This window comes from Aquarana catesbeiana, linkage group LG04, assembly GCF_042186555.1.
Source record: "Aquarana catesbeiana isolate 2022-GZ linkage group LG04, ASM4218655v1, whole genome shotgun sequence".
Classification (NCBI taxonomy): Eukaryota; Metazoa; Chordata; class Amphibia; order Anura; family Ranidae; genus Aquarana; species Aquarana catesbeiana.
The window spans coordinates 4,403,837-4,689,628 of record NC_133327.1 but is presented as its reverse complement, the minus strand read 5'-3'; the positions used below and the strand labels follow the sequence as shown (position 1 = coordinate 4,689,628).

General features: G+C 44.3%; 1 protein-coding gene across 1 annotated transcript; it reads left to right on the top strand.

The window, feature by feature from the left end:
- The first annotated feature begins 91,582 nt into the window (after positions 1-91,582).
- LOC141141100 (vomeronasal type-2 receptor 26-like) lies at positions 91,583-257,906 on the top strand. The gene is made up of 5 exons (XM_073628810.1): positions 91,583-91,870; positions 211,684-212,493; positions 215,674-215,892; positions 235,794-235,917; positions 256,996-257,906. Exons 1-5 carry the CDS (start codon positions 91,583-91,585, stop codon positions 257,904-257,906), a joined length of 2,352 nt encoding a protein of 783 aa, XP_073484911.1.
- Positions 257,907-285,792: the final 27,886 nt, after the last annotated feature.

Sequence of the window (285,792 nt, the reverse complement as noted above, 5' to 3'; positions counted from 1 at the left end):
CACGACCTCAACTTAAGTTACCAGTTACCTGTTCTGGGGTTATGGGACTCATGTGCTCCTCAATGTTCCAGGGGGGTGGGGGGTGGGGGGGAGTTGTTTTTGGGAAACAAGAGCTGTTTAGTGGCTTTAATCTTTCGTTATTTTCAGGTTGCGGTTGGTCTAATGTGTTATGTTACATATCTACCTCACGCACAATCCTTATGCAGGGGTGTATTGTATGATGTTGGGGAGCGCGTCTCCGGTGACCTTGGGTGAGGCCTTTTCTCCCCTCCGGGGCGCTGGAGCCGAGCTTCCTTACTAGAGGGAGTGTGTTTTAGTATTATTTTTGTTCCTTTTATTTTACTTGCATCTGTGTTATGCCGGGTTGCTTAGTGGTATCATGGAATGTGCGGGGATTAAACTCGGCGGTAAAAAGATCCCTTGTGCTTAATTACCTACGTAAACTCCACCCACAGGTGGTGATCTTGCAGGAAACACATCTTGTTGGTTCCCGCACTCTTGGTTTAAAGAGGGCATGGGTTGGCTCCCACTATCATGCGTCATATTCAAACTATGCCAGGGGAATTAGTGTGCTAGTTCACAGAACCCTACAATTCCAATTGTTAAACGTTCACCTTGACCCCGGAGGTAGATATATTATCCCACACTCTCTGATTGAAGAGACCCCCATTGTCATCGTAGGAGTTTATCTCCCCCCCAGCAGACGTAGGCCTACTTCATGCTTTGATGCAACAAGTCACAATGTTCAGTGTTGATGATGTCCTATTTATAGGAGACTTTAATATGACTATAGATGGGGGATTGGATAGGATGCAGACTACTGGCCCCCAGCAACAGGACCTTGCTCGTTGGGCATCTACTTTCCACATGACAGACCTCTGGAGACATTTTTATCCCTCTGATAGGATGTTTACCTGCCTCTCCACTACGCACCGAACTATGTCCCGCATAGACCTGGCCTTTGCCTCCCCCGAACTTCTGCGGAGGGTGGTCTCTGCAGAGATCCTCTCACAAGGTATTTCAGATCATGCCCCTGTATCAGTAACTAACCTTGCTCCAATGTAGGTGAGCGGATATGGAGACTATCTAAGTTCTGGATTGCGGACCCGGAGATCCAGGAAGAACTTCAGGATAAACAACGCTGAATCCGCTGGGCCCATGGTACAATGGGATGCTTTTAAGGCTTGGTTGAGGGGTGAATACATGACTCGTATATCTGCTAAAGAAAGACAGTCTGTGCAGTCTCTGAGGTTGCTGGAGGAACGATCTAGGGAGAGGGAGGCGGAATTTGTACGTTATCCCGATCAGACTCATTATGTTCACTGGCAGGATGTCTTGAGGGAGCTGTCTCTCTGTAGGGTTGAACTTACCAAGAAATCTATGTTAGATAGTGCACAGCGTGTATTCGAATATGGAGATAAAAATGGTAGGCTGTTGGCCTGGCTTGCCAGGGGACAGCATACCATTGCTCGCATTGGTAGACTGAAAGATTTAAGTGGCAGACTTTTAACAGCCCCAGCAGATATCAGTGCGAGATTTCTGGAATTCTACCAGACTCTGTATTCCTCTAGAGCAGCCTTTGATTACTCACAATTGACCCAATATTTAGACCAGGTGCCCCTTCCTTCTCTGACACCAGAAAAAAGTGCTGAGTTAGAACAGGATATTTCCTTGGAGGAGGTACAAGAAGCCCTTGGATCCATGCAGCAGGGGAAGGCTCCAGGGCCAGATGGAATTCCTATTGAATTCTATTCTGTATATCAAGAATTCCTGGCGCCTAGGTTTAAGTCACTGACGCAGCAGTCTATCTCTTTGGATGCACTACCGGACTCCTTCTCTGAGGCGATTGTGGTGTTGGTGCCCAAACCCGGCAAGGACCCTGAAGAATGTGCCTCATACCGGCCTATTTCTCTTATTAACGCTGATGCCAAACTACTGGCTAAAATTCTGGCCAGGAGGATTGGGAAAGTGATAGAAGACCTTGTTCACATAGATCAAACTGGGTTTATGCCGGGGAAGGGTACCGACATTAACATACGCCATCTTTTCCTAAACCTAGCTGCCACTCACGACAATGCAGGTACAAGAGTCATAGCCTCTCTCGATGCGGAGAAGGCTTTTGACTCCGTTGAGTGGGAGTATCTATGGGAGGTGTTGAGAAGGTTTGGGATGGGCCCCAAATGTATTCACTGGCTAGGTTTGTTGTATAGGGCTCCTAGGGCCAGAATCAGGGTAAATGACTCCCTTTCGGATGCCTTTCTCCTCCAGAGGGGAACCAGGCAAGGTTGCCCATTGTCCCCCAGTCTGTTTGCCCTGGCTCTTGAGCCATTGGCGACACTGGTTCGTGACTCTCGTCGTATTGGGGGACTCCGAGTTGGCCCTCTGGTGGAGAAGATATCCCTTTACGCGGACGAGGCCTCCTATATTTGCAGGATGCGGATTCTTCACTACAGGCGGCCCTTGAAATTTTCGATGAGTTTGGACGTTTTTCGGGGATCCGTATCAATTGGTCGAAGTCTGTGCTTTTCCCCCTGGACGCGCAGGCCAGGGACTTGAAGGAACAGCCTGTATTGAGGTGGGTGGAGGAATTTACATACTTAGGCATCAAAATATCGTGCGACCTTCGGTCTTATCGAAGGCTTAATCTTCAACCTATACTCACACGCCTAAGAGACCACTGTGTTAAATGGGCTAATCTTCCCCTTAACTTGCTAGGACGCATAAACGTTTTAAAGATGATTTATTTACCTAAGCTCAACTATTTCTTTCGAAACTGCCCTGTATGGTTACCCCAGTCCTTCTTCAGGGAGATAGATGGCTGCATTGGGTCCTCCCTGTGGAGAGGATCCTCCCCTCGGATGGCTAGATTGACCCTTCAACTCCCTGTCAGTTGTGGAGGCTTGGCCCTACCTAATTGGTTAGTGTACTATTGGGTGGCCATGTTGGTAACAGTCAGATGGTGGTTTGAACAATCTAAGGCCGATGCTGCAGTCTGCCTGGAGGCGGCGGTAGTGGGCTCCTTAAAGGAACTTGGAAATTTGGTGTATCGGGGAGCCTCATCTAGTCCTGCCCTTCTAGGTCCCACTAAGGCCACTTTACGAGTATGGGGGGTGGCTAGGAAACGTTTTTTAGCTCCAGAAAAATGGTCTCCCTACTGCCCGTTATGGGGAAATCCGGGCCTCCCGCATTTTAGGACAATTCCTGACCCACAATTATGGGCCCATTATGGGATTAAGGTGCTGAGGGATATTGTCTCCTCCGGGGCCCTGCTTTCTTTCCAGGACCTGAGAGGGGGCGTGGCCTTCCTATGGGGATGCTGTTTCGCTACTATCAAATGAGACATGCTTTCCGGGCTCAATTCCAGACTCCGCCTATCCTTGTGGTGGATGTGGTGGAAGGACTTCTAGCTCAGGAAACCCTTCAGAAACCCCTCTCAGTACTATACTTGACGCTGTTGCGAGCGGACTCTAAAAAAATAGATGTACTATGGTGATAAATGGAAGGTCGATATCCCATCTCTGGACAGGGAGACTTGGGAGGAATGTTTTGAGAATAATTACCAACTAGTGATATCATCCAGAGACAAATTGACTCAGACCAAGTTCATACATAGAATTTACTTCTGGCCTCAGAGACTGCACAGAATTTACCCGCAGAGATCCCCAAATTGCCCAAGATGCCAATCCACAGACAGCACCTATATACATATGTTTTGGACATGTCCTAGACTCTCTCGATATTGGTCTGATATCTTTGATTTTCTGGACATACGTCTTCAGCTGCAGTTACCTAGGACGGCAGAGTTTGCCCTACTGGGCATACAGGACGATGACCAAAGACCTAGGTATACTAAGCTCCTACTTTCCTTATTACTCTTCTATGCCAAAAAAGAGATATTGCTGAAGTGGACCTCCCCCCTCCCACCTACAATGGGGTCTTGGATGGCCTTGGTTAATGCCGTTTTACCAATGTATAAGTTAACATATATGAATAGAGGGTGTCCCCAAAAATTTGAGAAAGTGTGGAGGCCATGGTCTGATCCTTTGTAAATCGTACTACCATGCAGGTACACCTGCGTATCTGCTCCCTATATATTGCGGATGTCTATGCTTGTGCTGGTGGGGCCGCTGTCTGCCCCCTCCCTTTTGCACTATTGGATGCGGGTGATGTGGGCACTGCCTACGATTTAGTGGGGGTTAGACCTGAAATCTTCCATTCTGTATGTTATATACTGTGCATTGCCAATGTAGTACTGTTCTCTCATGACTGTATCCACTGCAATATTTCATGCCTTGTAATGCAATGTGAACCACTTCTTCTTTCAATAAAGACCAACCTTGTTGTTAAAAAAATATTTAATAAAATGTAACAGAATAATATACCACTCTGGTACCACTGTGTATATGCGTATTCCACAAACAGAGCATTGTGGTTATTTGCTATATTATCTCTGTGTATATTCACTGCAACCACATCTTTTTGTACTATTTTAGTCACCATTTTTGAACTTTCTGTTTTACACTTTCTACAATAAAATAATAGACTGAGACGATAGCCACCCGGCTCGCTCTTACAGAATGGCGTGCATTCCACCGCCGTACACTTGCATAGAGGCCTTCAGCGACATGAGCATGTCTTTCATAGTGACATCTGACATGGGCTGGCCTGTAGTTGGAAACTGTGCAATGGGGTCTGGGAGAGTGACAGGAGGGTGCTGTGAAGGAGAGGAGTCTGCCACATCCATAAGAGGAGAAGATACATCTGGCTCCCCAGAATCTAGATTACACTGGGCTTGTGGAGGGAGATAAGGGGTTAACCTCCAGTGTATGGTGTGAAGTTTGTTCACACTATATGGTCATATAGTGCTATACTTTGTCACAGTAAGTGGGCTTAGCACTATATGGCCATATAGTGTGACCAAACCCCCGTATTTTTTAATATGTTAATTATTGGGATATGGTGCTGCTGAGACGCTTCCAACCCAATATAAATTGATGATAATTGTGGTAGCGTGCGAGTATACAGCAATATGATGAACATATGTACTTTGCTATAACATTATAAACAACATTTTGTCTGCTCTCCAGAGAAGGTTTCTGCAAAACGCATGGGACAGAAAAAGACTGCCCCCTATAGATCACTGAATGTATTGACTACATAGTTGTGCGCAGCCTATTTTATTAGGGTGTGCACCCCAAAGCTCAAACACACATGCCTTTCTCTGCCACCTCAGCTGCATGGGGCAGTGAATGAAAAGGAAGTGCTCTAAGCGACTTCCTGTTCAGTCACAACTTGAAGCATAGTAAACAGAGTTTACTATGCTTCAGTCGTGAATGGACACAGTGAGCGAGGGTGTTCACTGTGTTCATTTAGAAAAGGAAGGGGCCAGTAAATTACACATTTACTAGCCCCTTGCCCCACTTTCCATCCTGAAACATTCCACGCAGAAGCCGGGGGGAGAGGAGAATTGGCGTGGGGGGGGGGGAGTAGGGGGAATTGGCACAGCACATAGTGATTAGGGTTTGCCCAGGCACACCTGGCACACCCCCTGTGCATGCCTATGATTGACTATAAGAGACATTTACTTACCCAAAAAGCATAGTGTGTATTAAAAGTAGTGTGTGTGTGTTTGGCAGTTATACTGAAAAGTATTTTATGTTTAGAACATATTTTTTGCTCTCAAATAGAATAAAGTTTTATTAAAGATATCTTTTTTATCATACTGTAGAGTATAAATTAAAAAAAATGATTTTTGGAGAATCACTGGGTGTCAGAGTCATGGGCACTGCATTCCTTAATAATCAAAGCATGTACGGAATGGGGAAACAGGATTTTTAAGGTGCCAAAACACAGCTTGGCATCAAGGTGTCAAAATTTTTAACTTTTTTTTTAAATATTCAGACATATTCATATATAAAACCATCATACAGCATCCATGCGGCTATAGTACAGGTGCAGTAATTTCAGCTCTACACGTTAACGCCAGACTATGGCTTCTTCAGGAGGTTTTATAAGTACTGCGTGTATAATCACTGTATTGTAACCAAATAGGGATAAGCCCGATGTTCGAGTCGAACGTAAGTTCGACTTGAACATAGGGTGTTCGCCGAATTCCGAACATTATGGGGCTTTTGTGGGAAAGTCGTGTGCCCCAGAACTCCCCATAATGCACTGCGAGATTGCAGTGCATTCTTGTCCTATGATTAGCCAAAGCATGCACCTGACCTGCATCCTTTGGCCAATCACAGTGCGCTCTCCTGAGAGAGCCATAATTGGCCAAAGGCAGGGTGCTTTTGGCCAATCATGGCTCAGGGGGCTAAGTTCACACCCCACACTATATAAGGCTGCTTACATAGTGGCTGTATATAGTGTAATGAATGAGAGCAGCAAAATTACATTTCTAAAGGAAAAAATGTCATTTAAAACTGCTCACGGCTGTAATGTATTGCTGGATTCCGGCAATATACATAAAAATCATTGAAAAAATGGCGTGAATCCCCCCCAGTCCATAACAGGCCCTTCAGGTCTTGTAAGGATATCAAGGGGAACCCCAGTGCCAATTTTTTTTTTTTAAAGTGGCGTGGGGGTCCCCCCCAAAATTCATACCAGACCCTTATCTGAGCACGCAACCTGGCAGGCTGCAGGAAAAGGGGGGGGGGGGTGAGAGAGCGCCCCTCCCCTCCTGAACCGTACCAAGCCACATGCCCTCAACATAGGGAGGTTGCTTTGGGGTCCCCCCAAAGCACCTTGTCCCCATGTTGATACTAAAACAAATAAACTGGCGCTCAGAGGCTATAAGGCAAATGACTATAAAAGTTAATGAAATTATAAAGTCTAAAAGCTGGATCAATCACGGTGTAATCAGGACGGTGTTGGAAGTCTTGGACAGGAGCCAGGAAACAGTCTATAAGGCAGGAGAGGATCCCTGGAGGATAAGTCATAGGTAAAACAAAACACCGGAATAAAACTTTTCTTTTCTTGTAGGAATTTGTGTGGCCAGATTCACGAAAGGCAGCTCTTCTTGTTGAGAGAAGTCAAACTCAGATCCATCCAGGTAAAAAAGAGAGAGAGGAGCGCCACTAAGTAAAATCATTTATTCACCAATATAAAAACAAATTATCAACTTACATTTAGGAGTGGTATATAGAACAGACAGATGTGATTCCTGATAGAAGAGGGGGAAGGGAACAGTCAGTGATTCCCCAGGGATGCCTCCAAACACGTGGATTTTTTGCATCTTTATGTAATTTGGGCAAATGATAGGCAGAACTGCACTAGAACTTGCGATTATGTCACTCAGAGTACGCACCTCAAAAACAAGTTTCTAGAGAAAGGTTATCCTACATCATTGATAGAACAGGCCTACAACCAGTACTTGCCAGGCAAGAAACCCAAGATTACCAAACCCCCGGAAGAACCGGAGGTACGCTTTATTACAGGTTTTCATAGCCAACACAGAAAGATGGAACATATACTTTCCAAACATTGGAATATCCTTAAACAAGACCCCCACTTGAACACCTCTCTGCGCCAAAGACCCAAAGTCACCTACAGAAGGGCCCCTACTTTGAAAAATAAAATAGCACACAGTAAGTTAAAATGTAAAACCAAAGATAATTCCCTTTGTCTCATTCCCTTAGTGGGAATGTATAGGTGTAATAAACCATTGTGCTTAACCTGTGGCTTTGTGAACCATGGCCAAAAAAGTTTTACCCATAAAGGTAGACTCTTCACTTTTGACAAATTCCACAACTGTTCCAGCGACTACGTAGTGTATTGCCTTATATGCCCTTGTAAACTTTTGTATGTAGGCCGGACCATTTGCCCATTAAGACAGCGCTTTGGAAAGCACCGTCGTTTGGTTGAATTAGGTAGCGACAAACACAATGTACCACGTCACTTTTTAAAATATCATGCTCGCTCCACTAGAGGCCTACAAGTTTGGGTCATTGAGTCCATACCAAAAGATCTGTCTGAAGCCGAGCATTTCTCGCGTTTGTGCGAGCGCGAAACGTTCTGGATTTACACCCTTGACACGCTTGCCCCTAATGGACTCAATGAGGAACTGGAAATTAACACTATCCTCTAAACATTCAAAATGGTTTCTGTTTTATTTGTCTTGGTTTAGCTTGCCTGCCCACTATCGGCTATTTGGTAATAATGTTATTCACGCATTGTTGCATATATCATTTTCATGCAAACAAATACATACAAACAATATATACATACAAATCGCATACAAATGCGATCATGTATGCGAGGTACTGGAAATCAACACCTTCCTATATATATTCAGAATGGTTTCTCTGGCATTTACCTTTGTTTAGTTGGTTTACTTACCATTGGCTATCTAATAATGTTATTCACGCATTTCTTGCACAAATCATTTGTATGCGATTATGGGTGCTCCATAAGTCGCAATCCAATATATTTAACCTTTTGTTTTTGTTTTAATTGTCGCACCAATCATTCAGGGGTGTGACATTCAGCATATTGTATGTATCATGTATAGCAATAATCCTTTATTTTTATTTTTGTTTCCACTTTTTCATTATTATTTCATTATTTTTTCATTAGTATAGAATGGTTTCTGTTTTATTTGTCTTGGTTTAGCTTGCCTGCCCACTATCAGCTATTTGGTAATAATGTTATTCACGCATTGTTGCATATATCATTTTCATGCAAACAAATACATACAAACAATATATACAAACAAATTGCATACAAATGCGATCATGTATGCGAGGAACTGGAAATCAACACCTTCCTATATATATTCAGAATGGTTTCTCTTGTATTTACCTTTGTTTAGCTGGTTTTACTTACCATTGGCTATCTAATAATGTTATTCATGCATTTCTTGCACATATCATTTGTATGCGATTATGGGTGCTCCATAAGTCGCAATCCAATATATTTTACCTTTTGTTTTAATTGTCGCACCAATCATTCAGGGGTGTGACATCCAGCATATTGTATGTATCATGTATAGAAATAATCCTTTATTTTTACTTTTGTTTCCATTTTTATGTTTTTTTTTTTTTTTTGTGATAGTTTATCATAAATGCTCTGATATATATGCATATATATATATACACTCTTGAGACGCATCTTCTTTTAATCATTCACCCTTTTTAGATATATAGTTCTCTAGTAATAATTTTTTTCCCCAAAATTTTTTTTTTCCCAGCTTTCTTTTATCAGACATCCAGCTTACTCATAAAGATACAGATATGTGCTCTGGCCTTGTTATATAACATTGCTATTGTCCGTGGTTCATTTATTGACACTCCGGCATTGATACAATCAGCTGTGATACAATCAGCTGTGAACGTCCACCCATTACCTTTGATCTGCTATAAATAGCTCTTCACTGTTTTCCCTACTCTACACTTGATAAAGGAGCGCGCATGTGCCGTACAGACCCTGCGCAGGCTCAGAAACGCGTTGTGTTTTTTCTCCTCATTGACAACATTGCCAGCGGCTTCCTGGGCTGCCACTCCGTCCTCCCACAGAGACAGGCTGTGTACCGTCCTGGCCTCCCCGCCAGACTGCGTCGTGTTTGGAGGCATCCCCGGGGAATCACTGACTGTTCCCTTCACCCTCTTCTATCAGGAATCACATCTGTCTGTTCTATATACCGCTCCTAAATGTAAGTTGATACTTTGTATTTATATTGGTGAATAAATTATTTTACTTAGTGGCGCTCCTCTCTCTCTTTTTTGTCCCCATGTTGATGACTAGGGCCTCATCCCCACAACCCTTGCCCGGTGGTTGTGGGGGTCTGTGGTTGGGGGGCTTATTGAAATCTGGAAGCCCCTTTCAACAAGGGGGTCCCCAGATCCCGCCCCCCCATGTGAATGGGTATCGGGTACATTGTACGCATGTGCACACTGAAATATTTTGTTTCGGAATTTAATTTTTGTCCGAAAAATAAATTTAGTTACTCCCAAAATTCGTTTTTATTTATTTAGTTTCGTTAAAAAATGCATTAGTCCGAAAATCCAAAATAATTAAGGTTGAATCTGTCATTAAAGGCTTATGGTGTCTGTCGAATGTTCTAAGAAGATTCAACGGAGCAGCTAAACTGTACGCCGTAATCGTACATTTCCGGTCGAATGTTTCGCCTACAAGCTATAGTAGAATACTAATGTTGTTTGACACTAGTAATAATTATATTTATTAATTATCATTACTAGTCAACCAACATTAGAATTCTTCTATAGCCTATTTGACCATAAATGTCCGCTCGCAGCAACTGCTTCGTCGAATCTTCATGTCGAATATTTTCTCTCTATGTCGAATAATCTTGGACTAATAGAGTTAGGTTAGGCACATTTAACCATTTTTGCTATTGTCTCTATAATGTCGAATCTTTTCTCTCTATGTCGAATCTTTTCTCTCTATGTCGAATAATCTTGGACTAATAGAGCTAAGGTTAGGCACATTCGACCACAGGTTCGATGGACACAGATCGCTATTGTCAGCGCCATGTAGAATCTCCTATCTATATCGAACTGTTGTCGCAACAAAAACGAAAATAAAGCATTTGTTTATGTCGGATCTTTCGGTTTTCAGATTCTGCACATTTGTTATCATTTGTTAAAATGGTAATGAAAATACCCAAAATTCGGACGAAAATGCATTCGGACGAAAACGAATGCACATGTCTAGTACATTGTACCCCTACCCATTCACCAAAAAAAGTGTCAAAAAAGTAAAAATGACAGGAGGCAGTTTTGGAAAATTCCTTTAAAAAAAAAAGTGTCCCACAATGTCCATCTATCTTTAATGACAGAGTCCGACGGTCCCGAGAAAAAAATAAAATAAAATGGAAAAACTCTGCCTCCATAGGAGATGTCTCACCAACTGCAGTCTTTTCGCAATGACAGCTGTTACGCAGTCAAGGGCAGGGCCACCCGGTGATGTAATTGGGTGACCCCACCCCCTCTGACGTCAGGTGACATCATATGACATCAGAAGGGGGCAGGGTGACCCAGTTACATCACCTGGTGGCCCCGCCCATGGCTATATAAGAGCAAAGACAGCAGTTGGTGGGACGCCTCCTATGAACGTGGAGTTTTTCAGTTTTTTTCTCTGGACCGTCAGACGCCGTGATTGAAGATGGATGGACATCGTGGTACACTTTTTTTACACTTTTTTAATAAAGGAATTGTCCAAAACTGTCTCCTGTCATTTACAATGTACCCAAAACGTATTCACATAGAGGGGGCCAGGATCTGGGGTCCCCCTTGTTAAAGGGGCTTGCAGATTCCGATAAGCCCCCCACCTGCAGACCCTGACAACCACCGGGTAAGGGTTGTGGGGATGAGGCCCTTGTCCCCATTAACATGGGGGCGAGATGCTCTGGGGGGGACCCAATGCACCCTCCTTATGTTGAGGGCATGTGGCCTGGTACGGTTCAGGAGGGGAGCGGCGCCAGGGATGTACTGGCCATCTGGACTACCAGGAGTTTCCCGGTGGGCCAATGGCTCAGCGGGCCGGTTTCAGCGGCCACCTAATCTGCCTATTCCATTGGAGGTCCGGGGCTATCTACCCGTCAATCTCTGACAGCTGGCCCCTGACGGGTAGATCGAGATTTAGCCAGCATACAGAGTAGCGCAGGAAGCGTCTGTAAATGTCATGCTCTCTTAATGTCACGCTGCTCCCCGGGGGCCCCTTCTCTCTTCTCCTCCATCCCTATTTGCTTGTGACATCATCTGGGATGGACGAGAAGAGAGGAGGGGCCGCTGGGGAGCAGTGTGACATGAGAGAGAACTTATTACAGACGCTTCCTGCACTACTCTGTATGTCGGCTAGTAAACAATATGTCCCATAATGTGCCATGTGCCCTGATGTGCCACATAATGTGCCCTGATGTGCCCCATAATGTGCCATGTTCCCCATAATGTGCCATGTGCCATAATGTGCCCTGTACCCTGATGTGCCCTGATGTGCCCCGAGCCCTGATGTGCCCTGTGCTCTGATGTGCCCTGTGCCCTGATGTGCTATGTGGCCTGATGTGCCTTGATGTGCTATGTACACTGATATGCCCCATGCCCTGATGTGCTATGTGTCCTGATGTGCTATGTGCCCTAATGTGCCCTGTGCCTTGATGTGCTGTGCCCTGATGTGCTCCGTGCCCTGATGTGCCTTGTGCCCCGATGTGTTGTACCCCAATGTCCTGATGTGCTGTGCCCTGATGTGCCCCATGCCCTGATGTGCCTTGTGCCCCGATGTGCTGTGCCCCAATGTCCTGTGCCCTGATGTGCCCCGTGCCCCAATGTCCTGTGCCCTGATGTGCTGTGCCCCAATGTCCTGTGCCCTGATGTGCTGTGCCCTGATGTGCCCCATGCCCTGATGTGCCTTGTGCCCTGATGTGCCCTGTGCCCCAATGTCCTGTGCCCTGATGTGCCCTGTGCCCTGATGTGCTGTGCCCTGATGTGCTGTGCCCTGGTGTACTGTGACCTGTGCCCTGATGTGCCCTGATGTCCTGAACCCTGATGTGCTATACCCTGATGTGCTGTGCCCTGTATCCTAATGTGATGTGCTCTGATGTGCTGTATCCTGTACACTGATGTACTGTGCCCTGACGTGCCCTGATGTGCTGTACCCTGTACCCTGATGTGTTGTGCCCTGATGTGCCCTGTACGCTGATGTGCTGTACCCTGATGTGCTATACCCTGATATGCTGTGGCCTGATGTGCTGTGCCCTGTACCCTGATGTGGCCTGATGTGCTGTACCCTGTGCCCTGATGTGCACTGTACCCTGATGTGTTATGCCCTGGGCTGGTCTGGATGAAGTCCAGGGCCACATTTTTGTCCCAGTCCAGCCCTGAGGGGTGCTCTCTCGCCCCCCTTTTCCTGCCAGGTTGCATGCTCGGATAAGAGTCTGGTATGGATTTTGGGGGGACCCCCACGCCATTTTTTAAAAAAAATTGTCATGGGGTTCCCCTTAATATCCTTACCAGATCTGAAGGGCCTGTTATGGACTGGAGGGGGGGAACCCATGCTGTTTTTTTCAATGATTTTTATGTATATTGCTCTGATCCGGCAATACATTACATCCACAGGATGTTTTAAGGGGATAACAGTGAACCACAGGAAAGAATACCGGACCCAAGGTTAGCCTGCCACTATATAATTAGGAACTGGGATCAGGCCAGAGGAGCATCATCAGAGTCTTAAAAATCACCTATAGGTCTGTTTTTGTCCAATATTTGACCCTAGAAAGGCTGCTAAGGGACATCAAGTCCTTTTTTTTTTAAATTGTTTATTTATTAAGTATATTCAAGTATACAGAAACAGAGTATACATTTTCATAGAAAAGTCATTGATAGCAGTATAGTCTCAATGAGATAAAAATTTTGTAGCTTATTGTATATCAAGAAGAAATAACATTAAGTGTCAAATGATTTTCAGACATTACATACACATCATGGTAGAAAATAAGAGGGTCAGTTAGTGAAACAAAGCAATGTTATGGTCATTGGCCCTGCTTCACTCATACAATAGAGGAATCTGTCATTACACCTCATTGACTACCTGGGGATTCTCTATGTTGTATTCAGAGGAGTCCCAGTGTCCCCATATAGCATCAAATCTGGAAAGGGAGTCATCAATTATGGCTGTGACACGTTCCATCCTGCGAATATCTGTAATAACTGACAAAAATTGTGCAAAAGTAGGGGGGGTATTGGCTAACCAACATTGGGGTATAACCCGTTTAGCCGCTAGTAAGATGAAAGCCATCAGTTTCCTAAGGGTATTTGGCAGCTTTGGGAGGGGCAGGCCTAGCAAGAGATGTATAGGCTGGTGAGGTACAGAGAAATTTAGGATCTTTTCCAATAGGGCATGGATCTGTGACCAGTATGGCACTATCAAAGGACATTCCCAAAATATGTGAAAATGGGTGCCCAGAGATGAGCCACATCTCCAGCACTGTCCAAATGTAGTCAGTTTCTGTCTTAAAAGAAATTCCGGGGTTCTATACCAGAACATCAGTATTTTATAGGTGGTTTCTTTCTGAGCCACACATCTAGATGTCTTAGATGCACTTTCCCAAATATTCTTCCATTCACTTAATAGGATAGGTCTGTTTAAAATGTGGGACCATTTGCACATATATGTGTGAGTCTGTTCTGTGATAGGAGAGGCAGCATGTAAAATTTTATAAATAGTGGATATTATATGAGAATCATGAAGACCTCTGGAGCACACCGTTTCAAATTCAGTAGGAATAGATAGGGTCAATTGTGGCATTTTGGTGGAGAAGAAATGTTTGATTTGTAGAAAGGAGTAGAAAAGGTTTTTTGGGATTTTATATTTAGATTGTAGGTCAGGAAAAGTGAGGAGTTTACGTGTCACTGGGTTAACCAGGTGGCATAGTTGGAAAATACCGGCTTTCGTCCATGGCAACATGGCATCATAAGAGAGGCTATCAGGGATTTCTGGATTAAAGATAACATTTGTTAAAAGAGAACATGGGGATGAAAGCATATATTTACCAGAGAAACTTTTCCATATTGAGAGAGTAAATAGCATCGGGTTTAAGCTGATTTTACGTAACAGAGATGAATTTATCTGAGGATGGCCATAACATGTAGCATGGATGTGCGGGTACCTTAATACCCATTTCTATCTCAAACCATCTGTTAGGGGCATATCTAGATGTCCAGGAGGTTATTGCTCTTAGATGTGAGGCATAATAATACTTGATTATGTTGGGTGCTCCCAAACCTCCACCGGCTCGGGATGCAAAAAGTACCGAGCTAGCTATCCTATGGGATTTATAATTCCATATAAAGTTTAGGAAATTTCGTTGGATTAGCTTTAATTGGGACATTGGAACATTGACTGGAAGGGTCTCAAAGAGATAGAGGAGCGTAGGGAGCACCGACATTTTGAGGACGTTTATCCTTCCAAGAAGGGATAAGGGGAGAGTTGTCCATGTCTTTAATAATTTGTTAATTTCTATAAACATAGGAGGAAAATTGGCCTGAAAAAGCGTGGAATATGAGGAAGTCAGGTAGACCCCAAGATATTTCAAGGAATGGGGGCACCAACGATATTTGAAATTTTCCTGTAAAGTCGAGAGCATATCTGTGGAAAGGTTAATAGGAAGGAGCTTGGTCTCTTTTGAGACGGGAGCTTGAGGAGATGCATTCTCCCCTGAAAAAGGCCTTATGAGCCTCCCACAGAGTGGATGCCCCAGAAATCGAACCCTCGTTGAGTTAAAAAAATTCTGTCAGTTTTTTCTGGAGATGAATATAAACATCAGGTATTTTAAGAAGGGTCTCATTAAGACGCCAATGACATGTCCTAGATGTAGGTTTGGTTAGGAGAAGGTCAAGTACTATGGGGGCATGGTCCGACCATGTAATTGCATTTATTTATGAGTGAACTACATATGATAGTAAGGGTGCTGAGACAAAGAAGTGGTCTAATCTTGTATATAACTTGTGGGGGGGCCAATAAAATGTAAATTGTTTGGCTGTAGGATGTTTTACCCTCCAAGTATCAAAGAGGTTGTGAGCTCTGATAAGTTTTCTAAAAGATGTAGCCAATTTTTGAACCTGGGGAGGTGGGGTGTGTGTAAAAAGGGCAAGTCTGTCTTTAGTCGGGGACATGCACAAATTGAAATCACCCCCGATGACCATGAATGGTTGAGAAAAAGATTGCAGTTTTTCAAAAAATATCTCAAGAAATCCAATCTGTCCTGTGTTGGGTGCATACACATTGGCAAGGGTAAATGAGACATTTTCATGATCACAGCTCAGGAGAACAAAGCGGCCTTGAGGGTCTAAATATGTCGATTTGACACGTATATTAGAATTACGTTTCAGTATTATGGCTACTCCAGCCTTTCCAGAAGGATCTGATGCTATATAAGCGGTAGGAAAATGTTTGGAGGCAAATTTAAAAGATCCCTCCGCCTTGAAGTGTGTCTCCTGAACCATGATCACTTCTGCTTTGGATGCCCTAAACTCTTTCAATGCCAGCCAGCGTTTGCGGATGGAATCTAGACCTTTAACATTGCATGACAATATACTTACAGCCATAGCTCAGGTATATGAGTAAAGCATATATTAAATTTAGAGGGTAGTAAAGAAACGTGTACCATGATGTATAAAACATAGCAATAAATATACCATAAATGATCATATGACAGTATTGTATAATTTTTGAAACATAACTGTATTTTGAATATGGATCCGAAAAAAAAACCCATGTGTAGGGAAAAATCAGTCGAAACAAGGGATTGGGGAATAGAAAAAGAAAACAAGAAAAGTAATAATAAAAAAAAAGGGATCCGGGTTAGGACCAAAAAGGGTCTCTAGTAAAAAGAAAAAAAAAGAAGAAACATATACCAATTAGGTATTAGGCCTGAGGAACGAGAGAGCCTCAGGAAATCACGGTCTCGATTCAAGACCATGTTAACAGGGGGTGTGTCAGCCTACAAAATCAGACTTGTGGGCCTCCGCCCAATCCGAACATCAAAAAAAAAAAAAAAAAAAGAAAAAAACAGGGAACCACCAACATGGAGGTTATGTGCTGGATTATAACAAACAGATAAATGTGTAAGGCACTTCAGGTATGGAAGTTCGACTCTGAGCCCAGAGTCTCAGAACACATAGGTCAAAAAAAAAATAGGACCCATGTGTAAAGAGGGACCATAAAGACATGTCACAGGACGTTTTCAGGTAGGGCCTTTAAATGGAGCAGCTCTTTGAGGAGTAACTGGTGTCTTCCTTGACCTCTGGCGTACCGGGGTCCAGATTTTCCCAGGTGTGGACATCTGTCGAGAAGGCGGGATTTGTATCTGCAGGTCTTCATCTGGTATGGGAGGGAGACCTAGGTTTTTGATAAAAGTCTCACATTCTTGCAAGTCTCGCATGGAGTATTGTGAACCGTCTTTAATGACTGATAATCGGAACGGGAAACCTCAACGATAAGGGACTTGGTATTGTTGCAAATGAGAGGTAACTGGGCGTAAAGCGCGGCGTTTAGCCAAAGTAATGGGCGATAAATCATTAAAAATTTGAAGTTTTGCGCCTTTGAATTCAACCCTTGATCTATTTCGAGTCGCAATGGTCAAGGCCTCCTTGCTCTCATAAAAGTGGAAACGAGCGATGATGTCCCTGGGATTAGCACCCTGAGGAGGTTTAGGAGCCAGGGATCTGTGTGCTCTATCCAGGCACCATTCTATGTCAGGAATATGAGGTACTAACATGACAAATAGAGCAAGGAGGTAGGGTCAAATTTCTTTATCTGGTATGGATTCCGGGACTCCAAGAATGCGTAGGTTCTGGCGGCGTTCTCGATTTTCGAGGTCTTCTTGCTGCGTTTGTAATTGTGAGACTGTGTTTTTCAGGCCTGCATTTTCCTCCTCTAGGACATGGATATATTGAACCATGTCGTCGAATTTAGTTTCCAAATGATCTGTACGTTCACCAAGTTGATCTATTTCACCCCTAAGCTCATGGGCTAGCTTATTTACTTCTTTGGTGATGCTATGGGTGATGCTGTGAAGCAGAGCCTGCAACTTATTATCTAAAACGTCCACTGTCACGGGTAGTGATATTGCGGGGGAAACAGGTGGTTGTGGGCGCTGTGAAGATTCTTCAGTAAACAGAGAGGGGTCAACCAATGGGAAATTGTCCGTTTGATTCATAGCTGCCTCCGGAGTATTTGAGGCCGGGGAATGAGGCCTCCGTAGGTATTTCTCCATTGAGTGGGTTTGCCGGAGTGCGGCCTGCGAGGCTTGTTTTGAGTATATGGTGCGTTGGTCTCCGATTTTACCCATACACTGTTTGAGAGATAACTATGAAAACTATGAAAAAATAGCGTTGCGGAGCGGGAGATTCGGATATGCAGGCGGAGGCCAAAGCTTAAATCTCAGACGTCTTCCATTTTTGCAAGCTGCACGTGCGTCTTACATTTAACAGTTGTAAGGGCAATTTTTTAAGTAGCTGTTACAGGGCATAGTATTCCCAGTGGTGGATATTATTGAGGAAGTGTGAAGAAATGGACTATGATGGGTAAGTATAGCAGAGAGGGACAGAAGCAGCTGGGTGTATCTGGAGTCCCAAGATGGCCGCCGGCCTCCGTGTGTAGGCCGAAGCCGCGGGCTTCCCTATGGGCCGGCCGGCTGGCCATGTAAGTTCCGCTTCGTCTGGGCCAAAGGGATTCCCGAAGAACACAGCTAATGGGGCAGTGGGTAGTTGATGTCAGAGGTATTTAGCTGTGGGATGATAGATGTGGATACTCCACTACTCACTGTGCCCACGGGAGGATGATGCGGCCGGATCAATAGGCCGTAGGCTGCAGATGGACGTCAGGCCGCGGTATATCGGGGCTCACAGCTGGAGATCTACAGGCAGCACGGCTCTACTGTAGGTCTATCCAGCATCCTCCGGAGGTACCCTGCTGGAAGGTTGAGATAGGATGATCGGTGTTTAGGAGCGAGGGAGCCGGCAGGCCTCAAGATGGCGGCGGGCCTCAAGCCCAGGAGTCAGGAAGCCGGGCTGGGGTGTACACAGCCGTGTAGAGTCCGAAATGGAAAAAAATTTTTAGCTGCAGTTGTAGTAAAGAGTGTTCTGGGGAGTATGCTGTGGTTTTGGGAGATCTCCAGGGTAAGAGAGAGAAGATGGCAGCAGATTGTTTGCTGGCTGTGCAGAGCTCAACACAAGCACGTCTTCCTTGCTCTGTGTCTGGACACGCCCCCCGACATCAAGTCCTTTTAATAGCACCAAGTGAAGTGAAGGGCATCTCCTCTCTCCTGGGGCAAGCCAATTTTGTGATCTCTGTGATTGGTCACAGTGATCACATGGTATACAGGGCCAATCAGCACCAATGTACCATGTGATTTGCTGTATGTGGCCAATTACAGCATCACAATAGTAAACAAGAGTAAAACAAGAGTGAGGAATGTCACAGACCATATATGTCCGCCATATATAAGCTTCCTTTGTCTGGTACCAACACGATCCAAGACCCCTTAGCTCTCCCAGTCACCAAGTATCAGTGTAGGGTGAAAAAAAACATAAGACTGTTTATTCAAACACAGGTACAAACGGAAAAACAACTCAGAGGACAACTCCCCCCTCCCTTTGCATAATGATTTCGGGTGTGATAAACCATCCAATCAGCAATAAGAGACACACAGGTATTCAAACATTTCAACAAAAGACCACCTTATTAGCAGGTAGGGCTGTTGGAGGAATCCCCCCTCCCAAGGCAGACAGACACAATAGAACAATGGGATACAGGCACTTAAGAAACACATAACAACCCCCACCCCACCTCAAACTATCTAGCAATGGTCTGTGAAAAACTCCAAGATTCTAGCAGTCTTAAAGGTGAAGTTATTCATCTTCATACATTTCTTGAAGGATAGTGCCCACAAACATTAATGTCCCAAGTGAAAACAGCCCCTTCCTTCTTTCAACCCAAACCACACATATTGAACCCTGGATAACATGGGTAACTCAAAATGCTGAGTCTGGTGTTGTTGTAAGGTGAATCTGGTTAGGGCAGACTTAACTGGGGTTCTCGGTCACCATGTGCCCCTAATTGACACATAGGAGGAGCCAGGGGAGCTGGGTTCCACAAGCCCCCGCCCAAAGTGACTCCCATCACACATCTCCCCTTTTGGCAGAAGACTAACACAAGAGGAGACCCCAGATGGGTTGACTCAAAAGTTAGTCAGTAGTTCCAGTCCCCCAATGCCAGTATCTACACAGTACCCCAAATAAATTGTCCCATACATAGCATTACTCACCGGCCAACCTCTGCCTCTCTCGGAAAACATACTCGCTGCTGGGGAGAAGTGCGGACTGGTCTTTCTCCCTGGAGTCCTGTCAACCGCTGGAAAGAAGACAGGGTAGCTGGTCTCACTTCATCATGCTGTTGGGGATCTGGACCAACTGCCCAGTATCCCTGTAGTATACAGGTGGATACTGCATCTTTTGTTAGTTGAGGGCAGGGTCTCCAGCAGCACTCTGCTCTGTTGCCAGCTCTTCTGCTGGGTTGATGGCATTATTCTGGTGTGCGTCTGCTGCTGGGAAGGGGAGCCAGCTGCTCCATCTCCCTTACCCTCATCTGTCTGCTGGGACGACATGTCTCTGGTACTGCCTCCCAGATGCACTGATCTTTGCTGGGGAGGAAAAACTGCTTCCTCCACCCTGGCTGACTCTTGGGGAGGGACAAGGTACACCTCCTCTACCTTCTTCCCCTGGATCCTGATCGGCTGCTGGGGAGTGACCGCCATGTTAAAGTTGCTCAGGTCTATAATACTGTTGGATGAACAGTTTGAGCCGAGCATAAGTTTGGCCCGAACATTGGCTGTTTACCCGTTTGGTAAACACTTGAATTGTCGGGCGTTTGACCATATGTTCGTCCTGCCGAATGCCCCACAATGCACTGCAAGCTCTGATTGGCTGAAGCAATGAAGACAGGGCCGTCTTTAATATTGATTGGACTCTGGGCAAAGATTTTCTTGGCCCCCCCCCTCCATGCAGTTTTGCTCTCCACCTGCTCTGAGACACACAATAAATAGCAGCTAGACTCAAAATCCCTTTTGCTGAATCAGATCAGACAGTGATTGCAATTGGTTGCCAGAGGTTACAGTGTATTATTACCACTCACTGACTGGTTGCTAGAGGTTACAGCACATATTACGGCTCACTGATTAGTTGCTAGAGGTTACAGCACATAATTTCTGCTTGTTGATTGGTTGCTAGAGATTACTGTACATCAATACTGCTCACTGATTGGTTGCTAGAGGTTACTGCACATTATTACTGCTTACTGATTGGTTGCTAGAGGTTACAGAACATCATCTCCTCACTACCTGCACACCATGGACTGGGGAGGTGAGGAGACCCATTAATATAGACAGAAAACTCCTAGGGATCCTAGGACTCGTGGGATCAGTGGAAGTGCTGGGCGACTACCAATTTAAAGAGACGTTTCAACACTGGCCTCCAATGTAATAGGGGTTTACACTGACCACTAATGTAATAGAAACATTCACAGTAACCACCAATGTAAGGAGGGATTTACACTGACCACCAATGTAAAGGGGACCTTCACATTGGCCACTAGTGTGAATGAAAGGATTCTACACCAAGCACCAATGTAATGAGAAGATTTACACTGACCACCAATGTAACTGATACAGTTAGCCTGTGTTCACATTTGTGTGTCGGGAACGCATGCAAAATCGCTTTCCCGACACCACAGAAACGTGCTGCCCTTGTGATTCTATTATGAGTGTAGAGTGTCAGTGAAGTGTGAATCTAGTGATAATGCAGCATGAGTGTACTGCGGCCGTTCATTTTTACTATAGTGTCAGTTTAGTGTGTCAGGACAGTTTTACTGCAGTATATTGTAGTGCATCAGATCAGTTTTACTGCAGTATATTGAAGTGCATTAGTGTACTTTTACTGCAATATATTGAATTGGGCTAGTGCTCTTTTACTGCAGTATATTGAAATGCATTAGTGCACTGTTACTGCAGTATATTTAACCACTTAAGGACCAACCTCGTTTTGGATTTTAGGTGTTTACATGTTTAAAACAGGTTTTTCTGCTAGAAAATTACATAGAACTCCCAAACATTATATATGGTTTTTCTTCTAACACCCTAGAGAATAAAATGGCAGTCATTGCAATACTTTTTTTTGCACCGTATTTGCGCAACGGTCTTAAAAGCGCACTTTTTTTGGAAAAAATTTACTTTTTTGAATAAAAATATAAGACAACAGTAAAGTTAGCCCAATTTTTTTTATATTGTGAAATATAATGTTATGCCAAGTAAATTGATACCCAACATGTCACGCATGAAAATTGTGCCCGCTCGTGGAATGGCGTCAAACTTTTACCCTCAAAAATCTCCATAGGCGACGTTTAAAAAATTCTACAGGTTGCATATTTTACGGTACAGAGGAGGTCTAGGGCTAGAATTATTGCTCTCACTCTACCGGTCACTGCGATACCTCACATGTGTGGTTTGACCACCGTTTTCATATGCGGGCGCTACTCGCATATGCGTTCGCTTCTGCGCGCAAGCTCGTGGGGACAGGGGGGTTTTTAAAAAAAAATGTTTTATTTTTATTATTTTACAATATTTTATTTATTTTTACACTGTTTTAAAAAAAAAAATGGTGTCACTTTTATTCCTATTACAAGGAATGTAAACATCCCTTGTAATAGAAAAAAGCATGGCAGGACCTCTTAAATATGAGATCTGGGGTCAAAAAGACCTCAGATCTCATATTTACACTAAAATGCAATTAAAAAAAAAAAAAGTCATTTAGAAAAATGACATTTGAAAAAATGTGCCTTTAAGAGGCGTGAACGGAAGTGACGCTTTGACGTCGCTTCCGCCCAGCAGTGTCATGGAGACGAGTGAGTGCCATCTCCAGACAAACCACGGAGGAGGACGCGATCGCCTCCGCCGCTACCGATGGCTCCGGTAAGCGGCGGAGGGCACCGGATCGCGGCGGGAGGGGGGGCCCCTCTACCGCCACCGATAAAAGTGATCTCGCGGCGAATCCACCGCAGGGACCACTTTTATCTGACAGCCGGCACAAAAACGGGGATACCAGGGTTATGGCAGCTAGCTGCTGCCATAACAACGATATCCCCGTTCAAAGTTTGGAAGTACATCGTCGTGCGGCGGTCTTGAAGTGGTTAAGTGTGTTAGTGCAGTTTTACTGCAGTATTTTGAAGTGCGTTAGTGCAATTTTACTGCAGTATATTAAAGTGCATTATGGCAGTTTTACTGCAGTATATTGAAGTGCATTATTGAAGTTTTACTGCAGTATATTTAAGTGTGTTAGCACACTTTTACTGCAATATATTGAAGTGCGTTAGTGCACTTTTACTGCAGTATATTGAAGTGTTTCTGCACTTTTACTGCAGTATATTGAAGTGTGTTAGTAGAGCGTGTCTGTGCAGTGAGTACTCAAGTCAAAGTGCACCAAAAACCACTTTCATTGATTAAAGTGTTTGTTAACCTAAGAAACAAAAAAAAGATCAAGTTCCTTTAAAGCATGTTATACATCACCTGAAATACTTTGCTGATCTGGCCTGGTTCTGCCTTCCCCTTTGTAAACTTACCACAGTTAATCATGGCTTCTGAGCCCTGACACCGTGGTCAGTTTACGTGCCTCCGTCATCTGCTCTCTCCTCTGTCCTCCTCTGTCCTCTCCCCTCGCTGCTGAAATTACTGTTAAATCTTTAAAATATTCTCTCTGTTTATTCATGTAATCCTCTCCTGTCTGTACCTTATAAAAAAAATGCAGCTATATGCAGGTAGAAGTTTGAAGACCACCGATCGGCGGTGCTCTCCTGACCTGTCGCCTCTCCCCGCTCTCACCCTAACAGCTGCAGTTGGCAGGGCCACCTCTCTCCTCCCCTCCTCACCCCCTTCTGACTGATGTTAGCGGGGGATCCTTGGCCCCCGCCTGCTGCAGCTGTCAGGCCGAGAGAGGAGAGAGGCGGCTGGTGATGTGAGCACTGATTGGCGCTCTAAAAACAGATATATAGCTGCATTTTTTAATAAGGCAAAGACACAGGAGCAGATTACATGTATAAACAGAGAGGATACTGTAAATTTTACTCAGTGGGTTAACAACCACTTTAAAGTGCATCCAATTGCACATTTCCCCATTCCTATTACAGTTTGGTAATAAACCCCCCTCCCATCATGTTTGGGAGGCCAACAAAAAGAGGCAAGCGTTCCCATGGCACTGTGAGTGGGCCAGCAGAGTCTGTGTCCACAGGCAAAGATGAAAGTAGTCCATCCTCAAGCATGGCATCATTTCCTTTGTTCAGTGATGTTGCCTGTGCTATGCAGCCTCAGCATGCAGAGGAGGTGGTGGACTGACTTACTAAACCATCTTCATATTCCTTATCCTCTATCACCCAAGCAGAAACTAGTGTGCAGTCCACTGTAGCTGACAGAATTGCTTATTCTGCCTCCTTGTCCACAGCTACTCCTTTCATAGCCCCAGCATCATGCATGGAGGAGTCAGCTGAGTTTTTTGAAAACAGCATCAACCACTTGCTCCTTGATGAACAGCGATTACTTGATTCAGATGTTGGTTCTGACTCTGAGGTTGAGGAAGGTAGGAACATGAGCCTACAGAGAGGGCAGAACACTGGTAAACAATAAAATGGTAGTCATGTTCCCCGAGGCACAGCGAATTGCCAAGTTGGCTCCAGTGATGATGAGGATGGAGGGGATGATGATGTTTAGGTCACTCACTCGACTTGGGTGCTGGATAGAGCAGAGGGGGAAAATACGGGTGAGGCACAACCTCAATGAGCCATCATGGAAGAGTAGAGACCAGCCACCCTATTCCACCAGATTGTGGGGCTGTTATCTTCCGGACCACTTCCCACAGCTCAGCTGTCTGGGCCTTTTTTAGCACATGTACAGTAAAACGCACTGTTGCAATTTGCAAATTTTTCCTCAAGTAGATCAAATGTGGCAAAAACACCAACCACTTGAATACCACATGCTCGACAAGGCATTTAACCTCCCACCACTTAGCCTGTTGGCAAAGGCACCTGAAAGCCACACAAAAGGAATGAAATTCTGCTCCTCCTCACAGGACAGGAATGATGGTATAGCTAAGGGTGTTGCAGGTCCTTGCAGCACGTCTGCCAGCAGCACACCACCAGCTCTAGAGTATAGCAGGCAAATTTCTCTGCCCCAGCTGCTGCATAAAAAAAATTCAGTCACTGCCACCCACATGCCCAGCAGGCTTTACAACTCCTGCTTTTCGTCTAGTAGATTGTTTGCAGAATGTGCTATACCACAATGGCAGGTTACCAGTTGCAATTTCTTTGCACGTAAGGCCATTCCAGCTCTGTACCATCACATGGAAGGCAATGTTTTGGCATCATTGGTCAAGGCAGTCAGCTGCAAGGTCCACATCACTGCTGACAAGTGGTCCAGCAAGCATGGTCAGGGACCATATCTTTTGTTCACAGCACGCTGGGTAACTCTGCTTGCAACTCATGCCATGTACACACGAGCGGAATTTCTGACAGAAAGAGTAGTGGAAAGCTTACGGGACCATTTCCCCTTCGCCTGGAGCTCGACCTCCATCCCATATCTGGGCATAAAGTTAACCCCCCAAATAGACCAATTATACCATTCTAATTACCCATGTTCAGAAAGCTTAAATCTGATCTCGAACAATGGTCACTATTTAAATTGTCCTGGTTAGGACGATTAAATGCGGTCAAAATGACTCTCCACCCACGGATTCTATATCTCTTCCGATCCCTTCCCATTCCTGTCCCCAAATTACATATCCACATTTTACAATCCTCGATCATCCAATTTATCTGGAGTAAATCAAATCACAGGCTTCCTAAAAAGACCCTCTTTAGACCAAGGAAAAAAGGGGGTCTTGGACTGCCTAATCTCTGGTGGTCCTACCAGGCAGCACATCCTAGCCAAATATCAGCCATTTATTCTAGAGGTCCTAAACCAGAATGGATAGGGATGGAAAGACAAGCTATACCCAACTTTACTATAGACTATCTTCTCTGGCGTCCCCATAAATCTAGGCCAACAATCCTCTCCCCCTCCCTTCCACATTCATTCACATTGTGTGACACGTTACATAAACTAAACATTATAACATCTAAGTGGCACCCCCTAGCTCACATCTTTAATAATCCCCTATTCTCACCAGGTATGAACATAAAGGCGTTCCAGTGGTGGCTTGATAAGGGCTTATATAGAATAGGACATTTCTTTAATTCTAATGGTCCCCTCAAATTGACCCACTGCACATCAAAACTAGAAATGCCCCACTCAGAAAAGTTTTGCTTCCACCAAATAAATCTTTTCCTACACTCGATCTCCTCCCAGGAACCTCTCCCCTTGACTATCACTCCGTACGTGCAATGGTGTTCCTCAGCCGTGGACATGAAGGGGGAATCTTCCTTATTTACTCGGCATTAGTCAAACCACGAGAGAAAGCGACTTATATGCTGAACTGGGTACGTGAGGTCGGATTTGAGTGTGATCTAGACACCTGGCACTCTTATTTTGCTTCCGCCTTCAAGGGGATCCTAAATGTCTCCCTAACCGAAGCAGACCTTAAGATTATGTCCCGATGGTACCTGGTCCCAACTCAATTAGCCAAATTTTACCCACGGTCCTCCCTCCTATGTTTCAGGGGATGTGGCCACCTGGGCTCCCTCCTACACACTTTTTGGGAGTGCCCAAGAATTAGAGGCTATTGGAACAAAATTTTCTATCTAATTCGTAAAGTCACTGGCAAGGCGGTCCCACAAACCCCAACAATAGCACTCTTAAACCAAAAAGTCCCCAAATTTCCTAAATATGACCAAATTCTAATCCACTATATTCTCATTGGAGCTAAACTTACTATAGCTCGGGCATGGAAATCTCCTAAGGTCTCCTTCCACTTAACCAAACAGAAAGTCTCCCGGATCATGTATCAAGAAAAAATATCCAACATCATCCTAGATAAGACTTAAAAATTTAAAACACATATGGGAACCATGGGCCCATCACATTGACGTGACCCTCTAATCCCGACCTCAACCATAACTTTGTTTTTAGGTCTCTCCACGCAGATGCCTCGCACCTCTCTCCAGCTCTCCTTGAAGCAAATGCCTTCCTCCCCCACCTTTCTTGTACCTCCTTTTCATCTCTTCCTTATTCTCTCTCCTTCTCCGTACTTCCTCCTCTATACTCTTCTCTCCCACCGGATCAGAATGGTGGGCTGTGAAGCGGAATTTATAACAATAATCTCTTTTGTCTTTACATTTTGCTTGGTTTTACTGCAGTATATTTTAACTTGGTCATCCACCTTTGTTTAAGTTCAGAGTTTAGCAGAACAGTTACAGGTTCAGAGAGAAAGAATTCTAAGCATTTTGTTATCATAAGGAGCCCATATGTCTTACCACATACATTATGACTAGGGATGAGCCGAACACCCCCCTGTTCGGTTCGCACCAGAACATGCGAACAGGAAAAAGTTTGTTCGAACACGCGAACACCGTTAAAGTCTATGGGACACTAACATGAATAATCAAAAGTGCTAATTTTAAAGGCTAATATGCAAGTTATTGTCATAAAAAGTGTTTGGGGACCTGGGTCCTGCCCCAGGGGACATGGATCAATGCAAAAAAAAGTTTTAAAAACGGCCGTTTTTTCAGGAGCAGTGATTTTAATAATGCTTAAAGTCAAACAATAAAAGTGTAATATCCCTTTAAATTTCGTACCTGGGGGGTGTCTATAGAATGCCTGTAAAGGGGCGCATGTTTCCTGTGTTTAGAACAGTCTGACAGCAAAATGACATTTTGAAGGAAAAAACTCATTTAAAACTACCCGCGGCTATTGCATTGCCGACAATACACATAGAAGTTCATTGATAAAAACGGCATGGGAATTCCCCAAAGGGGAACCCCGAACCAAAATTAAAAAAAAAAAATGACGTGGGAGTCCCCCTAAATTCCATACCAGGCCCTTCAGGTCTGGTATGGATATTAAGGGGAACCCCGGCCAAAATTAAAAAAAAAAAAATGACGTGGGGTTCCCCCTAAATTCCATACCACCCCGCGCCAAAAAAAAAAAAAAAAACGTCGTGGGGTCCCCCCAAAAATCCATACCAGACCCTTATCCGAGCACGCAACCTGGCAGGCCGCAGGAAAAGAGGGGGGGACGAGAGTGCGGCCCCCCTCCTGAACCGTACCAGGCCACATGCCCTTAACATTGGGAGGGTGCTTTGGGGTAGCCCCCAAAACACCTTGTCCCCATGTTGATGAGGACAAGGGCCTCATCCCCACAACCCTGGCCGGTGGTTGTGGGGGTCTGCGGGCGGGGGGCTTATCGGAATCTGGAAGCCCCCTTTAACAAGGGGACCCCCAGATCCCGCCCCCCCCCTGTGTGAAATGGTAAGGGGGTACTTACCCCTACCATTTCACTAAAAAACTGTCAAAAATGTTAAAAATGACAAGAGACAGTTTTTGACAATTCCTTTATTTAAATACTTCTTCTTTCTTCTATCTTCCTTCATCTTCTGGTTCTTCTGGTTCTTCTGGCTCTTCTGGTTCTTCCTCCGGCGTTCTCGTCCAGCATCTCCTCCGCGGCGTCTTCTATCTTCTTCTCCTCGGGCCGCTCCGCACCCATGGCATGTGGGGGAGGCTCCCGCTCTTCTCTTCATCTTCTTCATCTTCTTCTCTTCTTCTCTTCTTCTCTTCTTCATTTTCTTCTCCGGGCCGCTCCGCACCCATGCTGGCATGGAGGGAGGCTCCCGCTGTGTGACGGCGCTCCTCGTCTGACAGTTCTTAAATAACGGGGGGCGGGGCCACCCGGTGACCCCGCCCCCCTCTGACGCACGGGACATGATGGGACTTCCCTGTGGCATTCCCCGTGACATCACAGGGAAGTCCCAGCCAGGGTTGTGGGGATGAGGCCCTTGTCCTCATCAACATGGGGACAAGGTGTTTTGGGGGGCTACCCCAAAGCACCCTCCCCATGTTGAGGGCATGTGGCCTGGTACGGTTCAGGAGGGGAGGCAACACTCTCGTCCCCCCTCTTTTCCTGTGGCCTGCCAGGTTGCGTGCTCGGATAAGGGTCTGGTATGGATGTTTGGGGGGACCCCACGCCGTTTTTTTTTTTTTTTTTTTTGGCGCGGGGTTCCCCTTAAAATCCATACCAGACCTGAAGGGTCTGGTATGGAATTTAGGGGGAACCCCACGTCATTTTTTTTTTTAAATTTTTGCCGGGGTTCCCCTTTGGGGAATTCCCATGCCGTTTTTATCAATGAACTACTATGTGTATTGTCGGCAATGCAATAGCCGCGGGTAGTTTTAAATGAGTTTTTTCCTTCAAAATGTCATTTTGCTGTCAGACTGTTCTAAACACAGGAAACATGCGCCCCTTTACAGGCATACTATAGACACCCCCCAGGTACGAAATTTAAAGGGATATTACACTTTTATTGTTTGACTTTAAGCATTATTAAAATCACTGCTCCTGAAAAAACGGCCGTTTTTAAAACTTTTTTTTGCATTGATCCATGTCCCCTGGGGTAGGACCTGGGTCCCCAAACACTTTTTATGACAATAACTTGCATATTAGCCTTTAAAATTAGCACTTTTGATTTCTCCCATAGACTTTTAAAGGGTGTTCCGCGGCATTCGAATTTGCCGCGAACACCCCAAATTGTTCGCTGTTCGGCGAACTTGCGAACAGCCAATGTTCGAGTCGAACATGAGTTCGACTCGAACTCGAAGCTCATCCCCAATTATGACTACTCTATGACATGCTTATCATCCAAGGGCCAGCAGCCGTTGAAGCCCGGACACCCCATATGGGGTGTCTGGATTTCAAGGCGGATGGTAGTTTAAGTTCGCATATCAATCATAGCTCCCACTTTTTCTCCATTTGTCCTTGATGCATAGAAGCTATATGTATGTATAATACCCGTACATTGTATCTCTTATTTATTTTTGGTTCTTTATTATCGACATACATAATATCATTTGTCCTTTTGAATACCCTGCGTGGGAAGAGAATTGTTATACTTATTATTTTACTTCAATAAATACTTTTAAAAGGAAAAAAAAAAAAGAATCCTTTGGGAAAATCTCGTACTACAAAATTAATAGCAACAAATGTCATGTCCTGCCTATGAATATATCCCAAAAAAGCTACATGACCCTTAAAAATAAAATGACTTACAATTGAGACCAGCCCTCCATTCCTTATTTGGGGATCCAACTTACCTATCCATCAGCTAAATTATATGAAGTAAATTTCCCTAAACTACTAGAAAATATAAATAAGGATCTCCAATCTTTCCATAAAAAACAACTCTCTTGGGTAGGGAAAAAAGCGGCTTTTAAAATGCAGACCCTTCCTAAAATTCTTTATTATTTCCACTCGCTCCCCATCCAGGTGAAGGATAAATTTTTCAACCAGGTGAATTTAAAGCTTAAAAAATTTATTTGGAATGATAAAAAACCTAGAGTAGCCTTCTCAATTCTTACCACTACTAAGAATAAAGGTGGAATGGATCTCCCACATATTCAACAATATTACTATGCGTCACTCCTTGATCAAATGAAATTTTGGTTTTCTAATTCAGACAAGAAACTTTGTTGAAAAAGAAGTCACTAAGGGCAATGACATGTGTGCATTAGCTATAGCGTATGATTCGCTTCCTAAAGTCATAATACCAAAACTCATCACTGTTAAATCCACGTTGATAGCTTGGAAACACATATTATCTAAATCAAAAGAACTAGGTGAACTAATTAAAATCCCTGTGTCCTTAAGAGTGCTGGACTACTGAAGAGCCTGTATCTCAATGAATAAATGGATTTCACAGGGCTTTAATTACTATGTCAACCTACCCCTAGCCTAAAAGAGTTGGTGTTAAAAAAACTTTTTGAAAGATTAAAGAAACTTGACCCGGAATCGAGCATGAATCCCATCAATAATCTGGAAGTTCCTACTGAACAAATACGCTTGTGATAAGAAAGGAATATCCTTATTTTACAAACTTTTCTCAGAATTCCCTAAATCTGTTAAAACCAATAATATGCTGATATGAGAAAAGGATCTTTCCTTATCTATTTCTTGGCAACAATGGAATAAGGCCATAATTCTGAGCACTAAGGCATCATCCTGCGTTGAACGTTGGGATAATGCCCAAAAGATATTAAACAGATGGTACCTTACACCATATAAACTTTCCAAAATCTACTCATCACTCTCCCCAACTTGCTGGCGATGTAATGAACAATCTGGTTCCCTTTTATCATATTTTATGGAATTGCAAAAATCTTAGTAGTTTTTGGAAATCAGTTTCGACATTCATTGCTAACCTCACTGGTAATTTACTTTGCCTTACTCCCGCAATGGCCCTTTTAGGAATAAATCTGGATCTTTACTCTGTAGAGTATAGAACAGTAGTAGCAAATGTATTAATAGCAGCAAGGCTGACTATAACAAAACTATGGAAATCTAACGAAGCACCAAATTTATCTGATGTTGTTATAAGGTTGAATACACAAGCTCAATATGAGTTAATGTTGGCGTATAAAAATAACAACACGGTCAAGTTTGAGAAATTATGGCAAATATGGACTAGTCACCCTAGAGCTTCTACCTTACTCAAAAACATGAGCTGCAGTTCTTAAACCATATTTCAGTATTATTCCAGGAGTAATATCAAGGCTTCACAGTTCTCACTTTTTTTTAATTTCTTGAATTGTCCATGATAATGTTGTCATTGTATTAGTTAGCGCCTGTTTAAAGTTAGAACCCACCCAGAGTCTCCTTGGCGATTTTAAAACTGCCAGTTACAAAGGGTGGAATGGCGTTACCAGATTTGAGGTCTTACTTTCTGGCGTCGCAATTATCCTTTCTGCACTGGCGATTTTTCCCTTTAACACCCAATGCTACTGCCCTGTTGGAGGCTGCTGTTGCCTCCTCGCAGGAAACACTTCAAAATATGCTGTATAGGAAGGGGATACCAGGGAGAGAGGTGGGATCCGTAATGACACTACCGGGGAAAGTGTTCTATATATGCTCCAGACGTAGGAAGGATGATCCATTGTGGTTGTCACCGAACAATCCCCTATGGTATAATAAGACACTTGCAGAGTTTTTGAAATTAACTGACGGACATAACTCATGGGCTAGACATGGCATAAAATACTTACATCATATATATCAGGACAATCGCTTCTGTACATTTGCACAGCTGAGAGAGAATTTTGAAATACCGAGGAACTGGTACTTTCGGTATGTCCAACTACACCATGCTGCGCTTGCGCAGTTTGGCGCTGATGAAATTATAGTTCAGAATACTGACTTAGAGAGGATTCTGATGGATCCGGACCCGAAAAAAAGAATTTCTAGATATTATGGGGCGGTGGGCCCAGGGGTGGGGACTACAACCTCTAGATCTATGGAACGTTGGGTCACGATTGTCCCTGAGCTGTCGGAAGAAATGTGGCAGGAGGTGCTGGATACATATCTAATATCAGTAGTCTCTTCCACGGATAAAATGATTCAATTCCGGTACCTACATCAACAGTACTATACACCTACTAGATTGTATCGAATGCATAGACGGGAATCGGCCATTTGTCATAAGTGTGGGAGGGCGGAGGGTACTTTCTTACACATGACTTGGGAATGTGTAAAGGTAAGACCATTATGGTCGCAGGTGACAGAATTCATTTCGGAACAGTTTGATTTGCCAAATATTTGCTCTCCCTTAAGGTGTCTCCTAGGGGTGTTTGGACAAGAACAAATGAGTACACACACAAAATTATTTCTGAGAATTTTATTTTTTGGAGTACGAAAGCTTATTGCCAGAAGATGGATACATGATGAACCGCTGACACTGGGGATGTGGAAAAAAGTAATTAACTCTGATACCCTGGAAGGCGAGGGATAAATATTTTGCGGGGAGGATGTTTTTGGATTTTTTTACCTATTTCAGGAAAGTGAATAGGCAAAGGACGGATGATAGTGAGCGCAATTTTTCTGTTTGGGCTGATGAGAGGGTGGTTGTTTCTTTTTTTCTGGTTCGCTTTACTTTGTGGGCCATTCTACCAAAGACAGACTTATGGGTGGGTGAGGGAGGGAGGGGAGAAGTTGCTGGTTGTAATATGCTGGTTGTTTTTATTTTTTGTTCTGGTTTAAAAAATGCACATATATTGATTGAGTGATAAGGACGGCGAACTCAGGAATCTACATGTATGAGCATGGAAATATTTTTTTACTAATGAAGGTTAAATTTGTTCAATGTACGCCTCTATTATGATTTGTATGTCACGTCATTATCAGATGTAATGTATAAATTTTGACTCTGTGCGCAATAAAAACTTTTGATAAAAAAAAAAAAAAAAAAGTTAGAACCCAATGGGGTAAACAGGGATGTTACTATACTGTTTATGTATGCTTTATTTGTATGACTATTGTCCATTACTTTGATTGAGATTAGTATGTAAATGTTTTACTGCTATACCTGATTGTTATATACCAGAACCAGCTGCCTTTAATTTTTCTGTTATTTGTATGGAAATTTCAAAAAAATTCTTTAATGATTAAAAAAAAGAGGAAGTTCAATTGCTTGGCCAATTATGGCTCAGGGGGTTTAGTATACGCCCCACACTATATAAGGCCACCTGGGTGGCAGCCTTGTGTAGTGTGTTGGGTGGCGGAGAGAGATAGACAGAGAGACAGTGTCATTTGATTTAGAAGTTAGAAAGAGTAGGCACGTTGAGTCAGTTAGCTGCACTTACAGTGCATTGTGTATATATATATATATATATATATATATATATATATATATATATATATATATATATATATATATATATATAGATAGATAGAGAGAGAGAGAGAGAGAGAGAGAGAGAGAGAGATACACACACATACACACTGTATTCAGTTTAGCTAGATCCGTTCCTGTTATTCTCTTCCTAATATACTGACAGGCAGGTGTTTTTACAGTATTTACAGTTAGTGTACTGTGTATCCTGCACAGTTGCACCTATAGCTACCTGAAGACAAGTGCTTGTGTGCGTCTTCTGATCCTATTAATAGCACAGGCAGGCTCTTGAGATATTTACAGTTAGTGTACTGTGTACCCTGCACAGTTACACCTACAGTATAGCTACCTGAAGACAAGTGCTTGTGTTCTTCTTCTGATCCTATTAATAGGACAGGCAGGCTCTTGAAGTATTTACAGTTAGTATACGGTGTACCCTGCACAGTTGCACCTACAGTATAGCTACCTGAAGACAAGTGCTTGCGTTCTTCTTCTGATCCTATTAATAGCACAGGCAGGCTCTTGAAGTATTTACAGTTAGTGTACGGTGTACCCTGCACAGTTGCACCTACAGTATAGCTACCTGAAGACAAGTGCTTGCGTTCTTCTTCTGATCCTATTAATAGCACAGGCACTCTCTTGAAGTATTTACAGTTAGTGTACTGTGTCCCCTGCACAGTTGCACCTATAGCTACCTGAAGATAAGTGCTGGTGTGCTTCCTCTGATCCTATTAATACCACAGGCAGGCATTCTGCTGTATAATCAATAATATATATATATATATATATATATATATATATATATATATATATATATATATATACACATCATACACACACACACATCCTAGTTTTGTGCAGCTACATCTCACTGCAGACCATTAGTATATAAAAAAGCAGTACAGCGCATAAATAATCCTAAATAAAACAGTCAATAAATGTCCATTTAAAGTAGAGCCAGTTGAAATCCAGCAATTCCTTCAGTGATATTCGTGACATGCAATAGTTGATTATGTGACTGTAGTGACATGGACCTCCACCTTCGGTAGCACAAGCCGCTCACCTCTACAGATGGACCCTTGAGTAAAATCAGTCAGGTCAAATCAGCAGTTCCCTCACAGGGATATGAGCAGGGGGCGATAAAAGCAGATCTCGGTCAAGCCTCAGCAATAAGATAATCTTGCAGTCATGACATGTAAAATATAAAGGAAATCTAGTGCTCTCTGTTGATGGCTAAAAGGAGGTTTATTTCTAAACAGATAAAAACACTCACAAGCATCGCACTGTACCCCAGTGCAAAGGAAAGCAGCATATGCAAAGGATGATCCACATCAGATGGACGAGCGGAGCGCGGGTGACGTCACGAACCAGACAACGTGGGCGGTGCTGTACGCGTTACGTCCCTAAAGGGGGGCGGGACTTCCTCAGCGGCCTGTCTGGAAGGCCAACAAGAAGAGGCAGACAGTCACAAGCCAATAAAAGAGGGCATGCAGGCTCTGTGTCTAGAGGCAACAGTGCTGGTCGTGGACATGGTGCATCCTCATCAGCACGTGGCCGTGGGACACGCTTGTCCTTTTTTTCGGCAGCTGGCCGTGTTGAGCCGCAGCATGCGGATGACTTGGTAAAGTGGATGACCAAGCTGTCCTCATCCTCCTTATTCCCTCTCACCCAGGCTCATGGTACATTGTCTGGCAAAGCAGCTGCCAAAGCGGGCTCTTACCTTGGCTCAATGGCATCCGTGACTTCCCTGGCCCTACCATGTCCTCCTGAGGAGTTCCCCGAATTGTTTGACCAGGGATGCATGCACTGTCCTGTCACCATTTGAGGAGGCCACAAGGATGGTGAGCAGTGACAGTGCATGCATAAGTGACACTGTCCCCCTTGTCCACCTGTTGGAGCACACGCTGCGTGGAATAATGGACAGGGCACTTGAGGCAGAACAGAGGCAGGAAGAGGAAGACTTCCTTAGCTCTCAAGGCCCCCTTTATCCAGACAGTGTTCCTGCATGCCCGCCGATCACACAGGAAGAGGATGAGGAGGAGGAGGAGGAGGAGGAGGAGGATTGTGTCAGCATGGAGGTGGAGCCTGGCACTAAGCATCAGCAGCAGTTTTCAAGGGATCTTTTACAGTCCCAAGAAACCCATGGACTTGTACGTAGCTGGGAGGAGGTGGCTGCGGATCATGTCGTCCTTAGTGACCCAGAGGACAAGGGGGGCAAGATCTGACTTGGACACCTTTCCCACCGAAAATCCTCTGGGTTACTGGGTTTTGAGGATGGATCACTGGGCAGAGCTTGCACAGTATGCAATTGAGCTACTGGCCTGTCCTGCATCCAGCGTTCTTTTGGAACACACATTCGGTGCTGCTGGAGGCTTTGTAACCGATCACAGGGTGCGCCTGTCCACTGACTCGGTCGATCAACTGACCTTCATAAAAATGAATCAGTCTGGGATCAACACCAGAAACCAAGCACCTGATGCTGATGTAACCGAATAATTTTTTTGAAATGTCAGATCCCTTCAAGACTGCCTATGCTGATGCTGAGTGACTATCCTGTTATGCTGAGTGACTATCCTCTTCCTCCTCAATGATCATGCTGATAGCTTGTAAGAATATTTTTGGTTCTGGGCGGCGCCACCAGTGGCTAAGGCCCAATTTTTCAGCCCCTGTTTACCAGGGGCGTGTAATTACGAATTTTGATGCAATATTTTGCAGAAGGGTTCATTGCTGCGCTCAACTAGAGTATCTGTGAGGGGTTGCAGTGTTGTGGTACCAGCACCAGTGCCTAAGGCCCAATTTTTCAGCCCCTGTTCAACACAGACATGTAATTACAATTCTTGATCTAATATTTCACAGCAGGTCCCATTCCAGCGCCCACCAAGAGTAACTGTGAGGGCTTACAGTGTTGTGGCAACACCACCACCATCACCAAAGGCCCAATTTTTCTGCCCCTGTTCAACAGGTGCATGTAATTACAATTCCTGATATAATATTTTACAGCAGGGCCTGTTCCAGCCCCCACCAAGAGTAACCATGAGGACTTACAGTTTTGTGGCACCAGCACCACCACCACCACCAAAAGCCCAATTTTTCTACCACTGTTCAACAATGGCATGTAATTACAATTCTTGATCTAATATTTCACAGCAGGGCCCGTTCCTGCACTCACCAAGAGTAACTGTGAGGGCTTACAGTGTTGTGGCAACACCAACATCTAAGGCCCAAATTTCTGCAGAGTATATAGGGCAGGACCCTATTTTCAAACATCCAACTTACAAACGACTCCTACTTGCAAACGGAAGGAGACAACAGGAAGTGAGATGAAATCTACCCCTAAGAAGGGAAATTCTCTCCTGTAAGAGTTAATATGGGAAAAACGTGTCTCCTCTCCACTGATGCTTTATCACCAATCCTTGTTTCACTAAAAACCCCAAATTTTCAAAAAACATTTGTCATTGGGACAGAAAGTGAGGTGAAATCTTCTGAAGAGTTGCACAGACAGCAAAACAACATGTTACAGGGGTGATAACCCTTCCCTATGTTTTCCAAAAAGCTTAAAAATAGATTTTTTGGCTGAAGCTACACTTGTACCAGTTCCAAATTACAAACAGGTTCTACTTAACAACAAACCTACAGTCCCTGTCTTGTTTTCACCGACTGTATACTGCTGTTCAGAGTATATAGGGCCTGGGGGCCCCACGCCTTTCCTTTCTTTAATTTGGGTGTGGGGTTCCCCTTAATATCCATATGTAGCGCTGGTAGATTTTTCAATCTACCACTTATAGATAAATTTAGTGGGTCATCTGTTCTGTACATAGTTCAGATTCAATTTATCGTTAGATTAGCCTCTGTTCCAGTTTCGCTGTGTTGTGTGCAGTTCCACATTGTGCCCGTGGGTGTCGTTGTCACCATGGGTCAATGTTGGAAAGCAACAGGCTGAAGTGTATGAGTGCTCTTCTGTCCCGGAGATAACTCGGCGGAGGTGGTCCTCTGAGTTGCATTCTGGGAGAGAGTATTTATGGGACAGATGCCATGTTTCAGAGACCTTTACCTCGTGGCCCTCCTGGCCTAGAGGTATGTGTTAGTGAGTTCTATCTTGCGGCCCTCCGGGCTGGAGGGTTGCGTTGCTGCAGCAGTGCGGGTAGACCCAGAACCCTTTCTGGGGCCTGCTATCGCTGGGATGGTCCTGTGCTGTCTGTCCTGTGGGAAGAAGCCAGACAATCGGGAAGATCCAGGGGAGGACCCATCTTGGAAGGGACCATGCAAGGCTGGTCTTAAGAAGGGCCTGGTGACTCGATTGAAGGACGCATCTTAAACTACTCTACTACGCAAGTACTGCAGGTCGGCTTAAAGGTTCTGGTACTGTGTTTGCTGTTCACCGAAAACTACCACATCCTGTGGCAGAGGATCGTACAGTTTTGTTTCACATAAGTCTGTGGCAGAGACTTTTTGTTCGTGCTGCATTCCGGCTGCTAGGTTAGTGATAGAAACCTATCCGGGCGGGCAAAGATTTAATCCTGAACTGAAGATACATTCATCCTTGAGATTTCAATTCTTTAGTGCTACACCAAGAAAAGGTATTTGAACTTCCCTGCAACTCTTCTTCTACCTCTTTCCTGCTACTTCTTCCAGTTATCTCCCATTAAAGCATTGGAAAAGTACTAAAGTGACTGTTGCCTATATTGTCTGATAACAAGCTCAACGGGGACCCTAGACCCGGTATTGGTGAAACCACTGGTAAAAAGGAACAACAGAAGACACTCATATGAGTGTAGACGGGTAGGCCGCACACCCCATAAAGTGCATGAAAAATACGAAAACCCCCTATCTGGGCTTTAAAGCAGCCAATGAAATGCAATATAAGTAGTTGAAAAAATTCAATTTTATTGGTACAAAAAATATAAATAGTATATTAAAAAAGACATTGAAAATAAGTACTGACTATTAGAGTCAGGACATGAACTGGATATGGCGTACAGTTGCAGCGGACAAAGCATACAATTAAAACCAATGCAAGACACAATGTGCCAAAGGGCAACCAATGTTTTCACAGGTGTTGAATCCTTAAAAGTAAGATAACAACAGACAATGCCTATAAAATAAGGGCAATATACAATACGGTGTATGTGGAACAACAAAGGTTGTATGTGTGAATCCTGACGCGTTTCGACCCTTCCCGGGTCTTCTTCAGAGGATGGTTGTCCACTGTAAAAAGGTCAACATGTATCAAACATAGCATCAAACTCAACAATACCAAACCTATACATGTATACCAAATAATGTAGCTGCCCAGGCCGCATAATTACCTATTGCAGGATTTTTGACGTTATAAAGGTCAGTTCTAACATTGTAGAATATTTAGGGTGGTGCGATTTTCCCTCTGCTCCCTTGTCTCCCCCGTGTCAGACCAGCTCCCAAGTGAGCGGGTGGTGGACCGAATGTATCTTGCGAGGGATCACGTCTACCAGCCCCCCATATAGGAGAGGAAAGGGAAGGGAGGGACAACAGGCAACCCAAACTGCACCCGAATAGGTTCACGTTAATGCTAAAAATAAAAAAATTGAAAAAATATAATAAATAAAGAGCAAGGGGTCAGTAGGTTCGTCCACATGGATTGGGGGAAATTCCCCAATTATGGAGTTCTATAGAATTGGTGGATTCGTAGATCCATGGGTGTGCAGAAGGGCATTGCTAGAAAAGAGAAAAGAACAAATAGGGAAGAAAAAAAGGGGAAAAGAGGGGAAGTGGGGGGAAGACAAAAAAAAAGGGGAAAGGGGAGGGGGGAGGGGAAGGGAGAGAAAAAAGCATGTGGAAGAAAAAGTGAGTGTGAGACAAGAGTGAACTGAAGAGAAGCAAATGCCCTGCTGCAAATCAATACCCATGCAAAATAGGGATGTGTGGAAAGAGCACTAGGGTAAAGGTACCGACCAACCGCCAGTGAGTGAACCAAGTGGAAAAGGGGGGGAAGAGGGTGGGGAGAGAAGGGGGTGGAGGACCAGAAAGTGGAATGAGTGAGGAAAAAAAGGGGGGGGGAGGGGAAAAAGGGGGAGGAGAGGGAAGAAGAGGGGGGAAGGAAGGTGATAACGGAGGGAGGAAAATCGCTGGAGGGGGGGCCGTGGGGGGTGCTGTTCAGTGGGGAGTTATGGGGAGGTGTAGAAGGTGTAGGGGGGATGAAAGGCGATTGGGGGGTGTGTAGGGATGAACTAAGAGTGTCTGTCAGGAAAAGGAAGGAAATGTGAGGACTAAAAGTGAGGAAAAAACCATAAAGCAAACATGCACAACACAACCAGCAAAACGTGGATAAGACAAACGGTGTCAAAGTGTAGGGGTGGTGGTGGAACTAATTACCCAATCAAGCAGGGACTGAATAGGAAGGTTGATATATTCCTCATTCTGAAAAGATTGAGGTGTGAATGAGAAGTCATGGCGAAATAAACAATGATTTCAGGAAAAAACTAAATTGCTGGAATAGTGAAAGCATTACAATCATTCCGGGTGTACTTACCAATGTGTTCAGTCAGTGAGTGCATTGACTAGCATCTCCAAATTGAAAAGGATCCAATGAAGTTCCCCTGGGATTTCCTATATTTATAGGGAGTATCGATTCACTAACTCCCATCAGGTGCAGGTGTGTATTGCCTCCCTCCCTCCTCCCCCCCATTAGGGGAGACGAGCAGCACAGCTGTGCGCTCCGACGTGACCCCCCCGGCGTTCCGGAGAGGACAGTGCCTTCGGGCGTCCCCGTCTCCTCTGCCGCAACTGCAACACTAGGGTGCGCGCGCGTGAGTACGGCGTCCGGAAGAGATCCGGGACACCGCTGGCAGGGTGAGAAGCGCCCAACTCAAGGTGTGGCCACCTAGTGGGCGCATGTAGGAGACGCAGGGCCCAAGCGTCTCCTCTCTCACCCTGCCAGGAATACACAAAGGTGCACCCCCGCCCCCAGAGGAGAAGTGCAGGCACTGAAGGGGAGACAAAAAGGAACACAGAGCCACACAGCCACGAATTTAGTGCTGTGTGGTGAATGGTGGTAAAATGCAACATAGACAGTCCACATCACTTATTAACAAGGTGCTACATGTATGGTCTGTGTGGTGTGAGCTGGCTGCTGGCTGACCATAATCACATCGTGCTCTGCATAGCATCGTTTACTTAAACATGGTTACATAATTATAATAGCATTGTCCTCTTTCAGCTGCATAATCAAATAACACATTTACAAAGAAAAAAGAAAAATTACATAATACCAAATATCAAATGTTATCACATATAAAGAACTCCGAACTGTTTCTAGGCTAGATTTTTCTCAAGAGTAGAACATTACGAAGTATATGGTCCATTTAGTTAGATCTCATAACATACACCGGGGTATGCACCTCATACATTCAAAGGTAATAAAGAGTAATATTAATATTGGTGGTTGTGTGTGGGGAAAACCAGGCAGTAGTAGAAAACGCTGATAGATGAAATGTATTGTGAAAAACTCTACAATAAGTGGCATGGAGAAGGGGGGGGGAAGGGGAGTGGGGGGTGGAAAAAGGGGGGGGGGGGAGGAGGGGAAGGGAAGGAGAGGAATTGAAGGGAGGGGGGGAAAGGAAAGAAAAAGGGAAGAAAGGGGGGGGGGGGAGGAAAGAAAAAGGGAAGAAAGGGGGGGGGAGGGAGGAAGGGGGGTAAGGGAAAAGGAAAAAAAGGGGGACAAAAATGGGAAAGAAGGAAAAAATAGGTAATATTGAGTCTTCTCGTATTTAAACAGAGTATTGTAGCACATATGGGATATGGGATCCTTTCCCATAGGTTATTGTGTCTTTCCAGATGAAAACCCCTGCAGAAAAGGGGCAAACGAAATTGATTCATTTAGGCCCGGTGGAGAGGTGGCCTGTAACTGGAATATCCATCTCTGCTCTTTCTGCAGCAGAGACTTATTGCAGTCGCCACCTCTGGTGGGGATCTTGATTTTGTACAGGGCCACAAAGGTGACTCTAGGGACTCTGTAGTTGTGTGTAAAAATGATATGTCTCCCAATGGGGAGGTACGGATTCCCCACCTCCATACTGTAGATATGTTGGGAAATGCGTTTCCAGAATTCCTGCCTGGTTTTCCCCACATAGTACGCACCACATTCACACTCCATCAGATATACTATTCCGCGAGTGCGGAATACTCTGTTTAAATACGAGAAGACTCAATATTACCTATTTTTTCCTTCTTTCCCATTTTTGTCCCCCCTTTTTTCCTTTTCCCTTTCCCCCCTTCCTCCCTCCCCCCCTTTCTTCCCTTTTTCTTTCCTTTTCCCCTCCCTCCCCCCCCCCTCCCTTCAATTCCTCTCCTTTCCTTCCCCTCCTCCCCCCCCCCCCTTTTTCCACCCCCCACTCCCCCCCCCCCCCCTTCTCCATGTAGAGTTTTTCACAATACATTTCATCTATCAGCGTTTCCAGTTCTATGTATACTACTGCCTGGTTTTCCCCACGCACAACCACCAATATTGATATTACTCTCTTTATTACCTTTGAATGTATGAGGTGCATACCCCGGTGTACGTTATGAGATATAACGAAATGGACCATATACTTCGTAATGTTCTACTCTTGAGAAAAATCTAGCCTAGAAACAGTTCGGAGTTCTTTATATGTAATAACATTTGATATTTGGTATTATGTAATTTTTCTTTTTTCTTTGTAAATGTGTTATTTGATTATGCAGCTGGAAGAGGACAATGCTATTATAATTATGTAACCATGTTTAAGCAAACAATGCTATGCAGAGCACGATGTGATTATGGTCAGCCAGCAGCCAGCTCACACCACACAGACCATACATGTAGCACCTTGTTAATAAGTGATGTGGACTGTCTATGTTGCATTTTACCACCATTCACCACACAGCACTAAATTCATGGCTGTGTGGCTCTGTGTTCCTTCTTGTCTCCCCTTCAGTGCCTGCACTTCTCCTCTGGGGGCGGGGGTGCACCTTTGTGTCTTCCTGGCAGGGTGAGAGAGGAGACGCTTGGGCCCTGTGTCTCCTACATGTGCCCACTAGGTGGCCACACCTTGAGTTGGGCGCTTCTCACCCTGCCAGCGGCGTCCCGGATCTCTTCCGGACGCCGTACTCACACGCGCGCACCCTAGTGCGTGTGCGCGTGACGTGACGGCACCTGAGCAGTTGCGGCAGAGGAGACGGGGACGCCCAAAGGCACTGTCCTCTCTGGAACGCCGGGGGGGGTCACGTCAGAGCGCACAGCTGTGCTGCTCGTCTCCCCTAATGGGGGGGAGGAGGGAGGGAGGCAATACACACCTGCACCTGATGGGAGTTAGTGAATTGATACTCCCTATAAATATAGGAAATCCCAGGGGAACTTCATTGGATCCTTTTCAATTTGGAGATGCTAGTCAATGCACTCACTGACTGAACACATTGGTAAGTACACCCGGAATGATTGTAATGCTTTCACTATTCCAGCAATTTAGTTTTTTCCTGAAATCATTGTTTATTTCGCCATGACTTCTCATTCACACCTCAATCTTTTCAGAATGAGGAATATATCAACCTTCCTATTCAGTCCCTGCTTGATTGGGTAATTAGTTCCACCACCACCCCTACACTTTGACACCGTTTGTCTTATCCACGTTTTGCTGGTTGTGTTGTGCATGTTTGCTTTATGGTTTTTTCCTCACTTTTAGTCCTCACATTTCCTTCCTTTTCCTGACAGACACTCTTAGTTCATCCCTACACACCCCCCAATTGCCTTTCATCCCCCCTACACCTTCTACACCTCCCCATCACTCCCCACTGAACCGCACCCCCCACAACCCCCCCTCCAGCGATTTTCCTCCCTCCGTTATCACCTTCCTCCCTCTCCTTCCCTCTCCTCCCCCTTTTTCCCCTCCCCCTTTTTTCCTCACTCATTCCACTTGCTGGTCCTCCACCCCCTTCTCTCCCTCCCCTCCCCCCCCCCCTTTTCCACTTGGTTCACTCACTGGCGGTTGGTCGGTACCTTTACCCTAGTGCTCTTTCCACACATCCCTATTTTGCATGGGTATTGATTGGCAGCAGGGCATTTGCTTCTCTTCAGTTCACTCTTGTCTCACACTCACTTTTTCTTCCACATGCTTTTTTCTCTCCTTTCCCCTCCCCCCTCCCCCCTTTTTTTTTTTCTTCCCCACTTCCCCTCTTTTCCCTTTTTTTCTTCCCTATTTGTTCTTTTCTCTTTTCTAGCAATGCCCTTCTGCACACCCATGGATCTACGAATCCACCAATTCTATAGAACTCCATAATTGGGGAATTTCCTCCAATCCATGTGGACGAACCTACTGACCCCTTGCTCTTTATTTATTATATTTTTTTCAATTTTTTATTTTTTATTTTTAGCATTAACGTGAACCTATTCGGGTGCAGTTTGGGTTGCCTGTTGTCCCTCCCTTCCCTTCCCTCTTCTATATGGGGGGCTGGTAGACGTGATCCCTCGCAAGATACATTCGGTCCACCACCCGCTCACTTGGGAGCTGGTCTGACATGGGGGAGACAAGGGAGCAGAGGAGAAATCGCACCACCCTAAATATTCTACAATGTTAGAACTAACTTTATAACGTCAAAAATCCTGCAATAGGTAATTATGCGGCCTGGGCAGCTACATTATTTGGTATACATGTATAGGTTTGGTATTGTTGAGTTTGATGCTATGTTTGATACATGTTGACCTTTTTACAGTGGACAACCATCCTCTGAAGAAGACCCGAGAAGGGTCGAAACGCGTCAGGATTCACACATACAACCTTCGTTGTTCCACATACACCGTATTGTATATTGCCCTTATTTTATAGGCATTGTCTGTTGTTATCTTACTTTTAAGGATTCAACACCTGTGAAAACGTTGGTTGCCCTTTGGCACATTGTGTCTTGCATTGGTTTTAATTGTATGCTTTGTCCGCTGCAACTGTACGCCATATCTAGTTCATGTCCTGACTCTAATAGTCAGTACTTATTTTCAATGTCTTTTTTAATATACTATTTATATTTTTTGTACCAATAAAATTGAATTTTTCAACTACTTATATTGCATTTCATTAGCTGCTTTAAAGCCCCGATAGGGGGTTTTCGTATTTTTCATCCACTGGTAAAAAGGTGATGGAAACAGCCCGCTTTAAATCACCAGCTCCACCGTGAGTGATTGCTACACATACAAGACCCAAAGGGCCTGGTAATGGACTGGGGGGTACCCATGCCATTTGTCTCACTGATTTTCATTCATATTGCCAGGACCCGTCATTACATTAAAGCCGCAAACAGTTTTAAATGACTTTTATTCCTTCAAAAATATCATTTTGTGCAGGGACTGTTCTAAGCACGGGAAACACGCGCCACTTTACAGGCATACTATAGACACCCCCCAGGTACGATATTTAAAGGAATATTTCACTTTATTTTTTCACTTTAAGCTCATTAAAATCACTGTTCCCGAAAAAACGGCCGTTTTTAAAACTTTTTTTGCTTTGATCCCCTGGGGCAGGACCCGGGTCCCCAAACCCTTTTTAGGACAATACCATGCAAATTAGCCTTTAAAATTAGCACATTTGATTTTGAACATTCGAGTCCCATAGACTTCAATAGGGTTCTAAAGTTCGCACAAATTTTCGGTCCGTTCACAGGTTCTGGTGCGAACCGAACCGGGGGGTGTTCGGCTCATCCCTACTCATAGCCACCTTGCAGTACTTGGCGACAGAGAGAAGTCTCCAGGATAACAAGTTTACCACTGGGATCTCCCCCCAGGCTCTGGGACTCATTATTCCTGAAACCTGTTGTGCCATTATACAAGTCCTGCAGAAGCACTATATTCGGGTAAGTTATTCTTTATTATCACATTCTATGTACTTAATGTTTTCTAATGTCTTTTCCAAACTTTTGGATTCCATCATTCTCATTATTGTAATATGCTGTGAATGTCCTCTTTGTTCTCATGCATGCTGTAAGCTTTTTCTTGGCCTACATGCATATTTTCCTTCACTGACCTCCCCAGCATGCTTCCCTGGGCCCATACACACCTAGCCTAGTAACTTAACAATTTTTTTTTTATGCTTCATTTTTATGTTTACCCTAGACACCCCCTAAAATGTGTCACAATCTTATTGTTGTCCTCAAATTCATGCAGAGTGCAAGAGTACTTTTTTGGGGTGCACAAACTATTTTGTAACCCTCCCTTCCACCCCAAAATGCTGAGTCAACCGATACAACTACTCTATCTGCTGACTTTGCAAAACCCATACACAGTATACCTCTTTTGTGGTCAGATTTTCGCATGAATTCTCTAAAGCATGTAGTGCAAGGGCCTGCCTGATTACTTTCAAATTGTACAGTATAAATTTTGTGCCTCCTATTATCTTGTTAGTGGTAAATTATGTATGTCAAAATGTGCTTCTATTTGGAAAGTGTGTATTCTTATTTTTGAATTATGACACTTCTTATCTGTGCACTGGGCTGCCAATCTTGAAAATACGGAGGGGCTGGCCAAATTAACCATAATTTTTTTATGCATTTAGCTATCATGGAAGTGGAGAGGGTTACCGGTCCAAAATATCTACCCATTCAACACCGCCCATAACATTTTTAGAATGTATCACCAGAGGGGGTGAGGAAACATAAGTTGCACTTACACTTTGATTTTTAAATACTCATTTAAATGGTATACTTTTATGTTGCCCAAGAATGTTTGTGTCAAATATGCTTGCAATTTTATGTGCACAAGTAGTAATTTTTTTTCCTTGTTTGACTCCCCAGTTTCCTTCAAACCCCCATCAATGGCAGGATGTGGTGGCCCAGTTTGAGAATTTGTGGAATTTCCCCAACTGTGGTGGTGCCATTGAGGGGAAGCATGTGAGGATTGTCCCACCACCCAACTCAGGATTGTATTTCTTCAATTATAAAGGCTTTTGCAGCATAGTTATGCTTGCTGTAGTGTCTGCAACATACGAGTTCCTGTACCTGGACGTGGGGAAGAATGGTCGCCACCCAGATGGAGGTGTCATGATGCATACTGAATTCTATGATCGGCTACAGAATGGCACCTTACATTTGCCACATGCTTAGGACAATGTCGAGGGGCTCAATTTTGTTTTTGTGGCAGATGAGGCCTTTGCTCTGGGGGAACATCTTCTAAAGCCCTTTCCCATGAGGAACCTCACCCCAGAGCAACGTATTTTTAATTATCGTCTCTCTCGTGCCAGAAGGGTGGTGGAAAACACCTTTGGCATCCTCTCCAGTCGCTTTAGGCTGTTTTAACCTCCATAAACTTGACTGAGTATAAAATCAACCATGTCTTGTTGTGCTGCTGCATCCTCCACAATTTTTTAAGGAGGAAAGCTAACAGCTACATTGCCTCAGGGCAAACAGATATTGACCCTTCCATTTCCGCCCAGCTGAAGAAGCTGTGATGCCAGCTGACGTGCTGGTTTGCCCTCCCAGAATGCGCATCTTGTCCGTTAACAATATATGGACTACTTTGTGGGTATAGGGGCAGTGGCTTGGCAGCAAAATGTAGTTGATCTAGACTAAATGTTTGATTTGTTAATAAACTACTATTTCATTTGAACTACTGTTGTCTGTGTTTACTAGGTTAGAAAATGTCCTTAATCTTTGTCATTTTCTCCAATAGTGCAAAAACATACCTTATGTGCTACATGTGGTGATAATCTCGTCTTGAGCTAACTATTATGTTGTGCTGAGCTTTGCTACACACATTTTTGAGCACACTGTCACTGTAACTACCCCAATTTCACAAATACACTGGTATTGAGCATTGAAATAAGATACCACACATTGTTTGTAAAAAATCTATTTACTACAAGTGCAGTCACATGTGCGTTTTATGGCTTTAGAACAAACCAACATTGTTATTTGTGTATAACATGTATATTTGCCATTCTATTTCATTTTTAATGGCTAAACAGGCATGTTTTTAAAGCAGAGCATACACATCCCCAACTCTGGAACTTACAAAGTTCAACTTTTTGAATTTAAAGGCCATGCGAGACATTAATATTTATATTCTCTACTGTGAAAATCTTGCCTTCCTCAGGTGGAATGAGCTCACCCCTTTAAAAGCCAAATTTTGAAGAGGCATAACTGTTAAATGTCCCTTGTGATCCCCTGCCTAAAATGTGTGTAGGTACAAACAGGTTATTTGCTAAAGCCACAAAACACAGTTTGTCAACATGTGCTATCTCCCATGACGGGATATAAATGTACGCATTTTGGGGGTGCAACCCCTTCCTCAAAACTAAAGTAGGTGAGAGGAAGGGGTTGCACCCCCGAAACATGTCCATTGATACCCCATGATGGGAGATAACCCCCACTTTGTCAACATGTGCTATTTACAAAAGGGAAATCCACTTTGCACTACAAGTGCAGTTTCCACTGCACTTGTAGTGCAAAGTTGATTGTCCTTTCGTAAATAACCCCCCTGTGTGTTTTGTGGCTTTTGCAAACTCCAGCTAGGGAAAGTCACACATTTTAGGCATGGGATCATGAGGGAATGTTAAGGTTTGGGTCCCAATTTGTGTGCTTCTTCAAATTTTGGCTTTGCGATTACAAAAAACACATCCAGAAAAATCCAAAAATTACTTAGGGCAGTGTTTCCCAACTCTCCTTCTCCAGATGTATTACCAGGTCCTGTTTTCTCTATTTGTTACTTTTGGCACAGGTGATGAGGTAATTTTTGTAAGGTTCTTAATTCACACAGTCGTTTTTATACTGCATAAAATAAAGAAAACAGGACGTGGTTGTGCACCTAGAGAAGTGGAGTGGAGAAACACTGACCTCAGACAATAAAAAAAGCCCGTGTTCACATCTTTGGAGATTTGTCATGCGATTTGAGAGGTCAAATCACATGACAAGTCACAGCCTATTGCAGTCAATGGCACTGTTCCTTGCTCCTTTGAAATTGCGGTAGTTCTAATGAAGTAGCGCGATTTCAAAGTAGTATCAATGTGAGCCTGTGCTTCAAAGTAGTCAAAAGATGCAAAAAAACAAAATGAGCCACGCAACAACCATAAAGTGTTCTTTACCCCTTAAGTTACGCCCTAAGCCCAAGACCTTTGGCCCACCTAGAAACACACCTGTCAGTGGCTAAATGAGTGTGTTTGAAGTTGTCACTTACGATTTGGGGGGGAAGATGGCCCTGTTGTCTCCCCTGTTGGAAGCCTCCCTTTGTCCCCTCTGGTGGCTTGTCTGGTGACATTTTGTTTTCATTTTTCCTGTTGAAAGAATAAAATACAATAAAAATTAGTACACTTAAAAAGGTTACTCCAAAAAAATAAAAAGTATAGTTCATATCTGCTTTAAATTTAACTTCATCTTTACACAAAATATTCATAACAAGATTAGAGAAAACATTATGTCTATTTTTGAAGACCTATTTGTAGAAATCAAAGATACAGACAGCTAATTCCAACATCTACATAATGATTTTAGTTAATAATCTGGCTTACTTTTTTTATTATGCGATGGATGGAGTCCATCTGGTCTTTCTCGCGGTGCTTTAAATCCAACCAGCGCTTGTGTATTTGATCCTTCGATCGGTGCGCCAAATATTCTCCCTCCAATAACTTGATGACCTTCTCCAGAATCCAGTCTTTTTGGCTGTTGGGCCGTTCATAGTTCTGCAGCTTACAGTCGTAGTCATATTTTTCCAATATGCGCACCATCTCCACCATCTCCCCCTAGCTCATGGGGGTGGCCTTATGTTTTATATAAGCTTCACCACTGCGGGGCCTGCTACATTTCGGTGATTTCGTCATCGTGTCGCCCCTCCCAAATATTCCGCCGTGTATGTCGCATGCAGAATAGAGAATCTGGTCATGCCCCAGTGTCATGACGCTCTGAGAGCGGAGTTTCATGCATGTGCAGGGTCTATCAATCCATAACGAGCAATCGATGTAACGCCCGTAGAAACGTTCTGATAGTTGAGAGACGAACATTTGAAAATTGGGGCACCGGTGGTTAGTGGCCTATACTGCTTAGATAGAGGCCTATATTGTGACCAGATTATGAGTTATAAGCCACCCATTATGATTTGTCTTGTGTTCTGTCTTGCAGCCATATGATACTTGACAACAAAATGAGGGACAATTTGAATTCCCACGAATTCTTGCTGCAATTTATCCAAAAATACAGGGAGCTCACCTGTCTGTGGCAAGTAAAACAAAGATTATTTGAATAAAATCAACAGGAGGGAAGCAATAGATCAACTGGTGGAATTGGTGAAGACTGTGTACCCCAGGGCAACCTACAGTTTGGTGAAGAGAAGAATTGGGGGCCTCAGGAGCATGTATAACAGGGAGCAAAAGAAGATCGATAAATCCAAAAAATAGGGAGTAGCAGCAGAAGACATTTATGTACCCAAGCTGTGGTACTTAAACAGCCTGCAATTTTTGTCAAATCAAACTGTACCACACAGATCTCTCTCCACACTACCCTCCACATCATCTGAGGCCACCGATACTGACCCTGATCTTACACAGAATGAGGATGAGTAGGAGCTCAGCTTGAACCAGGTATAGCATTGTTGAAAAGATTTGAAGACAAAAATACAATGATGTTAATTAGATGTTATTATGAATAATAATTTTCTGTGTTAACAAAGTGATTTCCATATCAATAGACAGTAGTGGCCAAAAAGGATTAGGACAAGAATGATAAATGCTGCAGTCAGAATGATAGTCTTTTCTATTTGGACACATTCAAGTTTCAAAAGTCATGAGCTGAAAAGTGTTTGTGATTGATGACCAAAAAACTAAAATTATGTTCCATTTTCACACATAGGCAATTTTGAGCCAAGAAGAAGCGGGGCCCAGCGGGCAAACGGAGTGCCAAATCCCTCCCCTGTGCCCTCCTATAAAAAGGGCCAAGAAGAGCCACAACCTGGATGAGGCCACGGCTGACTTCTTGAGTCGGGCAACATCAGCCATCACAACAGCACCCGATAGTGCAAGGGTTTGGCTGTTTCATTGTAAATAAGCTCTGGGAGGTGGACGAGGAGCAAAGGGAGCTATGTGAGGGGCTAATCTCCAGCTCCTCAGCAAGGTGAGGAAAGGTGAGCTCACACCTCCACCTCCTCCACAACAAGCCTACCCACCCCAGCAACCCTACCCACCTCAGCAACCCCACCCACCTCAGCAGCATGGTGGTCAGTGGCAAATTCAGCCCCAGGATCCCCAACAAGGCCACTGCTCTGGGGAGTTTCTGGGCTACTATTTATATATTTAATGTTTTATTTAAGTATTATTTGCTTGGTTATACTTTAGTTCCTTTTCTGTGTATCATTTGCTCTTTTTGTTCATTTTGATGACAGAGAATATGTCTACTAATTTTTTTCTTTTGTTTTTGTTCTGAATGCACAAGAAACGAAATTGGCTCGGCTGTTGTGGAAAGAAGTGTGTAGAGCGATGGGCGTGGTTTGGTCTGGTCTGTCAAAAATCGCAGCCTGTTGTAGTACCACAGCCTGGGGACATATACGTCATCTGCTGCTGCTCCCGATCTCTCGGAGTCCACAAACTTCTTGTGCTCCCTATTGTATGCACTCCTCAGGTTCCCAGTTTTGCTCTTCACATAATTGATGTCTGCCCTGTGGTACAGAGGCTTCACCAGTTCCACCAGTTGATCCATTGCTGCCTTCCTCTTGATTTTTATATGCCCTTCTTGTGCTTACTATTATAAATAAAAAAATAATATAAAAAAATACTTGCTTATGTGTTTAACTTCTAAGGACATTTTGGGATTAGGCAGGTACATTTCTAAAATACAATCTAAAATTAATAACAAGGGACACAAGCAGAGTCGGAGCTTTGAGCTTCAAAACTACTCAGGGATAATGGGGTTGTGCTAACTTGACACAAAAAAAAAAAAAAAAAATCTTATTGATATCACTAGAACACCAATCCTTTGTAAATAGGTTTGTCATTACTCCATCAGTATCACCAGCAAAGCAGCTTTATTATTATCCCATTATAAAGAAGAAGAGAATGTGCGCTGCATTTTGAGTTTTCATAATTTACCGCGTCACGAATGTGATATCTCCATTACAAATGCTAGTTTTACAAGACCGAAGGCTTCCGGTTGGTCCTTGCTTCTGAGCATGCGTGTTTGTACTTTGAATTTTAGTCCGATGGACTTGTGTACACACGATCGGATGAGCTGATGTAACACATTTGTTGTTGTAAAGTTTGAGAGCATGCATAGCGAACATTTGTCCATTGAAAAACCAAAAACAATTGTCCAATGGAGCATACAGACGGTTGGATTGTCCAATAAATCACGTCCGTTGGACCGCTGTTGTCAAAAAGTCCGATCGTGTGTATGGACCTTAAGAATGTCTAGGCTATCTAGCTTTGTGGGTGTTGATTTAATTGTGAAGACATTTTTTCATTTAGGTTTCATGGGCACAATTAACACCCAAGGACCAATTTTTCCACACAGGTTTGCATATGAATTAAAATTTTGACAGCAAGGCAAATTCTTGCTTTCATCAAGAGTACCTCTATAGGGTTACAGTGTGAAGGTACCACCAACACCCAAAGTTCAATTGTTCTGTACCTGTTTGCCTGGGGCATATCATTTACATTTTTGACAGCAAGGCAAATTCTTGATTTCATCAAGAGTACAGCTATAGGGTTATTATGTGAAGGGACCACCAACACCCAAAGCCCAATTTTTCCTCACCTGTTACCTCTATCCAAAGTCTGCGAAACAGACATCAGAATTTATTCAAAAGATATCTAATCTTGTTCTAATTGCACTAAATTGTGGCCTCATCATACAGACTGGCTCCCTAAGCCGTTGTTTATAAAATAAAGAAAGCTTGTAGGGAAAATATAATTTTTCTGGCTTTATAAATGTAATTTTTTGCTGCAGCAGGTTCTATACACTGTACAGATCCACCACTTTGCAGGCATGACTAAGGGGACCCCCAGGCACTATATTTAAAGGAGTTTGTCATTTTTATTATTTCACTTCAAGAATCGGTAAATCACTGCTCTTTTAAGAATTATCTTTTTTTACAAACTTATTTTTTAATGATACATGTCCCCAGGGCAGTATCTGGACCCCTATACCCTTTGCATGCCCAATAACTTGCATATAAGCCTTCAAAATGGGCGCTTTAAATTTTTCCAGTTTGGGTCCCACAGACTTCAATGGGGTTTGTTGTTTGGCTCCGAACTGTGGCGACCGGGGGGGTCATTCGGCCCATCTCTAATCAATAGGCAAGAGGCTACCTAGCAATCCCTTCCAAAAGACCCTGTCCTGGTTGGGTCTGTCACAATGAGGTCCCTCTCCACTTTCCACTTCATCGTTAGACCTCCCAACTGGGCTTCTTCTGGCTTTGAAAGCGCTGACAAAATTGTAGAACCATTAACAATACTGTTTTCCTGATGAGAAACTCTCCAGGTCACATTGAGGCACCTTCCAGTGTCAGGAGAGGATGGTCAGATAATACATGGACTGCTGGTGGCCCTAGAGAGATTAAAGTGGTTGTAAAGCCTTACATATACCCAGTGAAGGGACTGGCCTCAGGTAATACACAGAGATTAAACAAATTAAACAAATCCTCCTACATAAGTTGTACCTGTTTATCTGAGGTCTTCTTTCCTCTACATCCATTCAACTTCCAGAATTTATAAGCTTGTCTGAGCTGTTAAAAAAAGGGGCCAGAGAGCTGAAATTACACTCAGTAAGGAGAGCTTTGAGAACTGATTGAGGGGACGAGATACACCCCCCTCCACACAGCTCACAGGAGCAGAGCTGAGGCTGTCAAGCTGCTGGAGCTCCCTCCTCTGTCACCTTTTATTTCCTGGTTTAATGAAAACTTGTCAGAAGTGACTCATCCTGATAGGAGAGGAACTAAGCAGCAGTTAGAAATCACACTTAGAGTGCTTTCACACTGAAAGTGCCAGCCGCTAGAGCTAAAGCTCCGCTCACTTTAGCACTGTTTAAGCGGCGCTGTTTTGCACTGCTTTTCGGCCGCTAGCCAGGTGCTTTTAACCCCATTTTGCTCTGCTTTCAAAGCGCTTTGAAAGCGCTGCCCATTCATTCCAATGGGCAGAGCGTTTCAGGAGTCCTAAATACAGCGCTCCCAACCCATTCCAAGGATGCTGCTTGCAGGACTTTTCAGAAAGTCCCGCAAGTGCAACACCCGAGTGTGAAAAGTCACACTGGAATGAATGGGAGGCAGTTTTCAGGCGCTTAGCAGAGGCTATTTCCAGCGCTAAAGAGCCTGAAAACTGCCCTAGTGTGAAACGGGTCTAAGTGCTCTGGATAGAAATAAATACACACTATATGCTTTGCTCATATGTCATGTCTGAGGTTTACAACCACTTTAAGCCATGACTCCTGGGCTGCTGTGTGTGTATACTGGGCCAGTATTCTAAGTTGACCCAGTCTTCACCCCAAAATGGAAACATTAATCAATACGTTTCAATTTTCAGCATCCTCAGATCTATCAGATACAAATAAATAGGTCCATTGTATACAGTTATTATTTATTGCTAATATGATGCTTGTAAAAAAAAAAGAAACCCCCTTGTCTGCTTCGACCAGCATCTTGGCATTCCTGCCCATCAAGCATATTTTGTTGTTACTGTTTTCATTTCAGTTTTCATTTCTTTTTGGTGCCCGTTCCATATATCCCCTTGGCAATATGCAAAATCCATAGGAAAACATTTCTGAATGCCATTTTATCAGTATGTTCAGGTCAAAAGAAGGAAGATTCAGAATTCACAAGAATCATTTTTTTTTACACCTACCACATACTGTATATCTGTAAATCTCTGACTTTTCAACTTTTAATTTTAAAACATGAATCCATCAAAAATAATATTGCAGTTTTTAGCTTTGTTTTGCAGAATGCCAGTCAGACATGACATTTTTAAAGTGACATTATTTCAGGAAGAACATAAATCTGTCTACAGTACAAACACTGAAATGTAAATGTAGATTTTATTGTCTGCAATCACTCTAAAGTGTATATAAAGAGGATCTGACTGGCTGTTTGTTATCGTTGTCACCCACACGTCACCTTTCCTGTGCTGTGTTATGTTGTCTGACCCTGAGCTCTACAGACTACTCCTCATATCATGCCTTATATTGGGGTGTTTGATGTTATTATCTGTGGGTATCCTATCTCCAGCTCCATCCTCCTGTCACCCATCTACAATGTTACTCTTTGTCTTCCTTCTGTGCGTAGGACTTTGTAGACCGGAGATCCAGAGACCTTCCTTGGCCTGTCATCTGAATCTTGTTAGAGCCTTTGATGATTATGAATATGTGCAGGACGGAGACATCATCATTGGAGGGGTTTTCACTGTGAACCATTTTATGTCAGGACTGAAGACAAGAGGAGAACATGTTAAAACTATGATGTTATGTCTAAGGTAAGCGGCATTGGCATTCTATTAATTTATTATATTATGCATCAGACAGAGTTAAGTGTACAGGGTGCAGCTCCAGAAAAGTCACACAATCATACAGACAGAATTCTTCATATCACCTGTATTCTGATCTGCAAGAGTCTTCACAATATGATAGAGAATAAGACTAAATTCTGGAGGGAAGGTTTAACGCAGGGCCAGATCTAGCCTGTCTGATGTAGGGATTCAGTAAAAAAAAATTTCAGGGGGGCAGAGGATTTGGAATTCAGCAGGGAAAGGTACAGGGGGTCAGAGGATAAGATCATCAGTTTGTAGGACAGTGTACTGGGCCTATTAGATTTTAGGACAGCATACAGGGCTCATCTGGGCAGTGTACAGTGGGTCAGCAAGGAATTAGTAAAGGAGTATACTGGGAATCAGTAAGACAGGGGTCATCACTGGCAAGGCAGAGGACAAGGGTCACAGTTGGCAGGGCAAAGTACAGGGGTCAACACTGGCAGGTCAGAGAACAGGGGTTACTACTGGCAGGGCAAAGGACAGGGGTCTGTGATGTGAGTTATTCCTGCGCTACCATGGGGGAGAGATCCAAATAGAACAGCTGCATGCACCGAATGGGGTAAAAAAAAACCCATACTCAAATCACATTGCAATCAAATGGTGCCAAAATAATAAGTCTATCAAATGAATCTGAAAAGTCCTGAAAGTGTGCACAGGTGAAAAAACTGGAGAATATATAAAGAGTTCAGTGATAATATTTCTTCTTAGAGTAAATAAAGCAGTCCAATGTGCAAATAACAAAGTGGGGTGCCGGAAGAAAGAGGGTGTGTATCCTCTTCGTGCACAAATCACACAGAAGTGAGCAGTGGCCCCTTACCTTGCGGTAATGGGAAAACCGCAAAAAAGTAAATGCTGATGGGGGTTGCCTCTCCTTGGGATTCCTGGACCAGAGTAGGTACTTTCTCTGTCTTGGTACCTCAGTGTAGGTGCGAGCGGCGAGCTTGTCAACCTCTGTCAGTGTAGAATGCCTATCCCGTCCCTACGCGTGACGTCACCAATCTTTATATATTCTCCAGTTTTTTCTCCTGTGCACACTTTTAGGACTTTTCAGATTCATTTGATAGACTTATTATTTTGGTACCATTTGATTGCGATGTGATTAGAGTGTGTATGTCACACACCGCCTTGCACTGTTTATGTGATTTTGCACGTTTTCACAGGAAGTTTTATTTATTGCTGTGTTTTGCACATCCATTTATTTGCACCTTATGTCCAGGACTGCATACATTGCTCAGTACTATTTTATGATTATTTGCACAGGAAGTTTTATTTATTGCTGTTTTTTGCATATTTATTGCTGTATATTGCACATCTATGCATCTGCACTGTACGTCTAGGTCTGAACACTAGTGTACATTATTATTATGTGATAGTCTGCAGCTAGTATTTTATTTATTGCTGACTTTTGCACATTATTTTGTTCGTACTGTCCTTTAGGGCTTTAGATATTGCACACCCACTTGTGACTGTCCTTTATTAATACTAGTTTTTTATGATCTTATACTACACTGTAGTGTACACATACCCTGCTGCTGACAGCTCTCATTCCCCACTTGGCTGCAACATTTACCTTGTACTGCTACCTGTAGCAGGATTTTCTCACTTCACCAGGATAGCGCAGCACCAACCTCCATCCTTTCCAAAGGACAGGGGTCATCCCTGGCAGTGCAGAGGACAGGGGTCACCTCTTGAATGAGAGAGAACAGGGGTCATAACTGGCAGGAGAGAGGACAGGGGTCACCGTGGGCAGGAGAGAGGACAGGGGTCACCGTGGGCAGGAGAGAGGACAGGGGTCACTACTGGCAGTAGAGAGGCCAGTGAAAGAAAATCGATGAAAGGAAAAAGATGACAGGGGTCACCTTCGGAAGGGCAGAGGACAGGGATCACCACTGGCAGGATAGAAGACAGGAGTCCCTTCTGGAAGGAGAGAGGACTGAGATCACTGCTGGATAGAGAGAAGACAGGACTCACCGCTGAAAGGATAGAGGACAAGGGTGACTGCTGACAGGGTACTCAGCATAGCTCCCATCCCTGCACTGTACATACACATCCTGAGCACAGGCAACAAGATCTCCTCCTCGGCTCTTCCACCACACAGCACAGAGCTGAAATCCAAATTCTCTTTCACACAGCTATGATTTACACTGTGTGTAGCTGGTGACTATATTGCACTTCTGACATGTGAAATTCCCTGGTTAGAATGGAAGCACGACTGTAATATCCAGCTACACACACAACTGCAGATTGTAGCTGCGTGAAAGAGAATTGAATTTCAGCTATGTGTTGTGTGGAGAAGAGCTGAGGAGAAGATCTTACTGCCGGTGCTAAGGCTGTGAATGTATAGTGTAGGGATGGGAGATTGCCAAGCACAGCAACAGGTGTGGAGGGGGTTGTGATTGGAAAGATTTGGGGAGGCACAATTGAAATCTGGAGAGGGGGGTGCAGCCCACCCCAGCACCGCCCTAGATCAGGCCATGGTTTACAATCATATACTTCATTGAAAACAAGTAGAGATGAGCAAATCTGCTATGGTTCAGGTCATGTCTTTGTCCGCTGTATTTTGGCCTATCTTTTACCGTGGTCAGAGACTGAAGACATGATACAAGAGAAGGTCAGAGACTGAAGACATGATACAAGAGATGGTCAGAGACTGCAGACATTATACAAGAGATGGTCAGTGACTGCAGATATAATACAGGAGATGGTCAGAGACTGCAGTTCTACGTTAGTAGATAATGGCCGATCGGCCCTCTCACCTGACCCAGCGATGGTTCCTCTAATCAGGAGTCAGCTCACTCTGAATTGCCCGTGGCGACTCCGCTGGGTAGCACCCAGATCTGTATTCTGGCAGTGACTCCATTCCTTTCTCCGCCAGGCATGGCGCTAGGCTGTGTGTCTTTCCCTCTGGTGGTGCAGAGCAGTGGGGTTCCCTCCCTGATGGTGTCCCCCCAGCACTGCCCTCTCCCTCTGGAGTCCTGGATGTACTTCCCTGAAAGCTTTCCCAGGCTCCTGTATCTCTCTCTCTCTCCCATTCAGCTGAGCCTTCTGTGTGGGCTGCAGTTTCCGTGTTACAGTGGGGCTGCCAGTCCTCGGGACTACATGTCCCACAATCCTCTTCTCTGCTCCTTTTTCTATTCTATTTTTTCCCTGGCTGATATGAAGGTGGGCAAGAAACACAGTGGGAGGCTGTGCTGGCCAGCGCCGCTCACTAGTACAGCAGTGCACGTGCGGGGAAGAGGGAGGGGAAGGGGCGAAAGAATGGCGACTGCTATAGGTGACGATACACTAAGCTATATTGCCTGACCACTGGTATAGAGGCGACCATTAGAGCACACTGCTTTTGATAAAATTGGTTGATTTTTGTGATACACGTGATATAAAGCCTGGTACATAATAAGACCAAACATTAAAAAAGTCTCACTAATGTGGTATCCTTATACTTGAAAGGAGTTGCAGAATGAAGATGGCCAAAAAGTTAGAGGGGTTTTTAAACTAGGCGATGGGGGGGGGGGGGTCCAGAGACAGTGATAGCCAGCGCAGAAGATATTCCAGAGGGTAGTATTGGGGGCATTAGTGGTAGGTTAACCAAAGCACAAAAACACAAGGTGAGTATAGTAGCAAGTCCTAGTTGCAATCTTGAAACACCCAATATGAGGACAGTATGCGACCGGTCTAAACTATGTGGCATGTTCACCAATGCCAGGAGCATGGCGGACAAGTTGGGTGAACTAGAGATACTGTTGTACAAGGAGGATTTGGAATTTGTGGGAATTTCAGAGACCTGGTTCAACAGCTCTCATGATTGGCTGGCAAACATTCAAGGGTATACCCTATACAGCAAGGATAGAGAGGGTAAAAAAGGGGGAGGGGTATGCCTATATATCAAGAATAATGTACAAGTGAATGTGAGAGATGACATCACTGAGGGAGCTAGTGAGGAGGTGGAATCCCTATGGGTAGAGCTCCAAAGGGATGAAAATAATACTGGGAGTATGCTATAGGCCCCCTAACCTGAGGGAGGAAGTGGAGACGGATCTCCTATCACAAATTGGATTAGCAGCAAGGATGGGAAGTGTTATCATAATGGGGAATTTTAATTATCCAGACACAGACTGGGCGGAGGGAACCGCGCATTCATTTAAGGCTCACCAGTTCCTTAATGTCTTGCAGGACAATTTTATGGGTCAGATGGTAGACGCACCAACTAGAAATAAAACATTACTGGATCTACTGATTACCAACAATACAGACCTGATCACAGATGTGGAAATACGGGGCAATTTAGGTAACAGTGATCACAGGTCAATTAGTTTCAGTATAAATCACACAAATAGGAAACATGAAGGGAACACAAAGACACTGAATTTCAAAAGAGCCAACTTCCCTAAACTACAAACCTTGCTAAAAGGCATAAATTGGGATAAAATATTAGGAACAAAGAATACGGAGGAGAGATGGGTTTGCTTTAAGAGCATATTAAATAAGGGCATTAGCCAACGTATCCCATTGGGTAATAAATTTAAAAGAGCGAACAAAAATCCCGGATGGCTTAACTCCAATGTAAAAATGCATATAAAAGCAAAGGAGAAGGCCTTCAAAAAATACAAGGTTGAGGGATCATCCTCAGCATTCAGACTTTATAAAGAATGCAATAAGAAATGTAAGGGTGCAATTAGGACGGCTAAGATAGAACATGAAAGACACATAGCGGAGGAGAGCAAAAAAAATCCCAAGAAATTCTTTAAGTATGTAAACAGTAAAAAAGGGAGGACAGACCATATTGGCCCCATAAAGAATGAGGAAGGACATCTGGTTACAAAGGATGGGGAGATGGCAAAGGTATTGAATTAATTCTTCTCCTCAGTCTTCATGAGGGAATTGGGGGGCTTCAGTAACCAAAACTGCAGTGTTTATCCTCATGACACATCACAGGAAGCCCCTCCATGGTTAACAGAGGACAGAATTAAAATTAGACTTGAGAAACTTAACATTAATAAATCACCGGGACCAGATGGCTTGCATCCGAGGATACTTAGGGAACTCAGTCAGGTGATTGCCAGACCGTTGTTCCTAATTTTTACAGACAATCTATTGACTGGAATGGTACCAGCTGATTGGAGAAAAGACAATATTTAAAAAGGGCCCAAAAAACATCCCTGGGAATTACAGACCAGTTAGCCTAACATCAATAGTATGTAAACTCTTGGAGGGGATGATAAGGGACTATATACAAGATTTTAGTAATAAGAACGATATAATTAGCTGTAATCAGCATGGATTCATGAAGAATCGTTCTTGCCAAACCAATCTATTAACCTTCTATGAGGAGGTGAGTTGCCATCTAGATAAAGGAAGGCCCGTAGACGTGGTGTATCTGGATTTTGCAAAAGCATTTGACACAGTTCCCCATAAATGTTTAGTGTACAAAATAAGGTCCGTTGGCATGGACCATAGGGTGAGTACATGGATTGAAAACTGGCTACAAGGGCGTGTTCAGAGGGTGGTGATAAATGGGGAGTACTCAGAATGGTCAAGGGTTCGTAGTGGGGTTCCCCAGGGTTCTGTGCTGGGACCAATCCTATTTAATTTGTTTATAAACGACCTGGAGGATGGGATAAACAGTTCAATCTCTGTATTTGCAGACGATACTAAGCTAAGCAGGGCAATAACTTCTCCGCAGGATGTGGAAACCTTGCAAAAAGACCTGAACAAATTAATGGGGTGGGCGACTACATGGCAAATGAGGTTCGATGTAGAAAAATGTAAAATAATGCATTTGGGTGGCAAAAATATGAATGCAATCTATACACTGGGGGGAGAACCTCTGGGGGAATCTAGGATGGAAAAGGACCTGGGGGTCCTAGTAGATGATAGGCTCAGCAATGGCATGCAATGCCAAGCTGCTGCTAATAAAGCAAACAGAATATCGGCATGCATTAAAAGGGGGATCAACTCCAGAGATAAAACGATAATTCTCCCACTCTACATGACTCTGGTCCGGCCGCACCTGGAGTATGCTGTCCAGTTCTGGGCACCAGTCCTCAGGAGGGATGTACTGGAAATGGAGCGAGTACAAAGAAGGGCAACAAAGCTAATAAAGGGTCTGGAGGATCTTAGTTATGAGGAAAGGTTGCGAGCACTGAACTTATTCTCTCTGGAGAAGAGATGCTTGAGCGGGGATATGATTTCAATTTACAAATACTGTACTGGTGACCCCACAATAGGGATAAAACTTTTTTGCAGAAGAGAGTTTAGTAAGACTCGTGGCCACTCATTACAATTAGAAGAAAAGAGGTTTAACCTTAACCACTTGAGCCCCGGACCATTATGCTGCCTAAGGACCAGAGGTCTTTTTCCAATTTGGCACTGCGTTGCTTTAACTGCTAATTGCGCGGTCATGCAATGCTGTACCCAAACGAAATTTGCGTCCTTTTCTTCCCACAAATAGAGCTTTCTTTTGATGGTATTTGATCACCTCTGCAGTTTTTATTTTTTGCGCTATAAACGGAAAAAGACCGAAAATTTTGAAAAAAAATGATATTTTCTACTTTTTCCCAAAAAGTCTCACAAATGTGGTATCCCCGTACTCAGGAGAAGCAGCAGAATGTATTTTGGGGTGTAATTTCACATATTCCCATGGCATGTTTGAGCAATATATCATTCAGTGACAATTTTGTGCAAAAAAAAAAAAAAAAAATTTGTCTCTTTCCCGCAACTTGTGTCGCAATATAAAATATTCCATGGACTCGACATGCCTCTCAGCAAATAGCTTGGGGTGTCTACTTTCCAAAATGGGGTCATTTGGGGGGGTTTTGAACTGTCCTGGCATTTTATGCACAACATTTAGAAGCTTATGTCACACATCACTCACTCTTCTAACCACTTGAAGACAAAGCCCTTTCTGACACTTTTTGTTTACATGAAAAAGATATTTTTTTTTCAAAAAAAATGACTTTGAACCCCCAAATATTATATATTTTTTTAAAGCAAATGCCCTACAGATTTAAATGGTGGGTGTTTCATTTTTTTTTTTCACACAGTATTTGCGCAGCGATTTTTCAAACGCATTTTTTGGGGAAAAAACACACTTTTTTAAATTTTAATGCACTAAAACACACTATATTGCCCAAATGTTTGATCAAATAAAAAAGATGATCTTAGGCCGAGTACATGGATACCAAACATGACATGCTTTAAAATTGCGCACAAACGTGCAGTGGCAACAAAATAAATACATTTTTAAAAGCCTTTAAAAGCCTTTACAGGTTACCACTTTAGATTTACAGAGGAGGTCTACTGCAAAAATTACTGCCCTCGATCTGACCTTCACGGCGATACCTCACATGCATGGTGCAATTGTTGTATACGTTTGACGACAGACCGCCGCTTGCGTTCGCCTTAGCGCGAGAGCAGGGGGCGACAGGGGTGCTTTTTTTTTTTTTTTTTTTTTTTTTTTTTCCTTTATTATTTTTTTGCTTTTTTATCTTATTTTTAAACTGTTCCTTTCATTTTTTTTTTTTTAAATCATTTTTATTGTTATCTCGGGGAATGTAAATATCCCCTATGATAGCAATAGGTAGTGACAGGTACTCTTTTTTGAAAAAATTGGGGTCTATTAGACCCTAGATCTCTCCTCTGCCCTCAAAGCATCTGATGACACCAAGATCGGTGTGATAAAATGCTTCCCCAATTTCCCAATGGCGCTATTTACATCTGGCGAAATCTAAGTCATAAAATGCTCGTAGCTTCCGGTTTCTTAGGCCATAGAGATGTTTGGAGCCACTCTGGTCTCTGATCAGCTCTATGGTCAGCTGGCTGAATCACCGGCTGCATTCTCAGGTTCCCTGTTGAGACAGGAGAGCCAGAGAAAAACACGGAAGACGGTGGGGGGGGGCATTCCCTCCCACGGCTTGTAAAAGCAGTCTAGAGGCTAATTAGCCGCTAGGATTGCTTTTACATGAAAGCCGACCGCTGGCTGAAAAGAATGATACCAAGATGATACCTAAACCTGCAGGCATCATTCTGGTATAACCATTCAAAGTCGTGAATGGCGTACCTGAAGACAAAAAAATGGTTAACAATAAAGCACAGTAAACGGTAAAGTATAAAAAATTGCATACCTGAAAAGCAAACATGATAAAACATAATAACAATAAAACATTGCAGAATAGAATACAGTAAAAAAGAGCAGAACAAGAGAGAGAGAATAGAGAGAGAGAGAACAATAAAACGACAACTATTTTTTTTATTTTATATATTTTTTTTTTACACTTTTTTTGTAACTAACTTTTATAACGGTAACCGGTTCCAGGTTTGGGTCTCTCAAAATGCGATGGCATCTTGGGAGACCCTGTGAAAGTGTGCCTAGTCTGTGCAATGCTGTACCCTACGCTAATACTCAACTAATGAATGGTAGCGTTCAAAACATTCACCAATGCAAAGACCAGGATTGTCAGGACAGGAGGGACAATAATAGCGGGTGTCACGCCTATATCCGCGCTTGCTGCAGACACAACATCTTTTTTGGGGGGCGTTGGGTAGGGGTACTCGGGAGGACATAAAGAAAATGCCTCTCATGCAGCCGACTGCATTTGGTTGGGGATGTGAATGGGGTAAGTACGGGTGCTGCAGAAGTGGTGGGTTCCCAATTAGGATTGGCGAATGCAGCAGGAAGGGTACTATGGGCACGACGGGCCTGTGTTTGTCTTTTTGGTGGCAGCGGGACACTACTTGTGCTTGCCACCTCACCAGCTTGAACTGCACTTATGGGACTCGCCACGTCACCAAGTGTTACTGCAGTGCTGGTTTGACTACGACCGGGGTGTACTAGGCCACTGGCGCTTGCCAGTTCAATAAAAAGCTACCAAAAAAACTGTTAGCGATCGCAGGGATCAGGCCTGACTCTGCGAACACTGCAGTTATGCGTTTAGTGTTTTGTAAGTGACAGTGATCGATCAATACTGCACTTGGGTGGGCTGGGCCGGGCGGAGGGGCAAAATGCAGGTGCTAGCAGGTATCTGGGCTGATCCCTCTAACACTGTGTTTTTGGGAACCCTAAACTGCTGGGGACGCTAGTATAGATCTGATCGGATCAGATATTGATCCGTTCAGATACTATACCACTAAGGGAGGCGTATGCTGCGTGCGTGGGTGTTAGCGGTACTGGCGCTAATCTGACGCTGCTTGGGGCTGGTGCTTGCCAGTTCACCAAAATACTACCAAAAAAACTGTTAGCGATCGCAGGGATCAGGCCTGACTCTGCGAACGCTGCAGTTATACATTTAGTGTTTTGTAAGTGTCAGTGATCGATCGATACTGCACTTGGGTGAGCTGGGCTGGGCCGGGCGGAGGGGCAAAACGCAGGTGCTAGCAGGTATCTGGGCTGATCCCGCTAACACTGCGTTTTTGGGAACCCTAAACTGCTGGGGACGCTAGTATAGATCTGATCGGATCAGATATTGATCCGATCAGATACTATACCACTAAGGGAGCTGTACGGTGCGTGCGTGGGTGTTAGCGCTACTGGCGCTAACCTGACGCTGCCTGGGGATGGTGCTTGCCAGTTCACCAAAATGCTACCAAAAAAATGTTAGCGATCGCAGGGATCAGGCCTGACTCTGCGAACGCTGCAGTTATGCGTTTAGTGTTTTGTAAGTGACAGTGATCGATCGATACTGCACTTGGGCTGGGCCGGGCGGAGGGGCAAAACGCAGGTGCTAGCAGGTATCTGGGCTGATCTCGCTAACACTGTGTTTTTGGGAACCCTAAACTGCTGGGGACGCTAGTATAGATCTGATCGGATCAGATATTGATCCGATCAGATACTATACCACTAAGGGAGGCGTATGCTGCGTGCGTGGGTGTTAGCGGTACTGGCGCTAATCTGACGCTGCCTGGGGCGACGCATATCACCGCCGGGCGATCAGGGGGCTAAACCTTTATTCGGTAATAAACGGCGGGTGCCCTGACACTAAAAAAAATAAACAAACTAACCAGCGTCACCCGTAACAGTTATACGGTGATCAGTGGTGAAAGGGTTAACTAGGGGGCCATCAAGGGGTTAAAACATTTATTAGATAGTATATGGGGGTCCCTGTCGCTATAAAACGCTGACGGCGAACCTAAATATTTACGTCCCTAACTAGCATCACCAGCGACACTAATACAGCGATCAGAAAAATGATCGCTTAGCGACACTGGTGACGGGGGGTGATCAAGGGGTTAAAACTTTATTAGGGGGGTTAGGGGGGTATCCTAGACCTAAAGGGGGCTAATTGTCACTGTCCCAACACTGTAACTGTCACAAACTGACACCAATGCAGTAATCAGAAAAAAAAAAAACTGCTGGTGTCAGTTTGTGACAGGGAGGGGGGGGGTGATTGGGGGGGGATCGGGGGGCGATCGGGGGGGGATCGGGGTGTTTTGTGTGCCTGGCATGTTCTACTGTGTTGTGTAGTGTTGGTGCACTCACAGTGATGTCTTCTCTCCTCGGCGCTGCAACGGAATACCGAGCCGAGGAGAGATGACATCATTTCCTTTGCTGCTGTTTAGCATACAGCAGCAAAGGAAGTTATCTGATTGGCCGGCGGCGATCGCGAGGGGGGGCCACGAACGGATGGCCTCCCCCTCATCTCCGATCGCTGTGGGACCAAAGACGACCGCCTCCGTGCCACCTTGCCGACGTAAATCGGCGTGAGGCGGTCGTCAAGTGGTTAAACTACGTAGAGGGTTCTTTACTGTAAGAGCGGCAAGGATGTGGAATTCCCTTCCACAGGCGGTGGTCTCAGCGGGGAGCATTGATAGCTTCAAGAAACTATTAGATAATCACCTGAATGACCGCAACATACAGGGATATGTAATGAAATACTGACACATAATCACACACATAGGTTGGACTTGATGGACTTGTGTCTTTTTTCAACCTCACCTACTATGTAACTATGTAACTATGTAATGCATTTTGGGGTAAAAATTTATGTCCATGCTGTGAGTAAAAAAAATCTTATTAAAATTACCAACTTTGTTTAAAAAATAAATTTTCATTTTCTTTCCACATTTTTCAAAAATGTGAAATCTTCAAAAGACTCCTCATTCCTCTTAAAAATATTTTGGGGGTGTTTTCTCTAAAATATGTTTTCATTTTCTTTTTTTCACTGTCCTGATCCAGAGCTTCCAAAAAAGTCAGGAAATTAGATATTTAATGTATGTCCCTTGAAAGCCTAAAGGTGTTCCTTGAATTTTGGGCCCCTCTATGTGGGTAGGCTGAGAAAAAGTCTCACACGTGGTATTCCCATACTGAGAAAGAGTAGCAGAACGTGTTTTGAGGTGTAATATCTCAAGTATGCCTATGCTGTTTAGTATACATATATTATTTTAGAACTTTGAGTAAAAAATAAAAATGTTTAATTTTTTTTCCTGCATTTTACAAAAGCTTGTGGCAGAAAAATGAAATCTTTTAAATATTCACTATAGCTCTTAAAAAAATCAATTTGGGTGTTTGTTTCTAAAATATATTGTAATCTTGTGGGTATTTTGACTTTCCTAATGCTCCAGGGCCTTCAAAATGCAATAGGTTTTCAGGAATTTAGATGCATAATTTATACCTCTTGCAAGCCTGAAAGTGCTCCTCTGATTTTGGGCCTCTCTTTACAGCTAGGCGCCTAAAAAGTTTAATATGTTGAATCCCCATACTCAAGAGTAGTATCAGAATGTGTTTTGGGGTGTGATATGTCTATGCTATGTGGTAGAAGTATCTTTATTTTCAACTTTGTGTAAAACTTTGTGCAAAAGAGTCTCACATATGAGTTATACTCATTGAAATCCCTTAAGGTGCACTTGGATTTTGGGCCCCTCTATGCATCTAAGCAGTTAGAATGTGACCAAGACCACAACATACAGGGATATACAATATAATACTGACTTAAAATCCCACACATAGGTTGGACTTGATGTACATGTGTCTTTTTTCAACCTTGACTACTTTACTTTAATTGTAAGTATGCCTATGATTTTTGTAAGAAATAACTTGTTAAAATTACAACATTGTAAATTTGTAAAATCAAATTTATTTACATTCTTCGTTTTCCAAAAAATTGTGGCAAAAAAATACAACTTCAAAAAAATCACAATGGTTGTACCCTTTGCTGTGACACTCATAAATTTAAGTCAGGTGCTGTCCATTTTTTCCAATTTCTTGAGATGGTTCTACACCTTCATTTGAGACCAGCTGTGTTTGATTATACTGATTGGACTTGATTAGGAAAGCCACACACCTGTCTATATAAGACCTTACAGCTCACTGCATTTCAGAGCAAATGAGAATCATGAGGTCAAAGGAACTGCCTGAAGAGCTCAAAAACAGAATTGTGGCAAGGCACAGATCTGGCCAAGGTTACAAAAAAAATTTCTACTGCACTTAAGGTTCCTAAGAGCACAGTGGCCTCCATAATCCTTAAATGGAAGACATTTGGGACGACCAGAACCCTTCCTAGAGCTGGCCGTCCGGCCAAACTGAGCTATTGGGGGGGGGAAGAGCCTTGGTGAGAGAGGTACAGAAGAACCCAAAGATCACTGTGGCTGAGCTCCAGAGATGCAGTCGGGAGATGGGAGAAAGTTGTAGAAAGTCAACCATCACTGCAGCCCTCCACCAGTCGGGCTTTATGGCAGAGTGGCCCGACGAAAGCCCCTCCTCAGTGCAAGACACATGAAAGCCTGCATGGAGTTTGCTAAAAAAACACCCGAAGGACTCCAAGATGGTGAGAAATAAGATTCTCTGGTCTGATGAGACCAAGATAGAACGTTTTGGCCTTAATTCTAAGAGGTATGTGTGGAGAAAACCAGGCACTGCTCATCACCTGTCCAAAACAGTCCCAACAGTGAAGCATAGTGGTGGCAGCATCATGCTGTGGGGGTCTTTTTTAGCTGCAGGGACAGGACAACTGGTTGCAATCGAGGAAAAGATGAATGCGGCCAAGTACAGGGATATCCTGGACGAAAACCTTCTCTAGAGTGCTCAGGACCTCAGACTGGGCTGAAGGTTTACCTTCCAACAAAACAATGACCCTAAGCACACAGCTAAAATAAAGAAGGAGTGGCTTCACAACAACTCCTTGACTGTTCTTGAATGGCCCAGCCAGAGCCCTGACTTAAACCCAATTGAGCATCTCTGGAGAGACCTAAAAATGGCTGTCCACCAACGTTAACCATCCAACCTGACAGAACTGGAGAGGATCTGCAAGGAGGAATGGCAGAGGATCCCCAAATTCAGGTGTGAAAAACTTGTTGCATCTTTCCCAAAAAGACTCTTGGCTGTATTAGATCAAAAGGGTTCTTCTACTAAATACTGAGAAAAGGGTATGAATACTTAGGACCATGTGATATTTCAGTTTTTCTTTTTTAAGAAATCTGCAAAAATGTCAACAATTCTGTGTTTTTCTGTCAATACAGGGTGCTGTGTGTACATGAATGAGGAAAAAAAAATTAACTTAAATGATTTTAGTAAATGGCTGCAATATAACAAAGAGTGAAAAATTTAAGGGGGTCTGAATACTTTCTGTCCCCACTGTATACTGTACAGCAGGGGTCTCAAACTGGTGGCCCTCCAGCTGTTTTGAAACTACAAGTCCCATGAGGCATTGCAAGCTTGACAGTTACAAGCATGACTCCCACAGGCAGAGGCATCATGGGACTACTGATTACCAACAATACAGACCTGATAACAGATGTGGAAATACGGGGCAATTTAGGTAACAGCGATCACAGGTCAATTAGTTTCAGTATAAATCACACAAATAGGAGACATGAAGGGAACACAAAGACACTGAATTTCAAAAGAGCCAACTTCCCTAAACTACAAACCTTGCTAAAAGGCATAAATTGGGATAAAATATTAGGAACAAAGAATACGGAGGAGAGATGGGTTTGCTTTAAGAGCATATTAAATAAGGGCATTAGCCAATGTATCCCATTGGGTAATAAATTTAAAAGAGCAAACAAACATCCTGGATGGCTTAACTCCAGTGTAAAAATGCATATAAAAGCAAAGGAGAGGGCCTTCAAAAAATACAAGGTTGAGGGATCATCCACAGCATTCAGAATTTATAAAGAATGCAATAAGAAATGTAAGGGTGCAATTAGGATGGCTAAGATAGAACATGAAAGACACATAGCGGAGGAGAGCAAAAAAAATCCCAAGAAATTCTTTAAGTATGTAAATAGTAAAAAAAGGAGGACAGACCATATTGGCCCCATAAAGAATGAGGAAGGACATCTGGTTACAAAGGATGGGGAGATGGCAGAGGTATTGAATTTATTCTTCTCCTCAGTCTTCACGAGTGAATCGGGGGGCTTCAGTAACCAAAACTGCAGTGTTTATCCTCATGACACAACACAGGAAGCACCTACATGGTTAACAGAGGACGGAATTAAAATTAGACTTGAGAAACTTAACATTAATAAATCACCGGGACCAGATGGCTTGCATCCGAGGGTACTTAGGGAACTCAGTCAGGTGATTGCCAGACCGTTGTTCCTAATTTTTATAGACAGTCTATTGACTGGAATGGTACCAGCTGATTGGAGAAAAGCCAATGTAGCACCAATATTTAAAAAGGGCCCAAAAAACATCCCTGGGAATTACAGACCAGTTAGCCTAACATCAATAGTATGTAAACTCTTGGAGGGGATGATAAGGGACTATATACAAGATTTTAGTAATAAGAATGATATCATTAGCAGTAATCAGCATGGATTCATGAAGAATCGTTCTTGCCAAACCAATCTATTAACCTTCTATGAGGAGGTGAGTTGCCATCTAGATAAAGGAAGGCCCGTAGACGTGGTGTATCTGGATTTTGCAAAAGCATTTGACACAGTTCCCCATAAACGTTTACTGTACAAAATAAGGTGCGTTGGCATGGACCATAGGGTGAGTACATGGATTGAAAACTGGCTACAAGGGCGTGTTCAGAGGGTGGTGATAAATGGGGAGTACTCAGAATGGTCAGGGGTGGGTAGTGGGGTCCCCCAGGGTTCTGTGCTGGGACCAATCCTATTTAATTTGTTCATAAACGACCTGGAGGATGGGACAAACAGTTCAATCTCTGTATTTGCAGACGATACTAAGCTAAGCAGGGCAATAACTTCTCCGCAGGATGTGGAAATCTTGCAAAAAGACCTGAACAAATTAATGGGGTGGGCGACTACATGGCAAATGAGGTTCAATGTAGAAAAATGTAAAATAATGCATTTGGGTGGCAAAAATATGAATGCAATCTATACACTGGGGGGAGAACCTCTGGGGGAATCTAGGATGGAAAAGGACTTGGGGGTCCTAGTGGATGATAGGCTCAGCAATGGCATGCAATGCCAAGCTGCTGCTAATAAAGCAAACAGAATATTGGCATGCATTAAAAGGGGGATCAACTGCTGAGATAAAACGATAATTCTCCCGCTCTACAAGACTCTGGTCCGCCCGCACCTGGAGTATGCTGTCCAGTTCTGGGCACCAGTCCTCAGGAGGGACGTACTGGAAATGGAGCGAGTACAAAGAAGGGCAACAAAGCTAATAAAGGGTCTGGAGGATCTTAGTTATGAGGAAAGGTTGCGAGCACTGAACTTATTCTCTCTGGAGAAGAGACGCTTGAGAGGGGATATGATTTCAATTTACAAATACTGTACAGGTGACCCCACAATAGGGATAAAACTTTTTCGCAGAAGAGAGTTTACTAAGACTCGTGGCCACTCATTACAATTAGAAGAAAAGAGGTTTAACCTTAAACTACGTAGAGGGTTCTTTACTGTAAGAGCGGCAAGGATGTGGAATTCCCTTCCACAGGCGGTGGTCTCAGCGGGGAGCATTGATAGCTTCAAGAAACTATTAGATAATCACCTGAATGACCGCAATATACAGGGATATGTAATGTAATACTGACACATAATCACACACATAGGTTGGACTTGATGGACTTGTGTCTTTTTTCAACCTCACCTACTATGTAACTATGTAACTATGACTTGTAGTTTTGCAACAGCTGGAGGGCCGCCAGTTTGAGACCCCTGCTGTACAGTATATTGCATAGCTTGTCGACTCTTTAACGTTCACACAGACTAAATAATATATCCCTGTACCCAAGTTATTGATGTTAGCTTCATTCTGAAAATGCTGCCCTCCTGAACCTTATTCACATCCTTCATGTACCAAGAGGGCAGTGTCCTACCCACAAAGAGAAGTCCCCTGTCTTTTTCTATCAATCTATTGGATATTTTTTATACATCTGTCCTTTTTGTTTTTTTTTTAATTCTCTGATGAGATTGTAAAAAATGTTGATTCAGTTTGGAATTTGAACAAATCGCTTGCAAAATCTATGGGTCAAAACTGTCCCACAATGTGTAAACTAATGTAACACGTCTGGTGTGCTACTAGTGATAGTGTAGGAAAATTTATGGTTGACTCATGCTTACCCTGTGAGTCTTAAATTGGGTCATGGGTTTACTTCAGGTCAGGGCTGGGTGACTTATGCAGGCAAGTCTCTGGTGCCTCCCCCTGGTTCTGCAAAGTTCTGGAGAACATTCTAGAAACTAGAAACTAGAGGGCAGAGGATAGGAGGGTTATCCTGCATACTCAGGGGAGCTTGGCCAATCCCTAGGCGGTGGGCCTGGCAGGGTGGTCTGGGCAGCCCTTAAGTATGGATGAGTAATGCTGGCAGGGGAGTCGGGTGGAATATGGAAATGGAGTGGAGTGCTGAGGGAACTGTCGGTTGCCATTGAGGAGAATCCCCTAGTCTGGGGGGGGGGGTGTTCTGCCTTGGGATGGGGCTCGGGTGCTGGCCTGGAAGGGTCCTACAACAGAAGCAGTTTGGAAGGAGTCTTTCCTGAGAGGCAGCAGGACCAAGGAGGACAGTGTGAATACTACAGCACGGTCAAGGACTTACAAGGAGAGTGACTGCCACACGTAGCAGATCTCTCTGGAAGATAGAGGTGTGCTAAAATCATCCCTAAACACGCCCTGGGAGATCTCTAGAATCAGTCGGGCAGACTGGTGAAAAGTCAGTCAGGTAGACTGGTGAAAAAGCAGCCATGGGAGCTAGCATTTCCTGCTGTGGGTAGAGCTGGTAGAGCTGTGCTACTTCAAAAAGGGACTGAAAGTTCCTAGTCTGTAAGGGGCTGTTGCATCTTTCCAGGGACATACTAAAACATTTAATGTGAAAATGGCTTAATGTAGCTTAACGTGTAATAAAGTGCCTAAACCTCAATCAATTGCCCTTTGCACAGCTTAAGATCTCAACTTCCCAAACCTATCCAAGAAGTTTCATGCGATTCGGTGTGCCACAAGGCAAACTAGGGACATTAAGCTTGTTTTTTGGAGAGCTTAACGTACAAAAAAGACCTTAAGTGTTAACAAATTTCCCCCAATCTTCACACAATAGAAGACTTTATCAATGCCAACATATTCTGAAAATTTCAGCTCATTTAGTAAATCACACCAAAAGTTACTCACATTAACCTATATTTTACAATGCTAAAACGATTAATGTAAAGAGCTTAACGTACCATAATGTGCCTTAACCATAGGTGTGCGCAGCCTATTGCATTAGGGTGTGCACGCCAAAGTTCAAACACACATGAACGCCACCTGCTGTCACAGAAAGGGGGCTCTGATGGTGGGAGACAGTTGATTGAGAGCATATTATGGTACACCCTAAATACGGGTGTAACGTGTTCCTAAAGTTGAACCTAGACTTTAATATAATGGGGCATTTACACTGGTCACTGGCACCCCCAACCACCCACCTGGTGCTGCTCCTGGATAATACTAATGCACATGGGGTGATTAGGGTGTGCCCAGGCACACCCGGCACACCCTGTGCGCACGCCTATGGCCTTAACCTCAATCAATTGTCTTGAAACTTTGCACAGCCCACGTTCTCAACTTCCCAAACATACCCAAGAAGTTTCATGCGATTCGGTATACCACAAGGCAAACTATGGACATTAAGCTTGTCTTTTAGAGAGCTTAATGTGGCTTAACGTACAAAAAAAGACCTTAAATGTTAACCAATTTCCCCCAAACTTCACACAATAAAAGACTCTAGCCATGCCAACATATTCTGAAAATTTCAGCTCATTTGGTTAATCACACCAAAAGTTATTCACATTAAGCTACATTTTACAATGCTAAAACATTTAACCACTTGACAACTGGGCACTTAAACCCCCTTCCTAACCAGACCAATTTTCAGCTTTTGGTGCTCTCACATTTTGAATGAAAATTACTCAGTCATACAACACTGTATCTTTATGAAATTTTTGTCCTTTTTTTCACACAAATAGAGCTTTCTTTTGGTGGTATTTAATCACTGCTGGGTTCTTTATTTTTTGCGCCTTAAAAGAAAAAAGACTGAAAAATCTATAAAAATATATATTTTTCTTCATTTCTGTTATAATATTTTGCAAATTAGTAATTTTTCTTCATATATTTTGGCCAAAATTTATACCGCTACATATCTTTGGTAAAAATAACCCAAATCGGTGGATATTATTTGGTCTTCTTGAAAGTTATAGAGTCCAAAAACTATGGTGCGAATATCTGAAAATTGATCACACCTGAAGTACTGATGGCCTATCTAATTTCTTGAGACCCTAACATGCCAGAAAAGTACAAATACCCCCAAAATGACCCCTTTTTGGAAAGAAGACATTCCAAGGTATTTAGAAATATGCATGGAGAGTTTTTTGAAGTTGTCATTTTTTCCCACAATTCTTTGCAAAATCAAGGTTTTTTTTTTACTTTTTTTTTTTTTCCACAAAATTGTCATATTAGCAGGGTATTTCTCACAGACCGCATATGCATACCACAAATTACACCCCAAAACACATTCTGCTATTTCTCCCGAGTACGGCGATACCACATGTGTGAGACTTTTACACAGCGTGGCCACATACAGAGGCCCAACATGCAGGGGAGCACCTTCAGGCGTTCTGGAGCACCCAGGCCAATTCTGACATTTCTCTCCTACATGTAAAAATCATCATTTATTAGCTAGAAAATTACTTAGAACCCCAAAACATTATATATGTTTTTTTAACAAAGACCCTAGAGAATACAATGGCGGTCGTTGCAACTTTTTATCTCGCACGGTATTTGTGCAGCAATTTTTTTAACGCGTTTTTTTTTGGAAAAAAAACAACTGTTTTGTGCTTTACAAAAACCAAAACAGTAAAGTTAGCCCAATGTTTTTGCATAATGTGAAAGATGAAGTTACGCCGAGTAAATAGATACCCAACATGTCACCCTTCAAAATTGCACGCGCTTGTGGAATGGCGCCAAACTTTGCTACTCAAAAATCCCCATAGGCGACGCTTTAAAATTTTTTACTGGTTACATGTTTTGAGTTACAGAGGAGGTCTAGGGCAAAAATTATTGCTCTCGCTCTACCGATCGCAGTGATACCTCACATGTGTGGTTTGAACACCGTTTTCATATGTGGGCGGGACTTACATATGCGTTTGCTTCTGCATGCAAGCACACAGGGACAGGGGCGCTTTAAATTTTATTTTTTTTTTTTTATTGTTCATTTTACTTTATTTATTTTAGTTTGATGCTTTTTTCCAAAAAAAAAAAAAAATTTTGACCACTTTTATTCCTATTACAAGGAATGTAAACATCCTTGTAATAGGAATATGGCATGACAGGTCCTCTTTACAGTGAGATATGGGGTCAATAAGACCCCACATCTCACCTCTAGGCTGGGAAGCCTGAAATGAAAAAAAAAAAAAAAAAAGATCCTGGCTTCGATCGTAGCTGTGAGTCGGTAGAAGCGCGGGAGGGGGGACATCCCCTCTCACCTCCCGTAAGAACGATCAAGCAGTGGAACAGCCGCTATGATCATTCTTATGGTGTAGGGAATCGCAGGCTGAAAAAGCTGATATCTGAATGATGCCTGTAGCTGCAACCATCATTCAGATATCCCCGCACAAAGTCAAGGACGTTGTATGACGGCCGGCGGGCGGGAAGTGGTTAAAACACATTTTTTTTTTAACACAAAGTTGTCCATTTATACAATATTTCTACCACATAACATGTACATTCCAAAAATGACACCGCAAAATAGATTCTCCTACTCCTCCTGAGTAAGGCGATATCACATGTGTGAGACTTCCACAGCTTGGCCACATACAGGGGCCGAGTACAGCCGAGCATGGCTGGGTATGGCTGGGTATGGCGGGGTATTGCGGAGTATGGCGGAGTATGGCGGAGTATGGCGGGGTATTGCGGAGTATTGTGGAGTATGGCGGAGTATGGCGGGGTATGGCGGGGTATGGCGGGGTATGTCGGGGTATGGCGGAGTATGGCGGGGTATGGCGGGGTATGGTGGGGTATGGCGGAGTATGGCAGGGTAATGTGGGGTATGGCAGGGTAATGTGGGGCTTTGCAGAGTATTGTGGCGGTATTGCAGAGTAATGTGGGGCTTTGCAGAGTATTATGGGGGTATTGCAGAGTAATGTGGGGCTTTGCAGAGTATTATGGGGGCTTTGCAGAGTATTGCACAGCAGAAGGGATGGCTGAGCATGGATGGCTGGATGTCTCTGTGCAGCGCTGTGGGCACTACACATCCAGCCCACAGCGCTGCAGCCATCCATCCATCCCACTCTCCTCCACAGTGTACCGATCGGTACACAGGAGGGGAGGAGAGGAACCGGCGTCATCAGTTGACGCCGGTCTGTTTACATGTGGTCGCGCCGTCATTTGACGGCGCGATCACATGGTAAACGGCCGTGATCAGCGGCCATTTACCGGGATCCGTGATGCGCCGATACAATCCTTAACCAGTTGCAGACTTTGGGCACACTAGACACACCCAAAAACATGTCATCAGTGTACACAGGTCATGTCTAGTACATCTAGTCCTTCTGCTCTGCTGCCAGGACGCTTCCCTGTCTCAGTACCCAACAATTCAGCAGGAGCTGTCAAAAAAAAAAAAAAAGGAAACAGGCTGGCAATGTTTATCAACAACCACATCACAGAAAGTCACATTGAAACATTGTATCAATTGTAACTGTGTTTTGCATTCACAGATTAAAGGGATGAACTTCGATTTACAGGTGAAGAGAGTTAAAGCAACCTTGACAAGTAAAAAAAAAAAAGTTTTTTATAATTAAATGTTCCTCTGTTGAACTCCTTATTAACCCTTTAGTTTTCTCTAATCAGCACTGATTAACTCTATATTCTCCTTCTCTATTCAATTGTAATTTTCCTGGTGATTTTTTTCTTTTATTAACTAATAGTTAAACTTTTTTTCTGTTTTTTGTTTGCTTTGCTTATTAATATTTTTGACACCTGTTCAAAAGAAAGAAAAAAATGCCTTTTGTTTAGTTTTATTACATTTAATTGTCTAAGGATTGCAAAAAATAATTATTGTTGCAGGACAATATTCACAAAAAGAAAGCCTTATTTGTCCTTAAAAAAAAAAAATGTATTATGTTGTTATCTGAAGTCAGGGGTTAGGCAAGCTCGGCACTCCAGCTGTGGTGAAACTACAAATCCCATCATGCCTGTGCCTCTAGGAGTCATGCCTGTGATTGTCAGGGCCTTGCAATGTCATCGCTAGATCTAGATGGGACTCAGGGTAGTTTTTAGGGGGGCTGCTGCACACAGAAGGCTTTTTATCTTAATGCATAGAATGCATTAAGATAAATAAACCTTCTGACTTTAAAATCCCTTAACCACTTCAGGCCCGGAAGATTTTACCCCCTTCCTGACCAGAGCACTTTACAATTCGGCACTGCATCACTTTAACTGACAATTGCGCGGTCATGCGATGTTGTACACAAACAAAATTTGCATCCTTTTTTCCCACAAATAGAGCTTTTTAGTGGTATTTGGTCACCTCTGCGATTTTTATTTTTTGCGCTATAAACAAAACAAATCGCGACAATTTTGAAAAAAAAACAATATTTTTTCCACAGTTTAGGCTGATATGTATTCTTCTACATATTTTTGGTAAAAAAAAAAAAAATTGCAATAAGCGTATATTGATTGGTTTGCGCAAAGGTTAAAGCGTCTATAAAATATCCTTATTTTTTTTACTAGTACTGTGATTTTTATCCTGACTGTGACATTATGGCGACACATCGTATACTTTTGACACATTTTTGGGACCATTGCATTTTTACAGCGATCAGTGCTAGAAAAATGCACTGATTACTGTAAAAATGTCACTGGCAGGGAAGGGGTTAACACTAGGGGGCGAGCAAGGGGTTATTTGTGTTCCCTCTGCATGTTCTAACTGAAGGGGGAATGGGACTTGCTAGGGGAAATGACAGATTGCTGTCTACACACACAGATCCCCGTTCTCGCTGTGTCACAAGCGATCGCGGGTGCCCGGCTGACATCGCGCCCGCCGGGCACACGCATAGTCTTTGTGGGCGCGCCCCTAGTGGCCACAGGGTGAAGCGACATAACTAAACATAATTTCGCCCAGCCAAGCCGTGCTGCCGCAGTAAAACTGCGGCGGCTGGTTGGCAAGTGGTTAAGCTTGTTTTGAAGAGGCTGAGACACAGCAGTGTCGCCATTGACTCCCACTGCTGTTAATCAAAGTCAGGTAGCCAATCAGGAGAGGGGGGTGGGCTGAATTATGGCTCAGTGTCTAAATGGACACACAAAGCTGCGGCTAAGCTCGAGTGCCCCATAGCAGCCAGGAGCGCCAGGGAGGGAACTGAGAAGAGGAGGATCAGGGCTGCTCTGTAAAAAAAAAAACACTGCACATAAGAGGTACAGTATCTCACAAAAGTGAGTACACCCCTCACATTTTTGTAAATATTGTATTATATCTTTTCATGTGACAACACTGAAGAAATATCCTTTAGGAGCCATAGCAGGCACGTGCCTGCTTCACGGTGGGGGACTCGATGCATGTGGTAATTAGTGCATTTTTCTAGCACTGATTGCTGTATAAATGTCAATGGTCCAAAAAAGTGTCAAGTGTCCGATCTGTCCGCCACAATGTTGCAGTCCCACTAAAAATCGCAGATCACCGCCATTAGGGCTCTTTCTCTAAAAATCGCCGATCCCCGCTGAGCAGGAAGATGACAGGTCCATCGCTGCACGCTGTGCAGCTACGGACCTGTCAGAATGACGCTCTCCCCTATGGTGGGATCGGATGATGACGGACCATAGTGTCCGTCGTCACCCGATCCGATCCGAAAACGGATGGAAAAGTAGGTTTTTTCCTCCGTTACACTTTTCGGATCGGAGCGGGTCGGATGTCAGCGGACATGTCACCGCTGACATCCGACGCTCCATAGGGATGAATGTATGTCCGTTTTTCATCCGAAAATGGAAGGATGAAAAACGGACATACGGATCCTCTGTGTGAAAGAGGCCTTTCTAGTAACAAATAAATAATAAAAATACCATAAATCTTTTATCTATTTTGTAGACGCTATAACTTTTGCCCAAACCAATCAATATACGCTTATTGCTATTTTTTTACCAAAAATATGTAGAAAAATATATATTGACCTAAACTAATGAAGACATTTTTTTTTACATTTTTTGGGGATATTATTCATTAAGGGGGCAAATCCTTCCGAGACTGAAGTGGTTAATCAATAGCCTTGAAACTTTGCACAATCAAAGTTTTTATCTTCCCAACCCTATCCTGAGTATGGATTTTGGTTTCCCACAAGGGAAATGAGTGACTTTAGCTTAAAGGATATGTAAAGGTTCATTTTCTTTTTTTAAACAAACATTTCATACTTACCTCCTCTGTGCAGTTGGTTTTGCACAGAGTAGCACGGATCCTCCTCTTCTGGGGTCCCTCAGCGGTGATCCTGGCTCCTCCTCTTCTTGAGTGACCGGTCGGAGAGCCGCTCTCCCTTGGGGGAACTCGTGTGGGCGAGGGGGTTCAGTGTAAGTTCACCTTACAGATTTTCTGTAAAGGTGAACTTACCCTTTAAGCTATTCCAATTAAATGTTTCAGGACTATAATAAAATTGTTAAAAGTGAATAACCTTTGGTGAATAACCTTTGGTCTGTTTTACCAAACAATCTGAGATTTTTAGAATATGCTGACATAGATACAGTCTTCCATTGTGGGAATTTTGGGGAAATTAGATTAAATTCAAAAAAAAAAAAAAAAAAAAAAGTACAGCACCCCCTGACCCCCATAGGCATAACATGGACACCCAAAGGCAGGGAAGACTGACATTTTGATCTCAGACAGACCCTAGACCAGTGAAGGGCTGTGCGATCAAAGAAAGGTTTGACGCCAGTCATTTTAAGTACATTTTTAAATGCTTTATTGGAGAACTCAATAACCGACAGAAGGCATAGGGTTGAGAACATCCATGGCAAAACTAGATTAGAACATAACTCCAGACTCACCAGTCCCTTTCAGTATTCCACAGTGCAGAATCAATAGGAGCACAGGCTGGAACTGGGTATTAGAAAAACAGCTGAATAGGGAATAGACATAAGATCTTCAGTAGGAGGGACCTTAGGTCCTTTCCAGTAACAGATACCTCCCAGTAGCCATCCAGCATCTCTGGTTCTCCTCCTCAATCAGCATGTGAGGCCTCTTCTAGGCTTGAGTCCTAGTCAAACCTTTCCCACACTTGAGCATTCCCATCTCCAGGACAAGCCTGGATGTAGGCTGTATGAAGACTGAGCATATGGCAAAGTATATATGCACTTCCCCAGCATGCACCACTGGCCAAGAAACCCCTAGTGAATGACTGTGAGCACACACACATACGCATAATATTCCCTCATTGGCTGTCCCACACTACAGCCATTACACAAAAGGTGGTAGGGGCTTCACAAGGTTAATGTCACTCACTTGTTTTGTGGAAAACAAAAATCCATGAAACATCCAGGATAGGTTTGGGGAAGCTAAAAGCTTGGGTTGTGCAAAGTTTCAAGGCAATTGATTAAGGTTTAGGCACCTTATTGTAAGTTAAACCCCATTAAGCTCCCCAAAAAAACAAGCTTAACACCTTCATTTTCTTTGTGGGAGACCAAAATTCATGACTCTAGGATAGGTTTTGGAATTTGAAAACTTAGGTTATGCAAAGTTTCAAGACAATTTATGTACTGTCCGTGATACTTTTTTTATTTGCACTAACATACAATTTTTCAGGACAAGCTTTCGGGGTATGTCCCCTTCTTCAAGGTCCAAGCAGTACTGATTCACAAATTTTTAAGCAGAATGTTAAAGAAGAAGAGAAAAAAAAAAGAGAAAACCAAACACATACAAATAAATGGATTTGTATGTGTTTGGTTTTCTCTTTTTTTTTTCTCTTCTTCTTTAACATTCTGCTTAAAAATTTGTGAATCAGTACTGCTTGGACCTTGAAGAAGGGGACATACCCCGAAAGCTTGTCCTGAAAAATTGTATGTTAGTGCAAATAAAAAAAGTATCACGGACAGTACACAATTTTCTCTGTCACAATTGCACTAATACGGCTACAATCAAATCAAGTAAGACAATTTATGAAAGTTTAGGCACATTATGGTACATTAGGCTCTTTTTACACTGAGCCACATGTTTTGGGATTGTAAAATATAGCTTAATGTGAATAACTTTTGGTTTGATTTATCAAATGAGCTGAAATATTCTGAGTATGTTGGCAAGGATAGAATCTTCTCTTGTATGAAGTTTGGGGGAAATTGGTTAAAATTTAACCACTTGACAACTGGGCAATTAAACCCCTTTCCTAACCAGACCAATTTTCAGCTTTTGGTGCTCTCACATTTTGAATGACAATTACTCAGTCATGCAACACTGTATCTTTATGAAATTTTTGTCCTTTTTTTCACACAAATAGAGCTTTCTTTTGGTGGTATTTAATCACTGCTGGGTTCTTTATTTTTTGCGCCGTAAAAGAAAAAAGACCGAAAAATCTGTACAAAAAATACATTTTTCTTCATTTCTGTTATAATATTTTGCAAATTAGTAATTTTTCTTCATATATTTTGGCCAAAATTTATACCGCTACATATCTTTGGTAAAAATAACTGAAATCGGTGGATATTATTTGGTCTTTGAAAGTTATAGAGTCCAAAAGCTATGGTGCGAATATCTGAAAATTGATCACACCTGAAGTACTGACGGCCTATCTAATTTCTTGAGACCCTAACATGCCAGAAAAGTACAAATGCCCCCCAAATGACCCCTTTTTGGAAAGAAGACATTCCAAGGTATTTAGAAAGATGCATGGTGAGTTCTTTGAAGTTGTCATTTTTTCCCACAATTCTTTGCAAAATCAAGGTTTTTTTTTTTACTTTTTTTTTTTTTTCCACAAAATTGTCATATTAGCAGGGTATTTCTCACAGACTTTCTATGCATACCACATATTACACCCCAAAACACATTCTGCTATTACTCCCAAGTATGGTGATACCACATGTGTGAGACTTTTACACAGCGTGGCCACATACAGAGGCCCAACATGCAGGGGAGCACCTTCAGGCGTTCTGGAGCACCCAGGCCAATTCTGACATTTCTCTCCTACATGTAAAAATCATCATTTATTAGCTAGAAAATTACATAGAACCCCAAAACATTATATATGTTTTTTAGCAAAGACCCTAGAGAATACAATGGCGGTCGTTGCAACTTTTTATCTCGCACGGTATTTGCGCAGCAATTTTTTTAACGCGTTTTTTTTGTTTTGTGCTTTACAAAAACCAAAACAGTAAAGTTAGCCCAATGTTTTTGCATAATGTGAAAGATGAAGTTACGCCGAGTAAATAGATACCCAACATGTCACCCTTCAAAATTGCACGCGCTTGTGGAATGGCGCCAAACTTTGCTACTCAAAAATCCCCATAGGAGACGCTTTTTTTTACTGGTTACATGTTTTGAGTTACAGAAGAGGTCTAGGGCCAAAATTATTGCTCTCGCTCTACCGATCGCAGCGATACCTCACATGTGTGGTTTGAACATCGTTTTCATATGTGGGCGGGACTTACGTATGCGTTCGCTTCTGCATGCGAGCACACAGGGACAGGGGCGCTTTAAAATTTTTTTTTTTTTTATTGTTCATTTTACTTTATTTATTTTAGTTTGATGCTTTTTTCCCAAAAAAAACACATTTGACCACTTTTATTCCTATTCCTATTCCTAATGTAAACATCCTTGTAATAGGAATATGGCATGACAGGTCCTCTTTACAGTGAGATATGGGGTCAATAAGACCCCACATCTCACCTCTAGGCTGGGAAGCCTGAAATTAAAAAAAAAAAAAAAAAAAACGATCCTGGCTTCGATCGTAGCTGTGAGTCGGTAGAAGCGCGGGAGGGGGGGACATCCCCTCTCGCCTCCCGTAAGAACGATCAAGCAGTGGAACAGCCGCTATGATCATTCTTATGGTGTAGGGAATCGCCGGCTGAAAAAGCTGATATCTGAATGATGCCTGTAGCTGCAGGCATCATTCAGATATCCCCGCACAAAGTCAAGGACGTTGTATGACGGCCGGCGGGCGGGAAGTGGTTAAAACACATTTTTTTTTTTAACACAAAGTTGTCCATTTATACAATATTTCTACCACATTACATGTACATACCAAAAATGACACCCCAAAATAGATTTTCCTACTCCTCCTGAGTACGGCGATACCACATGTGTGAGACTTCCACAGCTTGGCCACATACAGGGGCCGAGTACAGCCGAGCATGGTTCAGCATGGCAGGGTATGGCTGGGTATGGTGGGGTATTGCGGAGTATGGCGGGGTATTGCAGAGTATGGTGGGGTATTGCAGAGTATGGCAGGGTATTGCGGAGTATGGCGGGGTATTACGGAGTATGGCGGGGTATTACGGAGTATGGCGGGGTATTGCGGAGTATGGCAGGGTATTGCGGAGTATGGTGGGGTATTGCGGGGTATGGCGGAGTATGGCGGGGTATTGCGGAGTATGGCGGGGTATTGCGGAGTATGGCGGGGTATGGCGGGGTATGGCGGAGTATGGCGGGGTATGGCGGGGTATGGCGGAGTATGGCGGGGTATGGCGGAGTATGGCGGAGTATGGCGGGGTATGGCGGGGTATGGCAGGGTATGGCGGAGTATGGCGGGGTATGGCGGGGTATGGCGGGGTATGGCAGGGTATGGCGGGGTATTGCGGGGTATGGCAGGGTATGGCGGGGTATGGCGGGGTATGGCGGGGTATGGCAGGGTAATGTGGGGTATGGCAGGGTAATGCGGGGCTTTGCAGAGCATTGTGGGGGTATTGCAGAGTAATGTGGGGCTTTGCAGAGTATTATGGGGGTATTGCAGAGTAATGTGGGGCTTTGCAGAGTATTATGGGGGTATTGCAGAGTAATGTGGGGCTTTGCAGAGTAATGTGGGGCTTTGCAGAGTATTATGGGGGCTTTGCAGAGTATTGCACAGCAGAAGGGATGGCTGAGCATGGATGGATGGCTGGATGTTTCTGTGCAGCGCTGTGGGTACTACACATCCAGCCCACAGCGCTGCAGCCATCCATCCATCCCCCTCTCCTCCACAGTGTACCGATCGGTACACAGGAGGGGAGGAGAGGAACCGGCGTCATCAGATGATGCCGGTCTGTTTACATGTGATCGCGCCGTCATTTGACGGCGCGATCACATGGTAAACGACCGCGATCAGCGGCCATTTACCGGGATCCGTGATGCGCTGGGTCCTCTGGACCCGGCGGTCACGGATGTGCTCGGGTGCGTGCCCTAGGGGGCGCGCGAGAGGGTAATTCCGGGAGGACGTCATATGACGTCCTCCCAGAGTTAAGCAACCTCCCTGCAGCCGTCATTCGGCTATGGGCCGGTTGTTAAGTGGTTAAGGTCTTTTTTGTACATTAAGCCACTTTAAGCTCCCCAAAAACAAGCTTAATGTCCCTATTTTGCCTTGTGGAACACAGATTTGCATGTAACTTATAGGATAAGTTTGGGAAGTTGAGATCTTACTCTGTGCAAAGTTTCAGGGCAACTGATTGAGGTGTAGGCACTTTATTACACGTTTATCTACATTAAGATACATTAAAGTGGAGTTCCAGTCCCCCAGTTCAATTTTTTTGTTTTAAGACTCCACTTCAACTTGATCCACTTTATATGCAATCTTTAGATAGTGTTATTCTAGTACTCACTTTTTTTCTATTCAAACATAGATAAAAAGATCTGGATCTCGGAAGCTGGCAGTGTCCATCTCCACTGTGGGCATCTGAAGCCCTCTTCTATCAATTTCCGGGAATTGGTGCAGCAGGCACCTCCACATCTCGCGCCTGTGCAGTAATGCCACCGCATGGCACTCCTTCCGCTTGAGTCCTGACATGTTGCCATAGCGGCGTTGGCGGACGTTCTGTCAATTATCGTGAGATTTCGTCACTAGGTGATTCACAAGGACTCCTGGGATACATGATGCCGTTATCCCAGGGGCCCTTGCAAATCGTCTAGTGAAGTAATCGCCTCGGACTACCAGAAATGCCGGAGAAAAAAAAAAGATAATTAAGGTATTTCCTTTTTAAAAAAAATAAATAATTTCCTGTGTAAAATGGGTGGAACTCCACTTTAAGCCATTTTCACATTAAATGTTTTCGCATTGTAAAATATAGCTTAAAGTGAATAAATTTTGTTGTGGTTAACCAAATGAGCTGAAATTTTCATAACATGTTGGCATGGATAGAGTCTATTGTGTGAAGTTTTGGGGAGATTGGTTAACATTTAAGGTCGTTTTTGTACATTAAGCCACAGTAAGCTCCCCAAAAAACAAGCTTAACTTTTGGTGTGATTAACCAAATGAGCTGAAATTTTCAGAATATGTTGGCATGGCTAGAATCTTTTATTGTGTGAAGTTTGGGGGAAATTGGTTAACATTTAAGGTCGTTTTTGTACATTAAGCCACAGTAAGCTCCCCAAAAAACAAGCTTAATGTCCCTTGCTTGCCTTGTGGAACACCGAATCGCATGAAACTTCTTGGATAGGTTTGAGAAGTTAAGATCTTAGGCTGTGCAAGGTTTCAGGGCAATTGATTGAGGTTTAGGCACTTTATTACACGTTAACCACTTGAGCCCCGGACCATTATGCTGCCTAAGGACCAGAGGTCTTTTTCCAATTTGGCACTGCGTCGCTTTAACTGCTAATTGCGCGGTCATGCAATGCTGTACCCAAACGAAATTTGCGTCCTTTTCTTCCCACAAATAGAGCTTTCTTTTGATGGTATTTGATCACCTCTGCAGTTTTTATTTTTTGCGCTATAAACGGAAAAAGACCGAAAATTTTGAAAAAAAAATGATATTTTCTACTTTTTGTTATAAAAAAAATCCAATAAACTAAATTTTAGTCATACATTTAGGCCAAAATGTATTCGGCCACATGTCTTTGGTAAAAAAAATGTCAATAAGCGTATATTTATTGGTTTGCGCAAAAGTTATAGCGTCTACAAACTAGGGTACATTTTCTGTAATTTACACAGCTTTTAGTTTATGACTGCCTATGTCATTTCTTGAGGTGCTAAAATGGCAGGGCAGTAAAAAACCCCCCAAATGACGCCATTTTGGAAAGTAGACACGCCAAGGAAATTGCTGAGAGGCACGTTGAACCCATTGAATATTTATTTTTTTTGTCCCAAGTGATTGAATAATGACAAAAAAAAAAATATTTACAAAAAGTTGTCACTAAATGATATATTTTGACACAAGTTGCGGGAAAGTGACACTTTTTTTTTTTTGCACAAAGTTGTCACTAAATGATATATTGCTCACACAGGCCATGGGCATATGTGGAATTGCACCCCAAAATACATTCAGCTGCTTCTCCTGAGTATGGGGATACCACATGTGTGGGACTTTTTGGGAGCCTAGCCGCGTACGGGGCCCCGAAAACCAATCACCGCCTTCAGGATTTCTAAGGGTGAAAATTTTTGATTTCACTCTTCACTGCCTATCACAGTTTCGGAGGCCATGGAATGCCCAGGTGGCACAAAACCCCCCCAAATGACCCCATTTTGGAAAGTAGACACCCCAAGCTATTTGCTGAGAGGCATGGTGAGTATTTTGCAGCTCTTATTTGTTTTTGAAACTGAAGAAAGACAAGAAAAAACATTTTTTTTTTCTTTTTTCAATTTTCAAAACTTTGTGACAAAAAGTGAGGTCTGCAAAATACTCACTATACCTCTCAGCAAATAGCTTTGGGTGTCTACTTTCCAAAATGGGGTCATTTGGGGGGGTTTTGTGCCACCTGGGCTTTCCATGGCCTCCGAAACTGTGATAGGCAGTGAAGAGTGAAATCAAAAATTCACGCCCTTAGAAAGCCTGAAGGCGGTGCTTGGTTTTCGGGGTCCCGTACGCGGCTAGGCTCCCAAAAAGTCTCACACATGTGGTATCCCCGTACTCAGGAGAAGCAGCAGAATGGATTTTGGGGTGTAATTTGACATATTCCCATGGCATGTTTGAGCAATATATCATTTAGTGACAACTTTGTGCAAAAAAAAAAAAAAAAAAAAATTTGTCTCTTTCCCGCAACTTGTGTCGCAATATAAAATATTCCATGGACTCGACATGCCTCTCAGCAAATAGCTTGGGGTGTCTACTTTCCAAAATGGGGTCATTTGGGGGGGTTTTGAACTGTCCTGGCATTTTATGCACAACATTTAGAAGCTTATGTCACACATCACTCACTCTTCTAACCACTTGAAGACAAAGCCCTTTCTGACACTCATTGTTTACATGAAAAAGTTATTTTTTTTGCAAAAAAATTACTTTGAACCCCCAAACATTATATATTTTTTTAAAGCAAATGCCCTACAGATTAAAATGGTGGGTGTTTCATTTTTTTTTTTCACACAGTATTTGCGCAGCGATTTTTCAAACGCATTTTTTGGGGAAAAAACACACTTTTTTAAATTTTAATGCACTAAAACACACTATATTGCCCAAATGTTTGATGAAATAAAAAAGATGATCTTAGGCCGAGTACATGGATACCAAACATGACATGCTTTAAAATTGCACACAAACGTGCAGTGGCAACAAAATAAATACATTTTTAAAAGCCTTTAAAAGCCTTTACAGGTTACCACTTTAGATTTACAGAGGAAAATTACTGCCCTCGATCTGACCTTCGCGGCGATACCTCACATGCATGGTGCAATTGCTGTTTACGTTTGACGACAGACCGCCGCTTGCGTTCACCTTAGCGCGAGAGCAGGGGGTGACAGGGGTGCTTTTTTTTTTTTTTTTTTCTTTATTATTTTTTTGCTTTTTTTATCTTATTTTTAAACTGTTCCTTTCATTTTTTTTTTTTTTAATCATTTTTATTGTTATCTCGGGGAATGTAAATATCCCCTATGACAGCAATAGGTAGTGACAGGTACTCTTTTTTGAAAAAATTGGGGTCTATTAGACCCTAGATCTCTCCTCTGCCCTCAAAGCATCTGACGACACCAAGATCGGTGTGATAAAATGCTTCCCCAATTTCCCAATGGCGCTATTTACATCTGTCGAAATCTAAGTCATAAAATGCTCGTAGCTTCCGGTTTCTTAGGCCATAGAGATGTTTGGAGCCACTCTGGTCTCTGATCAGCTCTATGGTCAGCTGGCTGAATCACCGGCTGCATTCTCAGGTTCCCTGTTGAGACAGGAGAGCCAGAGAAAAACACGGAAGACGGTGGGGGGGGGGCATTCCCTCCCACGGCTTGTAAAAGCAGTCTAGAGGCTAATTAGCCGCTAGGATTGCTTTTACATGAAAGCCGACCGCTGGCTGAAAAGAATGATACCAAGATGATACCTAAACCTGCAGGCATCATTCTGGTATAACCACTCAAAGTTGTGAATGGCGTACCTGAAGACAAAAAAATGGTTAACAATAAAATACAGTAAACGGTAAAGTATAAAAATTTGCATACCTGAAAAGCAAACATGATAAAACATAATAACAATAAAACATTGCAGAATAGAATACAGTAAAAAAGAGCAGAACAATTGAGAGAACAATGAAACGACAACTATTTTTTTTTATTTTATATTTTTTTTTTTTTTTTTACACTTTTTTTGTAACTAACTTTTATAACGGTAACCGGTTCCAGGTTCGGGTCTCTCAAAATGTGATGGCATCTTGGGAGACCCTGTGAAAGTGTGCCTAGTCTGTGCAATGCTGTACCCTACGCTAATACTCAACTAATGAATGGTAGCGTTCAAAACATTCACCAATGCAAAGACCAGGATTGTCAGGACAGGAGGGACAATAATTGCGGGTGTCACGCCTATATCCGCGCTTGCTGCAGACACAACATCTTTTTTGGGGGGGTTTGTTGGGTAGGGGTACTCGGGAGGACATAAAGAAAATGCCTCTCATGCAGCTGACTGCATTTGGTTGGGGATGTGAATGGGGGAATTATGGGTGCTGAAGAAGCGGTGGGTTCCCAATTAGGATTGGCGAATGCAGCAGGAAGGGCACTATGGGCACGACGGGCCTGTGTTTGTCTTCTTGGTGGCAGCGGGACACTACTTGTGCTTGCCACCTCACCAGCTTGAACTGCACTTATGGGACTCGCCACGTCACCAAGTGTTACTGTAGTGCTAGTTTGACTACGACCGGGGTGTACTAGGCCGCTGGCACTTGCCAGTTCAATAAAAAGCTACCAAAAAAACTGTTAGCGATCGCAGGGATCAGGCCTGACTCTGTGAATGCTGCAGTTATGCGTTAAGTGTTTTGTAAGTGACAGTGATCGATCGATACTGCACTTGGGTGGGCTGAGCTGGGCCGGGCGGAGGGGCAAAATGCAGGTGCTAGCAGGTATCTGGGCTGATCCCGCTAACACTGCGTTTTTGGGAACCCTAAACTGCTGGGGACGCCAGTATAGATCTGATCGGATCAGATATTGATCTGTTCAGATACTATACCACTAAGGGAGGTGTATGCTGCGTGCGTGGGTGTTAGCGGTACTGGGGCTAACCTGATACTGTTTGGGGCTGGTGCTTGCCAGTTCACCAAAATACTACCAAAAAAACTGTTAGCGATTGCAGGGATCAGGCCTGACTCTGCGAACGCTGCAGTTATGCGTTTAGTGTTTTGTAAGTGACAGTGATCGATCGATACTGCACTTGGGTCGACTGGGCCAGGCGGAGGGGCAAAACGCAGGTGCTAGCAGGTATCTGGGCTGATCCCGCTAACACTGCGTTTTTGGGAACCCTAAACTGCTGGGGACGCTAGTATAGATCTGATCGGATCAGATATTGATCCGATCAGATACTATACCACTAAGGGAGCTGTACGGTGCGTGCGTGGGTGTTAGCGCTACTGGCGCTAACCTGACGCTGCCTGGGGCTGGTGCTTGCCAGTTCACCAAAATGCTACCAAAAAAACTGTTAGCGATCGCAGGGATCAGGCCTGACTCTGCGAACGCTGCAGTTATGCGTTTAATGTTTTGTAAGTGACAGTGATCGATCGATACTGCACTTGGGTGGGCTGGACGGAGGGGCAAAACGCAGGTGCTAGCAGGTATCTGGGCTGATCCCGCTAACACTGCATTTTTGGGAACCCTAAACTGCTGGGGACGCTAGTATAGATCTGATCGGATCAGATATTGATCCGATCAGATACTATACCACTAAGGGAGGCGTATGCTGCGTGCGTGGGTGTTAGCGGTACTGGCGCTAATCTGATGCTGCCTGGGGCGACGCATATCACCGCCGGGCGATCAGGGGGCTAAACCTTTATTCGGTAATAAACGGCGGGTGCCCTGACACTATAAAAAATAAACGAACTAACCAGCGTCAACCGTAACACTTATACGGTGATCAGTGGTGAAAGGGTTAACTAGGGGGCAATCAAGGGCTTAAAACATTTATTCGGTAGTATATGGGGGTCCCTGTCACTATAAAACACTGACGGCGAACCTAAATATTTACGTCCCTAACTAGCGTCACCAGCGACACTAATACAGCGATCAGAAAAATGATCGCTTAGCGACACTGGTGACTGGGGGTGATCAAGGGGTTAAAACTTTATTAGGGGGTGTTAGAGGGGTACCCTAGACCTAAAGGGGGCTAACAGTAACTGACCTAACACTGTAACTGTCACAAACTGACACCAATACAGTAATCAGAGAAAAAAAAAAAAAAAAAAACCTGCTTGGTGTCAGTTTGTGACGGGGGGGGGGTGATTGGGGGGTGATCGGGGGGGAGATCGGGGGGGGGGGGTCGGGGTGTTTTGTGTGCCTGGCATGTTCTACTGTGTTGTGTGTGTGTTTTCACTCACAGTGATGTCTTCTCTCCTCGGCGCTGGAACGGAAACTACCGAGCCGAGGAGAGATGACATCATTTCCTTTGCTGCTGTTTAGCATACAGCAGCAAAGGAATGTTCCCATTGGCCGGTGGCGATCGCGAGGGGGGGGCCACGAACGGATGGCCTCCCCCTCACCTCCGATCGCCGGGGAACAAAAGATGACCGCCTCGGGCACCGGGGGGGGTCCGATCGGACCCCCCACCTGCGGAAGGCAAATCACGTACATGTACGTGATTTTGCCTGTCCGTGCCGCCTTGCCGACGTACATCGGCGTGAGGCGGTCGTCAAGTGGTTAAGCTACATTAAGCCATTTTCGCATTAAATGTTCTAGCATTGTAAAATATAATTTAATGTGAATAACTTTTGGTGTGATTAACCAAATGAGCTGAAATTTTCAGAATATGTTGGCATGGCTAGAATCTTTTATTGTGTGAAGTTTGGGGGAAATTGGTTAACATTTAAGGTCTTTTTTGTACGTTAAGCCACATTAAGATCTCCAAAAAACAAGCTTAATGTCCATAGTTTGCCTTGCGGTACACCGAATCACATGAAACTTCTTGGGTAGGTTTGGGAAGTTGAGAACTTAGGCTGTGCAAAGTTTCAAGACGATTGAGGTTAAGGCACATTATGGTACATTAAGCTCTTTATATTAAATGTTTTAGCATTGTAAAATATAGCTTAATGTGAATAACTTTTGGTGTGATTTACTAAATGAGCTGAAATGTTCAGAATATGTTAGCGTGGATAGAATCTTCTATTGTGTGAAGTTTGGGGGAAATTGGTTAACATTTAAGGTATTTTTTGTATGTTAAGCCACATTAAGATCTCCAAAAAATAAGGTTAATGTCCATAGTTTGCCTTGTGGTACACTGAATTGCATGAAACTTCTTGGATAGGTTTGGGAAATTGAGATCTTAGGCTGTGCAAAATTTCAGGACACGTTAAGCTGCATTAAGCCATTTTCACATTAAATGTTTTAGTAAATCCCATCTTTCCATTTAAAGATTGTCAGTGCTGTGGAGTGAAGAAACAAATCAGAAGTTGTACATAGATAGAAAGTTGTCCCTGAGTTTGTTGTTATCAAGATGGGCATCCCATATTACCCATCCAAGTTATTACCCCTTAATAAAACATAAAAACCAAGCTCAAAAAATGTCCTTGTCTCTTGTTCTTTGATGAAAGCTGGAAAATCCTATCAGCCTGGCTGTGTAGGAGTGGGGAATGCGTCATCTGCAACTCCTCAACTAAAAGTACTAAAAACTCAGAGATACAATAAATCAAATCATGTCCAATCAGTGCTAGGGAAATCGCTCCTATTCCAGCGTTCCAGTTGACATGGCTTACTTTGTATATACTCAGACTTAGATTGTAAGAACATTTTCATTTATTAGTTGCTCCATTGACTCGCCGTGAGATTTAAATTACATTTCATAAAACAGTATTATTTGTCATATTGTGCAATAAACATATAACTAATCGAAATTAGTTTTTTTTTTTCCCTAGGCCAATGCCTCCGTATTACCGATATTTTCTGACTATCCAGTTTGCCATTGATAAAATTAATAAAGACCCGACAATTTTACCTAATATTAGTCTGGGATATCATATGTACGATTCATGTTCTGACAATAGGAAAGCTGTAAAAAGTGTCTTACAGATTTTATCTGGTCCCGGACAGACGGTGCCAAATTATTCCTGTAGGAAACGTGCCAATTTAGCTGGTTTTATTGGAGACCAAGACTCTGTAACCACAGTTAACATAGCCCAGATACTGGCCCTGTATCGCTACACTCAGGTATGGACATTATACCTCTGTAACTCTTGTTTGACACATTGCTGTTCATTGTGGACCTACCAGTACCTTTATGCCCTGTACACACGCTCAGATTTTCCAACTGAAAATGTGTGATAGGACCTTGTTGTCAGAAATTCCGACCGTGTGTGGGCACCATCATAAATTTTCCATCGGAATTTCCGACACACAAAGTTTGAGAGCAGGATATAACATTTTCCGACAACAAAATCCGTTGTCGGAAATTCCGATCGTGTGTACACAAATCTGATGCACAAAGTGCCACGCATGCTCAGAATAAATTAAGAGATGAAAGCTTTTGGCCACTGCCCCGTTTATAGTCCCGACGTACGTGTTTTACGTCACCGCGTTCAGAACGATCGGATTTTCCGACAACTTTGTGTGACCGTGTGTATGCAAGACAAGTTTGAACCAACATCCGTAGGAAAAAATCCATGGATTTTGTTGTCGGAATGTCCGATCAATGTCTGATCGTGTGTACAGGGCATTACAGTGCCTTGAAAAAGTATTCATACCCCTTGAAATTTTCCACATTTTGTCATGTTACAACCAAAAACGTAAATGTATTTTGTTGGGATTTTATGTAATAGATCAACACAAAGTGGCTCATAATTGTGAAGTGAAAGGAAAATGATAAATGGTTTTCAACATTCTTTTACAAATAAATATGTGAAAAGTGTGGCGTGCATTTTTATTCAGCCCCCCCAGTCAATACTTTGTAGAACCTCCTTTCACTGCAATTACATCTGCAAATATTTCTGGGAATGTCTCTATTAGCTTTGCACATCTAGAGAGTGACATTTCTGTCCATTCTTCTTTGCAAAATAGCTCACTGCTCTGTCAAATTGGATGGGGAGCATCTGTGAACATCAATTTTCAAGTCTTGCCACAGATTCTCAATTGGATTTAGGTCTGCACTTTGACTGACACATGAATATGCTTTGATCTACACATTTCCATTGTAGCTCTGGCTGTATGTTTAGGGTCAGTGTCCTGCTGGAAGTTGAACCTCCGCCCCAGTCTCAAGTCTTTTGCAGACTCTAACAGGTTTTCTTCTAAGATTGCCCTGTATTTGGCTCCATCCATCTTCCCATCAACTCTGACCAGCTTCCCTGGCCCTGCTAAAGAAAAGCATCCCCACAACATGATGCTGCAACCACCATGTTTCATAATGGGGATGGTGTGTTCAGGGTGATGTGGAGTGTTAGATTTCCACCACACATAGAGTTTTGCTTTTATGCCAAAAAGTTAAATTTTGGTCTCATCTGACCAGAGTACCTTCTTCCACATGTTTGCTGTGTCCCCCCACATGGCTTCTCACATACTGCAAACAGGACTTCTTATAACTTTCTTTCAACAATGGCTTTCTTCTTGCCACTCTCCTATAAAGGCCAGATTTGCGGAGTGCACAACTAATGGTTGTCCTATGGACAGATTCTCCCACCTGAGCTGTGGATCTCTGCAGCTCCTCCAGAGTTACCATGGGCCTCTTGGCTGCTTCTCTGATTAATGCTCTCCTTGCCCGGACTGTCAGCTTAGGTGGATGGCCATGTCTTGGTAGGTTTGCAGTTGTGCCATACTCTTTCCATTTTGGGATGATGGATTGAACAGTGCTCTGTGAAATGTTCAAAGCTTGGGATATTTATTAATAACCTAACCCTGCTTTAACCTCTTCAGATCCGCGCTATTGCCAAATGACGGCAACAGCATGGACCTACATTGCCGGAACGACGTCTATTGACGTCATCCCATGCACGAGCGGCCTGCGCACCCCCTGCAGGGCGCGCGCAGTGCGCTCAGTGATCAGCGAGTCTATGAGACTCGCCTGATCACAGATCAGAGTAAAGGGTCGGTCCCGACCCCTTACCAAATAATCAGGTGTCAGCCAATGACAGCTGATCATGTGATGTAAACAGAGCCGGTAATCGGCTATTTTTCCTCCTCGCGCTGACAGCGTGAAGAGAAAAAAAAAACCCGATCACCGGCGGCCGTGAGAGGGACATCAGTCCCGATCACGGCGATCATCTGCCCCCTGCCAGTGACACAGCAATAGGCATCAGTGCCGCCTACCAGTGCCCACCAGTGTCACCCATCAGTGCCCACAGTGCCATCCATCAGTGCCATCCATCAGTGGCCATCAGTGCCGCCTTATCTGTGCCCATCAGTACCGCCTTATCTGTCCCCATCAGTGCCGCCTAAACTGTGCCTATCAGTGCCACCTAAACTGTGCCTATCCGTGCAGCCTATCAGTGCCCACCAGTGCCGCCTCATCAGCGCATATCAATGAAGGAGAAAAATTACCTGTTTGCAAAATTTTATAACAAACTATAAAACATGATTTTTTTTTTCAAAATTTTCCATCTTTTTTTGTTTGTTTAGCAAAAAATAAAAATCCCAGCTGTGGTTAAATACCACCAAAAGAAAGCTCTATTTGTGGGGAAAAAAATGATAAAAAATTAATTTGGGTACAGTGTTATATGACCGCGCAATTGTCATTCAAAGTGCGACAGCGCTGAAAGCTGAAAATTGGTCTGGGCAGGAGGGGGGTTTAAGTGCCCAGTAAGCAAGTGGTTAAACTTCTCCACAACTTTATCCCTGACCTGTCTGGTGTGTTCCTTGGCCTTCATGTTTGGTTATTCATTAAGGTTCTCTAACAAACCTCTGAGGGCTTCACAGAACAGCTGTAATTATACTGAGAATAACTTACACACAGGTGGATTTTCTTATTAGGTGACTTCTGAAGGCAATTGGTTCGACTAGATTTTAGTTAGGGGTATCAGGGTAAAGGGGGCATAATACAAATGTACGCCACACTTTTCACATATTTATTTGTAAAAAATGTTGATAACCATTTATCATTTTCCTTCCACTTCACAATTATGTGCCACTTTGTGTTGGTCTAACACATAAAATTCCAATAAAATACATTTACGTTTTTGGTTGTAACATGAAAAAGTGTGGAACATTTCAAGAGGTATAAATAATTTTTTAAGGCACTGTACAAGTCTGCATTAAAATCAATGAGAACCAAATCCTAGAAATGGCCATTTTCTAGGTTAATAGGCTATCAAACAATTTGAAAAAAAAAAAAATTATTATTAAAAATTATTTATAGATGTCAAACCGTGTAAAAGAACGCACTTTGCATAGAATGTGATCATCTTTTCAGTACTACACTGTATTTTGCACAAAGTGTAACAAAGTGTCAACCCAGAGTGTGCCAAAACACATAAAAACCACAAACCTTACATCCCTAAGATGAGGCAGAGTGAGCGTATCACATCTGAAAATTAAAAATTTTGTATCGTATTTCAGAAACGGAAGATGGACATAATTAATACATTTGTACCACAGCTTCCAGGACTTTTTAGAAAGTCCACCTTTTCTAAGGTATTGAGTAGGGATGAGCCGAACACCCCCCGGTTCAGTTCGCACCAGAACCTGCGAACAGACCGAAAATTTGCACGAACGTTAGAACCCCATTGACGTCTACGGGACTCGAACGTTCGAAATCAAAAGTGCTCATTTTAAAGGCTAATTTGCATGGTATTGTCCTAAAAAGGATTTGGGGACCTGGGTCCTACCCCAGGGGACATGTATCAATGCAAAAAAAACTTTTAAAAACGGTCGTTTTTCCGGGAGCAGTGATTTTAATGATGGTTAAAGTAAAAAATAAAAAAAGTGAAATATTCCTTTAAATATCGTACCTGGGGGATGTCTATAGTATGCCTGTAAAGTAGCGCGTGTTTCCCGTGTTTAGAACAGTCCCTGCACCAAATGTCATTTTTAAAGGAAAAAATCTCATTTAAAACTGCTTGCGGGTTTAATGTAATGTCGGGTCCTGGCAATATGGATGAAAATCAGTGAGACAAACGGCATGGGTACCCCCCAGTCCATTACCAGGCCCTTTGGGTCTTGTATGGATATTAAGGGGAACCCCGCACCCAAATTAAAATAAGGAAAGGTGTGGGGCCACAAGGCTCTATATACTCTGAACAGCAGTATACAGGCGGTGCAAACAAGACAGGGACTGTAGGTTTGTTGTTAAGTAGAATCTGTTTGTCATTTTGAACGGGTACATTTTTAACGTGTTTAGCTCCAGCCAAAAAATCTTTTTTAAGCTTTTTGAAAAACATAGGGAAGGGTTATCACCCCTGTGACATTTGTTTTGCTGTCTGTGCTCCTCTTCAGAAGATTTCACCTCACTTTTTGTCCCAATGACAAATGTTTTTTGAAAATTTGGGGTTTTTTGTGGAACAAGGATTGGAAAACATCGGTGGAAAGGAGAAATGTTTTTCCCATATTAACTCTTACAGGAGAGAATTTCCCTTCCTAGGGGTAGATTTCATCTCACTTCCTGTTGTCTCCTTCCGTTTGCAAGTAGGAGTCGTTTGTAAGTTAGATGTTTGAAAGTAGGGGCCTGCCCTATATACTCAGCAGAAATTTGGCCCTTAGGTGTTGTTGTGGCCACAACAACGTAAGCCCTCACTGGGCCCTGCTGTGAAATATTAGATCAAGAATTGTAATTACATGCCCCTGTTGAACAGGGGCAGAAAAACTGGGCCTTTGGTGGTGGTGGTGGTGGTGCTGGTGCCACAACACTGTAAGTCCTCACTCGCTCTTGGTGGGTGCAGAAATGGGCCCTGCTGTGAAATATTAGATCAAGAATTGTAATTACATGCCCCTGTTGAACAGGGGCAGAAAAATTGGGCCTTTGGTGGTGGTGGTGCTGGTGCCACAACACTGCAACCCCTCACAGACACTCTAGTTGGAACGCAGGAACGAGCCCTGCTGCAAAGTATTGCATCAAGAATTGTAATTACACGCCCCTGTTAAACAGAGGCAGAAAAATTGGGCCTTAGGCACTGGTGCTGGTGCTACAACACTGCAACCCCTCACAGACACTTTAGTTGGAACGCAGGAACGAGCCCTGCTGCAAAGTATTGCATCAAAAATTGTAATTACACGCCCCTGTTAAACAGGGGCAGAAAAATTGGGCCTTAGGCACTGGTGCTGGTGCCACAACACTGCAACCCCTCACAGACACTCTAGTTGGAACGCAGGAACGAGCCCTGCTGCAAAGTATTGCATCAAAAATTGTAATCACACGCCCCTGTTAAACAGGGGCTGAAAAATTGTGCCTTAGGCATTGGTGGTGGCGCCCAGAACCAAAAATGTTCTTTCAAGCTATCAGCGTGATGATTGAGGAGGAAGAGGATAATTACTCAGGGATAGTCACTCAGCATCAGCATAGGCAGTCTTTGAAGGGATCTGAGATTTCAAAAAAAATTATTCGGTTACATCAGCATCAGGTGCTTGGTAGCTGGTGGTGATCCAAGACTGATTCATTTTTATGAAGGTCAGTCGATCGACCGAGTCGGTGGACAGACGCACCCTGTGATCGGTTACAAAGCCTCCAGCAGCACTGAATGTGCGTTCTGAAAGAACGCTGGATGCAGGACAGGCCAGTAGCTCAATTGCATACTGTGCAAGCTCTGGCCAGTGATCCATCCTCAAGACCCAGTAACCCAGAGGATTTTCGGTGGGAAAGGTGTCCAAGTCTGATCTTGCCCCTAGGTATTCCTGCACCATGTAAAACAGACTCTGGCGATGGTTGCTGGAACCGATCATACCTTGGGGCCGCGGACCAAAAAATTGTCTGAACGCATCGGTCAGACGGCCACCTTCTCCACCGCTCCTTCTTTGACTGACCGAAGCCTCAGCAACACGTTGTCCAGAAACAGGAGTTTGTAACCTCCCAGTCTCTGGGAACTCGTTGCACAGACCTTTCTGCAAGGCCTCCCGAAGATGTTTCATCCTCTGCTCCCTCTGCGATGGCAAGATAAGGTCCGCAACCTTACCCTTGTAACGTGGATCAAGGAGGGTTGCCAGCCAGTATTGGTCCTTCTCCTTGATACCACGAATACGAGGATCCTTACGCAGGCTTTGCAGGATCAGGGAGGCCATGCAGCGTAGGTTTGCTGAGGCATTCGGTCCGGAGTCCTCTGGGTCACTAAGGACGACATGGTCCGCAGCCACCTCCTCCCAGCCACGTACAAGTCCATGTGTTTCTTGGGACTGATCCCTTAAAGACTGCTGCTGATGCTGAGTGCCAGGCTCCACCTCCATACTGACACAATCTTCCTCCTCCTCCTCCTCCTCCTCGTCCTCTTCCTGTGTGATCGGCGGGCATGCAGAAACACTGTCTGGATAAAGGGGGCCTTGAGAGCTAAGGAAGTCCTCCTCTTCCTGCCTCTGTTCTGCCTCAAGTGCCCTGTCCATTATTCCACGCAGCGTGTGCTCCAACAGGTGGACAAGGGGGACAGTGTCACTGATGCATGCACTGTCACTGCTCACCATCCTCATGGCCTCCTCAAATGGTGACAGGACAGTGCATGCATCCCTGATCATGGCCCACTGGCGTGGGGAAAAAAAACAAGCTCCCCTGACCCTGTCCTGGTGTCATAGTCACACAGGTACTCATTGATGGCCCTCTGCTGCATGTGCAGCCGCTGCAGCATGGCCAACGTTGAGTTCCACCTGGTGGGCATGTCACAGATTAGGCGGTTCTTGGGCAGGTTAAACTCCTTTTGGAGGTCCGTCAGCCGAGCACTGGCATTATATCACCGGCGGAAATGCACACAGACTTTCCTGGCCTGCCTCAGGACATCCTGTAAGCCCGGGTACCTGCCCAAGAACCGCTGCACCACCAAGTTAAGGACGTGAGCCAAACAGGGCACATGGGTCATTTGTCCCTGTCGGAGGGCAGAGAGGAGGTTGGTGCCATTGTCGCAAATCACCATTCCTGCCTTAAGTTGGCATGGTGTCAACCACCTCTGAACCTGCCCCTGCAGAGCTGACAGAACCTCTGCCCCAGTGTGGCTCCTGTCCCCCAAGCACACCAGCTCAAGCACCGCATGGCATCTTTTGGCCTGCGTACTTGCGTAGCCCCTTGAATGGCTACGGAGCACCGCTGCTTCCAAGGACAAAGCACAGGAAGAGGCCATGGAGGAAGAAGAAGAGGAGGGGGTGGAGGAGAGAGGTGTGTCACAATCATTAGCATTTTGGAGGCGTGGTGGCGGAACAACCTCCAACACTACTGCACCTTGTCCTGCATCCTTCCAGCTGCCAGCAGAGTCACCCAATGCGCCGTGAAACTTAAGTAACATCCCTGTCCATGCCTGCTGGACCATGAGTCAGCGGTAATATGCACCTTACCGCTGACCGCCCTGTCCAGCGAGGCATGGACATTGCCTTCCACATGCCGGTAGAGAGCCGGAATCGCCTTCCGTGAGAAAAAGTGGTGTTTGGGTACCTGCCACTGAGGAACCGCACATTCCACAAACTCACGGGAGGGGGCAGAGAGTCTACCAACTGAAAAGGCAGCAGTTGAAGTGCTAGCAATTTTGCCAAGCTAGCATTCAACCGCTACGCATGTGGATGGCTGGGAGCAAACTTCTTTCGGCGGTGCAGCAGCTGGGGCAGGGAAATTTGCCTGGTACAATCTGACGTCGGTGTACCAAAAGCAGATTGCCCACAAGTACTTGGCTGTGACACACCTAATTCTACACCTTCATTCCTCTCAGTGCAGGTCTCAGAGAGGACTGAAGGTATAGTGGGGTTGGAGATCTCAGCTGATGAGGAGCAAGGAGAAGTCCTCTTTGTTCTTTGGTGTGGGTCTTTTAGATACGCTTGCCAACAAACTGCATGGCAGGTCAACATATGTCTGGTCAAGCATGTGGTACCCAAGCGGGAGATGTTTTGGCCACGCAAGATACGCTTGAGACATATGTTGCAAATAGCAGCGGTGCGATCTGATGCACTCATCTCAAAAAAGGCCCACACCAAAGAACTTTTTGAATAACGCGCAGAGACTGCAGCGCCCTGCACATGTGGAGCTTTGGGGTGTGATGCAGTCAATGTGCTGCCCTTAGGCTGGCCCCTGGAGGGCATCATGCCTCGTTGGTGATGTGCCGCCTCCTCCTCCTCCTCCTCTCTCCTATCAGGCACCCACGTTGAGTCAGTGACCTCATCATCCCCTCCCTCCTCATCACTGGAGCAAACCTGGCAGTATGCTGCAGCATGACTGCCAGATTGCTGTCCTTCTTGGGCACCCCCTCTGTCTGCGCTCATGTTACTGTCTTCATCGAGCTCAGTATCATCATCAGAGCCTTCCAAACGCTGGGCATCCTCCTGGAGCATGTACCCAACACTGTGGTCAAACAGTTCGAGGGACTCCTCAGGAGGACATGGTGGGGCTAGGGAAGGAGTCACTGATGACATTGAGCCGAGGGAAGAGGCCGCTGCTTTACCAGACAAAGTACCCTGGGCATGGGTGAGAGAGGATGAGGAGGATGAGGACGGCTTGGTCATCCACTCGACCAAGTCTTCCGCATGTTGTGGCTCAACACGGCCAGCTGCCGAAAAAAAGCCCAAGCGTGTCCCACGGCCACATGCTGATGAGGATGCACCGTCTCCATGACCAGCACTAGACACAGAGCCTGCTTGCCCTCTCTTATTGGCTTGTGACTGTCTGCCTCTCCTTCTTGGCCTTCCAGACATACTAATGGCCTGAAGCTGCACTAAGCTAGGATATGTATATATATATATATATATATATATATATATATATATATGTACTGATACTGCAGCTAGCAAAATCAACTGCCTGCCTGTAGTATGAGAACACCACCAACCTTCTACAGGTAGTTTTAGCTGAACACTGTGAGGTGGACGCACCCCACTAACTTGTAGGTTTAGCTGAACACTGTGAGCAGGACGCACCCCACTAACTTGTAGGTTTAGCTGAACACTGAGCAGGACGCACCCCACTAACTTTTGTAGGTTTAGCTGAACACTGTGAGCAGGACGCACTGCACTAACTGTAAATAGTCTAGCTGCCTGACTGTGGTACTAATAGGATCAAAAGAACACCAGCAATTTTCTTCAGGTAGCTGTATTTACTGTAACAAGACAAGCCTGCCTGTCAGTAAGAAGATAACAGGAACGGATCTAGCTGAACACTGTGAGCAGGACGCACCACACTAACTTGAAGGTTTAGCTGAACACTGAGCATGACGCACCCCACTAACTTTTGTAGGTTTAGCTGAACACTGTGAGCAAGACGCACTGCACTAACTGTAAATAGTCTAGCTGCCTGACTGTGGTACTAATAGGATCAAAAGAACACCAGTAATTTTCTTCAGGTAGCTGTATATACTGTAACAAGACAAGCCTGCCTGTCAGTAGGAAGATAACAGGAACGGATCTAGCTGAACACTGTGAGCAGGAAGCACTGCACTAACTTGTAGGTTTAGCTGAACACTGTGAGGTGGACGCACCACACTAACTTGTAGGTTTAGCTGAACACTGTGAGCAGGACGCACCCCACTAACTTGTAGGTTTAGCTGAACACTGTGAGCAGGACGCACTACACTAACTGTAAATAGTCTAGCTGCCTGACTGTGGTACTAATAGGATCAAAAGAACACCAGTAATTTTCTTCAGGTAGCTGTATATACTGTAACAAGACAAGCCTGCCTGTCAGTAAGAAGATAACAGGAACGGATCTAGCTGAACACTGTGAGCAGGACGCACCGCACTAACTTGAAGGTTTAGCTGAACACTGAGCAAGACGCACCCCACTAACTTTTGTAGGTTTAGCTGAACACTGTGAGCAGGACGCACTGCACTAACTGTAAATAGTCTAGCTGCCTGACTGTGGTACTAATAGGATCAAAAGAACACCAGTAATTTTCTTCAGGTAGTTGTATATACTGTAACAAGACAAGCCTGCCTGTCAGTAAGAAGATAACAGGAACGGATCTAGCTGAACACTGTGAGCAGGACGCACCGCACTAACTTGAAGGTTTAGCTGAACACTGAGCAGGACGCACCCCACTAACTTTTGTAGGTTTAGCTGAACACTGTGAGCAGGACGCACTGCACTAACTGTAAATAGTCTAGCTGCCTGACTGTGGTACTAATAGGATCAAAAGAACACCAGTAATTTTCTTCAGGTAGCTGTATATACTGTAACAAGACAAGCCTGCCTGTCAGTAGGAAGATAACAGGAACGGATCTAGCTGAACACTGTGAGCAGGACGCACTGCACTAACTTGTAGGTTTAGCTGAACACTGTGAGGTGGACGCACCACACTAACTTGTAGGTTTAGCTGAACACTGTGTGCAGGACGCACCCCACTAACTTGTAGGTTTAGCTGAACACTGTGAGCAGGACGCACTGCACTAACTGTAAATAGTCTAGCTGCCTGACTGTGGTACTAATAGGATCAAAAGAACACCAGTAATTTTCTTCAGGTAGCTGTATATACTGTAACAAGACAAGCCTGCCTGTCAGTAAGAAGATAATAGGAACGGATCTAGCTGAACACTGTGAGCAGGACACACCACACTAACTTGAAGGTTTAGCTGAACACTGAGCAGGACGCACCCCACTAACTTTTGTAGATTTAGCTGAACACTGTGAGCAGGACGCACTGTACTAACTGTAAATAGTCTAGCTGCCTGACTGTGGTACTAATAGGATCAAAAGAACACCAGTAATTTTCTTCAGGTAGCTATATATACTGTAACAAGACAAGCCTGCCTGTCAGTAAGAAGATAACAGGAACGGATCTAGCTGAACACTGTGAGCAGGACGCACCGCACTAACTTGAAGGTTTAGCTGAACACTGAGCAGGACGCACCCCACTAACTTTTGTAGGTTTAGCTGAACACTGAGCAGGACGCACTGCACTAACTGTAAATAGTCTAGCTGCCTGACTGTGGTACTAATAGGATCAAAAGAACACCAGTAATTTTCTTCAGGTAGCTGTATATACTGTAACAAGACAAGCCTGCCTGTCAGTAAGAAGATAATAGGAACGGATCTAGCTGAACACTGTGAGCAGGACACACCACACTAACTTGAAGGTTTAGCTGAACACTGAGCAGGACGCACCCCACTAACTTTTGTAGATTTAGCTGAACACTGTGAGCAGGACGCACTGTACTAACTGTAAATAGTCTAGCTGCCTGACTGTGGTACTAATAGGATCAAAAGAACACCAGTAATTTTCTTCAGGTAGCTGTATATACTGTAACAAGACAAGCCTGCCTGTCAGTAAGAAGATAACAGGAACGGATCTAGCTGAACACTGTGAGCAGGACGCACCGCACTAACTTGAAGGTTTAGCTGAACACTGAGCAGGACGCACCCCACTAACTTTTGTAGATTTAGCTGAACACTGTGAGCAGGACGCACTGCACTAACTGTAAATAGTCTAGCTGCCTGACTGTGGTACTAATAGGATCAAAGGAACACCAGTAATTTTCTTCAGGTAGCTGTAAATACTGTAACAAGACAAGCCTGCCTGTCAGCAGGAAGATAACAAGAACGGATCTAGCTAAACTGAATACAATGTATATATATATATATATGCCACACCTGGGATGCATATATATACACAATACACTGTAAGTGCAGCTAACTGACTGACTGTTCTGCCTAATCTATCTAACTCAAATCAAATGTCACCGTCTGTCTCTCTCTCTCTCTCAATTTACGCCGGAACACACACTACACAGGGCCGCCGTGCAGGCGGCCTTATATAGTGTGGTGCGTGTACTAAATCCCCTGAGCCATAATTGGCCAAAGCCTCCTTGGCTTTGGCTAATTACGGCTCTCTGTTCAGGCGGCGCTGTGATTGGCCAAGCATGCGGGTCATAGTGCATGCTTGGCCAATCATCAGCCAGCAATGCACTGCGATGCCGCAGTGAATTATGGGCCGTGACGCGCCACACGAATTTGGCGCGAACGGCCCATATCGTTCGCAGTTCGATGAACGATCGAACAGCCGATGTTCGAGTCGAACATGGGTTCGACTCGAACACGAAGCTCATCCCTAGTATTGAGCAGGAAGTCTGGAGTCAAAAACAATTAGGGTATTTTTGTTTAAATTTGAAAAGAAGCAACATTGTACATATTTGAAGCCTTTATTGGATAAGCTGCAATTTCTGAGGGATAGAAAAAGAAGACTGCATCTTGAAATGGAAAATGAGTGTCTTTTCTCATAGACTGAAGATATAGAAAGTTAACTCTCCGGCATACTTCATGCCGCTCTTTTGCCAGCAGAGGTCCGGACTTCCAGCATGCCCAGGGACTGTGACGGCATAAGGGGGTGGGGTCTCCGCCTATATAAGTCACATCGGAGCACTCAGAGACCATTCCAGCCTGAGAGAGTGTCGTGTCAACATGGGAAGAAGAGAAGAAGCCCAGAAGCCAGATGCCAGAAGTCCAGACCTCCACTGGCAAAAGAGCGGCATGAAGACAGCGGAGGACCCGGCAGAAGAACTGGAACACCGGGAGAAGAGGACAGAGGGAGCGGAGAAGAACCAACCGGACGTCGGGAGAAAAGGAACCGGAGGGACCCCCGAAGCCAGAAGAAGACCCTCGAAGCCAGAAGAAGACCCCCGAAGCTGGAAGAAGACCCCCGAAGCTGGAAGAAGACCCCCCCGGAGCTGTCTAATAAATGACTTCAAAAACCTGTGTAGTGTGTTTTATTATTGACACTTTTTCCCTAGGTAAATGGGTAGGGGTACCATGTTCCCCATACTCATTCACATAGGGTGGGGGGCCAGGATCTGGGGGCCCTCTTATTAAAAAGGGGGCTCCCGGATTCTGATAAGCCCCCCGCCCGCAGACCCCGACAACCAACGGCCAGGGTTGTCGGGAAGAGGCCCTTTTCCTCATGAACATGGGGACAAGGTGCTTTGTGGTGGGGGGACCCGTGAGGTGCCCCCTCCCCCAAAGCACCAACCCCCCCATGTTGAGGGCATGCGGCCTGGTACAGTTCAGGAGGGGGGGCGCTCGCTCGTCCCCACCCCCTTTCCTGACAGGCTGGGCTGCGTGCTCAGATTGGAGTCTGGTATGGATTTTGGGAGGGACCCTACACCGATTTTTCGGTGTAGGGGGTTCCCCTTAAAATCCATACCAGACCTAAGGGCCTGGTATGCCCCATGACGGGGCTCGCAAGGTGTCAATCTCGCCGATAAAAGCGGCGAGATTGACTTCCTTTTCTAGTCCCGTCATACCCGAGTCACGATCAAAATGAACGGACTTGTCTGTGTGTGGGCAAGTCCGTTCATTCTGAAAGTCCGCCATAACTCCGGCGAAAGTCCGTCGGAAAGACGGGCAGACCTCGCCTGCCGGAAAGTCCGGTCATGTGTAGGCAAGTCCGTCCGTTCAAAAAGTCCAGCGGTAGTCCACCAGAAGTCCGACCGGAAGAACGTCGGACCAAGTATGCCGGAAAGTCCGCTCGTGTGTACGCTGCATAAGACATGAAATATGAACAAAGCATATCCCTCTATAGTGTGAACTTGTCTCAGTTAACTAATTAAAGGCCTGTACACACACACAAAATACAAAAGTCAGATGGAAAAATTCGTACGACGAGATGTCTGCCGATTTTCGGATCGTTAGTACGGTGCTTTCGACAGCTGATTTTTGCTTTTTCGTCAGACAAAAGCTGGATTTGCAGACTATAAAATTTTTGTCGGATGTGAACTCAATGTCCGATTTTCATTTCATTAGTATGGTTTTCTTATAAAAAAATCGTAAGAGCACGACTACGCATGCTCAGAAATGAAAGAATACATACAAAACTATTTAACACCCTGACGTTGTATTCTGTGGTATGAAAATTTTCATATTGTGCGTAACCACTTCACTTTCGACATGAGACTAGCATGCCACAAAAAACAGACGTTCGGTCGTCTGAAAATCTAAGCGTGTGTACGAGGCTTAAGATTAATTTCTGTCTGCTGATTTGTTCCTCTGCTATCAGCATGAATCAATTCTGCCAAGAGAGGAAAAGGTGACTGGGGAGGGAGCTCTAGCTGATTGATAGCCTCAGCTCTGTTCCTGTGGACTGTGTTTCTTCCCTCCAATCAGCTCTCTGAGCTCTCTTCATTGAGCTCTGCAGAATGTAACTCCAGCTCTCCATCATCTTTTTTCCGACAGCTCAGATAAGCATTATAAATTCTGGATTTCAAGCAGATGTAGAAAAGAGATGCAGATAATGTTGGGCAAACAGTTCAAGCCGAGCAAAAGTTTGGCCTGAACTTTGCCTGTTTGCCATTTCAGCAAACATCAGAATTTGTGGGTAGCTCGGTGGGATGTTCTCCCACAATGCAATACGAGCTTCACAGTGCAATTCAGGGCCCAAATTGGATGACGCCAATTAGGGCTGTCAGAGCTCTGATTGGAGAAAGTGATGGTGACTAGGGATGAGCTTCGTGTTCGAGTCGAACCCATGTTCGACTCGAACATCGGCTGTTCGGTCGTTCACCGAATTCCGAACGTTATGGGCCGTTCTGATGATTGGCCAAGCATGCACTATGACCCGCATGTTTGGCCAATCACAGCGTCGTCGGTAGAGAGGGTGGCTTTGGCCAATTATGGCTCAGGGGGTTTAGAACACGCCCCACACTATATAAGGCCATCTGCACCGCGGCCCTGTGTAGTGTGTGTTCCGGCGTTGCGATACGTAGATAGACAGAGAGACACTGTTATTTCATTTGAGTTAGCTAGATTAGGCAGGACAATCAGTGAGTTAGCTGCACTTACAGTTTATTGTGTATATATATGCATCCTATATTATAATATATATATATATATATATATATATATATATATATATATATTGTATTCAGTTTAGCTAGATCCGTTCCTGTTATCTTCCTACTGACAGGCAGATCTGTCTTGTTACAGTATTTACAGCTACCTGAAGAAAATTTCTGGTGTTCTTTTGATCCTATTAGTACCACAGTCAGGCAGCTAGACTATTTACAGTTTGTGTAGTGTGTCCTGCTCACAGTGTTCAGCTAAAACTACAAGTTAGTGTAGTGAGACCTCTGCACAGTGTTCATCTAAAGCTACTAGTGTAGTGCGTCCTGCTCACAGTGTTCAGCTAAAACTACAAGTTAGTGTGGTGCGTCCTCCTCACAGTGTTCAACTAAACCTACAAGTTATTTTTTTGCGAGCTCTGCACAGTGTTCATCTAAAGCTACAAGTTAGTGTAGTGCGTCCTGCTCGCAGTGTTCAGCTAAAACTACAAGTTAGTGTAGTGAGACCTCTGCACAGTGTTCATCTAAAACTACAAGTTAGTGTAGTGCGCCCTGCTCACAGTGTTCATCTAAAACTACAAGTTAGTGTAGTGCGCCCTGCTCACAGTGTTCAGCTAAAACTACAAGTTAGTGTAGTGAGACCTCTGCACAGTGTTCATCTAAAGCTACCAGTTAGTGTAGTGCGTCCTGCTCACAGTGTTCAGCTAAACCTACAAGTTATTTTTTTGCGAGCTCTGCGCAGTGTTCAGCTAAAGCTACCTGTAGAAGGTTGGTGGTGTTCTCTCACTACAGGCAGGCAGTTGATTTTGCTAGCTGCAGTATCAGTACATATATATATAGTGCAGCTACAGGCCATTAGTATGTCTGGAAGGCCAACAAGGAGAGGCAGACAGTCACAAGCCAATAAAAGAGGGCAAGCAGGCTCTGTGTCTAGTGCTGGTCGTAGAGACGGTGCATCCTCATCAGCACGTGGCTGTGGGACACGCTTGGCCTTTTTTTCGGCAGCTGGCCGTGTTGAGCCGCAACATGCGGAAGACTTGGTCGAGTGGATGACCAAGTCGTCCTCATCCTCCTCATCCTCTCTCACCCATGCTCAGGGTACTTTGTCTGGCAAAGCAGCGGCCTTTCCCTCGGCTCAATGTCATCAGTGACTCCTCCCCAAGCACCACTCTGTCCTCCTGAGGAGTTCCGCGAACTGTTTGACCACAGTGTTGGGTACATGCTCCAGGAGGATGCCCAGCGTTTGGAAGGCTCTGATGATGATACTGAGCTTGATGAAGGCAGTAACGTGAGCATGGACAGAGGGGGTGCCCAAGAAGGACAGCAATCTGGCAGTCATGCTCCCCCTGCTGCAGCATACTGCCAGGTTTGCTCCAGTGATGAGGAGGGAGGGGATGATGAGGTCACTGACTCAACGTGGGTGCCTGATAGGAGAGAGGAGGAGGAGGAGGAGGCACATCACAAATGAGGCAGGATGCTCTCCAGGGGCCAGCCTAAGGGCAGCACACTGACTGCATCACACCCCAAAGCTCCACATGTGCAGGAGCTGCAGTCTCTGCGCGTTATTCAAAAAGTTCTTTGGTGTGGGCCTTTTTTGAGACAAGTGCATCAGATCGCACCGCTGCTATTTACAACATATGTCTCAAGCGTATCTCGCGTGGCCAAAACATCTCCCGCTTGGGTACCACATGCTTGACCAGACATATGTTAACCTGCCATGCAGTTCGTTGGCAAGCGTATCTAAAAGACCCACACCAAAGAACAAAGAGGACCTCTCCTTGCTCCTCATAAGCTGAGATCTCCAACCCCACTATACCTTCAGCCCTCTCTGAGACCTGCACTGAGAGGAATGAAGGTGTAGAATTAGGTGTGTCACAGCCAAGTACTTGTGGGCAATCTGCTTTCGGTACATCAACGTCAGATTGTACCAGGCAAATTTCCCTGCCCCAGCTGCTGCACCGCCGAAAGAAGTTTGCTCCCAGCCAACCACATGCCCAGCGGTTGAATGCTAGTTTGGCAAAATTGCTAGCACTTCAACTGCTGCCTTTTAAGTTGGTAGACTCTGCCCCCTTCCGTGAGTTTGTGGAATGTGCGGTTCCTCAGTGGCAGGTACCCAAACACCACTTTTTCTCACGGAAGGCGATTCCGGCTCTCTACCGGCATGTGGAAGGCAATGTCCATGCCTCGCTGGCCAGGGCGGTCAGCGGTAAGGTGCATATTACTGCTGACTCATGGTCCAGCAGGCATGGACAGGGACGTTACCCAAGTTTCACAGCGCATTGGGTGACTCTGCTGGCAGCTGGGAAGGATGCAGGACAAGGTACAGTAGTGTTGGAGGTTGTTCCACCACCACGCCTCCAAAATGCCACTACTAATGATTGTGACACACCTCTCTCCTCCACCCCCTCCTCTTCTTCTTCCTCCATGGCCTCTTCCTGTGCTTTGTCCTCGGAACCAGCGGTGCTCCGTAGCCGTTCAAGGGGCTACGCAAGTACGCAGGCCAAAAGATGCCATGCGGTGCTTGAGCTGGTGTGCTTGGGGGACAGGAGCCACACTGGGGCAGAGGTTCTGTCAGCTCTGCAGGGGCAGGTTCAGAGGTGGTTGACGCCACGCTAACTTAAGGCAGGAATGGTGGTTTGCGACAATGGCACCAACCTCCTCTCTGCCGTCCGACAGGGACAAATGACCCATGTGCCCTGTTTGGCTCACGTCCTTAACTTGGTGGTGCAGCAGTTCTTGGGCAGGTACCCAGGCTTACAGGATGTCCCGAGGCAGGCCAGGAAAGTCTGTGTGCATTTCGGCCGGTCATATAATGCTAGTGCTCGGCTGGCGGACCTCCAAAAAGGAGTTTAACCTGCCCAAGAACCGCCTAATCTGTGACATGCCCACTAGGTGGAACTCAACGTTGGCCATGCTGCAGCGGCTGCACATGCAGCAGAGGGCCATCAATGAGTACCTGTGTGACTATGACACCAGGACAGGGTCAGGGGAGCTTGTTTTTTTTCCCCACGCCAGTGGGCCATGATCAGGGATGCATGCACTGTCCTGTCACCATTTGAGGAGGCCATGAGGATGGTGAGCAGTGACAGTGCATGCATCAGTGACACTGTCCCCCTTGTCCACCTGTTGGAGCACACGCTGCGTGGAATAATGGACAGGGCACTTGAGGCAGAACAGAGGCAGGAAGAGGAGGACTTCCTTAGCTCTGAAGGCCCCCTTTATCCAGACAGTGTTCCTGCGTGCCCGCCGATCACACAGGAAGAGGACGAGGACGAGGAGGATGAGGACGAGGAGGAGGAGGAAGATTGTGTCAGTATGGAGGTAGAGCCTGGCACTCAGCATCAGCAGCAGTCTTTAAGGGATCAGTCCCAAGAAACACATGGACTTGTACGTGGCTGGGAGGAGGTGGCTGCGGACCATGTCGTCCTTAGTGACCCAGTGGACTCCGGACCGAATGCCTCAGCAAACCTAAGCTGCATGGCCTCCCTGATCCTGCAAAGCCTGCGTAAGGATCCTCGTATTCGTGGTATCAAGGAGAAGGACCAATACTGGCTGGCAACCCTCCTTGATCCACGTTACAAGGGTAAGGTTGCAGACCTTATCTTGCCATCGCAGAGGGAGCAGAGGATGAAACATCTTCGGGAGGCCTTGCAGAAAGGTCTGTGCAACGTGTTCCCAGAGACTGGGAGGTTACAAACTCCTGTTTCTGGACAACGTGTTGCTGAGGCTTCGGTCAGTCAAAGAAGGAGCGGTGGAGAAGGTGGCCGTCTGACCGATGCGTTCAGACAATTTTTTGGTCCGCAGCCCCAAGGTATGATCGGTTCCAGCAACCATCGCCAGCGTCTGTCTTACATGGTGCAGGAATACCTAGGGGCAAGATCTGACTTGGACACCTTTCCCACCGAAAATCCTCTGGGTTACTGGGTCTTGAGGATGGATCACTGGCCAGAGCTTGCACAGTATGCAATTGAGCTACTGGCCTGTCCTGCATCCAGCGTTCTTTCGGAACGCACATTCAGTGCTGCTGGAGGCTTTGTAACCGATCACAGGGTGCGTCTGTCCACCGACTCGGTCGATCGACTGACCTTCATAAAAACGAATCAGTCTTGGATCACCACCAGCTACCAAGCACCTGATGCTGATGTAACCGAATAATTTTTTTTGAAATCTCAGATCCCTTCAAAGACTGCCTATGCTGATGCTGAGTGACTATCCTGAGTAATTATCCTCTTGCTCCTCAATGATCACGCTGATAGTTTGTAAGAACATTTTTGGTTCTGGGCGCCACCACCAGTGCCCAAGGCCTAATTTTTCAGCCCCTGTTTAACAGGGGCATGTAATTACAATTTTTGGTGCAATACTTTGCAGCACGGCTCGTTCCTGCGTTCCAACTAGAATATCTGTGAGGGGTTGCAGTGTTGTGGCACCAGCACCACCACCACCAAAGGCCCAATTTTTCTGCCCTTGTTCAACAGGGGCATGTAATTACAATTCTTGATCTAATATTTCACAGCAGGGCCCTGTGAGGGCTTACAGTGTTGTGGCCACAACAACACCTAAGGCCCAAATTTATGCTGAGTATATAGGGCAGGCCCCTACTTTCAAACATCTAACTTACAAAGGACTCCTACTTGCAAACGGAAGGAGACAACAGGAAATGAGATGAAATCTACCCCTAGGAACGGAAATTCTCTCCTGTAAGAGTTAATATGGAAAAAACATTTCTCCTTTCCACTGTTGCTTTCCAATCCTTGTTCCACAAAAAAAACCCAAATTTTCAAAAAACATTTGTTATTGGGACAAAAAGTGAGGTGAAATCTTCTGAAGAGGAGGACAGACAGCAAAACAAATGTCACAGGGGTGATAACTCTTCCCTATGTTTTCCAAAAAGCTTAAAAAAGATCTTTTGGCTGGAGCTAAACACGTTAAAAATGTACCCGTTCAAAATTACAAACAGATTCTACTTAACAACAAACCTACAGTCTCTGTCTTGTTTGCACCGCCTGTATACTGCTGTTCAGAGTACAGAGCCTGTATACTGCGGTTTCCTTTTTTAATTTTAGGTGCGGGGTTCCCCTTAATATCCATACAAGACCCAAAGGGCCTGGTAATGGACTAGGGGGTACCCATGCCATTTGTCTCACTGATTTTCATCCATATTGCCAGGACCCGACATTACATTAAAGCCGCAAGCAGTTTTAAATGACCTTTTTTTTCTTTAAAAATGACATTTTGTGCAGGGACTGTTCTAAGCACGGGAAACACGCGCCACTTTACAGGCATACTATAGACACCCCCCAGGTACGATATTTAAAGGAATATTTCACTTTTTTTTTTACTTTAAGCATCATTAAAATCACTGCTCCCGAAAAAAGGGCCGTTTTTAAAAGTTTTTTTTGCATTGATACATGTCCCCTGGGGCAGGACCCGGGTCCCCAAACCCTTTTTAGGACAATAACATGCAAATTAGCCTTTAAAATGAGCACTTTTGATTTTGAACGTTCAAGTCCCATAGACGTGAATGGGGTTCTAACGTTCGTGCGAATTTTCGGTCCGTTCGCAGGTTCTGGTGCGAACCAAACTGGGGGGTGTTCGGCTCATCCCTAATGGTGACTTTCTTCAATCATGGCTCAGTGCTCATAGTCCCATACCACACTATAAAAGGTAACTTCCCATAGCCAGCTCTTGTATTATTGTGTCGGAGCGGGGATAGAGCACAGCTCAGTTTGCAACTAGCAGTTAGTGTGTTTAATTATTGTGATTAGAGTGTTAGTTTTGTGTTGGTATAATGTGTCAGTGTAGTGCAGTGCAGTGTTTAACCACTTGCCGACTAGCCGCCGTCATTATACAACAGCAGGTTGGCTCACTTCCGTGTATCTTCGTACGTAGTAAGTTGGCTCTTTTAACAGCCATAGCAGGTACTTGCACGTGCCTGCAGGACGGTGGGGGACCTGATGCGTGTGGCTGGCAACCACGATTTCTGCCAGCCACCCGCGATCGCGGGCATGAGAGCCAGAATGGGGATCTGTATATGTAAACACACAAATCACCGTTCTGACAGGGGAGGAGAGACAGATCTGCTGTTCCTAGAAATTAGGAACAGCGATCTGTCTCCTTGTCCAGTCAGTCCCATCCCCCCACAATTAGAAACACACATGAGGGAACACATGTAACCCCTTGATCACCCCCCTAGTGTTAACCCCTTCCCTGCCATTGACATTTACACAGTAATCAGTGCATTTTTATAGCACTGATTGCTGTATAAATGCCAATGGTCCCAAAAAAGTGTCAAAAGTGTCCGATCTCTCCACCACAATGTTGCAGTCCCGCTAAAATCAAAGTTAACCGACATTACTAGTAAAAAAAAAAATATATCAAAAATGCCATAAATCTATCCCCTATTTTGTAGACACTATAACGTTTGCAAAAACCAATCAATATACGCTTATTGCGATTTTCTTTTACTAAAAATATGTAGAAGAATATATATTGGCCTAAACTGATGAAGAAATGTTTTTTTTTTTAAATTGTGTAGGATATTTATATTTTTTACTTTTTGCTATAATATCGGTGTATAACACGTACAGGTGTATAACAAGCACCCCAATTTAAGAGGGAAGTTTCAGGATTTTTTTTTTTTTAAATAAACCACTTTGAAGCAAAATAATGATAATTTCCAGACAATAGAATTATTTTTTTTAAATGGTGTAGGCTACCCCAACCCCCCCCCCCCCCCCAGTCCATACCAGGCCCTTCAGGTCTGGTATGGATTTTAAGGCCAACATTAAAAAAACGGTGTGGGGTCCCCCCAAAATCCATACCAGACTTTTATCCAAGCATGCAGCCTGGCAGGTCAGAAAAGGGGGGGACCCATACCAGGCTACATGCCGTCAAAATGGGGGGGTTCTTGTTGATGGGGACAAGGGCCTCCTCCCAACAACCCTAGGCTGTGGTTGTCGGGGTCTGTAGGTGAGGGGCTTATCAGAATCTGGACCTCCCCCTTTAACAAGACGTCACATAATCTTAGAAGGGGGCGTTGTCACCAGGTGCCTGTATAAGAACTGTTAAAGCGAAGAGAGTGCATACGACAGGTAGCCTCTTAGGAGGTTAAGCATTTTGTGAATTATTTCCCAGTTTTCGGGTCCGGTGGGCATCGTGATTGATGATGGATGTACATCATGGGACATTTTTTTTTTAACTAACAGACTTGACAAAAACTGTTTCCTGTGGTTTTTACGTTTAAAAAAAAATTTGGTGAAAGGGGGGGCCGGGATCTGGGGGGCCCCTTGTTAACCACTTGCTGCCCGCCCACCGTCATATGATGGCGGGACGGTGCAGCTGTTATCCTGGGCTGCCGTCATGACACGACGGCCTTACAGGCCCCCCAGTGGGCGTGCCCAGGGGCCGCGATGTCCGCCGGGCACCTGTGATTGCCCGGTAACTGAGCAGGACCGTGGATCTGTGTGTATGTAAACACACAGATCCACGTCCTGTCAGGTGGGAGGAGACCGATGGTGTGTTCCTTGTACAGAGGAACACCGATCGGTCTCCTCCCCTTGTGAGTCCCCTCCCCCCACAGTTAGAATCACTCCTTAGGAACATAATTAACCCCTACAGCGTGCCCTCCTGGTTAACCCCTTCATTGTCAGGCACATTTATACAGTAATCAATGCATTTTTATAGCACAGATCTCTGTATAAATGTGAATGGTCCCAAAAATGTGTCAAAAGTGTCCAATGTGTCCGCCGCAATATCGCAGTCACAATAAAAATCGCAGATCGCTGCCATTACTAGTAAAAAAAAAAAAAATGCTATAAAATCTATCCCCTTATTTTGTAGACGCTATAACTTTTGCGCAAACCAATAAATATACGCTTATTGCAATATTTTTTACCAAAAATATGTAAAAGAATACGTATTGGCCTAAACTGAGGAAAAAAATTTATGAAAAAAAAAAATTTGGATAATTATTATAGTAAAAAGTAAAAAATATTGTATTTTTTTCAAACTTGTCACTCTTGTTTTGTTTATAGAGCAAGAAATAAAAACCGCAAGGGTGATCAAATACCGCTGAAAGCTGAAAATTGGCTTGGGCAGGAAGGGGGTGAAAATGCCCTGTATAGAAGTGGCTAAAGGGGGCTTCCAGATTCCAATAAGCCCCCAACCCGCAGACCCCAACAACCACAGCCCAAGGTTGTCAGGAAGAGCCCCCCTTCCCCAAAGCACCCATCCCCCAATGTTGATGGGATTATGGCCTGGTATGGTTCAGGAGGGAGGACGCTCACTTGCCCCCCCCCTTTTCTGACCTGCCGGGCTGCATGCTCAGATAGGCATCTGGTATGGATTTTGGGGGGGACTCCATGCTGTTTTTTTTTTTGCATTTTGGCACAGGGTTCCCCTTAAAATCCATACCAGACCCGAAGGGCCTGGTATAGACTGGGGGGAAACCATACCCCGTTTTATTAACATTTTTCTATTTATTTTTTCTTTATCCTTACATTCATCTTTCAGTTGGGAAGCCCGCTGACAGATGACTCCTGGTTGTTAAGGATGTGGGTGGCCGGCTTCCCGAGTCGCTGCTTAACAACCAGCTATTTCTTATTTTTTATTTATTTTTATTTATTTCAGGTACTTATATAGCGCCGTCAATTTACGCAGCGCTTTACATATACATTGTACATTCACATCAGTCCCTACCCTCAAGGAGCTTACAATGTAAGGTCCCTAACTCACATTCATACATACTAGGGACAATTTAGACAGGATCCAATTAACCTACCAGCATGTCTTTGGAGTGTGGGAGGAAACCGGAGTACCCGGAGGAAACCCACGCAGGCACAGGGAGAACATGCAAACTCCTGGCAGGTAGCGTCGTGGCTGGGATTCGAACCAGCGACCCTTCTTACTGCTAGGCGAAAGTGCTACCCACTACACCACTGTGCCGCCCCTGTGCCGCCCCCCAAGATTTCTTCACACAGAACTTGAATCAGTCGATCATTTTTTAACCGATCCGAATTCTAATCGTTCTGAAAAGTTGGAATTTGTTCGAAAATTCATAAATTTAAATTAATTTTAACAAAAACAAAATTTACCAGAAACAAAACTAAACGATTTCTGAAACCAAACTAAATGAATTCCATAAGGAAGCTAAATTAGTAAGATAACAAATCTATCTGAAACAAAACAAAACAAATGTTTCTGTTCTGCACATGTCTACCTCCCACCACTCAGCCCATTGGCAAGAGCACCTGAAAGTCACACACAAGGGACACAATTCTTCTCCTCCTTACTCCTCACCTCTTATGTCTAACTCCACTATATCCTATGACCTCTCAGCAGCCTCCACTGACAGGGATGATGGTATAGCAAAGGGTGTCACAGGTCCTTGCAGGTCATCTACCAGCAGTACACCACCAGCTGTAGGTTATAGCAGGCAAATTTCTTTGCCCCAACTGTTGCAGCACAAAAAAATACACCCCTTGCACCCACATGCCCAGCATCTAAATTCCAGCTTTTCAAAATTGCTGGCTTTGTGTCTGGTCTTTGTGTCTGGTGGATTCTGCCCCTTCTGTGAATCTGCAGAATGTGCTGTTCCACAAAGGCAGGTTCCCAGTCACTGTTTCTTTTTAGGTAAGGCCATTCCAGCTCTGTACCATCACATGGAAGGCAATGCTTTGGCATCGTTGAACAAGGTAGTCAGCCACAAGGTCCACCTTACTGCTGACACATGGTCCAGCAAGCATGGTCAGGGGCGATATATTTAGTTCACAGCAAACTGGGAAAACTCTGCATGCAACTAGGAGGGATGCAGGGCAGGGGTCAGTGCTGGAGCTAGTTTTGCTGCTGTGTCTTCATACAACTCCAGCCCATCCTTCTCCTCCATGCTCTTCTCTCCCCGTGCCCTCCTCTGCTTGATTGTCCTATGAACCACCAGTACAGGGGGTCATTCAACGAATCAGGCTAAAAGATGCCATGAGTGCTTTAGCTGGTCTGTCTAGAGGACAAGAGCCACACTGGAGCAGAGATTCTTTCAGCTTTACAGGGCCAGGAATAGTGGTGTGCGATAATGGCACTAACCTTCTGTCCACCCTTCGACAGGAAAAGTTAACACATGTGCCATCCCTCACATGTCCCCAAATTGGTGGTACGGCGTTTCTTAGACAGGTATCCAAGTTTGCAAGAGTTTCTAAAGCAGGCCAGAAGAGTCTATAGCCATTTCAGGCAGTCATATAGAGCCAGTGCTTGGTTGGCCAAAATTCAGCATGAATTCCACCTGCCTGTAGACTGTGACATGCCCACCAGGTGGAACTCAACTTTGGCAATGCTGTAGTGGCACATGCAGCAGAGGGCCGTCAATGAGTACCTGTTTGAGTATGACACAAGGACAGGATCAGGAGGCCTCAGCTTTTTTTCCCCACACCAATTGCTGCTGATAAATGATGCATGCACTGTACTGTCACCATTTGAGGAGGTAACAAGGATGGTGAGCCATGACAATGCATGCATCAGTGACACAATCCATGTTGTGTTCCTACTGGAGCGTACTCTGTGTGGCATTATGGACAGGGCACTCAAGGCAGAACAGCGGGAGGAAGAGGTAGACTTCCTTTCCTCTCAAGGCCCACTTTATGCAGACACCATTCTTGCGACACCACATAACACACATAAGAGGAGGGAAGAGGAGGATTTTGTCAGTTTTGGAGGCATAAATGCAGAGAAAGACATACGTCAAACTTTAGGAGATGGTTGTCAATCCTCAGAAACCTTGGGAGTAGTATGTGGCTGGAAGGAGGCAGTTCCAGATACTGTAATCCTCAGTGGCCCTGGGGACTCTGCTTCTCATGCCTCTGCAAACTTGTGGTGCAAAGGCTCCCTTATTCTTCAAAGCCTGTGAAAGGACCCGAGAATTTGTAGCATCAAGGAGATGGATCATTATTGGTTGGCAACCCTCCTTGACCACAGTTACAAGGGGAAAGTCTCAGAACTCATCCAGCCCTAGCAGAGGGAGCACAGGATGAAATATCTTGAGGACATCTTAAAGTGGAGAAAACCCCTTTCCAGACACTTGTAAGTTAGTCTAACGAAAAAGCAAATTTTTTATGCTTCTGTTGGTCAAAAGAGGAGTGGTAGAGAAGGGGTCTGCCTCAGTGATAATATATATAACAGTTGAACCACGCTGTCTCTTTAAATGCTGTGTTAGCAGCTGGCACAGCAAAAGATCAATTTGCACAGTAAAAAACTGTAAGAAAGTGCAGAACTATTGTGATGTCAGTAGAATAGACAGCAAACTGATATAACTACATACTCAGTAAAGTGACCTCATATGCAAGTGAAACAAGCGCTAATAGCAAATGTAAATCTATGTTCTATGATGGAAAGGTCATACAATCCCCATGCAGTCATATAGACCAAAAGTTAACAAACAATATTGAAAAAATAATACTATGAAACAAAAAGAGAATATGTGCATTCATGAGTAAACATCAAAGTCCATGACGACATGGTGACTTGAAAAACTTGGTGCAGACACTTTGTCAGTAGGGATGAGCTTTGCGTTCGAGTCGAACCCATATTCATCTCGAACATCGCATGTTCACTCATTCGTAGAATTTCGAACGTTATGGGCCGTTCGCGCCAAATTCGAGTGGCGCATCACGGCCCATAATTCACTGCGGCATCGCAGTGCATTGCTGGCTGATGATTTACCGAGCATGCACTATGACCCGCATGCTTGGCCAATCACAGTGCCGTCTGTACAGAGAGCCGTAATTGGCCAAAGCCTTTGGCCAATTATGGCTCAGGGGGTTTAGTACACGCCCCACACTATATAAGGCCGCCTGTGTGGTGGCCTTGTGTAGTGTGTTGCGGCAGCAGCGGAGAGATAGACAGAGACAGTGTCATTTGATTTAAGTTAGAGTAGGCAGATGAGTCAGTTAGCTGCACTTATAGTGTATTGTGTATATATATATATATATATATGCATCCTAGGTGTTGTATATATATATACACAGTGGGGACGCAAAGTATTCAGACCCCCTTAAATTTTTCACTCTGTTATATTGCAGCCATTTGCTAAAATCATTTAAGTTCATTTTTTCCCCTCATTAATGTACACACAACACCCCATATTGACAGAAAAACACAGAATTGTTGACATTTTTGCAGATTTATTAAAAAAGAAAAACTGAAATATCACATGGTCCTAAGTATTCAGACCCTTTGCTGTGACACTCATATTTAACTCAAGAGCTGTCCATTTCTTCTGATCATCCTTGAGATGGTTCTACACCTTCATTTGAGTCCATCTGTGTTTGATTATACTGATTGGGCTTGATTAGGAAAGCCACACACCTGTCTATATAAGACCTTACAGCTCACAGTGCATGTCAGAGCAAATGAGAATCATGAGGTCAAAGGAACTGCCTGAAGAGCTCAGAGACAGAATGTGGCAAGGCACAGATCTGACCAAGGTTACAAAAAAATGTCTGCTGCACTTAAGGTTTCTAAGAGCACAGTGGCCTCCATAATCCTTAAATGGAAGAAGTTTGGGATGACCAGAACCCTTCCTAGAGCTGGCCGTCCGGCCAAATTGAGCTATTGGGGGAGAAGAGCCTTGGTGAGAGAGGTAAAGAAGAACCCAAAGATCACTGTGGCTGAGCTCCAGAGATACAGTCGGAAGATGGGAGAAAGTTGTAGAAAGTCAACCATCACTGCAGCCCTCCACCAGTAGTGGCTTTATGGAAGAGAGGCCTGATGGAAGCCTCTCCTCAGTGCAAGACACATGAAAGCCCGCATGGAGTTTGCTAAAAAACACCCGAAGGACTCCAAGATGGTGAGAAATAAGATTCTCTGGTCTGATGAGACCAAGATAGAACTTTGTGGCCTTAATTCTAAGAGGTATGTGTGGAGAAAACCAGGCACTGCTCATCACCTGTCCAATACAGTCCCAACGGTGAAGCATGGTGGTGGCAGCATCATGCTGTGGGTTTTTTTTTCAGCTGCAGGGACAGGACGACTGGTTGCAATTGAGGGAAAGATGAATGCGGCCAAGTACAGGGATATCCTGGATGAAAAGCTTGTCTAGAGTGCTCATGACCTCAGACTAGGGCTGGGAGATTTCCCCCCCCAAAAAAATCTGAGATTTTTTTATAAAAAACTCGATTCACGATTCGAATCCGATTTTTTTTTTTTTTAATTATATTAAAGTGCATCAAGTCTACATCACTGTATATACTGACACACTACATCACTGTATATACTGACACACTACATCACTGTATATACTGACACACTACATCACTGTATACTGACACACTACATCACTGTATATACTGACACACTACATCACCGTATACTGACACACTACATCACCGTATATACTGACACACTACATCACCGTATATACTGACACACTACATCACTGTATATACTGACACACTACATCACTGTATATACTGACACACTACATCACTGTATACTGACACACTACATCACTGTATATACTGACACACTACATCACTGTATATACTGACACACTACATCACCGTATACTGACACACTACATCACCGTATACTGACACACTACATCACCGTATACTGACACACTACATCACCGTATATACTGACACACTACATCACCGTATATACTGACACACTACATCACCGTATATACTGACACACTACATCACCGTATATACTGACACACTACATCACTGTATATACTGACACACTACATCACTGTATATACTGACACACTACATCACTGTATATACTGACACACTACATCACCGTATACTGACACACTACATCACCGTATACTGACACACTACATCACTGTATATACTGACACACTACATCACTGTATATACTGACACACTACATCACTGTATATACTGACACACTACATTACCGTATACTGACACACTACATTACCGTATACTGACACACACTACATTACCGTATACTGACACACACTACATTACCGTATACTGACACACACTACATTACCGTATACTGACACACACTACATTACCGTATACTGACACACACTACATTACCGTATACTGACACACACTACATTACCGTATACTGACACACTACATTACCGTATACTGACACACTACATTACCGTATACTGACACACTACATCACCGTATACTGACACACTACATCACTCAGTGATGTAGTGTGTCAGTATTCAGTGATGTAGTGTGTCAGTATACAGTGATGAGCACATTGCTGTGTGATGCCATATGGGGGTATTTTCATATATTGAGCACAGTGCTATGTAATGATATTTAAGAAGGGTGAATATATGGAAATGGGATGTGATGGGATGTGACTTCTCTCCTCTGAGGTATTATTCTTTCTGGCAGTGATCATCACATGGCTATCAGTATCACTATCTCATGAAATACACCATACAGGCAGCTCTGACTCACCCTCCCTTCTCGCTCTCTCTCTGCAGCCCGGGAATGTCCCTGTGATCCCCCCACCCCCTCCTCCTCCTGATATCACAGCCCTCCAATACACAGCGGCGTTCCACCAACAGCCTCGCCCACTACCCCGCCTACACACCCACCCACCCATACACAGCGTCGGGCCTCGCGGACTAGGCCGAAGCCGCGGCCTCGCCTGAAAAATCGTGCCCGCAGCTCCTCAGGCCCGGCGCGGTGCTGTTAAAAAAAAAAAAAAAAAATCTAAAAAAATCGATTTGAAGAAGATTTGAATCGATTTGACCTCTCAACTCGATTCAAGATTCAAATCGATTTTTTTCCCAGCCCTACCTCAGACTGGGCCGAAGTCTAAAATAACAGCTAAAATAACGAAGAAGTAGCTTCACAACAACTCCATGACTGTTCTTTTATGGCCCAGCCAGAGCCCTGACTTAAACCCAACTGAGCATCTCTGGAGAGACCTAAAAATGGCTGTCCACCAACGTTTACCATCCAACCTGACAGAACTGGAGAGGATCTGCACGGAGGAATGGCAGAGGATCCCCAAATCCAGGTGTGAAAAACTTGTTGCATCTTTCCCAAAAAGACTCATGGCTGTATTAGATCAAAAGGGTGCTTCTACTAAATACTGAGCAAAAGGGTCTGAATACTTAGGACCATGTGATATTTCAGTTTCTCTTTTAATAAATCTGCAAAAATGTCAACAATTCTGTGTTTTTCTGTCAATATGGGGTGCTGTGTGTGTACATTAATGAGGAAAAAAAAGAACTTAAATGATTTTAGCAAATGGCTGCAATATAACAGAGTGTGAAAAATTTAAGGGGTCTGAATACTTTCCGTCCCCACGGTATATACACTGTATTCAGTTTAGCTATATCCGTTCCTGTTATTCTCTTCCTACTGGTGTTTTTACAGTATTTACAGCTACCTGAAGAAAATTGGTGGTGTTCGTCTGATCCTATTAGTCCTATTAGCTACAGTATTTACAGTTAGTGTAGTGCATCTTCTGCACAGTGTGCACCTAAAGCTACCTGAAGAAAATTGGTGGTGTTCTTCTGATCCTATTAGTACCACAGGCAGCTGCAGTATTTACAGTTAGTGTAGTGCGTCCTCTGCACCTAAAGCTACCTGAAGACAATTGCTGTTGTTCTGATCCTATTAATACCACAGGCAGGCAGCTACAGTATTTACAGTTAGTGTACTGTGTCCTCTGCACAGTGTGCTCCTAAAGCTACCTGAAGACAATTGCTGGTGTTCTCATACTAATAATACTACAGGCAGGCAGTTGATTCTGCTAGCTGCAGTATCAGTATACATATATACACATCCCAGGTTTGTGCAGCTACATCTCACTGCAGGCCATTAGTATGTCTGGAAGGCCAACAAGGAGAGGCAGACAGTCACAAGCCAATAAAAGAGGGCAAGCAGGCTCTGTGTCTAGAGACAACAGTGCTGGTCGTGGGGACGGTGCATCCTCATCATCATATGGCCGTGGGACATGCTGGTCCTTTTTTTCGGCAGCTGGCCATGTTGAGTAGCAACATGCGGAAGACTTGGTAGAGTGGATGACCAAGCCGTCCTCATCCTCCTCATCCTCTCTCACCCAGGCTCAGGGTACTTTGTCTGGCAGAGCAGCTGCCAATGCGGCCTCTTCCCTCGGCTAAACGGCAACTCCTTCCCTAGCCCCACTATGTCCTCCTGAGGAGTCCACCGAACTGTTTGACCACAGTGTACATGCTCCAGGAGGATGCTCAGCATTTTGAAGGCTCCGATGATGGTACCCAGGTAGAGGAAGGCAGTAATGTGAGCCCAAGAAGAACAGCAATCTGGCAGTCATGTTCCATCAGCTGCAGCATACTGCCAGCTTTGCTCCAGTGATGAGGAGGGAGGGGATGATCAGGTCACTGACTCCATGTGGGTGCCTGATAGGGGAGAGGAGAAGAAGGTGGAGGAGGAGGCACATATCCAACGAGGCAGGATGCCCTCCAGGGGCCAGCTTAAGGGCAGCACACCAACTGCATCACACTGCAGAGCTCTGCATGTGCAGGGTGCTGCGGTCTCTGCGCGTTATTCCAAAAGTTCTTTGGTGTGGGCCTTTTTTGAGAGGAGTGCATCAGATCCCACCACTGCTATTTGCAACATATGTCTCAAGCGTATCTCACGTGACCAAAATATCACCTGTTTGGGCACCACATGCTTGACCAGACATATGTCGATCTGCCATGCAGTTCGTTGGTAAGCGTACCTAAAAGACCCACACCGAAGAACAAAGTGGACCTCTCCTTGCTCCTCATCAGCTGGGATCTCCAACCCCACTATACCTTCAGTCCTCTCTGAAACCTGCACTGAGAGGAATGAAGGTGTAGAATTAGGTGTGTCACAGCCAAGTACTTGCGGGCAATCTGCTATCGATACACCGACGTCAGGTTGTACCAGGCAAATTTCCCTGCCCCAGCCCCAGAAGTTCGCTCCGAGCCATCCACATGCCTAGCGGTTGAATGCTAGCTTGGCTAAATTGCTAGCACTTCAACTGCTGCCTTTTCAGCTGGTAGACTCTGCCCCCTTCTGTGAGTTTGTGGCATGTGCGATTCCTCAGTGACAGGTCCCCAAATGCCACTTTTTCTCAAGGAAGGAGATTCCGGCTCTCTACCGGCATGTGGAAGGCAATGTCTTGGCCTTGCTGGACAGGGCGGTCAGCGGTAAGGTGCATATTACCACTGACTCATGGTCCAGCAAGCATGGACAGGGATGTTACCTACCTTTCACTGCGCATGGGTGACTCTGCTGGCAGCTGGGAAGGATGCAGGACAGGGTGAAGTAGTGTTGGAGGTTGTTCCGTCACCTCACCTCCAAAATTCTACTAGTGGTGATTCTGCCACACATCTCTCCTCCACCCCCTCCTCTTCTTCTTCCTCCATGGTCTTTTCCTGTGCTGATTTCTGCTCGCAACCAGCAGTGCTCCGTAGGTGTTCAAGGAGCTATGCAAGCACGCAGGCAAAAAGATGCCATGCGGTGCTTGAGCTTGTGTGCTTGGGGGACAGGAGCCACACTGGGGCAGAGATTCTGTCAGCTCTGCAGGGGCAGGTTCAGAGGTGGTTGATGCCATGCCAGCTTAAGCCAGGTATGGTGGTTTGCGACAATGGCACCAACCTCCTCTCCGCCCTCTGACAGGGACAACTGACCCATGTGCCCTGTTTGGCTCACATCCTTAACTTGGAGGTGCAGCGGTTGTGCAGGTACCCGGGCTTACAAGATCTCCTGAGGCAGGCCAGGAATGTCTGTGGGCATTTCTGTAGGTCATATAATGCCAGTGATCGGCTGGCTGACCTCCAAAAGGAATGCAACCTGCCCAAGAACCGCCTCATATGTGACATGCCCACCAGGTGGAACTCAATGTTGGCCATGCTGCAGCAGCTGCAAACGCAACAGAGGGCCATTGATGAGTACCTATGCGACTATGGCATTAGGACAGGGTCAGGGGACCTTGTTTTTTTTCCCCATGCCAGTGGGCCATGATCAGGGATGCATGCACTGTCCTGTCACCATTTGAGGAGGCCACGAGGATGGTGAGCAGTGACAGTGCATGCATCAGTGACACTGTCCCTCTTGTCCACCTGTTGGAGCAAACAGTGCGTGGAATAATGGACAGGGCACTTGAGGCAGAACAGAGGGAGGAAGAGGAGGACTTTCTTACCTCTCAAGGCCCCCTTTATCCAGACAGTGTTCCTGCGTGCCCGCCGATCACACAGGACGAGGAGGAGGAGGATTGTGTCAGCATGGAGGTGGAGCCTGGCACTCAGCATCAGTAGCAGTCTTCAAGGGATCATTTACAGTCCGAAGAAACCCATGGACTTGTACATGGCTGGACTGAATGCCTTAGCAAACTTAGGCTGCATGGCCTCCCTGATCCTGCAAAGCCTGCAGAAGGATCCTCGTATTCATGGTATCAAGGGAGGGATGATTAGTGGCTGGCAACCCTCCTTGATCCACGTTACAAGGGTAAGGTTGCGGACCTTATCTTGCCGTCTCAGAGGGAGCAGAGGATGAAACATCTTTGGGAGGCCTTGCAGAAAGGTTTGTACAACGTGTTTCCAGAGCCTGGGAGGTTACAATTTCCTGGTCCTCCTGGACAATGTCTTGCTGAGGCTTTGGTCAGTCACAGAAGGAGCGGTGGAGAAGGTGGCCGTCTGACCGATGCGTTCAGACAATTTTTTATTCCGCAGCTCCAAGGTCTGATCGGTTCCAGCCTAAAGAACATTTTATAGAAAAAGACAAAAAGGATACACAATAAAACATATTGTATATCAAAAATGGTGCAGTATATAAATCTATTTACATAGTGTAGATATCATGGTATATTAAACAAAAAGTGTTCTAACCATAATGTTGCAAGATCAGCATCAAATGGCATCCAATTTAAGAGGGAGGGGGGAAGAAATTATTAGCCACCGGGGTCCAGACCCGAATATAAATGCTGCCACCACGAGACCGAACCCGTCCAGCAGATCAGGACCGGACACAAAGGGCGTCACGTCCGTCAGCTGGTGACACCTCAGGTGTTTGTAGTTATAAATTGTCTTGTCAGCTAGGGACCAAGGATGGCATATAATGAAAAGCTGTCCCAAAAAGGTAATCTTATAATTTGGTCTTATTGAACAACCACCTACTAGTGATTAAAAAGGGGGCTCTAATGGGTGCTTTTTATACGTACCTATTATCGCATGAAGAATAAAATTATCTCTATGCTGGCTCCAAGAGTGGATATCACCAAGCACGTTCGTGGCCAAGATCAAGAACACGAGGGGTGTCTCATCCGTCAAATGGTAACGCCCCAGGTGTTTGAGATTATAGGAGGTATTGTCAACTAAAGACAAAGAAAAAGAGAAAGCAGCGATGTAAAAAATGTTGCTGAAGTGGGTACTTATCTCTTATAAGCAAGCACCTGCTGGGGTCAAGTGGACATACCTAATACCACATAGGGGGTAATTAATCCCTGTGCTGGCTCACATAGAGGTGTTGTCTATGACGGCTGTTTGGTCTCAAATGCCGTGATACAAGAAAAAGTGGCGATGGGACACCTATGGTCAGTAGCTACAATGATAAAGAAAACATAAATAATCAATGATAAATAAGGGCTCTTGAGTGTATTGAAAAGCACAAAATATAGTAATGTCATTGACTGCAATTGTAACAAAATGCCGTATGAAATGTCTTCCACACGTGTCAATCACAGTACTGGTGCTCAGTATGTGTATGCATACTGAAGCTCCAAAAGACATTCTGAACGCACCTTAAGTGTAAAAAAGGGGCTATAGAGTTTACCTTGAATGATCACAGCAGCTGCATATTCAGTCCGGTACCCATACCAGCATGGGAACTGACAGCCTTGTGTGTGGCTTAAATAGTACTGCTCATTAAGAGCACATACTGAACAGCTGACTCCACTGAGAGCAGCGTCATCGCTGACAGGAGGAGCCGCCCTCCGAGTCACCGGCGAGCAGGCCAGCCCCCCCCGCCCAGCACACGGGTCCAATCCAGGAGCGGATGACGTCACATCCTGGAGAGAGTGGAGGACCCGTGCTGGGAGGGAACTGACAACCGCGTCAGGCACCCGCGGCGCGCTGATCGCCATGGCGACAGGATAAACATATCTCGGCCATTGGCGTTCATGTAGAGGGAGGCCAAACATTGCCAAACTGAAAATGGCATCTTTGGCCCCCCTGCGCCGAGTGTCAAATCCGAACACCGGCAGAGACAGTCCCACAGGGCCGCACCGCTCCAGGATCCAAAACCCCGATGGCACAAACATTCAATCCCAGGAGTAGATAGGAAATGCAAGATATTAACCCATAGAGAGCCATATGGGAAAGAAAAGAAGAGAGAAGGGCAAACAATCAATGGCTGGAAACAATACTGCAGAAAAAAGGAAAGGGAATATATGAAAATGGATAAACATGTATGCATGTTGATAAACAGTCTATATGAAAAAATACACCTATAATAGCATAAAAGGAGATTTTTATCACTTCTACTATCGCCATCCCTATCTCACTACAGGTGGCTGATAACAAGCCGGATCCATCTGTATGATAATGGTTCTACAGGAAATGGGGTGCATTGACACCGGGGGGATCCCACTCGGACCCCCCTGAAGTGAAGCCCTCTAGAAAGGGTCTAAAGGACGTGGTGTCATTTAGGCCAGGTGCCCTGGTGGCCTGGAGACGATAAATCCTCTTCTGTTCCTTTTGCAGCAAGATTTTGTTGCAGTCCCCCCCACGTAACCCTGAATGAACACGGCCCAGAATCAGGAAGGACAACTTAGGAAAAATACCAGCGTGGAAGGTGGAAACATGTCTGCCCAGTGGTAAACTAGGGTTACACATTTTCATTGAAATTATGTGGCGGTAAGCTAACGATCAATATGTTGCAATTTGCAACAAAATACTATCCAATCAACAATGGTACTCCAAAATCTCATCTAACAAAATTGACAAGTTCAATAAAAAATTCTATAAATTGGAAGATGAAGCATATGCTGTTGGCATACTCCCCAAATCAGAATATGACTATGTTAGGACCAATCTGCCCCGCATCCCAACATTTTATGCTCTCCCAAAACTTCATAAAGACTTTGGTCGTCCCAATGGTTTACATAAGTCTTTATGAAGTTTTGGGAGAGCATAAAATGCGCTGGTATTTTTCCAAAGTTGTCCTTCCTGATTCTGGACCGTGTTCATCCAGGGTTACGTGGGGGGGACTGGAACAAAATCTTGCTGCAAAAGGAACAGAAGTGGATTTATCATCTCCAGGCCAACAGGGCACCTGGCCTAAATGACACCACGTCCTTTAGACCCTTTCTAGAGGGCTTCACTTCAGGGGGGTCCGAGTGGGACCCCCCCGGTGTGAATACGCTCCATTTCCTGTAGAACCATTAGCATTCGGATGGATCCGGCTTGTTATCAGTCACCTGTAGTGAGATAGGGATGGCGATAGTAGAAGTGATAAAAATCTCCTTTTATGCTATTATAGGTGTATTTTTTCATATAGACTGTGTCACAGACCTAGCCAGAACAGAGGCTGTTGGAGAGGACTGTATGCAAGCCTGTTGCCTTTTGATTATGGGCCCTGGATTTTCAATGGAACAATACTCTTTGTGAGGTGAATGAGAAATCCAGTCTGAACTGTATTAATCGGACTCAGTCGTGTATATATGTATATATTGTATGGGGACTCCTTACTGTAGATTTGTGTCCCTGAAGAGGGAGGGGGGATTCCTCCAGCAGCCCCCTGCTGATAAGACTGATTCATTCTGCTGGGACACATCTTGTGAGGAGATGCTGGTGTTATCAACCTGTGTTTATGTTAATTGAGAGAGCTGATCACATTAGCCACCAGCCCTGGCTAGGAGACGAATGGTCTAGGCTGAGGAGGGGGGAGATTGTTGTTTGTATTGTTAATTGTAATTAGCTCCAGCTATTGTGTTTATATTAATGTGTGAAGCTCGGTGCCCACAAGACTGTCATCTGGTCTGGGTACATTTTGTAGTAAATTAGCTCATGTTAATTAGGTTAGCTTTGAGTCATCCCTGCTGTATAAAGGTCTGTGAGATCTCAAAATAAAAGTTAGTTCTGATGTACTCCAAGACTGGTGTTGTCTAGTTCTTGGAGTTCCTATGGCCAGATCTATTGGACTCGTGTTCCAGAACTTAGGAAGCGGTATATGACGGAAGCATTCAAGCGGAGTGTGGGGCGTTCCGTGACATTGGTGGCAAGCAGCGGGAAAGCTTCCTGAAGTCTGAAGTCTGGGACATCCAAACCTCCAACTGCATCCAAGATCAGCATAGCAGACTTCAGTTACCCCAGCGGAGATATGGACCTGGCATCAGAATTCCCGGGGCTGCTGCGGATCATCCTTTCAACGTACACCAGGACTGTGTCTGAGGATGAATACCTGGAGCTCAGGCAGCTGATTCGGGTGGAGCTCTGGATTGCAGCCCTCCGTCTCGCTGGTATAAAACAGGGCAAGTGCTTTCCAACCCAAGAGCAACGGGCCAGTGACCAACGGGCATTGCGGATGGCATTCCTGGGAGAGCAGCCCCAGGAGCAATGGGTGACGGAGTTGGACAGGTTGGTCCAGCAGGAGATAGAGCTGGACAATCGTTATCGGGCTCTGCAATGGCACGCAGAGGAGGGATATTTAGGGGAGACAACAGAATGCTCTCCGGAGGGATATGACTTTGGCGGCCCTGGATTGCTGTGGGAGAACCTTACAGATCTTTTTATGTTTGGCGATGAGGGGGAACCTGACCTTGAGGACATGAGAGACTATAGAGAGTCTATGCTCGGTCTTGCAGGGGTCTCAGAGCTCAAACCTGATCTGGACCATTTGCTAAGGAAGGAACAGCATCTGGAAAGGGCATACAGGAAACTGCTAGAACAAGTTCAGCAGCATGCCAGAGAATCGGCAGTGGAAAATCCTGAGATTGCCGTCCCCAAACCTGAAGTGCTGACAACAGGGCAGAGCTCTGCTAACCTCTGTCCAGAAATGATAACATCTTCTGGGTTCCATGGACAGGAGATGGTGAACCTCTATTCCCAGACATCAGTTGCAGAGACATGGGATTTGATAGACTTTTGTGCTGAGGAAGAACAACCTGATGAGCCTCCAGCAGAAGAGCTGCTATCAGGGCCAAAGTTCACTGTGTTCTGCTCAGCACCAACAGTGGCTTCGGCCTTCCTGAGAGAAGAGGTAGTCGGCCTTTCTCCCACAACACTGACAGGGACATGTGATTTTCTGCCAGCAGCATCTATGGAGTTAAAACAAACTTCTCCAGCTGAAGATCTGGTAACTGAACAGAGGGTCCAAGACCTCTGTCCCACACTTTTACCACTTCCAGAGACTGGGGATTTAATAGACATTTCTGTAGAGGAGGAACCACCTAGCAAACCCCCAGCAGAAGTGCTGGCAACCGGACAGAGGGTCCAAGACCTCTGCCCCACACCTGCAGCAATTGTGGAGGCTCAGGGTGAGAAGATGGCAATCACTTCCCAGCAGCAGATACAGGGGGAGAAGGGAGAGGAGGTGTATGTTGTCCCTCCCCAACAGTTGGCCAGGGTGGAGGAAGTGGGCTTTCCTCCCCAGCAAAGATCCGTGTACCTGGGAGACGGTACCATCGACATGTCGTCCCAGCAGCCAGATGAGGGAATGGAAAAGGAAACAGCCGGCTCACCTCCCCAATGGCAGCTACACAGTTTGGGAGTGGAGGAAGCCAGCTGCCTGCCCCAACAGTTAGCCGGAGCAGAGGATGCGGAGTCCCCAGCAGAAGTGCTGGCAACAGGGCAGAGTGCTACCAACCTCTGCCCAGCACCAGCAACAACTACAGAGTTCCAGGGAGGCGGGGCAGTCGGCCTCCCTCTCCAACAGTTAGCCGGAACAGATGGTGTGGGGTTTCCAGCAGAAGGGCTGGCAACAGGGCCGAGGACTGCTGGACCCCTCAACTAACAGAGGATGGATTTCCTGTGAAGGTGGATGGGACTTCAGTCTCCACCTGTATACCCCAGGGATGCTGGGCAGTGGGCCCAGATCCCCAACAGCATGACAGAGTGAGCCCAGTCACCCTGTCTTCTCTCCAGCGGCAGAAAGGATTCCAGGGAGAAGAGCCAGTCCAGGCCTCTCCCCAGCGGCAGATATGTTCTCTGAGAGAGGTAGAGGTTGGCTGGGTGAGTGATACTCTGTTTGGAATAATTTATTTGGGGTACGGTGTGGGTACAGGCAGTAGAGGACTGGAGCTGTTTACTAACTTTGGAGTCAACCCGTCTGGGGTCTCCTCCTGTGTTAGTCTCCTGCCGAAAGGGGAGAAATGTCACAGACCTAGCCAGAACAGAGGCTGTTGGAGAGGACTGTATGCAAGCCTGTTGCCTTTTGATTATGGGCCCTGGATTTTCAATGGAACAATACTCTTTGTGAGGTGAATGAGAAATCCAGTCTGAACTGTATTAATCGGACTCAGTCGTGTATATATGTATATATTGTATGGGGACTCCTTACTGTAGATTTGTGTCCCTGAAGAGGGAGGGGGGATTCCTCCAGCAGCCCCCTGCTGATAAGACTGATTTATTCTGCTGGGACACATCCTGTGAGGAGATGCTGGTTTTATCAACCTGTGTTTATGTTAATTGAGAGAGCTGATCACATTAGCCACCAGCCCTGGCTAGGAGACGAATGGTCTAGGCTGAGGAGGGGGGAGATTGTTGTTTGTATTGTTAATTGTAATTAGCTCCAGCTATTGTGTTTATATTAATGTGTGAAGCTCGGTGCCCACAAGACTGTCATCTGGTCTGGGTACATTTTGTAGTAAATTAGCTCATGTTAATTAGGTTAGCTTTGAGTCATCCCTGCTGTATAAAGGTCTGTGAGATCTCAAAATAAAAGTTAGTTCTGATGTACTCCAAGACTGGTGTTGTCTAGTTCTTGGGGTTCCTATGGCCAGATCTATTGGACTCGTGTTCCAGAACTTAGGAAGCGGTATATGACGGAAGCACTCAAGCGGAGTGTGGGGCGTTCCGTGACAGACTGTTTATCAACTTGCATACATGTTTATCCATTTTCATATATTACCTTTCCTTTTTTCTGCAGTATTGTTTCCAGCCATTGATTGTTTGCCCTTCTCTCTTCTTTTCTTTCCCATATGGCTCTCTATGGGTTAATATCGTGCATTTCCTATCTACTCCTGGAATTGAATGTTTGTGCCATCGGGGGTTTTGGATCTGGGAGCGGTGCGGCCCTGTGGGACTGTCTCTGCCGGCGTTCGGATTTGACACTCGGCGCACGGGGGCCAAAGATGCCATTTTCAGTTTGGCAATGTTTGGCCTCCCTCTACATGATCGCCTATGGCCGGGATGTGTTTATCCCGTCGCCATGGCGATCAGCGCGCCGCGGGTGCCTGACGCGGACGTCAGTTCCCTCCCAGCACGGGTCCTCCACTCTCTCCAGGATGTGACGTCATCCTCTCCTGGATTGGACCCGTGTGTGAGGCGGGGGGCTGGCCTGCTCGCCGGGGACTCAGAGGGCGGCTCCACCTGTCAGCGATGACGCTGCTCTCAGTGGAGTCAGCTGTTCAGTATGTGCTCTTAATGAGCAGTACTATTTAAACCACACACAAGGCTGTCAGTTCCCATGCTGGTATGGGTACCGGACTGAATATGCAGCTGCTGTGATCATTCAAGGTAAACTCTATAGCCCCTTTTTTACACTTAAGGTGCGTTCAGAATGTCTTTTGGAGCTTCAGTATGCATACACACACATACTGAGCACTAGTACTGTGATTGACAAGTGTGGAAGACATTTCATACGGCATTTTGTTACAATTGCAGTCAATGACATTACTATATTTTGTGCTTTTCAATACACTCAAGAGCCCTTATTTATCATTGATTATTTATGTTTTCTTTGTCATTGTAGCTACTGACCATAGGTGTCCCATCGCCACTTTTTCTTGTATCACGGCATTTGAGACCAAACAGCCGTCATAGACAACACCTCTATGTGAGCCAGCACAGGGATTAATTACCCCCTATGTGGTATTAGGTATGTCCACTTGACCCCAGCAGGTGCTTGCTTATAAGAGATAAGTACCCACTTCTTCAGCAACATTTTTTACCACGCTGCTTTTTCTTTGTCTTTAGTTGACAATACCTCCTATAATCTCAAACACCTGGGGCGTTACCATTTGACGGATGAGACACCCCTCGTGTTCTTGATCTTGGCCACGAACGTGCTTGGTGATATCCGCTCTTGGAGCCAGCATAGAGATAAATTTTATTCTTCATGCGCCAATAGGTATGTATAAAAAGCACCCATTAGAGCCCCCTTTTTAATCACTAGTAGGTGGTTGTTCAATGAGACCAAATTATAAGATTACCTTTTTGGGACAGCTTTTCATTATATGCCTTCATTGGTCCCTAGCTGACAAGACAATTTATAACTACAAACACCTGAGGTGTCACCAGCTGACGGACGTGATGCCCTTTGTGTCCGGTCCTGATCTGCTCGACGGGTTCGGTCTCGTGGTGGCAGCATTTATATTCGGGTCTGGACCCCGGTGGCTAATCATTTCTTCCCCTCCTCCCTCTTAAACTGGACGCCATTTGATGCTGATCTTGCAACATTATGGTTAGAACACTTTGTTAATATACCATGATATCTACACTATGTAAATAGATTTATATACTGCACCATTTTTGATATACAATATGTTTTATTGTGTGTCCTTTTTGTCTTTTTCTATAAAATGTTCTTTAGACAGACATATACCTCAGCACCAGACCCTGAAGAAGAGGTCGCAACTATTATAAAACCTCGAAACGCGTCGGGCTTGCACTGTAAACCACCTCTGTTTGCTGAAACAGCTCCTGTGGAGTTAAGTGTAGTTCTGTTGATTTGTCTTGTATACCTTTGTTGTATCACCATCATTTGTAACTTTGGCATCCATTTTGTTTTCATTCTTGTTTTCATTATTATGTGTCATGTTTTTAACTTTTTGACAAAATAAAACTACTATTTTTTATACTTTTTGATATATTCTTTGAGACTTCCGCCCTTCAAAATCCCATTTAAGAGGAAAACCTTCTATTGTACATGGATATAGGGATGCGGGCTGGTTGTCTCTTTCCATAAAGTCCTTGTCACCATCCAATTTTATATGATCGGTTCCAGCAACCATCACCAGCATCTGATTCACATGGTGAAGGATTTCCTAGGGGCAAGATCAGACTTGGACACCTTTTCCACCGAAAATCCTCTGGGTTACTGGATCTTGAGGATGGATCACTGGCCAGAGCTTGCACAGTATGCAATTGAGCTACTGGCCTGTCCTGCATCCAGCGTTCTTTCGGAGTGCACACTCAGTGCTGCTGGAGGCTTTGTAACTGATCACAGGGTGTGCCTGTCCACTGAATCGGTCGATTGGCTGACCTTCATAAAAATGAATCAGTCTTGGATCACCAGCTACCAAGCACCTGATGCTTTTGTAACCAATTGATTTTTTTTTAATGTGAGATTACTTTAAGACTGCCTATGCTGATGCTGAGTGACTATCCTGTTATGCTGAGTCACAATCCTCTTCCTCCTCAATTTTCATGCTGATAGCTTGTAAGAACATTTTTGGTTCTGGGCACCACCACCAGTGGCCACGCCCCACACTATATAAGGCCGCCTGCACATCAGCCATGTGTAGTGTGTTGCTGGCGTTATAGAGTGATAGACAGAGAGTGTGTGTCATTTAATTTACTTTGAGCAGGCAGTTTATTCAGTTAGCTAGATCTCACTGCAGACCATTCCTGCTGTACTATTTCTAATCTACTTCAGGCAGGCAGTTGATCCAGTTTAGCTAGATCTCACTGCAGACAGTTCCTGCTGTACTATTTCTAATCTACTTCAGGCAGGCAATTGATCCAGTTTAGCTAGATCTCACTACAGACCGTTCCTTCTGTACTGTTTTAAATATACTTCAGGCAGCCAGTTGATTCAGTTAGCTGCAGTGTATTTCTATATATATATATATATATATATATATATATATATATATATATAGTGGGGCAAAAAAGTATTTAGTCATCCACCAAGTGGAAAAAAATCCAGACAATCACATTGTCTGATTTTTGAAAGAATTTATTTGCAAATTATGGTGGAAAATAAGTATTTGGTCAATATCAAAAGTTAATCTCAATACTTTGCTATATATCCTTTGTTGGCAGTGACAAAGGCCAAACGTTTTCTGTAAGTCTTTACAAGGTTGTCACACACTGTTGCTGGTATGGGCAGGGCTACAATTTTGTTTCTGGTGTCCTTCGACAACTCTTTGGTCTTCACCATAGTGGAGTTTGGAGTGTGACTGTTTGAGGTTGTGGACAGGTGTCTTTTATACTGATAACAAGTTCAAACAGGTGCCATTAATACAGGTAATGAGTGGAGGACAGAGGAGCCTCTTAAAGAAGAAGATACAGGTCTGTGAGAGCCAGAAATCTTGCTTGTTTGTAGGTGACCAAATACTTATTTTCCACCATAATTTGCAAATAAATTCTTTCAAAAAATCAGACAATGTGATTGTCTGGATTTGTTTCCACATTTTGTCTCTCATAGTTGAGGTATACCTATGACAATTACAGGCCTCTCATCTTTTTAAGTGGGAGAACTTGCACAATTGGTGGATGTCTAAATACTTTTTTGCCCCACTATATATATATATATATATATATATATATATATATATATATATATATATATAGGTGGAGCCCTATGTCCGATATGGACATAGATAACATTTGTAGTTAACATAAAACTTACCATCGGAAATAGACCTGGAAGTGTGGACTTACCATATGAAATGGACCTGAAAGTGTGCCTTGGTCTGCTGGTCGGTATGCCAGAATAAGGGGGCAAAAACATTCAGGTAGGGGTGTGGTTTTGTTGGTTCTGGCTTTGTTTATTTGAGCAAGTTTGGTGAATGCTTGTGCCGTTTCCTCCTGAGGAGTGGGGACGTACCGGGCGAGGTAGGCAGAGTTTCACCTTCTAAGTCTCTTGATGACGTGGTCTGGGACCCATGCCGAAATGCTGCCAAGGCTGCCCCCATACTAAGGAATGACTGGAGTGCTGACTGGGGTCGAGGTGTAGGCAGCGCAAAAGAACCCCCAGGTGTTTGATGAACTGGCAGGCACTCGAGGGTTGCCTGAAAAGGTAATAGGGGACTAGAGTTTGAGTGTTCCGGTAGGAGTGACAGTAGGTGGTCGAGTATGGTTACTGGCCACCGGACGTTGTTTACTTTATAGAGATGGATGTCTATCCTGGAGCTTGATTGCTGGGTTTTGGACACTGCAGGGTGGAGGATGGAATGGTGTTGGCAGCGGGCCAACTACACAGAACTTGGCCTGTGGGATTGCTGCGGGTGAACTCGCTGGGCCGCCAGAAGCCGTGATAGGCCAAGTAATGGCTGCTTGTATGACCAAACTGGGGAGAAGGCCCAATAGCGAACTGGTTAATATAGTAGACATGTCCTAGAAGGTGGCAACCTGGAACGAACGTGCAGTGGACATTAAACTGGTGTTGCCAAGATAATTACACCAGCCTGCGCAGGAAGGACATGACAGAACGATGCGGGCCTGGCTTCATTAAGAGGCTCGCCTCGGACCGGATGTCGGTGGCAAAGCCACGGCCTGTCCTGTCCAGATAGGACCCTGAAGTTAAGTAGCTGCCATGACCGGGTGTAACTTGAAGAGGGAGGAAGTCCGGGTAAACCCGGGGTTTAGGAGTGTCTCTGGGAACCATGTACTTGTAAACCGATGATGGCCAAAAATTGCCGCGAAACCTGTGGTGGCTGTGGCATCTGTCACTATCTGGGGTGACAAGGGCGACGTAGGTGATAAGACCCTAGAGTTAAGGTATAATCATTGATACACCAATCCACGTAGTACGGGACCTTCCGACATTGATAGGTCCGCATTCTTAGGAAAGACTGCAGCTACTAGTTAGTACACACCCGTGTATGGGTGAAGTCTTGGGGAACTAACCTGATACGGGTCCGTTTGTCAAGGGGGAGGCTGGCCTGCGTGGTGTTCGTTAATTCAGAGGAGGATATTGTAGACCTGGTTCCGGATTATTGAGTTTTTTGAGACTACAAGCTGAAGGACATAATGGTATTACCAGCGAGTCAAGTGGTGTCTACATAGTACCTGGCTGCCTGTGCCAGTAAAAGTGAATTTGTTAGGCCGTAGAAAACCACAGAGGGCCAGGTAGATGGCTGCTTGTATGACTAGACTGGGGAATGTCTGAGGTTTTGACATGTCCCTGAAGATGGCAGTTGTGATGGGCAAGCGTTTGCCGTTAGCTATGGGCTGATGCTTCTGGACGCCACGTAGAAAGGATCCTACTGTATGAGCCGTAAACACGGATGACTCTCTGGAGTCCTGTGAGGGCAATAAATGCTGGATGTTGGCTAGGTATAGCCTGATGATGTTATGAGGAGCCAGCTGTGTGTGGCAATACGATACCTGGTGTGGGGTGGAACCTGAATTCAACTGACCTAAGCGAGAAATGACACAGAAATCGATGAGTGGCTCGTATGAATTGCCACTGGAGACAAGTGGCCGATTAAGTGCCACTGAAGAATGATGTGTGACTGATTGTGATTGGATACATACTTGCCATGATTGCAAGAAGTTATGCTTGGGTGTGTCCCTTCAACATTTGCAAGAAGTTGTGACTGGATGCGTGCTTGCAATGATTGCAAGAAGTTATGCTTGGATGCATGCTTGCAACGTTTGCAAGAAGTTATGCTAAGATGCGTGTCTTGTAATGATTGTAAGATTTGTGCTTGAATGTGTGCTTGCAACGATTGCAAGGGAGTTCCTGTCGGTGGAGATGTGTTTGTAGTGACTGTGAAAAAGTTCGTATTGCTGCATGTGCTTGCAAGACTGCAAGAGTTAAGCTTGGATGTGTGCTTGCAATGGTTGCGAGAAGTTATGTTTGAATGCATGCCTGCAACGTTTGCAAGAAGTTTTATGATTGGATGCATGTTTGAAATGATTGCAAGAAATTGTGCTTGGATGTGTGCCTACAACGACTGCAAGACGTTCTGCTTGGATGCGTACTTGCAACGATTGCAAGAAGTCATGATGGGATGTGTGCTTGTAACAATTGCAAGAGGTTATGTTTCGATGTGTGCTTGCAATGAAATGCAAGAAGTTGTGTTTGGATGCGTTTTTACAATGATTGCAAGAAGTTATACTTGGATGTGCTGTGACTACGAGGGGGTATAGTAGCGAGGCGAAGGTTTCAACGAATGAATCGGGACCATGACTGAGCTTCGAAGGAAGACGGGGTGTGGCTCCATTTTTTTATTTATTTATTTTTTTTTTTGACTGACCTAGAGGAAATGACAGATGACAACCGGTGGAGGGTTTGACTACCTGGTTTGACAGGTAAATTGTAACATGTTTAAGCGACAGGTGCATATCATTAAATAAATGAGTGAATTGTTGCCATGACAGAGGCACGAATCAGTGTGCCATGACTGCGCCAATGAGGCCGCGCCAACTGGGGCTTGCCAGGATGAACCGATGTCCGACGGATGCCCTGAACTTGAATCGGGGCGCGGCATGCGACAATGAAATAAATGAAATGTTTGCCTTAGAATGAAATTAATGAAAAACGTTTCGCCATGACAGAGGCACGAATCGGTCGTGCCGCAGCTGCGACTGACAACAACCCGGACTCTGGAGCATGCATTGAAATGAGGCAAAAAGAAACGCTGGTGCATGCCGGAATACATTGGTGCACGACGGATGCGACTGGATTTGAATGGGAGTGTGGTATTTTACCGTGAAATGTTTGCCCTGGCAAAGGCACGAATTGGTTATGCCGCTACTGATAGCTAACCAAGTTCTGATGCGGCGTTGGCTGAGGCCGAAACGTTTTACTTATACTACTTTATATATATATATATATATATATATATATATATATATATATATATATATATATATATATATATATATATATATATATTTTTTTTTTTTTTAATTTATTTATTTTTTTTTATTGTTTTTTTTTTTTTTTTTTTTCGACTGCGACAAATGACGAGTCGGACTATGGAGTAGGAATGAAATGAGGCCAAGACAACTGGGGCGCGCCGGGATGAATCGGTGCATCTTGGATGCTACTGGATTCGAATCGGGGCGCGGTACGTGACAGTGAGATGAGTGAAATGATGAAATGAACGAAAAGATTTGTCATGGTAGAGGCGCGTGCCATGACAGAGGCACGAGTCGATCATGTCGCGACTGCAACTGACAACGACCGGACTCCGGAGCATGTACTGAAATGTGGCCGAAAATACCTGGGGCACGCCGTGACGAATCGTTGCATCATGGATGCGACTGGATTTGAATCGGAACGTGATTCGTGACAGTTGAAATGATTCCCATGACAGAGGAACGACTCGGTGAGCCGCAAACTACGACTGACAACGAAGCGGACTCTGGAGCATGTCCAGAAATGAGGCCGGGCCCTGGGGCACGCCGTAACGAATCGGTGCATCGAAGATGCGACTGGATTCGAACCGGAGCGCGGTAAGTGCAGGTGTAACATTTTGTTGCCATGACAGAGGCGCGAATCGATCATGCCGCTATAGCGACTGACTGCGAATCAGACTCTGGAGCATGTACTGAAATGTGGCCAATACAGGGGCACGCCAAGACGAATCGGTGCATTTCCATGCGACTGAATTCGTAACGGAGCGTGATACGTGGCATGATAACCATGACAGAGGTACGAATCGGTGAGTCGAAAGCGACTGATAATGACGTGACTCTGGAGCATGTACTGAAATGAGGCCGTAACTACTGGGGCACACCGGAGCGAATCGGTGCATCATTTAGATGCGACTGGATTCGAATCGGAGCGCGGTACGTGACTGAAATGAAAGAAATGATTCGAAATGGTTTGAAATGTTAGAAATGAGTTTAGAAATGTTCAAAATGAGAAATGATTGATATCGACTGACGTGGTTCGATAAGGAATAGCGAACCGCTACGGATGTTTGCTGACGCCTGGTAATAATTAGACATGCCTAAAACGAAGCGACGTCTATGTCGCTGTGCTTTTTCAGATAACGAGAAATGGTGACATGACGACAGTGCGAGTAATACACATGCGGTTACGTTCGTGAAATTTGTGAGTGATTCGTAATTCTGATATCACGGTTTAGTGACATGACATAAAAGTACGTAAAAACAAAAATCCGAGGGGACCCTACCTGCGACAGCCCAGCCAGACGCGTTGTGCGAACGAATCGGTAAACGCGGACTTCAAAACTCTCGGGCACGGAGATCACGAATGCGGGAACTTGTGAGCCAAGTATTTGCGAACGCTGAAATCGGAATAGTCGGCCTAGTGACGTATATCGCGCACAGGAAACCGACAAGCACCACAGGTGAGTGGGCTGCTTAAATACCCCTCGGGCTCCTCCCATAAATTCAGGCCACCATATTGGCCTTCCTACATATCCACTGTATCCAGTTTAGCTAGATCTTACTGCAGACTGTTCCTGCTGTACCGTTTCTAATATACTTCAGGCAGTCAGTTGCAGTATATATATATATATATATATATATATATATATATATATATATATACACACAGTCAGGTCCATAAATATTGGGACATCGACACAATTCTAACCTTTTTGGCTCTATACACCACCACAATGGATTTGGAATGAAACAAACAAGATGTGCTTTAACTGCAGACTTTCAGCTTTAATTTGAAGGTATTTACATACAAATCAGGTGAACGGTGTAGGAATTACAACAGTTTGTATATGTGCCTCCCACTTTTTAAGGGACCAAAAATAATGGGACAGATTAACAATCATCCATCAAACTTTCACTTTTTAATACTTGGTTGCAAATCCTTTACAGTCAATTACAGCCTGAAGTCTGGAACGCATAGACATCACCGGAGACGCTGGGTTTCATCCCTGGTGATGCTGTGCCAGGCCTCTACTGCAACTGCCTTTAGTTCCTGCTTGTTTTTGGGGCATTTTCCCTTCAGTTTAGTCTTTAGCAAGTCAAATGCATTCTCAATTGGATTCAGGTAAGGTGATTGACTTGGCCATTGCATAACATTCCACTTCTTTCCCTTAATAAACTCTTTGGTTGCTTTCGTAGTATGCTTCGGGTCATTGTCCACCTGCACTGTGAAGCGTCGTCCAATGAGTTCTGAAGCATTTTGCTGAATATGAGCAGATAATGTTGCCCGAAACACTTCAGAATTCATCCTGCTGCTTTTGTCAGCAGTCACATCATCAATAAATACAAGAGATCCAATTCCATTGGCAGCCATACATGCCCACGCCATGATACTACCACCACCATGCTTCACTGATGAGGTGGTATGCTTTGGATCATGAGCAGTTCCTTTCCTTCTCCATACTCTTCTCTTCCCATCACTCTGGTACAAGCTGATCTTGGTCTCATCTGTTGTCCCAGAACTGTGAAGGCTTTTTTAGATGTTGTTTGGCAAACTCTAATCTGGCCTTCCTGTTTTTGAGGTTCACCAATGGTTTGCATCTTGTGGTGAACCCTCTGTATTCACTCTGGTGAAGTCTTCTCTTGATTGTTGACTTTGACACACATACACCTACCTACTGGAGAGTGTTCTTGATTTGGCAAACTGTTGTGAAGGGTGTTTTCTTCACCAGGGAAAGAATTCTTAGGTCATCCACCACAGATGTTTTCTGTGGTCTTCCGAGTCTTTTGGTGTTGCTGAGCTCACCAGTGCGTTCTTTCTTTTTAAGGATGTTCCAAACAGTTGATTTGGCCACACCTAATGTTTTTGCAATCTCTTGGATGGGTTTATTTTGTTTTCCTGTCGCATCATGGCAGCATACACCTATGGGTTGTGGCTCCGCCCCCGCAACCTGATAGGACCGCGTAGCTATTAAAGTCTGAGAGAGCCCCTGCCCCAGCATTCTCCTTTTTTTCCTCACCTGTCAAGGACCGAAAACATGCATCCCTTACCTAAAACATTCGCCCCAGCCAGGTTCTAGCCTCTCCTGGGTGGAAGTCCTATCCTGTACAGCCTCTAAATGAGCTCAATGGAAGGAACCCCACTCTGATGGTCTCAGGGGTATGTTACAATACATTACAAACCTTAAACAGGTTTATGGATCGCAGCGGTCTCCAGCTCCTTTCTGTGCACCTGTGGGTAACTTCCCCTCCTGTCTGTCTCCATAGCTCCAGCTTGTCAGGACATCCCACTTTCCAGCTTCCAAAATGGCGTCGGAGGCCTCAGAGCGCATCTGAGCATGCTCGAGCGTGACGTCATCACCCCAGGACGGCGGCAAGTTTAAAAATGCTGTAATGTCAGCATTTTCTTGTCTCTTCTCTCCTGAGCCTGTAAGGGGGAATTTTGACCGGATTTCTTTTGCTACTCTACCCAGCTGTTTTACCCTGTCTCTCTCTTGCTATCTCCACGCCCAGGTAAGATCTATGATGGCTTTTTTCTTTGCTTGTTTACTATCTGCTATCCCATGCATGCTAAGCCACCTATATAATTATAGGTTGATTCATCACCTTTCATGGAGACCGTTGCCCAGGTAGACCATCGCCAACCTACTAGGTAAGAGGGGATGATGGGTAAGTATGAAGAGAAGGAAAAAGAGAGCCCTCACTAATGCTGTTTAAATTGAACAGCCCCACCAGGTCTTCCAGATCGTCACATTCAAGACGAGGGGAGCCTTCAAGAAAGAGCCGCTCAAGCCACAGGCAGAGTCGCTCAGAGCGTGGCAGAAGTCGCTCAAGTCGCAGGAGGAGCAGATCAAGTCGCAGGAGAAGCCGATCAAGATCAAGGCATAGTCGCTCCCACCACAAAAAATCCCCTACGCGCAGGAAATCTCCTGTCACCCAGCCTTCCCGTCCACCCGGGAACTCCTGCTGGATTTGCGGTGCTACAGCACTTCCAGACAAACTGGCCTGTCGCACATGCTTCATTGAGGCAACTAAGGACAGAGAAACAGAGGCAAGAGAACCAATTGATCCATCACCACAAGTCGCAGAGCCAGAAGCCAGCAGACCTATACAAAGTACCTCATCCACTGCCCCATCATCATCAAAGACGTCAGACCTTCTCTCTGACACTGATGATCTAGAGGCATCCACCGGCTTCGACTTCTCATTGATCGACCCATTCGTGAAGTCAGTAAAAGAGGCGATCGACTGGGTGGAAGAAAAAGAAACTCCTCAAAAAGTGAGGAAATACTTTCCAAATCTTAAAAAAGACCCAGAGAACTTCCCGTTCATTGAGGAACTTGAGGATCTAATTAAGGATGAGTGGCAAAAGCCAGAGAAAAAAACTGGCCTCAGCAACAGATTATCAAAACTCTATCCACTTAAAGAGCCTAACGTCAACCCACTTATATCTCCTCCAGTGGTCGACTCCTCCCTAATGCGCCTCGCCAGGCACGTAACACTTCCAATAGAGGATGCAGTCACATTCAAAGACGTCCTGGATAGAAAGATCGATCTGGATCTTAAGAGAACCTACCTCTCGGCAGGTGGCGCTTGCAGGCCAGCAATAGCATTGGCTGCCGTCGGTAAGGCTATCTCAAGCTGGTCCACGATGGCCGAGAAGCTGGTATCGGAAGGAATAGAGCAGGAGAGAGTTATCTCAGCACTCCAAGAACTTAGTCTTGCAGGCGACTTTGTCGCAGAAGCCTCTGTGGATATAATTAAAACCACTTCAAGAGCAATGTTAAGCTCAGTAATGGCCAGAAGGGCGCTCTGGTTAAAACCCTGGTCGGCAGATCCCTCCTCAAAATCCAATTGGTGCAAAATACCCTTTGATGGCGTAAACCTTTTTGGAGAAAAACTGGACGTGGCTATTTCTAAAGTCACGGGGGGAAAATCGGGACTCATCCCTTCAGATAGGAGGCCCAGGCAGCAGAGACCACCGGTTTCTAGAAGAAATCTGCCAGATAAATACAGAGAGGCAAGATCCTACAGGCCCGAAAAAGAGTATAGGAGGAACTGGAAGAAACCCCAGTCATCATTCCTCAAGCTCCAAAAGTCTAAGACCCCTGCGTCAGGGGAACAAAAGTCTTTTTGAAGGTGCGTCCGCCCAACCAGCTTTAGTGGGGGCCAGACTCATGAGTTTCAAGCAGGTCTGGGCGGATACAATAAAGGACCCATGGACGATAGACACTGTCCAGTTCGGCCACAAATGGAAATTCAAGACACGGGCTCCAAGAGACCAATTCTCTGTAACCAGATTACCTGCATCTCGGGAAAAAAGGATGCTACTGACAAAGTACGTCCAAGACCTGTTACAAAAGGAAGCCATAGTGGAAGTTCCAATATCCCAAAGGTCAACGGGATTCTACTCCCCGTTGTTTCTGGTGAAGAAGAAATCGGGGGATCTACGCCCTGTCTTAGATCTAAAGAATCTCAATCGCTCAATCTTAGTCGAGACATTCAAAATGGAGAGCCTCCAGTCAATTCTTCGGGCCATGAATATCGGGGATTGGATGCTTTCCGTCGATTTACAAGACGCCTATCTGCACGTCCCCATTCACATCTCATTCCAAAAAATTTCTCCGCTTTGCGGTAGGTCTACATCATTTTCAATTCCGAAGCCTCCCGTTCGGGATCTCCACCGCAAAAATCTTACTGCCAGTAATAGCCTTACTAAGAGAACAAGGATTGAGGGTCCATCATTACCTGGACGACATCCTTTTGCTAGCAGACAATCAGGATTCCCTTCTACTGCATCGGGGGGGCACCAGGAGTCGCTCCATGATGCGGGAAGTCCGTCCAGTCTTCGAGTGGGCACAGCTGAACCTGTCGGGATTAACGGCAGCGTATGTCCCAGGAGTCCAAAATCAACTAGCCGACTCTCTAAGTCGGACCTTTGTATCAAACAACGAGTGGGCCTTAATTCACCAAGCCTTTACCCTCATAACCCAGACCTGGGGGATACCGGATATAGACCTGGCGGCAACACCGGTCAACACGAAATGCCAGAGATATCTAGCCAGAATTCCTTTCCCATCGGCAGAAGGCACGGATTGCCTACAACACGACTGGAACTTCCGTTTGGGGTACATATTTCCGCCAACACCACTCATTCCGAGATTCTTACTCAGACTCAAGAGGTCGAAAGCCACAGTGCTAGCAGTCCTCCCATTTTGGCCGAGACGACCATGGTTTACGACGCTCCTCCAATTGAGCACAGCAGAACCACTGACACTCCCAATGACAGCGGATATACTGTCGCAGGGGCAACTCCTTCACCCATTTCCGGAGAGGCTGCATCTAACAGCATGGAGATTGAAAGGACTAGGTTCTTAGTCCAAGGTTGCTCCCAGAAAGTGATAGACACTCTCCTCCAGGCCAGAAAATCCACGACCAATAAAACCTATAAAAGGGTCTGGGAGAGTTTTCTCTTAGTCGCACAACAGCAATCCTGGAACCCGGCATCTCCATCAGTTCCTCAGATCCTCGAGTTTCTCCAGTTAGGTCTAGATAAAGGTCTTAGGTCTAGTACCCTGAAGGTACATGTATCAGCCCTATCCGCTATGACAGGAGTGAAATGGGCTCAAGAACCTCTCATCATCCAATTTCAGAAGGCTTGCCTAAAGCTGAGACCACCTAGGAAACCTTCCTTCCCGACATGGGATCTTTCAGTAGTGTTGGAAGCCTTATCCCATGAGCCATTTTTTCCGTTAGAGAATGATTCCCTGTGGGACCTAACTCTCAAGGTCACTTTCCTAATAGCAATTACATCAGCTAAAAGGGTATCGGAAATTCAGGCCTTACAGGCTAAGGAACCATACTTGATGTTCTATCCAGACAAAGTAGTCTTAAAACCATCGGATCGCTTCATCCCGAAAGTGTCATCATCCTTCCACTTTAACCAAGAACTATGTCTCCCCACCCTATCCACAGAACAGGGTGATCCACATCCGCTTGACATAAAGTCGAATATCCAGGCCTACCTCCTGGCAACCAGCAATTTAAGGAAGACAGAGAACCTACTGGTCATTCCTCATGGGTTTAGAAGAGGACAAGCAGCAACCTCTCGCACCATCGCAGCATGGTTGGTGAAGATCATTAAGAGAGCTTACGCATGTAACAATGCACGAGTACCTGAGGGCTTAAGGGCACACTCCACAAGGGCAATGGCGACCTCCTGGGCGGCCTACTGCAGGGTATCAGCCGAAACCATCTGCAAAGCAGCCACTTGGTCTTCGAAAACCACTTTTATCTCTCATTATAAAGTGGACTCCGCTAGATTGTCCACGGTAGAATTTGGGAGAGCAATTATTCAGGCTAACTCCTCAATACCTTCTAAATAAAAAACTTATCTTTTGCTCATACCCACCCAGTTTGCGAGTTATTCCCCATAGGTGTATGCTGCCATGATGCGACAGGAAAACGGAAAATTGTATACTCACCTTTCCGTAATTTTCCTTTCCTGTCGCATCTCATGGCAGCATACAAATGCCCACCCATCTGAGGTGAGGTATATATACACGGAGAATGCTGGGGCAGGGGCTCTCTCAGACTTTAATAGCTACGCGGTCCTATCAGGTTGCGGGGGCGGAGCCACAACCCATAGGTGTATGCTGCCATGAGATGCGACAGGAAAGGAAAATTACGGAAAGGTGAGTATACAATTTTCCGTTTTTTCAGCCTAATGATGGCTTGCTTCACTGATAGTGACAGCTCTTTGGATCTCATATTGAGAGTTGACAGCAACAGATTCCAAATGCAAATAGCACACTTGAAATGAACTCTGGACCTTTTATCTGCTCCTTGTAAAAGGGATAATGAGGGAATAACACACACCTGGCCATGGAACAGCTGAACAGCCAATTGTCCCATTACTTTTGGTCCCTTAAAAAGTGGCAGGCACATATACAAACTGTTGTAATTCCTACACTGTTCACCTGATTTGGATGTAAATACCCTCAAATTAAAGCTGAAAGCCTGCAGTTAAAGCACATCCTGTTCATTTCATTTCAAATCCATTGTGGTGGTGTATAGAGCCAAAAAGATTAGAATTGTGTTGATGTCCCAATATTTATGGACCTGACTGTATATTAAGTTTGGGGTATCAGACTCAAATGGTAGGTGCGTTGTCAGTGAGCACTCCAGTACAAAACTGTATTTTTAAGGGCCTGGTAGCCCACTTTTATTTAAAAGCACAGAAAAGTTCACAAAGACATCAGTAGCCCACGCAGGGGGGTTCCACCATTACTGTATCTTGCACACTCGATACTTTAGCCTCCTGGCTTACATTCTTGCCATATGGCTGATTCAGGCCTTTAGCCTAGGCCTTAAGTCTGCTCCTCAGACCCAAAAGAGTTTCCTAGGGTGAAGCTCTCTGCTAGCTTACTCCTGCTGCTTACTACTTGCTGCTCTGTCACCAAGTACGTCTGCCTCCTGCAGACATGCATACCTTGGCTGCCCCCTGCAGCCTCTGACTCCTCTCAGAGGAATGGGAGTCCACCTGACTCCCATGCACAGACTTCCTGTCTGTTGGGTGGAACCCTGAGCCATAACCAGGTCACAATTAAATAGCCCAGCACACAGCTGTGCAATCAGCATGCCTCTCCCTCCAAAATCTGGCATAAACCGGCAATCTTCCAGGTAGCACAGGGTCCTACTGCCACATATCCTCCCCCCTTGTTTCGATCCAAATGGAGGAACACATAAACCAGTCACTAAGAATGGGACACCTCTGTGCCAGCCATTAGCTGCATAGGCCCATTTCTTTTTCCGGGAATGTTTCCACCAGCACTTCACCTTGGCACCTCTGTGCCAACTATCAGCAGCAGGAGTCCTATTCTGCCCAACCTTTACTCTAAAGGGGCACTCCACCCACATCTTCTTCCTGGTGTGCTTCCACCAGTACTTCTTCCTGAACCGTGGGCTCCCACTAATCTCTCTATCCCTTCTACCTTCTGGCCACGGGATCCTCCTTTTTCCTCCCACAGACCTACTTTCCTGGGACTGTTGGGGACCCACTTCCATGAAATCTGTCAGGGACTGACCCCTCTCACTACCTGACGCCACACTAACCAACAACATCCGTTTATCAGGTTCACTAACCCCTGTGTGGTTACCCTTGGCAATCAAATCATCTGAGATCAACACCACATACTTCTGTTTAACCTCAATAGCAATGTTCCACAAGGGGTTATTCAACTCAATATTATTATCAACAAGACCTCTTGTCACCTTGTTTGCTAGGACAGTGTCTAGGGAGGGACCATCTAAAGGCAAGCAGTTACTGCCTATGGGACATTCCCGCAGTTTCACATCGCTCCCTGTTGTCCAACATTCCAATAGCGACTGTCCTACCAACGCACATTTTTCGCCACATTTTTCCACACCAATCTCTTTAACCATTTCTGTGTCCATTGGTACCTCAACCAATACCTCTGAGCTGTCCGACAGTGCTCTACAGTGCTTCTCATACACTTTTTCATTACAGTTACCAACACTGTCATTTCCTGTCAAAGTGTCTCCGGGTACCTCAAACTGCACCTCCCTGCGAGTGATGGAATGAATTCCCACTACTGCCGCGTCTTTTCCGGGCCCTTCCTTTACACAAGGTCTAGCGGGTGAGACAGCACACACGCCATGTACCAACCACTGCTTAGCTGCACCTCGGACTGCACCAGCAGGAATGCACCTCATCACACCAGCATACGGAGAGACTTCCACTATGTCTATCATTTCTGATTCCTCTAGCAGTTCCCCTGAACGCCTTCCGCACATAACTGCCGCTGGAAGCACTCTCACAGAGAACTGCGAGACCACTTTCCGCAAAAGTAACCAATATTGCAGTAACCAATTTTTATCAACATTGCTTAACATCGCCTGTACCACGTGTCTCCACTGATTGGTACTACGCAGTACCAGGTGGTCCATCTGCGGTGGATACATGCAGGTGTACAGCGGAAAGATTTTTACCAATTCCAACAACATCTCAGTTATTTCTAGACCTGCCACATCTATGCACAGAACTCTAGCGACTTTTCCCTTACTAATGACGTGGAGGGGCTCATTTGCTAAGGCTTGAGAGGCCGAGACACTCAAAGAGACCTCCACCTCAGAGGCACCTGACAAAACTTGCGGCACTGCAAATCGCATGTGTCACACTCATCCTTTCATTTTCAGCAACACTGAGCCCTTCCAAGTCCCCATCCATTATCCCACCATCCTGACGCACAACATTACTCATCTCTTTTGCTGTGGACAAAACCTCTGCTATGCATGCACCCTTTTCAGATACTTCCAACTGGAGAGGGTTAACTTCCGCAAAAGCCAACGCACCTGTGTCTACTGGCCCTGCAGCCTCTCCATTTGTCACAGCAGCAATAGTGTCCACCTTACTATTACATTCAGAAATGTCTTTCCACCCCGCTAATACCTTTATGGCGAGACTATCCCAGTCTATCCTGTCTGTGCTCCAGTCATCAGCACTCCATAGTACTGCTCCCTCTGCCCATGGAGACATAGGTGGACAGAGTGGTTTAGCAGCAGGCATCCTGCACCAGTCACTGTCAACCACATCAGATTGTGATAATACATGCTCTATCATTTTAGCTATTTTCCCATTGTTTTCCACCTGAGCAGTATCAGAGCTGTCCTGGAGTCCCGCCGGCTCCAACACAGGGAGTCCTCGTGAGATTTCCAGGGACAACTCTGCGGCACTACCTGTGGTTACCATGGGAGACATCAAATCATCAAAATTGTCAATAATACACTTTTCAACATCATCATTATCCACCTTCCTGCCTTGTACAAGCTGTGTTAGCACATTAGCAGTAGGGATGAGCTTCGTGTTCGAGTCGAACCCATGTTCGACTCGAACATCGGCTGTTCGATCGTTCGCCGAATTGCGAACGTTATGGGCCGTTCGCGCTAAATTCGTGTGGCGCGTCACGGCCCATAATTCACTGCGGCATCGCAGTGCATTGCTGGCTGATGATTGGCCAAGCATGCACTATGACCCGCATGCTTGGCCAATCACAGCGCTGTCAGTAGAGAGAGCTGTAATTGGCCAAAGCCAGGGTGGCTTTGGCCAATTACGGCTCAGGGCATTTAGTACACACCCCACACTATATAAGGCCGCCTGCACGGCGGCCCTGTGTAGTGTGTGTTCCGGTGTGCTGAGAGATAGAGAGAGAGAGAGACAGTGTCATTTGATTTGAGTTAGATAGATTAGGCAGAACAGTCAGTCAGTTAGCTGCACTTACAGTGTATTGTGTATATATATGCATCCCAGGTGTTGCATATATATATATACACTGTATTCAGTTTAGCTAGATCCGTTCCTGTTATCTTCTATCTAGACTATTTACATTTAATGCAGTGCGTCCTGCTCACAGTGTTCAGCTAGATCCGTTCCTGTTATCTTCTAGACTATTTACATTTAGTGCAGTGCGTCCTGCTCACAGTGTTCAGCTAGATCCGTTCCTGCTATTTACATTTAGTGCAGTGCGTCCTGCTCACAGTGTTCAGCTAGATCCGTTCCTGTTAAATTCCTACTGACCGGCAGGCTTGTCTGGTTACAGTATATAAAGCTACCTGAAGAAAATTACAGGTGTTCTATTTGATCCTATTAGTACCACGGTCAGGCAGCTAGACTATTTACATTTAGTACAGTGTGTCCTGCTCACAGTGTTCAGCTAGATCCGTTCCTGTTATCTTCCTACTGACAGGCAGGCTTGTCTGGTTACAGTATATAAAGCTACCTGAAGAAAATTACAGGTGTTCTATTTGATCCTATTAGTACCACGGTCAGGCAGCTAGACTATTTACATTTAGTACAGTGCGTCCTGCTCACAGTGTACAGCTAGATCCGTTCCTGTTATCTTCCTACTGACAGGCAGGCTTGTCTGGTTACAGTATATAAAGCTACCTGAAGAAAATTACAGGTGTTCTATTTGATCCTATTAGTACCACGGTCAGGCAGCTAGACTATTTACATTTAGTACAGTGCGTCCTGCTCACAGTGTTCAGCTAGATCCGTTCCTGTTATCTTCCTACTGACAGGCAGGCTTGTCTGGTTACAGTATATAAAGCTACTTGAAGAAAATTACAGGTGTTCTATCCCAGCTTAGTGCAGCTACAGGCCATTAGTATGTCTGGAAGGCCAAGAAGGAGAGGCAGACAGTCACAAGCCAATAAGAGAGGGCAAGCAGGCTCTGTGTCTAGTGCTGGTCGTGGAGACGGTGCATCCTCATCAGCACGTGGCCATGGGACACGCTTGGCCTTTTTTTCGGCAGCTGGCCATGTTGAGCCGCAACATGCGGAAGACTTGGTCGAGTGGATGACCAAGCCGTCCTCATCCTCCTCATCCTCTCTCACCCATGCCCAGGGTGCTTTGTCTGGCAAAGCAGCGGCCTCTTCCCTCAGCTCAATGTCATCAGTGACTCCTTCCCTAGCTCCACCATGTCCTCATGAGGATTCCCTCGAACTGTTTGACCACAGTGTTGGGTACATGCTCCAGGAGGATGCCCAGCGTTTGGAAGGCTCTGATGACGATACTGAGCTCGATGAAGGCAGTAACATGAGCGCGGACAGAGGGGGTGCCCAAGAAGGACAGCAATCTGGCAGTCATGCTCCCCCTGCTGCAGCATACTGCCAGGTTTGCTCCAGTGATGAGGAGGGAGGGGATGATGAGGTCACTGACTCAACGTGGGTGCCTGATAGGAGAGAGGAGGAGGAGGAGGAGGAGGAGGAGGAGGAGGCGGCAGCACATCACCAACGAGGCAGGATGCCCTCCAGGGGCCAGCCTAAGGGCAGCACATTGACTGCATCACACCCCAAAGCTCCACATGTGCAGGGCGCTGCAGTCTCTGCGCGTTATTCAAAAAGTTCTTTGGTGTGGGCCTTTTTTGAGACGAGTGCATCAGATCGCACCGCTGCTATTTGCAACATATGTCTCAAGCGTATCTCGCGTGGCCAAAATATCTCCCGCTTGGGTACCACATGCTTGACCAGACATATGTTGACCTGCCATGCAGTTCGTTGGCAAGCGTATCTAAAAGACCCACACCAAAGAACAAAGAGGATCTCTCCTTGCTCCTCATCAGCTGAGATTTCCAACCCCACTAGACCTTCAGTCCTCTCTGAGACCTGCAGTGAGAGGAATGAAGGTGTAGAATTAGGTGTGTCACAGCCAAGTACTTGTGGGCAATCTGCTTTTGGTACACCGACGTCAGATTGTACCAGGCAAATTTCCCTGCCCCAGCTGCTGCACCGCCGAAAGAAGTTTGCTCCCAGCCATCCACATGCCCAGCGGTTGAATGCTAGCTTGGCAAAATTGCTAGCACTTCAACTGCTGCCTTTTCAGTTGGTAGACTCTGCCCCCTTCCGTGAGTTTGTGGAATGTGCGGTTCCTCAGTGGCAGGTACCCAAACGCCACTTTTTCTCACGGAAGGCGATTCCGGCTCTCTACCGGCATGTGGAAGGCAATGTCCATGCCTCGCTGGACAGGGCGGTCAGCGGTAAGGTGCATATTACCGCTGACTCATGGTCCAGCAGGCATGGACAGGGACGTTACCTAAGTTTCACGGCGCATTGGGTGACTCTGCTGGCAGCTGGGAAGGATGCAGGACAAGGTGCAGTAGTGTTGGAGGTTGTTCCGCCACCACGCCTCCAAAATGCTGATTGTGACACACCTCTCTCCTCCACCCCCTCCTCTTCTTCTTCCTCCATGGCCTCTTCCTCGGAACCAGCGGTGCTCCGTAGGCGTTCAAGGGGCTACGCAAGTACGCAGGCCAAAAGATGCCATGCGGTGCTTGAGCTGGTGTGCTTGGGGGACAGGAGCCACACTGGGGCAGAGGTTCTGTCAGCTCTGCAGGGGCAGGTTCAGAGGTGGTTGACGCCACGCCAACTTAAGGCAGGAATGGTGGTTTGCGACAATGGCACCAACCTCCTCTCTGCCCTCCGACAGGGACAAATGACCCATGTGCCCTGTTTGGCTCACGTCCTTAACTTGGTGGTGCAGCGGTTCTTGGGCAGGTACCCGGGCTTACAGGATGTCCTGAGGCAGGCCAGGAAAGTCTGTGTGCATTTCCGCCGGTCATATAATGCCAGTGCTCGGCTGACGGACCTCCAAAAGGAGTTTAACCTGCCCAAGAACCGCCTAATCTGTGACATGCCCACCAGGTGGAACTCAACGTTGGCCATGCTGCAGCGGCTGCACACGCAGCAGAGGGCCATCAATGAGTACCTGTGCGACTATGGCACCAGGACAGGGTCAGGGGAGCTTGGTTTTTTTTCCCCACGCCAGTGGGCCATGATCAGGGATGCATGCACTGTCCTGTCACCATTCGAGGAGGCCACGAGGATGGTGAGCAGTGACAGTGCATGCATCAGTGACACTGTCCCCCTTGTCCACCTGTTGGAGCACACGCTGCGTGGAATAATGGACAGGGCACTTGAGGCAGAACAGAGGCAGGAAGAGGAGGACTTCCTTAGCTCTCAAGGCCCCCTTTATCCAGACAGTGTTCCTGCGTGCCCGCCGATCACACAGGAAGAGGACGAGGAGGAAGAGGAGGAGGAGGAAGATTGTGTCAGTATGGAGGTGGAGCCTGGCACTCAGCATCAGCAGCAGTCTTTAAGGGATCAGTCCCAAGAAACACATGGACTTGTACGTGGCTGGGAGGAGGTGGCTGCGGACCATGTCGTTCTTAGTGACCCAGAGGACTCCGGACCGAATGCCTCAGCAAACCTACGCTGCATGGCCTCCCTGATCCTGCAAAGCCTGCGTAAGGATCCTCGTATTCGTGGTATCAAGGAGAAGGACCAATACTGGCTGGCAACCCTCCTTGATCCACGTTACAAGGGTAAGGTTGCGGACCTTATCTTGCCATCGCAGAGGGAGCAGAGGATGAAACATCTTCGGGAGGCCTTGCAGAAAGGTCTGTGCAACGCGTTCCCAGAGACTGGGAGGTTACAAACTCCTGTTTCTGGACAACGTGTTGCTGAGGCTTCGGTCAGTCAAAGAAGGAGCGGTGGAGAAGGTGGCCGTCTGACCGATGCGTTCAGACAATTTTTTGGTCCGCAGCCCCAAGGTATGATCGGTTCCAGCAACCATCGCCAGCGTCTGTTTTACATGGTGCAGGAATACCTAGGGGCAAGATCAGACTTGGACACCTTTCCCACCGAAAATCCTCTGGGTTACTGGGTCTTGAGGATGGATCACTGGCCAGAGCTTGCACAGTATGCAATTGAGCTACTGGCCTGTCCTGCATCCAGCGTTCTTTCGGAACGCACATTCAGTGCTGCTGGAGGCGTGGTAACCGATCACAGGGTGCGTCTGTCCACCGACTCGGTCGATCGGCTGACCTTCATAAAAATGAATGAGTCTTGGATCACCACCAGCTACCAAGCACCTGATGCTGATGTAACCGAATAATTTTTTTTGAAATCTCAGATCCCTTCAAAGACTGCCTATGCTGATGCTGAGTGACTATCCCTGAGTAATTATCCTCTTCCTCCTCAATCATCACGCTGATAGCTTGTAAGAACATTTTTGGTTCTGGGCGCCACCACCAGTGCCTAAGGCACAATTTTTCAGCCCCTGTTTAACAGGGGCGTGTAATTACAATTTTTGATGTAATACTTTGCAGCAGGGCTCGTTCCTGCATTCCAACTAGAGTGTCTGTGAGGGGTTGCAGTGTTGTGGCACCAGCACCAGTGCCTAGGGCCCAATTTTTCTGCCCCTGTCTAACAGGGGCGTGTAATTACAATTTTTGATGCAATACTTTGCAGCAGGGCTCGTTCCTGCGTTCCAACTAGAGTGTCTGTGAGGGGTTGCAGTGTTGTGGCACCAGCACCAGTGCCTAAGGCCCAATTTTTCTGCCCCTGTCTAACAGGGGCGTGTAATTACAATTTTTGATGCAATACTTTGCAGCAGGGCTCGTTCCTGCGTTCCAACTAGAGTGTCTGTGAGGGGTTGCAGTGTTGTGGCACCAGCACCAGTGCCTAAGGCCCAATTTTTCTGCCCCTGTCTAACAGGGGCGTGTAATTACAATTTTTGAAGCAATAATTTGCAGCAGGGCTCGTTCCTGCGTTCCAACTAGAGTGTCTGTGAGGGGTTGCAGTGTTGTGGCACCAGCACCAGTGCCTAAGGCCTAATTTTTCAGCTCCTGTTCAACAGGGGCATGTAATTACAATTCTTGATCTAATATTTCACAGCAGGGCCCTGTGAGGGCTTACAGTGTTGTGGCCACAGCAACACCTAAGGCCCAAATTTCTGCTGAGTATATAGGGCAGGACCCTACTTTCAAACATCTAACTTACAAACGACTCCTACTTGCAAACGGAAGGAGACAACAGGAAGTGAGATGAAATCTACCCCTAGGAAGGGAAATTCTCTCCTGTAAGAGTTAATATGGGAAAACAAGTTCTCCTTTCCACTGATGCTTTCCAATCCTTGTTCCACAAAAAAACCCAAATTTTCAAAAAACATTTTTCATTGGGACAAAAAAGTGAGGTGAAATCTTCTGAAGAGGAGGAAAGACAGCAAAACAAATGTCACAGGGGTGATAACCCTTCCCTATGTTTTCCAAAAAGCTTAGAAAAGATTTTTTGGCTGGAGCTAAACACGTTAAAAATGTTCAAAATTACAAACAGATTCTACTTAACAACAAACCTACAGTCCCTGTCTTGTTTGCACCGCCTGTATACTGCTGTTCAGAGTATATAGGGCCTGGTGGCCCCACACCTTTCCTTATTTTAATTTGGGTGCGGGGTTCCCCTTAATATCCATACAAGACCCAAAGGGACTGGTAATGGACTGGGGGGTACCCATGCCGTTTGTCTCACTGATTTTCATCCATATTGCCATGACCCGACATGACATTAAACCCGCAAGCAGTTTTAAATGAGATTTTTTCCTTTAAAAATGACATTTGGTGCAGGGACTGTTCTAAACATGGGAAACACGCGTCACTTTACAGGCATACTATAGACACCCCCCAGGTACGATATTTAAAGGAATATTTCACTTTTTTTTTTTTACTTTAAGCATCATTAAAATCACTGCTCCCGAAAAAACGGCCGTTTTTAAAAGTTTTTTTTGCATTGATACATGTCCCCTGGGGTAGGACCCGGGTCCCCAAACCCTTTTTAGGACAATACCATGCAAATTAGCCTTTAAAATGAGCACTTTTGATTTCGAACGTTCGAGTCCCATAGACGTCAATGGGGTTCTAACGTTCGTGCAAACTTTCGGTCCGTTCGCGGGTTCTGGTGCGAACCGAACCGGGGGGTGTTCGGCTCATCCCTAATTAGCAGTTTGAGACTGTAGGCTATTTAGTACATTGCTTTTCACCTCAAGTGAGGCCCGGAATGAAACTGACTAGAAGGAGGGGTAGTGGAGGGCCGGGCATGACAGTGTGTCTAATGGAGACACTGAAAGGGTTAAAAGTGCAGGAAAAGGTTTATGGGAGAAAGGGGAGGCCCAAAAGTTAAGTTGGTAGCAAAAGGGGGAGTGGTGATATTTAAGGGGGGGGAGGAGTAGAGAGGTCAGTGTGAGAGGAAAAGTTTAACAGAGGAGGCAGTTTTTTCACTACTGCTCCTCCATAATGGCCGCCGTAGAAGAAATTTTGGAGAAGCTAAGAAGGGCGGCAGCACAGAAAGGACCGGAATGGCTGAGACAGCAAGTAGGGGACATTGGAGGAGAAGAACCGTGCGGATCGGCGGCGGGTGAGGTGTCCGGCCGCGCGCGGAGGTCTCGGCCTCCGGCGCGTTTTTCACCAGGGCCTGCATCCAGGCCCGTTCGGAGGATGGGAATCCCGGGGGATGTGCGGTCGGCCCCCCCGGTGAAGCGGAGACAGGAAAAAGCAGCCCCTGCGCGGTCTACACGCCGCCGGCCGAATTCGGGGGGCGGGGCCACGGGCCGTTATGGCGCCGGTTCCCTGCCCGGGGAGCGCAGCAGAAGGGACAGTCCGTCCATGTCGCACAGAGGACATCCAGAGGGGTCGGTGGAGAGGATCGGGCAGCCGAGCAGAGCCCTGGGAGAGGGCCCCAGTCAGTTGGTGCGGAATCGGAGTGGGCGGAGCCTAACGGAGGAGCGTGTGGCCGGAGGAAGTGGCGAAAACGGACGGGAGAAGAGCAGCAGCATGAATACCGAGCAGGGAAGAGGAAAGAACAAGACTGTCGGAAGACAAGCGGACAGGTCAGGTCAGCGACGCCTGTCTGTCAGCAGCAATGCTTCTAGAGGAAGGACGGCCCCACCGCTATCCCACACCACGGCCTCGGGGGCTTCACCACCCAGGGGGATTACCAGTCAAGAGAGTGGAGAGCGGGATGACCGGTCGGAAGGGGAGCTGTCGGACGAAGAGGAGCCGGAAGTGCCAGCGAGGGCGAACACCGTGACGGCTGTGGGGAGTGTGCCTGGTCAGCCTGGTAAGTCGATCTCGTCAGTATTGTTGTCTGGTGCAGTTCAGGATTTATTAGGGGGGGTTACAGGGGGTACGGTAGCACAAGGGGATCGGGGGACGCAGTCGGGGGGGGATCGGCCGGAACGGCAGCTGGCGGGGATCACTCCTGCCAGTGCGGGGTCCGGCCAGCAACTGACAGAATTTTTGCAGGGCCTGCGGACCCTAATGGGGAGATTGGAAGGGGGTCACGGGCAACCTCCCCAGGTGGCCCCATGGACAGCACCAGTGTGGGAGTCCGGGGGGGGGAGCAATGGGGCTGAGAGGGTAGGAGTGCCCCCGGTAATATCGCCTCCTGGACAATCTGGGGTGGGAGGTCAGGTGGTTGAGGCAGTGAAAGCAGGGTCCACGGCGCAGGCGGAAAGGTCCGACGTGGTCAGGTTGGCGGATGCTGCGAGGTGCGAGGTTTACGACGTTTGCTTCGAGGGCCCCTTAGGAGCACATCTGAAGCAGGAGGTTAGGGAAAAAATTCAAAAGGGTGAGTATGTGGAAATTTTTTCTCTGCTGCCATTGGAAAAATTTAATTTGGACAGGGTAAAACCCGATTCTTCCAAGAAGGAGGATGAGGAAAAAAGGAGGTACCGGCTGATACCACGTACATTTGTGAACTGGCTGCAGGCGTTTGCCATTATGGCGAGCGTAATTGGCGAGAAGAGCCCCGAGCATTGCTCGGCGTTATTCTGTTACATGGACGCTATTGGAGAAGCACATAGGGTATATGGGGGTTCTGCTTGGCTGAGATATGACGAGCAGTTCAGACAGCGGATGGCGGTTCGCCCGTCCCTGCGTTGGGACCATAAGGATATTAGCTTATGGATGAGGCTTATGTCATCGGCGAAGGCCCCGTCTCAGCCGTTTCATGGGGGGGCCGGGGGGGCGAATTCCTCAGGACCCTCGGCCGGAAAGAAGTGGGGTGTGTGCTGGCAGTATAACGAAGGCGCCTGTAAATTTGGGGGGACCTGTAAGTTCAGACACGAGTGCTCGGGGTGTGGGGGAGCCCACCCGTTGTCGAGATGTTTTAAACGGGGAAAGCGTGCCAGTGACGCTGCGCAAAAGAGGGAGGACGCCGGTGAGAGTGGAAAGAATGCTCCCCTTTCTCGGTAAGTATCCAGATCAGGGAGCGGCTCGGTTTTTGGAGTTGGGTTTTACGGAGGGATTTAGGATTCCGTGCTCATTGGAGATTGTTCCTCCTACGGCACGGAATCTCAAATCAGCAGTACAGCATCCAGAGATAGTTGGGAAAAAATTGCAGAAAGAAGTGGCGTTAGGACGCATGGGAGGGCCGTTCGCCTACAAACCTTGGCCGGACTTAGTGGTCTCACCTTTGGGGGTGGTGCCCAAGAAGGAACATAACAAGTTCCGATTGATACACCACTTATCTTTCCCAAAAGGAGGTTCCGTCAATGATTTCATTGACCCGGAAGAGTGTACAGTGTCTTATACTTCATTTGATGCGGCGGTTAAGTGGGTGAGGCGCTACGGCCAGGGGGCTCTTATGGCAAAAGCTGACGTAGAATCGGCTTTTCGTTTGTTGCCGGTACATCCGGAGAGTTTTCGGCTGTTGGGATGTCACTGGCAAGAACAGTTTTACGTTGACAAATGTTTGCCCATGGGTTGTTCTATATCCTGTGCCATGTTTGAGGCGTTCAGCTCCTTTTTAGAATGGGTGGTTAGGGATGTCGCTGGCCTAGACTCAGTAATACACTATTTGGACGATTTTCTGTGTATAGGCCCCCCTGCCTCCGCTGTGTGTGCGATTTTGCTTTCCACGTTGCAGCACATCGCGGGCAGGTTTGGAGTGCCTTTGGCGGCGGAAAAGACCGAAGGCCCCACGACAGAAATTAGTTTTTTAGGCATAGTTATAGATTCGATAGCTATGGAATGCCGATTGCCCAGGGGTAAGTTATTGGAACTGCAGAAGGAAATTCGGGATATCCACGGGTTGAAGAAGGTGCAACTGAGAGCTCTTCAGTCGTTGTTGGGTAAGTTGAATTTCGCTTGCAGAATTATCCCAATGGGGAGGGTTTTTTGCCGACGGTTGTCGGCGGCTACAGCAGGAGTAAAACGGCCAACTCATTTCATTCGATTAAAGAGGGAACATAGGGACGATTTGAAAGTTTGGTATAATTTCTTAACTTCATACAACGGGAGGGCGGTGTGGATGTCTGGACCGGTGAGCAATTTCGATGTGGAATTGGTTACCGATGCAGCGGGCTCAACCGGTTTTGGGGCTTATTTTCAGGGGAGATGGAGTGCGGAGCCCTGGCCACAGTCGTGGGAGAGGGCTGGGTTCCTCGGCAATCTGGTCCTGCTGGAATTGTTTCCAGTGGTGTTAGCATTGGAGTTATGGGGTGAGGCATGCAGAAATTTGAAGCTGAGGATCAACTGCGACAACATGGGTGTAGTGCAGGTGGTTAACCGCATGTCAGCGTCTTCGCAGCCGGTCATTCGGCTGTTGCGACAGCTGGTGTTTAGGTGTTTGAGTCTGAACATTTTTATCTATGCGGTTCACATTCCAGGGGTGGATAATGCACTGGCTGACTCCTTGTCTCGTTTTCAGTGGGACAAGTTCAGGGAGCTGGCGCCGGAGGCAGACAAGGAAGGAGTTCCTTGCCCGGTTTGGATGTGGGAGTTGCCTTTGGAGTCGCCGCGGGATGGATCAGGCAGTCAGTAAGTGATTCCACTTGGACGGCCTACAGCAAGGTATGGAAGGAGTGGTCGATGCTGGTGCAGGAGGCTGGTGTGGGGATGGGGGCGTCAGACGGCAGGTTACTGGTGTTGTATTTAGTAGCCAGGAATATGGAAAAGGGGTGTGCAGCGTCTTCAATTGACCGAAAATTGGCAGGATTGTCCTTTTTGTTTAAATTAATGGGGGGTGAGGATTGGTCCAAGGATTTTTGGGTTCGACAGGCTTTAAAAGGCTATAGGAAGCAATATAAAAAACGAGATGCGAGACGGCCGGTCACTTTTTCGAACCTGGTTTCCATATGTGACATGTTGAGGTTTATCTGTTCGTCGCATTATGAAATCAGATTGTTCACGGCAGCGTTCTCACTGGCTTTTTATGGGGCTTTTCGTGTAGGGGAATTGGTCAGCCCGTCAAAACAGGTTGGGGGCGGGTTGTTGGATCAAGATGTACGATTGAAGGCGGATAGGGTATGCCTACGTTTGAGGAGGTCCAAAACTGACCAGCAAGGTAAAGGGGTGGAGGTGTCCCTGTTTGAGTTGCCCGGGTCCAAGGTATGCCCAGTTGAGGCGGTAAGGGCATTTAGGTCATGCAGGTGTAAGGGGGAGGGGCCGTTCCTAAAGCATGAGGATGGGTCTTATCTGTCTCGTTTTCAATTTATAACGATCTTTCGAAAATGTTTAACAATGGCGGGTTTAGTGGGGTCGGACTATGCTTCACATTCCTTCCGCATAGGGGCAGCTACAGAAGCCGCCAGATGCGGGTTGGATGAGGCGGCGGTGCGCAGACTCGGGAGGTGGGAGTCTAGGAGATTTCGGTCTTATGTAAGACCTAATTTGGTGATGGAATAAATTAATGCATATTAGCATACGGTTGTTTCAAGGGGTGGGTGTTACCTTTGTAGTTGGTTTAGTGAGTCAGTTTTAGAATCAGTGGGTGCCGCTATCTTGTGTCTTGCTTGCATTACAGATGGAAACCCTGTGCGCCTTGTTTGGATCGTGGGTCACTCCTATGTTTGCTGGGGGGCCAGGAGAGGTGACGTGCGTCCGGACGGCAGACAGCTGGGGATTTCCAGAAAGGAGGCGTATATACGCTGGTTGGGTAGACCAGGAATGCTATGGGGTAGAGTTTTGGGAGAAGTGGAGAGGTATGTGAGGTTGGACAGGCCCCCTGATGTTTTAGTGATTCACGCGGGAGGGAATGATTTAGGTGTCCGGTCGGTCAGGGATCTGATGGCGGACATCAAAACAGATTTTATGCAGTTGCGGAAAAAATTTCCAGCTACCCTTTTAGTTTGGTCTGACATAGTTGCCAGAACAAATTGGCGTTGGGCTAGATCAGTGGCGAGCATAAATAAAACGCGCATCAGGATTAATAAAGTGATTGGGCGTTTCGTCAGACAGCAGGGTGGGATCGGGATTCGTCATCGAGAGTTGGAGACGAATGTGGGTTTATACCTTAGGAGAGATGGGGTTCATCTCTCTGACGTGGGGATTGATTTATGGTCCCTGGGTTTACAGGAAGGGATACAGCAGGCTCTGAGGGTGTGGAGGTGCCCTCAAACGTAAGGGGTCACGCTTTCGGGCTGTGGCGGTAGTTTTCTTCTGGTGGTCTTTGACGGGGGCGGTAAAACTGATGGATTTAAAGGGGTGGGGGGATCATCATTAGCATGTTCCCCTCCGGTGTATTCCTGAACGTTGGAGGGAATACTGGTTTTTGGTGGAGCTGCGGGAAAACGGTTGTCTCCGAGCGGCTACAGCTGGAGGCCTATTAGTTGGAAAAGTCCCGCAGTGCGTGGTTTATACATGGTTGTTTATACATGGTTATACATGGTTATATATATAGTTATATATATATATATATATATATATGGTGGAAAGGGGGGTCACCGTCAGAGACCATCAGACTGGGGTTAACTGTTTACGTTATTAATATGTCATTGTTTGTGTTATTGGTTATTTATCGGTTATTTATTGGAGTGATTTATTTTGGAGTTGTTTTATAATAAAAGGGCTGTTGTGGCCATGTTACTCCAAAATAAAATGTGTGGTCTCATCATTTTAAGGTGGGGTTTTGGTTAAGAGGTGGAGTATAAAAGGGGATTATGGTAAGGTAAGGAAGGTAACATTTGGACTACACTAGTCAAGTGAGGCCCGGAATGAAACTGACTAGAAGGAGGGGTAGTGGAGGGCCGGGCATGACAGTGTGTCTAATGGAGACACTGAAAGGGTTAAAAGTGCAGGAAAAGGTTTATGGGAGAAAGGGGAGGCCCAAAAGTTAAGTTGGTAGCAAAAGGGGGAGTGGTGATATTTAAGGGGGGGGAGGAGTAGAGAGGTCAGTGTGAGAGGAAAAGTTTAACAGAGGAGGCAGTTTTTCCCACCCTCCCTCCCTTTTTAATTGACAGGAAGTAATGTACTGTGTTGTGTGTAGTGTTGTTTGTATTTTCTCGTTTCAGGAATGAACAGGTCGTCATGACAGCTGAGGTGACTACGTTGGAATGGGGGGCGGTAGTTTTCTTCTGGTGGTCTTTGACGGGGGCGGTAAAACTGATGGATTTAAAGGGGTGGGGGGATCATCATTAGCATGTTCCCCTCCGGTGTATTCCTGAACGTTGGAGGGAATACTGGTTTTTGGTGGAGCTGCGGGAAAACGGTTGTCTCCGAGCGGCTACAGCTGGAGGCCTATTAGTTGGAAAAGTCCCGCAGTGCGTGGTTTATACATGGTTGTTTATACATGGTTATACATGGTTATATATATAGTTATATATATATATATATATATGGTGGAAAGGGGGGTCACCGTCAGAGACCATCAGACTGGGGTTAACTGTTTACGTTATTAATATGTCATTGTTTGTGTTATTGGTTATTTATCGGTTATTTATTGGAGTGATTTATTTTGGAGTTGTTTTATAATAAAAGGGCTGTTGTGGCCATGTTACTCCAAAATAAAATGTGTGGTCTCATCATTTTAAGGTGGGGTTTTGGTTAAGAGGTGGAGTATAAAAGGGGATTATGGTAAGGTAAGGAAGGTAACATTTGGACTACACTAGTCATGTGAAACACACTTGTCAGTCGGTGCAGCGACACAGTTGTCCTGGGAAACCCTGAGCTCAGACACCATGAGCTCCTGGGCGGTCTCCAGGGACACCTCTGCTACACCTGCCATGGTTGCTAGGGGCAATGGCACACATTTCTCAGTGGTCGCTCCTGACATTTCTAGATGCAATATCACATATTTAATCGCATTAGCAAGCAACATATTATCTTCTTTTTTACCACTTGTCTTCCTGCTAAACAATACACTGCCTGAAGACAAGCCCTTACCAGTACTCAAGCTTGCTGCAGGTTCAGCTTCAAACTGGGCTTTGTTACTACACAGGGTATTCACTTGCAAGTCTCTGAAAGCAATTTTTATCACTGGACTTATTCCCACTTCACAGGGAATAGTCCCGTAACCAGTCTCTCTCACATTTGTAACAGTCTTACCATTCCAGTTGACAGGTGTGGAAAGCTTCAATTGAGGGCATTGTCCCTTCTTGCTGTGCTCTCACAAGCTAATGCCCCCACATGGACACGGGGCAACATTGCATCCTTCTTGGATTTTCCAAAATCCCCTGCAGGCCAGACAGGTTTCCTGTTGCCAGGGGTAACAGCAGACTTACACACATGGTCATACCCCTTGCAGGATGCTGGATACTGTGCCCTCTTCTCTGGACTGACCACTTCACACAAGCAGCCATAACTTGAAACCACTGATTTCTTGTGCTCTCCATCACCCCCTGCAGGCTGAACAAAATTTCCTTCACGGTTGTCAGGAGTGACAACAGACACTTTTGCACAAACCTCCTCACTCAGAATTTGAGCCACATCTCTGCTGTAGCTCCTCCTTTCTGCAAACAGACTTTCTCCGGTTGCTATGGGAGACCACATTCTCCCCGCTGATCTTTTCCAGCCCTCTAGATTGGATTGCTCCTAGGAAATTGTCTTAGTCATCTCGGTTATGATACATACCGTGGTATACCCCTTGGTACTCCTCCATCAGAAAAGGTTGCACCAACTCAACCCAGCGACTTTTGGGCCATCCTCTGTAGGAAGCAATCATCGCAAAATCATCCAAAAAGTCTTCAACATGTTCAGAAGGCAGCATAGGCCGTATGAAGTCAGCTGTATGGATTTCTGCTTTGTTGCCATGGACAACCGTACCCATCTGCTCACTCTTTGCACTAAAGGACGGCTTGCTTTCCTTTTTCCTTTGCTCCAGTGCGGCCAAATGCATCTTGCACCAGTCTGGGGCTTGTTCTGTTGGTAACAATCCCTCCAGCCACAAGGTTCTGTCTCTCATCTCAGCAAACATTGCTTCCTTTTTGTGCTTTGACCGCCCCATCTCTGCAGTCAGGCACACAACGCTTTTTACACAGTTCCTTTTAACACAGGAAAATTTTGCGTACTGTCTCTTTAAGACTTGCAAACAGCACACTTTCACATGCAGACTCCACTGGTTCACATTAGCTGCTCCTCACAGCATTGCTGTAAAACACAGTTTCTTGCTACTCACTGTTTTTGGTATGCGAGGAACTGTAACTCTTCCAAATCTGCCCGCATTCTCCACCACGTGTAAGATTGGGGTATCAGACTCAAACGGTAGGTGCATTGTCAGTGAGTACTCCAGTACAAAACTGTATTTTTAAGGGCCTGGTAGCCCACTTTTAATTAAAAGCATGGAAAAGTTCACAAAGACATCAGTAGCCCACGCAAGGGGGGTTCCACCATTACTGTATCTTGCACACTCGATACTTTAGCCTCCTGGCTTACATTCTTGCCATACGGCTGATTCAGGCCTTCAGCCTAGGCCTTAAGTCTGCTCCTCAGACCCAAAAGAGTTTCCTAGAGTGAAGCTCTTTCCTAGCTTACTCCTGCTGCTTACTACTTGCTGCTCTGTCACCAAGTTTGTCTGCCTCCTACAGACATGCATACCCTGGCTGCCCCCTGCAGCCTCTGACTCCTCTCAGAGGAATGGGAGTTCACCTGACTCCCATGCACAGACTTCCTGTCTGTTGGGTGGAACCCTGAGCCATAACCAGGTCACAATTAAATAGCCCAGCACACAGCTGTGCAATCAGCGTGCCTCTCCCTCCATATATATTTCTCCCTGTATCCAGTTTAGCATCCACTGCATACAGTATAGCTAGATCTCACTGCAGTCCGTTCCTGGTGGTGTACTGTTTCTACTATACTTCTTGCAGGCAGGTGATTCAGTTAGTTGCAGTGTATTTCATATATATATACAGTCAGTCTAGTATATATAAATATATATCCACTGCATACAGTTTAGCTAGATCTCACTGCAGTCCGTTCCTGGAGTACTGTTTCTAATATACTTCTGGCAGGCAGGTGATTCAGTTAGCTGCAGTGTATTTCATATATATATATATATATATATATATATATATATATACTCAGACTGCTATATATATATTTCTCCCTGTATCCAGTTTAGCTAGATCTCACTGCAGACCGTTCCTGCTGTACTGTTTATATTTCTAATATACTTCAGGGAGCCAGTTGATTCAGTTAACTGCAGTGTATTTCATATATATATATATATATATATATATATATATATATATATATATATATATATATATATATATATATATATATATATATATATATATATATATATATATATATATACAGGCTTGTATATATATATATAGTCTTACCAAGCCAAGACACTTTCAGGCAGGTGACTCATTGAGCTGCAGTTCATTTCATATATATATATATATATATATATATATATATATATATATATATATATATATATATATATATATACAGGTTTGTATATATAGTCTAGCCAAGCCTATACCTGACAGTAGGCCATTCCTGGAGTGCGTGTTCAAAGACAATTTCAGGCAGGTGACTCAGTGAGGTGCAGTTCATAAAATATATATCCACTGCATTGTAGTCCAGCCAAGCCTACACCTGACTGTAGGCCATTCCTGGTGTACTGTTTTTAGTAAACTTTAGGTGTTGTTTTGCTAATCTAATTGTACAGTATGTCTGGAAGGCCACCAAGGAGAGGCAGACGCTCACAGGCCTCTAAAAGAGGGCAAGCAGGCTCTGTGTATACAGCCAACAGTGCAGGTCGTGGACACGGTGCATCCTCAGCACGTGGCCGTGGGGCACGCTTGTCCTTTTTTTCGGCAGCTGGCCGTGTTGAGCCACAACATGCAGAAGAGTTGGTAGAGTGGATGACCAAGCCATCCTCATCCTCCTCATCCTTTGTCACCCAGGCTCAGGGAACTTTGTCTGCCAGTGCAGCTGCCTCTTCAATGTCATCAGTCACTCCTTCCCTAGCCCCACCATCATGCCCTAAGGAGTCCCCTGAACTGTTCGACCACAGTGTAGGGTACATGCTGCTGGAGGATGCCCAGCATTTTGAAGGCTCTGATGATGGTACCCAGGTTGAGGATGAAGGCAGTAACGTGAGTCCAGAGAGAGGGGGTGCCCAAGAAGGACAAGAAACTGGCAGACATGTTCCCCCAGCTGCAGCATACTGCCAGGTTTGCTCCAGTGGTGAGGAGGGAGGGGATGATGAGGTCACTGACTCTACGTGGGTGCCAGATAGAAGAGAGGAGGAGGAAGAGGCACATCTCCAACGAGGCAGGATGCCCTCCAGGGGGCCAGCTTAATGACAAGCAACTGACTGCATCACACCGCAGAGCTCCACATGCGCAGGGCACTGCTGACTCTGCATGCTTTTCCAAAAGCTCTTTGGTGTGGGCTTTTTTGAGACATGTGCAGCAGATCACACCGTTGCCATTTGCAACATATGTCTGAAGCGTATCAAGCGTGGCCAAAACAGCAGCCGCTTGGGCACCACATGCTTGATGAGACATATGTCGAGCTCCCATGCAGTCCGTTGGCAACAGTACTTAAAAGACCCACACCAAAGAACAAGGCGGACCTCTCCTTGCTCCTCATTAGCTGGGTTGGAGACCCCTCTATAACTTCAGTCCACTCAGAGACCTGCACTGAGAGGAATGAAGGTGTAGAATTAGGTGTCCCAAGCACTTGCGGGCAATCTGCTAGCGGTACACCAACATCTGATTGTAGCAGGCAAATTTCCCTACCCTAGTTGCTAAACCTGCGAAAGAAATTCAGTCCCAGCCATCCACATGCTCAGCGGCTGAATACTAGTATGGTTAAATTGCTATCACTCCAACTTCTACCTTTTCAGCTGGTAAACTCTGTCCCCTTTCGAGAATTTGTGGAATGTGCGGTAATTCAGTGGCAGGTTCCCAAACACCAATTTTTTTCTCGGAAGGCCATTCCGGCTCTCTACTGACATGTGGAAGGCAATGTCTTGGCCTCGTTGGACAGGGCGGGCAGCGGTAAGGTTCATATTACCGCTGACTCATGATCCAGCAGGCATGGACAGGGACATTACCTTTCTTTCACAGCGCACTGGGTAACCCTGCTGGCAGCTGGGAAGGATGCAGGACAGGGTGCAGTATTGTTGGAGCTTGTTCTTCCACCACGCCTCCAAAATGCTAGTAGTGGTGATTCTGCCACACCTCTCTCCTCCACCCCCTCCTCTTCTTTTTCCTCTATGGCATCTTTGTGTGCAGATTCGTCTTTGGAACCAGCGGTGTTCCGTAGGCGTTCTAAGGGCTACGCAAGCTCTCAGGCAAAAAGATGCCATGCAGTGCTTGAGTTGGTCTGCTTAGGGGAGAGGAGCCCCACTGGGGCAGAGATTCTGGCAGCTCTGCAGGGGCAGGCTCAGAGAGGGTTGACGCCATGCCAGCTTCAGCCAGAAATGGTGGTTTGCAACATTGAACCTCCTCTCCATCCTCTGACAGGGACACTTCAGCCGTGTTCCCTGTTTGGCTCACATAATTTGGTGGTGCAGCGGTTCTTGTGCAGGTACCCGGGCTTACAGGATCTCCTGAGGCAGGCCAGGAAAGTCCCTGGGCATTTCCGCCAGTCATATAATGCCAGTGCTCGGCTGGCTGACCTTCAAAAGGAATGCAACCTGCCCAAGAACCGCCTCATTTTTGACATGCCCACCAGGTGGAACTCAACGCTGGCAATGCTGCAGCAGCTGTACATACAGCAGAGGGCCATCAATGACTACCTGTGCGAGTATGGCACCAGGACAGGGTCAGGGGAGATTGGCTTTTGATGAAGGATGCATGCACTGTCCTCTCACCATTTGAGGGGGCCACGAGGATGGTGAGCAGTGACAGTGCATGTATCAGTGATACTGTCCCTCTTGTCTACCTGTTGGAGCACACACTGTGTGCAATAATGAACAGGGCACTCGAGGCAGAAAAGAGGGAGGAAGAGGAGGACTTCCTTACCTCTCAAAGTCCCCTTTATCCAGACAGTATTCCTGCAGGCCCACCTATCACACAGGAAGAGGAGGAGGAGGATTGTGTCAGCATGAAGGTGCAGCCTGCCACTCAACATCAACAGCAGTCTTCAAGGGATCATTTTCAGGCCCCAGAAACCCATGGACTTGTACGTGGCTGGCAGGAGGTGGCTGCGGATCAGGTCGTCCTTAGTGACCCAGAGGACTCTGGACCGAATGCCTCAGCAAACCTATGCTGAATGGCCTTCCTGATCCTGCAAAGCCTGCAAAAGGACCCTCGGATTTGTGGTATCAAGGAGAGGGATCAGTACTGGCTGGCAACCCTTCTTGATCCAGGTTACATGGGTAAGATGGCGGAACTTACCCAGCCATCACAGAGGGAGCAGAAGATGAAACATCTTCGGGAGGCCTTGCAGAAAGGTTTGTGCAATGCGTTTCCAGAGCCTGGGAGGTTACAATTTCATGGTCCTCCTGGACAACGTGTTGCTGAGGCTTCGGTCAGTCACAGAAGGAGCGGTGGAGAAGGTGGCCATCTGGCCGATGCGTTCAGTCAAATTTTTAGTCTGCAGCCCCAAGATCTGATCGGTTCCAGCAACCATCGCCAGCGTCTGTTGTGCATGGTGCAGGAATACCTAGGGGCAAGATCAGACTTGGAGACCTTTCCAACCGAAAATCCTCTGGGTTACTGGGTCTTGAGGATGGATCACTGGCCAGAGCTTGCACAGTATGCAATTAAGCTACTGGCCTGTCCTGCATCCAGCGTTCTTTCGGAACGCACATTCAGTGCCGCTGGAGGCATTGTAACCTATCACAGAGTGTGCTTGTCCACCGAGTCGGTTGATCGGCTCACCTTCATAAAAATGAATCAGTCTTGGATCACCAGCTACCAAGCACCTGATGCTGATGTAACCGACTATTTTTTTTATGAATGTGAGATCCCTTGAAGACTGCCTATGCTGATGCTGAGTGACTATCCTGTTATGCTGAGTGACTATCCTATTCATCCTCAATTACAATTTTTGATCTAATATTTCACAGCAGCGCCTGTTCCTGCGCTCAACAAAAGTATCTGTGAGGCTTTACAGTGTTGTGCCACCACCACCACTGCCTAAGGCCCAATATTTCTGCCCCTGTTTAACAGGGGCATGTAATTACAATTCTTGATATAATATTTCACAGCAGGGCCCGTTCCAGCACCCAGCAAGAGTAACTGTGAGGGCTTACAGTGTTCTGGTACCACAAACACCTAAGGCCCAATTTTCCACAGATCGTATAGGGCAGGCCGTATAGTATATACAGGCAGTCCCCTATTTTCAAAAATCCAACTTACAAACGACTCCTACTTACAAACGGAGGGAGACAAAAGGGAGTGAGAGGAAATCTACCCCTAGGAATTAAAATTGTCTCCTGTAAGAGTTTATATGGGAAAAAGGTGTCTCCTCCACTGATTTATCACCAATCCTTGTTTCCCTAAACCCCAAATTTTCTAAATCCAATTGTCATTGGGACAGAAAGTGAGGTGAAATCTTCTGAACAGGGGCACAGACAGCAAAAAAAAAAATGTTACAGGGGTGATAACCCTTCCCTATGTTTTCCAAAAAGCTTTAAAATAGATTTTTTGGTTGGAGCTACACTTACAAAATGTACCTGTTCCAAATTACAAACAGATTCTACATAAGAACAAACCTACAGTCCCTTTCTCGTTTTCACCGCCTGTATACTGCTGTTCAGAGTATATAGGGCCTGGGGGCCCAACGCCTTGTGTTTTTTTAATTTGGGTGCGGGGTTCCCCTTAATATCCATACAAGATCCAAAGGGCCTTGTAATGGGCTGAGGGGTTACCCATGCCGTTTCTCTCACTGATTTTCATCCATATTGCTGGGACCCGACATTACATTAAAGCCTCATGCCGCGTACACACGAGCAGACTTTACGGCAGACTTTGTCCGGCGTACTTTTCGACGGACTTTGCGACGGACTTTCCGAATGAATGGACTTGCCTACACACAATCAACCAAAGTCCGACGGATTCGTACGTGATGACGTATGACCGGACTAAAACAAGGAAGTTCATAGCCAGTAGCCAATAGCTGCCCTAGCGTAGTTTTTTGTTCGACGGACTAGTATACAGATGAGCGGACTTTTCGACCAGACTCGAGTCCGTCGGACAGATTTGAAACATGTTTCATTTCTAGGTCCGTCAAACTTTTGAGAAAAAAAAGTCAGCTGGAGCCCACACATGATCGAATTGTCCGACGGACTCTGGTTCGCCGGACCAAGTATGCCGTAATGTCCGGTCGTGTGTACGCGGCATCAAGCAGTTTTAAATGACTTTTATTCCTTTAGAAATGTAATTTTGTGCAGGGACTGTTCTAATCACAGGAAACACGTGCCACTTTACAGGCATACTATAGACACCCCCAGGTACAATATTTAAAGGAATATTTCACTTTTATTTTTTCACTTTAAGCATCATTAAAATCACTGCTCCCGAAAAAAAGTCAGTTTTTAAAACTTTCTTTTCCATTGATACATGTCCCCTGGGGCAAAACCCGGGTCCCCAAACCCTTTTTAGGACAATAAATTGCATATTAGCCTTTAAAATTTGCACTATTGATTTCTCAGGTTTGAGTCCCATAGACTTTAACAGTGTTCGAATGTTCGTGTGAACGTTCAGTCTGTTCGCATGTTCTGGAAGCGAACCGAATCGGGGGTGTTCGGCCCATGCCTATTTGTCAGTAGATAATCCACCACCGATATATAAAGGCTTACCGGAAAAGTTGAACCCAAATAGGTATACGCCTAATGAGTCAGTAGGGCTTGTGGTGTAATACACCCAGGGGAATTTTTCATCGGCACATACAGCATCCAATGGGAGATAAGACTCGTGAGGTCCTTCGCAGCACTACTTCCAAATGAATGCCCACCGGAGGGATGATAACCAAAGGATGAATCAGCAAATTTTTCCCAAATGATGTGTATTATAAGAAGAAGAAGTAATAGGCCACATGGTGTGAATCCATTTCAATAAAAGACATTTATTGTACATAAAAAGGGAGCACTCACATTTGGTGAAGATAAAAAGCGCTTTGCAATAAAAAGTAAGGAAAGTGATGCAGTGGCATTAGCAGAGCCCATCCCAATGTGTTTCGTCTAATAAGACATCATCTGGGGTGCCTGTCCACTGCATATATATACAGAATTTGTGTACCCCTTAATGAGCAACAGCTCTCTGGCAATCTAATGCGAATTTACTCACTTCGGGTCATAGCCAATATATGAAATGTATTAGTAGCAATGATATGGAGTCACGCATTGTTTTAGAAAATAACACAGAGGCGCACAATCTGCGTATCGCCACACACTGTATTACCACTAGAGGTACTGTGTCTGAGGCCTTGCTCCGTTGCGGTATACGGCAGAAGCGGTTACAGGTCATGTATTGCTTCACTGCCCAGCGGTCATAATCCTCTGGATGGACGGACATTAACTTCCAGGCGCCGCCAATATGGTGCTGAATAGGGATGTGCCGAACACCCCCCTGTTCGGTTCGCACCAGAACATGCGAACAGGAAAAAAGTTTGTTCGAACACGCGAACACCGTTAACCACTTGCCGACCGCCGCACGACTATATACGTCGGCAGAATGGCACGGGCAGGCAAAAGGACTTACATGTACGTCCTTGCCTGCCCGCGGGTGGGGGGTCCGATCGGACCCCCCCCCGGTGCCTGCGGCGGTCGGCAAATGTCCCCCGGCGATCGGAGGTGAGGGGGAGGCCATCCATTCGTGGCCCCCCCCTCGCGATCGCTCCCAGCCAATGGGATCATTTCCCTGCCTCTGTATTGTACACAGAGGCAGAGGAAATGATGTCATCTCTCCTCGGCTCGGTATTTTCCGTTCCGGGCCGAGGAGAGAAGACTGAAATGTGAGTGCACAACACACACACACACAGTAGAACATGCCAGGCACACAAAACACCCCGATCCCCCCCCCGATCGCCCCCCGATCCCCCCCCAATCACCCCCCCCCCCTGTCACAAACTGACACCAGCAGGTTTTTTTTTTTTTTTTTTTTTTTTTTTTCTGATTACTGTATTGGTGTCAGTTTGTGACAGTTAGTGTCAGGGCAGTGAGTGTTAGGCCCCCTGTAGGTCTAGGGTACCCCCCTAACCCCCCCTAATAAAGTTTTAACCCCTTGATCACCCCCTGTCACCAGTGTCGCTAAGCGATCATTTTTCTGATCGCTGTATTAGTGTCGCTGGTGATGCTAGTTAGGGACGTAAATATTTAGGTTCGCCGTCAGCGTTTTATAGCGACAGGGACCCCCATATACTACCTAATAAATGTTTTAACCCCTTGATTGCCCCCTAGTTAACCCTTTCACCACTGATCACTGTATAACCGTTACGGGTGACGCTGGTTAGTTTGTTTATTTTTTATAGTGTCAGGGCACCCGCCGTTTATTACCGAATAAAGATTTAGCCCCCTGATCGCCCGGCGGTGATATGCGTCGCCCCCGGCAGCGTCAGATTAGCGCCAGTACTGCTAACACCCACGCACGCAGCATACGCCTCCCTTAGTGGTATAGTATCTGTACGGATCAATATCTGATCCGATCAGATCTATACTAGCGTCCCCAGCAGTTTAGGGTTCCCAAAAACACAGTGTTAGCGGGATCAGCCCAGATACCTGCTAGCACCTGCGTTTTGCCCCTCCGCCCGGCTCGGCCCAGCCCACCCAAGTGCAGTATCGATCGATCACGGTCACTTACAAAACACTAAACGCATAACTGCAGCGTTCGCAGAGTCAGGCCTGATCCCTGCGATCGCTAACAGTTTTTTTGGTAGCGTTTTGGTGAAATGGCAAGCACCAGCCCCAGGCAGCGTCAGGTTAGTGCCAGTAGCGCTAACACCCACGCACCGTACACCTCCCTTAGTGGTATAGTATCTGAACGCATCAATATCTGATCCGATCAGATCTATACTAGCGTCCCCAGCAGTTTAGGATTCCCAAAAACGCAGTGTTAGCGGGATCAGCCCAGATACCTGCTAGCACCTGCGTTTTGCCCCTCCGCCTGGCCCAGCCCAGCCCACCCAAGTGCAGTATCGATCGATCACTGTCACTTAAAAAAACACTAAACGCATAACTGCAGCGTTCGCAGAGTCAGGCCTGATCCCTGTGATCGCTAACAGTTTTTTTGGTAGCGTTTTGGTGAACTGGCAAGCACCAGCCCCAGGCAGCGTCAGGTTAGTGCCAGTAGCGCTAACACCCACGCACGCACCGTACACCTCCCTTAGTGGTATAGTATCTGAACTGATCAATATCTGATCCGATCAGATCTATACTGGCATCCCCAGCAGTTTAGGGTTCCCAAAAACGCAGTGTTAGTGGGATCAGCCCAGATACCTGCTAGCACCTGCGTTTTGTCCCTCCGCCCAGCCCACCCAAGTGCAGTATCGATCGATCACTGTCACTTACAAAACACTAAACGCATAACTGCAGCGTTCGCAGAGTCAGGCCTGATCCCTGCGATCGTTAACAGTTTTTTTGGTAGCGTTTTGGTGAACTGGCAAGCGCCAGCGGCCTAGTACACCCCGGTCGTAGTCAAACCAGCACTGCAGTAACACTTGGTGACGTGGCGAGTCCCATAAGTGCAGTTCAAGCTGGTGAGGTGGCAAGCACAAATAGTGTCTCGCTGCCACCAAGAAGACAAACACAGGCCCGTCGTGCCCATAGTGCCCTTCCTGCTGCATTCGCCAATCCTAATTGGGAACCCACCACTTCTGCAGCGCCCATACTTCCCCCATTCACATCCCCAACCAAATGCAGTCGGCTGCATGAGAGGCATTTTTATGTCCTCCCGAGTACCCCTACCCAGCGAACCCCCCAAAAAAGATGTCGTGTCTGCAGTAAGCGCGGATATAGGCGTGACACCCGCTATTATTGTCCCTCCTGTCCTGACAATCCTGGTCTTTGCATTGGTGAATGTTTTGAACGCTACCATTCACTAGCTGAGTATTAGCGTAGGGTACAGCATTGCACAGACTAGGACACACTTTCACAGGGTCTCCCAAGATGCCATCGCATTTTGAGAGACCCGAACCTGGAACCGGTTACAGTTACAAAAGGTACAGTTACAAAAAAAGTGTAAAAAAAAAAAACACAAACAAAAATATAAAATAAAAAATAATAGTTGTCGTTTTATTGTTCTCTCTCTATTCTCTCTCTCTCTATTCTCTCTATTGTTCTGCTCTTTTTTACTGTATTCTATTCTGCAATGTTTTATTGTTATTATGTTTTATCATGTTTGCTTTTCAGGTATGCAGTTTTTTATACTTTACCGTTTACTGTGCTTTATTGTTAGCCATATTTTTGTCTTCAGGTACAGCATTCACGACTTTGAGTGGTTATACCAGAATGATGCTTGCAGGTTTAGGTATCATCTTGGTATCATTCTTTTCAGCCAGCGGTCGGCTTTCATGTAAAAGCAATCCTAGCGGCTAATTAGCCTCTAGACTGCTTTTACAAGCAGAGAGAATGCCCCCCCCCCCCCCCCCCATCGTCTTCCGTGTTTTTCTCTGGCTCTCCTGTCTCAACAGGGAACCTGAGAATGCAGCCGGTGATTCAGCCAGCTGACCATAGAGCTGATCAGAGACGAGAGTGGCTCCAAACATCTCTATGGCCTAAGAAACCGGAAGCTACGAGCATTTTATGACTTAGATTTCGCCGGATGTAAATAGCGCCATTGGGAAATTGGGGAAGCATTTTATCACACCGATCTTGGTGTGGTCAGATGCTTTGAGGGCAGAGGAGAAATCTAGGGTCTAATAGACCCCAATTTTTTCAAAAAAGAGTACCTGTCACTACCTATTGCTATCATAGGGGATATTTACATTCCCTGAGATAACAGTAAAAATGATTAAAAAAAAAAAAAAATGAAAGGAACAGTTTTAAAATAAGATAAAAAAGCAAAAAAATAATAAAAAAAAAAAATAAAAAAAAAAAAAAAGCACCCCTGTCCCCCCTGCTCTCGCGCTAAGGCGAACGCAAGCGTCGGTCTGGCGTCAAATGTAAACAGCAATTGCACCATGCATGTGAGGTATCACCGCGACGGTCAGATCGAGGGCAGTAATTTTAGCAGTAGACCTCCTCTGTAAATCTAAAGTGGTAACCTGTAAAGGCTTTTAAAGGCTTTTAAAAATGTATTTATTTTGTTGCCACTGCACGTTTGTGCGCAATTGTAAAGCATGTCATGTTTGGTATCCATGTACTCGGCCTAAGATCATCTTTTTTATTTCATCAAACATTTGGGCAATATAGTGTGTTTTAGTGCATTAAAATGTAAAAAAGTGTGTTTTTTCCCCAAAAAATGCGTTTGAAAAATCGCTGCGCAAATACTGTGTGAAAAAAAAAAATTAAACACCCACCATTTTAATCTGTAGGGCATTTGCTTTAAAAAAATATATAATGTGTGGGGGTTCAAAGTAATTTTCTTGCAAAAAAAAATAATTTTTTCATGTAATCAAAAAGTGTCAGAAAGGGCTTTGTCTTCAAGTGGTTAGAAGAGTGGGTGATGTGTGACATAAGCTTCTAAATGTTGTGCATAAAATGCCAGGACAGTTCAAACCCCCCCCCAAATGACCCCATTTTGGAAAGTAGACACCCCAAGCTATTTGCTGAGAGGCATGTCGAGTCCATGGAATATTTTATATTGTGACACAAGTTGCGGGAAAGAGACAAATTTTTTTTTTTTTTTTTTTTTTTTGCACAAAGTTGTCACTAAATGATATATTGCTCAAACATGCCATGGGAATATGTGAAATTACACCCCAAAATACATTCTGTTGCTTCTCCTGAGTACGGGGATACCACATGTGTGAGACTTTTTGGGAGCCTAGCCGCGTATGGGACCCCGAAAACCAAGCACCGCCTTCAGGCTTTCTAAGGGCGTAAATTTTTGATTTCACTCTTCACTGCCTATCACAGTCTCGGAGGCCATGGAATGCCCAGGTGGCACAAACCCCCCCCAAATGACCCCATTTTGGAAAGTAGACACCCCAAGCTATTTGATGAGAGGTATAGTGAGTATTTTGCAGACCTCACTTTTTGTCACAAAGTTTTGAAAATTAAAAAAAGAAAAAAAAAATTTTTTTTTTTGTCTTTCTTCATTTTCAAAAACAAATGAGAGCTGCAAAATACTCACCATGCCTCTCAGCAAATAGCTTGGGGTGTCTACTTTCCAAAATGGGGTCATTTGGGGGGGGTTTGTGCCACCTGGGCATTCCATGACCTCCGAAACTGTGATAGGCAGTGAAGAGTGAAATCAAAAATGTACACCCTTAGAAATCCTGAAGGCGGTGATTGGTTTTCGGGGTCCCGTACGCGGCTAGGCTCCTAAAAAGTCCCACACATGTGGTATCCCCATACTCAGGAGAAGCAGCAGAATGTATTTTGGGGTGCAATTCCACATATGCCCATGACCTGTGTGAGCAATATATCATTTAGTGACAACTTTGTGCAAAAAAAAAAAAAAAAAATAAATAAATTGTCACATTCCCGCAACTTGTGTCAAAATATAAAATATTCCATGGACTCAACATGCCTCTCAGCAAATAGCTTGGGGTGTCTACTTTCCAAAATGGGGTCATTTGGGGGGGGTTTGTGCCATCTGGGCATTTTATGGCCTTCAAAACTGTGATAGGTAGTGAGGAGTAAAATCAAAAATGTACGCCCTTAGAAATCCTGAAGGCAGTGATTGGTTTTCGGGGCCCCGTATGCGGCTAGGCTCCCAAAAAGTCCCACACATGTGGTATCCCCATACTCAGGAGAAGCAGCTAAATGTATTTTGGGGTGCAATTCCACATATGCCCATGGCCTGTGTGAGCAATATATCATTTAGTGACAACTTTTTGTAATTTTTTTTTTTTTTTTTTTTTTTTGTCATTATTCAATCACTTGGGACAAAAAAAATGAATATTCAATGGGCTCAACATGCCTCTCAGCAATTTCCTTGGGGTGTCTACTTTCCAAAATGGGGTCATTTGTGGGGGTTTTGTACTGCCCTGCCATTTTAGCACCTCAAGAAACGACATAGGCAGTCATAAATTAAAGGCTGTGTAAATTCCAGAAAATGTACCCTAGATTGTAGGCGCTATAACTTTTGCGCAAACCAATAAATATACACTTATTGACATTTTTTTTACCAAAGACATGTGGCCAAATACATTTTGGCCTAAATGTATGACTAAAATTGAGTTTATTGGATTTTTTTTAGAACAAAAAGTAGAAAATATCATTTTTTTTCAAAATTTTCGGTCTTTTTCCGTGTATAGCGCAAAAAATAAAAACGGCAGAGGTGATCAAATACCATCAAAAGAAAGCTCTATTTGTGGGAAGAAAAGGACGCAAATTTCGTTTGGTTACAGCATTGCATGACCGCGCAATTAGCAGTTAAAGCGACGCAGTGCCAATTTGTAAAAAGTGCTCTGGTCAGGAAGGGGGTAAATCCTTCCGGGGCTGAAGTGGTTAAAGTCTATGGGACACGAACATGAATAATCAAAAGTGCTAATTTTAAAGGCTAATATGCAAGTTATTGTCATAAAAAGTGTTTGGGGACCTGGGTCCTGCCCCAGGGGACATGGATCAATGCAAAAAAAAGTTTTAAAAACGGCCGTTTTTTCAGGAGCAGTGATTTTAATAATGCTTAAAGTCAAACAATAAAAGTGTAATATCCCTTTAAATTTCGTACCTGGGGGGTGTCTATAGTATGCCTGTAAAGGGGCGCATGTTTCCCGTGTTTAGAACAGTCTGACAGCAAAATGACATTTTGAAGGAAAAAACCCATTTAAAACTACTCGCGGCTATTGCATTGCCGACAATACACATAGAAGTTCATTGATAAAAACGGCATGGGAATTCCCCAAAGGGGAACCCCGAACCAAAATTAAAAAAAAAAAATGACGTGGGAGTCCCCCTAAATTCCATACCAGGCCCTTCAGGTCTGGTATGGATATTAAGGGGAACCCCGGCCAAAATTTAAAAAAAAAAATGACGTGGGGTTCCCCCTAAATTCCATACCAGACCCTTCAGGTCTGGTATGGATTTTAAGGGGAACCCCATGCCAAAAAAAAAAAAAAAAAAGGCGTGGGGTTCCCCCAAAAATCCATACCAGACCCTTATCCGAGCACGCAACCTGGCAGGCCGCAGGAAAAGAGGGGGGAACAAGAGTGCGGCCCCCCCCTCCTGAACCGTACCAGGCCACATGCCCTCAACATTGGGAGGGTGCTTTGGGGTAGCCCCCCAAAACACCTTGTCCCCATGTTGATGAGGACAAGGGCCTCATCCCCACAACCCTGGCCGGTGGTTGTGGGGGTCTGTGGGCGGGGGGCTTATCGGAATCTGGAAGCCCCCTTTAACAAGGGGACCCCCAGATCCCGGCCCCCCCGTGTGAAATGGTAAGGGGGTACAAAAGTACCCCTACCATTTCACTAAAAAACTATCAAAAATGTTAAAAATGACAAGAGACAGTTTTTGACAATTCCTTTATTTAAATGCTTCTTCTTTCTTCTATCTTCCTTCATCTTCTTCTTCTTCTTCTTCTGGTTCTTCTGGTTCTTCCTCCGGCATTCTCGTCCAGCATCTCCTCCGCGGCGTCTTCTATCTTCTTCTCCTCGGGCCGCTCCGCACCCATGGCATGGGGGGAGGCTCCCGCTCTTCTCTTCTTCTTTTCTTCTCTTCTTCTCTTCTTCTCGTCTTCATTTTCTTCTCCGGGCCGCTCCGCACCCATGCTGGCATGGAGGGAGGCTCCCGCTGTGCGACGGCGCTCCTCGTCTGACAGTTCTTAAATAACGGGAGGCGGGGCCACCCGGTGACCCCTCCCCCCTCTGACGCACGGTGACTTGACGGGACTTCCCTGTGAAGTCACGGGGAATGCCACAGGGAAGTCCCATCATGTCCCGTGCATCAGAGGGGGGCGGGGTCACCGTCCCCGTTATTTAAGAACTGTCACGCGAGGAGCGCCGTTACACAGCGGGAGCCTCCCTGCATGCCAGCATGGGTGCGGAGCGGCCCAGAGAAGAAAATGAAGAAGAGAAGAAGAGAAGAAAAGAAGAAGAGAAGAGCAGGAGCCTCCCCCCCATGCCATGGGTGCGGAGCGGCCCGAGGAGAAGAAGATAGAAGATGCCGCGGAGGAGATGCTGGATGAGAATGCCGGAGGAAGAACCAGAAGAGCCAGAAGAACCAGAAGAACCAGAAGATGAAGGAAGATAGAAGAAAGAAGAAGCATTTAAATAAAGGAACTGTCAAAAACCGTCTCTTGTCATTTTTAACATTTCACACAGGGGGGGGGCGGGATCTAGGGGTCCCCTTGTTAAAGGGGGCTTCCAGATTCTGATAAGCCCCCCGCCCGCAGACCCCCACAACCACCGGCCAGGGTTGTGGGGATGAGGCCCTTGCCCTCATCAACATGGGGACAAGGTGTTTTAGGGGGCTACCCCAAAGCACCCTCCCAATGTTGAGGGCATGTGGCCTGGTACGGTTCAGGAGGGGGGGGCTGCACTCTCGTCCCCCCCTCTTTTCCTGCGGCCTGCCAGGTTGCGTGCTCGGATAAGGGTCTGGTATGGATTTTTGGGAGGACCCCACGCCGTTTTTTTTTTTTGGCGAGAGGTTCCCCTTAAAATCCATACCAGACCTGAAGGGTCTGGTATGGAATTTAGGGGGAACCCCACGTCATTTTTTTTTTTAATTTTGGCCGGGGTTCCCCTTAATATCCATACCAGACCTGAAGGACCTGGTATGGAATTTAGGGGGACTCCCACGTCATTTTTTTTTTAAATTTTGGTTCGGGGTTCCCCTTTGGGGAATTCCCATGCCGTTTTTATCAATGAACTTCTATGTGTATTGTCGGCAATGCAATAGCCACAGGTAGTTTTAAATGGGTTTTTTCCTTCAAAATGTCATTTTGCTGTCAGACTGTTCTAAACACAGGAAACATGCGCCCCTTTACAGGCATACTATAGACACCCTCCAGGTACGAAATTTAAAGGGATATTACACTTTTATTGTTTGACTTTAAGCATTATTAAAATCACTGCTCCTGAAAAAACGGCTGTTTTTAAAACTTTTTTTTGCATTGATCCATGTCCCCTGGGGCAGGACCCAGGTCCCCAAACACTTTTTATGACAATAACTTGCATATTAGCCTTTAAAATTAGCACTTTTGATTTCTCCTATAGACTTTTAAAGGGTGTTCCGCGGCATTCGAATTTGCCACGAACACCCCAAATTGTTCGCTGTACGGAGAACTTGCGAACAGCCAATGTTCGAGTCGAACATGAGTTCGACTCGAACTCGAAGCTCATCCCTAGTGCTGAACTGTGTAAACCATAAGATTGGAAAAATGCGGTTCAAGCCTTGTTTTCAAAGCTGTAAATGTGAAAGGCATTGAGCGAAGCATTACCACCCACATTAAAAATTAAGATGTCCAATCAAAATCAGAGACAAAAGGGAATATTCTTATCTTGGTTGGACAAGAATATTATTGTGGTCATATCAAAATTTCACCTCTAAAGTGATAATTGAACAGAGGGTAGATATTAAATACTCCGAACTCCAAATATTGGGCCGCAAAATTACCGCCCAATACTGGATCACATAAAGGAGGAAAATATAAACCTAATGTTATAAAATTATATAACCATTAGTGGATGAAAGTATTATATGGAAATATTTCAATTTTGATATGTCAAAAGAGCTGGCTCCCAAAAAGAGGCCCACAACAGACAAATATGGTATAACAAATGGATACAATAATATATATGAATGGTATATAAAATTGAAATTATATATATATATATATATATATATATATATATATATATATATATATATATATATATATGTTTTATTAATTTTATTAAGTTTGTCCCTCCAAAAAAAACTGGACAAGTTTAACACATTCATAGATGTTCAGAAATTTGTTAGAAAAATTAACATTCAACGCTATCTTGTATCCAACCCCTGTGAGATCCTCGCGAGCTGCAGCTTCAGGCACAGTTCATTTCTGGGTTGTCTAACCCCTCTTTATTCAGTCCACCTGTTCCTGTTGCTCCAGCCATTAGTATCTTTAAAGATTTAGTCCTAGGAGATTTAGCACATTTACCACTCAAAAATACTTATAGCCACCCTTCATTTAAGGTGGGTCTCAGGTCATTATGTAGCAAGAAAGACCTAGTTATACGCCCTGCCGATAAAGGCGGTGGAATTGTAGTACTGGATAAAACAGATTCCGAAAAAGAAATGCGTAGGATTTTAAGAGATGGAGATACTTATAAGGAATTACCCAACAATCCAACTGCCCTTTTTAAGAACAAATTAGAAAAACTCATCACCAAAGGTTTTGAATTAAATATTTTAAACAAGAAGGAGAGAGCTTTTTTGATACCCACTGCACCCAAAATTCCAACTATGTATTTTGTGCCTAAAATACACAAAGACCCCATTCACCCTCCAGGACGCCCTATTATAAGCGGCATTGATTCAGTGACTTCACGAATAGGCTGCTATATTGATTCCTATCTCCAACCACTCGTTAGACAGACTCCTTCGTACCTTAAGGACACTAGAGACACCATTAAATTATTGGAAAGTATAGAGATACATGGTGATTACATATTGGCCACAGCAGATGTGGCCTCTCTGTACATTTGCATCCCCCATGATTTGGGTGTTGAGGCTGTCAATCACTTTCTAAACAAGGATGACTCCATCACGGAATTGCAAAGCAATTATGTCATCAAGTTGTTGGAGTTTGCCACAAAGCATAATTATTTTTGGTTTGACCAAACATTTTTCAAAATTCGCCTTTGTGTATATTAGGCAAAAAATACATAGTTGGAATTCTGGGTGCGGTGGGTATCAAAAATGCTCTCTCCTTCTTGTTTAAAATATTTAATTCAAAACCTTTGGTGATGAGTAGGGATGAGCTTTCTGTTCGGGTCGAACATGAGTTCGACTCGAACATTGGCTGTTCGCCCGTTCGTCCAAAACCGAACATTATGTGCCGTTCGCGTCAAATTCGAGCGACACATAATGATCCATAATGCACTGTGGGAGCACAGTGCATTGCTGTATGATGATTGGCCAGAGCATACACCATGACCTGCATGCTTTGGCCAATCATAGCGCCCTCAGCTAAGAGAGCCATAATTGGCCAAAGGCAGGGTGCCTTTTGCCAATCATGGCTCAGGGGGACTAAGTACACACCCACACTATATAAGGCTGACTGCACGTGCTGTGTGTCATTGCCGACATGGACGGAGAGAGAGTGTCATTTAGATTGAGCAGGCAGGAAGATTATGCAGTTAGCTGCAGTGTATTTCATATATATATACAGTGAGTCTAGTATATATATATATATATATATATATATATATATATATATATATATATATCCACTGCATACAGTATAGCTAGATCTTACTGCTGTCCATTCCTGGTGGTGTACTGTTTCTACTATACTTCTTGCAGGCAGGCGATTCAAATAGCTGCAGTATAATAAGACAATGGATGATGTTGGGTTATTTCCAGATACAGATAGGGGTCCCCAATCCCGAAGATTAATTTACACACAATTAATGAGAAAGAGCCTAGGCTGCCTCATAAAAGATGGGATTTTTGAAGGGGACCATTGTATCTGTATAGCAAGGTAAGCACAGACTCAAAAAGTAGAGTTAAAACACAATTTATTTAATACAAAAACATAGTATCTGAGGCAATAAAATCACAAACTGCATAAAGTACATAGTTATTACTTGATACTAAAATTACTATTGTGTGAGATGCTGGAGAGATGCTAGAGTATGCAGAGAGCCAACATGTTTCGCAGTTTCCTGCTTCTTCAAGGGCGTTGCATGCATCTGTCGGTGTCTCTAAATTACACGCTGCTAGAGTCTCCTTAAATATACATGATCCCTCCGGAAACAAAGGGTCAACTGACCCCTGACTTTGCTTCCGGAGCGGGAGCCCCTGTATTGCGCATACGCGTGATGGCGGGATGGAGCCATCATCACGTTGACGCACACCACGCACTGAATATCGTGCGAGGGGAGGGAGGGAAAACCCTAACCTCCCACCAGGGGCGCCTGGACAACACCACTCATTGCCTAATCGCCACTAGCTGAGTCCCAAGACTCCCTGTGTGAGATGCCGTGCACGTCTCCCAGCACCACCAATTGCAGCGAAAATGTAGGGTTAATTGGTATTAGCCCAAAAACTTATTCCAGAACAATAAAGTTTTTTCAGCACAAATATAACCATAAACAATCAATTTAGACAGTCAATATACATTAAAGCAAATATATTGGACACTTGATGGTATTACATAGTCACATACTATAAACAACAATATAGTGACCCTGAAAGGAAGGGACAAGAAAAAGTAAAAAGGGGGGAAAAGACAAATTAATGGGGAGGGGAGTGCACGAAAGGGAACAAAGGAAGAAACAAACAAATATTGAGGATATGTAGGTTATTATCAAAATATATTTCCCCACTATTGACTACTGAAATACATATATGGAGATAAGCCAGTTAACAGGACCAGCCATATCAATCAGGTAAGATATGTCTAGTTAATCTATATTGTCAACGAGGATAGGGGTGTAGGGACTACTTCATTGATCGATGAACGGATGGGAAGTACATCAAGATCCCACAGATTCTATTGATTCCAAATTGAATCTAGTTGTTTGTTTATAGAAATGGTTTAAATGATAGGGCAGTATTAAGTCCCGGTGGATAGGTAGCTCTTTGACCGAAGATCCATCTGGCTTCTTGCTGGAGGATTCTTTTGTCAAAGTCTCCTCCTCTATCGGATTCTGGTATCACCTCCAAAGCAAAAAATTATATTTATGTAGGGTCGAAACTATGGTTTAGTCCGACATGCTTACAGATTGGAGTATATAATAATCCCGCGTCAAGATAATAGAGGGGATCCTGAATTCGTTTGGCAAACGGGCGTTTCGTCTTGCCAATATAGAATGCGCCACATAGGCACGTTGCAAGATAGACTATCCCAATGGTATCCCAATCAAAAGTATTGCCTTTTTAGATTTGCGCCTTTTTCTTGGCAGTGATGGCTCCATCTATAGCAATTTGTACAGGAAGGAAACAGCGGGGAACACTATTCTACACTACTCTAGTGCACATCCCGATCCCTAATATGAAGCATACCCTACAGTCAATATTTAAGACTGCGTAGGAATTGTGCTAGGGACGAAGACTTTTACCAGGAAGCTAAAGCACTGTATGAACGACTTATCACTAGAGGTTACAGTAAGAACGTACTTAAACAAGCATTCCAAAGGGCTAAAGCACAAACACGTGAGTCACTTATTTTCAAAAAGCAGAGACCAGAAACCAAACCTACTACCAAGTTTGTTACCACATTTAGCGCACATCAAAATATCTTTCGGCAACTAATGGAGAACAATTGTCAATTCTTATCGGAGGATCCAATCGTATCCAAATATGTGGCTAATAAACCAGAAATTACTTACAGGAGATCACGGTCGATCAGAGACAGTCTGGTACATTCTGGAGCGGCGGGTGGAAAGGGGACATTCAAATGTGGGGGCTGCGACCAGTGCCCTTGGATTAGAGAGGGCACTGGTTGTCCTCTACCAAGAGGAGGATATTATAGATCAAAAACATATGCGGACTGCAGTACCATTGGGATAGTCTATCTTGCAACGTGCCTATGTGGCGCATTCTATATTGGCAAGACGAAACGCCCGTTTGCCAAATGGATTAAGGATCACCTCTATTATCTTGACACGGGATTATTATATACTCCAATCTGTAAGCATGTCGGACTAAACCATAGTTTCGAGCCTACATATATATCATTTTTCGCTTTGGAGGTGATACCAGAATCCGATAGAGGAGGAGACTTTGACAAAAGAATCCTCCAGCAAGAAGCCATATGGATCTTTGGTCAAAGAGCTACCTATCCACCGGGACTTAATACTGCCCTATCATTTAAACCATTTCTATAAACAAACAACTGGATTCAATTCGGAATCGATAGAATCTGTGGGATCTTGATGTACTTCCCATCCGTTCATCGATCGATGAACTAGTCCCTACTCCCCTATCCTCGTTGACAATATAGATTAACTAGACATATCTTACCTGATTGATATGGCTGGTCCTGTTAACTGGCTTATCTCCATATATGTAGCTCAGTAGTGAATAGTGGGGAAATATATTTTGATAATAACCTACATATCCTCAATATTTGTTTGTTTCTTCCTTTGTTCCCTTTCTTGCACTCCCCTCCCCATTAATTTGTCTTTTCCCCCCTTTTTTCTTGTCCCTTCCTTTCAGGGTCACTATATTGTTGTTTATAGTTTGTGACTATGTAATACCATCAAGTGTCCAATATATTTGCTTTAATGTATATTGACTGTCTAAATTGATTGTTTATGGCTATATTTGTGCTGAAAAAACTTTATTGTTCTGGAATAAGTTTTTGGGCTAATACCGATTAACCCTACATTTTCGCTGCAATTGGTGGTGCTGGGAGACGTGCACGACATCTCACACAGGGAGTCTTGGGACTCAGCTAGTGGCGATTAGGCAATGAGTGGTGTTGTCCGGGTGCCCCTGGTGGGAGGTTAGGGTTTTCCCTCCCTCCCCTCGCACGATATTCCGTGCGTGGTGTGCGTCAACGCGATGATGGTTCCATCCCGCCTTCACGCGCATGCGCAATCGCTCCGGAAGCAAAGTCAGGGGTCAGTTGACCCTTTGTTTCCGGAGGGATCATGTATATTTAAGGAGACGCTAGCAGGGTCTCCTTTAGCCATATACCACGGCAGCATACAGACCGAACAACGATCGGAGGTTCCGGGCTACTGAACCGCTCCATACTGAGACCCTTCTGAGGTAATTTTTAGAGGGACGCTTGTCTTTTTTGTCCATCATAGTAATTGTGCCACATTATATTTAGGCTATCTATTTTGTTGAGTTTGTTTATTTGTTTGCTTGAACAGCAATCTAGACTTTGCATTGAGAAGCCTACATCGTAACATACAAACAAAGATGTATTTGCTATTGTCAGTGGGATAGCTGAACTTCATTGCGGCTGTCAGTTTGTTATTATCAGGCCATTACAGCTGTTGAACACTTTGGCATTCATATATTCCCCATATATCTCTGCACTAGGGATGAGCCGAACACCCCCCGGTTCGGTTCGCACCAGAACCTGCGAACGGACCGAAAGTTCGCACGAACGTTAGAACCCCATTGACGTCTATGGGACTCGAACGTTCTAAATCAAAAGTGCTCATTTTAAAGGCTAATTTGCATGGTATTGTCCTAAAAAGGGTTTGGGGACCCGGGTCCTACCCCAGGGGACATGTATCAATGCAAAAAAAACTTTTAAAAACGGCCGTTTTTTCGGGAGCAGTGATTTTAATGATGCTTAAAGTAAAAAAAAAAGTGAAATATTCCTTTAAATATCGTACCTGAGGGGTGTCTATAGTATGCCTGTAAAGTGACGCGTGTTTCCCGTGTTTAGAACAGTCCCTGCACCAAATATCATTTTTAAAGGAAAAAATCTCATTTAAAACTGCTTGCGGGTTTAATGTAATGTCGGGTCCTGGCAATATGGATGAAAATCAGTGAGACAAACGGCATGGGTACCCCCCAGTCCATTACCAGGCCCTTTGGGTCTTGTATGGATATTAAGGGGAACCCCGCACCCAAATTAAAATAAGGAAAGGTGTGGGGCCACCAGGCCCTATATACTCTGAACAGCAGTATACAGGCTGTAGGTTTGTTGTTAAGTAGAATCTCTTTGTAATTTTGAACGGGTACATTTTTAACGTGTTTAGCTCCAGCCAAAAAATCTTTTTTAAGCTTTTTGGAAAACATAGGGAAGGGTTATCACCCCTGTGACATTTGTTTTGCTGTCTTTCCTCCTCTTCAGAAGATTTCACCTCACTTTTTGTCCCAATGGATTGGAAAGGATCAGTGGAAAGGAGAAATGTTTTTCCCATATTAACTCTTACAGGAGAGAATTTCCCTTCCTAGGGGTAGATTTCATCTCACTTCCTGTTGTCTCCTTCCGTTTGCAAGTAGGAGTCGTTTGTAAGTTAGTTGTTTGAAAGTAGGGTCCTGCCCTATATACTCAGCAGAAATTTGGGCCTTAGGTGTTGCTGTGGCCACAACACTGTAAGCCCTCACAGGGACGGATAACAGGAACGGATCTAGCTGAACACTGTGAGCAGAACGCACCCCACTAGCTTGTAGGTTTAGCTGAACACTGTGAGGTGGATGCACCCCACTAACTTGTAGGTTTAGCTGAACACTGTGAGCAGGACGCACCCCACTAACTTGTAGGTTTAGCAGAACACTGTGAGCAGGACGCACTGCACTAACTGTAAATAGTCTAGCTGCCTGACTGTGGTACTAATAGGATCAAAAGAACACCAGCAATTTTCTTTAAAATACTGTAACAAGACAAGCCTGCCTGTCAGTAAGAAGATAACAGGAACGGATCTAGCTGAACACTGTGAGCAGGACGCACCCCACTAGCTTGTAGGTTTAGCTGAACACTGTGAGGTGGACGCACCCCACTAACTTGTAGGTTTAGCTGAACACTGTGAGCAGGACGCACCCCACTAACTTGTAGGTTTAGCAGAACACTGTGAGCAGGACGCACTGCACTAACTGTAAATAGTCTAGCTGCCTGACTGTGGTACTAATAGGATCAAAAGAACACCAGCAATTTTCTTCAGGTAGCTGTATTTACTGTAACAAGACAAGCCTGCCTGTCAGTAAGAAGATAACAGAAACGGATCTAGCTGAACACTGTGAGTAGGACGCACCCCACTAGCTTAAAGGTTTAGCTGAACACTGTGAGGTGGATGCACCCCACTAACTTGTAGGTTTAGCTGAACACTGTGAGCAGGACGCACCCCACTAACTTGTAGGTTTAGCAGAACACTGTGAGCAGGACGCACTGCACTAACTGTAAATAGTCTAGCTGCCTGACTGTGGTACTAATAGGATCAAAAGAACACCAGCAATTTTCTTCAGGTAGCTGTATTTACTGTAACAAGACAAGCCTGCCTGTTAGTAAGAAGATAACAGAAACGGATCTAGCTGAACACTGTGAGCAGGACGCACCCCACTAGCTTGTAGGTTTAGCTGAACACTGTGAGGTGGACGCACCCCACTAACTTGTAGGTTTAGCTGAACACTGTGAGCAGGACGCACCCCACTTACTTGTAGGTTTAGCAGAACACTGTGGGCAGGACGCACTGCACTAACTGTAAATAGTCTAGCTGCCTGACTGTGGTACTAATAGGATCAAAAGAACACCAGTAATTTTCTTTAAAATACTGTAACAAGACAAGCCTGCCTGTCAGTAAGAAGATAACAGGAACGGATCTAGCTGAACACTGTGAGCAGGACGCACTGCACTAAATGTAAATAGTCTAGCTGCCTGACTGTGGTACTAATAGGATCAAAAGAACACCAGTAATTTTCTTCAAAATACTGTAACAAGACAAGCCTGCCTGTCAGTAGGAATATAACAGGAACGGATCTAGCTGAACACTGTGAGCAGGACGCACTGCACTAAATGTAAATAGTCTAGAAGATAACAGGAACGGATCTAGCTAAACTGAATACAGTATATATATATATATATGCAACACCTGGGATGCATATATATACACAATACACTTTAAGTGCAGCTAACTGACTGACTGTCCTGCCTAATCTAGCTAACTCAAATGAAATGACACTGTCTCTCTCTCTCTCTAAGCACACCGGAACACACTGCACAGGGCCGCCGTGCAGGCGGCCTTATATAGTGTGGGGCATGTACTAAATCCCCTGAGCCATAATTGGCCAAAGCCTCCTTGGCTTTGGCCAATTATGGCTCTCTGTTAAGGTGGCGCTGTGATTGGCCAAGCATGCTTGGCCAATCATCAGCAAGCAATGCACTGCGATGCCGCAGTGAATTATGGGCCGTGACGCGCCACACGAATTTGGCGCGAACGGCCCATATCGTTCACAATTCGGCGAACGATCGAACAGCCGATGTTCGAGTCGAACATGGGTTCGACTCGAACACGAAGCTCATCCCTACTCTGCACATAGTTGGATTATACAGGTGGAACATTTTTGTTTTGTTTTGGACTACACATATATATATTCTTTACAAACCCGGACACAAATGGGTTTGACTATCACTATAATAAATACAGCTAAGAAAACTCCATCTTGTTGCTGTGTGTCCAATAGGCATGAATGGTAACATTCATGTTAGCCGTGACACAATCAGTGGGTTCACTCACATATAAACTACCAAACGTTACTTTGATAATCCATGGCAGAGGGACGTAATACATGGGGTACTTTTACAATATTAATCAAACGGTGTTTTAAGGCTATAATAATTCTTTAAAAATATATATTTTTTCATGCAGGCAATACCTGTCTGATAGCTTTGGTCACTACATGATCCGACACCCCACTATCCAACCCCTTACGCTCTGACTGCCATGGGGTAATGATCGTGATTGGCTGATAACTCATTGGGTCCTTGTCTTGAGCTCTGGCTGTGCACGCCTGGTTGTAGGCACTATTAATTGCGGTTGGGTAAGCACTTTTCATTGTTAAAGTAAATAAATATATTCTGGTTGTATATAAATTGTAGTTCCTAATGTTACTCTATGTAATTTAGAGACACCGACAGATGCATGCGATGCCCTTGAAGAAGCAGGAAACTGCGAAACATGTTGGCTCTCTGCATACTGCATACTCTAGCATCTCTCCAGCATCTCACGCAATAGTAATTTTAGTATCAAGTATTAACTATGTACTTTATGTAGTTTGTGATTTTATTGCCTCAGATACTATGTTTTTGTATTAAATAAATTGTATTTTAAATGTACTTTTTGAGTCTGTGCTTACCTTGCTATACAGATACAATGGTCCCCTTCAAAAATCCCATCTTTTATGAGGCAGCCTAGGCTCTTTCTCATTAATTGTGTGTCAGTTAGCTGCAGTGTATTTCATATATATATACAGTCTGTCTAGTATATATAAATATATATCCACTGCATACAGTTTAGCTAGATCTCACTGCAGTCCGTTCCTGGAGTACTGTTTCTACTATACTTCTGGCAGGCAGGTGATTCAGTTAGTTGCAGTGTATTTCATATATATATATACAGTCAGTCTAGTATATATATATATATATATATATATATATATATCCACTGCATACTGGATCTCACTGCCGTCCGTTCCTGGTGGTGTACTGTTTCTACTATACTTCTGGCAGGCGGGTGATTCAGTTAGCTGCAGTGTATTTCATATATATATATATATACAGTGAGTCTAGTATATATATCCACTGCATACGGTTTAGCTAGATCTTACTGCGGTCCATTCCTGGTGTAGTCACTGTTTCTACTATACTTCTGGCAGGCAGGTGATTAAGTTAGCTGCAGTGTATTTCATATATATATATACAGTGAGTCTAGTATATATATCCACTGCATACAGTTTAGCTAGATCTCACTGCAGTCCATTCCTGGTGTACTGTTTCTAATATACTTCAGGCAGGCAGGCGATTCAGTGATCTGCAGTGCATAAAATATATATGCAGTCTCCTACATATATATATCCACTGCATTCTAGTCTAGCCAAGCCTATATCTGACTGCAGGCCATTCCTGGTGTACGTTTTCAAATACACTTTCAGGCAGGCAGGCAGGCAGGTGATTCATGGACCTGCAGTGCATAAGGGACATTGACACAATTCTAATCTTTTTGGCTCTATACACCACCACAATGGATTTGAAAAGAAACAAACAAGATATGCTTTAACTGCAGAATGTCAGCTTTAATTTGGGGGTATTTACATCCAAATCAGGTGAACGGTGTAGGAATTACAACAGTTTGTATATGTGCCTCCCACTTTTTAAGGGACCAAAAGTAATGGGACAGATTAACAATCATCCATCAAACTTTCAGTTTTTAATACTTGGTTGCAAATCCTTTGCAGTCAATTACAGCCTGAAGTCTAGACATGTCTAGATAGACATCACCAGACGTTGGGTTTCATCCCTGGTGATGCTCTGCCAGGCCTCTACTGCAACTGTCTTCAGTTCCTGCTTGTTCTTGGGGCATTTTCCCTTCAGTTTTGTCTTCAGCAAGTGAAATGCATGCTCAATCAGATTCAGGTCAGGTGATTGACTTGGTCATTGCATAACATTCCACTTCTTTCCCCTAAAAAACTCTTTGTTTTCTTTCACAGTATGCTTTGGGTCATTGTCCATCTGCACTGTGAAGTGCCGTCCAATGAGTTCTTAAGCATTTTGCCGAATATGAGTAGATAATATTGCCTGAAACACTTCAGAATTCATCCTGATGCTTTTGTCATCAGTCACATCATCAATAAATACAAGAGAACCAGTTCCATTGGCAGCCATACATGCCCACGCCATGACACTACCCCTACAATGCTTCACTCATGAGGTGGTATGCTTTGGATCATGAGCAGTTCCTTTCCTTCTCCATACTCTTCTCTTCCCATCACTCTGGTACAAGTGGATCTTGGTCTCATCTGTTCATAGGATGTTGTTCCAGAACTGTGAAGGCTTTTTTAGATGTTTTTGGCAAACTCTAGTCTGGCCTTCCTTTTTTTGAGGCTCACCAATGGTTTACCTCTTGTGTTGAACCCTCTGTATTCACTTTGAAGTCTTCTCTTGATTGTTGACTTTGACACACATACACCTACCTCCTGGAGAGTGTTCTTATCTGGCCAACTGTTGTGAAGGGTGTTTTCTTCACCAGGGAAAGAATTCTTTGGTTATCCACCACAGTTGTTTTCCATGGTCTTCCGGGTCTTTTGGTGTTGCTGAGCTCACCAGTGCGTTCTTTCTTTTTAAGGATGTTCCAAACAGTTGATTTGGCCACACCTAATGTTTTTGCTATCTCTCTGATGGGTTTGTTTTGTTTTTTTCAGCCTAATGATGGCTTGCTTCACTGATAGTGACAGCTCTTTGGGTCTCATATTGAGAGTTGACAGCAACAGATTCCAAATGCAAATAGCACACTTGAAATGAACTCTGGACCTTTTATCTGCTCCTTGTAAATGGGATAATGTGGGAATAACACACACACACCTGGCCATGGAATAGCTGAGCAGCCAATTGTCCCATTACTTTTGGTCCCTTAAAAAGTGTGAGGCATATATACAAACTGTTGTAATTCCTACACCGTTCACCTGATTTGGATGTAAATACCCTCAAATTAAAGCCGAAAGTCTGCAGTTAAAGAACATCTTGTTTGTTTCATTTCAAATTCATTGTGGTGGTATATAGTGCATCCTCAGCACATGGCCATGGGGCACGCTTGTTCTTTTTTTCGGCAGCTGGCCATGTTGATGCACAACAGAAGAGTTGGTAGAGTGGATAACTAAGCCGTCCTCATCCTCCTCATCCTTTGTCACCCAGGCTCCGAGCAGTCTCAGAAACCTGCACTGAGACAAGTAAAAGTGTAGAATTAGGTGTGCCAAGTACTTGCGGGCAATCTGCTATCGCTACACCAACATCCGATTGTAGCAGGCAAATTTCCCTACCCCAATTGCTAAAACGTCGAAAGAAATTTGGTCCTAGCCATCCACATGCTCAGGGGCTGAATGCTAGCTTGGCTAAATTGCTAGCACTCCAACTGCTGCCTTTTCAGCTGGTAGACTCTGACCCCTTTCATGAATTTGTGGAATATGCAGTACCTCAGTGGCAGGTTCCCAAATGCCATTTCTTTTCATGGAAGGCCATTTCGGCTCTCTACCGGCATGTGGAAGGCAATGTCTTGGCCTAGTCAATGTAAGAAAAGTTGCGCTACATTAAATAATTCTTATGTAAAAATAGTGTGAACCACTACCATGCAGAAAACCAGGACACACCTGAATTAGGAGTGCATCCTGAGCATCCTAAACTCCTTCAGGTGATGTATACATAAATGAATTGTGAAATAAACAAAATAGCGACAGTTGAAATAAATCATGTGCACATCAATCAATCAATGAAAAAACAATGTCCATATGACCATTGGTGTCCATACAAAGATAAAATAAAATGAGCAGCGTTTTCTTTAGATGTAATAAAAAAGTAAAAAATATGTGAGTTATAATCCACAGCAGGTGTCAAGGTCCAGATATTCAGCCTTAAAATGTCCACAAATGAAAGACAGCTCGATGTAAACTCTGTATGTGATAACCCTTAAAGGAACCGGTGGACCCACTCAAGAGCGGGGTCATACGAGCAGCCCTCTGCGGGGACACTTGAATACTCTGGTATCTCGAGTCCTTTGGTTGCCTTGAGCGGTCTGCGAGGATTTCGCCAAATAGCAGTAAATGCTTAGCAGCTGGATATCCCCAGTCTGAAAAGAGAAGCACACTCGGGCTCCCAGCCATGAGTGAGCAGACAGAAAGGGACTCCAGTCATGTAGTAAGTTAAAATTCAAAATCTTTAATGTTAACTAGATAAGCAAAAGCTCATAAGACAACATGTACAGAGGTTATATACAGGAATATTGCACAGAAATATTGTATAAAGGTGCATGGATAGATAAAAAGCCAGCTAGCTAAAACAAACAATAAAAAACACCCGTGTACCAGGTCACATGCGGCGTGATTGCGTCAGCACAACGCACCGCCCTACATGTTTTGCAATACCGAGCGTCTTCCTGGGGCCTTGTTGGACAGGGTGGGCAGCGGTAAGGTGCATATTACCGCTGACTCATGGTCCAGTAGGCATGGACAGGGACGTTACCTTTCTTTCACGGCACACTGGGTAAGTCTGCTGGCAGCTGGGAACGATGCAGGACAGGGTGCAGTATTGTTGGAGCTTGTTTTAAAATGCTAGTAGTGGTAATTCTGCCACACCTCTCTCCTCCACCCCCCCTCTTCTTCTTCCTCTATGGCCTCTTCCTCTGTAGATTTCTCCGCTGAACCAGCGGTGCTCCGTAGGCGTTCTAGGGGATACACACGCACTCAGGCAAACAGATGCCATGCGGTGCTTGAGTTGGTCTGCTTAGGGAACAGGAGCCACACTGGGGCAGAGATTCTGTCAGCTCTGCAAGAGCAGACTCAGAGGTGGTTGACGCCATGCCAGCTTTAGGCAGGAATGCAACAATGGCACCAACCTCCTCTCCGCTCTCCGACAGCGACACTTGACCCATGTTCCCTGATACTGTCCCTCTTGTCTTCCTGTTGGAGCACAAGCTACATGGAATAATGGACAGGGCACATAAGGCAGAACAGAGGGAGAAAGAGGAGGATTTCCTTACCTCTCAAGGCCCCCTTTAATCTGACAGTATTCCTTTGGGCCCACCAATCACACAGGAAGAAGAGGAGGAGGAGGAGGAGGAGAATTGTGTCAGCATGGAGGTGGAGCCTAGCACTTAGCATCAGCAGCAGTCTTCAAGGGATCCCCAGAAACCCATGGACTTGTACGTGGCTGGGAGGAGGTGGCTGTGGATCATGTCATCCTTAGTGACCCAGAGGATCGAATGCCTCAGCAAACCTTCGTTGCATGGCCTCCCTGATCCTGCAAAGCCTGCAAAAGGACCCTTGGATTCCTGGTATCAAGGAGAGGAATCATTACTGGCTGGCAACCCTTCTTGATCCACATTATAAGGGTAAGGTTGCGGAATTTATCCAGCCATTCGCAGAGAGAGCAGAGGATGAAACATGTTCAGGAGGCCTTGCAGAAAGGTTTGTGCAATTCGTTTCCAGAGCCTGGGAGGTTACAATTTCCTGGTCCTCCTGGACAACGTGTTGCTGAGGCTTCGGTCAGTCACAGAAGGAGCGGTGGAGAAGGTGGCTGTCTGACCGATGCATTCAGACAATTCTTTAGTCTGCAGCCCCAAGGTCTGATCGGTTTCAGCAACCATCGACAGCGTCTGATTTACATGGTGCAGGAATACCTAGGGGCAAGATCAGACTTGACCTTTCCAACCGAAAATCCACTGGGTTACTGGGTCTTGAGGATGGATCACTGGCCAGAGCTTGCACAATATGCAATCGAACTACTGCCCTGTCCTGCATCCAGCGTTCTTTTGGAACAAACATTCAGTGCTGCTGGAGGCTTTGTAACCGATCACAGAGTGTGCCTGTCCACATACTCAGTTGATCGGCTCACCTTCATAAAAATGAATCAGTCTTGGATCACCAGCTACCAAGCACCTGATGCTGATGTAACTGATTAATTTTTCTATGAACGTGAGATCCCTTGAAAACTTCCTATGCTGGGTGACTATCCTGTTATTCTGAGTGACTATCCTATTCCTCCTCAATGTTCATGTTGATAGCTTCTAAGAACATTTTTGTTTCAGGGCACCACCACCAGTGCCTAAGGCCCAATTCTTTTGCCCCTGTTTAACAGGGGTGTATAATTATAATTTTTGCTGTAATATTTTGCAGCAGGGCTCATTCTTGCGCTCAACTAGAGCATTTGTGAGGGGTTGCAGTGTTGTGGCACCACCACCAGTGCCTAAGGCCCAATTTTTCTGCCCCTGTTTAACAGGGGCGTGTACAGTAATTACAATTTTTGCTGCAATATTTCACAGCAGGGCTCGTTCTTGCACTCAACTAGTGTATCTGTGAGGGGTTGCAGTGTTGTGGCACCACTACCAGTGCTGAAGGCACAATTTTTCTGCCCCTGTTTAACATGGGTATGTAATTCCAATTTTTGCTGTAATATTTCGCAGCAGGGCTTGTTCTTGCACTCAACTAGAGTATCTGTGAGGCTTTACAGTGTTGTGCCACCAGCGCCACCACCACCGCCTAAGGCCCAATTTTTCTGCCCCTGTTTAACAGGGGCATGTAATTACAATGTTTGCTCTAATATTTCACAGCAGGGCTCATTCCTGTGCTCAACAACAGAATCTTTGAGGGGTTAAGTGTTTTGGCACCACCACCACTGCCTAAGGCCCAATTTTTCTGCCCCTGTTTAACAGGGGTGTGTACAGTAATTACAATTTTTGCTGTAATATTTCGCAGCAGGGCTCGTTCTTGCACTCAACTAGAGTATCTGTGAGGGGTAGCAGTGTTGTGGCACCACCACCGGTGCTGAAGGCACAATCTTTCTGCCCCTGTTTAACAGGGGTGTGTAATTCCAATTTTTGCCGTAATATTTAGCAGCAGGGCTCGTTCTTGCGCTCAACTAGAGTATCTGTGAGGGGTTGCAGTGTTGTGGCACCACTACCAGTGCCTAAAGCCCAATTTTTCTGCCCCTGTTTAACAGGGGTGTGTACAGTAATTACAATTTTTGCTGTAATATTTCACAGCAGGACTCATTCCTGTGCTCAACAACAGAATCTGTGAGGGGTTACAGTGTTTTGGCACCACCACCACTGCCTAAGGCCCAATTTTTCTGCCTCTGTTTAACAGGGGTGTGTACAGTAATTACAATTTTTGCTGTAATATTTTGCAGCAGGGCTCGTTCTTGCGCTCAACTAGAGTATCTGTGAGGGGTAGCAGTGTTGTGGCACCACCACCGGTGCCAAAGGCACAAACTTTCTGCCCCTGTTTAATAGGGGCATGTAATTACAATATTTGCTCTAATATTTACACAGCAGGGCCCGCTCCTGCACTCAACAAGAGTATCTGTGAGATTTTACAGTGTTGTGCCACCACCGCCACCACCACCGCCTAAGGCCCAATTTTTCTGCTCCTGTTTAACAGGGGCATGTAATTACAACATTTGCTCTAATATTTCACAGCAGGGCTCATTCCTGCACTCAACAACAGAATCTGTGAGGGGTTACAGTGTTTTGGCACCACCACCACTGCCTAAGACCCAATTTTTTTGCCCCTGTTTAACAGGGGAGTGTAATTACAATTTTTGATCTAATATTTCACAGCAGGGCCCGTTCCTACACCCAACAAGAGTATTTGATCGGACATTCCGACAACAAAATCCATGGATTTTTTTGACGGATATTGGCTCGAACTTGTCTTGCATACACACGGTCACACAAATCGTTCTGAACGTGGTGACGTAAAACACATACTTTGGGACTATAAATGGGGCAGTAGCCAATAGCTTTTATTTCTTAATTTATTTTGAGCATGCGTGACACTTTGTGTGTCGGATTTGTGTACACACGATCGGAATTTCCGACAACGGATTTTGTTTTCGGAAAATTTTATAGCAACCAGGGCTCGTTCCTGCGCTCAACAATTGGAATTACACGCCCATGTTAAACAGGGCCAGAAGAATTGTGCCTTCAGCACTGGTAGTGGTGCCACAACACTGTAACCCCTCACAGATACTCTAGTTGAGCACATGTGTGATGGAGCCTACACACGGTCGGAATTTCCGACAACTATGTCATAACACACATTTTCCATCGGAAAATCCTATCGTGTGTACAGGGCATAAGACCCAATTTTTTCTGCCCCTGTTTAACAGGGGAGTGTAATTTCAATTTTTGATCTAATATTTCACAGCAGGGCCCGTTTCTGCGCCCAACAAGTGTATCTGTGAGGGGTTACAGTGTTGTGCCACCACCACCACCACTGCCTAAGACCCATATTAGCCTTTAAAATTGGCATCTTTGATTTTTCACGTTCGAGTCCCATAGACTTTAACGGGGTTCGCATTATTTTTCTGCCCCTGTTTAACAGGGGCATGTAATTACAAGATTTGCCCTAATATTTCACAGCAGGGCTCATTCCTGCGCTCAACAACAGAATCTGTGAGGGGTTATAGTGTTTTGGCACCACCACTGTCTAAGACCCAATTTTTTTGCCCCTGTTTAACAGGGGCGTGTAATTACAATATTTGATCTAATATTTCACAGTAGGGCCCGTTTCTGCACCCAACAAGAGTATCTGTGAGGGATTACAGTGTTGTGCCTCCACCACCACCACCACTGCCTAATGCCCTGTACACACAGTCGGACATTGATCGGACATTCCGACAACAAAATCCATGGATTTTTTCTGACTAATGTTGGCTCGAACTTGTCTTGCATACACACGGTCAAACAAAGTTGTCGGAAAATCCAATCGTTCTGAACGTGGTGACGTAAAACACGTACATCAGCACTATAAATGGGGCAGTAGCCAATAGCTTTCGTTTCTTAATTTATTCTTAGCATGCGTGGCACTTTTTGTGTCGGATTTGTGTACACACGATTGGAATTTCCGACAACGGATTTTGTTGTCGGAAAATTTTATAGCAAGCAGGGCTTGTTCCTGTGCTCAACAATTGGAATTACACGCCCATGTTAAACAGGGGCAGAAAAATTGTGCCTTCAGCACTGGTAGTGGTGCCACAACACTGCAACCCCTCACAGATAGTCTAGTTGAGCACGCAAAGCTCTCAAACTTTGAGTGTCGGAAATTCCTATGGAAAATGTGTGATGGAGCCTACACACGGTCGGAATTTCCGACAACTAGGTCATATCACACATTTTCCATCGGAAAATCCTGTCGTGTGTACAGGGCATAAGACCCATTTTTTCTGCCTCTGTTTAACAGGGGAGTGTAATTTCAATTTTTGATCTAATATTTCACAGCAGGGCCCGTTCCTGCGCCCAACAAGAGTATCTGTGAGGGGTTACAGTGTTGTGCCACCACCACCACTGCCAAAGACCCAATTTTTATGCCCCTTTTTAACAGGGGCATGTAATTACAATTTTTGATGTAATATTTCACAGCAGGGCCCGTTCCTGCACCCAAGAGTATCTGTGCGGGGTTACAGTGTTGTGCCACCACCGACTAAGGCCCAATTTTTATGCCCAACCCAACATTTTCAAAATCCAATTCTCATTGGGACAGAAAGTGAGGTGAAATCTTCTGAACAGGGGCACATACAGCAAAACAAATGTTACAGGGGTGATGATAAACCTTCCCTATCCAAAAAGATTTAAATAGATTTTTTGGCTGGAGCTACACTTAGAAAATGTATCTGTTCCAAATTACAAACAGATTCAACTTAAGAACAAATCTACAGTCCCTATCTTGTTTGTAACCCGGGGACCGCCTGTATACTGCTGCTGTTCAGAGTATATAGGACCTGGGGGCCCCACGCTTTTTTCTTTAATTTGGGTGCGGGGTTCACCTTAATATCCATACCAGACCCAAAGGGCCCTTTAATGGGCTGGGGGGGGGACATTATATTACAGCCGCAAGCAGTTTTAATGTACTTTTTTCCTTTAGAAATGTAATTTTGTACAAGGCCGTTCTAAACACGGGAAAAGCACTCCACTTTACAGGCATACTATAGACACCCCCCAGGTACGATATTTAAAGGAATATTTCACTTTTATTAATTCACTTTAAGCATTATTAAAATCACTGCTCCCGAAAAAACTGCCGTTTTTAAAACTTTTTTTGTTGCATTGACACATGTACCCTGGGGCAGGACCCAGGTCCCCAAACACTTTTTAGGACAATAACTTGCATATTAGCCTTTAAAATTTGCATCTTTGATTTTTCACATTTGAGTCCCATAGACTTTAATGGGGTTTGCGTGTTCGCACAATTTTTTGGTCTGTTCACATGTTCTGCCGCGAACCAAACCGGGAGGTGTTCGGCTCATACCTAGTGATGAGTTTTTCTAATTTTTTTCTTAAAAGGGGCAGTTGGATTGTTGGATAATTCCTTATAAGTATCTCCATCTCTTAAAATCCTACGCATTTCTTTCTCGTAATCTGTTTTATCGAGCACTACAATTCTACCGCCTTTATCGGCAGGGAGTATAATTAGGTCTTTCTTACCACATAATGATCTAAGACCCACCATGGGCATCCACAGAACTTTTTTCAGGGGGGGCATCATTTTAGGGTCGCCCATGCGTCGCCCCTTTTCGACAATGTCATTATCACATTGGCATGTTCAGAGACAGCAGGCGTGGTACAGTTCCTAGAATAAGTAATGGATAATGGCCGACAGGCCCTCTTACCAGACCCAGCAAAACTACAGCAGTGATCCCTCCAGCTGGACGATTGCTCACTCTGGGTCCCCCGATTCTGGGGTTAGGGGACTCTGGTGAGTGGTGTAGCATGTCTGTACCCTGGCAGTGGCTCTTTCTCTCTCTGGTGGTGCTGGGCAGCATGGCTCTCTCTGGTGGCACTGGGTAGTGTGGCTCTCTCCTTGGTGCTGGGTAGTGTGGCTCTCTCTGGTGATGCTGGGTAGCGTGGCTCTCTCTGGTGGCACTGGGTAGCGTGACTAATTTTGCGGCCCAATATTTGGAGTTCGGAGTATCTAATATCTACCCTCGGTTCAATTATCAGTTTAGAGGTGAAATTTTGATATAACCACAATAATATTCTTGCCCAACCAAGATAAAAATATTTCCTTTTGTCTCTGATTTTGATTAGACATCATAATTTTTAATTTGTGGGGTAATGCTTTGCTCAATGCCTTTCAAATTTACGGCTTTGAAAGCGAGGCTTGAACCGCATTTTTCCAATTTTATGGTTTACACAGTTCAGTACCAATTTTGTGGTGACTGGAAGTAGAGGCTGACATCTTTGCGTCTTTTATCTAAAAAAAATTGTTAATCTTGGCCTATGTGTTACTATAATTTAGTTTCTTCACATAAGGCTTGCTCACTGTGGTGCAAAACTTTGTTATTTCCATCCAAAGCCTGCCAAAGAGACACCAGAATTTATCCCAAAAATCTCTAATCTTGTTCCCAGTGCACTAAATTGTGCATCATACAGATTGTCTCCCCAAGCCATTGTTTACTAAATAAAGAAAGCTTGCAGGGAAAATCAATTTAAATGTATTTTTTGTCTTTTTGTTTCTTTATAAATATCAGTTTTGCTGCAGCAGATTCTATACACGGTACAGATGTACCACTTTACAGGCAGACTAAGGAGACCCCCCAGGCACTATATGTAAAGGATTTTTTCATTTGTATTTTTTTTACTTTAATAACCACTTCAGCCCCTGAAGGATTTACCCCCTTCCTGACCAGAGCACTTTTTACAATTTGGCACTGCGTCATTTTAACTGCTAATTGCGCAGTCATGCAATGCTGTACCCAAACAAGATTTGCGTCCTTTTCTTCCCACAAATAGAGATTTCTTTTGATGGTATTTGATCACCTCTGCCGTTTTTATTTTTTGCGCTATAAATGGAAAAAGACCGAAAATTTTGAAAAAAATTGATATTTTCTACTTTTTGTTATAAAAAAAATCCAATAAACTCAATTTTAGTCATACATTTAGGCCAAAATGTATTCGGCCACATGTCTTTGGTAAAAAAAATGTCAATAAGTGTATATTTATTGGTTTGCGCAAATGTTATAGCACCTACAAATTAGGGTACATTTTCTGGAATTTACACAGCCTTTAATTTATGACTGCCTATGTCATTTCTTGAGGAGTTAAAAAGGTTGGGCAGTACAACCCCCCCCAAATGACCCCATTTTGGAAAGTAGACACCCCAAGGAAATTGCTGAGAGGCATGTTGAGCCCATTGAATATTATTTTTTTGTCCCAAGTGATTGAATAATGACAAAAAAAAAATTTACAAACAGTTGTCACTAAATGATATATTGCTCACACAGGCCATGGGCATATGTTGAATTGCACCCCAAAATACATTCAGCTGCTTCTCCTGAGTACGGGGATACCACATGTGTGGGTCTTTTTGGGAGCCTAGCCGCGTACGGGGCCCCGAAATCCAATCACCGCCTTCAGGATTTCTAAGGGCGTAAATTTTTGATTTCACTCCTCACTACCTATCACAGTTTTGAAGGCCATAAAATGCCCAGATGGCAAAAAAAAACCCCAAATGACTCCATTTTGGAAAGTAGACACCCCAAGATATTTGCTGAGGGGCATGTTGAGTCCATGGAATATTTTATATTTTGACACAAGTTGCGGGAAAGTGACAATTTTTTTTTTTGCACAAAGTTGTCACTAACGGATATATTGCTCACACAGGCCATGGGCATATGTGGAATTGCACCCCAAAATACATTTAGCTGCTTTTCCTGAGTATGGGGATACCACATGTGTGGGACTTTTTGGGAGCCTAGCCGTGTACAGGGCTCCAAAATCCAATCACCACCTTCAGGATTTCTAAGGGCGTAAATTATTGATTACACTCTTCACTGCCTATCACAGTTGCGGAGGCCATAGAATTCCCAGATGGCACAACCCCCCCCCAAATGACCCCATTTTGGAAAGTAAACACCCCAAGCTATTTGCTGAGAGGCATGGTGAGTATTTTTCAGCTCTCATTTGTTTTCGAAAATGAAGAAAGACAAGAAAAAAAAAGACAAAAGACAAAGACAAAGACAAAAAAAAATAGTTTTTTTCTTTTTTCAATTTTCAAAACTTTGTGACAAAAAGTGAGGTCTGTAAAATACTCACTATACCTCTCAGCAAATATCTTGGGGTGTCTACTTTCCAAAATAGGGTCATTTGGGGGGGGGTTTGTGCCACATGGGCATTCCATGGCCTCCGAAACTGAGATAGGCAGTGAAGAGTGAAATCAAAAATTTACGTCCTTAGAAAGCCTGAAGGCAGTGCTTGGTTTTCGGGGTCCCGTACGCAGTTAGGCTCCCAAAAAGTCTCACACATGTGGTATCCCCGTACTCAGGAGAAGCAACATAATGTATTTTGGGGTGTAATTTCACATATTCCCATGGCATGTTTGAGCAATATATCATTTAGTGACAACTTTGTGCAAAAAAAAAAAAAATTGTCTTTTTCCCACAACTTGTGTCACAATATAAAATATTCCATGGACTCGACATGCCTCTCAGCAAATAGCTTGGGGTGTCTACTTTCCAAAATGGGGTCTTTTGGGAGGGTTTTGAACTGTCCTGGCATTTTATGCACAACATTTAGAAGCTTATGTCACACATCACCCACTCTTCTAACCACTTGAAGACAAAGCCATTTCTGACACTTTTAGTTTACATGAACATTTTTTTTTTTTTTGCAATAAAATTACTTTTAACCCCAAAACATTATATATATTTTTTTAAAGCAAATGCCCTACAGATTAAAATGGTGGGTGTTTCATTTTTTTTTTTTCACACAGTATTTGCGCAGCGATTTTTCAAACGCATTTTTTTGGGAAAAAACACACTTTTTTAAATTTTAATGCATTAAAACACACTATATTGCCCAAATGTTTGATGAAATAAAAAAAATGATCTTAGGCCGAGTACATGGATACCAAACATGACATGCTTTAAAATTGCGCAGTGGCGACAAACTAAATACATTTTTAAAAGCCTTTAAAAGCCTTTACAGGTTACCACTTTAGATTTACAGAGGAGGTCTACTGCTAAAATTACTTCCCTCGATCTGACCTTCGTGGTGATACCTCACATGCATGGTGCAATTTCTGTTTACATTTGACGCCAGACCGACGCTTGCGTTCGCCTTTGCGAGAGAGCAGGGGGGGACAGGGGTGCTTTTTAATTTTTTTTTCTTTATTTTTTTTTGCTTTTTTATCTTATTTTTAAACTGTTCCTTTCATTTTTTTTTTAAATCATTTTTATTGTTATCTCAGGGAATGTAAATATCCCCTATGATAGCAATAGGTAGAGACAGGTACTTTTTTTGAAAAAATTGGGGTCTATTAGACCCTAGATTTCTCCTCTGCCCTCAAAGCATCTGACCACACCAAGATCGGTGTGATAAAATGCTTTCCAATTTCCCAATGGCTCTGTTTACATCCGGCGAAATCTAAGTCATGAAATGCTCGTAGCTTCCGGTTTCTTAGGCCATAGAGATGTTTGGAGCCACTTTGGTCTCTAATCAGCTCTATGGTCAGCTGGCTGAATCACCGGCTGCATTCTCAGGTTCCCTGTTGGGACAGGAGAGCCAGAGAAAAACATGGAAGACGGTGGGGGGGGGTCATTCCCTCCCACTGCTTGTAAAAGCAGTCTAGAGGCTAATTAGCCACTAGGATTGCTTTTACATGAAAGCCGACCGCTGGCTGAAAAGAATGATACCAAGATAATACCTAAACCTGCAGGCATCATTGTGGTATAACCACTCAAAGTCCAGCAACATACCAGTACATTGCTGGTCCTTGTTGGGCATATATTGTAATCTTTTTTTTTTCATGCAGCCTGTGGGCTGCATGAAAAAAAGAGATTGATCGGTGGGTATGCCCATCATTAGAATACCTCCCTTCATCCACCCACTTCTAATGATGGGCATACATGCACCATTTATATATGCCGAAGCAGGGGGGCATCCTCCCGCAAAAGGTAGGAGCAAATCGCTCCTCCGCCCCTGCTGCCCCCATGCTTCAGCATATATCACCTGTAACTTTTGTAACTGTAACCGGTTCCAGGTTCGGGTCTCTCAAAAAGCGATGGCATCTTGGGAGACCCTGTGAAAGTGTGTCCTAGTCTGTGCAATGCTGTACCCTATGCTAATACTCAACTAGTGTATGGTAGCGTTCAAAACATTCACCAATGCAAAGACCAGGATTGTCAGGACAGGAGGGACAATGATAGCGGGGGTCAAGCCTATATCCGTGTTTGCTGCAGACACAACATCTTTTTGGGGGGGGTTCGTTGGGTAGGGGTACTCGGGAGGACATAAAGAAAATGCCTCTCATGCAGCCGACTGCATTTAGTTGGGGATGTGAATGGGGGAAGTACGGGTGCTGCAGAAGTGGTGGGTTCCCAATTAGGATTGGCGAATGCAGCAGGAAGGGCACTATGGGCACGACGGGCCTGTGTATGTCTTCTTCTTGGTGGCAGCGGGACACTACTTGTGCTTGCCACCTCACCAGCTTGAACTGCACTTATGGGACTCGCCACGTCACCAAGTGTTACTGCAGTGCTGGTTTGACTATGACCGGGGTGTACTAGGCCGCTGATGCTTGCCAGTTCACCAAAACGCTATCAAAAAAACTGTTAGCGATCGCAGGGATCAGGCCTGAATCTGCGAATGCTGCAGTTATGCGTTTAGTGTTTTGTAAGTGACAGTTTGCGATCGATACTGCACTTGGGTGGGCTGGGCTGGGCAGACGGAGGGACAAAATGCAGGTGCTAGCAGGTATCTGGGCTGATCCCGCTAACACTGCATTTTTGGGAACCCTAAACTGCTGGGGACACTAGTATAGATCTGATCGGATCAGATATTGATCCGTTCAGATACTATACCACTAAGGGAGGTGTACGGTGCATGCGTGGGTATTAGCACTACTGGCACTAACCTGACGCTGCCTGGGGCTGGTGCTTGCCAGTTCACCAAAACGCTACCAAAAAAACTGTTAGCGATTGCAGGGATCAGACCTGACTCTGCAAACGCTGCAGTTATGCGTTTAGTGTTTTGTAAGTGACAGTGATCGATCGATACTGCACTTGGGTGGGCTGGGCTGGGCCGGGCGGAGGGGCAAAACGCAGGTGCTAGCAGGTATCTGGGCTGATCCTGCTAACACTGCGTTTTTGGGAACCCTAAACTGCTGGGGATGCTAGTATAGATCTGATCGGATCAGATATTGATCCGTTCAGATACTATACCACTAAGGGAGGTGTACGGTGAAAGCGTAGGTGTTAGCGCTACTGGCACTAACCTGATGCTGCCTGGGGCTGGTGCTTGCCAGTTCACCAAAACGCTACCAAAAAAACTGTTAGCGATCGCAGGGATCTGGCCTGACTCTGCGAACGCTGCAGTTATGCGTTTAGTGTTTTGTAAGTGACAGTGATCGATCGATACTGCACTTGGGTGGGCTGGGCTGGGCCTGGCGGAGGGGCAAAACGCAGGTGCTAGCAGGTATCTGGGCTGATCCCTCTAACACTGCGTTTTTGGGAACCCTAAACTGCTGGGGATGCTAGTATAGATCTGATCGGATCAGATATTGATCCGTTCAGATACTATATCACTAAGGGAGGTGTATTCTGCGTGTGTGGGTGTTGTAACCTGATGCTGCCTGGGGCGATGCCGACCCTATCTGACCCTAAAACCTAAGTTATATCACCTCCGGGCGATAAGGGGGCTAAACCTTTATTCGGTAATAAACGGCGGGTGCCCTGACACTATAAAAAATAAACGAAATAACCAGCGTCACCCGTAACAGTAATACGGTGATCACTGGTGAAAGGGTCAACTAGGGGGCAATCAAGGGGTTAAAACATTTATTAGGTAGTATATGGGGGTCCCTGACGCTATAAAACGCTGACGGCGAACCTATATATTTACCTCCCTAACTAGCGTCACCAGTGACACTAATACAGCGATCGGAAAAACGATCGCTTAATGACACTGGTGATGGGGGGTGATCAAGGGGTTAAAACTTTATTAGGGGGGTTAGGGGGGTATCCTAGACCTAAAGGGGGCTAACACTAACTGACCTACCACACTAACTGTCACAAACTGACACCAATGCAGTAATCAGAAAAAAAAAACTGCTTGGTGTCAGTGTGACGGGGGGGTGATTGAGGGGTGATCGGGGGGGTGATGGGGGGTGTAATGTATGTCTGACATGTTCTACTGTGTGTGTTTTACACTCACATTGATGTCTTCTCTCCTTGGCTCTGGAACGGAAAACACAGAGCCGAGGAGCGATGACATCACTTCCTCTGCCTCTGTTTACTATACAGAGGCAAAGGAAGATTCTCATTTGCTGGGAGCGATCGGGAGGGGGGGGCACGAATGGATGGCCTCCCCCTCACGTCTGATCGCTCCCGGACAGAAGCCGACCGCCTCGGGCACCGAGGGGGTCCGATTGGACCCCCCGCCCACGGGAGGCAGATTACGTACAGGTACGTGATTCTGCCTGCCCGTGCCATTCTGCCAACGTATATCGTCGTGAGGCGGTCGGCAACTGGTTAAGCATCATTAAAAGCACGGCTCCTTTAAAAATTATCTTTTTTAAAAGTTTTTTTGCATTGGTAAATGTCCCCCAGAAACCCATGCCCTCATACCCTTGTTATGGCCAATAACTTGCATATAAGCCTTCAAAATTAGGGCTTTTTTCCTGTTCAGGTACTATAGACTTCAATAGGGTTCATTGTTCGGGTCTGAACTTTTGTGAACTTCGAGAGTTCTGGCGCAAATCGAATCAAGGGGTGTTCGGCCCATCTCTATCTGCAGATAAACAGGTGCAACTTATGTAGGAGGGTTTGTTTCATATCTATGAATCACCTGATGCTATTAAATTCACTGGGTATATGGAAGGGTTTTCAACTACTTAACACATTTTTACAATGCTACTAAGCCTTTATTGGATAGGCTGAAATTCCAGAAGGAGAGAGCAAGCTGAATAAAGATTCGGCCAGATCTCTATTATAGTTGGGTGAACAGTTCGGCCTGAGTATGAGTTTGGGCCGAACACTGGCTGTCCGCCTGATTCGGGGAACACCCAAATTTGTAGGGTGTTCACCCCGCCGAACGCCCTGCAATACGCTGCACAAAGCTTTGCCCAATCAGGGCACGGTAAAAGCTGATTGTTAAGGATCGTGGCCAGGAAGCCGGTCATGGCATCCCTAACAACGATGAGTCATTAGCTGTCAATGAGCTTCCCCACTGACAGCTGAATTAAATAAAAAAAATTGCAGGTAAAAAAAAAATTAAAATTAAAAAAACGCGGTGTGTGGGGTCTCTTCAGGTTTGGTATTGATTTTGATTTTAAGGGGAACCCCACACCAAAATTTTTAAAAAACACCATGGGCCCCCCAAAATGAAAAATAAATCCTTACCAGACCCTTATTCGAGCATGCAGCCTGGCAGCTCAAGAAAGGGGGAGACGAGCGCCCCTCCCCCTTGAACCTCAATTTTGTTATTGGGTTCCCCTTAAAATCCATACCAGACCCAAAGGGGAAGGGGACCCCATGCCATTTATTTCTTATTTTGTTTTTCAATAGCCGGCAATTGCAATCGAAAGCAAATTTAAATGTGATATAGAAATGTAATTTTTTTGCCGCAGCATGTTCTAAGCATGCTACAGATGTGCCCCTTTGCAGGTATAATAAGGGGACCCCCCAGGCACTATATTTAAAGTATTTTTTTCATTTTTATTGTTGTCCTTTAAGCATCATTAAAATGACTGGTCCTGAAGAAAACAATTGTTTTTAGAAAAAAAATTTGCATTGATGCATGTCCCCCTAGGCCAGTACCCAGACCCCCATATCCCTTTTATGGCCAATTACTTGCATATAAGCCTTCAAAATGGGGTTGATTTTTCAAGTTCGGGTCCCATAGACTTTAATAGGGTTCGCCGTTTGGGTCAGAACTTTTCCTTTGTTCTGGAGTTCTGCTGCAAACCGAACAGGTGGGTGTTCGGCCCATCTCTAGTCTCTTTATAGGAGCCACAGAGTAAGCAAATTGCACCTTACAAAAAAGTTGGGTTATTATTTCCCAAAAAGAAAGCATGTACAGATTTTCAGCCCAGTTTTTATGCTCTTTTGAATAGGCCAATAGTTTTGAGGTAAATAGCAAGCATATTGCAACTGAAAAAATCTATTTGTATTCTAAATTTAGCACACCTTTTAAATCTTTTTGTATAGTCCCCATTTTCTAAGGAATTGAGCTGGAAGATTACATCTGGTCATAACATTTTTTTTTCTATTTTAAACTAATGTGGTAAAGCTGTCCATTCTTCTTGGCAAACGCCTTCATATCCTGTAAATTCTTAGGTTTTATAGCAGACATGTGCAGGATGAAAAAATTCGTTTCGTTTCGTTTCGATTCGTTATTTAACTAAATTCGTTTAGTTAAATTCGTTGCATTCATTACATTCGTTTTCGGAATTTGTTTCGTTTCGTATTCGAATTCGAAAAAATTCGACCGCATTCGAAAAAATTCGACCGTATTCGAAAAAAACTATCAAATTCGAAAAAATTCTAACACATTCGAAAAAAGCTGTCAAATTCGAAAAAATTCTACCACATTCGAAAAAACTATCAAATTCGAAAAAATTCTAACAAATTCGAAAAAAACTATCACATTCGAAAAAATTCTACCACATTCGAAAAAACTGTCAAATTCGAAAAAATTCTACCACATTCAAAAAAAACTATCAAATTCAAAAAAAATTTTACTACATTCGAAAAAAATATCAAATTCGAAAAAATTCTACCACATTCGAAAAAAAACTGTCAAATTCGAAAAATTTCTACCACATTCGAAAAAAACTATAAAATTCGAAAAAATTCTAACACATTTGAAAAAACTATCAAATTCGAAAAAATTCTACCACATTCGAAAAAAATATCAAATTCGAAAAAATTCTACCACATTCGAAAAAAAACTGTCAAATTCGAAAAATTTCTACCACATTCGAAAAAAACTATAAAATTCGAAAAAATTCTAACACATTCGAAAAAACTATCAAATTCGAAAAAATTCTACCACATTCGAAAAAAATATCAAATTCGAAAAAATTCTACCACATTCGAAAAAAAACTGTCAAATTCGAAAAATTTCTACCACATTCGAAAAAAACTATAAAATTCGAAAAAATTCTAACACATTTGAAAAAACTATCAAATTCGAAAAAATTCTACCACATTCGAAAAAAATATCAAATTCGAAAATATTCTACCACATTCGAAAAAAAACTCAAATTCGAAAAATTTCTACCAGATTCGAAAAAAACTATAAAATTCGAAAAAAAATTCTAACACATTCGAAAAAACTATCAAATTCGAAAAAATTCTACCACATTCGAAAAAAACTGTCAAATTCGAAAAAATTCTACCACATTCGAAAAAAACTGTCAAATTCGAAAAAATTCTACCACATTCAAAAAAAACTATCAAATTCAAAAAAAATTTTACTACATTCAAAAACAACTGTCAAATTTGAACAATTTCTACCACATTCGAAAAAAACTATAAAATTTGAAAAAATTCTACCGCATTTGAAAAAAACAATAACTGAATTTGAAAAAGTAAACTATATATATGGTTATATATATATATATATATTATACACATACACACACACATATATATATATATATATATATATATATATATATATATATATATATATATATATATATATATATATATATATATAAAACCATCTTCCGAAATTTGAATTTCTTATAAAATGAATTCGAATTTGAATAGGAAAGATAGAAAACAGAATAGAAGAAAATATAATATATATATTATATTTTCTTCTATTCTGTTTTCTATCTTTTCTATTCAAATTTGAATTCATTCTATACGAAATTCAAACTTCAGAAACCATGTACCGAAATTCGAATTTCGTATAGAATGAATTTGAATTGAAAAGACTATTACAGAATATATAATATATATATATATATATATATATATATTATATATTCTGTAATAGTCTTTTCAATTCGAATTCATTCTATACGAAATTCGAATTTCGGTACATGGTTTCTGAAGTTTGAATTTCGTATAGAATGAATTTGAATTGAAAAGACTATTATAAAATATAAAATAATAGAAAAGAAAAGCATAAAAAAACAATAGAAGAGAATAATAAAAAAAAAAAAAATATATATATATATATATATATATTTATATATATATATTCTATTGCTTTATTATTTTATATTCTATCTTATTGTTTTTTTTTAGAAAAACGTTTTCTATTTTTTTCGAATTCGAATATGTTTTCGAATTCGATTCGAATATGTTTTCGAATTCGATTCGAATATGTTTTCGAATATGTTTTCGAATTCGATTCGAATATGTTTTCGAATTCGATTCGAATATGTTTTCGAATTCGTTCGTTTTTTTTTCGGATTCGTTTAAATTCTTTACTTTTGTAATTCGGAAATTCGGATGCATCCGAATTTCCGAATAATGAAAAATTCGTCCGAATTTCGATTCGGAACGAAACGAAATGCACATGCCTATTTTATAGCATGAACTGGATATCTGAGATGTCCCCAAAGTAGATCTATGATGTTGAGGTTAGGAGATTGTGATGGCCACTCTAGAACCTTTACTGTTTTCTGCTGCTACAGAAACATTTTCATGTCTGAATGTTCCAGTGCACCCCATGCACAGCTTTTAGGCTGATTAATGCATTTCTTTCCCCAATAGTTTCTAATAATATGCTGAATTCATTTTGTTGTCAATTTGGAATACATTTTCTGTGCTGCTGCTCAGCCCCCCCCCCAAAAAAAAAAAGTTCCATTGTAGGGGTAGTTGTTCAGAAGCCTTGTTGTCTCCATTTCATTGTAGTGTTTGGTTATGGATTGTGGCTTCAACTTGGTATGCTGTTTTTTCTGGTGTTGGATCAGCAAAAATGGCTGACATTCCACAAATTTTGCCAGACATATGTAAAGGTATGAGTACAAATGTAAATATAAAATAAGATGTATTAACTCACCCCCTTGAGGATCCTTTATATTGCATTTTATAGTTATATGTAAATAAAATAGCGAGACAAAATAATATCCACCATTAAAGGACAAATCAATTATTTCTTCACTTTAAAATGTACATACAGGAAACATACAGGAATCATAAAAAAAAATCAGGTAGGCAAAAAAATCCTCAGAGGCAAAGTTAAGCACAATGTCATATTTCCCTGTTTCTAAAACTTTTGTTTTTCATATGGTTGCAATTGTATTAAGAAATCCAGGAACTCTTTTGTAGATCAGCTATGGTGCAACCAGCTATGTATTAAGTAACAAGAATAACTACCCATCATTTTTCCGGACTGTTCAGAGTAACAAGGCCATTTATTTAAATCTATCAAGTCTTCTACAAATCTTTGGCTGGACATGGGTTGGAGTTCTATCATCTGATGATGACAGCGGTGATGTAGAAACCCAGCTTCTGATCCAGTATCTGGCTATAAAGGGCATTTGTATTGCCTACATGATAAAGATAAGGTATGTTGTACTAAGTGCTGTAGATGAAATTTTAAAAAACAACATTGAGATAATTAGAAGGTCATCTGCTCAGGTTATAATCCTATGTGGGGCCTTTTCTTCATTCATGGCTGATAGTTTAGCAAAGCTAAGAGATGAGCTCCATGATAAGACTTTAATTTTTGGACCAATATATGCTTCAAAAACATTTCTTGTGGAGCATTACAGAAAGGTTCTTGAAGGTAGTCTGGCTTTAGAATTTTTTGCTCTTCCTGTTCCTGATATGAAGCATTTCTATGATAGTTTTCATCCTGAGGACAGGTTACTAGGACATATATGGCTGTTATATTTACATTGTACAACAAATGAACCCCGTAATACAATCTATATGGGTATATATAAATGTCCTCTACTTCGCAACTGCTCCGGGACTGAACGTATCAGTGATTTCACTAGTTTCCAAAACCCTGGTTTAACTGATCGAGTATATGAAGCAGTTTATTCTTTGGCTCGTGCTCTACACAACATGTATCTTTCTCCAGTCAAAAAGTCTCAAGATAAGACGACTCTGGCACATACCTACCCACACCAGGTAAGTAATTACTTATTTACTTTAATACAAAGATGATTTGTTGGATATATAAAGTACATTTATCCTCTTTTACAAGAAGACTGGGGCAAAACCACAAACTTGGAAAAAATCTCACATTTCTTTCAGCCTCAGTTGTGCAAGGGTGATGTCATTCCTCCATTAATACGATCCTAAGAAACTCAGATTCTTCTGAGGAGATGCTACAACACAGTGCTGGGAATGTCTTCTTAGTGGGATTTGGAGTACTCTACATTCCCCAGATCTTGATGGAAGATAGATGAAGTGTCCCTTGTCTGGGTGCTTAAATTGAAGGGAAAGGTAAGTATACTATGAAGCCCCCACCCCACCCTACTGATTTTTTTCTTCAACTTTTATGTTGCTTTTCGGAAATGATGAGTGTGGGGGGCACTTGGAAAGTGGACTACATTCACATCTACATTTTAAAGTCCGGGTCCACTTTAAGTAGTAATGAGTAAAATTTATCAATTTCACTTTTCCAAAATCTCCCCAGAATTTGCCAATTTTTAGCACAGTAGAGCTCTCTAAGAATAAAAGGGATTCACTTGCCTTGTTCGGTCACATACCTCAGAAATAAGAGAATTATTCTGCATAGCCAACACTGGCTTTGACATCAGTTGGTACAGCTCCTAGGTTTAGTGCACAGTCACCAAAGTCAAGTTGCTGACTTGAGCAATTTACTTGAGTCCTCAGTATTACTGTGTTGGCACTATGGGGTTGATTTACTAAAGGCAAACAGACTGTGCACTTTGCAAAGTGCAGTTGCACTATGCAACTGCAGTTGCTCCAGAGCTTAGTAAATGAGCAGAAATTCTGCTGACTCCCATCATCCAATCATGTGCAAGCAAAAATGCAATTTTTTTAAAACTTTCCTTGCATGTGATTGGGTACTCTTTTCAAAGTGAAGCCTTACCTCATTTACCAATCTCTGAAGCAACTCCACTTGCAGAGGGTAACTGCATTTTTCAAAGTGCACAGTCTATTTGCCTTTAGTAAATCAACCCCTATGTTTGCATTTTTCACCCACAATTGCCGTATACCTACTTTACAACTAAGCTACATAATACTGACACAGTTAGCTCTACTCTTTCAGGCTGAGTTCACATTTCAGTGCAGAGCGGCTCACAGCAGGGGTCCGGTGCATCCCTGTTCACCATTTTATGTTATTTTTGGCTGAATTCAGACCTGAAATGGACCAGAAGACGCACACGACTCCTGTGCAATTCACTCCGCAGCTGTCCCGGAGCTGTGTGAACTGCCACCATTGAGTGCCGGTCACAGGCTCCTGACATGCAATTTGGATTCGGGGATTCCGCGCCCAATTTACAATAGTGTGAACCCAGTCTACAGAGCTGTAGAGTGGAGCGACCCCCCAGTCTTGGCCTGCCCTGTGCAACTATCCTGTGTGAAACAGGCCAGTCAGTGGGGAAACAAATGGGTGGGAGAAAACAGTTGGTCCAAGTGCAGGGTAAACAATATAAAGCTAGTCTTGATTATCCTCTGATATCACCATGATCTGCTTATTGTGACTGGGGAGATGATTGGACCAACAAGCTGACATTTTGGAATCATATGTCGACTTTTACTTTGAGGAAATATTGAGACCAGCCTGAGTTTTGCCATTACTTGTTTACATTGTTTTTGATTACATCCTTCCATTGGGAAGAAATTACCTTATTCTGAGCAAAATGTGTTCTAAACAATATTCCCAAAGCTTGTGTTCCCGTAACTGGCTGTACAGTAAGTGGGTGCTGAAATGGCCACCAACTGGAGACCAGAATGAATCAGAGCAAAGGATATGTCATCAGCACACAAGGGAACTCCATACGAGGATCCAATGCTTTATCTAATGATCACATCACAGCAAAGGACAAAAACATTTCAGAGTCACGCAAGACCGCTCCATCAGGTGTGTGGACTTTAACTTTTGAGGTAGTGACTGGCCTCAGGTGATACATAGAGATAAAACAAATCCTACTAAATAAGGTGTACCTTTCAATCTGCAGTCTTCTCTTCTCTACAACTGTTCGAAGTGCTGAATTTATAAAGCGTGTCTGATATTTCAGAAAATGGGGCGGAGAGCTGAAATTACGCTCTGCAGAGTTCAGTGAGGAGAACTCTGAGAGCTGATTGGAGGGAAGAGACACATACCCCTCTACACAGCTCACAGGAACAGAGCTGAAGCTGTCAATTTGCTGCAGGTCCCTTCCCTGTCACCATTTTTCTCTTGGTGTCAGGAGAACTTGTGAGATAGCTGATAGCAGAGGAACGAGGCAGCAGACAGAAATGACGCTTAGTGCTTTTAATTGAGGTGAGTACACACTATAGAATGATATCCTTTGTTCAGACATAAGCTTGATTATTAATCCCACAAATGGCCAGAATTGTATAACAAAATTTGGCCCCTAAACTTCAATGGGCAGTATTTATAAAACCATTCACCAGCAGAACCCAGGAAGATTTACATACCTTAAAGCAACTGATTTAAAATTGTACCGTTATAATTACTATTCATTTTGAACAATATTGAACTTTTATGTAAATCATGAACTTAATCCAACTTTAGACTTTTCAGATATATAGGGTATTTAAATGTGTTCTGTTTCTTTCTTTCAGTTAATGTTAATGTAAGGCCAAACTGGATAAAATATTTTTGTATCAAAAACAATTGCCATGTGTTATTTTCCTTGCCATCAACATTTTTTATTCTTTGTCCTGTTTACTGTATATGCAGTCCACCGATGGTTGTATGGCATCTCCCGGACGGGCCTGCCTAATGTGTGTTGAAATGGCCCTTTGTAGACACCTGGGAGACAGGGACAGTGTTCTCACCCCATAACAGGAAGTTCCTGAATAAGGACCTTCATGGCAGGCTCATCAGGGATTGTTTTAATGAAAATGGCAGATTTGAATTGATTGAAAATATTTTTTTCAATTACATGAACATGTTAAAGCTCCTATGAGATTTTAGTGAATGGATTTTATCTACTTTAATGGATTTTAAGAAATCCATATTAAGATATTAGATACGTTAGGTCTCCATAATGGATGTGTTTCACTGTAATCACTTGATTTTTCACAATAGCTGGTCACAGATCGCTCTCTGTGGAGGCAGCCTAGATACTGTATAATTTGTCTTTTTTTCATTTACCATTTTACCAGCTTAATTATTGGGTCAAAAATCTGAAAAGCTTGAAGGGTGACTTGCTTTTTGAGGAAAATGGGGAACTTGTCACAACATTCGACATTGCAAATTGGAGGTCTTTAAAAAATGGCTCTCTACTTGTTAGACGAGTTGGCAGTACCTTCATTGCAAACGGATCTCAGCAGAATTTCTCCATCAGGGTAAAGAACATTGTATGGAAAACTGGAATTAACAAGGTTAGATATGTTCTCTAAATTCCATAAAATATAAAGTGTATCTAAAAATATTTAATTTTTCCCTTTCCCATTGTCACATTGGGGAGATTTCCCTTTACATTCTGTAGACGTAAGTGGGAAGGAGTATAATCTATGTGAGGACAATCACTTTACAGCAGAAAAGGTTTCCATATTGGAGGGTTTCCCCTCAACTTCCGTTCTGGTGACAATGCACTCATTTATTTCTATTTTTAATTTTATTATTTATAGATTGCCAGTAATAAAATGGTCTATAAAAAATGAGTACATACATTTTTTTTTCTTTTTTTAAGAGTAAAGATTTTCTCATCTTACAAAGACTTAAAGAAAACATTTAGATACATATAGACATCATCTGTTAATGCATGCAATGTTCAACCCTCAGCGTAAACATCATCTAAGAAAATTAAATAAGGGTACACCATCAAGTTGGGGTAAACTGGTAACTCCTCAGGGTCATTTTTAAGATACTATATCAGGTGCAGCAGCTGGTTCATTGCAGTAGACCTGAGGTGGTACTTGTAATGTTGAGAGTTTCTAGTCCAATAATACAATTGCAAAAAGATTGTTAGTTCAGTTGCGCTAACCTAGCTTATGGAACCAAAGGAAAAGATAACAGGGAGAAAAAGAAATAAAGAGAAATCCCAACTGGGTAACTGTAAGAAGATCAGAATAGAGTGGAATAGAGGGGTTAGAGTCAGGAGAGGTACAAATTAAAACAGGTTGAGTTGGAAGGTTGTTGGTTGACCATTTGGAGGGGCAAATTCTTAGGTATTTATGTGTGCCTCAAGTGCTTTTAGGGGAATGGTTTTGAATCATGGAGAACCTGAGAAAATGATCCATGTGGTCCACATGGTAACATAAGTAGGGTACCTGTCGTGGTGTTCAAGGCACATGTAGATGGGTTAGCTCAATATTCTACCCTGCAATTGTAGAAGAAGATGATTTCCAGTGTCTCAGGATTACATTCCTGGCAGCAAGTTGGAAGAAGCGAAGCAGGCTCTTCTTGGCAGAATATATGGTGCGCAGGAACATGGAGAATAAATTCATGGAAAGGGGATACAGAGGTATGTGTATCCATGACCATGTCATGTATTTGAAAACACATACAGTTGTTTAACAAAGTGTAGTGATACAACAGTGGAAGAGTGGACCCTGCCCTTAAAAACTTGAGGGATAAGGGATTACAGATAGGGAGATAAGGGAGGTAAGTATTACTATATGGGATGACACCGCGTGCCTCGCCCGATGAGCAAGCAATGAAGGATTAGAGACTGAATTGAGTAATTGCTTGTAGACCTGTCTGAAGAGATGGGTTTTGAGGGTATGTTTAAATGTTTCTAGGGTTGGTGAGTGATGAATGTTATGCAGAAGTGAGACTCAGAAAAGTGAGAGACCTGTAGGAAATCTTTATGAGGATCCTATATGAGGAGGAGATCAGAATGAACTGGGTGTTTCCTCAAAAATGTTGGTGAAAATGAGAGATTTTAGTGAAATTGCATCACTTTAATCAAGTACATTACAGCCAGTACGAAAATCTAAAGTGTTTTTTGGTGCATTTAAGGGTACTCTAGGTTTTAAACTGCTCCTGAGGGATACATAAGTTACTTACGACTATCCAGGACCTCTCCTTGAGTAAATCAAAGAGAGCAATCATTAGCTTATTAAAAACAACCCTTTTTTTTTTTTTTTAATCTAATTTCACTTAAACGGTTAATAAGCGAAATTGACAATTTCAGCTTCAGCTATAATGAAATCGTCAATTTTATGGTATTAGCAGTTTTGACAAAATTGCTCAGCTCATCCCTAGATGTGCACATTGGATATTGAGTTTCATCAGCGGATTAGAAATTCATCCCATCAACAATATAAGATAACATGAGTACTGCAATAGGGGCAGCAAACATGCACATAGCTAACAGCCCATATGCCTCATGCACAGGGGATACAGATTAAGAAGCAAGTCTAATGAAGCATGTTTTCAGGTTCTTCTGGATTGTGTGAACTTCCTTTAACCCCTTCAGCCCCGGAAGATTTTACCCCCTTCCTGACCAGAGCACTTTTGGCAATTCGGCACTGTGTCGCTTTAACTGACAATTGCGTGGTCATGCAAAGTTGCATCCAAACAAAATTGACGTCCTTTTTTTCCCACAAATAGAGCTTTTTTTGGTGGTATTTGGCCACCTCTGCAGTTTTTATTTTTTGCGCTATAAACAAAAAAAATGACAATTTTGAAAAAAACGCATTATTTTTTACTTTTTGCTGTAATAAATATCCCCAAATAATATATAAAAAAAACTATTTTTTTCCTCAGTTTAGGCCGATATGTATTCTTCTACATATTTTTTGTAAAAAAAAATGCAATAAGCGTATAATGAACTGTTTGAGCAAAAGTTGTAGCGTCTACAAAATAGGGGATAGATTTATAGCATTTTTATTTATTTATTTATTTTTTACTAGTAATGGCGGCGATCTGCGATTTTTATCATGACTGCAACAATATGGCAGACACATAGGACAATTTTGACACATTTTTAGGACCATTGGCATTAATAAAGCGATCAATGCTATAAAAATGCATTGATTATTGTAAAAATGTCACTGGCAGTGTAGGGGTTAACACTAGGGGGCGATCAAGGGGTTAATTGTGTTCCCTAGTGTGTGTTCTAACTGAAGGGGGGAGGGGACTGACTAGGGGAGATGACAGATCTCTGTTCATACTTTGTATGAACAGACGATCTGTTACTTCTCCCATCAGAAAACTGGGATCTCTGTGTTTACACACAGAGATCCCGGTTCTTGCCGTGTCATCGAGACCACCGGGCATTCACATCGGCTCCGGGGGCGAGCTGTGGCTGTGCCCCTAGTGGCCACCAGAGGGAGTGACGTAACATAATGGTGATTCACGCAGCCAAGCCATGTTGCCGCAGTACAACTGTGTTAGCTGGTCGGCAAGCGGTTATGTTTCTCAAAGATTTCCTTTAAGAAATGCTTAAAAGCTCATGTACAGGAGCCCTAGAAGGAAGATGAAAACATTAGTGATTTGGGGAAGGTTTATATTATCCCCTTATTACTTTGACATATGTGTAAAGACAAACTAAAACGCATCTGGATAGAAATGAACAGAACAACTGAATAACAAAATTAAAAATTCATGTTTCCCTAGACTAGAGAAACAGAATTTCATGGCGCCGCGCTGTAAACATTTTGGGGAATTAAATAAACTTCCAGCAGCATTGCAATGATGCAGGAAACTGTCTGGAGAGGAGTGCTTCACATTAACTAACCAAATAGACTTGTTTCAGTTCTATCTGTGCCCCACACACCAGTTTCTATTCCAGAGTGAAGACTCTGCACCTAATTAGCAAAGGGAATATGCAGTTTTCCATATAGCAAACTGCTACAAATTCCCACCAGGTGTAACCTGGTATATGGAATGTGAGCTGAGAGTTGATAGTTTGTGTCATTATCTATGTTTGTGCAGTGATTACACTACATGAGCAGAGCTTGCAGGGTTAACAACTGTCCTCATCCCTCCCACTCTGAGCTGAGGGGGGGTTGGTAGGGATGGCAGAGGGATTGGAGCATGCAGCTCCAGCTCTCCATTCTCTGTGCTACCTGTCACTAGGGATGAGCCGAACAGCCCCAAGTTCGGTTCGCACCAGAACATCCGAACATGCAAAAAAGTTTGTTTGAACATGCGAACACCGTTAAAGACTATCGGACACGAACCCGCAAAATCAAAAGTGCTAACTTTAGAGGCTTATATGCACGTTTTTGCCCTAAAAAAAGTGTTTGGGGACCCGGGTCCTGTCCCAGGGGACATGTATCAATGCAAAAAAAATGTTTAAAAAACTGTAGTTTCATCAGGAGCAGTGATTTTAAGAATGCTTAAAATGAAACAATAAAAACAAAATATTCCTTTAAATATCATGCCGGGGGTGGGGGGGGGGTGGGTATATAGTATGCCTGTAAAGTGTTGCAGTTTTCCCGTGTTTAGAACAATTACATTACTAAAGGAAAAAAATTCATTTAAAACTGCTTGCGACTGTAATGTATTGTTGGGAAAAACGGCATGAGAAAGCCCCCCCCCCCCAGACCATTACAAGGTTCTTTGGGTCTGGTATGGATATTAAGGGGAACACTGCACCCAAATTAAAATAAAATGGCGTGGGGGGGGGCCCAGAAACTATATACTCTGAACAGAAATATATATACTATACGACCTATATACTCTGCAGAAAATTGGGCCTTAGGTGTTGGTGGTGCCAGAACACTGTAACCCCTCACAGTTACTCTTGTTGGGTGCAGGAACAGGCTCTGCTGTTAAATATTATTTAAAAAATTGTAATTACATGTCCGTGTTAAACAGGGGCAGAAAAAATTGGCATTGGGTGGTGGTGCCACAACACTGTAAGCCCTCACAGATACTCTTGTTGGGCGCAGAAACAGGCCCTGCAGTGAAATATTAAAGCAAGAATTGTAATTACATGCCCCTGTTAAACAGGGGCAGAAAAATTGGGCCTTTGATGGTGGTGGTGGTGCCACAACACTGTAACCCCTCACAGATACTCTTGTTGGGCACAGGAACAGGCCCTGCTCCTAAATATTGTATCAAAAATTGTAATTATATGCCCCTGTTAAACAGGGGCAGAAAAATTGAGCCTTGTGTGGTGGTGCCACAACAATTTAAGCCCTCGCAGATACTCTTGTTGGGTGCAGGAACAGGCCATGCTGTTAAATATTATATCAAAAATTGTAATTAGATGCCCCTGTTAAACAGGGGCAGAAAAATTGAGCCTTGGGTGGTGGTGCCACAACACTGTAAGCCCTCACAGATACTCTTGTTGGGCGCAGGAACAGGCTGTGCTGTTAAATATTATATCAAAAATTGTAATTAGATGCCCCTGTTAAACAGGGGCAGAAAAATTGGGCCTTGGGTGGTGGTGCCACAACACTGTAACCCCTCACAGTTACTATTGGTGGGTGCAGAAACGGGCCTTGCATGGAAATATTAGATCAAGAATTGTAATGACATGCCCCTGTTAAACAGGGGCAGAAAAATTGGGCCTTTGGTGGTGGTGGTGCTGGTGCCACAACACTGTAAGTCCTCACAGTTACTCTTGGTGGGCGCTGGAATGGCCCTGCTATGAAATATTAGATCAAGAATTGTTATTACATTTCCCTGTTGAACAGGGACAGAAAAATTGGGCCTTAGGCACTGGTGCTGGTGCCACAACACTGCAACCCCTCACAGATACTCTAGTTGGAGCGCAGGAATGAGCCCCTGGTGATGGTAGTGCCACAACACTGTAAGCCCTCACAGTTACTATTGGTGGGTGCAGGAACGGGCCCTGCAGTGAAATATTAGATCAAGAATTGTAATTAAACAGGGGCAGAAAAATTGGGCCTTTGGTGGTGGTGGTGGTGCACAACACTGTAAGTCCTCACAGTTACTCTTGGTGGGCGCTGGAACGACCCTGCTGTGAAATATTAGATCAAGAATTGTTATTACATTTCCCTGTTGAACAGGGACAGAAAAATTGGGCCTTAGGCACTGGTGCTGGTGCCACAACACTGCAACCCCTCACAGATACTCTAGTTGGAGCGCAGGAACGAGCCCTTGCTGGTGGTAGTGCCACAACACTGTAAGCCCTCACTGTTACTATTGGTGGGCGCAGGAAGGGGCCCTGCAGTGAAATATTAGATCAAGAATTGTAATTACATCAGATCTGGGTGAGAGGGACCAGATGTGGTCGCTGTGTCGGAGCAACGGCTGAGCATGTGAAGCCCGTGAGCCTCCCTGAGCCCTCCCTGAGATGTTCGAGTAGGGAAGGGCTGTCCTGGGCCCCCACGACTCGGATTGACCCCCCCTCTACCCACCGTTTACCCATACGATCCCGCAGTTGCACTGCGGGGACCGCAGCCAGGGCGGGTGGAGGATCACCGGCTCCTACAGCGCTGGACGTACACCTGCTTCTCGGTGCGTCCAGAGCAGTGGGGGAGCCGTATGGAATCATTGATTAAATTGATTGGATACAGCTCTGGAGACGAGGAGCCCGCATTAGCCAAAGGAAAAGAGAGAGAAAGGTCGCTGGAGATGAAAACCAGATCCCTTATTAACCGCAAGTAACAATGGCAATGTTTACATTATAAAGGGCTAACGACTATACCTAAAGGTATATGGTGAGATAAAATCTGCATTGATCGATACTGGTGTTTATGATTTGTGAGCCTAGGACATAAGAAATTTGTTTTATATGTAAAGAAAGACACTGTTTTTTTAGCTCTGCTTGAATCCTATACGCGGTTAAAGGGAGAGCAAGTTAACGTCGGGATGGTTTAATAGACATACCCAGGCACCCTTGCCACGAAAAGGCGAGAACATTAAATATGTGTTGAGAAATCCGGGCATAAACAAAAAGAAGAGAAAAGGCCAAGGGTACTATAATAGTTATACAAATAACTGATTTACCTGAAAACTCAGGGTCGCATGTGTGCCTGAGGGGAGTGAGACCCATATTCACCTGGGGCCTCATTAGTGAGCAGTTGCATTTAGAGGTGGTGGATATTGGGAAAGGATTTGCCTGGGTCTGGGGAGGCTGACCGGGTCGGATCTGCTCACAAGGAGTTTAGATGTAAAGAATTAGGGGTGGTTAGGGGGTGTAGTGTTCTGGTTGAGAAGTGGAGATGGGGCCAGTAACCACCCTACCAAAGTGGGTGGATTAAAACGCCCGTTATAACGTGAAATAAGAGGTAAATCAATGAAAGGGGCCGCAGCGAATCCCCTCAACCCACCCAGACTGAGTGCAAGCCCAGGAACCATTAAAAAATACATGGTCCAAGAAGGGAGCAAAGAAAGCCCGGGCAAACAAGCGATGGCTAAAAATAAAACATCAGAAGGTAGTCTAAAGACTGGAGCAAGAAGACAGTTTGAAGAAGCTGCAACTAGTTCAAGAGGGTGTGAAGTACCAATGTCTCAGAAGAAGAAGCTAGTCTGGAACCCCAACAAAAAAAACAGTTACCAACCAAGAGCAAAATGGCTGAAATGTTTGCAAGATTGGAAACATTTATAAAAGGCGAAATAGCAACTCTTCATGAAGACATGAATCATATAGTCAAAAGGGTGGAAGAAATGGAGGATAGGCTGGAAGAGCAGGGGGAGGAGATAAAAAAACTCAAGGTACAACTAAATGAAGTGCAGAAAGATCAGAGGAGGATACTATACAAAATAGAAGATCAGGAGAATAGGAATAGAAGGAAGAACCTTAGGATTTGAGGCCTCCTGGAGTCACAAGAAGAAGAGGATTTGCGGGGAAAGATGGACAAAATCTTTGGGCATATGATAAAGTCATCAAGCGTGATCACCAAAATTACGTTTTGAAAGAATACATCGAATCAGAAAACCCACGGATGTTGCTAAAGACGTCCCAAGAGATGTAATTGCACGATTCCACAACTTCCAAGATAAAGAACAGATTAGCATGGGACTAAAAAACAACCAACCAGCGAAATACGGAGAGACAACCCTGCAGATCTTCCCAGACCTGGCAGCGGAGACCTTGGCCAGGAGAAAAATCCTGAAACCCCTGCTTGCCCAGCTCAAAGCACATAATGTCCAATACTTTTGGTGGGGTAGCGTTGGGGAATCACTATTTCGACTCCTACTCCTCTGGTCGGTTAGGAACAGTCTCCATTATTGTAAGAAAAGATGACTAGCTTAAATTCAATTTCATATAACGTAATAGGACTGAACTCCACTATAAAACGTGCTAATATAATGGGCGAACTAAAATTTTTGAAAGCAGATGTGGTCTTGTTACAGGAGACTCACTTTTTTCTTGGTAAGAGTCAAAAAGTGTTTTCTAGGGACTTCCCAGTTTGATATTATGGAGACTCTCTGACTAGTGGCGCAAAAGGAGTCGCTATAGGGTTCACCAAGGAAGTAAGGTTCAAGCTTGAAGAGAGAATGACCGACCCAGAGTGGCGCTATTTGTTTATAAGAGGAAAATTAAATGGATCAGAATATTTACTAGCAAATATATATGGCCCGAATAAGAACTCAAATAGGCTTCTAATAGGAGTTCTAGCGAAGTTTGAGGAATTCAAAAAGGGGGGGTCCATAATGGCAGGAGATTTTAATCTCTGCTTGGAACCAGGGAAAGACAGTACTCCCCCGTGCATGCGACATACTCGAGACTGGACTACTTCTTAGTGGAGCACTGGTTACTGGAGGAGGTGGTGGGTACAAATATTGGAACAATGACCTTCTCAGACCACTGTGAGTTTACAACTTGAAATAGGGGAGTGCCAAAAACAGGGCAATAGCTGGAGATTAAATGAGGGCCTTCTCCAAGATAAAGAAATTGACAAGCGAATCAAAGAAGAGCTAGAATGGTACTTCAAAATAAATGTGCCAGGCGAGACTACAGAGGCCACAGTCTGGGAGGCGCATAAAGCGTACATAAGAGGCATCTTCATAATGGTGGGATCTGAGAAAAAAAAAAGAAATGTGAAAGATAAGCTAGCCCTGATTAAAGAAATATATGATTTAGAACAACAACATAAGAAAACGGGTGATGGAGAGGTTTTGGTAAGATTATATAGAAAAAGAGAAGCAATGCGGGACCTAGTGGAACGAGAAACTTGCAAGGTATACAACCTTGTGAAAAAAGAAAGATACATAGGTGGAAACAAACCGGGTAAATTTTTGGCAAGTGCCCTGAGAAAAAAGAAAAATTCTAACTATGTTGAAAAAAATAAAAACAAGGACAGGCGATTTTAGATACAAAAATAGCGACATTGCATCAACATTCCAAGAGTACTATGGGGGGTTATATGCAATTAATAAAAACGATACACAGGAGGTGAGAAAAAAAAAAGAGAAAATTTTCCATTTATATGGGGGAAGAAGGAACTTAACTACTTAGGATTTAAAATAACCACATCAAAAGAGACCATGTTTGAGGTCAATTTCATTCCTCTCCTTAACGAGATCAAGAATGAATTGAATAAAATCTCACGAGGTCAGTTATCTTGGGGAGGAAGAATTAACCTATATAAGATGGTAATTTTACCCAAAATCACATATAAAATGCAGATGCTGCCAATATCACTTCCACAAGTTTACCTCAAAAGTCTAAACACAATGTTTTTAATATTTATTATGAGGCTATTGCCTTAGCACGAGTAATAGAATGGGTTAAAAAGAATAAAGAAAACAATGGGTAAAAATGGAAAATATAATTAGCGAAGCCACGATGAGTAGGATAGTATGGATCCCACCACAGTTAAGAAAATGTAGCACCAACACACAGGATTTCATGAGACACGCACTAAAAATTTGAGACAACTTGCACAAAAGGGAACACTGGGAGTATAATTCACCCCTAATACCACTTAAGGACACAGAATACTTTGTACCAGGGATTGAGGACGTGTTTGGGAAGTGGATACTGGAGGAGGATGCCCAATTAAAAGACGTCATGAGACAGGACAAAATCTGCACATACCAAGAACTAAAGATAAGGATAATTTGCTAGTCATAGACCCATGGCGATCCAACCAACTGATTCATTTTATTGACTCACTCCCACATCCAATCAGAACGGTCGAAAATTTACTTCCATTAGAGAAAATATGTATGGAGAAAAAAAGGAAGGGAGGGTTATCTAAGATCTATAGGGGACTAAGAGAAATGGGGGACTTGGAGATGGAATTGGATAGCATGCTTAAAGACTCGGAAGTGTGGCAGATATTGGGAAGGGTCAATGTCACTTCGGTCAACTGTAAGTTACTGGAGCTGAACTACAAGTGTTTGGCGAGAATGTACATGACCCCCGATAGAGTGCACAAATTTCAGAAGGAAACATCAAAATTATGCTGGCGGGGATGCAACAAAATAAGAACAATGGCGCATATTTGGTGGCAGTGCCCGGAAATTAAACTATATTGGGGGGAGGTTAGGAGAATAATAAAAGAGATCACCAATATTACCATCCCGGGAGACCCATGGGAATGTCTATTTCATAAGAGTGAAATGCCCACGAAGGCATATATGAAAACATTAATACCACAGCTCACCAATGTGGCCAAAAGCCTTATTCCTAGATTCTGGCAGGTGAAAGGAAGACCCACAATGCGGGACTGGTTCAATAGAATTAACGATATTCAAAGCCTGGAGTATCTTAGGTTTAGCGAAGGGGAGGGAATGTGGAAATAGAAGTAGGAGTTGGTAGTAAAGTAAGGGAGGTGAGGTTGGGGAGTATGGGAGGGGAGGGTACAGGGAGGTGGGGGGGGGTCGAGGGGGTCTTAGGAGGGCTTGAAGGAGGGAAGAAAACTGATATGAGGTTCTTTCTGTGCTTTTTTCTTTTTCTCAATTATACTATGTTTGATTGGTAAATAAACTGATGAAAAAGCCACAATGATGTGAGGGTGTGAAGGGACGAGATTGAACTTTAAAGTTGAAACAAGATTCCCGGTAAAATACTCCACTGAAGTGGCAAAAAAAGAAAAAGAATTGTAATTACATGCTCCTGTTAAACAGGGGCAGAAAAAATTGGGCCTTTGGTGGTGGTGGTGGTGCCACAACACTGTAAGCCCTCACAGTTACTCTTGGTGGGCACAAGAACGGGTCCTGCAGTGAAATATTAGATCAAGAATTGTAATTATATGCTCCTGTTAAACAGGGGAAGAAAAATTGGGCCTTTGGTGGTGGTTGTGGTGGTGCCACAACACTGTAACCCCTCACAGATACTCTTGTTGGGCGCAGGAACGGGTGAAATATTAGATCAAAAATTGTAATTTCAATACAGTTCATACAGTTCAGCCATAGTGCAGTTGCTACTACTTTTCTGGGGGTGTACACAGTAAACAATACAGTGTAGTGTGGTGTTGCAAAACAAAAAATACATCATGTCCGGAAGGCCACCAAAAAGAGGAAGATGCTTACAGGCCAATAAAAGAGGGCAAGCAGGCTCTGTGTCTACACTCAACAGTGTTTGTCGTGGACATAGTTCATCCTCTGCAGGTGGCCGTGGGGCACGCTTGTCCTATTTCTCTGCTGCTGGCCAAGTTATTGAGCCAGAACATGCAGAAGAGTTGGCGGAGTGGATAACAAAGCCATCCTCCTCATCCTCTGTCACCCAGGCTCAGAGTAGTTTGCCTTCCTATACAGCTGCCAAAGTGGCCTATTCCACCGGCTCCTTGTCCACAGTCACTCCTTCCATAGCCCCACAATCATGCATGGAGGAGTCCCCTGAACTATTCAACCACAGTGTCGGGTACATGCTGCTGAAGGATGTACAGCAATTTGAAGGCTCCGATGTTAGTTCCCAGGTTGAGGAAGGGAGTAACGTGAGCCTAGAGAGAGGGGGTGCCCAAGAAGGACAAAAAACTGGCAGTCATTTCCCCCCAGCTGCAGCATAGTGCCAAGTTTGCTCCAGTGCCGAGGAAGGAGGGGATGATGAGGTCACTGACTCTACTTGGGTGCCTGATAGAATAGAGGAGGAAGAGGAGGCACAACTCCAATGAGGCAGGATGTCCTCTAGGGGGCAGCTTAAGGGCAGCTACCTTACTGCATTACACTGCACAGCTCCGCAGGTGCAGGGCGCTGCTGACTCCCCGCTGATTTTGAAAAGTTCCTTGGTGTGGGCCTTTTTTGACACGTGTGCAGCAAATCGCCCCGTTGCTGTTTGCAACCTATGTCTGAAGAGGATCAAGCATGGCCAGAACAGCAGCCACTTGGGCACCACATGCTTGGCCAGACATATGACGACCTCCCATGCTGTCTGTTTCCCGTATACTATATTTGAGATTTAATATCTCTCAGATATGATTTGGGTTAAATGAGAGTTCTTTGACCATGAGTGAAAGCTTTAACACAATAACAACATTTATTGGTGAGTAGTTGAAACTCTATCAAATGCTCAACTATCTATCTATAGTCTACACACCAAGGAAGAAAATACTAGGTTAAAATAAGAGAATTACATGAAGGAATACAGAGTATATTCCTTAAAACTTTTTTCTACAAACATATACTTCTACTTCTACAAATATATTTAGTTACAAGTAAAATTCAGAACTTTCCCATAATTACCCTTTTCACCAAGGTTCCATTATGATGGCTGCTCTCCCATAAAAATATGTGTTTCCCTCCCATCTAGTCTGTGTATATCATTACAGGCTGATGCCTCATTGGTTGGCTCTGATTGGTGAGCTTCCCTATTCCTTTTTAAGGACTGACTACATCTGCAATCCTTATACTTTGCATAAGTTAGCCCCCTGTAATGCAAATCCTTGTGACTATTCTGAGCAGGAGATTAACTTTAATTTTCCTGGGAAGTTAAGTATTAATTGTGGGTTGGCCTCCCTTCATTGCATATCCCAGCATGGGATCCTTTGAAGTGAGTATGTGTAAAACAATGAGGTTTAAATCTCATTGTTTGTATACACAAGCCCAGGCACCGACTTGTCTGGTCAACCAGAGATTTCCGTGAAGATAATATGTTCCGCCCTACATAGATACAAGCTAAATGAAATATATTCATAATTACGATATTTTACAGCTATTAATGGAGATTTCACATAAAGGCAACAAGTCCGTTGGCAGCAGCACTAGAAAGACCCACATCAAAGAAAAAGGTGGACTTCTCTTTGCTCCTCATCTGTGCTGTACCTCAGTTGCAGATTCCAAAACGCCAATTCTTCTCACGGAAGGCCATTCCAGCTCTCTACTGGCATGTGGAAGGCAATGTTTTTGTCTTGTTGGACAGGCGGTCAGCAGTAAGGTGTATATTACCACTGACTCATGTTCTAGGAGGCATAGGCAGGGATGTTACCTTTCCTTCACGGAGCCCTGGGTGATAGACATGTGCACACTGAAATATTTTGTTTCGGAATTTCGTTTTCATCCGAAAAATACATTTATTTAGTTACTCCCGAAATTTGTTTTTATGTATTCTGAAAATCCAAATTAATTAAGGTCGAATCTGTCATTGAAGGCTTATGGTTTCTGTCGAATGTTCAAAGAAGATTCGATGGAGCAGCTAAACTGTACAACGCCACAATCGTACATTTCCAGTCGAATTTTCCGCCTGCAAGCTAGCTGTAGCAGAATTCTAATGTTGTATGACTAGTAATAATTATATTTATTAATTATTTTACTAGTCAACCAACATTAGAATTTTTCTATAGCCTATGGGCGGATGCTTTTGACCGGTATGTACGATTGCAGCGTTGTACGGTTTAGCTGCTCTGTCGAATCTTCCTAGAACTTTCGACAGACACCATAAGCCAAAGATTCAACGTTTGTATGTTTTTTGTTGCTTTGTCGAATCTTCGTCATTCATGTTGAATGGTCTACTCTACCCCAACAGTCAGCCAACTTTCACATTCATTTCTCAATCTCCAAGTGCAATGGCGGGTGCGGCATCCGACGTTGTGTCAGATATTGATATGGCATTATAATATAGAATCTATAATAATAAATCCCCCCCCACAACACGGGCAGCCTCTGAAACTATCACAACACTAGTATCATTATCAAGTTCACATCACTAACACAACAGAAGCAGATTATTATGAAAAAGTTAAGTTGAACTGTAGCTTGCTTCAGTATTGTTCTGCTGCTGTGCTTATGATTAATTGCTGAATAATTCAGGTTTTCTGACAAACGGACCAGCTAAGATTGACTGTCTTCTAAAATGATTCAGTGTTTGTGTCTCTCTCTGCTAGCAAATTGTAAGTGAAAGTAAGTTGGCTGTACGTGTGTACTTAGTTCTAGCTATTTTACTGCCCCTCTTCTTTGGTTACAATCGGCCAATAACATTCATCATCATCATTATTTTTATTTTATTTCCCCCACCCAATTCCAGCAGCGATCTTTTCTCTCTATGTCAAATCTTTTCTCTCTATGTAGAATAATTTTGGACTAACAGAGTTAAGGTTAGGCACATTCGACCACAGGTTCGATAGACACAGATTGTTATTGTCAGCATCATGTCGAATCGCCTATCTATATCGAACTGTTGTTGCAACGAAAATGAAAATAAAGCATTTGTTTATGTCAGATCTTTCGTTTTTCTTATTCTGCGTTTTCGTTATCGTTTGTTAAAATGATAACGAAAATACCTGAAATTCGGACAAAAATGCATTCGGACGAATGCACATGTCTACTGGGTAACTCTGCTGACAGCTGGGAAGGATGCAGGACAGGGTTCAGTATTGTTGGAGCTTGTTCCGCCACCATGCCTCCAAAATGCTAGTGGTGATTCTGCCACAGCTCTCTCCTCCACCCCCTCCTCTTCTTCTTCCTCTATGGCTTCTTGTGCAGATTTGTCCTCTGAACCAGCGGTGCTCTGTAAGCATTCAAAGGGCTATGCAAGCGCTCAGGCAAAAAGATGCCATGCGGTGCATGAGTTACATAATTACATAGTAGGTAAGGTTTAAAAAAGACACCATCAAGTCCAACCTATGTGTGTGATTATATGTCAGTATCACATTGTATATCCCTGTATGTTGCAGTCGTTCAGGTGCTTATATAATAGTTTCTTGAAACTATTGATGCTCCCCACTGATACCACCGCCTGTGGAAGGGAATTCCACATCCTTGCTGCTCTTACAGTAAACAACCCTCTACGTAGTTTAAGGTTAAACTACTGCTTAGGGGAGGACAGGAGCCACACTGGGGAAAAGATTCTGTCAGCTCTGCAGGGGCAGACCCAGAGGTGGTTGACGCCACGCCAGCTTCAGCCAGGAATGGTTGTATGCGACAATGGCACCAACCTTCTCTCCGCCCTCCGACAGGGACACTTGACCCATGTTCCATGTTCGGCACAAGTCCTTAATTTGGTGGTGCAGCGGTTCTTGAGCAGGTACCCCGGTTTACAAGATCTCCTGAGGCAGGCCAGAAAGGTCTGTGGTCATTTCTGCTGGTCATACAATGCCAGTGCATGGCTGGCTGACATTCAAAGGGAATGCAACCTGCTCCCCAACCACCTCATTTGTGACATGTCCACCAATTGGAATTCAACATTGGAAATGCTGCAGCGGCTGCACACGCAGCAGAGGGCCATCAATGAATACCTGTGTGACTATGGCACCAGGACAAGGTCAGGGGAGCTTGGCTTCTTTTCGCCACGCCAGTGGCTACTGATCAAGGTTGTATGCACTGTCCAGTCACCATTTGAGGAAGCCACAAGGATGGTGAGCAGTGACAATGCATGCATCAGTGATACTGTCCCTCTTGTCTTCCTGTTGGAGCACACGCTTCATGGAATAATGGACAGGGCACTTGAGGCAGAACAGCGGGAGGAAGAGAAGAACTTCCTTACCTCTCAAGGCCCCCCTTATCCAGAAATTATTTCTTTGGGCCCAATAAAACACACAGGAAGAGGAGGAGGATTGTGCCAGCATGGAGGTGGAGGATAACACTCAGCAGTAGTCTTCAAGAGATGGTTCTCAGTCCCTAGAAACCAAAGGAGTTGTACGTGGCTGGGAGGAGGTTGTTACGTATCATGTGATCCTTAGTGACCCAGAGGACTCAGAATCGAATGCCTCTGCAAACTTTCACAGGCTTTGCAGAATCAGGGAGGCCGTGCAGCATAAGGACCCTAGGATTCGTGGTATCAAAGAGAGGGATCATTACTGGCTGGCAACCCTTTTTGATCCACATTACAAGGGTAAGGTTGCAGAACTCATCCTGCCTTTGCAGAGGGAGCAGAGGATGAAACATCTTCAGGAGGCCTTGAAGAACGGTTTGTGCAATGCATTTCCAGACACTGGGAGGTTACAATTTCCTGGTGTTGGACAACGTGTTGCTGAGGCTTCGTTCAGTCAGTGGAAGAGCGGTGGAGAAGGTGGCCGGCTGACCGATGCCTTTAGACAATTTTTCAGTCCTCAGCGCCAAGGTCTGATCGGTTCAAGCAACCATCAACAGCGTCTGCACTACATGGTGCATGAATATCTAGGGGCAAGAGCAGACTGGGAGACCTTTCCAACAGACCATCCACTGGGTTACTGGGTCTTGAGAATGGACCACTGGCCAGAACTTGCTCAATATGCAATTGAGCTACTAGCCTGCCCTGCATCCAGCGTGCTTTCTGAACGCACATTCAGTGCTGCTGAAGGGTTTGTAATGTATCAAAGAGTGCGCCTGTCCACAGACTCTGTTGATAGGCACACATTCATAAAAAAGAATCAGTCTTGGAGCAGCAGCAATCAAGCAGCTGATGCTGATGTAACTGATTGAATTTGCTTTTGATCTGAGATCCCTTGAAAACTGCCTATGCTGACTATCCTATTCCTCCACAATCTTGATGATGCTAGCTTCCAACAATATTTTTGGTTTAGGGCACCACCACTGCATAAGGCCCAATTTTTCTGTCCCTGTTTAATAGGGGCATGTAATTACAATTTCTGATCTAATATTTCACAGCAGGGCCCATTTCTGTGCCCAACAAGAGTATCTGTGATGGGTTACAGTGTTGTGGCAGCACCACCACCAAAGGCAGAATTTTCACGACCAGCACTGTTGACTGTAGACACAGAGCCTGCTTGCCCTCTTTTAGTGGCCTGTGAGTGTCTGCCTCTCCTTGTTGACCTTCCGGACAGGATGTATATTTTGTTTGGCAACACCACACTGCACTGTAATGTGTACTGTGTACACCACGAGAAAAGTAGTAGCAACTGCACTACGGTTTCACTGTATTGTGTACTGTGTACACCATGAGAAAAGTAGTAGCAACTGCACTACGGCTGCACTGTATTGTGTAATGTGTACACCCCCAGAAAAGTAGTAGCAACTGCACTACAGTTGCACTGTATTGTGTAATGTGTACACCCCCAGAAAAGTAGTAGCAACTGCACTACAGTTGCACTGTATTGTGTGCTGTGTACACCACCAGAGAAGTAGTAGCAACTGCACTACGGTTGCACTGTATTGTGTGCTGTGTACACCACCAGAAAAGTAGTAGCAACTGCACCACACTGCACTATATTGTATAATGTGTACACCACCAGAAAAGTAGTAGCAACTGCATTACGGTTGCACTGTATTGTCTGCTGTGTACACCACCAGAAAAGTAGTAGCAACTGCACTGCATGCTGCAGAGTGTGTATATATATATATATATATATATATATATATATATATATATATATATATATATATATATATATATATATATTAGACATACTGTATATACATATCAAATACGCTGCCTGAAGTAGATTAGAAATAGTACACCACGGAATGCACTGTACAATGTAGATCTCTAGGCTACACTGACTGGATGCAGGGTATATGTATATATATATATATATATATATATATATATATTTATATATATATATATATATATATATATATATATATATTTATATATATATATATATATTTATATATATATATATATATATATATATATATATATATATATATATATATATTTATATATATATATATATATATATATATATATATATATATATATATATATATATATATATATATATATATATTTATATATATATATATATATATATATATATATATATATATATATATATATATATATATATATATATATATATATATATATATTAAATACACTGGCGCTAACTGAATAACCTGCCTGCTTAATTTAAATCAAGCTGTCTCTCCTTCCACTCCAGCAACACTACACAGGGCCGCCGTGCAGGCAACCTTATATAGTGTGGGGCGTGGACTTAGTCCCCCTGAGCCATGATTGGCCAAAGGCACCTTGCCTTTGGCCAATTATGGCTCTCTTAGCAGAGGGCATTGGGATTGGCCAAAGCATGCAGGTCAGGTGCATGCTTTGGCCAATCATCATAGAGCAATGCACTGCGACCTTGCAGTTCATTATGGGGCATTCCGCGGGTGCTCAAATTTTCCACGAACACCCCATAATGTTTGATATTCGGCGAACGGGCGAATACCCGATGTTCGACCCGAACATCAAGCTCATCCCTACCTGTCATGCGCACAGCAGAACAGAGAACTGATTGCCCCTAATTAGCAAAGGGGCTTGCACCCATTTTGTAATTAGCAGCAGCAATTAATTTGCTCCATTTTTTTTAAAACATTACGTTTTTTATTTGGTTTTAACAAGAAATTAGTACAGGGTCAACATTTACAGATCAACAGAAGTGAGGTGGGTACAGAAAGTACAGTACTCAGATGTGTTACAGGTGTAAAGTACATACCGTAATCAATAAAACATTTTTAGTTGTTCGGCCAAACGTTCCATGCTTCTTGGAATTTTGTGGATTACAATAAGAGTTTCTCATAATTTTTGTTCATGTGGACAATATTAATTACTTATGATTGGTTGGGAGCTAATGTTGACTTCCACCACCTTAGGATTAGAGACCAGGCTGCTAGGAGTATGTGCGTGACAACCTGTCTGTAGTTCTTAGGGTAGTTATCTATACCTTTATTGAGAAGGGCTAGTTCAGGGCAGGGGGAGGGGGGGACACAAGCACATCTATACATGAGAAAATACATTTAAAAATTTGGTTCCCAAAGTCTGTTAATGCCGGGCACTCCCAGAAGACATGTAGTAGTTTCCCTACTTGGCCACAATTATGCAAGCATAAAGGAGAGTATGAGGAGGAGAATTTTGCCAACCGAAAGGGTGTATAATACCATCTGTTAGTGATTTTTAGGATCATTTTCCAGTGAGTAGTGCAGTGGAATGACTTGAAAATAGAGTGGACGGCATTCCTCCATTGTTCTTGGGTAAATGTGCATTCCAACTCTTTTTCCCATTTCTGCATGGGATTGCAAAACTTGTAAAATGCCGTAGAAAAGACAAATTCCCTTAGCTTTGTGTCCTGTGGACGTATAGAAGTTCCATGCTTTTGGGTGTGTTAATAATCTCTAAAGTTTAGTATATGGGTGAGTGTAAACATGTATGTTTGGGGTAGGCAAAATTCTCCTATCAAAAACTCACGGGTTTTAAGCTTGTTACTGTCATAGAATTGAAGGACATCATATATTCCGTGCTTGATAAGATAGTTGGTTTTTAACAGAGGGATCATGGCCTCTAAAATATTCAGAGGGAGAAGAGTGTTGGGTAGTAGATCATAAGAGTCATGGTGCTTGGACAGATGCCTCCACGCCTTCTGTGGGAAGAGGGAGCGATGTAAGATCCCAGGGTTTCCACAAGTCACTCAGGAGCATCGTGCAGAGATCTCTAGATGGAGCTAGATTTGCTTCTATTTCCACCCATGAGGGAGTTTCTCCTTTAAGGAACCAATGTTTAATTTGATCCAAGTGCACTGCCCAGTAATACTCTAGTAAATCTGGCATACCTGCAGCCCCCATGGATCTATGTTTGATAAGAATGGGACCTGTGCAGCCTGCACTCTTCCCCTTCCATATAAACTTATGGAGGAGACTCAACAAGGTTGTCAATTTTTTAATTGGGAGCGGTATCGGGAGAGTTTGAAAAAGATATAGAAGTTGGGGTATTATGTTCATCTTAAAGGCTGATAGCACTCCCCCCCCCCCCCCCCCCGCCCATGAGAGTTCAAATTGGGAAATTCGGAGGTGTGATATTAGAGGAGATTAATTGGGATGTATAAGCTGTAAGGGTAATGCCCAGGTAATGTACTCTTCCTTACTCCATGGAAGTGGGAATTTTGACTTAAGGGTATTTATTGTGGAGCTTTTTGCTCCAAAATCTAAGATTACTGATTTTTAAGTGTTTACATTTGATGTATTTTTTATGTTTAGAAGAGTGGTCCAAGATTGTGCTTGCACCACTCTTTGTTGATTCCCAACATTCTTTGATTCAAAACATAGAGAAAATTAAGCACAGCATGTAAACCTCTGTAGCCTCTTCCCTTGTTTGCAGATCCCAAAGTCTCAGTGTTCAGAAAACTGTTTGCCAGGAACCAGGAAAGTCCCAAGACCGGGGATCCACTCCTGCTGCTATGACTGTGCCCAGTGCTCGGAGGGAGAGGTATCGAATGTCAGCGGTATATGAACCTGAATACTATCACAGATGTTGTTTCTTCCACATGTCTATAATAAATATTCACTCAATATTAAATGGGAAACACCATTCAAAATGCAATTGGTCATGTCGCTACGTCTACTCTTGAAGTGCTGTCTGTACAGTGAGGACTACTTTGATTTACAGCATGATAAAACTTTTTCTACGTTTGCTTGATAGAATTATTAGTATTTTTTGTTAGATAACTTTAATAGTTGATAGAGGTCACAATCCAAGAGGTAATTCCATAACCTAAATAGCCCTCATGCATTTGTTCATGAGCTTTTAGGCACCGTTTGTTAGCAGGGACAATCAGTCCAAACGTCAGTTCAAAACATATGCTTGCTGCACAGAAGTTCATCTAAAGGGCCTGTATAAACTATGGGGAAACCCCATGCTTATTTTTTTTTTCTGTGGGTATCCCCATTATCATCAATCCCAGTCCCTCATCTAGAATAAGGGTCTGGTATAGATGAAAAACTTAAGAAAGAGAAAGGAGCTGGGAATAGTTTAAAAAAATGTCATGAGGGTTCCCCCACAATTCTTACCAGGCCCTTGGGGTCTGGTATGGATTTTAAAGACGAATTCCACACAAAAATTAAGGAAAAAAAAGCATGAGGTCCCTACAAAAAATCCATACCAAATCATCCATGCGGCTTAACTGGCCAGGAAAGTGTGGGGTGAATATACTGTCCCCCCTTCCTGAACCATACCAGGCCACATGCCCTCAAAAGTGGAGGGGTACCTTGTCAGGGGCCAACCCTCCTGGCAAAGCACCTCGTTCCCATGTTGAGAAGGACAAGGAACTCTTTCCCACAAACCTGGCCCAGCAGTTGTGGGAGTCTATGAGCTGGGGGTTTACAGAGATCTGGAAGGCCTCTTTAACAATAATATACCGTCCTCCCATGTGAATGAGTAAGAGGTACATAGTATCCCTACTCATTCACAAAAAAAATAAAGTTAAATTAAAAAAAGCCCTGCTAAGTCCTTTAGTTAAAAAAAAAAAATACTATGATCTACATCCATCGTCATCCAGCCATGTAGATCCACATCAATCATGATTCCTACTGACCCTCCAAAAGAAAGAAAAATGGCAACTAATGTTAAGCTGTACTACTTAAAGAGTAACTCCACTTCCATGGGGGAAATAAGCAAATAAAGAGATAATAATATAGCATATACAATTGCGACACAAATCATATTGTGTTTGAATGTTATTAAAAAATACCTTTCCTTTTCAATTTTCAGTTCTGTAATTTTGGCTACCTGGTAGTGTTCTGTACACAGAATGTGTACTGAACATCCCCCAAAACATCATTTCCTGGTTGTGTGATTGGCTCTCAAATTTTCCCAGAAGTCTGCCTTTTTTGGTGAGATACTCCCAATAGGAACACTTCTAAAGGGATGCAGGCCCAGCAGATTTTCTCACTAGTGCTCTGCAGGTGCACAGCTGATTGATAGTTATGAAACCACTCCCATTAGACCCACTTAGAACAAGGGCACAGAGGAACACACAGGAATTTCTTTAGAATAACAAAAGGTAAGAATCTGCAACAAAGTTTGTTAAAATCCTTGCAATGTACATAGATCACCCAGAGGGGAATGGTTTTTTCTCAACAAAAGTGGAGTTACGCTTTAAATTGTAAGTAGTGCGTTCATGACCAAATTACAGGGGTTGGAATAGCATTCAATGTCTTTCAAGTATAGCTTGTTCCAATACTATTGGTATGTTCACATTTTGAAATTTTGTTTTTTTTAGATTGTAGGAGCCATGTCAGTAGAATCCAATCTTTAGGAAATAAATGGGTATTCACGAAACATGTAGAGATTTATAATGTGCTTTATTTTCATATTCTTCATATTCTTCTGGCATTTTTAAGGAAAATTAACACAATTGCTCATGAATAAGATATGTAAATACAGCTATAAATTGTCCACAGTAAATCAGCTTGTGGTTTTAAACGTTGTGTGATTTACAGATTTTTATTGCTTGATAGTAATAATAATAATAAAAAAATTTGTATTTTTTGCATGGGGTTCTCTCTTAAAATAGTACGCAGAGCTGGGAATTTTTCTTTGTTTTTGCTTGACATGCATCGCCCATCTATGTGCTCCTTGCTGTTAAGGCTAGTTATAGGTTGGGGCAGTTGCTGTTTGTTTGTACCATTGGTTATTTGGTGAGTGGGGGCACTGGACAATTGTGCTGTTTGCTGGGTGTCCAGGGCACCCATGTGCCTTTAAGGAGGACTGGGCTCACTCCAGGCTTACCTGCCTTCCAGCTATCCATTATTATTTATGTGCTCCTACTATGGAGGCTCTCAACATTTATAGAGTTAGGACTGCAGATAATATTGGGGTGTCTTGTCGCAGCCTCTGCAGCTTACAAATATGTGCAAACTAAGCCCCTGTTTTTAACATGAACTGTTATGCCCCGTACACACGGTCGGACTTTGTTCAGACATTCTGACAACAAAATCCTAGGATTTTTTCCGACGGATGTTGGCTCAAACTTGTTTTGTCTACACACGGTCGCACAAAGTTGTCGGAATTTCTGATCGCCAACCACGCGGTCACGTACACCACGTACGACGAGACTAGAAAAGGCCAGTTCAGAACCAAGCGCGGCACCCTTTGGGCTCCTTTTGCTAATCTCGTGTTAGTAAAAGTTTGGTGAGAGACGATTCGCGCTTTTTCAGACTCGTGGCTTTCAGATCGTTTTCTGCCGTTCAGTTTGTGCTTGTGGGTTTGTATCTGCTCTTCAGTGCGTGCAAGCAAGTTCTGTGTGACTTTAATTAGTCATTGTATTCTTGTTCGTTCGTTACTGTTTTTCAGGTCGCTCTTCACAGGCCTTGCTGTTCTTCAGTGCGTTCTGTTACTTCGTTCTGAGCAGCCAACCGTTTTCTAGCCATGTTGCGTATGCGTACTCCTCGTAGAGTTCTTGCTGTGCGGGGGCTTGGTGTTGGGGTCCTGACCTTGACACAAGTCCAGTCCATGAACAGGTTGGGGAGGAGTTCATGGACCAAGAATTGGTTGCTTCAGCGTGACCAGTTCTCTCATATGCCTTTGCTCCGTGAGATCCGTGAGAATAATCCTGATGATTTCAGGAACGTTCTCAGGATGACGGACCCCGTGTTTCACCATCTGTTGGCTTCGCTGACCCCTTATATTAGCAGGCAGGATACCTGCATGAGGCAAGCCATCACTCCGGAGCAGAGGCTCGTCGCTACCTTGTGGTATTTGGTGACAGGGAGAAGTCTGCAGGACTTGAAGTTCTCAACAGGCATCTCCCCCCAGGCTCTGGGGATCATCATCCCAGAGACCTGTTCTGCCATCATACCGGTCCTGCAGAAGGAGTATATGAAGGTAAGATTTTTATCCTTTAATATCACATTTTATTGTATTGAATGTTTGCTAATATATTGTATTTCTTTCCTCATTCCCTAATTACCATGATTGTAATATGCTGTGAATGTCCCCTTTGTTCTCATGCATGCTGGATTTTTGTGTAATTATTAGTTTAGGTCCTTCATACATATCTGCCCTTCAATAACCTCCCCAGCATGGTGTCTCCTGGCCTATATTCACCTCATGTAGTCACTTAACAATGTATTGTTTCAGCTCCATAGTAGTGCTTTACCCCAAACACCCCCTAAAATGTTTTGAAATGTTATTTTTGCTTTAAATTCTGGCAGAGTGCCAGAGGCTTTTTTTTGGTGGTGTCCCCAAATAATTTTTAGTAACCCTCCCTCCCCCAACTGCTAAGTCAGCTGATCCCAATTTTCTATCCTCAATCATCTATCTGCTGACTTTGCCAAACCCATACACACTATACCCATCTCTTTAGTGCTCAGATTTATGGATGAATTCCCCAAAGCATGTAGTGCAAGGGCCTCCCTGTATACTTTCCAATGGTACTGTTTAAAGTTTTTGTATCCTATTATTATCTTGATAGGTAATAGCAGAATGTCCAAATGTCCTCAAATGTGTACAATGTGTATTTATATCTTTGTATTATGACACTTCTTACCTGTCCAGTGGGCTGCCAATAGTGTAACTAAGGAGGGGCTGTTCCAAGTAATACCCATTATTTAGGCATTCATCTCTCAATGAAGTGAAGAGGGTTACCTGTCCAAGATTTCCACACACCCCCTATAATGTTAGAAATGGCCCATGAGAGGGGGGAGGGGGAATATGATAGGTGTACCTTATACTTTGGCGTTGTTAAATTCCCCTTAATAAATGCTATCTGGAGGTTGCCCCATAATGTTTGTGCCTAATCTGCTTGCCATGTTTCTGAGCAAAAATAGTAATGTTTTATTTTTTCCCTCAACAATTTCCTTCCACGCCACAGGAATGGCAGACTGTGGCCTCCCACTTTGCCCAGCGGTGGGACTTCCCTAACTGCGGAGGGGCAATTGATGGGAAACACATCCACATCGTCCCACCACCCAACTTGGGGTCGTACTATTTCAACTATAAGGGGTTCAATAGTATAGTGATGTTGGCGGTGGTGTCGGATACTTACGATTTCCTGTATGTGGACGTGGGGAAGAATGGCCGGATGTCCGATGGTGGAGTCATCGCCCAGACGGAGTTCTACAGGCATCTCCAGAATGGCAGCTTGGACTTGGCAGCTCCAGAGGACAATGTGGAAGGTCTCCCATTCGTGTTCGTTGCTGATGAAGCGTTTGCGCTGGGGGACCACCTGATACGGCCATTCCTGATGAGGACCCTCATCCCGGAACAGAGGGTTTTTAATTACCGGCTGGCCAGAGCCTGAAGAGTGGTGGAGAACACATTTGGAATCCTGGCCAGCTGGTTCCGCCTATTTATGACACCCATCCATATGGTGGAGTATAAACTGAACCATATTATACTGGCGTGCTGTATTCTCCATAACTTTTTAAGGAAACATTCGGCCAACTATGCTGGCTCACTTGGGCCTGAGGCCGGAGTGATACCTGAAACACTGACGGCGCTTAAAAGCGGCCGTCCTGGCTTGCCCTCCCTGAGTGCCCGTGATGTCCGGTTACGCTACCTGGAGTTCTTTGCGGGTAGGGGGGCCATCAATATGCCAGCAAGTATGTGAAGCCTTTTTCTATTAAAAAAAAAAAAAAAAATTCTTTGTGGACATTTACTGCTTGTGTTTGTTTTAACTGACCCTGACAGAAATGTGTTGAGTCCAGAAAATGGCATGATTGTGTAACCTTATACAAAGCACTGTTGGCTGTTATTTACTAAATGCAAAAACACATTTCACTACAAGCGCAGTTGCAACTGCACTGAAACTGCACTTGTAGTGCCAAGAGGATTTGCCCTTAGTAAATAACCCCCATTTTCTCTGAAAACACCAATGACATCACCCCAAAAGTGTTGTAGCGTTGAGACAATAATCCACACATTCTTGCTTAACAAACTTTTCTATACCTGCACAATCACATGTGCATTTACCAAAGGTTTTTCAAACAAACCAACATGTTTGTTGTATAACAATTTTTGGGGTAGCATTATCAAAAATAGAAATGTCCATTTACGAGAAAACAAGCCTGTGTAAAACCAACAAGAAAGACACAAATCTTGAACTTACAAATGTCACATTTGGTAGAACTTGAAGGCAATATCAGACATGAGTATTTAGGAACTGTGTTTGATATTGCGTTAATATGGGGTGAAGTCACCCCAGGAAAAGCCAAATTTGGAAGATGCACACCAATTTACCAATGTCAACATGTGCGACCTGCCATCATGGGGGATCAAGGGACGTGTTTTGGGGGAGCAACCCCTTCCTCTCAGCTACTTTATTATTGAGGAAGGGGTTGCACCCCCAAAAGGCGTCCATTGATCTCCCGTGATGGCAGATAGCACATGTTGACTCACTGTGTGCATCCTACAAATTTTGCTTTGTGAAAAATCACAAAAACATTTTGCACATTGTAGCACACCAAAAAACAAAGTGATTTGGAGGGGCTTTAAACTCGCCCCAAAACATCAATGATGTTTTTATTTTTTGGAATAACATCATTGATGTTTTTCTTGATGTGTAAATTACACCCCATGATCTCCCCGATCAGGATCTGGGCACTTTCGGATGTGAAAGGATCTGGATCCACAACATCACGATCACCTAAAAAGAGAGGAACCCCAAAAAAAAATGAGGTCTCAAAAATATGACGGCATCCATCTCTTACCTGAGCCTGTGGTCGCAGACAGTCACCTGTTGTGGTGACTAGTTCCACCACGTCTTCTTCCTCCTGCTCAGATTGTGTTGGGGGGATTTCCCCTTCTTCCAGGGGGGGGGCTCTGGTCTCCTCGGATGAGGGGTGTCCTCCGAGTCTTTTCTCCCCTATGTAAAACAAAATGGTATAATTAGCACACAGATATTTGATGGCAGAACTATAAATAGGAAACATTGCTTGGAAGTGGGGTACAATTGTCAATTTTAGCAGAGTTCAAAAATGTAGCATTTTCAGTGTCCTTTGTCAAGCTGCAATACTTTACCTGTTTGGTACAAGCTTCACAGATGTAGCCCCCCCCCCCCTATAGTATACACTGGAGCACCTGTGTGGCCCCCTAATAAAAATGGTGTTCTTGTGTCCCACACTAGTGCTCCAGTGTCCAGATATGAAAACAGCTGCTCAGTGTCCTCTCCTTATACAGAATCTAGTTTGCATTTCATTCTAGTAACAAAGCCATCTACACAACCCAATTCTTTTAAGACAAGTATAGGACGTAAAAATGGTGGCCAAATGCATATGGCCTAAACAATGGTATTTTATAGTCCGAAAGAAAAATGTTTGATACAAACGAATAATGTGCCCATGAACCTGAAAGTTGCCATTTTAAACTGTACAACAGTTCCTAAAAGCTCATGGAGCAGCACGAACGTAATAAACATAAAGAATAGGAACACAGCACAACTACTTACTTTTTTGCAGCACTCTCCGGATCTTTCTGTACTGCTCATGTTCTCATAATTTGAGGTCCGACCACCGCTTCCTGAGCTGATCTTTCGATCGTCGTACCCCGAAATTCCGGTGCAGACTCCTGACCACTTTCGCCATGATCTTGGCCTTTCTGACATTGGGGTTGGGGTAAGGTCCATACTTCCCATCATAGTCGGCCCTCTTCAGGATGTCCACCATCTCCAACATCTCCCCAAAGGACATATTTGAGTCCTTAAATCTCCTTCTGGATTGGGACGTGTCCGGATCCGGCCTTTCCTCCTCCTCCTCATCGTTGCTACAATTAGCACGCACCTGCTGTGTCTCCGCCATGTGCTCTTCCCCCACTGCGCCGAATGAAAAGGGGCGGGGAATAGACTAGAAAGAACGTCAGGGGCGGGCGGAGTTACACGCATGCGCAGTGTGTATAAAGCGTAACACGCGTGCGTCTTACGTACGATCTGTGAGCGGGGGAAGGAGCATCGGAGGCGCCGATCGTGATAACGAAGGTAGGATCTAAACTTGGGCCTATACTGCTTCGAAATGGAAGTCTATATTGTAACAAGATTAGGGGAGTTTGGCCTGACATTAGGGTTTTTCTTGTGTTGTGTCTTGCATAGAAAATGGATGGGTTCAACGACCACAATTTCCTCCCCCTGTTCATTGACAAATACAGGGAGCTGCCCTGTCTGTGGCAAGTGAGACACCCCCACTATAACCATAAACAAAAGAGGCAGGCAGCGCTGGAGAAACTGCTGGAGTTGGTGAAGCCGGTGGTCCCCACAGCAACCATCTCTTATTTAAAAGCCAAAATTGGTGGCCTGAGGAGCACTTATCTAAGGGAGCGCAAGAAGGTCACAGATTCCCAGAGGTCCGGAGCTGCAGCAGATGAAGTTTATGTCCCCAGGCTGTGGTACTATGAGAGACTGCGATTTCTGTCAGACCACACTGAACTCAGGGAATCCCTCTCTACTCTTCCTTCCACGCTTCCTTCCACCCCAGCTGAGGCTTCCGATGTCCAACCTGGGCCTTCCAGCCAGAAAGAAGTGGAGGAGCCCAACTGGAGCCAGGTATAGCATTGTTCTACTGATTTCTGGGCAATACAGAAATGATGTTTACTATAGATGTTATTATTAATCACTAATTGCTGATTGAAAAAAGTGTTTTACATATCAATAGACAGTAGTGGGCACCCAAATTTGGGACAAGAATGAAAAATGCTGGGCTCAGAAGGATAGTCTGTTATATTTGTTAACATTCAATTTGCAACAGTCAGGAGGTGAAAATTGTGTGTGATTGAAGAGAAAAATACTAAAACTATGTCCCTTTTTCATACACAGGAAGACCTCAGCCAGGAGGAGGTTGTGGAATGTGGCAGTAAGGAGAAGGCGGGGATTAGTGGCAGCCAGGAGGAGGCGGGGCTAAGTGTCAGCCAGGAGAAGCCCGGGACCAGTCGCAGCCTGACTGAATCTCAGGTTCCTCCCCTCCGCCTTCCATATAAAAGAGCCAGGAAGATGACTCCGAGCCCCGTGCAGGATTCTGCGTTCAGGCTCATTCAGGAGGCTTCGGCGTCCCTACGAACCTTACCCACTCCTGAAGAGGCCTTTGCCTGCATGGCTGCCACAAAACTGCAGGGCATGCAGGAGGGTCAACGCAGGCTCTGTGAGGACCTTATGTATAAAGTCCTACGTAAGGGTGTGAGTGGGGAACTAACACCCAAGACCGATGTCATTGAGTTGGACCATCCTCCTCCTCCTCCTCCTGCTGCCACAACTCCACCACCACAGCCACCGCGTGGAAGGAAGCATGGAAAGAAGACCTGAGAGTGATGGCCCTTGGTTCAGTCTGGTCTGACAGAAGCTGCAGTCTCTTGTATGACCACAGCCTGGGGACACAGATGTTATCTGCTGCTTTCCAGATCTCTGGGACTTCTGGACCAGACTGCCCTCCCTTAGATAAGGACTCCTCAGGTCACCAATTTTGCTTTTAAATAATTGATGTCTGCCCTGGGGGTCCAAGGCTTCACCCACTTCTGCTGTTTCTCAAGCGTTGCCTCCCTCTTTGTTTAGTTGTGACCCCTTAATAAAATTTTTTTTTGGAAATTATACTCTCCTGTGTGTGTTTTCATCCAAAAAGGACAGTTTGTCGGTGACGATTCAGGTACATTTCTAACATAAAATGTGAAATTAACAAGGGACAACACCAAACAATCTCCTACAGATTAAATAGAACAACATATCAAGGGTGTTGTGGGAACTTGTCACAAAAAACACACACAAACATTTTCGGGAGTACAAATAAAAATCCCCCCAAAAAATAACACCCTTCAAAAAAATACAAACACAAAAAAAGAATCTACATTAAAGCCAAAAAAAAAAAAAATACAAAAAAAAATGTTGTCAGATGTGAGAAATCAAAATATATTGAGGGAATCCCGATAAATAGTAACGAAATAAGTTTGTGAGAAGTCTGTGTGAATATGAGCAGCAAAACTACTTTATTCTTGTCACATTATAAAGAAGAAGAGAGTGCGCTGTATTATACCATTTTTAACATTGCAGCGTGACGAAAGTGCTGTATCCATTGCGAACGCTCAGTTTACCAGAATGAGCTGTTCCGTGTCGGAAATTTCTTCTGAGCATGCGTGGCACTTTGTGCATCGGAACAGGCCACACACGGTCGGAATTGACGCGATCGGATTTTGTTGTCGGAAAATTTTATCTCCTGCTCTCCAACTTTGTGTGTTGGAAAATCCGAGGGAAAATGTCCGATGGAGCCCACACACGGTCGGAATTTCCGACACCACGCTCCGATCGGACATTTTCCATCGGAAAATCCGACCGTGTGTACGGGGCATTAGACAGGACACTTTGGTTTTTTGCAGGCTGGCTGGTAAGTGAGCTGGGAATTTGTCATTGGTTTTGTTTGACATGCATCACCCTACCATGTGCTCCTTGCTGTTAAAGCCAGTTATAGGTTGGGGCAGTTGCCATTTGTTTGTTTCCTAAAATCCATATCATACCTGAAGGGATTAGAGTCTGGAATAGATAGATGGAACCTCTGGCTGTTTGTTTACAAACAGAATGAAGCAGCTGAGAGTTGTCATTTTGTTGGCAATTTAAACACACTTTTGTCTTTTAAGTGTTGCACAGTAGGCCCATACATGTTATTTATTGGAGTTTTGCATTTATAATGATTCACATTAAGAATGACTAAAATGTATGCTCTGCATCAAACAGAATAAAAAATATATTATTGCATCGGCACGTGTCCCACAGGGAAGTATCCAGCCCCTCATGCCATTTGTTTGGCAATCCCTTGCCTATTAGCGCAGAAAATGGCGAGAGCTGTTTTTAACTTTCGGCTCCAATTGACTTCAAGTAATGTTAAAGGATGTTTTGTTTTTTTTAAATAACAAACATTTTATACTTAGAATAGCAAGTATAGGAGCAATACCTCAGGAATTCACAGGATCAAATCTACACAAAAGAAGTACCAAATCATAAAGAATGACAATCCATATGGCATACACAAAACAGTAGTCTATGTGTTGCTATAGGATGGAGTGGAGGGGTAAAAACGTCCAAAAGAAGCAAGCAACAAAGAGGGAGACCAACTTATTTAGGAGAGAAGCCGTGCCACGTCCAATAGTACATAAACACAAGAAAAGGGTTCCCCTAGGTGGACTTTTCCGGCACTTGCATAATAGAAAAAAATTAGAAGTAGAAACTATAATACATCATAAAAGGGCATAAATTTTATTCAATTAGGATAATACAATTATTAAAAACAAAGTGGATATCAACAGTAACAAAGTAGTACTAATAGGTAAATAACATGGAACAATCAAGCGATAAGCAATAGTGAAGGTAAACCTCTTTTCAAGCCCGACGCGTTTCGGGATGTTTAGTGTTTTTAGAGTCCTTCTTCAGGGGCATGGTCGAAAAGAGGGGTTCATCTGAATATATTGAAAAAATATGTATGAGTAAGATTGGGAGAGTGTAAAACAAAAATCAAAAATCAAATAGTACATAGGTTATCAGTAGATATCCAATAGGGGATTTAAATGATCCATTGATCACCTACCTGAGAGAGTTCCATTAACCGCTTGTGGGGGGAAGTTTAAAAAAGCCACTGAAAGAAAGCGGGGTGGCAGTGGGCAATTAAGGATGTAATAAGTATAAGTGCTAAATTTAGATGGTATAAGCTGCAGGAAGAAAAGCAGTCATCTCCATAAAGGAGTGTCACACTAAGCCCATCCCGCCCGAACCCGGGCATGCGCAAGCCAGAGCGGTAAGCTGAGGTCACAGGAAGGCGCCCCTAAAAAATGAAAAAATTGAAGTACCTTAGCAGAGATACAATATGTATAGAGGATAAATGCAAAAAATAATGACAGACCAAAAAGGTGTACAAAGAGTATGTATCTATATTTTATGTATATATTGGAGTGGTAACTGTCAAATATACGCATGTAACTTACCAAATATTTAAGGCAGGGTAACAGAAGAGGAGGTTAACTAGCAAAAATAATCTACCTTATAGGAAGCAGAGGTAATAAAAGTACGTGTATATATGATAATGTATAGAGTAAATTGATGCATAATAGGAAAAAAATCTGAATAGAGATGTATAATGGGGAAGTATATGTCCCAATTAAAGCATACATAATAAGAAATATAATGGTAAAGGACTAAAGAGCTTTGAGCAGAATTGGCATCAAGATATGAAGTTCATATATCAAAAACCAAATATGAGACTAGAGCTGAAATAGCCGTGTGTATAAATTCCCCTTAGCCTGCAGGAGATAGAATATAATCAGAGCAGGATAAAAGGTAGTAAAGAGACAAAAAACAACAATACTCCTGTAGCCCAAGAAGAATCAATAATAAGAGGGGAAATATAATGCAATGATAATCATGGTCATGAAGGGGGAGAAAAATGAACAAAAAAGTAAATACACATACCTAGGAGGGTAAGATCAATAAAAATGACTTCAACTTGACATTCACTATGTCCTTTAACAACACTCATGTAACCTTCTTAGACATTGAAGTCTTCAAAGATGGACAAGGCAAGCTTTCCACGAAGCTCTTTAGAAAAAGCACGGCTGGCAATACTATATTGCATGCTGCTAGCTTCCATCCAAAACCTCTAATTGATTCCATACCCTACTCGCAATACATCAGGATCAAGCGCAACTGCACTGATAACGAAACCTTCCTGAAAGAAGCCGCTGCCTTACGAGACAGATTACTAATACGCGGATACTCTCACAAATGTCTAAAAAAGGCTTTTAAAAAAGCAATGGACAAACCCAGACAAACGCTTCTCCATTCTACGAAACAACAAAGAGATATACGCCATCCTAGTATAATTACAACTTATAATGAACAACACGAACAAGTCAAAAGAATAATTGAAAGATATTGGCACTTATTGGTTCTTGACCCCAGTCTGGGCCACTTAGTGCCAGAAAAACCCGCTTTTACCTTTAGGAGAGCGACCTCTATCGGGGACAAAATCACCAACAGCGAATTTAGACCAACAACAACTCATTGCAAATACAGGGGCACATTTGCCTGCGGCACTTGCCACTATTGTGGCTACATGCTGACCCAGAGAAACCCTACCCTCCCTAATGGGAAAACCTTCTTTCCTAGACATTTTGCCAACTGCAGGACCACTGGAGTGGTTTATCTACTCCAGTGTAACTGCGGTTGCTTTTATATAGGAAAGACCAAACTTGAATTCTGGCAAAGAGCATATAGACATATTTTGTCTATGAAAACAGCTGACCCGGATCTCCCTCTGGGCCGGCATGTGGCCTTGGTACATGGGGGCAAGTTTCCCGTTATCAGGTTTTTGATTCTGGATCGCATACACCCTAACCCCAGAGGGGGCGACTGGAATAAAATTTTACTCCAGCGAGAACTAAAATGGATACACTTATTAAAGGCCACTATACCCCCAGGCCTCAACGAGGCTGTTTGCTTTAAACCCTTTTTAGAAGGTTTTAATTCCGGAGGAATGGAAAGATAATTCCTTGTTTTCCTCTCCTCCCTATTTCCAGGTCTCTTTTCCCCTTTCCTTCCCTTCATTTGCTGTGTCCCCTTTTTTGTTATCACATTTAACTTTGTACACCTAGCTGATTGTCGGGCCTCATACATACCTCCCTGTCCCCTTTTTTTTTTTTTTCCCCGTTACTGTGCACTCCAATATATTGACCAGCGTTTTTCAGGGTACCTTGTATCAGATCTATACAATCAGCTCGGTTGGTTCCCCTTTAGGAACCTCCCTTTTGTTTTGTTTTGTTTTGTATATATGCCATTTGCTTGTCTTTCTATTCTGTGTCAGTATTAACCATATTTCAACCTGTGGTTAAGTCTTCTGTTACTCTATGCCAGATTTCTCACTTGAGGCTTTTGTTGATGTTTCTATCTTGTAATGTCCTGTATGACGAGATCATATTACTCGTTTGTATTTACCTCATTATTATATTGTTTAATATTTAATTTTGTTTATTCCCCCTTGTTTATGACTTCACTACCTTGCGACATGTCCCAGTCCTCTCTCCATATACCTTCATTTATGCCACTGAGATCCAGCAGGGCTAACGTTTAAATTTCCCATACCTTTTATTCTTTCAATTTATTATTGCTTAGTTCGTCCTGAATCCCCACATTATTATTCTTTACTTTCCCATATTCCCCTTTTCCGTCGTGTAATTTTTCCCATCTTGTCTAGGATGTATACATTCTTATATGCTCCTTTTGTTTTAGTCTACTCTGTCGCTCCCCTGCCCCCCCCAGGGCGTGTTCAGCCAGAGCGGTGGCCCGGCACGGAAAACCGCCCCAGATCTGTTTTTCTTTCTGGGGCGGGACTTAGGGAGGTTGCTGGGCGTAGCTCCACCTTGCGCCCACCGCCTCCATGTTGCCACTCCAGCGAGCATGCCCAGTTCGCTGGAAGGGCACTTCCGTGTCGGTGGAGCGGGTGTGCGCGACGTCGCTCCAACGTCATTGCGCTCTCGCGCATGCGCGGTGGGGGCGGCGCCGCGCACCCTCGCTCCGGGAGGTTTTATTAGGCGTCCCAGCTGACGGCCCTCATTACACAGCTGAGCGTCTTCTTGACGCCAGCTGATTGGAGCCTGTCATACATTTAAACCGGCCCCACTCACTCTCTGCTATAGCGCTCTGTACGCTGGATGCAGGTTTGCGTGGTTGGCCGTGTCTACACTCTTACCCTCCTAGGTATGTGTATTTACTTTTTTGTTCATTTTTCTCCCCCTTCATGACCATGATTATCATTGCATTATATTTCCCCTCTTATTATTGATTCTTCTTGGGCTACAGGAGTATTGTTGTTTTTTGTCTCTTTACTACCTTTTATCCTGCTCTGATTATATTCTATCTCCTGCAGGCTAAGGGGAATTTATACACACGGCTATTTCAGCTCTAGTCTCATATTTGGTTTTTGATATATGAACTTCATATCTTGATGCCAATTCTGCTCAAAGCTCTTTAGTCCTTTACCATTATATTTCTTATTATGTATGCTTTAATTGGGACATATACTTCCCCATTATACATCTCTATTCAGATATTTTTCCTATTATGCATCAATTTACTCTATACATTATCATATATACACGTACTTTTATTACCTCTGCTTCCTATAAGGTAGATTATTTTTGCTAGTTAACCTCCTCTTCTGTTACCCTGCCTTAAATATTTGGTAAGTTACATGCGTATATTTGACAGTTACCACTCCAATATATACATAAAATATAGATACATACTCTTTGTACACCTTTTTGGTCTGTCATTATTTTTTGCATTTATCCTCTATACATATTGTATCTCTGCTAAGGTACTTCAATTTTTTCATTTTTTAGGGGCGCCTTCCTGTGACCTCAGCTTACCGCTCTGGCTTGCGCATGCCCGGGTTCGGGCGGGATGGGCTTAGTGTGACACTCCTTTATGGAGATGACTGCTTTTCTTCCTGCAGCTTATACCATCTAAATTTAGCACTTATACTTATTACATCCTTAATTGCCCACTGCCACCCCGCTTTCTTTCAGTGGCTTTTTTAAACTTCCCCCCACAAGCGGTTAATGGAACTCTCTCAGGTAGGTGATCAATGGATCATTTAAATCCCCTATTGGATATCTACTGATAACCTATGTACTATTTGATTTTTGTTTTACACTCTCCCAATCTTACTCATACATATTTTTTCAATATATTCAGATGAACCCCTCTTTTCGACCATGCCCCTGAAGAAGGACTCTAAAAACACTAAACATCCCGAAACGCGTCGGGCTTGAAAAGAGGTTTACCTTCACTATTGCTTATCGCTTGATTGTTCCATGTTATTTACCTATTAGTACTACTTTGTTACTGTTGATATCCACTTTGTTTTTAATAATTGTATTATCCTAATTGAATAAAATTTATGCCCTTTTATGATGTATTATAGTTTCTACTTCTAATTTTTTTCTATTATGCAAGTGCCGGAAAAGTCCACCTAGGGGAACCCTTTTCTTGTGTAAAAGAAGCAAGCAGGGCTGCCATTATGATGAGAAAGAAACCATATTCTCGAGGCTGAAAGACAACAAGTAGAGAGGTGCCTCTGGGTGCAGTCGTTTTTGTGGGTAAAAATACTTTTAATATAACATAGGTAAACTCACATTGCAGTAGTTAAAAACAAGCATGGTAGTCTGTCAGGGATGGCGCTACCGATCCTGTGCCTAGTAGATAGTCTCTGCCGTGGATGTAGGACAAGTCTTCCGGATATGGTATGGCGGCTGCATACACAGAGGAGCGGCCTCAGAACGAGGCTTGGACCGCACGAGACTGCTGGCTGCAGGGGGATGACGTCATCAGCAATGGACACGTTTCTTGGGCATGCGCGCTTGGATGGTCAGCAAGCCGTGCCCCTTTTTCAACAGGTTATACTTACCTGCTCTGTGAAAAGGTTTTGCACCAAGTAGCCTCCTCTTCTTGGATCCTCCACTGGCGTTCCTGGCCCCTCCCTCTTGCCAAGTCCCCCCATAACATGCAGCTTGCTATTGGGGCAACCAAGCAGGCTCACTTTCGAGCCGATGCTCTTTCTGCCCACTCAGACACAGAGCACGGCTCAGCCCACTCTCTCCTCATTGGCTCACTGGCTGTGATTGACAGTAGCAGGAGGCAGAGACCCTGGAGAACACTGGAAGAGAACACAAGCACCTACTAATATGAATACTGCTGTGCAAAATGTAAGCACATTGTCTCCCTGGAAGCCCAGGTTCTGAATCTGGGGAAGCAACTGTCAGCACTGAGATGTCCCTCCATACTAAAGGTGAGCCAGGAATGTACACGGCAGGTGCCGGCAGGGGCCAGCACAGAGGCGGGTGGAGACAAAGAGGTGCAGGCACTAGCTAAAGAGTAGATGGGTGACAGTCAGGAGGGGTAGAGAGGGAAGTGCCAGAGAGGCCGATCCAGGACTGGAGCATCCCAATAAGTACGCTCCATTGAATGACATTGGTGAAACCAGTCAGGGACCAGCACTGCTGGAGATGAGGGACTCTCCTAGCTGCCAGGGGAAGAACTCCTCTAGTGAGAGTGGGGGGGCAGCAAAGGGAAGGGAAAGACAGATTCTGGTGGTAGGGGACTCAATTCTTAGAAGGACAGAGAGGGCAATCTGTAACCAAGACCTGAAGCGCCGAACAGTATGTTGTCTACCGGGCGCTCGGGTTCGGCACATCACGGATCTTGTGGACAGATTACTGGGAGGGGCTGGGGAAGACCCGGCTGTCATGGTGCACGTTGGCACCAATGACAAAGTCAGAGGCAGATGGAGTGTCCTAAAGAACGATTTTAGGGACTTAGGTGCTAAATTGAGGAAAGGGACCTCCAAGGTAGTATTCTCAGGAATACTACCGGTACATCGAGCCACACCAGAAAAGGCAGAGGGAGATTAGGGAAGTAAACAAGTGGCTGAAGAGCTGGTGCAGTAAGGAGGGGTTTGGGTTCCTGGAGGACTGGGCCGACTTCTCAGTCGGTAACCGGTACTATAGAAGGGATGGACTGCACCTAAATGAGGAGGGTGCAGATCTGCTGGGAATGAAGATGGCCAAAAAGTTAGAGGGGTTTTTAAACTAGGCGATGGGGGGAGGGTCCAGAGACAGTGATAGCCAGCGCGGAAGATATTCCAGAGGGTAGTATTGGGGGCATTAGTGGTAGGTTAACCAAAGCACAAAAACACAAGGTGAGTATAGTAGCAAGTCCTAGTTGCAATCTTTAAACACCCAATACGAGGACAATATGCGTCCGGTCTAAACTATGTGGCATGTTCACCAATGCCAGGAGCATGGCAGACAAGATGGGTGAACTAGAGATACTGTTGTACAAGGAGGATTTGGATTTTGTGGGAATTTCAGAGACCTGGTTCAACAGCTCTCATGATTGGCTGGCAAAGATTCAAGGGTATACCCTATACCGCAAGGATAGAGAGGGTAAAAAAGGGGGAGGGGTATGCCTATATATCAAGAATAATGTACAAGCGAATGTGAGAGATGACATCACTGAGGGAGCTAGAGAGGAGGTGGAATCCTTATAGGTAGAGCTCCAAAGGGATGAAGCTAAGGGGAAAATAATACTGGGAGTATGCTATAGGCCCCCTAACCTGAGGGAGGAAGTGGAGACGGATCTACTATCACAAATTGGATTAGCAGCAAGGATGGGAAGTGTTATCATAATGGGAGATTTTAATTATCCAGACATAGACTGGGCGGAGGGAACCGCGCATTCATTTAAGGCTCGCCAGTTCCTTAATGTCTTGCAGGACAATTTTATGGGTCAGATGGTAGACGCACCAACTAGAAATAAAACATTACTGGATCTACTGATTACCAACAATACGGACCTGATCACAGATGTGGAAATACGGGGCAATTTAGGTAACAGCGATCACAAGTCAATTAGTTTCAGTATAAATCACACAAATAGGAAACATGAAGGGAACACAAAGACACTGAATTTCAAAAGAGCCAACTTCCCTAAACTGCAAACCTTGCTAAAAGGCATAAATTGGGATAAAATATTAGGAACAAAGAATACGGAGGAGAGATGGGTTTGCTTTAAGAGCATATTAAATAAGGGCATTAGCCAATGTATCCCATTGGGTAATAAATTTAAAAGAGCGAACAAAAATCCTGGATGGCTTAACTCCAATGTAAAAATGCATATAAAAGCAAAGGAGAAGGCCTTCAAAAAATACAAGGTTGCGGGATCATCCTCAGCATTCAGACTTTATAAAGAATGCAATAAGAAATGTAAGAGTGCAATTAGGACGGCTAAGATAGAACATGAAAGACACATAGCGGAGGAGAGCAAAAAAAATCCCAAGAAATTCTTTAAGTATGTAAACAGTAAAAAAGGGAGGACAGACCATATTGGCCCCATAAAGAATGAGGAAGGACATCTGGTTACAAAGGATGGGGAGATGGCAAAGGTATTGAATTTATTCTTCTCCTCAGTCTTCACGAGTGAATCGGGGGCTTCAGTAACCAAAACTGCAGTGTTTATCCTCATGACACAACACAGGAAGCACCTCCATGGTTAACAGAGGACGGAATTAAAATTAGACTTGAGAAACTTAACATTAATAAATCATCGGGACCAGATGGCTTGCATCCGAGTGTACTTAGGGAACTCAGTCAGGTGATTGCCAGACCGTTGTTCCTAATTTTTACAGACAGTCTATTGACTGGAATGATACCAGCTGATTGGAGAAAAGCCAATGTAGCACCAATATTTAAAAAGGGCCCAAAAAACATCCCTGGGAATTACAGACCAGTTAGCCTAACATCAATAGTATGTAAACTCTTAGAGGGGATGATAAGGGACTATATACAAGATTTTAGTAATAAGAACGATATCATTAGCAGTAATCAGCATGGATTCATGAAGAATCGTTCTTGCCTAACCAATCTATTAACCTTCTATGAGGAGGTGAGTTGCCATCTAGATAAAGGAAGGCCCGGAGACGTGGTGTATCTGGATTTTGCAAAAGCATTTGACACAGTTCCCCATAAACGTTTACTGTACAAAATAAGGTCCATTGGCATGGACTATAGGGTGAGTACATGGATTGAAAACTGGCTACAAGGGCGTGTTCAGAGGGTGGTGATAAATGGGGAGTACTCAGAATGGTCAGGGGTGGGTAGTGGGGTTCCCCAGGGTTCTGTGCTGGGACCAATCCTATTTAACTTGTTTATAAACGACCTGGAGGATGGGATAAACAGTTCAATCTCTGTATTTGCAGACGATACTAAGCTAAGCAGGGCAATAACTTCTCCGCAGGATGTGGAAACCTTGCAAAAAGACCTGAACAAATTAATGGGGTGGGCGACTACATGGCAAATGAGGTTCAATGTAGAAAAATGTAAAATAATGCATTTGGGTGGCAAAAATATGAATGCAATCTATACATTGGGGGGAGAACCTCTGGGGGAATCTAAGATGGAAAAGGACCTGGGGGTCCTAGTAGATGATAGGCTCAGCAATGGCATGCAATGCCAAGCTGCTGCTAATAAAGCAAACAGAATATTGGCATGCATTAAAAGGGGGATCAACTCCAGAGATAAAACAATAATTCTCCGGCTCTACAAGACTCTGGTCCGGCCGCACCTGGAGTATGCTGTCCAGTTCTGGGCACCAGTCCTCAGGAAGGATGTACTGGAAATGGAGCGAGTACAAAGAAGGGCAACAAAGCTAATAAAGGGTCTGGAGGATCTTAGTTATGAGGAAAGGTTGCGAGCGCTGAACTTATTCTCTCTGGAGAAGAGACGCTTGAGAGGGGATATGATTTCAATTTACAAATACTGTACTGGTGACCCCACAATAGGGATAAAACTTTTTCACAGAAGAGAGTTTAATAAGACTCGTGGCCCTCATTACAATTAGAAGAAAAGAGGTTTAACCCTAAACTACGTAGAGGGTTCTTTACTGTAAGAGCGGCAAGGATGTGGAATTCCCTTCCACAGGCGTTGGTCTCAGCGGGGAGCATTGATAGCTTCAAGAAACTATTAGATAATCACCTGAATGACCGCAACATACAGGGATATGTAATGTAATACTGGCACATAATCACACACATAGGTTGGACTTGAAGGACGTGTGTCTTTTTTCAACCTCACCTACTATGTAACTATGTAACTAAGTATAGCTTTGGAAAACTTTAGTAGGTTGAAAAGGACTGTTACTCACAAAAGTGATAAAATCACAGGCACATAGGTAGTGACACTGCACATCTATGTCGTCTTGGACTGAGGGAACATACGTCCGATGTTACAGGTTGACTGAACCAGGCTCGGGGTGCGTGGTCTGGTGAGTTGGTGGTTTCCGGTGGTTCCGGATCTCATGGAACCCACAGCGGGGCTGGTGTGATGTCACTTCTGAATCTGACACGAGGAGGCCGACAACGCATTTGCGGATCATGCACTCCTTCTTCAAGCCGATGGCCTGAAGCCCCAGAAACCACTGGCTCACCAGACCGCAGACACCGAGCCTGGTTCAGTCAACCTGTACCATCTGATATATGTTCCCCCAGTCCAAGATGACACACAGGGTCAGATGTGCAGTGTCACTACCTATGTGCCTGTGATTTTATCACTTTTGTGAGTAACACCCTTTTTTAACCTATTAAAGTTTTCGAAACCTACACTTAGTAGGCGCTTGTGTTCTCTTTCAGTGTCATCCTCCAGAGCTGTCTTCTTGCTCCTACACAAAGCTACCATCTTTGTGGGCTCTATATGGATTTTGATGGACTTTCTATGGACTTTTTTATGGACTTTTTTTGGACTAATTTATACTTCCAATTTTTATTGATTGTCCCTTTCCACAAGCCTGGTACCCAGAGAATAGCCTACAAAAAGACAAATACTTTTCCCCAGACACTTGTTCTTACAAACATTCAATACGCATGAACACATTTGGACTGATATTTATTTATTTAGAAAATTGCTAAGCCATACAAAACTGTTAAAGAAACCAACCTTCTAGTCAAATGAATAATATGAACTATACATCACTGAATGATATGGAACATTATTTATGTGTCCTTTTTTTATCTTCCAGACAGTGAAAATTGCCAACAATGCAGATATGATGAATGGCCCAATGAGAAGAAGGATCGCTGTGTCCCGAAACTGCTGAGTTTCCTGTCTTACTCTAATGACCTTCTAGGAATGGTCTTTGCCTTGTTCTCCTCCATTCTTTGTGCTATGACTGGACTGATATTACTGGTCTTTATTTCACACCAAGACACATCCATTGTAAAAGCCAACAACAGGAACCTGAGCTTCACCCTTCTGATCTCCATCATGCTGAGTTTCCTCTGTGTTTACTTATTCCTTGGATGCCCTAATGATATATCCTGCTTGTTACGCCAAGTTTCATTTGGAATCCTCTTCACGATTTCCATCTCTTGTGTTCTTGCAAAAACCATTATAGTTTGTGTAGCATTTAAAGTCACCAAACCTGGCAGTTTGTGGCAACACTGGCTAGGAACCAAACTTTCTAATGCCATAGTCATCTCATGTTCATCAATTCAAGTTATAATTTGTATCATCTGGCTGTCAGTCTCTCCTCCCTTCAAAGAACTGGACACCTCTTCTTATCAGGACAAGATCATTGTTCAGTGTAATGAAGGGTCAGCTATTGGGTTTTATTCTGTTCTTGGTTACATGGGGTTTCTGGCAGCTGTAAGTTTTGTTCTGGCTTTCACGGTGAGGTCTTTACCAGACAGTTTTAATGAGGCCAAATACATCACCTTCAGCATGCTGGTGTTCTGCAGTGTGTGGATTGCCATGATCCCAGCCTATCTGAGCACCAGAGGAAAGTACATGGTGGCTGTAGAGATATTCGCCATACTGAGCTCCAGTGCCGGGGTTTTAGGTTGTATATTTCTCCCCAAATGTTACATTATCTTATGGAGACCAGAACGTAATACTAAAACATATTTAATGGAGAGAAGAGGTTTACAATAAATTGAACAATTATTATGTAATACATAGCATGATATGGTTTTAAGATTTTGTCTATTGCATTTTTAGCAATGCTAGAGGGTCATTCATTATGACTCAGCATGTTTACCTTTAGACTATAGATTTGCCTTAAAACACACACAAAAAAACAAAATCTAGTTCAATATGGCACTAAGTGCATAATTGTCCCCTTATTAATGTGCCATAGAAAAAAATATTGTATGACCCAAAACTGTGTAATAATGTGGCTTCAAAAATAATAATAAATAATTATAAAAGTGGACATAAACACCAATAAACTCAACAGTGTCCAAAGATGAGCTGAAACTGATCACAAAGTAATAAAGTGTGCAAGAATTGAAACAATTGTAGTAAAATTTCTTTCTTCATTTCTGTTTAATAGCGATCGAAATATCCACCCTTAAAAATCCATACCAAAACACCATGTGCTCTCTTCCACCCCACACATGGATCTGCACTCCCCAAAGGGTATTGCCATACTTTCACAGATATGGCATTTGGCTCATGAGATCCCAAAAGATAAATCCACCTCTTCAATCAGTGAGCTGTCTTTAGATGTGTGCATGTGATCTCTCCAGCAATGAGCATACAGGGAATAAAGCTATACATAGCATGAAACTGTAGGGTTAAAAATGTTTTATTATTAAATAGCCATTACACTCAAATTTCAAATGGGCAACAAAGCATCCAGTATATCCACAGTGGACCACAGAATTGAGTAGAGACCGCTACCACCTGTTTATCACACACCGCTGGCTGTGCTGTAAGAAGAGACACTGCCTGATGCACCACTGAATTCCGCCAGTCAATACACATACAATGCCTTGCTCCACCCTAACATGTTTCGTTGGAGGGACCCTCAAAAGATGAATTTTTCTTTCTAGATCACAGGTGGAGCTGCAGCTTTGCATGATGTAAGCTGGTATAGGTGATACATCTTAGAAATGTATTGAACACAATTGAATATTCATGCATTGATGGCAATGTTATTACTTTGTAGTGTGGTACTTCTCTGATGAAGAACATGTTTTAATGTATTTTTGAAACGTGTTGGATAAGTTCCAGTTGAAGCGCACTGTGGAGGGCGCATCCCAGTTAGTGTATAACAACTGGTCGAACCACTGTCAAGTATATTTTTGTAATATTGATCCTCAAATTTTTCTGTGAATGTACATACTGTTTTGAACAAAACAAAAAAAAAAAACACCTATCATAGTGGTGAATAATATGATGTGTTATCAATAAAGGAAAATATTTTTGTATTTTTTTAAAAAAACAAACATGTTATACTTACCTCTTATGTGCAGTGGTTTTGCACAGAGAAGCCTGGATCCTCCTCTTATTGGGTCCCTCTTTGCTGCTCCTGGCCCCTCCCTCCTGTTGAGTGCCCCCCACAGCAAGCAGCTATTTAGACACAGAGCTGCCATTCAGCCCCACCTCCTATCTTTCCTGATTGGCTAGCTGACTTTGATTGACAGCCATGGGAGCCAATGGCACCGCTGATGTGTCTCAGCCAATCAGGAAAGAGAGTCCCGGACAGCCAAGGGACTTGTGGACATCGTTGAACAGAGATGGGGCTCAGGTAAGTATTAGAGGGGTGCTGGGGAGGCTGCTACATGCAGAAGGCTTTTTATATTAATGCATAGAATTAGAAACCTAGAAAAAACCTTCTACCTTTACAACTCCTTTAACCATACAACAACTAACAAGTATTTAGAATTTAGTATAGCTAAAACAGACAAGTCCACATAAAATGAAGGACAGATTAAAGACAAATTGACTTCATCTTGGCTGAACCACTGTTTAAATCACATATATGCATAGGTTATAAAGTACATTTTTTCATTGCCTACAATTAAAGCACTTGAATGCATGAATTAGTATCCCAGGCTTTGCTTCCTAAAGAAAAACAAAACTTGGCTCCAAACTTTTCCTTGTCATAGGCATGCACCAGTGCTGTGTCTTGGCCTAGTCCAATGAGACCTAGGCCTAGGGCAGCACTGTGCGGGGGGGGGGGCGTCAAAAAAGCCACCCCTGCATGAAAAAAGCCCCCCCACTGGCTGCAACGTGTGGAGAGTGTCTCTCTCATAGAGTGTGTGATGACAGTTCCCCCCTCCCCTTCCCTTACACACAGACGGGAGAGCAGAGAGACAGTTGGTCAGTTTCTCTTCCTGTGTTGTGACCCCAGGTGCACATCGGATTGTGACTTCAGCAGCGCACCTGACTGTACATTCTGTATATCTGACTTGGAGGGGGTGAGAGTAAGATATCGATCTGGCTTATCTGTGCTCCAGCTTTCCAGCTTTGTTTCTCCTATCCCCCTGTTATCTGAAATAGGGACTCTCTGGTAATTAACCCTCTGTGTCCCTGGTGCTAGGAGAGGACTGTGCTTCTCTACTCTGATCCAATGGACACAAGTACACTGCTGCTTACCTAAATTGTTAACTCTTTACAGCTTAACATCTGCAGGCTGGTGCTTCTGGTTTAAATGGCATTAAATACCTTAGTGTCTGCTTGTATATATTGGTTAACCTTTCATAGCTACCTGTTATGGCTAAGGCTGCCTTCTGACATATGAAGAAAAGTGTAATTTCTCACTATAGATCAGTCTGGATTTTATTGCTAACTTCATTTAAGACTGACGGATATTTCTTTTTTCTTTTGTCTCTTTAACCACACATGTCTCTATTCGGAAAGAACGCAGTTTGCTGAAAATCCAAATGATTTTGCCCCGCTTCCTTATGATCTATCCAATCTCTGTTGTGCCTAGACATGTGCATTCGTTTTTGTCCGAATGCATTTTCGTCCAAATTTCAGGTATTTTCGTTATTGTTTTAACAAACGATAACGAAAGTGCAGAATCTGAAAAACGAAACATCCGACATAAACAAATACTTTATTTTTGTTTTCGTTGCTACAACAGTTCGATATAGATAGGAGATTCGACATGATGATAACGACAATAACAATCTGTGTCCATCAAACCTGTGGTCGAATGTGCCTAACCTTAACTCTATTAGTCCAAGATTATTCTACATAGAGAGAAAAGATTCGACATAGGGGAGAAAAGATTCGACGTAGGGGAGAAAAGATAAATAAAAATAATGATGATGATGAATTTTTTTGGCTGATTGCAAACAAAGAGGAGGAGCAGTAGAATATCTAGAACTAAGTACACACGTACTTTGGCTTATGGTGTCTGTTGAAAGTTCTAAGAAGATTCGACGGAGCAGGTAAACTATACGGCGTCATACATTTTAGCTGCTCCGTCGAATCTTCTTTGAACATTCGACAGACACCATAAGCCTTTAATGACAGATTCGACCTTAATTTGGATTTTCGGACTAATGCAATTTTTAACGAAAAACGAAATAAATAAAAACTAATTTCGGGAGTACGGTAACTAAATAAATGTATTTTTCGGACGAAAACGAAATTCCAAAACAAAATATTTCAGTGTGCACATGTCTAGTTGTGCCTACTTCATCAGCTGCATCCATACTCCACCCTCTGATGCACACACAGATACTTTCTGTGTGTATGTTAAGGTGTGTAGGACAAGTAGGAAATCAGAGTACATGTACACTAGAGGCTGGAAAGTTGGTGAGTAAGTCTAAACACCACCTAGACAATTACACTAATGCTCCCCTCTGCTGCTCTGATTGAAAAAGACTGCCACTCCTCTAAAAAACAATCCACACAGATTTCTTTTCAGAGGCAATTGACTGGCAGAGGAGGCAGCAATATGCTGCCTCCTCACCACCTATTTGGGCACTGGTGCGGCTGAATTGATGGGTACTGATGAGGCTGTGCTGATGGGCACTGGTGAGGCTGCATTGATGGGCACTGGTGAGGATGCTTTGATGGGCACCAGTGAGGCTGCTTTCATTGGCGCTGATGAGGCTGCTTTGATAGGCACTGGTGAGGCTGCACTGGTGAGGCTGCTTTGATGGGCACCGGTGAGGCTGCTTTGATTGGCGCTGGAGAGGCTGCTTTGATGGACACTGATGAGGCAGCACCGGTGAAGCTGTTTTGATGGGCACTGGTGAGGCTGCATTGATGGGCACTAATCAGGCTGCGCTGATGGGCACTGGTGAGGCTGCTTTGATGGGCACTGGTGAGGCTGCTGCTTTGATGGGCACTAATGAGGCTGCTTTGATGGACATTGATGAGGCAGCACTGGTGAGGCTGCTTTGATGGGCACCGGTGAGGCTGCTTTGATTAACACTGGTGAGGCTGCTTTGATGGGCACTGATGAGACGTCACTGGTAAGGCTGCTGTTATGGGCACTGGTAAGGCTACTTTGATGGACGCTGGTGGGGCTGCTTTGATGGACACTGATGAAGCAGCACTGGTGAAGCTGCTTTGATGGGCACTGGTGAGGCTGCATTGATGGGCACTGATCAGTCTGCGCTGATGGGCACTGGTGAGGCTGCTTTGATGGGCATTGGTGAGGCTTCTGCTTTGATGGGCACTAATGAGGCTGCTTTGATGGACATTGATTAGGCAACACTGGTGAGGCTGCTTTGATGGGCACTGGTGAGGCTGCTTTGATGGGCACTGGTGAGGCTGCATTGATCGGAACTGATCAGGCTGCACTGATGAGCACTGGTGAGGCTGCATTGATGGGCACTGATGAGGCTGCACTTGGTACCCACTTTAAGCCCATGTTTACATTGGGCCGATTTGGTATGCGATTTGACACGTCAAAACGCATGCCAAATCTGCAGCTATTGCCAGCAACAGCACCATTCAAACTTGTGTGACGCTGGCTTTGCGGCACCGTTCGAACTTGTGTGACGTTGGCTTTGCGGCACCACGATACCCAAAGGTAGTTCCTGTACTCAGGAGTGATTTGAATAGACATCTGTGCAGGAACCCGCACAGATGTCTGTCAAATTGCCCCCAAAGTCGGACTGCATTGCTGGTTTGAAATCGTGCGAGTTCAGCTGAACTAATATGAACCTGGGCTTAATGTACAGAGAGGAAGAGGTGGAGCTCTAAGAGGAAAAGGTGGAGCCTAAAGGGGAAGGGGTGTGGTTTACAGATGACAGGGCAGGTCTTAAGAAGGAAGGGGTGTGGTATTGACAGGAAGGGGTTGGTCATATTTAAATTAGGGGGTGCACGAGTTTAGTCAGGCCTAGGGCAGCACAAAACTTAAATACACCACTGGCATGCACCCCAATCACCCCATACTGCCTGGGGCCCCCTCCCACAGTGCTGCTGGCTTCCCTCCTCTCCCGCCAGAAATCACGGATGATGTTTCAGAATGAGTGGGGGAAGTGGTAATGTAATTTACCGGCCTCTTACCTTGCTGGATGACCACAATGATTGGTACCATGTCTTTGAGCTTTGGGGTGCACACCCTAATGCAATAGGCTGCACACACCTATGTTCCTTGTATATCTTTTAATAACCACCCAGTCATCTAGCTTTAGTTTATGAGATCCTTTTAAACTGTTAGGATCTGGAATTGCGGAGAAAACACATACATGAGTTTTAGTCAAAGATCTTTGGAGATCAACAACATGCTCAGTAGGGATGAGCCAAACACCCCCCTGTTCGGTTCGCACCAGAACATGCGAACAGGAAAAAAGTTCGTTCGAACACGCGAACACCGTTAAAGTCTATGGGACACGAACATGAATAATCAAAAGTGCTAATTTTAAAGGCTAATATGCAAGTTATTGTCATAAAAAGTGTTTGGGGACCTGGGTCCTGCCCCAGGGGACATGGATCAATGCAAAAAAAAGTTTTAAAAACGGCCGTTTTTTCAGGAGCAGTGAATTTAATAATGCTTAAAGTCAAACAATAAAAGTGTAATATCCCTTTAAATTTCGTACCTGGGGGGTGTCTATAGTATGCCTGTAAAGGGGCGCATGTTTCCCGTGTTTAGAACAGTCTGACAGCAAAATGACATTTTGAAGGAAAAAACCCATTTAAAACTACTCGCGGCTATTGCATTGCCGACAATACACATAGAAGTTCATTGATAAAAACGGCATGGGAATTCCCCAAAGGGGAACCCCGAACCAAAATTTAAAAAAAAAAATGACGTGGGAGTCCCCCTAAATTCCATACCAGGCCCTTCAGGTCTGGTATGGATATTAAGGGGAACCCCGGCCAAAATTTAAAAAAAAAAATGACGTGGGGTTCCCCCTAAATTCCATACCAGACCCTTCAGGTCTGGTATGGATTTTAAGGGGAACCCCGCGGCAAAAAAAACAAAAAAAAAAACGGCGTGGGGTCCCCCCAAAAATCCATACCAGACCCTTATCCGAGCACGCAACCTGGCAGGCCGCAGGAAAAGAGGGGGGGACGAGAGTGCGCCCCCCCCCCCTCCTGAACCGTACCAGGCCACATGCCCTCAACATTGGGAGGGTGCTTTGGGGTAGCCCCCCAAAACACCTTGTCCCCATGTTGATGAGGACAAGGGCCTCATCCCCACAACCCTGGCCGGTGGTTGTGGGGGTCTGCGGGCGGGGGGCTTATCAGAATCTGGAAGCCCCCTTTAACAAGGGGACCCCCAGATCCTGGCCTCCCCCTGTGTGAAATGGTAAGGGGGTACAAAAGTACCCCTACCATTTCACTAAAAAACTGTCAAAAATGTTAAAAATGACAAGAGACAGTTTTTGACAATTCCTTTATTTAAATACTTCTTCTTTCTTCTATCTTCCTTCATCTTCTTCTTCTGGTTCTTCTGGCTCTTCTGGTTCTTCCTCCGGCGTTCTCGTCCAGCATCTCCTCCGCGGCGTCTTCTATCTTCTTCTCCTCGGGCCGCTCCGCATCCATGGCATGGGGGGGAGGCTCCCGCTCTTCTCTTCTTCTTCATCTTCTTCTCTTCTTCTCTTCTTCTCTTCTTCTCTTCTTCATTTTCTTCTCCGGGCCGCTCCGCATCCATGCTGGCATGAAGGGAGGCTCCCGCTGTGTGACGGCGCTCCTCGTCTGACAGTTCTTAAATAACGGGGGGCGGGGCCACCCGGTGACCCCGCCCCCCTCTGACGCACGGGACATGACGGGACTTCCCTGTGGCATTCCCCGTGACGTCACAGGGAAGTCCCGTCAAGTCACCATGCGTCAGAGGGGGGCGGGGTCACCGGGTGGCCCCACCCCCCGTTATTTAAGAACTGTCAGACGAGGAGCGCCGTCACACAGCGGGAGCCTCCCTTCATGCCAGCATGTGTGAGGAGCGGCCCGGAGAAGAAAATGAAGAAGAGAAGAAAAGAAGAAGAGAAGAAGATGAAGAAGAAGAGAAGAGCGGGAGCCTCCCCCCATGCCATGGGTGCGGAGCGGCCGAGGAGAAGAAGATAGAGGACGCCGCGGAGGAGATGCTGGACGAGAACGCCGGAGGAAGAACCAGAAGAGCCAGAAGAACCAGAAGAACCAGAAGATGAAGGAAGATAGAAGAAAGAAGAAGTATTTAAATAAAGGAATTGTCAAAAACTGTCTCTTGTCATTTTTAACATTTTTGACAGTTTTTTAGTGAAATGGTAGGGGTACTTTTGTACCCCCTTACCATTTCACACAGGGGGGGGGCCGGGATCTGGGGGTCCCCTTGTTAAAGGGGGCTTCCAGATTCCGATAAGCCCCCCGCCCGCAGACCCCCACAACCACCGGCCAGGGTTGTGGGGATGAGGCCCTTGTCCTCATCAACATGGGGACAAGGTGTTTTGGGGGGCTACCCCAAAGCACCCTCCCAATGTTGAGGGCATGTGGCCTGGTACGGTTCAGGAGGGGGGGGGCCGCACTCTCGTCCCCCCCTCTTTTCCTGCGGCCTGCCAGGTTGCGTGCTCGGATAAGGGTCCGGTATGGATTTTTTGGGGGGACCCCACGCCGTTTTTTTTTTTTTTTTTGGCGCGGGGTTCCCCTTAAAATCCATACCAGACCTGAAGGGTCTGGTATGGAATTTAGGGGGAACCCCACGTCATTTTTTTTTTAAATTTTGGCCGGGGTTCCCCTTAATATCCATACCAGACCTGAAGGGCCTGGTATGGAATTTAGGGGGACTCCCACGTCATTTTTTTTTTTTAATTTTGGTTCGGGGTTCCCCTTTGGGGAATTCCCATGCCGTTTTTATCAATGAACTTCTATGTGTATTGTCGGCATTGCAATAGCCGCGGGTAGTTTTAAATGAGTTTTTTCCTTCAAAATGTCATTTTGCTGTCAGACTGTTCTAAACACAGGAAACATGCGCCCCTTTACAGGCATACTATAGACACCCCCCAGGTACGAAATTTAAAGGGATATTACACTTTTATTGTTTGACTTTAAGCATTATTAAAATCACTGCTCCTGAAAAAACGGCCGTTTTTAAAACTTTTTTTGCATTGATCCATGTCCCCTGGGGCAGGACCCAGGTCCCCAAACACTTTTTATGACAATAACTTGCATATTAGCCTTTAAAATTAGCACTTTTGATTTCTCCCATAGACTTTTAAAGGGTGTTCCGCGGCATTCGAATTTGCCGCGAACACCCCAAATTGTTCGCTGTTCGGCGAACTTGCGAACAGCCAATATTCGAGTCGAACATGAGTTCGACTCGAACTCGAAGCTCATCCCTAATGCTCAGTGAGATCCGAGGGCTGGGCCTTCAGCTGCAGAGAAAAATATAAGCAAGTTCATGGCACACTGGCAAACAGAATAGTTCAATATTTCGCTTGGGTGCCATTCAAACTTAATATAAGGCTACTGGGAGATATTTAGGTCACAGTTTCCTAGTTTCTGACGTCAATTTAGTTACTTAGTTACTTACTGTTTTTCAGAACTCCATTAGGTCGTCCTACATTTCCACTACTTTGTGGACAGTAGATGGTATGAAATGCCTGTTGTAATCAGAATTCATACCCTTGTGAAGTCTCTTTGAGTCCCTCTGTCATTCTCTGTAGTTTCCGGGACTTACTATTTTAGACAACCTTTTTTTGCTGTGGCCTTTGCAATAGAAAGGGCCAGCAAAGTGGCTAAGTGGTTAACACTTCTGCCTATCAACACTAGGGTCATCGGTTTGAATCCCAACAGCAGCACTATCTGCCTGCAGTTTGCATCTTCTCCTTGTCCCTGCGTGGGTTTCCTTCAGGGACTTTGGTTTCCTCCCACACCACAAAGATATGCTGGTAGGTAAATTGGCCCTAGTATGTGTATGGATATGATTTAGTGGATCTTAGATTGTATGCTCCTTGAGGGCAGTACCTATAATAATAATAGCATTTGCCACTGGCTATACCAATGACCATACATTAAACATGTTCACACAGACAAGTTATGCCGCGTACACATGGTCGGACTTTCCGGCATACCTGGTCTGGCGGACCAGAGTCCGCCGAACAATCCGACCGTGTGTAGGCTCCGGCGGACTTTTTCCCAAAAGCCTGCTGGACCTAGATTTGAAACACTTTTTAAATCTTTCCGTTGGACTCAGTTTCTGGCGAAAAGTCCGCTCGTCTATGTGCTGGTCCGACGGAAAGCCCGCTCGTCTGTATGCTGGTCCAACGGACCAGATACAATGCTAGGGCAGGGTATTGCATTTCGTGCTCACTGCAATAGGAAAAACAAATCTTCCTATTGTGGCGAGCGTGGGTCATACCAGGCCCTTAGGTCTGGTATGGATTATAAGTGGAAACCCCTACGCTGAAAAAACTTCGTGGGGCCCCCCTAAAATCCATACCAGACCCCGATCCGAGCATGCAGCCCGGCCGGTTAGGAAAGAGGTGGGGATGAGCGAGCGTCCCCCCTCCTGAACCGTACCAGGCCGCATGCCCTCAACATGGGCCCCCACCCCAAAGCACCTTGTCCCCATGTTGATGAGGACAAGGGCCTCTTCCCGACAACCCTGGCCTATGGTTGCCGGGGTCTGCGGGCGGGGGGCTTATCGGAATCCGGGAGCCCCCTATAATAAGAGGGCCCCCAGATCCCGGCCCCCCACCCTATGTGAATGAGTATGGGGTACATGGTACCCCTACCCATTCACCTAGGGAAAAAGTGTCAATAATAAAACACACTACACAGGTTTTTAAAACAATTTATTAAACAGCTCCGGGGGGTCTTCCTCCGGCTTCGGGGGTCTTCTTCCGGCTTCGGGTGTCCCCCCGGTTCCTCTTCTCCCGGCGTCCGGTTGGTTCTTCTCCGCTCTCTCCGGCCTCTTCTCCCGGTGTTCCAGTTCTTCGGCTGGCTCCTCCGCTGTCTTCAGGCCGCTCTCTTGTCAGCGGAGGTCCGGGCTTCTGGGCTTTTTGTCTTCTTCCCTCTTCTCTTCTCCAAATGTTGACACGACGCTCTCTCTCCGGCTGGACTGCTCTCTGAGGGCTCCGTTGTGACTTATATAGGTGGAGACCCCGCCCCCTTATGATGTCACAGTCCCTGGGCATGCTGGGACTGTGATGTTTTAGGGGTCGTGGTCATACTCATTCACATAAGGTGGGGGGCCAGGATCTGGGGGCCCTCTTATTATAGGGGGCTCCCGGATTCCGATAAGCCCCCCACCCGCAGACCCCGACAACCAACGGCCAGGGTTGTCGGGAAGAGGCCCTTGCCCTCATCAACATGGGGACAAGGTGCTTTGAGGTGGGGGGCCCCACAGGGAGCCCCCTCCCCCAAAGCACCCACCCCCCATGTTGAGGGCATGCGGCCTGGTACGGTTCAGGAGGGGGGGGCGCTCGCCCGTCCCCACCCCCTTTCCTAACCGGCCGGGCTGCATGCTCGGATCGGGGTCTGGATTTTAGGAGGGACCCCACGCCGTTTTTTCGGCGTAGGGGTTTCTCTTTATAATCCATACCAGACCTAAGGGCCTGGTATGCACCGCGACGGGGCTCGCAAGGTGTCAATCTCGCCGATAAAAGCGGCAAGATTGACTTCCTTTTCTAGTCCCATCGCACCTGAGTCACGTTCAAAATGAACGGACTTGTCCATGTGTGGGCAAGTCCGTTCATTCCGAAAGTCCGCCGTAACTCCGGCGAAAGTCCGTCGGAAAGACGGGCAGACTTAGCCCACCAGAAAGTCCGGTCGTGTGTGGGCAAGTCCGTCCATTTTAAAGTCCGTCAGAAAGTGTGCCGGACCAAGTATGCCAGAAAGTCCGATCGTGTGTACGTGGCATTAGGCTCGGTTCACACTGCTGTGCTTTGAATTTGATTCATAATGTAAAAAAAAAAAAAAGTGTTAACTTCCTGTGTACTTCCTGGTTTTTGTGGAGAGTAGTGTGGTGGAATTTGCACATATCTGAACCATCAATGCGATTCAAGAACGATTTACATTGATGTCTATGGAGACAAAATTCGCAACGCAGTAAACTCGCACAAGACCCTTTTTTTATTGCATCGCATTCATAGAAGAATCGCAATGCATGTATGTGAACGATCGTCATTGAAAACAATGACTTTAGGGATGACATGCAAATTTAAAGTGTTTTTGACGCATCACATTCGTTATGAACTCGCATCAGTGTGAACCGGGCCTTATACTCCACAGAGCAAGGTCAAGAGTAAGCTTAGTCACTAATGGGAAATCGGTCAGCAGGAGCACAGGAACACAGATCATAGGTGTCCTTTTATGAAAGTGCGGTAAAATACCGCTTTTCAGTTCTCAGGCATTCTCAGAGGAGATCGCTCTCCTCTGAGTGCCTGTTTATGAAAGTGTGTAGATCGCTTCTCATGTTGAGTTGAGGAGCGATCTACAAATGCCAGGAACTCCTGAGAATGGCTCCTCTCACTATAATCTCGCGTGATATAGCGGGATTACAGTATGAGGAACCATAAAATACAAAGTGTAACACAAATCAGCACACATTATTCCCCAACATATTAATAAAATAATAAAGTTAAATTCCCCCTACACAATATACATTAACCTAATTATAAAAAAAACATTGTTTTTATCAATATTTAAAGATCATACATGTCCCTTTTTAAATGTGAATGGTGTATAGTAAATGAATGTAATCCACATATGTAATGCAGCTATACACCATTCAAATAAATGCAAAATACATTTATAATCATGAAAAAAATAATTTTAATAAAGTATACAAGTATAAATATTTATTAATACATTAAAACATTAAATACATTAAAATAAAATATATTTCATAATTCATAAACATAAAAATTGATAAACTGGTGCAATGCGAGAACACTGCGAATCCACTGCGGGTTCCCGCATCGCACCGACTCGCATGTCAGTTCACACTGCCATATGCGAATCGCTGGGGAGTGTCAATACATTGTTAACGACACCCCCAGTTCAGCTTGCATATCGCACTGCGAACTGACAGTCCGGACATGAATCGGATCGCATATGTGTGAACACACATGCGATCCGATTCTGGTCCAAACAGAAAAAAGGGTCCTGTGCGTGTTTGCACTGAATGCGGTGCGATATCAGCCATACAATCTGTACAGCTGATATCGCACCGCACAGACATCGCATGTAATGTGAATGGCAGTGTGCTGCGAATTACATGCGATGCCTGTGTGATGTCCGGCATCGCACAAGTGTGAACTGGGCCTAAAAGTTACCAACACCCCCAAATCAGTTCGCATATCGCAGTGCGATCTGCAAACTCGGACAGTAATCGAATCGCATGGGTGTGAACACCCATGCGATCCGATTCTGCTGTGGATCAAAAAAAGGGTCCTGTAAGAGTTTGGTCCGAGTGCAATGCAAATTTAGCAATACTATCTGTATGGCTGAAATCGCATCGCACAGAGATCGGATGTGATTTTGCACTGAAGTGCGGTGCAAATCACATCCGATCTCGGACACCGCAGCAGTGGGAACTGGCCCTAAATCATATTGCATTTGCACCAAAATGGTACAGGACCCTTTATTTGGTCCGCACTGGAATCGGATCGCATGGGTGTGAACACCCATGCGATCCGATTCCTGCACCATTACATAGTTTGCACTGCGATCTGTGAAATGATCTGGGGGTGTCATTAACTTTACATTGACACCCGCAGTGGTGCGCAGATGTCAATGTAGGTGCGATGTGGAAACCCACACAGGAATCATGCTGGTTCACGCATCGCACAAGTGTGAACCCAGCCAGAGACGTGAACATCTAAAAAAATATATATACATATATCTATATATATATCTAGACATATAGCTATATATATATATATATATATATATATATATATATATATATATATATATATATATATATATATATATATATATAGCTATATATCTACCTATATATCTATCTATATCTATATATAGATTATATATATAAATATATATAGATAGATATAGTCTATATATCAATATCTATCTATCTATCTATCTATCTATCTATCTATCTATCTATATAGATATATGCATATCTATATCTATATATCTATATATATATATTTATACACACACACATATATATATATATATATATATATATATATATATATATATATATATATATATATATATATATATATATATATATATATATATATATATATATATATTTATATATATATATATATATATATATATATTTTCACATACACACACACTATAAATTCCTATCCTGCTGGTTTTGGGGTGTGTACTTTCTCCAGAATATCAGCCAGTTTCACACTTCTCACTCTCATTCTCCACTTCTGAAATGGTGAATCAGAAAGTGAGAATTCTGTCACAGATCGCCAGTGAGGTGCTGAAATCGCACCTTCATAAACTGGCCGTTTCTGTGAAGTCAGTTACAAATTCTCACTGTGCTGAGATAATCAGCGGAGAACATGTTCTCCGCTGATTATCTCAGTTTCATAAACTGGTAATGAGCTGAGATCAGCGGTGAGACTCGGGATCGCCGCTGATCTCAGTTTCATAAAAGGACACCATAGGAAGCTGAAGAACATCCAGCGATTTGCACACATCAAGGCCTCCTTTAAATATACAGCTTGGCACCCTTCTTAGCACTGGGCATGTGCAGGCATGCACCCATGCATGTGAATGTGTGCAACTACGTGTATTTTCATTTTATTTTATTTGTTTATTTCTTATCATTATTATTCTGTTTAGTTTCCTTTCCATTATGGATATCTCTCTTCTCCCCCCCCCCACATCCTCTTCCTTTTCTTGACCTGCATTACTAATCCATATTTATTCACATCTCTCTTTGTTTTCCAATACTCTTTGGTCCCAATCTTTTTCTTCCTTTCATGTTTCTCTTTCTTTCTTTTTTCTTTTTTCACTTCCTGTTCTCCTTTCCTTGTTCTACCACTGCTTCTACTCACTCACGCTCTTCACATTCACTTCTCTTCTCCACTCCCCTTGTTCTTGATAGAACGCAACCTGCCTAGATGGGTGGGGTCCACTGATGTCACATGTTTCCATGACATCACCGGCCCCAGCAACTGCAGCATCCCCGTTGCTTGGTTACTGCTGGGGCATCATGCAATGCACGGCTGGCGATCGCTGTTGTGATCCAAGCTGACCTGCAACTATTGATCCCTGCACTGGTGCTGATCTGTATCTAGATTGTGCGCTTTATACAGATGGACGGGGTCCGCCAAAGTCACATGTTTCCATGACATTGGCGGCCCCAGCACTGCGGCGTCCCCCGTTGCTCGGTTATCGCTGGCGCATTGCGCAATGCGCGGCTGGTGATCGCTATTGTGATCCAAGCCGACCTGCAACTATTGATCCCTCACTGACGCTGATCTCTAGATCGTGCGCTGTATACAGATGCTCTCTAGCAATATGTCCGTTCTCACAGTCACTAAGGATCCACATAATCAAGTCCATCTTGACAATACACAGGTCAGTGATAGTATGTTATTTGGCAACCCCCTTTTCTCATACATTTGTCTTTAATCTGTGACATTGTGCTTATCTTTCTAAGCCTTTGGTGGGACTTGTGATATCATACTTGTCAAGGGGTGAGTGGAGCTTTGTTTTTTGCTCTTTTCTGATTGGTTGATGGTTATTTAAATTCTTTCACTGTTACCCCACATTTATCACATGCCTGACAAAGGGGTCCTGCGTGACCCCGAAATGTTGCACTCTCTTTGTGTTGTGATCATTCAAGTTTCATAATCCCAGCTCCACTGGGACAGAACTAGGAGTGGAATCCGTAAGCTGCACAAACCCAAGTGTCCAGGTCTGTAGAGTGGAGCTCTTTTGGCCATTATCCGTATCCGTGTCTTGGAAAACTCGGGGTCTGAACTCTAAAATCAAAGGATTACTTGTGTTTTCTGACTTAAAGAAAATTGGGGCTCAGATTATTTTTCTTCAAGAGATCCATTTAAATTGATTGTAAACTGTAAACCCCACTAACAAAAAAAACCCTGCAAGACAAAGACATAATGGGCATACTAGCTCATTATGAATTACTTACCCTAGATCGAAGCCCACGCAGCAGTCCTCGTACACCACTTTGGCCGGTGACATCGCTCCCGGAGTTACTTCTTGGTATCGAGGGCTCCAGCGCTGTGATTGGCCAGAGCCACAATGACGTCACTCCCGCACATGCGCGTGGGAGCCGCCGGTAATGGCACACTAACTGAAGCAACGGCGCTTACGTGCCATTGCTTCAGGCCGATACAGGGGATATCTCAGGTTAGGAGATATCAGGGTATATCAGGTTTTGCAGATATCCGGGGTAGCTAAAGGTAAGCCTTATTATAGGCTTACCTGTAGTAAAAAGTGGTTGTAAAGGGTTTTCTCCCCCCCCTGTTGACCCTCAGAGGCTTTCAACATGTACATCTAAATTGCTACTGATGGAGAAAGGAACCATTTTAATAGCAGGTGATTTTAATGAGGTCCTAAATCCCTCACTGGACAGATTGAGGGGCACAGTCATTAATGCTACTTTCTTAAAGAAATGGGTGGGTGGCCACAGGTTTGTTGATATCTGGAGGTGGAAATATCCTGATCATAAAATCTACTGTCATTCAGACTCTCATGGCACTTTGTCACATATAGACATGGTTTTCACCACACTAACTTTTATGTACCAGGTTTTGGAAGTACGTTATCTACCGAGGGCATTGTTTGATTATTCCCCATTGAGGTTACATCTTCCTCTGTCCCATGCACCTGGCTTTCGGGCCTGAAGGATAAGCTCTTTTTAGCTAGTGGACCCCAGGGTGCTTTAAAAATGTTGGGATGCCTAAGAGCTTATTGGCAGGAAATAGATCCTGGGGGTTCTTCAGGCCTCCAATGGGATGCCTTTAAGGCTATAATGAGGGGCTCTTACGTGTCAAGTGTGAGTGATCTTAAGAAAGCCAACAATGCTACCTTATCTGAGTTGTCCTTCACCATCCCTAGGATTTTGGATAGTGTGGGTAGAATTCACACCTCTACTATGTATTTTGAATGTTTTTTTTTACAATTTTACATTGATCTGTATACCTACCAAGCGAACTATGACTCTCTCACGGATTATCTCAGCGACATTTAGCTCCCCTCTTTAATCAGATAACCAACAATTCTTTTGACAGCCCAATAATTGTAGAGGAGATTGACAAAGCCCTTATATTGTTTGCCAAACATAAAACTCCTGGCTTGGATGGCATGCCCATCGAATGGTATTTGGCTCATTAAAAATTCTTGTCCCTTGACTAAATGTCTTAAACTAAGCCATAATACAGGATAAAATAGTCCCTTCGTCTATGAGAGAGGTAGACATGTACACTGCTGAAAAATGTGTTTGTTTTCGTTTCATTTGTTTTTTGTTTTTTTTCAGGAATTTGTAAATTTGAAAATTCGGAATTTGTAAGTTCCAAAATTCTAAAATTCATAATTTCCAAAATTCATAATTCGTTAACCACTTGCCGACCGCCTAACGCCGATATACGTCGGCAGAATGGCACGGGCAGGCAGAATCACGTACCCGTACGTGATCTGCCTCCCGCGGGCGGGTGGTCCGATTGGACCCCCCCCCCGGTGCCAGCGGCGGTCGGCATCTCACTGGGAGCGTTGGGAGGCGAGGGGGAGACCATCCGATCGTGGCCCCCCCTCGCGATCGCTCCCAGCCAATGGGAATCCTCCTCTGCCTGTGTGTAGTTTCACACAGGCAGAGGATGTGATGTCATCTCTCCTCGGCTTTGGCAGTTTCCGTTCCAGCGCCGAGGAGAGAAGACATGTAAGTGCACAACACACACACAGTAGAACATGCCAGGCATACTTTACACCCCCGATCCCCCCCCGATCGCCCCCCGATCCCCCCCCAATCACCCCCCCCTGTCACAAACTGACACCAAGCAGTATTTTTTTTTTTTTCTGATTACTGCAGGGTGTCAGTTTGTGACAGTTACAGTGTTAGGGCAGTGAGTGTTACCCCCCTTTAGGTCTAGGGTACCCCCCTAACCCCCCCTAATAAAGTTTTAACCCCTTGATCACCCTCTGTCACCAGTGTCACTAAGCGATCATTTTTCTGATCGCTGTAATAGTGTCGCTGGTGACGCTAGTTAGGGAGGTAAATATTTAGGTTCGCTGTCAGTGTTTTATAGCGTCAGGGACCCCCATATACTATCTAATAAATGTTTTAACCCCTTGATTGCCCCCTAGTTAACCCTTTCACCACTGATCACCGTATAAGTGTTACGGGTGACGCTGGTTAGTTCGTTTATTTTTTATAGTGTCAGGGCACCCGCCGTTTATTACCGAATAAAGGTTTAGCCCCCTGATCGCCCGGCGGTGATATGCGTCGCCCCAGGCAGCGTCAGATTAGCGCCAGTACCGCTAACACCCACGCACGCAGCATACGCCTCCCTTAGTGGTATAGTATCTAAACGGATCAATATCTGATCCGATCAGATCTATACTAGCGTCTCCAGCAGTTTAGGGTTCCCAAAAACGCAGTGTTAGCGGGATCAGCCCAGATACCTGCTAGCACCTGCGTTTTTCCCCTCCGCCCGGCCCAGCCCAGCCCACCCAAGTGCAGTATTGATCGATCACTGTCACTTACAAAACACTAAACGCATAACTGCAGCGTTCGCAGAGTCAGGCCTGATCCCTGCGATCGTTAACAGTTTTCTTGGTAGCGTTTTGGTGAACTGGCAAGCACCAGCCCCAGGCAGCGTCAGGTTAGCGCCAGTACCGCTAACACCCACGCACGCACCGTACACCTCCCTTAGTGGTATAGTATCTGAACGGATCAATATCTGATCTGATCAGATCTATACTAGCGTCCCCAGCAGTTTAGGGTTCCCAAAAACGCAGTGTTAGCAGGATCAGCCCAGATACCTGCTAGCATCTGCGTTTTGCCCCTCTGCCCGGCCCAGCCCAGCCCACCCAAGTGCAGTATCGATCGATCACTGTCACTTAGAAAACACTAAACGCATAACTGCAGCGTTCGCAGAGTCAGGCCTGATCCCTGCGATCGCTAACAGTTTTTTTTGTAGCGGTGTCAGTTTATGACAGTTTTTGCATTGGTGAATGTTTTGAACGCTACCATTCACTAGTTGAGTATTAGCGTAGGGTACAGCATTGCACAGACTAGGCGCACTTTCACAGGGTCTCCCAAGATGCCATCGCATTTTGAGAGACCCGAACCTGGAACCGGTTACAGTTATAAAAGTTAGTTACAAAAAAAAAGTGTAAAAAAAAAAAAAAAAAACACATACAAAAATATAAAATAAAAAAAAATAGTTGTCGTTTTATTGTTCTCTCTCTCTCTATTCTCTCTCTATTGTTCTGCTCTTTTTTACTGTATTCTATTCTGCAATGTTTTATTGTTATTATGTTTTATCATGTTTGCTTTTCAGGTATGCAATTTTTTATACTTTACCGTTTACTGTGCTTTATTGTTAACCATTTTTTTGTCTTCAGGTACGCCATTCACGACTTTGAGTGGTTATACCAGAATGATGCCTGCAGGTTTAGGTATCATCTTGGTATCATTCTTTTCAGCCAGCGGTCGGCTTTCATGTAAAAGCAATCCTAGTGGCTAATTAGCCTCTAGACTGCTTTTACAAGCAGTGGGAGGGAATGCCCCCCCCCCCAACGTCTTCTGTGTTTTTCTCTGGCTCTCCTGTCTCAACAGGGAACCTGAAAATGCAGCCGGTGATTCAGCCAGCTGACCATAGAGCTGATCAGAGACCAGAGTGGCTCCAAACATCTCTATGGCCTAAGAAACCGGAAGCTACGAGCATTTTATGACTTAGATTTCGCCGGATGTAAACAGCGCCATTGGGAAATTGGGAAAGCATTTTATCACACCGATCTTGGTGTGGTCAGATGCTTTGAGGGCAGAGGAGAAATCTAGGGTCTAATAGACCCCAATTTTTTCAAAAAAGAGTACCTGTCACTACCTATTGCTATGATAGGGGATATTTACATTCCCTGAGATAACAATAAAAATGATTAAAAAAAAAAAAAAAAAATGAAAGGAACAGTTTAAAAATAAGATAAAAAAAAAAAAAAAAACAGCACCCCTGTCCCCCCTGCTCTCGCGCTAAGGCGAACGCAAGCGTCGGTCTGGCGTCAAATGTAAACAGCAATTGCACCATGCATGTGAGGTATCACCGCGAACGTCAGATCGAGGGCAGTAATTTTAGCAGTAGACCTCCTCTGTAAATCTAAAGTGGTAACCTGTAAAGGCTTTTAAAGGCTTTTAAAAATGTATTTAGTTTGTCGCCACTGCACGTTTGTGCGCAATTTTAAAGCATGTCATGTTTGGTATCCATGTACTCGGCCTAAGATCATCTTTTTTATTTCATCAAACATTTGGGCAATATAGTGTGTTTTAGTGCATTAAAATTTAAAAAAGTGTGTTTTTTCCCCAAAAAATGCGTTTGAAAAATCGCTGCGCAAATACCGTGTGAAAAAAAAAAATGAAACACCCACCATTTTAATCTGTAGTGCATTTGCTTTAAAAAAATATATAATGTTTGGGGGTTCAAAGTAATTTTCTTGCAAAAAAAAATTATTTTTTTATGTAATCAAAAAGTGTCAGAAAGGGCTTTGTCTTCAAGTAGTTAGAAGAGTGGGTGATGTGTGACATAAGCTTCTAAATGTTGTGCATAAAATGCCAGGACAGTTCAAAACCCCCCCAAATGACCCTATTTTGGAAAGTAGACACCCCAAGCTATTTGCTGAGAGGCATGTCGAGTCCATGGAATATTTTATATTGTGACACAAGTTGCGGGAAAGAGACAATTTTTTATTTTTTTTATTTTTTTTTGCGCAAAGTTGTCACTAAATGATATATTGCTCAAACATGCCATGGGGATATGTGAAATTACACCCCAAAATACATTCTGTTGCTTCTCCTGAGTACGGGGATACCACATGTGTGAGACTTTTTGGGAGCCTAGCCGCGTACGGGACCCCGAAAACCAAGCACCGCCTTCAGGCTTTCTAAGGCCGTAAATTTTTGATTTCACTCTTCACTGCCTATCACAGTTTCGGAGGCCATGGAATGCCCAGGTGGCAAAAAACCCCCCCAAATGACCCCATTTTGGAAAGTAGACAAATGTAAACCAAACGTGTAGCGCTAAAGGAAAGATTAAAGCACCTGTGAACTGGCAAGGTATAAAGCCAGTGCCCTGCATACAATATGACTGAAATATAGTTAAATATCTCACATTAGAATTATGGATACAAATACATATAATATATTGTAATAAGGAAAGTCTGTGAGTGGGAAACTGAATAAATCACCACTACTACGTGATATATGCACCACCTTCACCAGCGTAAGGCCATAAAGTCTCTAGGTAAATAATAGACGGCTGATTTGTTGTAATTCAGACATGTCCAGGATAAATCATATATGGATGAATCAACTCCAGAACATCACACCACAGTGTCTTCACACCCGTGCAAATCACTCAGATAGTATAGCTGAAGGCTTACCAAAAGGTTTGAACCCTAAACAGTGTACACTGTGAGGGTCAAACCAACTTGTATTGCTCACTGGCAATAGTGGGAAGACATTAACATCATGAAGAAATCACAAGGGTTCCGTGAAGCTGTATCTTCTCCAGAAGTGACCAAACATCGTCCCATATATGGCTCATAGAGGATATAAAAAGAGCCACATAGTGTGATACCGTAAAGTAATAATTTATTAAAAAAAGAATTACACTTACATGATTTGGATGATAAAAAAGCGCTTGTACATAAAAGAGGCAGCAGTGGAGTCCTGGGAGGACTCCACTGGGAGGACTCCACTGCTGCCTCTTTTATGTACAAGCGCTTTTTTATCATCCAAATCATGTAAGTGTAATTCTTTTTTTAATAAATTATTACTTTACGGTATCACACTATGTGGCTCTTTTTATATCCTCTATGAGCCATATATGGGACGATGTTTGGTCACTTCTGGAGAAGATACAGCTTCACGGAACCCTTGTGATTTCTTCATGATGTTAATGTCTTCCCACTATTGTCAGTGAGCAATACAAGTTGGTTTGACCCTCACAGTGTACACTGTTTAGGGTTCAAACCTTTTGGTAAGCCTTCAGCTATACTATCTGAGTGATTTGCACGGGTGTGAAGACACTGTGGTGTGATGTTCTGGAGTTGATTCATCCATATATGATTTATCCTGGACATGTCTGAATTACAACAAATCAGCCGTCTATTATTTACCTAGAGACTTTATGGCCTTACGCTGGTGAAGGTGGTGCATATATCACGTAGTAGTGGTGATTTATTCAGTTTCCCACTCACAGACTTTCCTTATTACAATATATTATATGTATTTGTATCCATAATTCTAATGTGAGATATTTAACTATATTTCAGTCATATTGTATGCAGGGCACTGGCTTTATACCTTGCCAGTTCACAGGTGCTTTAATCTTTCCTTTAGCGCTACACGTTTGGTTTACATTTGGATCTATTGGGCAATTATTCTTGTGTTGTGTTAGCAGCTTTAATATTTGTGAGTAAGCGCAAATTTGCCATTTGGATTGTTTTGGAAAGTAGACACCCCAAGCTATTTGATGAGAGGTATAGTGAGTATTTTGCAGACCTCACTTTTTGTCACAAAGTTTTGAAAATTGAAAAAAGAAAAAAAAATTTTTTTTTTTCTCGTCTTTCTTTATTTTCAAAAACAAATGAGAGCTGCAAAATACTCACCATGCCTCTCAGCAAATAGCTTGGGGTGTCTACTTTCCAAAATGGGGTCATTTGGGGGGGTTTGTGCCACCTGGGCATTCCATGGCCTCCGAAACTGTGATAGGCAGTGAAGAGTGAAATAAAAAATTTACACCCTTAGAAATCCTGAAGGCGGTGATTGGTTTTCGGGGCCCCGTACGCGGCTAGGCTCCCAAAAAGTCCCACACATGTGGTATCCCCGTACTCAGGAGAAGTAGCTAAATGTATTTTGGGGTGCAATTCCACATATGCCCATGGCCTGTGTGAGCAATATATCATTTAGTGACAACTTTGTGCAAAAAAAAAAAAAAAAATTGTCACTTTCCCGCAACTTGTGTCAAAATATAAAACATTCCATGGAATCAAAATGCCTCAAAGCAAATAGCTTGGGGTGTCTACTTTCCAAAATGGGGTCATTTGGGGGGGTTTTATGCCATCTGGGCATTTTATGGCCTTCAAAACTGTGATAGGTAGTGAGGAGTAAAATCAAAAATGTATGCCCTTAGAAATCCTGAAGGCAGTGATTGGTTTTCGGGGCCCCGTACGCGGCTAGGCTCCCAAAAAGTCCCACACATGTGGTATCCCCATACTCAGGAGAAGCAGCTGAATGTATTTTGGGGTGCAATTCCACATATGCCCATGGCCTGTGTGAGCAATATATCATTTAGTGACAACTTTTTGTAATTTTTTTTTTTTTTTGTTGTCATTATTCAATCACTTGGGACAAAAAAAATTAATATTCAATGGGCTCAACATGCCTCTCAGCAATTTTCTTGGGGTGTCTACTTTCCAAAATGGGGTCATTTGTGGGAGTTTTGTATTGCCCTGCCATTTTAGCACCTCAAGAAACGACATAGGCAGTCATAAATTAAAGGCTGTGTAAATTCCAGAAAATGTACCCTAGTTTGTAGGCGCTATAACTTTTGCGCAAACCAATAAATATACACTTATTGACATTTTTTTTTACCAAAGACATGTGGCCGAATACATTTTGGCCTAAATGTATGACTAAAATTGAGTTTATTGGATATTTTTTAGAACAAAAAGTAGAAAATATAATTTTTTTTCAAAATTTTCGGTCTTTTTCCGTGTATAGCGCAAAAAATAAAAACGGCAGAGGTGATCAAATACCATCAAAAGAAAGCTCTATTTGTGGGAAGAAAAGGACGCAAATTTCGTTTGGGTACAGCATTGCATGACCGCGCAATTAGCAGTTAAAGCGACGCAGTGCCGAATTATAAAAAGTGCTCTGGTCAGGAAGGGGGTAAAACCTTCCGGGGCTGAAGTGGTTAATTTGAAAACTTGTAAATTCATAATATCGAAAATTCATAATTCGTAAATTCGTAAATGTGAAAATAGAACGATCTTATTTATTCCAGGTGCTGCAAAAGTTTGGGTTTGGGCATACCTTTTTAACATGGATACATATTTTATATACGCAGCCACTAGCTCGGCTGAAAGTTAATGCTCAGATTTTTTTACCCCTTTCCCATAAGCAGAGGCACTAGACAGGGGTGTCCTCTTTTACCCCTATTGTTTGCCCTGGCCATGGAGCCTTTGGCGGAACTTATATGATCCTCTCCAGTGGTCTGTGGGATTCCGATCCCCTCCTTGGAGGAATGTGTCTCACTTTATGTGGACGATATGCTCCTATATGTCAGGGACCCGTGGACAACCTTGACACAGGTTCTGCAAGTAATCCAGAGCTTTGGTCAGTTCTCTGGATTTCGAGTTAATTGGAGCAAATCAAATATTTTTTCGATAGATGAGACTCCCGATTTTGTGCTGTGGATCACCTCTAAATTTAGGTATCTAGGTGTGGAAATTCAACTTCCTTTAGCCAGGTATTACAAAAATAATTTTGCCCCCTGTATTTTCTCCTTCTGTTATAGAACAGCACAATGGGTTAATCTGCCTCTCTCCTTGATGGGTCATGTTAACCTATTCATAGTCTTTCTTCCTAAATTTTTATATATATTAGCAAATTCTATATACCGAAAAGTGTATTTGCTGAAATTGACTCAATACTTATTAGGTTTTTATGGCACCCCAAATCCCCTAGAATGTCGCTAGCCATCCTACAATTATCGAGTAAAAGGGGAGGCCTGGCACTTCCTAATCTCCATATGTACTATTTCACAGCACAACTCATTTATGTACGTTAGTGGATGTTTCCACAGCTCAATAATGCCTCAACCGCTACGGAGGCTGCCATGGTTTCATCACATGGAACTATGTTAGGTACCTGGTAGTTGAGCCCGATTGGTAGAAGGAGAAACGTTGGTTCAGGAGCCACTGGAAGTGGGAACAGTGCTCTCTTGAGCACAGTGGGTAGGAGGGCCTGATGCAGGTTCCTGCGGAAGCAAACACTGGAACTGGGAAGACGTCCCTCTGAGATGGCTGAGCTGCGGATGCAGGTAGGCTGATGCGGATCAGTAGGCAGACAGGTAGATGATTCGGCAGCAGCAGAATCTGGAGCTTGGCAGAGCAGGCTGGAAGCAGCGTCACAGGACACAGGCAAAGCAGAGTCAGACAGTCCGTTTGGCAGGAGATCAGGCAAGTATATAGCAGGAGGGATAATCTAAGAATAGTCAGGCAGCCAGGAGTTCGGCAACGGGTCACAAGATATAAGCAAAGTCAGGCAGGCCGGGTCGGATAGGAGACAGGAGAATGGTCAGACGGAGGCGGGTCACTAGCAATACAACAACAGGCAGAATACAGGAACTCAGGTGCAGAGCTGCAGACGATCAGCACCTGATGGAAGCATCTGACAGTCTTTTAAAGGGCCCTTGGTGCCAAAACAGCGCTAGCGCGAACGAGCGCACGCACGGGCGCACGCGCGAGCGCTCCGGCGCCGCCTGGTGGAGATTTCAGCAGAACTACCCTGGAAAGGCCCCTCGTGCACCTGCGTGCACGCATATTCACCCGACGGCCACTGATATGCCCCTGATAAACTATATCCAGTTTTTTGTATAGATGCTCTTTACCAGTAACAAAAGGCACTACCGTTCTTAAAATGTCCCTCTGAATCTATCTCCAATGCTCTAATATATTAGAAGAGGATAGCCCCATAAGCTCCCCTAACCAACTTCTTGGCATAACCCTAGATTACCTCACTTCCTTTCACTTTCCTGTGGTCTGCAATGGGCAGACCGAGGTCTACGGTATTTACATCAATTATATGAGGCCGGTTCATTTAAGTATTTTGTGAAATTACGAAATGAGCTACATATCCCACTCTGATGGTCATTTTATTATACTCAATTTCGTCATGCAGCAGCAGCTCAATTTGGCCTCTGTAATGTTTCCCTTGATAACTCCCTTGATAACTCCAAACTAGAATGTCCCCTCTTCAGATCTGATCATATAGGCCTTATTTCCTCTTACTATGCCCTGCTTATGGATCGACCATCAAAATCCTTCCTTAATATTCAAAGTTGATGGTTGGGGGATATCCCAGATCTGACAGAAGAAAATTGGCAGGAATTGTTTGACTCACATGCGGGTACTGTTATCTCAGCCAGGGATAGGCTCATACAGTTAAGTTATCTGCATAGAACCTATTATATTCTGGTGCATTTGTTTTATATGCATAAATTACCCACTCCAACCTGCCATAAATGTGAGAGGGGGGTTTCCTGCACATGGTCTGGAGTTGCAACAGGATTTGCCCCTTTTTGTCGCAGGTCACAGCATTTAGAACGGACACATTTGAATTACCCAAAGTGTGTTGCCCTAAATGGTGTCTTCTGGTTATCTTTGAGGATTCCCATGGCGACAAAACATTTTCTCCCTTTGTTGTTTTACTATGCAAGGAAAACAATTGTAATGCACTGGACTCACACTGAAGTCCTACACCTTGGGTTATGGACGTGGCTTATTAATCAAGCTCTCTCACTCTATAAAATAACAGAGAGAGGCTGCCCTCAAAAGTTTACTAAAATATGGAGCCCATGGCTAGATACTCAAGACACGAGTGACTCTCTGTTGGCTATGATTTCTGATCCCAGGTAGATTGTCTCTAATTTAACTTGGATACTGCTGGACTGAGTGGTCGCAGCGACCAATTTATTCACTATATGAGCTGTAGTTTTAATAAGCAGTGGGCTATACATTTAAGAAATTGTCTATGTATTTTACTGCCAATTTATTTTATTTATTTTTCAGCTGTCAGCGGGAAAGGCCATTGACAGCTGATGACTCATCAGTTGTTAAGGACACCCCCAGCATATACTGCGCCCTAATTGGGCAAAGCTATGCTCAATCAGGGCGCAAATAGCACTGTGCAGCACGCAGTGCATTGCAGGGCTTTTGGAGGGGTGAACACCCGCCGAGCACCCTGAAAATTTGAGTGTTCCCCAAAAGGGGTGAGCAGCTAATGTTCTTCCTGAACTGATGCTCGGGCTGAACTGTTTGCCCAACTCTAATTACTGAGACATTATTGGTCTATGAGACCCCTGTTGCCTCCCCTGTGACAATCGTATTCAGATCAGAGACAGAGAGCCAACTCCGGCACTGGCAGCTTGAAGGTAAGAACATGAAAATTTTCATCAGTCAGCCCTTGCAGGTTTTCTGGTTGCAGAGAAGACCTCCTCCTACTCGGCATTCTGATTGACAGTTACTGCAGGGTGGCTGTCATCTCAGTCCTGCACATAGAAATTTCCTCTCAATACAAGGTGTTCCACTGACAGTATTGTACTGTGGGCTAGAGAACTGTGAAATGTGGGTTTTGGTTTTCATTTCCTGAAACTCATTGGTTGCTTTGGGCAACTACAGCAGTTGAAATAGAGCCTGTCTTGGAAACTTTTTATTATCCCCCCCTCCCCCCAGTGTGTTAGGAGTGAGATGCTCCGGTGTCTCCGCCTGCAGCTGCTCTTTTCCTGCTGTTGCTTAGTCACTCTCTCCTAAACATCAGCAGTTGTTGGGCAACATGTCCAGCTCTATCAACAACACACCTTCATTTCCATTGACTCATTTGGGGAGGTGACTTCTCCAGAGAGATCCTTGTTGCTATGCAATGGGTCAACTCTGTCTGCCTAGTTTTCACCTCAGTGATTGGGCCAGTGGCTTTACATTCCCACCTCTGTCTGAACTTCTCACTGATTGGCTGCAGTGCTGTGGCACTCTATTTGAGCATCACAAGCCCATGGCTCTGGTGGTTTGTTAGTTTTCAGCCTTCTGGGACCCCGGGGCTGGGGGGTTCTGCCTCCAGTCTGGGAGCTGAGGAAAGGAAGGAGAGGAAACCTAAGAGAGGGATCTCCATTACCTTTGGATCTTGTGCAGAAGATATCCGGGCTGGTATGGAAAGATCTGATCAGTGGGAGCCTTAACAGGAGTGTTGCCCAGTGCAGCAGGGAGCATAGGACAGTGTGAGTACCTCAGCACACCCAGGGGCATACAAGGGGAGAAACTGCTAGACGTAGCATACTTTCCAGGGACAGCTTTGTGCTGTATCCCGATCCCTTGTCCTGGGGCATTCTTCAAAGCAGTCAGGTGGGCTGGTAGTCAAGGCAGCTAGGTGTGCTGATCATATCGGCAAGCATCAGAACTGTGTGAGGTTCTACAGAGGAGACAGATACTCCTGCATACAGTTCACAACTTTGTGCTATTTCTCGAAAGGGGGCTGAGAGCTCATGGTTTGTAAAGGACCTTGACACTGATCTATAGAGACTGGGTTTATTCCAGTGGGAGTACAGTCCAAGATCTTCATTTTTGTACATAGAGAGATCTTAATTTTTGTACATAGAGAAGGAAAGTTGTCCCCAACTGATGTTTCTTCAAGTCAAGTTGGACATCCCTTATCCCTATACACTAGCCAAGTTGTTTCCCCAAT

Coding starts and splice junctions, on each gene's coding strand:
- LOC141141100 (XM_073628810.1), top strand. CDS start 91,583: ATGCCTCCGTATTACCGATATTTTCTGACTATCCAGTTTGCCATTGAT. Junction 212,494..215,673: donor CACATACCTACCCACACCAG/GTAAGTAATTAC, acceptor CCATTTTACCAG/CTTAATTATTGGGTCAAAAA. Junction 215,893..235,793: donor GGAAAACTGGAATTAACAAG/GTTAGATATGTT, acceptor CCTTGTTTGCAG/ATCCCAAAGTCTCAGTGTTC.